At 48.4% G+C, this 260,231-nt stretch overlaps 78 protein-coding genes across 78 annotated transcripts in view; 34 read left to right on the forward strand and 44 right to left on the reverse strand.

Annotated features, from left to right (window-relative positions):
• Positions 1-417: 417 nt before the first annotated feature.
• On the reverse strand, positions 418-2,341 carry GGS25DRAFT_3412 (Clavaminate synthase-like protein). The gene is made up of 6 exons (XM_049257962.1): positions 2,204-2,341; positions 1,897-2,151; positions 1,571-1,801; positions 1,450-1,517; positions 1,221-1,390; positions 418-1,160 (listed from the first exon to the last, which is right to left on the reverse strand). The coding sequence occupies exons 2-6, from the start codon at positions 2,132-2,134 to the stop codon at positions 716-718; spliced, it is 1,152 nt and encodes a 383-aa protein (XP_049120866.1). The 5' UTR covers positions 2,135-2,151; positions 2,204-2,341; the 3' UTR covers positions 418-715.
• A 1,496-nt stretch (positions 2,342-3,837) lies between these two features.
• On the reverse strand, positions 3,838-6,434 carry GGS25DRAFT_516400 (uncharacterized protein; the record flags this gene model as incomplete). Its single annotated transcript, XM_049263192.1, has 6 exons — positions 3,838-3,974; positions 4,025-4,138; positions 4,197-4,238; positions 4,323-4,365; positions 4,427-5,296; positions 5,376-6,434. 6 exons carry the CDS (start codon positions 6,432-6,434, stop codon positions 3,838-3,840), a joined length of 2,265 nt encoding a protein of 754 aa, XP_049120867.1.
• Positions 6,435-12,579: 6,145 nt separating this feature from the next.
• On the forward strand, positions 12,580-14,878 carry GGS25DRAFT_3866 (uncharacterized protein). The gene has a single exon (XM_049258311.1). The coding sequence runs from the start codon at positions 12,867-12,869 to the stop codon at positions 14,613-14,615; it is 1,749 nt and encodes a 582-aa protein (XP_049120868.1). The 5' UTR covers positions 12,580-12,866; the 3' UTR covers positions 14,616-14,878.
• Positions 14,879-18,003: 3,125 nt separating this feature from the next.
• Positions 18,004-20,110, forward strand: GGS25DRAFT_3860 (uncharacterized protein). Its single transcript, XM_049258304.1, has 3 exons — positions 18,004-18,083; positions 18,162-19,626; positions 19,809-20,110. The coding sequence occupies exons 2-3, from the start codon at positions 18,373-18,375 to the stop codon at positions 19,830-19,832; spliced, it is 1,278 nt and encodes a 425-aa protein (XP_049120869.1). The 5' UTR covers positions 18,004-18,083; positions 18,162-18,372; the 3' UTR covers positions 19,833-20,110.
• A 2,056-nt stretch (positions 20,111-22,166) lies between these two features.
• On the reverse strand, positions 22,167-24,841 carry GGS25DRAFT_512221 (putative sulfate permease; the record flags this gene model as incomplete). The annotated part of the gene is made up of 4 exons (XM_049262769.1): positions 22,167-23,722; positions 23,772-24,318; positions 24,371-24,516; positions 24,568-24,841. 4 exons carry the CDS (start codon positions 24,839-24,841, stop codon positions 22,167-22,169), a joined length of 2,523 nt encoding a protein of 840 aa, XP_049120870.1.
• Positions 24,842-27,354: 2,513 nt separating this feature from the next.
• GGS25DRAFT_4019 (TBC-domain-containing protein) lies at positions 27,355-29,480 on the forward strand. The gene is made up of 3 exons (XM_049258431.1): positions 27,355-28,103; positions 28,154-28,941; positions 29,003-29,480. The coding sequence occupies exons 1-3, from the start codon at positions 27,564-27,566 to the stop codon at positions 29,124-29,126; spliced, it is 1,452 nt and encodes a 483-aa protein (XP_049120871.1). The 5' UTR covers positions 27,355-27,563; the 3' UTR covers positions 29,127-29,480.
• A 1,644-nt stretch (positions 29,481-31,124) lies between these two features.
• On the forward strand, positions 31,125-32,231 carry GGS25DRAFT_4024 (uncharacterized protein). Its single transcript, XM_049258433.1, has 3 exons — positions 31,125-31,350; positions 31,409-31,486; positions 31,551-32,231. The coding sequence occupies exons 1-3, from the start codon at positions 31,165-31,167 to the stop codon at positions 31,965-31,967; spliced, it is 681 nt and encodes a 226-aa protein (XP_049120872.1). The 5' UTR covers positions 31,125-31,164; the 3' UTR covers positions 31,968-32,231.
• On the reverse strand, positions 31,826-34,484 carry GGS25DRAFT_4026 (HlyIII-domain-containing protein). The gene is made up of 3 exons (XM_049258435.1): positions 33,595-34,484; positions 32,296-33,537; positions 31,826-32,229 (listed from the first exon to the last, which is right to left on the reverse strand). The coding sequence occupies exons 1-3, from the start codon at positions 33,775-33,777 to the stop codon at positions 32,131-32,133; spliced, it is 1,524 nt and encodes a 507-aa protein (XP_049120873.1). The 5' UTR covers positions 33,778-34,484; the 3' UTR covers positions 31,826-32,130.
• Positions 34,485-34,562: 78 nt separating this feature from the next.
• GGS25DRAFT_4053 (Fms-interacting protein-domain-containing protein) lies at positions 34,563-36,166 on the forward strand. The gene is made up of 4 exons (XM_049258459.1): positions 34,563-34,589; positions 34,735-35,344; positions 35,567-35,810; positions 35,864-36,166. The coding sequence occupies exons 2-4, from the start codon at positions 34,995-34,997 to the stop codon at positions 35,903-35,905; spliced, it is 636 nt and encodes a 211-aa protein (XP_049120874.1). The 5' UTR covers positions 34,563-34,589; positions 34,735-34,994; the 3' UTR covers positions 35,906-36,166.
• A 7,457-nt stretch (positions 36,167-43,623) lies between these two features.
• GGS25DRAFT_467657 (glycosyl transferase family group 2-domain-containing protein) lies at positions 43,624-47,100 on the forward strand. The gene is made up of 4 exons (XM_049259011.1): positions 43,624-44,738; positions 44,926-45,151; positions 45,258-45,813; positions 45,866-47,100. Exons 1-4 carry the CDS (start codon positions 44,139-44,141, stop codon positions 46,452-46,454), a joined length of 1,971 nt encoding a protein of 656 aa, XP_049120875.1. The 5' UTR covers positions 43,624-44,138; the 3' UTR covers positions 46,455-47,100.
• Positions 47,101-47,824: 724 nt separating this feature from the next.
• On the forward strand, positions 47,825-49,049 carry GGS25DRAFT_467659 (uncharacterized protein). The gene has a single exon (XM_049259012.1). The coding sequence runs from the start codon at positions 48,136-48,138 to the stop codon at positions 48,328-48,330; it is 195 nt and encodes a 64-aa protein (XP_049120876.1). The 5' UTR covers positions 47,825-48,135; the 3' UTR covers positions 48,331-49,049.
• On the forward strand, positions 48,413-49,472 carry GGS25DRAFT_4163 (class I glutamine amidotransferase-like protein). The gene is made up of 2 exons (XM_049258526.1): positions 48,413-48,966; positions 49,062-49,472. Exons 1-2 carry the CDS (start codon positions 48,495-48,497, stop codon positions 49,262-49,264), a joined length of 675 nt encoding a protein of 224 aa, XP_049120877.1. The 5' UTR covers positions 48,413-48,494; the 3' UTR covers positions 49,265-49,472.
• A 494-nt stretch (positions 49,473-49,966) lies between these two features.
• Positions 49,967-52,502, forward strand: GGS25DRAFT_467660 (uncharacterized protein). The gene is made up of 4 exons (XM_049259013.1): positions 49,967-50,371; positions 50,530-51,006; positions 51,067-51,730; positions 51,794-52,502. The coding sequence occupies exons 1-4, from the start codon at positions 50,276-50,278 to the stop codon at positions 51,997-51,999; spliced, it is 1,443 nt and encodes a 480-aa protein (XP_049120878.1). The 5' UTR covers positions 49,967-50,275; the 3' UTR covers positions 52,000-52,502.
• A 366-nt stretch (positions 52,503-52,868) lies between these two features.
• GGS25DRAFT_526776 (kinase-like protein) lies at positions 52,869-56,159 on the forward strand (the record flags this gene model as incomplete). The annotated part of the gene is made up of 4 exons (XM_049265036.1): positions 52,869-53,055; positions 53,121-54,087; positions 54,162-54,690; positions 54,760-56,159. 4 exons carry the CDS (start codon positions 52,869-52,871, stop codon positions 55,777-55,779), a joined length of 2,703 nt encoding a protein of 900 aa, XP_049120879.1. The 3' UTR covers positions 55,780-56,159.
• GGS25DRAFT_467667 (uncharacterized protein) lies at positions 55,672-56,159 on the reverse strand. Its single transcript, XM_049259014.1, has one exon. The coding sequence runs from the start codon at positions 56,111-56,113 to the stop codon at positions 55,832-55,834; it is 282 nt and encodes a 93-aa protein (XP_049120880.1). The 5' UTR covers positions 56,114-56,159; the 3' UTR covers positions 55,672-55,831.
• Positions 56,160-56,754: 595 nt separating this feature from the next.
• GGS25DRAFT_516411 (DNase I-like protein) lies at positions 56,755-58,539 on the reverse strand (the record flags this gene model as incomplete). The annotated part of the gene is made up of 1 exon (XM_049263193.1): positions 56,755-58,539. The coding sequence occupies one exon, from the start codon at positions 58,537-58,539 to the stop codon at positions 56,755-56,757; it is 1,785 nt and encodes a 594-aa protein (XP_049120881.1).
• A 955-nt stretch (positions 58,540-59,494) lies between these two features.
• On the forward strand, positions 59,495-62,101 carry GGS25DRAFT_467669 (WD40 repeat-like protein). Its single transcript, XM_049259015.1, has 2 exons — positions 59,495-60,897; positions 60,984-62,101. The coding sequence occupies exons 1-2, from the start codon at positions 59,900-59,902 to the stop codon at positions 61,771-61,773; spliced, it is 1,788 nt and encodes a 595-aa protein (XP_049120882.1). The 5' UTR covers positions 59,495-59,899; the 3' UTR covers positions 61,774-62,101.
• Positions 62,102-62,308: 207 nt separating this feature from the next.
• On the reverse strand, positions 62,309-69,810 carry GGS25DRAFT_467671 (uncharacterized protein). The gene is made up of 2 exons (XM_049259016.1): positions 62,994-69,810; positions 62,309-62,930 (listed from the first exon to the last, which is right to left on the reverse strand). Exons 1-2 carry the CDS (start codon positions 69,218-69,220, stop codon positions 62,663-62,665), a joined length of 6,495 nt encoding a protein of 2,164 aa, XP_049120883.1. The 5' UTR covers positions 69,221-69,810; the 3' UTR covers positions 62,309-62,662.
• A 329-nt stretch (positions 69,811-70,139) lies between these two features.
• On the reverse strand, positions 70,140-71,432 carry GGS25DRAFT_467675 (cytochrome b-c1 complex subunit 9). Its single transcript, XM_049259017.1, has 5 exons — positions 71,147-71,432; positions 71,065-71,087; positions 70,936-71,001; positions 70,813-70,861; positions 70,140-70,759 (listed from the first exon to the last, which is right to left on the reverse strand). The coding sequence occupies exons 1-5, from the start codon at positions 71,147-71,149 to the stop codon at positions 70,715-70,717; spliced, it is 186 nt and encodes a 61-aa protein (XP_049120884.1). The 5' UTR covers positions 71,150-71,432; the 3' UTR covers positions 70,140-70,714.
• Positions 71,433-72,919, forward strand: GGS25DRAFT_467676 (uncharacterized protein). The gene has a single exon (XM_049259018.1). The coding sequence runs from the start codon at positions 71,724-71,726 to the stop codon at positions 72,357-72,359; it is 636 nt and encodes a 211-aa protein (XP_049120885.1). The 5' UTR covers positions 71,433-71,723; the 3' UTR covers positions 72,360-72,919.
• Positions 72,920-75,135, forward strand: GGS25DRAFT_467678 (uncharacterized protein). The gene is made up of 3 exons (XM_049259019.1): positions 72,920-73,503; positions 73,560-73,855; positions 73,987-75,135. The coding sequence occupies exons 1-3, from the start codon at positions 73,394-73,396 to the stop codon at positions 75,045-75,047; spliced, it is 1,467 nt and encodes a 488-aa protein (XP_049120886.1). The 5' UTR covers positions 72,920-73,393; the 3' UTR covers positions 75,048-75,135.
• Positions 75,136-75,213: 78 nt separating this feature from the next.
• Positions 75,214-77,271, reverse strand: GGS25DRAFT_4240 (MFS general substrate transporter). Its single transcript, XM_049258594.1, has 2 exons — positions 76,931-77,271; positions 75,214-76,863 (listed from the first exon to the last, which is right to left on the reverse strand). Exons 1-2 carry the CDS (start codon positions 77,151-77,153, stop codon positions 75,380-75,382), a joined length of 1,707 nt encoding a protein of 568 aa, XP_049120887.1. The 5' UTR covers positions 77,154-77,271; the 3' UTR covers positions 75,214-75,379.
• Positions 77,272-78,798: 1,527 nt separating this feature from the next.
• Positions 78,799-80,107, reverse strand: GGS25DRAFT_516418 (SUN-domain-containing protein; the record flags this gene model as incomplete). Its single annotated transcript, XM_049263194.1, has 2 exons — positions 78,799-78,849; positions 78,902-80,107. The coding sequence occupies 2 exons, from the start codon at positions 80,105-80,107 to the stop codon at positions 78,799-78,801; spliced, it is 1,257 nt and encodes a 418-aa protein (XP_049120888.1).
• Positions 80,108-86,066: 5,959 nt separating this feature from the next.
• On the reverse strand, positions 86,067-87,172 carry GGS25DRAFT_467698 (uncharacterized protein). The gene has a single exon (XM_049259020.1). The coding sequence runs from the start codon at positions 86,653-86,655 to the stop codon at positions 86,332-86,334; it is 324 nt and encodes a 107-aa protein (XP_049120889.1). The 5' UTR covers positions 86,656-87,172; the 3' UTR covers positions 86,067-86,331.
• Positions 87,173-88,664: 1,492 nt separating this feature from the next.
• Positions 88,665-91,897, forward strand: GGS25DRAFT_467701 (uncharacterized protein). The gene is made up of 3 exons (XM_049259021.1): positions 88,665-90,578; positions 90,636-90,920; positions 90,978-91,897. Exons 1-3 carry the CDS (start codon positions 89,312-89,314, stop codon positions 91,352-91,354), a joined length of 1,929 nt encoding a protein of 642 aa, XP_049120890.1. The 5' UTR covers positions 88,665-89,311; the 3' UTR covers positions 91,355-91,897.
• Positions 91,898-92,165: 268 nt separating this feature from the next.
• Positions 92,166-93,434, forward strand: GGS25DRAFT_467702 (40S ribosomal protein S15). The gene is made up of 4 exons (XM_049259022.1): positions 92,166-92,375; positions 92,462-92,538; positions 92,691-92,987; positions 93,075-93,434. Exons 1-4 carry the CDS (start codon positions 92,355-92,357, stop codon positions 93,142-93,144), a joined length of 465 nt encoding a protein of 154 aa, XP_049120891.1. The 5' UTR covers positions 92,166-92,354; the 3' UTR covers positions 93,145-93,434.
• A 628-nt stretch (positions 93,435-94,062) lies between these two features.
• Positions 94,063-95,477, reverse strand: GGS25DRAFT_467704 (uncharacterized protein). Its single transcript, XM_049259023.1, has 3 exons — positions 95,096-95,477; positions 94,727-94,965; positions 94,063-94,609 (listed from the first exon to the last, which is right to left on the reverse strand). The coding sequence occupies exons 1-3, from the start codon at positions 95,300-95,302 to the stop codon at positions 94,393-94,395; spliced, it is 663 nt and encodes a 220-aa protein (XP_049120892.1). The 5' UTR covers positions 95,303-95,477; the 3' UTR covers positions 94,063-94,392.
• An 834-nt stretch (positions 95,478-96,311) lies between these two features.
• GGS25DRAFT_512233 (NTF2-like protein) lies at positions 96,312-98,582 on the forward strand (the record flags this gene model as incomplete). Its single annotated transcript, XM_049262770.1, has 3 exons — positions 96,312-96,833; positions 97,016-98,458; positions 98,532-98,582. 3 exons carry the CDS (start codon positions 96,312-96,314, stop codon positions 98,580-98,582), a joined length of 2,016 nt encoding a protein of 671 aa, XP_049120893.1.
• A 3,908-nt stretch (positions 98,583-102,490) lies between these two features.
• GGS25DRAFT_4603 (uncharacterized protein) lies at positions 102,491-105,297 on the forward strand. Its single transcript, XM_049258931.1, has one exon. The coding sequence runs from the start codon at positions 102,938-102,940 to the stop codon at positions 105,167-105,169; it is 2,232 nt and encodes a 743-aa protein (XP_049120894.1). The 5' UTR covers positions 102,491-102,937; the 3' UTR covers positions 105,170-105,297.
• Positions 105,298-106,934: 1,637 nt separating this feature from the next.
• Positions 106,935-110,479, reverse strand: GGS25DRAFT_467712 (Man1-Src1p-C-terminal domain-containing protein). The gene is made up of 2 exons (XM_049259024.1): positions 108,386-110,479; positions 106,935-108,245 (listed from the first exon to the last, which is right to left on the reverse strand). The coding sequence occupies exons 1-2, from the start codon at positions 109,918-109,920 to the stop codon at positions 107,630-107,632; spliced, it is 2,151 nt and encodes a 716-aa protein (XP_049120895.1). The 5' UTR covers positions 109,921-110,479; the 3' UTR covers positions 106,935-107,629.
• A 252-nt stretch (positions 110,480-110,731) lies between these two features.
• On the reverse strand, positions 110,732-113,425 carry GGS25DRAFT_4665 (helix-loop-helix DNA-binding domain-containing protein). Its single transcript, XM_049258970.1, has 2 exons — positions 112,586-113,425; positions 110,732-112,532 (listed from the first exon to the last, which is right to left on the reverse strand). Exons 1-2 carry the CDS (start codon positions 113,177-113,179, stop codon positions 111,090-111,092), a joined length of 2,037 nt encoding a protein of 678 aa, XP_049120896.1. The 5' UTR covers positions 113,180-113,425; the 3' UTR covers positions 110,732-111,089.
• A 1,842-nt stretch (positions 113,426-115,267) lies between these two features.
• Positions 115,268-117,221, forward strand: GGS25DRAFT_467717 (adenylyltransferase). Its single transcript, XM_049259025.1, has one exon. It carries the CDS (start codon positions 115,579-115,581, stop codon positions 117,121-117,123), a length of 1,545 nt encoding a protein of 514 aa, XP_049120897.1. The 5' UTR covers positions 115,268-115,578; the 3' UTR covers positions 117,124-117,221.
• GGS25DRAFT_467719 (Pam17-domain-containing protein) lies at positions 117,222-118,691 on the reverse strand. The gene is made up of 2 exons (XM_049259026.1): positions 117,789-118,691; positions 117,222-117,700 (listed from the first exon to the last, which is right to left on the reverse strand). The coding sequence occupies exons 1-2, from the start codon at positions 118,501-118,503 to the stop codon at positions 117,600-117,602; spliced, it is 816 nt and encodes a 271-aa protein (XP_049120898.1). The 5' UTR covers positions 118,504-118,691; the 3' UTR covers positions 117,222-117,599.
• A 185-nt stretch (positions 118,692-118,876) lies between these two features.
• On the reverse strand, positions 118,877-120,444 carry GGS25DRAFT_467720 (kinase-like domain-containing protein). The gene is made up of 3 exons (XM_049259027.1): positions 119,981-120,444; positions 119,396-119,895; positions 118,877-119,330 (listed from the first exon to the last, which is right to left on the reverse strand). The coding sequence occupies exons 1-3, from the start codon at positions 120,248-120,250 to the stop codon at positions 118,922-118,924; spliced, it is 1,179 nt and encodes a 392-aa protein (XP_049120899.1). The 5' UTR covers positions 120,251-120,444; the 3' UTR covers positions 118,877-118,921.
• Positions 120,445-121,157: 713 nt separating this feature from the next.
• Positions 121,158-124,230, forward strand: GGS25DRAFT_4703 (glycoside hydrolase family 2 protein). The gene is made up of 3 exons (XM_049259227.1): positions 121,158-121,882; positions 121,938-122,467; positions 122,539-124,230. The coding sequence occupies exons 1-3, from the start codon at positions 121,327-121,329 to the stop codon at positions 124,126-124,128; spliced, it is 2,676 nt and encodes an 891-aa protein (XP_049120900.1). The 5' UTR covers positions 121,158-121,326; the 3' UTR covers positions 124,129-124,230.
• Positions 124,231-124,328: 98 nt separating this feature from the next.
• Positions 124,329-125,221, reverse strand: GGS25DRAFT_467724 (acyl-CoA N-acyltransferase). Its single transcript, XM_049259028.1, has one exon. The coding sequence runs from the start codon at positions 125,083-125,085 to the stop codon at positions 124,489-124,491; it is 597 nt and encodes a 198-aa protein (XP_049120901.1). The 5' UTR covers positions 125,086-125,221; the 3' UTR covers positions 124,329-124,488.
• A 1,894-nt stretch (positions 125,222-127,115) lies between these two features.
• On the forward strand, positions 127,116-128,268 carry GGS25DRAFT_526781 (uncharacterized protein; the record flags this gene model as incomplete). Its single annotated transcript, XM_049265037.1, has 3 exons — positions 127,116-127,220; positions 127,338-127,557; positions 127,706-128,268. The coding sequence occupies 3 exons, from the start codon at positions 127,116-127,118 to the stop codon at positions 128,266-128,268; spliced, it is 888 nt and encodes a 295-aa protein (XP_049120902.1).
• Positions 128,269-129,812: 1,544 nt separating this feature from the next.
• GGS25DRAFT_4735 (catalase-like domain-containing protein) lies at positions 129,813-131,729 on the reverse strand. The gene is made up of 4 exons (XM_049259540.1): positions 131,146-131,729; positions 130,468-131,094; positions 130,262-130,319; positions 129,813-130,194 (listed from the first exon to the last, which is right to left on the reverse strand). The coding sequence occupies exons 1-4, from the start codon at positions 131,473-131,475 to the stop codon at positions 130,109-130,111; spliced, it is 1,101 nt and encodes a 366-aa protein (XP_049120903.1). The 5' UTR covers positions 131,476-131,729; the 3' UTR covers positions 129,813-130,108.
• A 6,821-nt stretch (positions 131,730-138,550) lies between these two features.
• GGS25DRAFT_4821 (uncharacterized protein) lies at positions 138,551-139,374 on the forward strand. Its single transcript, XM_049260246.1, has 2 exons — positions 138,551-139,055; positions 139,107-139,374. The coding sequence occupies exons 1-2, from the start codon at positions 138,775-138,777 to the stop codon at positions 139,270-139,272; spliced, it is 447 nt and encodes a 148-aa protein (XP_049120904.1). The 5' UTR covers positions 138,551-138,774; the 3' UTR covers positions 139,273-139,374.
• Positions 139,375-146,121: 6,747 nt separating this feature from the next.
• Positions 146,122-146,371, reverse strand: GGS25DRAFT_4861 (uncharacterized protein). The gene has a single exon (XM_049260598.1). It carries the CDS (start codon positions 146,336-146,338, stop codon positions 146,153-146,155), a length of 186 nt encoding a protein of 61 aa, XP_049120905.1. The 5' UTR covers positions 146,339-146,371; the 3' UTR covers positions 146,122-146,152.
• Positions 146,372-147,093: 722 nt separating this feature from the next.
• Positions 147,094-150,274, reverse strand: GGS25DRAFT_467735 (FYVE-domain-containing protein). The gene is made up of 4 exons (XM_049259029.1): positions 149,789-150,274; positions 148,784-149,716; positions 148,342-148,720; positions 147,094-148,292 (listed from the first exon to the last, which is right to left on the reverse strand). Exons 2-4 carry the CDS (start codon positions 149,593-149,595, stop codon positions 147,675-147,677), a joined length of 1,809 nt encoding a protein of 602 aa, XP_049120906.1. The 5' UTR covers positions 149,596-149,716; positions 149,789-150,274; the 3' UTR covers positions 147,094-147,674.
• A 123-nt stretch (positions 150,275-150,397) lies between these two features.
• GGS25DRAFT_467739 (uncharacterized protein) lies at positions 150,398-152,197 on the reverse strand. Its single transcript, XM_049259030.1, has one exon. The coding sequence runs from the start codon at positions 151,823-151,825 to the stop codon at positions 150,809-150,811; it is 1,017 nt and encodes a 338-aa protein (XP_049120907.1). The 5' UTR covers positions 151,826-152,197; the 3' UTR covers positions 150,398-150,808.
• A 925-nt stretch (positions 152,198-153,122) lies between these two features.
• On the reverse strand, positions 153,123-155,131 carry GGS25DRAFT_467743 (S-adenosyl-L-methionine-dependent methyltransferase). The gene is made up of 8 exons (XM_049259031.1): positions 154,880-155,131; positions 154,656-154,796; positions 154,510-154,576; positions 154,425-154,452; positions 154,349-154,361; positions 153,827-154,259; positions 153,651-153,735; positions 153,123-153,557 (listed from the first exon to the last, which is right to left on the reverse strand). The coding sequence occupies exons 2-8, from the start codon at positions 154,664-154,666 to the stop codon at positions 153,403-153,405; spliced, it is 792 nt and encodes a 263-aa protein (XP_049120908.1). The 5' UTR covers positions 154,667-154,796; positions 154,880-155,131; the 3' UTR covers positions 153,123-153,402.
• A 1,463-nt stretch (positions 155,132-156,594) lies between these two features.
• Positions 156,595-157,190, reverse strand: GGS25DRAFT_516438 (cytochrome b5; the record flags this gene model as incomplete). Its single annotated transcript, XM_049263195.1, has 2 exons — positions 156,595-157,048; positions 157,132-157,190. The coding sequence occupies 2 exons, from the start codon at positions 157,188-157,190 to the stop codon at positions 156,595-156,597; spliced, it is 513 nt and encodes a 170-aa protein (XP_049120909.1).
• Positions 157,191-157,760: 570 nt separating this feature from the next.
• On the forward strand, positions 157,761-159,246 carry GGS25DRAFT_516439 (glycosyltransferase family 15 protein; the record flags this gene model as incomplete). The annotated part of the gene is made up of 3 exons (XM_049263196.1): positions 157,761-158,290; positions 158,425-158,863; positions 158,941-159,246. 3 exons carry the CDS (start codon positions 157,761-157,763, stop codon positions 159,244-159,246), a joined length of 1,275 nt encoding a protein of 424 aa, XP_049120910.1.
• A 1,588-nt stretch (positions 159,247-160,834) lies between these two features.
• On the reverse strand, positions 160,835-162,501 carry GGS25DRAFT_5082 (EXS-domain-containing protein). The gene is made up of 2 exons (XM_049262447.1): positions 162,172-162,501; positions 160,835-162,082 (listed from the first exon to the last, which is right to left on the reverse strand). The coding sequence occupies exons 1-2, from the start codon at positions 162,260-162,262 to the stop codon at positions 160,920-160,922; spliced, it is 1,254 nt and encodes a 417-aa protein (XP_049120911.1). The 5' UTR covers positions 162,263-162,501; the 3' UTR covers positions 160,835-160,919.
• Positions 162,502-162,662: 161 nt separating this feature from the next.
• GGS25DRAFT_467759 (Pex12 amino terminal region-domain-containing protein) lies at positions 162,663-164,670 on the forward strand. Its single transcript, XM_049259032.1, has one exon. It carries the CDS (start codon positions 162,941-162,943, stop codon positions 164,204-164,206), a length of 1,266 nt encoding a protein of 421 aa, XP_049120912.1. The 5' UTR covers positions 162,663-162,940; the 3' UTR covers positions 164,207-164,670.
• A 123-nt stretch (positions 164,671-164,793) lies between these two features.
• Positions 164,794-166,825, reverse strand: GGS25DRAFT_467791 (uncharacterized protein). Its single transcript, XM_049259033.1, has 2 exons — positions 166,701-166,825; positions 164,794-166,640 (listed from the first exon to the last, which is right to left on the reverse strand). The coding sequence occupies exons 1-2, from the start codon at positions 166,737-166,739 to the stop codon at positions 165,420-165,422; spliced, it is 1,260 nt and encodes a 419-aa protein (XP_049120913.1). The 5' UTR covers positions 166,740-166,825; the 3' UTR covers positions 164,794-165,419.
• A 3,038-nt stretch (positions 166,826-169,863) lies between these two features.
• GGS25DRAFT_516443 (alpha/beta-hydrolase) lies at positions 169,864-171,270 on the forward strand (the record flags this gene model as incomplete). Its single annotated transcript, XM_049263197.1, has 4 exons — positions 169,864-169,971; positions 170,115-170,158; positions 170,264-170,902; positions 171,111-171,270. The coding sequence occupies 4 exons, from the start codon at positions 169,864-169,866 to the stop codon at positions 171,268-171,270; spliced, it is 951 nt and encodes a 316-aa protein (XP_049120914.1).
• A 1,603-nt stretch (positions 171,271-172,873) lies between these two features.
• GGS25DRAFT_526798 (acetyl-CoA synthetase-like protein) lies at positions 172,874-176,521 on the reverse strand. The gene is made up of 2 exons (XM_049265038.1): positions 176,020-176,521; positions 172,874-175,958 (listed from the first exon to the last, which is right to left on the reverse strand). Exons 1-2 carry the CDS (start codon positions 176,308-176,310, stop codon positions 172,965-172,967), a joined length of 3,285 nt encoding a protein of 1,094 aa, XP_049120915.1. The 5' UTR covers positions 176,311-176,521; the 3' UTR covers positions 172,874-172,964.
• A 1,024-nt stretch (positions 176,522-177,545) lies between these two features.
• Positions 177,546-177,988, forward strand: GGS25DRAFT_516445 (uncharacterized protein; the record flags this gene model as incomplete). Its single annotated transcript, XM_049263198.1, has 3 exons — positions 177,546-177,593; positions 177,639-177,750; positions 177,855-177,988. The coding sequence occupies 3 exons, from the start codon at positions 177,546-177,548 to the stop codon at positions 177,986-177,988; spliced, it is 294 nt and encodes a 97-aa protein (XP_049120916.1).
• Positions 177,989-178,489: 501 nt separating this feature from the next.
• GGS25DRAFT_5246 (kinase-like protein) lies at positions 178,490-181,908 on the reverse strand. Its single transcript, XM_049264636.1, has 5 exons — positions 181,652-181,908; positions 181,536-181,564; positions 181,320-181,437; positions 181,113-181,260; positions 178,490-181,052 (listed from the first exon to the last, which is right to left on the reverse strand). Exons 1-5 carry the CDS (start codon positions 181,697-181,699, stop codon positions 178,825-178,827), a joined length of 2,571 nt encoding a protein of 856 aa, XP_049120917.1. The 5' UTR covers positions 181,700-181,908; the 3' UTR covers positions 178,490-178,824.
• Positions 181,909-182,772: 864 nt separating this feature from the next.
• On the reverse strand, positions 182,773-184,394 carry GGS25DRAFT_467842 (uncharacterized protein). The gene is made up of 5 exons (XM_049259034.1): positions 184,212-184,394; positions 184,011-184,152; positions 183,440-183,954; positions 183,265-183,363; positions 182,773-183,197 (listed from the first exon to the last, which is right to left on the reverse strand). Exons 1-5 carry the CDS (start codon positions 184,311-184,313, stop codon positions 182,967-182,969), a joined length of 1,089 nt encoding a protein of 362 aa, XP_049120918.1. The 5' UTR covers positions 184,314-184,394; the 3' UTR covers positions 182,773-182,966.
• A 163-nt stretch (positions 184,395-184,557) lies between these two features.
• GGS25DRAFT_5299 (endoglucanase-4) lies at positions 184,558-186,335 on the reverse strand. Its single transcript, XM_049265327.1, has 2 exons — positions 185,494-186,335; positions 184,558-185,423 (listed from the first exon to the last, which is right to left on the reverse strand). The coding sequence occupies exons 1-2, from the start codon at positions 185,849-185,851 to the stop codon at positions 185,050-185,052; spliced, it is 732 nt and encodes a 243-aa protein (XP_049120919.1). The 5' UTR covers positions 185,852-186,335; the 3' UTR covers positions 184,558-185,049.
• Positions 186,336-187,561: 1,226 nt separating this feature from the next.
• GGS25DRAFT_5403 (histone deacetylase phd1) lies at positions 187,562-189,374 on the forward strand. Its single transcript, XM_049265842.1, has 2 exons — positions 187,562-189,307; positions 189,357-189,374. The coding sequence occupies exon 1, from the start codon at positions 187,720-187,722 to the stop codon at positions 189,217-189,219; it is 1,500 nt and encodes a 499-aa protein (XP_049120920.1). The 5' UTR covers positions 187,562-187,719; the 3' UTR covers positions 189,220-189,307; positions 189,357-189,374.
• GGS25DRAFT_5338 (FAD-binding domain-containing protein) lies at positions 189,226-191,812 on the reverse strand. Its single transcript, XM_049265713.1, has 5 exons — positions 191,187-191,812; positions 190,904-191,064; positions 190,702-190,806; positions 190,074-190,518; positions 189,226-189,981 (listed from the first exon to the last, which is right to left on the reverse strand). The coding sequence occupies exons 1-5, from the start codon at positions 191,411-191,413 to the stop codon at positions 189,480-189,482; spliced, it is 1,440 nt and encodes a 479-aa protein (XP_049120921.1). The 5' UTR covers positions 191,414-191,812; the 3' UTR covers positions 189,226-189,479.
• GGS25DRAFT_5331 (uncharacterized protein) lies at positions 191,813-195,310 on the forward strand. Its single transcript, XM_049265645.1, has 5 exons — positions 191,813-192,820; positions 192,878-192,910; positions 192,975-193,360; positions 193,411-193,638; positions 193,736-195,310. The coding sequence occupies exons 1-5, from the start codon at positions 192,212-192,214 to the stop codon at positions 194,949-194,951; spliced, it is 2,472 nt and encodes an 823-aa protein (XP_049120922.1). The 5' UTR covers positions 191,813-192,211; the 3' UTR covers positions 194,952-195,310.
• On the reverse strand, positions 195,133-197,526 carry GGS25DRAFT_5314 (Inosine/uridine-preferring nucleoside hydrolase). The gene is made up of 4 exons (XM_049265495.1): positions 197,216-197,526; positions 196,983-197,154; positions 195,758-196,635; positions 195,133-195,669 (listed from the first exon to the last, which is right to left on the reverse strand). Exons 2-4 carry the CDS (start codon positions 197,028-197,030, stop codon positions 195,315-195,317), a joined length of 1,281 nt encoding a protein of 426 aa, XP_049120923.1. The 5' UTR covers positions 197,031-197,154; positions 197,216-197,526; the 3' UTR covers positions 195,133-195,314.
• On the reverse strand, positions 197,527-199,487 carry GGS25DRAFT_467856 (uncharacterized protein). Its single transcript, XM_049259035.1, has 2 exons — positions 199,159-199,487; positions 197,527-199,101 (listed from the first exon to the last, which is right to left on the reverse strand). Exons 1-2 carry the CDS (start codon positions 199,299-199,301, stop codon positions 197,658-197,660), a joined length of 1,587 nt encoding a protein of 528 aa, XP_049120924.1. The 5' UTR covers positions 199,302-199,487; the 3' UTR covers positions 197,527-197,657.
• Positions 199,488-199,642: 155 nt separating this feature from the next.
• GGS25DRAFT_5514 (impB/mucB/samB family protein) lies at positions 199,643-203,824 on the forward strand. The gene has a single exon (XM_049265852.1). It carries the CDS (start codon positions 199,988-199,990, stop codon positions 203,585-203,587), a length of 3,600 nt encoding a protein of 1,199 aa, XP_049120925.1. The 5' UTR covers positions 199,643-199,987; the 3' UTR covers positions 203,588-203,824.
• Positions 203,825-203,893: 69 nt separating this feature from the next.
• On the reverse strand, positions 203,894-205,023 carry GGS25DRAFT_526808 (uncharacterized protein; the record flags this gene model as incomplete). Its single annotated transcript, XM_049265039.1, has 1 exon — positions 203,894-205,023. One exon carries the CDS (start codon positions 205,021-205,023, stop codon positions 204,322-204,324), a length of 702 nt encoding a protein of 233 aa, XP_049120926.1. The 3' UTR covers positions 203,894-204,321.
• Positions 205,024-205,762: 739 nt separating this feature from the next.
• On the reverse strand, positions 205,763-208,523 carry GGS25DRAFT_5523 (Metalloprotease). The gene has a single exon (XM_049265853.1). The coding sequence runs from the start codon at positions 208,331-208,333 to the stop codon at positions 205,922-205,924; it is 2,412 nt and encodes an 803-aa protein (XP_049120927.1). The 5' UTR covers positions 208,334-208,523; the 3' UTR covers positions 205,763-205,921.
• Positions 208,524-208,663: 140 nt separating this feature from the next.
• GGS25DRAFT_467866 (apolipo protein O-domain-containing protein) lies at positions 208,664-210,100 on the forward strand. Its single transcript, XM_049259036.1, has 3 exons — positions 208,664-208,803; positions 208,878-208,967; positions 209,038-210,100. The coding sequence occupies exons 1-3, from the start codon at positions 208,777-208,779 to the stop codon at positions 209,743-209,745; spliced, it is 825 nt and encodes a 274-aa protein (XP_049120928.1). The 5' UTR covers positions 208,664-208,776; the 3' UTR covers positions 209,746-210,100.
• A 32-nt stretch (positions 210,101-210,132) lies between these two features.
• Positions 210,133-211,693, reverse strand: GGS25DRAFT_5571 (mitochondrial thiamine pyrophosphate carrier 1). The gene is made up of 2 exons (XM_049265856.1): positions 211,454-211,693; positions 210,133-211,334 (listed from the first exon to the last, which is right to left on the reverse strand). Exons 1-2 carry the CDS (start codon positions 211,484-211,486, stop codon positions 210,369-210,371), a joined length of 999 nt encoding a protein of 332 aa, XP_049120929.1. The 5' UTR covers positions 211,487-211,693; the 3' UTR covers positions 210,133-210,368.
• A 788-nt stretch (positions 211,694-212,481) lies between these two features.
• Positions 212,482-214,717, forward strand: GGS25DRAFT_467871 (uncharacterized protein). The gene is made up of 2 exons (XM_049259037.1): positions 212,482-212,653; positions 212,868-214,717. Exon 2 carries the CDS (start codon positions 213,099-213,101, stop codon positions 214,263-214,265), a length of 1,167 nt encoding a protein of 388 aa, XP_049120930.1. The 5' UTR covers positions 212,482-212,653; positions 212,868-213,098; the 3' UTR covers positions 214,266-214,717.
• Positions 214,716-216,554, forward strand: GGS25DRAFT_467873 (tyrosine tRNA ligase). Its single transcript, XM_049259038.1, has 2 exons — positions 214,716-216,040; positions 216,108-216,554. Exons 1-2 carry the CDS (start codon positions 215,120-215,122, stop codon positions 216,354-216,356), a joined length of 1,170 nt encoding a protein of 389 aa, XP_049120931.1. The 5' UTR covers positions 214,716-215,119; the 3' UTR covers positions 216,357-216,554.
• Positions 216,555-216,729: 175 nt separating this feature from the next.
• On the forward strand, positions 216,730-218,352 carry GGS25DRAFT_467874 (manganese and iron superoxide dismutase). Its single transcript, XM_049259039.1, has 3 exons — positions 216,730-217,093; positions 217,153-217,314; positions 217,394-218,352. Exons 1-3 carry the CDS (start codon positions 216,886-216,888, stop codon positions 217,951-217,953), a joined length of 930 nt encoding a protein of 309 aa, XP_049120932.1. The 5' UTR covers positions 216,730-216,885; the 3' UTR covers positions 217,954-218,352.
• A 30-nt stretch (positions 218,353-218,382) lies between these two features.
• GGS25DRAFT_467877 (uncharacterized protein) lies at positions 218,383-219,704 on the reverse strand. The gene is made up of 2 exons (XM_049259040.1): positions 219,481-219,704; positions 218,383-219,425 (listed from the first exon to the last, which is right to left on the reverse strand). Exons 1-2 carry the CDS (start codon positions 219,484-219,486, stop codon positions 218,985-218,987), a joined length of 447 nt encoding a protein of 148 aa, XP_049120933.1. The 5' UTR covers positions 219,487-219,704; the 3' UTR covers positions 218,383-218,984.
• GGS25DRAFT_5655 (uncharacterized protein) lies at positions 219,171-222,446 on the reverse strand. The gene is made up of 3 exons (XM_049265863.1): positions 222,365-222,446; positions 222,050-222,268; positions 219,171-221,960 (listed from the first exon to the last, which is right to left on the reverse strand). Exons 1-3 carry the CDS (start codon positions 222,365-222,367, stop codon positions 219,504-219,506), a joined length of 2,679 nt encoding a protein of 892 aa, XP_049120934.1. The 5' UTR covers positions 222,368-222,446; the 3' UTR covers positions 219,171-219,503.
• An 8,359-nt stretch (positions 222,447-230,805) lies between these two features.
• Positions 230,806-233,399, forward strand: GGS25DRAFT_5705 (PRO1 protein). Its single transcript, XM_049265868.1, has 2 exons — positions 230,806-231,212; positions 231,331-233,399. The coding sequence occupies exons 1-2, from the start codon at positions 231,053-231,055 to the stop codon at positions 233,220-233,222; spliced, it is 2,052 nt and encodes a 683-aa protein (XP_049120935.1). The 5' UTR covers positions 230,806-231,052; the 3' UTR covers positions 233,223-233,399.
• Positions 233,400-235,922: 2,523 nt separating this feature from the next.
• On the reverse strand, positions 235,923-237,114 carry GGS25DRAFT_467893 (uncharacterized protein). The gene has a single exon (XM_049259041.1). The coding sequence runs from the start codon at positions 236,616-236,618 to the stop codon at positions 236,397-236,399; it is 222 nt and encodes a 73-aa protein (XP_049120936.1). The 5' UTR covers positions 236,619-237,114; the 3' UTR covers positions 235,923-236,396.
• A 1,188-nt stretch (positions 237,115-238,302) lies between these two features.
• GGS25DRAFT_526818 (uncharacterized protein) lies at positions 238,303-239,994 on the forward strand (the record flags this gene model as incomplete). The annotated part of the gene is made up of 1 exon (XM_049265040.1): positions 238,303-239,994. The coding sequence occupies exon 1, from the start codon at positions 238,669-238,671 to the stop codon at positions 239,992-239,994; it is 1,326 nt and encodes a 441-aa protein (XP_049120937.1). The 5' UTR covers positions 238,303-238,668.
• Positions 239,995-241,990: 1,996 nt separating this feature from the next.
• On the reverse strand, positions 241,991-243,195 carry GGS25DRAFT_467903 (Shr3 amino acid permease chaperone). The gene is made up of 2 exons (XM_049259042.1): positions 242,770-243,195; positions 241,991-242,662 (listed from the first exon to the last, which is right to left on the reverse strand). Exons 1-2 carry the CDS (start codon positions 242,858-242,860, stop codon positions 242,040-242,042), a joined length of 714 nt encoding a protein of 237 aa, XP_049120938.1. The 5' UTR covers positions 242,861-243,195; the 3' UTR covers positions 241,991-242,039.
• Positions 243,196-243,304: 109 nt separating this feature from the next.
• Positions 243,305-245,786, reverse strand: GGS25DRAFT_467904 (glycoside hydrolase family 47 protein). The gene is made up of 2 exons (XM_049259043.1): positions 243,713-245,786; positions 243,305-243,609 (listed from the first exon to the last, which is right to left on the reverse strand). Exons 1-2 carry the CDS (start codon positions 245,419-245,421, stop codon positions 243,513-243,515), a joined length of 1,806 nt encoding a protein of 601 aa, XP_049120939.1. The 5' UTR covers positions 245,422-245,786; the 3' UTR covers positions 243,305-243,512.
• A 206-nt stretch (positions 245,787-245,992) lies between these two features.
• Positions 245,993-248,075, reverse strand: GGS25DRAFT_467906 (Zn-dependent exopeptidase). The gene is made up of 2 exons (XM_049259044.1): positions 247,232-248,075; positions 245,993-247,132 (listed from the first exon to the last, which is right to left on the reverse strand). The coding sequence occupies exons 1-2, from the start codon at positions 247,985-247,987 to the stop codon at positions 246,377-246,379; spliced, it is 1,512 nt and encodes a 503-aa protein (XP_049120940.1). The 5' UTR covers positions 247,988-248,075; the 3' UTR covers positions 245,993-246,376.
• Positions 248,076-249,730: 1,655 nt separating this feature from the next.
• On the reverse strand, positions 249,731-251,950 carry GGS25DRAFT_5863 (uncharacterized protein). Its single transcript, XM_049265879.1, has 2 exons — positions 251,341-251,950; positions 249,731-251,263 (listed from the first exon to the last, which is right to left on the reverse strand). The coding sequence occupies exons 1-2, from the start codon at positions 251,833-251,835 to the stop codon at positions 249,881-249,883; spliced, it is 1,878 nt and encodes a 625-aa protein (XP_049120941.1). The 5' UTR covers positions 251,836-251,950; the 3' UTR covers positions 249,731-249,880.
• Positions 251,951-256,689: 4,739 nt separating this feature from the next.
• Positions 256,690-259,367, reverse strand: GGS25DRAFT_512256 (DNA helicase; the record flags this gene model as incomplete). Its single annotated transcript, XM_049262771.1, has 5 exons — positions 256,690-256,771; positions 257,004-257,064; positions 257,144-257,303; positions 257,413-258,507; positions 258,651-259,367. The coding sequence occupies 5 exons, from the start codon at positions 259,365-259,367 to the stop codon at positions 256,690-256,692; spliced, it is 2,115 nt and encodes a 704-aa protein (XP_049120942.1).
• Positions 259,368-259,548: 181 nt separating this feature from the next.
• GGS25DRAFT_6655 (uncharacterized protein) overlaps positions 259,549-260,231 on the reverse strand; it is a 2,200-nt gene continuing 1,517 nt past the window's right edge. The window contains exons 3-5 of the mRNA XM_049265944.1: positions 260,187-260,231; positions 259,647-260,129; positions 259,549-259,594 (exon numbers count right to left, since the gene is read on the reverse strand). The exon at positions 260,187-260,231 is cut by the window's right edge and continues 301 nt beyond it. Coding sequence (XP_049120943.1) covers positions 259,783-260,129; positions 260,187-260,231 — 392 coding nt within the window. The 3' untranslated portion in view covers positions 259,549-259,594; positions 259,647-259,782. The remainder of the gene's footprint in view (positions 259,595-259,646; positions 260,130-260,186) is intronic.

Consider the following 260,231-nt stretch of genomic DNA (forward strand, 5'->3'; position numbering starts at 1 on the left):
TGTCCCTGGCAAAGTTAATTCCCGGGCACTACATTATGGTATTACTTTCAAAGCGAACAAATAATTGTCGTAGTATTCAAGTTTGCCAAGTCCCAGTGCTAAGGATGTAAATGCGCCAACCCGCACGACCATGTGGGGATTTGGACATGGGAATGGATATGGGAAACTGGGCCCGGAATGTAAACAGGCAATATCGAAACCCATACCTACTAACCTAGGCAGCTACTAGCTACTAGCTACCAGGTAGTAATATCTATAAGGTCACGGAGGGTAGATGGGCAGATGGGCAGATGGTACGTAGATGGCAGATGGCAGATGCTTGCTTACCATTGGTTGTTTATAGCAGCCAAGTCCGTCTCCCCTCCAAGAAAAGAAAAAAAGGGGGTACCATTTGGGGCACTGCCATCGTTATATGGAGACACATTCAATTCCTCGCAAAACTGAGCCATTGACAAATGATTATTAGGGTTCTATCTAACGTAGAGAAAGGAGAATTTGTTAGAAATCAAGTAACAAACCAGTAAGCAAACACACACTAATAATAAGAGCAACTTTTAACAACCTGATTCTTTTTTGGTTCCCCTGGTGTAGCGTCTGCAATTCCCAAATTCTCCAGCGAACAATGATCTTCCAAGTCACTTTCTCCCCTGAATCTGCTGCATGAGTAGGTACCTAGTACCCGCCCCCCCCTTACTAGAAATTTCTAGCCATCTCATTAGTTAGTATACTTGCGAAGGGGGAACACGTCGCCAGGCATCGGCTCTAGGTGCCACGTCTGGCAAGTCTCCGTGTCAAATGCATTGCGCCACTCCTGCGTTAGATCCTCTGGTATGTCCCACCCATGCTGCGAGCTGCGCAGTCTCATGCGTACCAGATGTCTCTTCTGCTGGGCAGATTCGCCATCGACGAATCCCTCTCGTCTGTGGAGAATTGCAAGGTTGTTGATGAAATGCATATCGCCGGCCTGGGTCTTGATCTCAAGCTGAACCGCTTGGGCAATTGCTTCTACCACATCAAGCGCCTCTCGTTGGCAGTCATTGAGTTTCGGGAGATTCTCCGGACGCGGATGGACGGCGTTCCCTAGCAGAGGTGTACGGCCAAAGTTCATGACTAGCCTCGAGTTATGGTAGAAGAGCAATGGCCGGCATTGGAAATGGGGCCTTGGATCGGAACGTTAGTATCGCCTCCCAAAGTTCTCACAGCTTATACCGTTAACTTACAAGGCGAAAGGCCAATCCGACTTTGCAAGAGTGCGTATGATGTCCGGACGATGATCCGCTAGAATGTTGTAGATTGTGTAAGCAGAGGCAACGATACACTTGCCTCCGGTTGCCGCAGTGCTACGGGTCAGCCAAGCCACCACGTCGCCTGCCTCTTCGTTGTGAAAAGACTGTATGCGCTGTAAGTGAGGGCAGTAGAATCTTCATGGTTTGGTAAAGCTAGACTTACAATGGCGGAGGTGGAGTGGCGATGATGACCCAACTTCGTCTTGGAGGAGTTATCTGCGATAATATGTACTAGGTACGGTGTCAGTGAACGTGATCCTTGCGTCATGGGCTTATAGACCAACCAAGCATGTTGCCTCGATGATCTTGGCAACCTCGTTGATCGGCTATGTACGCTTGGATCCCCAACCAGACAATCGTCAAGTCTTCGACAGAGTACTCGTCCGGACTGATCCCACGGATTACACAGAGTCCCTTGCCATTATAAATATCATGACTAAGCTTGTCTAATATTGGTCCGAGGGTGGGAAGCGGAAAATTCTCTCGGTTCACAAGATTACCATCCAGTTCCAGTGCTAGAATGAATAATCACCGTGAGCGGATAGCACTGTAGTAGATACATGGGAATCTCAAAATACTCAATGCTGGTTTAGAAGGGAAGTATGCGTACATTTGAAGTGGTCCTTTGCGGAACGTACTTCCATCAAGCCCTCGCCGGTGATGTTGTAGATGAAGTGGAGCTCTTGGTCGTTCCCGGTCCAGCCAAACTCCGGGCCCATATGAGTGGGATAGCCTACGGGAAGGCTGGACAACCCATCGGAGGTGTACGAGCCATACTCAGGCGTAGAAAGGCTCGTACTACCCAGAGTAGGAATAATGACCCCGCCTTTGTTCTTGTTGAAGTCCATGACTACCTAGTATGTGCCTTGCTTGATTCCGTTAGCCGTATCCAATGGTAGCTTGTGCCATTAACGAACCTATCGTGGTAGCTTATGTTTCAGTGACTGAAGTGACGAGAGATCCTAGAGTCCCTAGTGGTTCAATTTCTTTCAGAGTTGGAACAGCCCTTCAACTAGGTGGGTCTAGAACGAGAGAACGAGAAGTGTAATGACTGCAGATTAATCAAGTATAATAATGACCCGGATGTGGTGCCTGATATACCTAGCTCTTAAACATAAGATATTTTGAAGAGTAGATACTTGGAATATCCAATACCTAGTACCTAGCAAATACTAACGCCTCAAGCAAAAATACTTATATGTTGTAGACGATCGTGTAGCCGTATCCAACTATGTACTTAGCCATGTGCAGCCAGATACCTACCTAGGTATACCCCCGTAGTCTTCCCTGAGTGTGCAGCGGCTAGTCACTCTCTTACTTAGTTGCCTAGGTACATATATAGATAAATGAGTACCTAGATATGTATAGGTAATAGGTAGTTGAGTCGTCGTTGCGGGACTTTGCCTATGTGTGTAGTACATATGTAGGTCGATACGTAGGTATGTACCTAGTAGGTAAACCTCTAGTCTTCCCATATATTAGCCTGAGACCGGAACGCTGCATAGGTACTTAGGTAGATAGGTGTCATTGGATCACTCTTGCTTTTTCGCCATCCTTTCCTCTCTGATTTTCTTTTTTTGGTAGCCACCATGCTGTACAAAATGAGGAATCCACGAACAAGGGGCACAACCGGGTTCTTGGAATTGAACGCTGCATGTATGTACATGCACATGCCGACGCCGGTAGGCCTGCGACGGGACATGCAGGCAAGTCGAGGATCTTGAATATGGCGTCAAGGTATGTAAAAGCTTACAGACCCTGGGCTTCCGCGTAAAGTCGGAGGCTTGTTCACTTGGTGCCACCAAGCCCCTTGTCGGTCCTAAATGAATGTCTAGGTCACCACCTAGGTAGATATGCATGTCAATTATTGTGGCGAATATAGAAAAGAAAATCCATGGAGGTGGTCTTAAAGTGAACTTACCGCTAATAGACGCTTGAGTCCAGTCATTGATGCATGGGAGGAAAGTTGCAGGACTCCTAACCGGAGGCACGACAATCTCCCCAGACGATCCCTTTGCTGTGTGATTCCGACACCTCCTTATCCACTGAATGGCCACAAGAATGGAAAGAATGTCTCACAAGCAGAAACTGCCGAACCGTAGGTAGCCTTGAATCTTGAATACTTGGTCATCTAGCCCAATGTTAGTCAATGGCTATGTCATAGGTCTGAAGCATGGTGTACCAGAAGCTTCCATTGAAATCATAATACTCACATACTCTTTCGCCGGAAACCTGCTCTGAAGGATACAGACAGGCCTGGGTAACCTTCCATTTCGACCCGATAGAGAAACTGGGTACCTACTCTACGTTATGGAGGATAGCTTGTGTACCTACCTAGGTAGGTAGATACCTGGGGTAGCCTTGACGTCCAGGGCCCTATATCCCACCGCCACCGAATAGTATGACAATGCTATATCGGCCTCATTGTGTCCCGCTGCCTGCATAGGCCATAACTAACCTTACGTGTTTGTTCCCACCTGGTTGATTCATCAGTGCGTCAATTCGTCCTTTACCCGCACATTACATCAACCTCCCACGGCTAGAATCAAACTTAGATCGTCGTTTGCGGCGTCCAGGTCTCTTCGTAGAGTTGGCTTATATAGTAGAAGTCATTTTCATAATCGCCACTCTGCCGTATCTTCGCCCAGAGCTTTCCTGCAGTCGACCAATAAGCGATCAGAACATCACCTGGTACAGTGCCGGTACATCAGCATGATATCGGGGAGTGTGTGGCTTACTATTTTTTTCAACATTTGCTCTCGTGCCTTGGATAAGTTTCATCTTGGACTCGTCTAATTCCGCCAAGGTTGACAGGTCTTCATCCTTGCATTCCGCGGAGAATGGATATACGCCTATTTGGTCAGCTATCTAGCATATTTATACATAGTTTAGGTGCATGGGTTATCTCACCTTTGTTGCAGTAATGGAAGTACGCTAACAGGATGTTTGCTCCTGTGGAAGTTCGACAGTTAGAAAACCAATTTCCGAAGTTCAGATCAAGGAACTAAGATTCATCTCAAGGATGCCAAGGCTTACCCATTTGGTACTCTCTCACCATCTCTTCTCTTGCAAATCGACTCTGCAACTTAAAAAGTAAGCGGATTGTCTTTGCAGCCGGCGGGCCAGTGCTCAGTACACACCTTGATCCCATGTTTTCGAGCATACCCAGCGTCGTGTTGACAGAGAAGAGCTACATTGTGCAGTAAGATAAAAGTTATGAGGTATGTGGTAAACCAGGTCTGGTGTTTGTTAGCCTGCGTCATTGCTTGTAGACTTTCTAACATCTCGCGACGAAGACTGGATTGGATTTGGTGAATCAGGACCAATTCAATCTGTGCACCCATCACGGGTGGCAGGGGGATGCATCCCCGAAGTGGACTGGTTTCATCCATGATATCGCGAGACATCCCCAGTGTCTCGTCTCCAACAATGATGGTCGATTTGGTGGTCAAGCGAATGGCCATCCACAACTGCAGCGCTTTCCTCAGAAGCGCACTCTCCTTGGGGTCGGTAGACGGATCCCTTGATGCTTTGATCGCCGCTACGTATGTTGCAAACAGCAACTTCTCCTTGCTTGATAAGACCTTCTTACAACATTCCGGCAACTTTTGCTTTATATAATCATTATAGGTGCTCTTAGCTTCTTCGAGGTTCACTATAGCGTAAGGGGGGATGTTGACCGTCCTCGTGGTGCCTTCATGAACCCAACTTCGCTCAAGTCTATCACCCTCTTGTGGAATAAATTGGCGAACGCGAAGCTCAATGGGCTGCTCGGTGTATCCTTCGGTGACCTTTACCGTTTTGGTCTCCGCGGATGCCCATTGTGATATGTCGTCAGGAATGCCTTCCACCCACCTTCGAGTCCACTCATATCCTTTGACATTTCCTGGCTTGAAGAGCTTCACGTCGGTAATCTTGAAACGGAGGCAAGGCATCCGCCACACTTTCACACTTGCCACTTTCTGGCACGTTAAACAAGCACCAAACTTGTCTTGGGGGTTCGTCTCGCACTAGGCTTGCAAGTTAGCAGATAAAACCATGAACACTGCTTTGGGAATGAACCGGGAAATGGGGACGCGGGTTGCTTACGCGAATCCGCTGCATCCGGCACCGGATGCACGAACCGATCCGCCTTGTCTCGGCTGTCTGCTCCCGGACATGATTTGACTTGAATGGCCCCCTCCTTACGGGTGGGGGCCTTTGATTTGGCTGTACAATGTCTAACTCACGAAGTTTATTAACACCTCGAATTCCATCCATTTCCTGGGGCGAGGCTTCTTCAGCCGCACCGCTTTGAATCGGCAGCGATACTCCGTAATTGTGGTTTCCCATCGCGTGATTCGGCATGGAATTCGGTAAGCCATGCGGTAGGCCATGCGGCAAGTTTGATTGACTGAAATACTGCTGATTGGGCAGAGGCTCTGGATAGATCATGCCTTCACCGCTAGTGGAAGGCTGGATAATCATAGGTCGATTTGGCTGTAAGATGGGATAATTGGGCATCATCGGTGGGGCCGTGGAGGGGCCATTGGAAGAGGCAAAGCCATTAGTATGGTCCGCAGAAATAGTCACGGGTACCGAGCCTGGGGACAACGGCCTGTCATCAAAGTATTGCCGTGCTGGAGGGACATAAGTGTAGGGCGAGTTTGCTGGGACTGGGGTATAGTCTGTATCATTTTCAGTATGCCCGCTCGTCAGGACACATGTAGCTAGAATGGGAAGCAGACCTTGGGGCTCGCAAGTTGTGCACGGTGAACAGATAGCGAAATTAGACATATACTGTACAAGACGAGAGCGATCCATGCCCAATGAGAGGCCGCTATTGGATACTTCAGGGGCATGGGGGCGCTCAGAGTCGTGTTGAGTAGGCAAAATAGACGATGATGGCTTCTCCTGAGGAGACTGAGCTGTCATATCTGAACTAAAACGCGGTCTCTTCGTTGGGACAAGGTAGGGTACAGATGGGTTGGAATACTGCAGCGGATGAGGGTTTCTATTATGAAGTACCAGCAGTTGGGAGACGTGGCAATTTAGGACAGAAGCCGCCTGCTGGATTATATGTAGATCCTGAGCGGAGAGGTCCTCCGAGTGAGATAAAGGGGCAGTGGCAGAAGATGAGTACGATGGATCCTGGGGCGTGGGCACCATCGGGGCATAGTCCCCGTGGCCATAAGGCCGGCGCTTTCTGATATTATGATTATTCTATATGCAAGTCAACGGACTGCACTTTGAGAGCATGCACTACTTGGCTATCTAGATGGAAGACCAGGGACAAGACAAAGTAAGAAGATCTCACCATTGTGTAATATTCTATGACCAAACTTGGAGGGCAGAGGTGTGTTAGACAAGAGCCTAACACCACAAAACAGGGTATGTGCACCGGTGCGTCTGCTCTGCTCTGTGTGCGCGGACGGACGAACGCACGACAACAGCAGCAGCAGCAATAGTTACGCGTATCTTTGCGCCTCACCGGGCGTCAGACAGAAGTTTGGAGCTGTGGGGTGAGAAGAGGCGGCAGCACGTCAAGGTCTCACGAGCGTCATTGACGCTAATGAGACTGCCGGGATCATCAAAGTCAAAGAGCCAATACGACAGTGCTGTCGGTATCGCGTTGTATCATGTTATGTTATGCTGTGCTGTGCGGTATTGTGCTGTATTGTACTGTGTTATGCTGGGCTGGGCTGGGCTGGGCTTGTACAATGCTATCCTGGGTGTCTTGACACCTATCCAGAGAGACAGAAAGGGGGCTGAATGTGGAGAGCTCCTGTAAGGAAAAAGATGGAGGAAGCGCAAGGAAAAGATTCAAAGGAAGAAACGGCTGTATGCTACCGCCCGATGAAGATGTACGATGCGGGAAAGATGTTGATTGGAAGAAGAAAGCGCGGCAACTGGTCAAGAAGACAACTCGGTGAGAAGTTCGAGCGCGACCGTTGAACTGGCGGCACTCACCGGTTTAAAGAGGGGGGGAAATAATAATCAGAACACTGAACTTTTCAAGGTTAGGTCTTGTGCAACTGCTAACTGGGCTAATGATTTTGGGCTAATGAGGCAATCCGAGTCCGTTGCTGACCAAGAGGCGGGATATGGATGATAGGGCGAAGGGGGGGATGGAGATGGAGATGGGGATGGGGATATCGGGACGTTAGGGATAGCCGGGATAAGGTTAAGTAGCAAGGATAAGGTTTTAAGTAACAAGGATAACAGGGATAATATTGACGAGATTGATCCATTACATACCATAGTAGTAGTGTCCATGGTTTTATGGCCCATGGTCCATGGATGAGAATGAGGGATAAGACGACATCAACGATTTGAGCATGTATGTGTATGCATTGTGCAGCAGGCAAGTACCGAGCAAAATACTTCAATGTTCAGGAAATGTTGTATGTTGTAAACCCAAACCTCGAGGTTTAAAGGTAAAGTTTGGTTGCGTCTCCAGGTCCCTCCTGTTCCTTCTCAGTTCCTAACTTTGCTCAATGTTGCGACTGCATATCACGTTTGAGGCAAGGAGTAGCCCTGTTAATTGGGTTCAATTGGGCAATTGGAGGAATTTGAGGGGGGCTCTTCTACTATGTAGGGTAGGCGCGATGGATATGTTACCCGTATATGGTCTTACAAGGTATCGATAAGGGAAATTCGGACGACTGTGGGATCTAGTGCTACATGCTACTTTGCCGTACCACGTTGGCACCCATGTAAGTGGATGTTAGTTAATGCAAGTAAGAGAATTGACATCGCGCTAACAAGCCTCATTGAGGTTTTTTTTTCTTCCCCTTTCATTTTTCTTCTTCTTTACTTTTCTTGTTGTTTCTGCCCGTCTTTTATCTTCCACGTCTCTTACTTACTTCGACTTTAATCCTTGACGATAATCACCACTGAATGACCACTAAGATTTAATGAGAATTCAACAGCGGCTTAAAGACCAACATAGTAAAAAGATCACTTAGCAGGTCGTTTAGTCATTCATCATAGTACGTATGTGCGTAACAATGCCGTAAGCAAACCAAAGAGAGGTGAAGAAAAAAAATTCCCCAGAAAAAAAATCTAACCGCTAACCATTAAATTACAGCGACCCAGAAGTCGAGGTTAAACGGATAGTGGAGTTTGTTACTCGAGGCCAAGCAAATCACATCTGTACCATCCGTGTCAACTGACCTAGCTGCCAACGAATTCGTCCTCATGAGATCGCATCTGTGGGATACACAAACTTGGCGCAACAGGCAAGTCACAATGCAATCGACAATGCAATCGACCACACAGTCTAGACAGACAGTACTTAGTTATTTCCCATTTCGTTAGACCCGCGGCGGCGGATCTTAATAGGCAGTCGGCAAGTAATCACCTACAATCCTTCCAGCCTCAACAATAACATTACTGGGGTATCTTACCGTAGCGCAGCCTTGACTACAGGGGTCCTTTGTGCACTCACGTGCACTATGATAATACTGGTAATATTGTGGATAAGAAATAGAGAATAAAGGGTATAGTACAGTATAAACCCTTCCTCAATAAGCCTATCAACCTCCATATGTGATACGATACCTACCGGATTGGGATTTGGCGGGCCAAACCCCCACACTCTCCGTCTACCCTAGGAATCTAGACTCTGTATCGTAACGTGCCTACTAGGTCAATATATACTAATATGTGTTTCTTAGAAGAACGAGAACGGGAACGGGTTAGATAACGGTGTCGCTGGCTTAGGTAGGCGTCTAACCCAGTCATCTCAGAGACTCGGATTATTCCAAGTTCGGCGTCCCGAAGTCATCGGACTTAGACCGGCTCGGGGCTATTATCATAGCCTCATTACTCCGTCTTAAGTTTTAGGACACACGGCTCTGATGACTGAGCTAATTTCTTACCAACCCTTGAACATTTCGTGACAACGTTACTTACGTATTCGATGTTTTTAATGCTATCCTTAAGCTATCACAGCGAATAAGCTTCGGCGTTTAATCTATTCATGCGGTTATAGAACGAACACCTGACTCCACGATCGACAGGTATAGGGGATAAAGGGTGTGCCACGCTGACTATATCACCATTGTTTTTTTTTTGCTGAGATATATACCTAAACCATTCTGAATCCCATTTAGGCTTCAACTTTCATAGAGTGGCAATCTCTTATCAGCCGGTAAGAGCTTACAGGCAAACAGATGACCAAGTCGTGCGATGTGATACATGGCTGATGAGTTGCCCAATGAGCTAGAACGGCATCACGCTCCATTTGTCGAGCAAATGCTTCAACGGCCAGCTAAGATATAACACGGTGAGGTATGCCGTCGCATAAAATAAAAACCGGTCGATGCATATCAAATATCTCCAACATTTCTGATATTTCCAGCATTTTCAATTGGTGGTCCATGGTAGAGACTCATAGGGCTCCATGTGGATTATGCAAAGCGGTCACGCGATTACCGATGATGGGTATTTGTGGTACGGCTTATCGCGATGTCAAGCGTACATACCTACATACTGTACATATAATATGTATCTTCTAACCATAGGTTTAGCTACGTACCATGTAATATATCCAGCTAGATCGGCGTATCAACCGACAATCCCAGTACATGCTCGGGATGCCGATGTCGTGAACAGCTGGGCCTATTGGTTAACACTGCATTTGAAGTTATCTGGGGTACCTGGGTACATTGTATAAGTACCTCACATACCTACATAGTACTAGGTAATATCTCCATCAATGATAATAGCCCTGGAGGTATTTACATACCAATGTAGGTACGATTTCCAATGCATTGCAGTTCTCATGTTGATATACGAGATAATGACTACATCTACCGTCTCGAGTGGTCTCATCAACACTGAAGTTGATGATGTAATTGGGTGGTTGCTTGATTCTCGGACTCCTTGCATCCGTCCTATTACTACATACATAGGGGTACATAGTATTAGTATGTAGAAAATGGATGCTCCAGAAGGCGGAAGGAGGTCATTGTGACACAATAGGCTTTGCCGTTCCTCGGCAGGAGAGATGACGGGTCCACGGCTTTACGGGTAGGTATGACCAGGTTAGAAGTCCATCTAACCTACGCAGAATTGCTGGATAGTCAAGGCAGGTTCTATCAAGTCGATTGACATCATTGACCGGGGGTCGGTCGACTAAGCCAGCTAAGCTACCTAATCTCCTTTATTCCCCACACCTGATACTTCTCTCGAAAGTTGCCTATTTTGGAACAATCGTCCACCACGTGGATCGTCAGACTGCACGTCCTCCCGTTAGCTCAAAGCTTAAAACCATACGATATACGATCGGTATACTACAAGTGATATGTCAAATATGTCAAATATGTCAATCGTTTCATTTATGTCAAGAATAAAATAAATGGAATAAAATAATACCAACTCAAATACTTCGAAGTTGTACACAAACTACTTCGAAGTATTTAAAGAGACGGCACCCAGCCTCGTCAACGACTTTCAAGAAATGTGAGTTGGTTGACCCTTACTTCAGGACTTTGATAGTCATATGATGCTCTAAGTTCCGCGATATTTCTGGCTCCTACTCATATATGCCCAAAAAAAGAAAAGAAAAGTAGGCATCCTGATGCTTACCTATCTAGGTACCTAACTACCTTCTCCTAATCTCAACTGTAAAGTAACTACCTACATGTGATTATGGTTTCAAACGTTAGGATATCAGTTCATGAGAAAGACTTACTCGATATAGTACGCGCTTCTCTACATCTATTTCATTCCCTCGTCGTGGAGATATTTATCAAAGAAAAGTCGACATGACAGTAGTCAGACAAGGAAAGATAATGTAACATATTCCCTTAAAGTTATCTGAAGCTTCCAGTTTATATCCCTATCTACCCACAACAAGTTATGGGCTTTTGGTACCTCTTCATTTAGTATAGCAAACAGCTTCTTGACAATGGGGAAACTTCACCTCTATTGCAGACAAGACAAATGCCAAGTCTTTTATACATCAGCCCTATGAATCTATGAAATCCACATACTGACTAATATAGGTTGTGCAGAAACAATACATACACCTACATACCTACCTACCCAGGTACTTGGCCAGGTATTCTTGAACGATCTTCTCTTGATAGCATCAGTCTTCCCAAACAGGGCCTCTTCAACGATTCGAGGTTTCAAGGCCCATTGATATCCTCTGAAGGAAATTGTGGTTTGCAAACCAAACCATACTGTTCAAAACCCTATAAAAATACTTCGTTGGCATTCTGGTATCGACTAGCCCTACTTTTTGGTATTATCAACATATTCACCCCGTATTTACATCCTATTTGTCATAAGATGGGGTTTCCAGTCATTTCTCCAAAACGATCCATCATGGCAATCTTGAAAGAAATGAGGTGTCATTGGACACCAATCATAAGAGTAAGGCGCTCGAACTGCCTATTTCCAATTGCTGTTTAGGTATGGGTCAAATTCGCTTCCCAAGCCAACCTCATCGACACCAAAGACAATATGAGCGAGAGTAGGCAGCTGGGTAGGTACCTACTAGGTAACTGGGTAGCTTGCAAACTTACAAGTATTGGGTAGGTAGGTAGTTATAAGCAATGCGGAGCTAAACCGACACGCCCGACCAATCATGAACCTGGGGCAGATGTATAATCTGGGTTCTACTATTTTGCTTTTTTATTTTAGGGCCGACTCCGCTGGCACAGAAAGAATAGCCCGTTACCCTGCATCCGGTCAGGCACTCGGTCAGCGCAGGCTCGTTTTTAATGGTCAAGACGTCGAGGTCATCGCGATCTCGCCAACCACTTGTTTTTTCGTCCACGCAGACTTTTCTGGGCCGTGGGACCATATTTGTCCAAACAGCCGAGACTGTAAGATCCAACGAATTTCAACCTAGGTATGGTGCTGATACCTTTTTGTGGCCCGGGTGTCAAAGTTTGGATCTTGTGCGAAGAGGCTGCAACAGATTACGGATTATACAACTTCAGGCATCCCTATATAGCTCAACAAACGAACGAGGTTTCATCGGATATCTCAAGATATACAGTTTGATGTAAGTTTCCAAGTGGCTACCAAAAGAATTTCAAGATGGAGAAGAAAAAAGCCCACCAACAGAAAGAGGCTCAAGGCTGTCGGCTTCCGTTCACAACCAAAAAGCAAGGACCGTACAGAAATTGATTCCGCCTCGTGCGCCTCTTACCATACAGCATACATGCCTAGATGCGCCGGGTGATTGCCCTCCTACATCCGTGTCAGGTCCAGTACCTAGGTATGTAGGCTGGTCTATCTACTTGCCTAGGCATGTAAGTGTGAGCAAGGTACTACCTCGAACTTCTCGAGAATATGTGTTTTGATATTGAAGAGAACCGGCGAGAACCGCGAAAACATGGCGCCGCGTTTTCTATCTTATAATTAAATATACAGCCAACATAGCTGAGAGCGGTTTATCACATTTTCGGGCATCCTTTAGGCACGATATTTGCCCCTCTCCGATCTGACCTGACCAGCTTCCTTCTCTGCAACATCTACAGATCTGTCACATCTCGACAAAAATCACCTGCCAAATCTAGAGATCTTTAACACGATTTCTTGGTATTCTTGGTACTTTCGAGGAAAATACTTACCTGAAAGATGGAGCTTTCCACCAGAGCTATAAGGGAGGTAGTTCATCCCACTGCAGCTTACTACCATCCCGTTCCGGTGATCAAAGAAGCATCCGAAACCCCCAAATCACATAGTCTTACTAGTATTACCAACTCCAACCTCGAAGATTCCTGGGATAATTCTCTGCTGAACCCGAAAAACCGGATAGATAGTCTCGACTTGCCACAGAATCCCCTATGGCGTGTCGACGGCTGTGCCGGCTTGGGCACCCAGTATTATGTTGTCCCACTCTTTCTCCAGCGAATTCCTCCTATGCGCATGGACGTCTTCGTTTCCGACTCACAGTCCCCTCTCATCCGTGAGCAACTCGAATTTGACAAGGCATCCCACACCAAAGATTCCACTCGGTTACCCAGAATCGCTATTGCGAGACATATCGTCCGAATCCTACAGAAATGGACTACGAGTGATTTCAAGGAGCTAAAACTCTTCGGAGATTTTTATAGGAATGTGCCCTTCGGATCACGTATAGTATTAGAAGATATGTCACTCGACACACGCCGCGTTCGGGTTGGACTTGGCCTGAACCATGACTTGGAGCTGAAGCTACTGTCCCTTTCGACATTGACATCCCTTTGGGGCTCACACTTCAAGTTTCCCCAAGTAATTGACTTCTTCGACCTCCACGTTGTCAGTGTCTTGCACGATAGCGTCTGTCTTGTCCGAATCCATGAACGGCTTTACATATTCAAAGCATTAACCAGTGGAGCGAAATATCTCTATCACGAACTCAAGACGCTCTGTACACTCGAACCACACGCGAACATTATTACAAAGCCAATTCACATTGTCACCAAGAAGTGCACCTTCGGAAATAAGAAAGCGGTTGCTGGCTTCACTACGTACTATCACTCGAAAGGTACTTTGCGAGATATTCTTCCCGTCTTGCGCGCCCACGGCCAACTACGACGTGCCGATCAGTTGAAGTGGTCAATGCAACTAACGACTGCTCTGGAGCATTTAAAAAGCCGCTCAGCAACATACTACCCCGATTTGCGTCTAGATAATATCGTTCTATCGGAGAAATCCGACATTGTCATGGTAGATTTTGAACAGAGGGGGGTCTGGTGCGAATTTGCTGCCCCTGAAGTCAACGCCATTGAATACATCCGCCTACTTGCGACAGACGAAGAAGTTCCCGAGTTCATAAGTGAAAAGTACCGGAAGGTGTTGCAAGGCTTGGTCCCGGCTTTCGAAACGCTGGTGGAGGACCAATACACTAATCCGCAATCTGGATTTAACTTAGCTTGGATTGCACTTAGTTCAGTAGAACAAGAAGCTGCTGAAGTATACATGCTTGGGAGGGTTCTCTGGTGTATATTTGAAGGGGTTAGCGGTCCTCAGAAAGCCGCCGTCTGGCAATCGTATCGATGGGAGCCCGATCTCGAATTTCCCGAATACAATAGAACTCCGCCTGCCATGAGAAGGCTTATAGACGAATGCACAAAGGGCAGGAGAGAGACGCTAAGCAAGGTTGTCGTAAGGCGCCAGAGTCGTCTCGTCCTGAAAAACAAGGCCATAGACGATCAAAGTGCCGACGACGTCAAAGTAGCTGCACAGCGTTTCTGGTCTGAAGAAATCGAGGTTGCAGAAAAGTTCTTGAAAGAGAGAGAACTTCGACGTCGTAAGGGGAAATGGAATGACAATTATTACGAGCGCCCAAATCTGAAGCAGGTCCTGGAAGCCTTGAAGGCATTCCAAGATGAGATATGCTGAGATTAGACAATGAAATGTAGAGGCAAAATGGGGCTGTTATTGCCTAGTCGACATAGGAAATATGCCATCTATTTGCCACCATTCTTGGTAATGGCAGACTAGTAGTGGATGTCAAGAGCAAGACAATACGATTAATATTCTATCATCACCTAGACACCTACTGAGGTAGATAGAGAGCAGCCTGTTGCAATTACTAAGGCATCAGGACCTTTAGAACTATGCATCTAGACCAAGAAATCGAGGTTATACATATAACAGCATTACACCTTCAAGAGCAACTATTCAGGTTCGATACAGAAACACGCATTCGACGAGTTTTGAAAATTAGAGCTTTGCTTCGAATTCTACTTGCCTCCTATGTGCCTAGGTACTAGGTAGGTAAGTGCCCAGTATGCTGGATCCTGTTGTAGTGTTGGTGAGTGCAGTATGACTGGAATATTGATCTAAGCACCTAGGTGGCCAACGAAATAACTGCAGGAGACCACAGCACGTTGCTTCTAGACAGGTGGTGTCTTGTGTATACCTATGATTCCAACCACGACACTGCGGTCATCTAGACTTTACGGAGACTCACTCGTATCACCAACGATTCAAGTCTCAAACCTTTCATCAACCTGGGTAGTTAGTCACAAACAGGATTCCTACCGCATACCTACCTACCTGGGCACCTTACCTATACTCCCTCTTGAGCCTCACCTTTTCGGTACCTACATACCCAATAGGCGGCGTGTTGAATTGGATTACGACAGCCCTATCTATGGCTGGTAGGACACGATCGTTCCATTCTCCTATCGCCTTCGATGTAAGGCAGACTTGTTGTTGAAATCTCCAACGTAAAACGACGCGGGCAACTCAGCGTCGACCGTGTATGGTATACCCGGGTATTACCAATCATACCCAGTAGGCACTACCCAACATCTGTACGACGGTAGCTTTCATGAAGAAATGCTTACGGCCCCCCGTACCAGCGTGTCGGTAACCAACGAAAGAGCTTTCCTTGGTAGCAAGGACTTGCATATATATATATCTCAGCCACTTACCTCCCAAGACAATCCCGAGTAAGGAGAAAAAGGGGCGGGATGCTGACACAATGCAGCACATATGCAGAGAAAGTGTCAGCCTACCTACCTAGGCGACGAAAGAAACAAAGCTTCGAGCGGTGAGGTTATCTATAGGTAAGGCTGCAGAGTTGCATTCCTGCATTCCAACGTGGACACCCCTGTCGCTCAATAGGAGCAGGGCAACGTCGATGGAAAAGCGGTTTCAGAGCCTCAATTCAGAGTCTTTTTCGCTGAATAGCCGTTCTCTTGAATCTGGATCCAGGCGATGATCTTGGTTTGCCACCTACTTACCTATCTACCTTCTTCTCCCCCTTTATCGTGAAACAGGCGCAGCGTTCGGCGAGCCTGTTGAGGAAACGAGGGAGATGGATACCTGATGCCATGACACACCATACCATACCATACCGTATCTACCTGGGTACTGATCAGAGCGGGCGCAGCAGTGATCCGATACCACGGATAAGTAGGTAGGTTAGGTAGGTAGGTAGACAACATCCCACGAGTGCCAATCCAATTGAGAACGGATACGGATAATCTCTTGGGGAATAATGCGAGTTGATGCCCAGTGCATCCAATCGGATGACGACGGAAACCTGAAGAACTTCGAGGGAGGCAGAGCAAATATCCTATACTCCATTATAACCTGGGCACACAGCAAGCAAAGTAAGTAAATAAGTACGTGAGTGAGCAGGTTGGTAGGTAGTTAGGTAGACATGGAGAGTATAATCCTTTTCGCCGAGACACCTAGCCAGTAAACCGGTTAGAACCCTTGCTGATGCCTGAAAACGGTTTCTTCACAAAATCCCTTTCCCCCCCCTCCCATGCATTGCATAAACTGCGTGTAGGTAATGTAATGTGATGGTGAGTGCGGATGCGGATGTGCTTTGTTGTTCGTGGCTATACAAACACGCGAACCAAGTCGTTGGAAGAACATGTGACTTACAGCGCACGTAGGTAGGGTAGGTAGTTAGTTCCAGGTTAGATTCAGAATGTTGGTAAAGACTCGGGATGTAAGGTAGTTAGGTAGGTATTAACTAGGTAGGAAGGTAAACGCACTATCGTGGGTGCGTGCGGGATATTATCCCGGCTCCAAAAGCCCGGAATAGGTAAGGTCAAGTTGTCTGGGGTATTCCTTTGGGGGTTTGGGGAAGTCCTATCCTTCTTTTTTTTTCTTCCTTTTTTTTTTTCTGTCGATCACTGGATTTCAATGTGATGAATGCGCCAGGTCGTCTTTCGTTTGATGGGATACGATGAAAAGGTAAGTTAGTATGTTAGTTGGTAGGTATTCGTAAGTAAGTAAGTTAGTAATGGGGAATGGGAGTCCTCCGTTCTCCGTATTCTTCCCCTTCCCCTTCTCCTTCTCCACCGCATCCTTCCCGCTCTTCTTTTCTTCTTCCAGAAGCGATCGATAGGGGAATCATTGCGAGCGTGGTTAGGTGCCCAGGCGAGGTGAGTGCACGGTGAGGGAGAAAAAAAAGGAAAAAGGCGACAAAGCCTCGCTGGGTCGCGATAATGGGCCGGCCTCTATTGAAGACGATTGAAGGCGATTGGGGGTTGGCCGCGCCAAGAGGCGGCCTAGTTTCGAGGCTTTGGGGCCCAAAATCAGGCCCGTAGACACGAAAGCACCGCTTTTACTGTTTAACTAAGGAGTGACGGGTCGCATCCAGGGCCCCGCGGTGTCCACGGCCGGGCTTTATATGCTTGCCCACGACTACTAGATCCGTGTCTACGGCGCAGAGGGGCCCTCTGCCAAGGCAGAAATTGGAAAAGGAGTAAGGAGTAAGACAATAAAAAAAAAGGGAGTAAGAGCCAATTCCGTTCAAATGCCCACGCCGAACACCCGGGTCCGTTCAACCCTCCAATCATCACCCCTGATTCTTTGATTTATACTAGGTAATAACCACATATGTAGGTAATAACTCGTTGTGGCTGATGGGTTACTGTATGTAGTTAGGTATTTGATCATCTACCATAGTATCACAGCTTCAGACAATGGTTGTCCCTTACCCCCCCTTTCCCCTTTTAGGGTCATCGCTCACCATCAACCACATTCGTAAGACATTAGATTCGGTATCGCCATCGCCATCCATTCCCTCGGGTCCAAATACTGCTCCTTTTGGTTGTTTCAAGCCATAACAGAGATGTCATATACAGGGCTATGTACATGAATTCTTGCCTGATGTGCAAGCATCACCAAGTCCGCCCATTCGCCATTTTTGCGGCTCAGCCATTGGCGAGCAAAGGCTAGCCTGCTTTCAGGCTACAAACCGCACTCTATCACATAGCTCACATAGCTCACATAGCGATGAGCTTCTTTACGGTAAACCCTCTTGTTACCTCTTCAGTCCACTCAGGCTGCAGACCAGACCTCGTCGGGCGGCTCTTCCCCCACGCGTCTCCCTATCTAGTACGTACATACCTACCCAATGTATACCCTGCTATGTATGCATCTTGGTCACGACTTCTTGCTAACTAGGTCTGCAAGACTATGACTACCTACTTACTTTCAAACCAACATGGACCAAGTGGTCTCGATGCCGGCCCACCTCTTTCATCATACCTACCGGGCTTTTGGGGATAGTTCCCTTGCCTAGTGTAATCCTATTCATATTCTATATAACTAGTCCCACTCGTTCCAGATAGGACTTCAACTACATTCCTTTGGTATAACTCCTGTTTCATCTTTCCATCGCTCGATGTCTCCCCCGACCGAACGTTTCAGCAAGCTTTCACTCGAGAGCAATATGCCGCCCATCACACGTCTCCAGAGCCGGATGCAACCGGTGGAAGACTACTCAAGCTCTTCTGAGTCAGACACCGAGTTAGACTTTGAGGTTGACGACGATGGCCTCCTCATGATCTCACCCTCGAATCTCAAATATTCACTAGAACTACTAGACGACAACACACGTGACGAGATCACCAAGGCCGTAGAGGTCCCCTCACAATTCGTGCTGCGCGGCTGTCAGGCTGGAGACCAACGCTGCTTCTTCTTGATAACAGAGCCCGTCGAGTACACGATCCGCACGGGAACAGAGCAGAGCGGTTACGGCATCCCCAGCTGTAGCTGCCAAAACGGCGAGCAATGCGAATCGCCATGCCGCCACATTCTCTGGCTCTTCGACCAGATCACCAGCCAGATCCTAGGCGTCCAGGAAGACCCCTTCGTGCTCACGCGCCACGGCTACCCCTCCGAGCTCGGCAACCCGTACAACGCCATCGCGGACTTCCACCTCGACATGCTCGCCGACAGCCTGCACTGCGACGTGGTGGGGCAGTCTGCGGACCCGAACCCGCGGCGCGTGCAGGAGACGCGGGAGATGCTCGCCTCGCTGCACGAGGTGCCGACGGACGAGTACCGCCCGGACCTGTTCGCGAACCCGCGCAGGGGCCGGCGCGCCGTCAAGCGCGGCGACCTCGAGCAGACCATCTTCCGCATGCTGCTGCGCAACGACGACTTCTTCCAGTACTTCCGGTCGTCCGTGCGCGCCGACGAGCTGCACAGGAACCAGTTCCGCGCCCTGCAGCACCGCGCCGACGCTGCTCTCGCTGGTCTGCGCCAGTACGCCGCCGCTGCTGCCACCACCACCACCTCCTCCTCCAGCGAATCTTCGCCACCAGCCCCACGCCCCAGCAAAGACGTCCCCTGGTGCGCCGCCCACCTCTCCTCCGTCACGCGGCACATCCGCGCCATCCTGCACACCACCGAGCGCCCCCTCGAGCCCTGGGAACTCCGCGCCGCCGCCCGCACCACCATGCACGTGCTCACCCAGGTCGTAACCTCCTACAGCCACGACCTCATCACCGGGCCCGCGACTCTTCCCAAGGCGCAGCGGAACCTGTACCACCGCCTGATCGGCGAGCGCGACGCCGACTTCGCGACGGACGTGCTCGCGTCGATCCCGCCGGAGGTGCTGTTCGCGGGCCCCTGGCTCGAGGAGCTGGTGGGCGTTGAGGAGAGGATTGGGGCGTTGGGCGCGCCGGAGTCGTATGTGGAGAGGCTGGGCGCGCTGGTGGGGCATTTGAGGGAGAGGAGGGCGGTTTCTGGGGGTGGTGCTGGGACGGGGAGGGAGGGGAAGGGGAAGGGGGCGGGTGCGGGTGCGAAGAGGGCGGGGCAGGGGCAGGATCGGAGGGCGAAGAGGATGAAGTGAGGTGAGGTAGAGGTTTCTGCTCTGAGCGGAATTTCAGAGAGCGAGCGCTATACGAGCTGCTAGATAGCTTGGATGACTAGGGGTGGGTAGGCGCGAATGATTTTTCATCAAACCGAGCGGGTTTCTCGGTATCATGGACGTCGCATCCATAAACTACCTACTACTACTACGAGATATATCGGCTTTGGTCGTCTCTTCTCACGGCGAAGGGATTCCCTTCAAAGGGGCCCTCTAGTCCGACTCTTGTTTCTTCCTTTTTTTTTTCTCCTTCCCTTCTCGTCTCTCCTTTTATCCCATCGGAAACTGGCGTCTGTCTAGCTTTGATAGCTCGATCACCACCCACCTCCCCTTTTCTTCTTCTTCTGCTTTACGGGTACTACTAGTTACTACCTCGGGTACATTTTTCTTCTATTTACTTATTCTTTTACTTATAGCTTACATGTGTAGATCGGGTCATTCTCACGATACGACAAAAAGGTATAAAAAAAATGAAAACAACAATAAATAGTGTACCTACCTACCTACATAGCTAACCTAGTTAGTTGGTCTACGGTTCTTTGCCTACTTGGATAGATAGCAAAATGACATTTTCATTTGGGGACCCATTGACATAATCACATGTGTACCTAGGTATATACACACAAGCATCAGTGACAATTCCAGCTCCCTCACTTTGCTCTCACCTAGATCTATAATCTTCACTGTCTTCCATCGTTCCCATTCCTCCTTCCCACTTTCACATTTCTCGCCTCATACCTACATTCCCCCCCCCCCCTCCCCATCCCCCTTAAATCTCCGTCCCAACCCCCAACCTGCCGGCCCGGCCCATCTACGTAACGACGAATTCCCACAGTCCTTGTGCTAATCTCCCGAATCCCACCTCGCATAAGCTTACGCGCATGCAAGATTTCCAAAAGATACCTATGTTACCCCTACATACCTACTGCCCGTGTGTGCTCCTTCATTTCCTACCCAGCGGCTATCCAACCTAGTAGGTAAGACCACCAAGGCAGCCTAGGTAGATGATATAAGCATATACCTAAACCTCGGGCCCCGGACTAAGTAGCCTAACCTAGTAAGTGCATGCTTAGGTACCTACATATGCAAGGCACCTCACCCTCCCGGCACGCAATCCGTAGCCGCCGCCCACCCCCCCCCCCAAAAAAAAAAAATTCGGCCCCGACCCGACCTCCAGGCCGGCCGGACCCCCGGCCTCGGCGCTCTCCGTCGCACCGCATAACCTGAACCTTCTTCTTTTTTTTTCATCCCATCTCATTTCGCCTATGTTGGGTAAAAGTTTCGTTTAGTTGCACGGCAGGCAGGTTATCTACATTAAAGTTTCCAATGTTAGGGGGGAGAGGAGGGGAGTGCGTGAGGGGGGATTTTAGTTTATTTGGACCCCCTTTTTGGACATGATCTTAGTTGAGTTGAGTTGAGCTGAGTTGGCGACGGATTCGTGGCCTAGCTCACTCCCTCACCTACATCCTACAGAATTCAGGTATTGATCTTTTTGTTATGTGCTAATTATACCTGCCTGGTACACAGATGCCTAGGCACACCACAGCAGCAAACAATTCTGGAGTCGAAAAAAATATTAACTGAACTATAATACAAGCAAGGTCAGCAACCAGGCCGGCGACTATGTAGGTACCTACCGGCCCTAGGTACCTGCATAGCCAAAATTTCCCATCGAAGTAGCATACAGCCTCGCGGCCGCCTCGATGTCAACCCAGGGACGGACCGTACCTACCTACCTAGTAGGCAATTAATCACCTGCGAAGATAATCACATCCCAAGCAACGAGAATTGGAGGGAGATATTGAAAACAGGTTGAATGAGAGTCATTCGTTTCTTTGACGATATCTCTCGTCCAACAGTAATAAAAAAAACGCTGTAGGTATAATATACGTACCTAGCTAACTATGCTTTTCCCTACCTTTCCCTCCCATATGGTCAAATATTTCCCCATCCATATCCATGCTTCATCCCATTCCATTTCCATTTCCATCAAATGTTTAAACCCCCGGCGTATCGCCATACATGAATGCTGCCCAACTGAAAAAAGAAATTTCGTATTTCTAATTTCCTTCGCCTCACCTGAAGGCTAGGCTCACCTGACGGCCAGGCTCTCTCAAGCGGCCTTTATTACATGCTTGTAGTACATGTCTGGACATTGTATCTACCTGGGTATCTATATCCCCTTTCTACTTTCCATGTATGTATGCGTGTATGTGTATGCATATGCGTGTGCGTGTGCGTGTGTGTGTAATCGTACGAGTGACTTGTACCCCAGGTATAGCCAAACCAATAGCTATTCCTTATTCCTCCCATCTACCCCATCAAACCTCGACCCCAATATCCGGCCCCCCAGCAGCCTCAATCTCCTCTCTCGTCCTCACATTCGCGATCGCGCTCTGCAACGCGCTCGTAAGATCGACGTGGAACAGGGGGCGATTGAGTCCATGCACCGCAACGCGTCGACTCGCCTCGCCCGTGCGCGTGAAATCAGGCGCCTTTGACCCTGCTCCCGCTGCCGGCGTCTGCTGCGTAATACTAGACGCCGTGCTCGGGCCGGGCGTTGACATGGCAGCGGGGTCATCCTCGAACTTGTTGTTGCTGTTGCTGAGCGACAGGCGGCGCTGCGTCGCCTCCTTCTCGTACGCCTCCTGTTCCGCGACGGCGGCGGCGGAGTCCGCGCCCCCGATCTCGGCGACGCTAAAGATGGACTTCCAGCGCGAGTGCAGGCCGTCGGGGCGCTGGGTGGGGTACCCGAAGCCGGCGGAGACGAGGGCGCGCTTCGTCCAGCGGCTGTTCATGCACGCAAAGTGCCAGTCCACCATGTCCGGCGTCGTGTACCGGTCCAGCTGGTTGCGGACGTCGATCAGCTGCTGCACCGAGGTCACGTCCACGTTGTGGACCGAGCTGAGGTCCAGGATAATGGCTCTCAGCGTTGGCAGCGATGTATTCTCTTTTTCGCCTTTCTTCGGGCCGGGATCGTTCCACGGCCGATCTCCAAGGCGTGCGAACGTGTCGGTTCTGGTGCGACGCGTGTTGGCGAAGATGTGGCCTACGAGGTAGTCCAAAGTGTGACTGGCGCTGGGATAATTAAACCCCTCAGAGAAGCGGTAGATGAATATGCCGGGATATGGACTGGCGACCTCGACTTCTGGGTTGGATCCGTCTCCATGATCGATTGGGAGGAAGACGTTACGGGTAGGTGGGGATAAGCTAGAATCAGATACGTCGAAGGTCCCGTATTGGCCCATAATGTTGCTGTCGTTACCAATAAGGTGATCGCCAAGTACTGAGTGTACCTGCACCCTGCCAAGGAATCTCCCGCGTGACTTCAGGACTCGGAACATGAACACAGCAAATGAGATGCATATCGTAGCGTAGATCCCGTCCTCGATCGTACTGAAAATTGTAACGAAAACGCCGACAAAGAATATGATAACTTCAAGGGGCGAGACTCTCCAGAACTTATAAAGTGTGTTTGGCGGTGTGATAAGGTCCCCGACGGCATGGATGATGACAGCTGCGAGAGCGGCGGATGGGATGTAAAAGAACACTGCGGTCAGCGCATAGATAGCAAGAAGTACTATAGCCGCAGTAATAACACCAGCAAAAGGGGTTCGGACACCCGCCTTAGACTTAATAGCAGTGCGACTAAACGAGCCTGTGGATGGATAACCTCCGAGGAAGGGTGAAAGGACATTAGTTACGCCGATAGCGACCATCTCCTGCGATGGGTTGATTGTATAGTTATTGACGCGACCAAAGGACTTCGAGATGGCGATGTGCTCAATGAGTAAAACGATGACCGTTGCAGGCAATTCGCCTATAAACGAGCTGACTATCTCGGAATTTATAGTCGGAACGGCGGCATGCTGGAAGCCTGCTAGCTGTAAGCAACCTATCAGTAAATAGGGGGAGGGGGTAGTTACCGCTTGGGATAGTCTGAAGAATGGCAAACGCCGGGTGGTCACGACGGTGCATGTTAACCAACCAACTAATCATAGTATATAGCAAGATGACGAAAACGGCTCTCAAAGTCGAAAGGAAGAAGAATAGCTTGTGGTGGTTCGGGAACTTCTTTGCGGCCCAGGCGCACGAGAACCGAATTAGGTAGAGCATCGTGAGTGCTGTCAAGCCCATGGCTGCGTTTAAATCCGTCTTGCCAAGATTTTTCAAGGAGTTGATGATCACCAGGTAGGTCGAGTCCCTTGTAGAGAATCCAGTGATACCCATCAAAGTAGGGACTTGACCAGCAGCGATGTTGATCGCGGACCCAGTCATGAAAGCAGCAAGGGATACCAAGGGTATTAATTCAACAATCCATCCACACCGAATCAAACCGATGAACAGGACGATAGCTCCAGATACGAGAGCGAGTGCGCTCGCAATAACCCAAGGCGTATCCGCATATTGCGGGAGCTTTTTAGAGGCATTCGCAACCACAGTACCTGTAACAGAGGATACAACAGCTACGGGCTTCGGTATGTTAGTAGAGCGTCCAGTTTAAACATGATTGAATCCAACGTACTCCGATGGTAATATCTTTCGATGTTGCGAAAACCCAGTAGACCAAGACTCCCATAAATGATGAGTATAAGCCAAATTCGACGGGTAGGTTAGCTAGCTTGGCATAGGCCATACCCTGCGGCACGACAACAGCGCCGATAGTGATACCTTAAACGAGGTTAGTCACGAAAAAAGCCAAGCTCGGGAGCGGGAACGGACCTGCGACAAGATCGCCAAGAAACCATTGTAGATTATAGAATCTGATCCATGACAGAAAAGGGAATAGTGACGTGAAGTAAGTAGCTACATCCCGTCTAGATGGCGTGATATCTGCCAGCCATTCCCTGCTCGTAGGCGGTTGCTCAACGAAACTGTCTGCTGTTTGGGTTGAAAACACCGACTCTCCCCTAGTTACGTTGTCGACATCTGGGTCTTCGAGCTTTATGCCTAGAACTCTTGCCAAATTTTGGCCAGCTCGCTTGGAAGGAGGCATCTCAAAAATTACCCCTTAAAATATAGGGTGACCCCCCTGGATATGAGGATAGACTGTGACCAAGGGATTGCAAACCGCGTCGACGAAGAGATTAAATGACAAAATCGACCAGTATTGAGCCGTTTATAATGACTTGAACACTCAACGAAAATGACAGACAAGCCGTAGGCTAAGAATCTGACACTAATGCGATCTCATATAGAAACATCCGGTATTAGTACATAGTGCTTATTAGGTGGGTAGGTAGGTAGCCAGGTATTATAGGTGAAATTGAACTGAAAGTATTAAGGTCGATCTGGTAAAAGAATAATGATGGTATTGCACATAATAAGAAGTAGGATAATGCCGTGTTTTAAGCGTTGTAATAATCTAATATTAAGATGTATACCGAAGGACGTAAGGTGCTAGCAAAGATAATGTAAGTAATTTAAGTTAGCAAGCTGCCCGTTTTCCTGTCATAAGGAGAGGTAGATCCAACAGTCCGGGTCAGACGCTACTACGTAGAGTTTGCCTTTTACATAGACATTCGCCGCAAGATCAAATATTTGCCTTCCTACTGGGTATATAGTGGTTGGAGAGCAGGGTAGAGAGATGGTCTAGTAAGAATCGAAAGCTTCTAGCTATCCAGGATTCCAGGTTTAGCTGACGGCTCTTAGCCTCGGCGGGTCCGAGGTCTTCAGAAAGTCTGAGCTTGCTATGCAGTTAGATACGTAGCATCGATAGGAGACAGATCGGATGGTAATCTTGACAGCTGACAAGAAGGAGGCGTATATGAGCATATGTTTTTTTTTGTATTCAGAAGAAAGTCAGACAGCTTCCCAGATACCTATGTATAAGTACTAAGAACCATGACATAGCTTTCAGTACGTAAGTAACAGCTAGGTTAGGTTAGTAGTTCGTTTTGTCTGTAAGTTGCTGGAGATTGGTAGATCCTCGATGGCGCAATCTGGTTTATGCCAGTCCAAGACTAGTGGGAGTGCTTAATATCAAGTATAATGGTCGATTCTTTATATCAAAGGGATAATACATATGTACCTACATGCCTCCATACCTCATATATAATGCGGCCGAAGGTCCACTCCTGGAACTTACAAGTATTACATGTAATGATTCTTGTGAGTCGTGATGACATCCAAGGCAACATACTCGGCAGTTGCGGTAACTTGACCAGCATAAATATATGCTACGTAGTCAAGATTTTGGATCTCAGATACATGTGTGAAGAAGTAGGTACTGCATACCTAGGGTAGTAAAGATGTGGGTGTAGAGTCACTGTAGAGTCACTGTAGACATAGTTACTACTAGTAACTATGTAGTATTAAAAAAAAAGAAAGAAAAAAGATTTTAGTACCGAATTAGGCGTAAAAAAAGTTGTGTAGCCAATGAGAAGACTGGAAAGAGCATCATGTGGTCCAAGCGTCGATGGTGTGATTTCCGTTTTATCTGATGCCATCAACAGTCCCCATTCTTCAATCATTCTTGTACTCGAAAATGCCTCTGTCCCGGTGATATGGAGAATCATTGGAGATTGGTTAAGCGGTGCAACTACGGCCGACCTTAACGAGAATCCAAGCAAGACGCGAGTCCGATCCACAAACCGCGTCGATGACTTACGTATTATCTTATCAAGATACCTTGGGTATGTATTATTATCTAAAGAATCTCTTGGTAAAGAGATTGGTCTATGCATCAGATTAGATTCTGCATAGAATCTATGCAGAATCTAATGTAGATATCCACTAGGGACATCTGCCACCTTGGGGATTTGACTCATTTGAGTAATTGAGTAGGTGATGTTCCTATTGATATATTGATTCTTAAATACATACCTCCAGGACTAGATACTACACTGTAACTACAGTAGCTAGACATGACGTACATGTAACTATGATCGGATTATATTATTATCAGATCAAAGTCAGCCTGCCTAGGTATGCACGAAATGGTCGAGTGATGGTACCTGCAGGTTGCTTTGGGGTTCTTGGCGGATCCCAGCCACATGGTGAGTAGTTATTGAGGTCAACTGATTTTTACAGATTCCGTATGATCATCTGCTGCATGTGGTGTTACCTGTCCCTCTTCACGTAGGCCTTGCCTTATAAGAAGGAGATTGGTGTGAATCTGTATGTAGTGCAGGATCTTATGAGATGACACAAAGATATATCATCTTTCCTTTTCACATTTGAAAGAGACACGCTCTTATGTACCCTAGGTACTAGGTAGGTACCTACTAGGTATATATGTAGTAGTATGGACTGCAAATGCACATAGTACTGTATGTACATAGTTAATATGAAGAATATTTTCGACTTGAAGGACATGCATGATTTATAATTAAGTTTATTGGCCGAGTTTAAATACGAATGCAAGTCTCCAGTGCTCTCAATTCTTAGCTGCATGTACCCGTGTACCCTATCAGACGCTAACAACAATACCAACCACTCTTTTATTGCCCTGTAACCCCCTGCCTATGCCCTGTTATGCCCTGTTATGCCCTGTTATGCCCCATTTTCACCGTGTTGTGCCCTATTACCCCATACTCCAGGCCCTATTGTATGAACTGTATGGACTGCATGTTATGTATCTTCCTGTGATCTTCACCAACCAAAACACCACAACGTGTCGAAACATGCTTCATCCTCTGCATCGATGATAGCTTCAGATCTTTCCTTTGTCTCCGCAATTCCTACCAACTTACCCATATCTGCGTCTATAAAAAGCTATGACATTAATTACTACCTTACCAACCGAAATGTCGAGCCCAACCCGGGATTCACTCACTCCTATTGCGCAGTCCTCTGGCTTCCACACCATCACATCTGCTACTGCTGTTGCTGCCATCACTCAACTCCACAATCCTCCCTCGCCTCATACTCATAGGGTCCTGCGTAAACTCCAATCTGCACACAATCTAGGCGCTGCCGCCAGAATTTCCAACCAAAATTCAATGATATCTCAACAAATTTTCCGAGATCAACAAACCGACTCGTCGCGTCCACCTCGTAATTCTCTTAACCGATCTCCTCAAAGAAACCGAGCCAATTCAGATGCCGCCACACCCCCACCTGCATTTCCTAATAATATACTCATGACTCTCAACAGCAAGAGAACTGCCTTGAGCAGGCCATCGAGAATAGCAGACACCATGTCCCTGGAAAGATTGATCAGAGATGGTCCACCCGATGGCGATGTTCGCGGCGCCTTAGCAAGTGCGCGTCTGAAGGTCTTGGATCAGGGTATTAAGAGCGATAGCGATGGAATGGTACGATTCCTTTGGTCTTATACTGAAATAATGAGACTGACGTTGCCCAGTCGCGAACTAGAATCTACGTTTGGTTGATTTTCCTGGATGCGCCCATCCTTAAGACCGACGACTACCTTAGTCTCATACATCGAGGCGCGTCGCCAGCTTATTCCAAAATCCGCAACGATACCTTCCGAACCTTGACTACCGATCCTCTCTTCCGTCGTCGCGTTAGCGAGGCGAGCCTGATCCGTCTTCTAAACGCCATTGCCTGGAAGCTCCACGACGCGAAGGAAGAACGTCGCCCGACGAGCAGTCGATTATCCATTTGCCATACTGACAGTATTAGTAGTAGCCGTAGCGATATTTCGCAGACAGATACCTCGTCCCCATCCGCAAGAAGCCGCGCTCGCGCTCTCACCCTCACAACGGAAGACTCCGATGCGACCGCGTCAGAGCCGGGGACTTACGTACAAGGCATGAATGTATTGGCCGCCCCATTTCTATATGCCGCTCGAAGCGAAGTCGAGGCCTTTTCCGCCTTCCTCACACTATTGACTAAGGAATGCCCTGGATATATTCGAGGCGCTATGGACGGTGTTCATCGTGGTTTAGCACTGGTGGACAAAGTATTGGCCATCGTGGATCCCAAGCTGAGCCTTCACTTGACATCCAAAGGTCTGTCTGCAGAGATATATGCTTTCCCATCGGTTCTTACCTTGTGCGCCTGCACTCCTCCACTGCCGGAAGTATTGAAGCACTGGGACTTCTTGTTTGCATACGGACCACATCTGAACATTCTTTGCATCGTCGCACAGCTCATCATGATGCGAAATGAGCTTCTTTCCTCTATTAAGTAAGTAAAGCCTATACGGCTAAGCGTCAGACTGTCTTCTTATGATGCTAACGTGAAAAAGCCCCAATAAGCTTCTTCGATCCTTTCCAGCGTTGCGCGCAGAAATGGTAAAGCGAACCGCATTGGCCATTATCAAGATGATACCCGACGATGTTTACGCAGAGATCGTGAGGCATGCTCTATAATAGAGCGTTGAATGAGACGAAGCCATCACGAGCACGAGTATTTCCCGACCGATACGGCCCACAAACTTCGGCTATGGGCCGAGCACTTTGTACCAACACCTAAGACGACCAGAAGCCGAGACTAGGAGAGATTCTCGGCATAATGAGATATTACACGACCCAGCTTCCCCCCTTTCTCTAAGGCGAACCATAATAATGATGGATTTCGGGCTTTATAGATTTCTCTCACGATTGTGGAAACAAAAAAAACATGGACTCCTTCTTTGCATTACCTACGGGGAAAAGAGAAAAATAAAAGGACGCATGGAAAAAGAGGAAAAACAAAAAATTCTTACGATATGAGATAACGACGACACATGGACGGCTAAGAGAGAATAAAGCAGACTCGTTTGGGTTAGAGTGCTGCTTTTAATGATGATGCTACGAACGTTTTTTTTTTTTTTTTTCACTTCTTGGCCTCTCCCCCTTCCCTAGCCTAGCCTAACCCTTTATATTGAATGATGTTGTACCAATATAGGGGACAAGAGTAAGGGCGAGGGCGAGGGCGAGGGTTAAGGCATGGAGGAATTAATGAATACAGTACCTACTTAGTAGTAGGGAGGAACCTCTATATAGGTATCTACGTTATCCTTGAGGGGATAGGTATAGGATAAGGGATTGATTGATTGAAATGGCTTTACGACAAATGCAACAAACAGAGATGAAAGATCACGACAACTGACCTAATGAACAATAACAATATTTCCTTTCGTTCTTTTTTTTTTTTTTTATTCGTATAGTTACTATACAAGTCTTAGTAATACAACTTATACAACTTGATTCAGTGAGATTCGATTTGATTTGACTACACTTCCAACACACCTATCTATCTATCTATCTATTCGGCCTTGAGTAGGTACTTCGTATATCATCGTGAGTTCCTAAAGCCCGGCTTACCCTACCCCCTTAATGATAGAGTAGAGGGAGCATGTGCAATATCCAGCCTACAACCTATCGATATCCCTCCCCAAAATGCCTCCCCAAAACCCACTCTACCTACCTACCTAACCTAGGTACCTACCTACCTACCTACCTACCTACCTACCTGGGAGGCACGAGAATATCCTCTATTCATTCACCCTGACCCTCAATAATCCAGCCCGCATATCTAGGTATCCGTGTGTGTGTAGCACCTTGAAACCGTTAAGGGTTCTTTTTTTTTGGCGTACCTACATACTCAGGAACGCGGAGTCCAATGGCTTGGTTCTTGGTTCGTATCTTTTTCGAGCCGCCCCCTAATTACCTAGGGGTAGGTAGGTGACTAACCTAGTAGATTCAGCCTCCCTTGTGTTACTTATATCTAGCTACCCAACTAACCCACCTACAGTACATACTAGGTATTGTACCTACCCAACAGTTTAACTACTTATGTAGGTAGGTAGGTACTCACCATCAGGTAACCGTCTTTCCTCCCTGTCCCCCCCCTCTGCCCTCTGCCCCTACATACCTGCGAAATCCCCTTTCTTTCTCAAGCATGAAATAACGAAACACCGCTAAGGATTGAGTAATGGAGCCGCGATATATGAACGGTGGAATTCCATACACACACGTTCGTTACCTCACTAACGTAGTATCTCTGAATATAATCTACCGAGAATGAATTCCATCCACCTGAGCAAATGGGTAGCAAAGGAAATGAATCTGGAACGAGACGATACACATGTGTCGTAGGAGATAGGTGAACGATGAATATCTATCATGGAAGTAGATAGGTACGTGTATATATATAGATATATATAGATCTAGTCCTATTACTCCCATTCATTCCCATCCGTCACTACCTATCTATCTATACATAGACTACCATTTCATTTGGATCTTCCTCGATATCCAACTCCGGTCTACCCTCTATTCAACTCCTCTATCTATCCTAATAGACTTTTTTTTTGCCACTCTACTCTACTCTACTCTACTCTACTGCACCCTCTATACCCCTCTATTAGAAGCACGCCAGCTTACTTGCCAATTATACACCATACCAATAACCTAACAAGCCACAATGTTCGTCTTCGTACTCCTAATGCTACCGCTATGCGGAATGGCTCTTGTACAGGAGAGGTACGCCCGTGTCTCCGTCATCCGACTGAAGAGGCAGACAGCAAGCTGCGATCAGATGTATGGACCCGGTGCAGAGCCGTGCGGCGGTGAAGGAAGTAACTATTGCTTCAACCCTACTGTTGGCCAAGTGAGTGGTCACCCCCAAGTCGCTGAAGCATTGCGAATGATGCTGACCAAAAAACTAGTCGTGCTGCGCAATAGACAGGGGATTTTGCGACACTGGAAAGTATTGCGCGCCTGTTGCTGGCTTTTGTTGCCTCGAGGTACGTACTTGATATTTCCAGCTAGGAAGTTTTGATCCGGTTCAATGTTGCTAACGATCCTCAGGGGGAGGACTTGGCGACTTGCGCACAAAACGCCGGCTTTACTCTTCCCAGCAATTCAACTACACCACCCACAACTGATCGTGTACCGGCTGATGTGACTTCAATGGCTGGCCCTACGGTGACGGTAGTCCCCTTTCTTGATGCAACATCAACACCAATGCCAACGCCATCTTTGGATGATATGCAAAACAGACCAACGCCATCGTCAGATAATATGCAAAATAGCACATGCTCATTCACAATACCCTCGCCCAATTCGACGACATCGAGACCCACCACCATTTCGAACATAAATACGAAGACCAATACGACCGTACCATCTGTAGTAGAGGTGTCTTTCGGAAGGAAACGAGTTAACCCTGTATCTAGGCGGATGTTAATTGTGGGAATAGTCTGCATTTTGACCATGTTCGTCTGAGACGATTCTGGGGTGTCGATGATCGTTGGCAGGAGTGAATCCTGTCGTGACTGGATGAAGGACCCGGGGTCAAAAGCAAAGCAAGCCCATATATGGTTGAAGGGCTTGTACCGTTGTGTAGATAACTGGGCACTATTTGCTAAGATCCGTCGAAGGACTACTTTTAATACGCTGGGCAGCCTTCTTTGGCGCGCTGAAAGGCGCCGGAGAAGAACTCTTGCATAGCAACATAATGATAGAGAATTCCACCAAGTACAGCAAGCTATAATTCATGTTAGAAAGAAGTTTTTCATGTGATTGGACGAATGGGCGTAGGCTCTCTACTTACATGCCAAAAATTGTGCGCATTGCCGCAGTAGTCGAACGCCCCGGGGTACCATCGTTCCGGAACTTTACTGGCGTAGATGCAAGCTCCAAGAACATAAACGAAAAGGGATTTGAGCAGGTTAGAACCAGTGTAGAACTCAAGTGCCCAAGCCGGTCCTCGTGTCAGAACAATTTGGAAAATTGGCATAAAACCTGTTGCACCCAATCCGACGAAGAAGCCTACCCTCAGCCATGCCATATCTTGCGCGTTGAACTTGGGATGCCAAGGAAGGATGGTGCCAGCAATTCCCAATACAGCAGTTGCCGTAATGTATGTCCATCGACTGATAGGCTCACAGTAGAAGGCGGTGTACTCCGTGGTCATAATGGAAGCCGCAATGAGCAACGAGATACCGGTGTAGTCTATGCAGGCGAAGCGTTCCATCAGAGTCTGATCTGCAACGCAGTTCATTGTGTGCCAAATGGTACTGCAGACCAAGCACTTGCAAGCCGCAAAGAAAAATACTGCAGCAATGAAAACATCCATCTTCGAGTAAAGTGAGAAGTTTGCTGATGTGGGATAGAAATAGAAGGCAATAGATAAGATCAAGATCAAGCCCAGGGCGTGAGACCAGATATTTACAGTCTCATTCGAGACGCCGAACATTGAGCGGACACAACCGATCTTGGACTCCGTAAATCGGTAACCACCAAGAATATGAGGGTTGATCCTCCAGGGCACGGGTAGCTCATCGTATTTGATAAGGCCTTTCTCTCTGGCACGTGTAATAGCCCTCTGTACATGTTCCTCGACAGATTCAGCAGCGCGTCGGGCCCTCACGAAACCATCGTCCATGACTCCACGAGCCCGCTCTAAACTCTCGTCTACAACCCTTCGACCTTCGTCCATGAAGCTCCCTGCAGCATCTGCGGCATTCGCAAACCCTTGATCTTTGAACTTTAGGGCTCTAGTCTCGAAGTCTGTGAGCATCCCGTCTAGGAGCTCGACACCAAGCCGAGCTTTGTCGTTCATCGATCCAGCAGCGTCCAGCGCTTCGTGGTATCTCGTCTCCAAGGTTTCGACCATAATCTGCAGTCGCCGGCGTCCAGCACCAATGACTTCTTCCGACACATGCGAGCATCGTTCCCGTACTGCTTGCAAAGTGGCAAATGTCTTAGATATACTAGCATCGAGGTCGATAAGGTCGCCACACCCCTCAAGGTACTCCAGTCTCCTCTCTAGTTCTGAAAGGAACAAGTCCACCTGATTTTGTTAGAACAGGGGCTATGGAAACTCCCAGATACAAGAACACAAACCAACCTTCAATAGCAAGCCTTCTTCCCCGTCCATGATCTGCTGAACTATGGAGTGTCTTCTCCGAGGCATAAAGGAGGAGTGCCGTCTATGTCGAAGAGGTCGGGTATCCGGGTCAGCCGTAGCGGAAGTTCTAGCACCAGAGTGATCTGGGTGAGCTCCAAAGGCGAACGAAGAGGCGCAAGACATGGTGGAGGTAGTGAGAGGTTAGGAATGTAGGCCGTATGCTGTATATAAACTAGTAAAGTGTTGACTGCCAACTAATAAGCCAAGTGCTTGGGCAGTTGTTCTACGTTGTCAGACGCCGTTTTGCAGGGAATAAGCGTTACCCCTCGACGATGTACAGGGCGATTATCTAGCTGATTGGCAACCAAGGTTAGTATTGGGCCACGGAGGGACGATGCTTGTCAAAGATTGGTTCCTAGAAATGCTTGCTGTACAATGGCAAAAAAGAGAGGATAGTTCAGCTTTTTCGACTTTCACATGTGGGAGGTAATGGTTGTTATTGGTTGAGGAGAGAAGTTAGGTAAGTAAGATGTGTATGGAAGATGTGTATGGTAGGTATGCTACATTTATCAAGGGAGAAAACAGCGCGGAGCAGGCGGAAAGTATGTAAAGCGCATAGTAGCAACTAATCTTGGCACTTTTAATGGTAATAAGGTGAGATCGGTCATTCAACCTACATATCTGACAATATGGTAGGGGTTCAATGTTGAAATTCCCCACAATCAACTACTATGCCGTACTACTAGTAGTAAAGAGCTGGTCATTGTAACGGATCCCGCTGAGCTGATTAGATACATAGTAGGCTTAGCTGATAACTGATAGGAACTTCAGCTATGCCAATCTAAGAATGCCCAGACTTTTTTTTCTTACTTTTTTGGTGTGAGATTGCGGCAACTTGCCAGCAAGATTGAATTTTTTAAACCCCACCTAATCTCCCCAGGCCGTTTTATTTACCAATCATGAATAATTATTCATGTCTCAAGACGCCGGTAACGGTGAGTGAATTAATCCGGAGATCCATTTATTTCCAATTTGGATTCCGTTCCGTCAACCGATTCACCTTTCCAAAACATTGAAAGCAATCGTTGAGCATGACCCTTGCAAAACATGACAAGCTTTTGATTGGTCACTAACTATTAGTCTATCACTCCAAGAGTCCAACAGTCAACTACAGTACTACTACTATGCAGTAGTACGTATTGTGGTGCATCTTACATCGTACATCGTACATCGTACATCGCGAAAACATCTATACTGCATACTTCGTATTAATTCGCATCTTCATTCAAAACTTCACAACCCGAAATACGATCCCCAGACAAAGCACATCGGCAGTTATCTTGCTTCGGGTCGGACTATTATCCTTGCAATATCTCGGTCTTCTAAATACCTCCATCACAATGGCGATCAATGATATTGTCACCGATCCGAATCTATCAACCGTGCTTGATGCCTCCCGCGATACCCGTCTACAAGCATTGAATCTTGTAGACCAAATAGCCGCAGCCGGTCCTATAGATGCTGCTTCCACCGAAGCCCAACTTGAGATCTCCAAGCAGCAGAAACTCCTCATAACCAACCTGGCCCAACTCCGCGGCTTCCACCGAGCAGCCTACTTTGGCGCACGCCAGACCAAATCCCAGACATCCGAAGCACGCCAGGAAGTCGACCGCCTGCATCTGCAACTTCAAAATCTGTACTACGAACAACGATATCTGCAGGGGGAAATTACGGCTTGCGAGTCATATGAGTCAGTGCCCGGAAAAGTTCTGGCGCGTGAAGTCTCTGCGCTTGATGCAATCTCCACATCCACATCTTGCCAACCTCTTGGACCGACTAGAGATTCCCAGTGGGAAGAACTGTCCGTCTTATGCAACTTCATGTCAAGCGACCTCGCGTCAAGCGACGATTTTGATAAAGACCAATACAAAAAGCGGATGACCGAACTTGCACAGGCGCTAATAAAGAATAGCCATACTTACCAACAGCTTCCGCTTATTCCTCTCGAGGAGTTTCTGGCACTAAAGCCCGAGCATGCGAACGACGACGAGAACACCCTCATGATTGCGCGAATCGAACACGAACGAAGCGAGCGCGAGGGACTAGAGCAGAAGCGTAACGAGTTTCTTAAGCGAAAACAGAAGCTCATCGCCGACAACAAGAAGAGAAAAGACGATCTCGCGAACCTGGATAAAGAACTTGAAAAGTTCATCGATGTAGGTCAATCCGGAAAGGTCTTATATATATTATCTTGCTCATACGTAACTAGGCTGCCAAACCGATCCAGAAGCTATTCGACAAGAACGTTTAACTCGCGCAACCAGACTTAAAATTTACATGCTTCGCGAAATGAGGCTATCGTAGTACTGAACTTTTTGGTGGTCCCGGCTTCTAATAAGATAATAATAATACCGAACAAACCGGCGAACAACCCGGCATATGAGGTGAGCAGACCCTCGGAAGCTCAACACATATTGCCATTCTCCTACACTTCCTCAGTCAAGATGGATTGATTAGGGTCGGGACGCTCCCCCATGATATTGCAGGAATAAAGATTCCTTGACCATGGCAGGAGTATGACAGAGGCACAGTAATGCAGAGGATGGCCTATCGAGTATAGCCATCCTCATTTAAAACTAAGGCTCAGCTCAGTTATATGAGAGAGGGTGGGTTTCTGATTGTTGGACCAATGCGCTTGCCGAACTTGATGCCTAATACCAAATCGTGATCGGACTTTTTCGCAGGTCGGAGGCGATTAAGGGAACGGGTTTGACAACACCCATGACACGATTTGTCTGGCACCCAACGTCATAACTCGGTACCTACTTCCGAACTAGTTTCGCTGACACGAATCTGGGGTTGAAGTTCTACCATGGACTGATATCTCCATATGAAGTAGATATTTGGAACAATAGATTCGATTGTCACGATCAAGGTTAGCTTGATGGCACGTGTGGAATGTTGAATGTGAAATGTAAGAAAACGAGCACTCGTGCCCCATTTCCAATTTGTCGTGGGGATGGTCGACTAGATAGAGAGGATTCGATGCCATAGCTCATTGGGACGTCACATTCCTGAATACGACCTGTCCGCAAAGCATAAAATTGAAGGTAACTAAGCTGTCATGATTACCTATCAACCGAGTACTTACCGACTACACATGTAGTTAGCTACATATGTATGCCATACATTGTACAGTATACCTGGTTTACAACTAATGTTATGTACACTTCCCCGGCAAGCATTGCCCGAGTAATGCCACAAAAATGATATATCGAACTGCTGTCACTAAGCCATGACACGGCTAGTGTGGTTATACTTTTACCGCACTCCCGTCGTATGGGAACTGACAGCTCCGATAGAGTAGGCAGAGATCCTGCACAAAAAAAAACTTATTATTAATATGAGCAAAGAAAAGAGACCTGCCTACATATGTACATATTTCCGAACGCGTGTTTATTGGCCCCCCGCTAGCATTAAACGCGTAGCGGTGAATTTTTTTCTTTCTTTCTCCAATTTCTTTTTTTTTTTTTCCCCAATCACGCTTCTTGCGTAGTCTGCTCCGAGTGGACAGGACGCGAACTTGGGAGAAGGTGAAAGGAAAAGGAAAAGGAAAAGAAGAAAAAAATCTACATGTGGCTGGCTTTCCTGATCTAAAACTAACTATTACATAATAACTAACGTACTACAAAGGTTGTGGCCAAAAGTTTAGACCAAGATATATTTCTGCCCTATAGTGTGCTATTCTTTTTTGGGCCTTTATTAATAATAGGTATATATTTAACGTCAAATCCTCCATAACCTTTAAAAGTATAGCATCTTATAGCATACTTAAGCGCTATAATGTGCTATAAACTTAAAGCTTTTAGTCTTAAACAACCTTAAATTATTATATAAATATTTATATTAATTTAATAAAGAAAAAGATTACAAAAATTTCTATTATTAAATATATTAGTTCAATAACGTAATAGCATATTTAATATTTATTAAATAAATTTATAAGGTTTTATAAGTAGGTAAGTATGTTAGTGATGATATTTCTTATAGTGGTAGAAAAGTGGAGGAATTGTAAGGCTAAGGTATATCTTGGTCTAAACTTTTGGCCATAACCTTTGTAACTAACTTTAGGTGAAGCTAGCATCTACGCGTTGGTTGCACCCGAAAGACGCGGGACCGGCTATCGACGAAGCACGACCCGAACTTTTTACATATCATGTAACTATGTAACTAACGGTTAACCGTAGTGTGTAATCTCCATCTATAATATCCTTACCGACATCCATCGCCAAGGAAGGGACAATTGCGATGGGATTGATTTACGTTATTTCGATACGCCTTGCCGGGGGGGCACATTTTGGGGGGGGGAACCAGAACAAGGACCCCTATTTCGGGGTTACCTGTGTAGGTAACGCAAGTACCTAGGTTAGACAGGTAGTGGCGGCATTAAAAAACCCCAGACCGTTGAAAATTACTTATATAAATTTCGAATGTTAGTTAATTACATGTTAGAATGTATGAGAATAAAAAATGGTTCCCCCCCCGGAAAGGGTTATGGTAGTTGAGAGAGTGATAATGGACTGGGTTTTTTATGTTATTATACGCGGATCCCCCCGAGTTCCCCTTTGTTTATTAGTTAGGGTCGGGATGCTGGGATAAGGCGGCAGGGGGGGTTGAAGAACACCGTCTCTTACAGAGTGCACTATGTAACTTCTCTTCCCTCTAGTGTTAGTTAAGACTCAGAGTCTGAGAGAGGAACCCCCACCACCCCCCCTTATGTATGTAGATTCATACATAGTTATGTACTAGCGTGGGCATATGGCTATACTACCTACCTAATAGTAGTTACCTGGCATTCAATAATCGATTTGTAGAGTGAGTGTACGAAACAAAGACAGGAAGAAAGAAAGATCTCTTATTAACTCGATCGATAAAAACCTGCCAGCGATGCTCTCGCGAAGCGTTTCTCTTGGGAGCCACTCACTACCTAGGACCTAGGGTAGTCAAGAAAAATAGACGAGGCAAGAATTGAGAAAAGCTGAACCGCCCCCCCGTTCGTACTACCTAACCACCTAACTACATTTCCAACCTAGGTAACCTAAGCTACTGCAATCTGGGCCAAGAAAGTCACGAACTGAACGGCTCTAGAGCCTTTTGCATCTACCAGGTATATATATCTACATACACTACACTAGCTAGGTAGGTGATGTATCTAGTTATACGGTTTTAGTTTACCGGATCCCAGATCGACAACTTGTGGGGCAGGTAATCTCGACTGACAAATAAACGTGGGTTGTGGTGTTTCCGAGTTAGCCAATCAGAAATGCCCGAGCCGCATATTAAATTAGCCCGCACTGTCGCACTCTGCAACTTTTTTTTTTTCAAAGTGGCATCCCTTCATACATATGTGTATGTACCTACATATATATGTAGTAATATCCTAGTTATATGTAGGTATGTATGTACGTAGCAGCTTCAATGTTCCTGTGCATATGGGTATGGTTATGTACGTACATAGATAGTTACTTGCCTCATACCGCAAGGACTCAGTAATACTAAGTAGAGAGGAGGGGCGCGTTTACTGCTGCAGATTGAGGATCATGTGCCATTGGAATAGCCAAGACGAGGTCATCTCTTTTTTGAAGATATCCACAGGCCACTGGCTGGACTTGGACGTATGTGCCTACATGTAGGGAGGTAATCTTGGTACACTACTCCTAACGTTCCCTTTCACCTGTACTATGTAACTACATGTGCATGCCTACTTCAAGGTTGCCCTTACGTAGGGTTTCTGAGTTGGCGGCCTCCACACTGTCTTGCTGTATCAAAGATAGTTATGATATGGGGATGATACCTAGTACACATGTGCATGCAAGTAAAAGGAAATAAAGAAGAACAACAATCGAATATATCGAACATAAAGAGAAAAAAACCAAACCCGAATGCATTGAAATAGGATCAACAACAGGGATATCTCTTTGAAAGAGAAGATGTTTCAAGATGGGTTTGTCGGCAGTTAGAGAAATGCGAAGTTCTGGTAACTACATAGGTCAGTTCTTTTAAGTTCTAACAAGAAAAAGAAAGAAAAAGCAAAAAATGGAAAACGAAACGAGACAGTATCAGAGTGCTACTTTTGGTAATTCGAGTCCCAGATGCGCATTTCCATTCGCGAGGGGTACAGCACCGTCAGTAAAGCACTGTGTGCCAAATTGTGTGCCGCTAGCAGTGCTATGCTATGTATGTACCGTACCTAGGGTAGTAATGGCTACAAAGGCTGCAAGGTTGAGGCAGAACATGCCTCTAAGCAGTCTGAAACCTTGTCAGCTTGCACATAACTATGTACCTACTAGGTAGTACTGGACCACTACTGGTACCGTAGTATGTACTAACTACCAAGTACATATGTATGTGTGTCTTAGAAGGCGCACGCACAGATCTTAGCACGAAGGTGCTCAGCATTGGCAAGATACAAAGCGTTTAAACTGTGGGTGCATGAGAATGAATTTGAATTGGTATCGGAAATTTGAAATTGCAATTAACCGAAATATATCGTGATATAATTCCCGAGTCATCTACCTAGAATCCTAGATATTCAAATATAGGTACAGTACCTACTACTAGTAGTAGACAACTTCAAGTTGAAGTATGCAGTTATGTAAGAAGATCAAAAATAGTATAGAAATTGAAAACGTGGCCATGACGAAGTTGTTGACGATACACTTCTCACCCTCGCCTAATCTACCTAATCAGCACCAGGCGCGATTGCGGCGCAGGGGCAAGCTGATGACTGATTCCAGCAGAAGCGAGTCCGATGGTGAGGGGAGGATGACGAACCCTCAAGTCGGCAGTGCGTGGCTAAACAAGGAACAAGCCACCGTGGCCCGCGACATCAGTTCGACGCCTATGGGCTAATGGGCTATGTATGCGCCTGCATGCACGAGTGATGTCGAGCTGCATAAAAAAGAGCTTCAGCAGCAAGGGCCAAGCAGAAATTTATGTACGAAACTGGCCAGCTACTTCTGTACAGTAGCGTCGGTGCAGTCTTAGCGCCTCCTTTTAGCAGGACTGGCTCGGCACGAATATGCACTTGAGCTAATCCTTACCTGCTCTACAATCTTAGTACGCCGAATCGATAGGTATCCAGGGAGCGGAAATGCCACACCATGGCTGAGGCGCGGGGAAACTCTCTCATAGCCTCATAGGCGGCATAAGCAGCACTCGAAACATATCTACCCAGAGAGGCGTTTATATGTCAGCACTGAGTATAACTTAACTAACCGTTAAGAATTAGTTTGTAACAGAACCCCCCATCCCATAAGAGCCAAGGCAAGGAGGATCAGACAGGTGTGAGTACATAATATGTAGCACGGCAGAACTTGAAGCGGGATCGACACAGGCTGACGAAAGGTGTACTGGAAGTTCTCGAGGGTGAGTAGGTAAGTAGAGAAAGGGGAGCTTGTAGCACAATGGCGGTATACCTACCTAGGTAGGTACCTAATTATATGTATGTAGGACCTAGGTTGATAGTCATGTATGTACCTAGGGTTAGGGGTGCGGTATGCGGTCTGCAGTCTGCGGTCTGCGGTCTGCGGTATGTTGTATGCTACCTACAGTCAGATGGTGACGACATCACGGAGTATGTACACACCACTAGGATTTGTCTAGAAGCCGATTTTGGTTGTATGGGTGCATGCATACCTCTCGGCAAGATAATCAGATGCTTAAAGGACGGTTATCCGCCATCCACACATCCCACTACTATCCCACTACTATCCCACTATCCCACTCGCCCACCCGTACATCTTTTGTATGTGTTCCTGTGACAACCAGAGACGGTCAAGTAAGTTAGCAAGTACCTAAGTAACTCATCAATGATAGGATTCAGAGAAGGAGATGTATCGCCATAGTGACGACCGTAAGCTATTGTGAGATCCAACAAGATTCATATGTCATTCCTATAGCGTGGCACTAGACAAAGGCCAAAGGACGTCGAGATATTAGTCGAGATATTAGTATGCATGTATAGCCCTGGGATAATATGTAGACTATGTAAAGTGTACATATGTAGATTCGATAGGAGAGATTGACTCGCACAGCCAACAATCATTGATTGATGAGCTCATCAGCCCTAGAGGCGGGATGGCTGTGCTGGTACAAACCTTGGGGAAGTACAGAAATACATCAATAGTCACCGGTACATTTTATGTACATGGTAAAACATGTCACTGGATGTACCCCCTGCGTAAAGTGACAGGTGAACACTGAATTTAAGTTATTTAACTCAATACTTAACTACACAGTACATGCATACTATTCTACTAGAGGATTACCTATGGATAGTTATGCTGACATGAAATTACTTGGCTGCCTATTTCCACCGTAAATGCATCCACGATGCTACAATACGGTGAATGTCACTAAGGTAGGCATTTCATACATACAATTTGATACAATAGTAGGTAATTATTTAATCGATATTTGTAGTAAAGTCAGTAACCTAGGCATATACGTGTAGGATGTAATACCTTAGTGATTATACCAAGGTACGTGTTGCTAACTATAGAATCTTGGATCATCGGCTTACATACTATGGATGTAGAACAAAAGAGTGATTCACCTCCAACCAACATTGTTCCAAGGTTCCGAACTTTGACCTTCGGAGGACAAGCCAACAATGAATCCTATCAAATGATGTAATGGAGAAACATAGAAGGTTTTCGCCAGCCCCCAAGTGAAAGGTGCCGACTATGAACTCAAAGGCAGTGCCACCCACTGGCACTGCTGGACCAGTTTATATTGGCTGGGGTGTAGTAGTAGTGTAGTATGAACATTGAATGTACTGTAATAATGCAATGTAACATTGAGTAGGTAGGTACTAATGTATGTATCGCCTTTTTCAATTGATGGTCATTGTTCCTATTAGAAGGTTAGATGCATCTCGTACCTGGCTTCAATTAAAGCGTAAGCCATCGAATACTATGCTACATATCTGAATGGTAGTGGGCTAAAAGACAACCTTTCAGGAACGCTTGCAATCAATCAAGTCAAGGCCATGACAGATACATCATTGACAGCTAACGCATAGCCTACTAAGCACTTAATAAACTTAATAGTTAGATTTACTATTATGTATGTAATATATTAGCATTGAACGCGGCTGAAGAAACTAACCTAGTGAGACTTGAAAAGTTGGTATTGTATTAGTATTACATACATACATAGTTACATACATATAGTACTGTCACTGGTTCGAGGCGTAAAAAGAACGCACCTTCAAGTTTGAGATTAAATAGGTGATATGCATGTATCGCGCCTACTTTATTACTCTAAATGCATTTACTAGGTATTATATTATACCTAGGCAGTGGTAGATGTGGGTGTGTGATACCTAAAAGTCGCACAAGACAGGCTTGGTACGCCTTGTCCCTGCGATCCTTTGTTAGCTGATTTCCATCTGGCCAATTGAATAATATCGTGATCCGCGTGCTATTCTAGTGCTGAACAAACACTTGCTTTATCGCTCACTTGGTTGCATAAAAAAGGGCAACTACGATAAACTATATAACTACATGTAGGTAACAATTCAATACTAGGTAGCCTTACTAGTTGTACAATACAATACATACTCCGTACTACAGGCAGTGAGTAATAGCTTATACAGACTCAGTAAACCAGACATCCATAGTACATACATCCATAGTGTGTACCCATTTGATACCTACACATGCATACCTAGGTAGGTACCTAGGATGTAATGTAGTACCAAGGAGAATCAGCAGCCACAAGCCCCAGAAAGCCCCATAACTATAACCACAACTAGCAGCACTAGGCCACACTAAGGGTGTTTGGGCCCATGCTTTAACGTGCCAGGTGCTGGAAATATCCTAACGGGAAGGGGTACTTTACCTACGTAGTTAGGTACTGTCCACATTGGGGCGCAGAATCCCTACACATCTAATTTCTCGTCGTACTAAACAAGGCTCCCCTTTTCCCTAATTGTTATTACCTTCATGAGGTTTCAACCTAGTAAATTTCCAGCTCTCCCCATTTTCCCTGTCCACTGTCCACTGCCTTGCCAATTACTATCTAGCTCTTTTTTTCTTTTTTCTTTTTTTTTCTTTTTACCTTTAGTTACCTCTCTCTTCGACTTTTCCTCCTTTTCCCTTCCTTTACTCTTCCCACCCCAGTATTGCAACCCAAGAGGAGAGAGAATATTACTCAGGTAATAATTGTGCAGTAGTGCACGAAGCATCTCGCGTTCTTGAGAGTGAGAGAGAGCTTGAGATCGTCTGGTCCCCAGCCCCCCTCCTCATTCCCTCTCTTCTAACCCCCTGTTCCCACTCAAAGTCCTTCCTTGTGTTATCTTTTTCCGAATCACTCCTTCATCCTCCTTTTTTTCTATTCTTTTTTTTTCTTCCCCTATTCCTCATTCCTTGACGCCGACTCCTCATACCTTCACTCCTTTTTCCATCTCTCCACCTAGCCTGCGTCACCCTGGCTTGACAAACCTCCACCGAGGAATCATTGAGCACGTCGCCGCCATCATGTCGCTCTTCGTCTGGAGCTCGAGGAGAGTGGGAGGGTTGGCCATGCTAATGACCTTGGCCCTCAGCTATTGGGTTATCACTAAGGAAGCAGCTGCATCGCGATATGACTACAAGTATATGCAACACGTTCACCAAGAGTCATTGACCAGGCCGCCGGCTCATATGCTTATTCCATCCACCGAAGGAGCTGGCTACTGGACCGTCATTTTCACCTATTATGCCCTATTAATTCACTTCCTGGTTTTCGCTTTCCCCATGCGTTCTTGCTGGGCTATGTTCGATATCACTCGAGGCTTAAAGAAGGCTGCCCGAAGCAAGTCGCTGAAAGATTTTAAGCTCTCCCACCGTCGCCGCGGGTCGTCTACTTCTCTCTCCAGCTCTGAGACATTGACTTCCTCCAAGGAGGATTCTTTGCCTTCCTCGGCTACTAGCAGCGAAGCTGGCGATATTGAAACCGATTTTTACAACGACGGTGATTCCGAACCTAATAATGTTATTCATGCTATTGTTATTCCCAATTACAAGGAGGAGGTTGATAGTCTGAGGGAAACACTGGATGTCTTGGCATCCCACCCCCAAGCTCGGAATTCCTATGATGTAAGTTAACTTTCCCGTGGAGTGGCAATTGGGGATGGAGTCAATTATGCTTGCAACGTACCAAAAAAGAACGACAAACTACGAAAAAAAAAAAAAAAAAAAAAAAAAAAGCAATGAACAAAACCACCTTGCCCTTCAATTTGCTGGAAAATAAACAACGCATGGGACTAATTCAATAAATTTTTAGATCTATCTTGCTATGGAACAGCGCGAACACAATGGCGAGCTCAAGGCTATGAATCTTATCCAGGAATTTGTCAAGAAGTTCCGCTCGATCGACTTTACGCTCCATCCGTCTGACATCCCTGGCGAGTCGCCTGGAAAGGGTAGCAATCTAGCATGGGCTGCGCGCAAACTTAGTGAGAGATATCCTTCGCAAATCAGGAAGGATGTAATTGTCACTGGAATTGATGGTACGTATACTTGATCCCAAACTCAGCTCTGCCGTGCCGTCAGAATTTATACGGTATTAATACATCGTGGGGGAATGTAAGCTAATCTGAACTTTGAATGACATAGCCGACAGCCATCTGTCGCCTAATTATTTCGCTTTGCTTTCCAACATGCACACTACGCACCAAGAGACCGCACCCACCACTCTGTACTCTGCCCCCATCGTTTTCGATCGCAATGCCCACGCCGTTCCTGCTATTGTGCGAGTGGCCGATATTCTATGGGCTTGTGGTGGTCTATCTGGCCTTTACAATGGTTCCACTATCGCTCCGCCTACCTCTGTTTACTCCGTTCCTCTTGTGTTGGCCGACCGCGTTGGAGGTTGGGACTGCGATTCTGAAGCTATTGGCGAGGATCTACACATGTACCTGAAGTGTTTCTTCGCCCTCAACGGAAATTTGACCGTCCGAACTATCATGAGTCCCGTCAGTCAAAGCAATGTCAAGGGCGACGGCGGTGTAGGATACCACGGACTCTACAATGATATGCGAGCTCGTTACAAGCAAGCGCTACGACACATGTGGGGAGCTCTCGACAGCGGCTTTGCTATTAGGAAATTCGTGGAGCTTTGGCAAGAGCGAAAGCATACTGCCAGAGCTTTCCGACCGCTCCACATTGCCCTGTAAGTCTTGACATAAAACTACCGCAGCCAGGGAAGAGCTAACAATGAATAGAAACAACCCCACCGACTCGTATATCACGCAGACTCAGCTTGACATGAACCCCGAACAGACTCTCGAGAGCGCGATCTTTTCTGATGTTACCTCCGACACTCTAAAGGAACCTGATTGGAAGCGAATTGTCTTCTTATTCCACCGACTTTTCGAAGCTCACTTCTTACCACTCCAGATGACGATCCTAGTCATTGCTTCCACCTTGTACATGTGGGTTACTGATGGTAACGGAGATCCTCATGGACTTGGCTGGATCTTTACTCTTTGCAACGTTTTACGAACCGCTGGCTTTATGGAAGTCGTGTTATTGATGTTCTTATATGAGCGATTCCACAAGATCTGCGCCGCCACTCGCGAGAGGGAAATGCACGAAGCTGGTCTCGCGAAGGGAATGTGTTTCTCTCACCGTGAGATTAAGAAGAACTACGTCGACTATATGATGGCGCCCCTCGTCGCACCGTTGTATGGTGCTATTCCGACCGCCCAGGCTCAGATCATGCACTTCTTCACACTTGATCTAGTATACACAGTCAGCAAAAAGGTCACACGGCAACGGGCCAAATCCATAATCGCCACTGTAATGCCTTAACGACTGAGCTGTTTTTTGACTTCCTTAATATTCGTTCAGGCCGACTATCGAGATGGTCGGGTCTGCTACACCCTTTTTCGATTCTCCAACCCGTTGAAGACCGGCGAAGTAACGTTTTCTGACTTTTTTTGAAAGAAGCTCCAAGGAGCGTGTGTAAATAGAGGACATGATGTTGATATGCATGGCATCGGCATTGGCATTCTAGATACGGGGACAGTTTTCAGGGCTCACGGAGTTCTAGGAGCACTACGCGGGAATGAGATGTTATTCCTGCCGGCATTCGTTTACGCGGCAAGAGAGCGGCCACGAAAAAAGAGCACAGCTCAAGACGGTCGAGATCGACTCGTCGAAGTCGAGAGACGCATTTGTCCGATTGGGGGACGGGCTAGCCCAGCAAGGACGACGATGATACGGGTTCACGATGGAGAGAAACTCGAAGTACCTAATGCGCAAACCTAGCCCGGTAATATCTAATAATGATGTACATAAGACAAGAGCAGCCCTCCGACGAGGGTGGTGGAGATGAGGAGCAGCTCGGCGATTGAGAATAGTTGTCAAGCAGTACTCTTGAAGCTTACAACAATAAATGATAAATCGTATTGCTCTACAATCAATCAAATAACGAGAACTATTTTATGATACTGTGACTATTAGATTTCTATTTGCCAGATACCGGAGTGAAGTAATGAAAGGTGCCCTACAACTTGCATGAACATGTAGTATGCGTACTGTACATTCCTGGCCGGTCTATTATACCAATTGAAGTCACTCGATTCGGATTTGACGGTTTGTAAATGGAGTAGCAAGAACATAAGGAAAGCCTTAATGAATAATATTGTAAAGAGAGTCAGCGAGATACTTGAGAGTGGATAGGTTCACTGGGTTATAAGAGCTCTCATCAAATTCAAATTCGAATACGCGTCCCGTCCCGAACTACATACGTAAGATTAATTGGCCATTCTACTTACATGCGCCCTTTACTACTACATATGTACCATGTATTGGGTTATACCTAGTACCTATGTAGGTAGGTAGATACAATACGTATGTAGGTGCCTGATCTGCACGACGGTAGGTATGTATGTAGGCATCATATTGACTGACCTCCGAGGCAGGTCGGAGTTCATCATCAGTAAGCGGTCAATTGACCAATGGTATTACACCGTTTCGTTGGAGATACCCCGGTTTTTCTTTTTCTTTTTCTTACCTAGGCACTCTCCCGTTGTCCCGAACTTGGAGGGTTTCAGTCAGTCAGTCCGACTGGCTTCGGGGAAAGAGCTTGGGGCGGTGGGTTTGATGGGCCTTGGAGGTAGGGTAGAGAGGTTGATGGGGGTGGAGGGAGGGAGGGAGGGAGAAAGGTAATACGGGGTTTGTGTTGTGTTGTGTTGTGTTGTGTTGTGTTGTGTCTTGCGTATACTATATGTCTATAGGGGTAGAGTAGGCGGGATCTTGAGGGTATAAGTAGGGAGGTAGATAGCCGTTCTCTTGCCAGATGAGTTGAAGTTGAAGAGCATCGCTTTACTTTGAGGTCTTTGAGAACTATTTGATTATCTACCTACCTACCTACCTACCTACCTACCTACTCATCTTCATATCGGCCTATTCGCCTTTTTTTTATTTACCTACCTACTGCTACCCATTACATTACCAGTGTGTTTGTGTGAGAAAAATTCAAGACAAGATGTCTGGCCAAAACAAGAACCAAACGACTATCAAAGTCGGCGTCCTCATCACCAGCGAATGCCAGCTTCTCGATACGGCATCCGTCGATGTCATAGGAAGTATGGGCCGTGAATGGTTAGTTGGTCCGCAAATCTCCCCCCTTTCTACATTACATTATGTTTTGAGTTGTTGTGTCGTTCGAGAGCTAACGTGATGGTGTTGGCAGTATGTCACTATCTACATTTCCCAATTTCAAGGAAATCTACCTGACCTATCTGTCACTCCCCTTTCCCTTCCGAGGCATCGAAGGGCCTATTTTGGGAAACCAGATATCCAACACTAGGTATAGATCTTGGGGATACACATAGGTAGCTAACAATGCCCTCAGATTTGAGCTTCTTTTCCTCGACCGCCCCCCAGCCCGCCATCATCCCGCAGGCCGTCGTCGACCTCGCGCCCTCAGTGCAGATCCGCTACATCGGGTCGGTGCGCGCGGGCGAGCCGATCCAGCTGACGGCGAACATGTCAATCACGGCGACGAACCACTACAGCGACCCCGAGGTGGCGCCGGGCCAGCTCGACATCGTGCTGATCCCCGGCCCGGACCCCTTCGTGCCCGTCAAGCCGGGCATGGTCGAGTGGCTGCGCGCGCAGGGCGCGGTGCCGGGAACCGACATCCTGAGCGTGTGCACGGGTATTTTTGTTTGTGGCGACGCCGGCCTGCTGAAGGGACGGGAGGTGTGCGGGCCCCGCGGGCTCCAGGATATGATTCGCGCGAGGGGGTATGGAGAGAAGGCGCTGGTGGGCGACAAGTATCGGTGGACTCAGGATGGGAATCTGTGGAGCAGTGGTTTGTTATGCCCCTTTTTTGGAACACGTTCCCCCCCCCCCCTGGATGAAGAACATCACATGGCTAACATCGTGTCTCCCCACCCTCCCGTACAGGCGGCGTAACCAATGGCAACGACCTCGTGGCAGCCTACTGCCGAGCCTCCCCCAAGTTCCCGAGCGAGATCGTGGAGATCACGTGTGAGAACATTGACGTGGGTGATCGTCCCCGCGAGTATACCAATGGTAAGTCAGGCCTTTTTTCCAGCACCTACCTAGCTAGCTATTTAAGATGTTTGATGTGTTTTGTGCCTGGCTAATGTGGTTGCCCTTCCTCCTGGGGGGTGGTGCGCAGAATTGACATTTCCGGAGATAATTAAGAAAATTGTCGAGGCTGCTGCTAGCAAGGCTACCTAGGTACTGTATCTTAGGATGACAATTGAGATTTGGTTATTTGCGAGAAGTGGGTGGCGATAATGAAGGATGGTGATCATCGATGATGGGACTCCTCCGCTCAATGACATAGACTGGAAATTATAGATATTATATATATAGAGAGTGAGAGAGAGGAAGTTTGAAAAGGCAATCACATTTGTGCAATATAAACTTGACTTGATGTGTTTGCGTCGAGTCGGCTATATATAGCCCGAGACATGCTGGAGCATTATATCATTATATGGATGCTAGAGTTTTGTCTAACACAATTAGACCGTTTCGCAGTTTTCGATACATATGTTAATCAGCAGATAATTTGTTGTTGTTGCACGAACTGCTGGTAAGCCATTGGATTGGCTCCATCAAGAGAAATAGCTGAAGGTTAGTAGTTTAGCTGCCTAGTAGGTGCAGTTACCGGCTGCTAAATGCACTAAAATCTTCTACCGGTAGTCTGAAGGGTCCAGTGTAGATAAGCTTGTTTTTTGCTGTAGTTTCTCCTTATCAGCAAAGGCGGTAAGACGTTTAGAGCGAATCAAGTGGGGTGTTACTGCGGCGGATTTTTTTTTCCCAATGTAAAAAAAAAAAATTTGGAGACAGCAAGCACGAGTTAGCAAGCTACTAGGCAAACGGGACATTTACTCGACTCTTTTTTTTTTTTTTTTTTTTTTTTTTTTTCCTTCTTCTGCTACCTACCTTCTTCCTTCCTCTCGAGTCGCGTTCAACATCCTTTTCTTTCCTCACAAAAACTTTTCTTCTTCATTCTCCTCGAATTATTTACGAGGTACAAGTCTATCTTGTTGTAAAGAAAATAGACTTATTCACCCTCTTAATTCGATCCCGCATCGAAATATTTACACCTTTTTTCTACTTGGTACCCAGTCACAACTCAATTCACGATGGTTGTTCTACCTATCGCCCTCTATGGGCTCGAGGTCCCCCCTCACGGCGGTTTGGTCCCTAGCATTCAGGACGAGGGCATTCCTGGCGCTGCTGTAAGTATTTCCTTCTCTAATTATTACCATGGAATCTATCCTTTCCCCTCTACCAATGGACCCATTTGCGACGCAGATGCTACCAATCCCCATCGCTGCGCTTCCTATCCTGCGCCTCAGCCTTAACTTTCAGCCAATCGCTAACATGTATCTTCAAGTTTCGCATTACCATGGCTGCTATTGATCCATCGGAGGCCCCCGAAGCTGACGCTGATGGCAACATCCCCAGTGTCCCGCGATCCACCCTTAAGATCGTTCGCAAGCTCCCTTCCATGGACGATGAGCTTGATGAAGAGTATCTAAACCAGTTGATGGGTGTCGATTCATCCGACGAGGAAGATGATGATGAAGCTGATTCCGACGATGAGCCCAATGGCGGCCCCAGTGACCCTTCCAAGTCCAAGAAGGCTAAGCAGGAGGCTGCTCTTAAGAAGCTAATCCAAGCTGCCCAAGAAGAGGAGGACTCTGACGAGGAGATGGTTGATAGCAGCGCTAAGCCCAAGGCTAATGGTAAAGCCATCAAGAAGGGAAAGGAGCCCGCTACTTCTAGCGATGATGATGATGACGACGAGAGCATTGACTCCGATGAGTGGGAGGCCGACCAATTCGTCGTCTGCACCCTTGACACCGAACGCGTATGTATTCCTTGTATTCAACTCGGGCCTCGATCCTATCAGATGCTAACATAACTCAAGCACTTTCAACAACCGCTCGATATCACCATTGCCCCCAATGAGGAAGTCTACTTCGTTGTCAAGGGTACACATACCGTTGCCTTAACTGGCAACTACGTTGTCGACACCGAGCAAGATTCCTCTGAAGACGAGGATGACGAAGACTATGACTTGGAGGGTATGGACGAGTATGATTCTGAGGGCTCCGAGGTTGACGAACTTGATAACATCAAGGATCCTCGCATTACCGAGCTTGATTCTGATGATGAAGAGCAAGCCCCTAAGCTAGTTGCAGCTGAGACCAAGAAGGGCAAGAACAAGCGCCCTGCCGCCGATGAGACGGAAGGCTTAGACGATCTGATGGCCAAGTCTGCGGAGACCAAGCTCAGCAAGAAGCAGCAAAAGAAGCTCAAGAACAACAAGGGCGAGGCCGTCGACGCCAAGGCAGAAGCTGCTAAGGACGCTGCCGCCAAAGGTGACAAGAAGGTTCAGTTCGCTAAGAACCTGGAGCAGGGACCCACTGGTTCGGCGGCAGCAACTGAGAAGGGAGCTACCCTCGGTGTGAAGGTTGTTCAGGGAGTCACTATCGATGACCGCAAGGTTGGATCGGGCCGCGTTGCGAAAAAGGGTAGCAAGGTCGAGGTTCGATATATTGGCAAGCTTCAAGATGGCAAGGTCTTCGACGGTAAGTTTTGAATTTTGTGGTGTATGGTGTTTGGTATTTCGATAATTGCTAACTTGAGATTAGCCAACAAGAAGGGAAAGCCTTTCAGCTTCTCGGTCGGAAAGGGTGAGGTGATCAAGGGATGGGATGTCGGAGTTCAGGGCATGTCCGTCGGTGGTGAGCGTCGTCTCACCATCCCGGCCCATCTCGCCTACGGTAGCAAGGCCCAGCCTGGCATTCCCGGAAACAGCACGTTGGTCTTCGACGTCAAGTTATTGGCGATCAAATAAGTGCACAAAGTTCCCCCGACGATGTTTCCTTGATATTTCCTTGCGCACAGATATCACTCTGGCTGTACTCTAATCTGGTCGTTTCGGAGAATGTTCCGGTATGGATTGCTCGTGACAGTCTTCTAATCATGCGCTGTAAGGTCTCCGACCTGCGCAAATCTGCGAGGATCTGGCGTCTCAGTATGTAGGCGCGGGAAGCAGATTGTTGTCATAAGGGATGACGAGGTCTACGTTGCATAAGAGGCGTAATAAAAATCGTGGATTTCAGGGAGGTTGGCTATCCTCTCGTATAAATGTTCCATAAATTTCTGCAGGTAGTTATAACGCTATCGGATGAACGAAAATTGCCCCAGTCTGCCTGTACTTAGTGATGATTGATGCGTGGATGCTTTCTTTATATTACTATGTAAGTACTGTGTGGTATGTTCTTACCCAGGTTCGTTACGTAGATCCGGGCAGTTGCTAGACTTCAAGGAGTGAATCAAAGTAAGAACTACCTATCCATGAACAAAGTAAAAGTCCTCGGCTGCTCTGTCCTAGTCTTCCTAAAGACAAATAGGGGAAGGGAAGTCACTAACCTACATTATAACTACATCCAAGGGCAAGTGGGCAATTTACTAAAGTACTCAAATAAAATTTGAAATCAACTCCTTGAAAATATTACCCTTTTCATCATCACCATCATCATTTAATTCCCAAATTAGACACCTCTACAAGATATCAAGTAGATGGTCACCTGGGCCCCTATGCTGTACTCATTCGATCAGGGCCCGGGATAGCTTAACAAAGTATCATCTCTTGAAGTATATTGCCTGTATTATTTCCAGATTCGTCAGACGCATACGCATACATATTACCAATGAAGCAACATGGAGATAAATGAGCTGCAAGCGGGAGATAGCACCCCAGCCCTCCCGCTACACGACGAAACTTCTCCGTTGGATACTCCATCTTACACTCCTTTATCCATGCCCGAACGTGGAGAGCCTTCTCGGAAGCTAAGACGACGTGGCTCACGTATCCTGTCTGTACTACGCTCATTAACAAATAACAGTGGTGAGCTCATTCTTTTTCTACGCCAATACGATACATCACCCCTAACCGTAGTCACCGAGCTATAGTGTCCGGAAACTCAGTAAGGGAGCCGGCGACATGGCCGGCCCCTTCGCCGACCGAGAGGTCGCCCGAGCCCCGTCGACGCTTCAGAAAGCTGTCTATGCCCTTCCTCAGAAGCCCCTTTGGCGCTTCTGTCACTGTCATCCATCGATTTAGATCCAAGTCTAGACCGTCCCTTGAGTCTTTGGAAAAAGCCGCCAACGAGCCTCTTTCAGCTTGTCCTCCCGAGCAAGTGGTCTCTTCTACCTCTAACGGCAATTCGTTCAGCAATAGTAATACAACTTCCAGTGGAAAGTCATCAAACCCGACCAATGGAACTGGAGGGACTGTAAACACCGCCACTACCGGCAAGACATCCTTTGAATCTGAGAGAAGGGACAAGACTGCAACTGCCGCCCACGACAAAGAGCCAGAAACCACTCCAGTCCCAGCCCCTGAATCGAACCTGACCACAATACAGGAAACAGCTCTTGATTTATCAGCGCCGACCATTCTAACTGTTGAGAGAGCTGCAGCTGCCAAGATATTCCTCGAAAATCATTTTGATGAGCAACTCTCGAAACCGAGCCCGCGTTCTCTTCGTCGTCGATACCTAGAGGCAGAATTGTATCACAGTCATCGACTAACAGAAGCAGAGAAAATGGCCATGCGTCGAAATTTTTACAAGCAAGAAACTAATCATCTTCGCGAAACCCGTGCTTTGAAAGCGAAGAGCATTGGCGCAATCCAAGGGAGACACAACAAGCTTGCTGGGAGCTACGAAGTTTTGAAGATTCTCGGAAAGGGAAGTTTCGGTGTTGTTAGGCTTGTACGTGAAAAGACTGGCCCGGGCGAATTGGAATACGACGTGCACAGAGAGAGGCCAGTTTATGCCATGAAAGTAATTCGCAAGTCGACAATGTTGAAAACGAGTCAAGAGGCTCACTTGCGTGCCGAAAGAGATTTTCTAGTTGCTTCAGAAGGCTCGAGGTGGTTCGTTTCTCAGCCTATGATCAGGATGCCATCTCATCAGATCAAACAAAGCTAACCTATATATGCTATCACAGGATCGTACCTCTAGTCACCAGTTTTCAAGATGCTGCCAACCTCTATCTCGTCATGGAATATATGCCTGGAGGCGACTTTCTCGGTCTTCTGATCCGCGAAAACGTGCTTAATGAGCCAGTCGCCAAATTTTACATTGCCGAGATGATTTTGTGTATCGAAGAGGCACACTCTTTACGTTGCATTCACCGAGATATCAAACCAGACAACTTTCTCATCTCTGGGTCTGGACATTTGAAAATCTCAGACTTTGGCCTGGCTTTTGACGGCCACTGGTCTCATGACACCAATTATTACCACACCCAGCGATATACTCTACTTCAAAGATTTGGTATACCAGTAGAAGGAGATGCAATCGATCGTGCCGAAGGCTTACAGGGCTCGGTCAAATGGGCTCAAGGTGTAGCGCAGGCAATGCAGAAACATGAACGTAACGTAACACAATTGGGCTCATCATCGTCAACCTTACTCGATGAGCCACTCCTGAACTGGCGTAATCGGTGTGGCAACCGCAGTGCGGCCAGATCTTGTGTGGGTACAAGCCAGTACATGGCTCCGGAAGTCATCCGCGAGGGCGACTACGATGCAAGATGCGACTAGTGGAGTGTCGGCATCATCTTGTATGAGTGTCTATACGGACACACTCCATTCCTATCAGAAGAGGGTGGTCGCCAACAAACAAAGCGTAACATCGTTAACCACAAGCAGACTTTCGCTTTCCCACCTCGCCCAGTAGTCTCTAGACGATGCATAGATCTCATCGTTAATCTTATCTGCGAGAAAGAGAATCGCCTCTCGTCGAGACGATACCGTTACCGGGACACCATCCCCGACCCCTCGTGGAGTCGACATCGCCGTGGATACCAAGACTGGACGGGACGATCGGTATATCCTTGTGACGGGGAGGATATAAAAGCGCACAAATGGTTCCGTGACATTCCCTGGGATCGGTTGCACCAAATCCCGCCACCGTTCATTCCGCAGCTCTCAAGTCGGACGGACACGCATTATTTCGACGAGGAGGAGCCCATATCAGACTGGTCTGAGTCACAGCCCGAGTCAAGCTCGGAAATAGATGGGCTTGCCCCGAATCCTCTCATTATAGGTACCAACGCCAACGGTAACGCCTTCGCTCCAGCCACAGTAGCATCACCGAGGAGCCCCGAGAAGATGGTGGCCATGCAAGCACAACTAGCCGCATTCCCGCGGCACTTGCGCCCGACACTTGCACAGTTTGTGACGACGCCATACGACTCGGCCAAGTTGAAGCGCATGGACCGCGAAATAGAGGCTTTAACGGCACCAGACACAAACCTCTGCGAACACTCCAAGGCGTTCCTGCGCGCGTTTAGACGCCGCGAGCGGAAGAGGCCCCGTGATAGACTACTGCGCGATAGACACACCAGAGGCCCGGTGCTTGACGTAAGAAAGCAGACGGCGTTCATGGGGTACACGTACCAGCGCTTGAGGGAGTGCGAGGCTCCTAGGTGGGTTGGTTGGGATGCTGGTGGGGATGGGAGTCACGGGAGAGGGTTCGGCGTTGGAAATGGAACAAGTAGAGCGAATGATGCGGCAGAGATGGCTTCATATCGTGCTTTATGTCAGGCACGGGCAGGCTAGCTACCTTGAGTAGGCAGCTAGGTAGTGGTTGGTGACTGATGACTAGGATATGTCATGGAAGACGGACGAATAGAGGAGCAGCAACGGTGGGATTTGTGATCGGCAAGAAGAGGATAGAATAGACATGGATGGACTGAAAAAAGAGGCAAAGGGAAGGAAAGAGAGGGTGATGGGTGATCATCCCAGCTCGGCTCGCCTCAGTAAGCACAGAGGAAGAAAAAGGGGGATAAAGGAGATAAGGAGAGAAAACGAAAAGAAGAAGAAAAAAGGGAAAAAAAAAGGGGGAGTAGCACTCAATTAGAACAGTATCCTCATCCTCAGTTTTTATCCCCATGTCGAACACCTACCTAACTAGTACTTACCAACATACCAGCCTACCTACCTACCTAAGTAGCTTGCTTGCGAAATACAACTATCTCGTCGTGTTATTCATCATAGGGTGCCTGCCTACTTGCATACGTACTGTAAAATCATGAATTTTTTTTCAAGTAAGGAAAGAAATAAGATGTGTAGGTAGGTAGTAGGTAAGTAGGGCATAATATTATCTTGATTCGTAACGTAACTATTCTTGGGTATTGAGAAATTTTGATCATAAGCTAGGTGGTTAGGCACATGAGCACGTACGTACATACATACATACATACATACATACATACATACATGTGTCGTGTTGTATGTACGTATAATAAACATATAAACATCATGTATACTAAGGGAGATTGGTATGTATACTCCAATTCCCTCTCTTCCTTCCTTCCTTCCTTCCTCGGTCCCCTTCCATTACCTCGTCGTATATATATAAAGCTGGGGTTGGTGATATGGGGGTGAAATGAAATAACGTAAGTGGGTAGGTAGGTAGGTAGGTAGGTACATTAAACGTAAGATTAAAAGTTGAATAAAAGTATAGTAACATCGAAGGAGGTAGGTAGAGGTAGGTTAGGCAGGTATGAAGGTTACCCAGGCGCTTTCTTCGCTTCACCATTTCTCATCGCCACCACCACCGCCAATAGTACCTTGGTCATCGGTGTCGAGCTGCTGCTGCACTGCGAGTCCCTGGGCGCCGCTCGCGGTGGCCTTGGTGTTCATGATCTCCCACTCGAACTCCTGCAGGCTGCGGAGCTCGGTGCCGAAGAACAGCAGCGCTATGAGTCCGTCGACGGCGCCGGCTAGGAAGCCGAGGCTGCTGACGACCAGGAACGCGAAGGAGATGGCGCGGAACGGCGCGAACCATACTGCGACGTAGCACCCCAGGACGACGAAGGCCCACGCGGCGCAGTGCATAAACCGCCAGTAGCGCTGAGAGCGTTCGCGCGCGGCGTAGGCGTGGATTAAAGACATGATCTCGTCGTAGGTATTGCAGGGCAGCCCGTCATATTTGGCGCGGGAAGTGGGAGATGGTGAGTTTTCGGCGAAGGAGGAGAGCTGCGCATCGAAGGAAGCGCGGTGGTTGGAAGAGCCGACGCGGACTTCGGAGCCTGTGGGTGATTGGAGGTAAGTCCCGTGCTCGAGAGCGAGGAGGGAGGCAGCGTGGTCCGTCCTGACGTGGTCAGCAGTTGAAGGATGTGAGTCTATGCTGACTATTCTGTCGAAATTGTTGCCATGGCCCTTGGACTCGGAGGGGGAGGAAATAAGGGGCGAAGAAGGGTGAGAGACTGGTATGGAGTTGGATGTATGTAGGAGCAAAGTCGCCTCTACAGAAAAGTGGTCACTGAGTGAGCATCCTAATTCAGGATGTTTGCCGAGCATGCCCACACGAATGTCCTTGACAACCCATCCTTTACTGATGCCATTTTCGCCGGCGGTGTCGCGACTTGCTCGTGCCGCTGCCTCGTGAACGCTTCTCAGAATGGGATTTGGGGTCGATGCGACCTGGGGTGAGAAAAAGATATAATCGATACGCTTGCCGCGCGGATCCGGCTTGTTGGGATCAACGATCATGGGCCTCATTCCTGACTGTGCGGCCCGCTGCTGGGATTTGGGCCAGGTCCACGTATTATACGCGCTATTGCTTGTGACGCCATTTTCGGCAATATTAAATGCTGCAGTGGGTATTGGCCGCCGGCGCGCGCGCTCAGTTTCGTGAACTGCGGCGCCGAGGGATGAGTCCGGATTTACCACGCGCCAAGCATCTTTAATCGGGGCGTGAGCGGTTAATATGCGATACGTTAGGGACAAGGGCACGTCGTTGAAGTCACCGAGCGCGACAACTAGATGTCCTCTCTCGGCAGCACCACGAACTAGTTTAGCCATCTCCCAAGCTTGCGCTAGGCGATGAACCAAATAGCTATCCGTCTTATCCGGTGGATGCTCGTAGATGGCGTGGGTATGTGTGTTGAAAACCTCCACGATATCCTTCTCAGCGGGCCCAAACCGAATTCTAGCACAGGCAACACCCTTCCCGACATACCAATCTCCTCTATAAAAAGCGGTTGGCCGGCCATTTAATGGATACCGAAACATGGTACTCTCTTCTATGGGCCATCGCGAGAGGATAGCGAGGCCGGCACCGAACGCGCCACCATGGTAAAATTTGCCAAAGGGCAGGACGAAGCGTGTTTCGCGGCGGATGCTTCGGTAATCTTCCTGGGTCCAGCACTCTTGAAGACCGACGATATGAGGTGGTGGATCAGCAGCGGCAAGCTCGCGGCCGATGGCGGTAAGACGTTCGGCGCGGTGGGCACTTAGGTGTAAGAGACCCCAGCAATTGAGGGTGATGATGTTGAGCTCAACGGGGAGCTCATCTACCTTTTTGAAATCCATATTATTTTTCGTCTCCTCTGTTTCTCCCTGTCCTCATGCCCTTTTCTTTTTCTCTCTCTTAAACTCCTTTGTAAACGAGGTGAATGAGGATATATAGATATACCGATAGGCGTAGTTATATACGCCACGATCCTTTTGCTGGTTCTCTGTGCCGCTGTACTACCTAGTAGAATGACTAGGATCTAGCATTCCTCTTCCACTCGGCCAACCTTGCGAGCTGAAGATTACTAGGTTGGGATTGTTCGGAAGATGTACACCTTCCTGGTAGTAGAGCTGAAGTTTGGAAGGATAAAAGAAGACAAAATCTTGTTTCGGGGATTTCTGGGATTTCTAGAAAGATGAAAAGAGAGATGATACCTGAGGGTAGGGTAGACAGTTTTTATGGAGACGGACAACGGAAACAGGAACAGGAACAGGAACAGGAACAGGGTAGTTACATTATTAGTATTATTGTTTGTTATTTTAGTAAGGAAGAAGGTAAGATACTATGCACAAGAAATTATGCAGGAAGAAGGGAACTCGTGGGGGAAAAGCAAGACAGCATTGAAGGCAACTTAGACACAAGAAGACAATGATGGCCATTGATTGGAGAGTGTTCAGTGTACTTGCCTTCCTACTACTACATAGTATGTACCATGATGACCATCCTGCAGGGTTCCATCGTTTTGCTCATTTCAAATTTAAAACCCTGCATCACAAGTGTTAGACAGTCTTAGACTGACAAGGGATAGACACCATGACAGGGGAACAAGGGGACAGGAGATAAAACTGACCTCACAGCTCGTCTGAAACTGGTTAGTTTTGTTATCCTTCGGAGCTTAATTAAGAGTGCTATGTAGTAGCGTCGACAGCGGGGGGCATGTAGGTTGTATGCAGCTAGTACGAAGTAAGCGGTCAGATTAACAATCCAATCGTAACTCTGGAAATCTACGTCGTATTCTTACTTTTTAGGTACGTACTAACTACTTACCTAGGCTGCTAGGCACATACATATTCTTATTTGCAAAAGATCCACCAAAATTTAAATTGACTTTCAGCCTTGTTATCGTTTATTATCAATTATCAATTATCAATTATCAATTCATTATCGATATCTATCTCCTACCTACTGACCATGTACATCCTGTAGCTACTGCTAACCTAATACTTGCACACCTTGTACTACCTAGGCAATATCTATTTCTCGGCCGATCGCGACTGACGACTACAGCTACAGCTACAGCTACAGCTACAGCTACTACTACTTCTCCACCTTGACAAATGAAGATTCGATAGTACCTATTGCTTTTTGCTTCAACCAACCAACTACTACTTACCTCCCTAAGTCCTTACCTAGGTCTCTACCTAGGAGGCATCAACAATGACCGGCGTCGACTCTCCCGCCACTCATCCTTCACACACCGAACCCCCCACCAAGCGCCGAAAAGTCCACGACGACGATGGCAGCGCCGCCACCACCCCTGCTCGCTGCTACGACACCCCAGAGAACCCGGACGAGAAACACTCCCTGCGCGTCTCCATACGCGAGAAGACCCTAGACAGCCGATCTGTTAGTCGCAGTCGCAGTCGAAGTCGAAGCCGAGACGGGCGACGGGAAACAGACTACTACTCCAGCGACCGCTCGCGTCGCAGCCGTTCAGCCTCGAGCTCGCGGTCGCGGCGTTCGAGCACCGGCAGCAGGTCGACCCGGACGCGATCCAGGACCAGGACTAGATCCCCTAGATCCACATCACGATCCAGAACCCACTCCCGCTCTCGCACCCGCTCAGCCCTGGACTCTCGAACCCCTCGCTCCGCGCTCCGCGATGGCCTCGAAACCACTACTCCCCCACCCTCTGCCCCGTCCGCGCGCCAACCCGTAAGGCCTCACTATGTCCCCCGCCTCGTGCTAGCGGGTCACTCGCATGCCATATCCCAAGTCCGCATCTCCCCCGACGGACAGTGGATTGCCTCGTCCTCCGCCGACGGCACCGTCCGCATCTGGGACGCCTCCACGGGCCAGCACACCGACACATTAGTCGGACACATGGCGGGCGTGTCGGCCGTGGCCTGGGCGCCCGACAGCAAAACGCTGGCGACGGGCTCGGACGACAAGGCCATCCGGCTCTGGGACCGGGTGACGGGGCGCCCCACGCGCGCGAAGCCATTGCTGGGCCACCACAGCTACGTGTACTGCCTCGCCTTCAGCCCCAAGGGGAATATCCTGGCCAGCGGTAGCTACGACGAGGCCGTGTTTCTCTGGGATGTTCGTGCGGGCCGGTTAATGAGGAGTCTGCCGGCGCACAGCGATCCTGTGAGCGGGATCGACTTTTGCTGCGATGGAACGCTGGTGGTGAGTTGCAGTACAGATGGGCTGACGTAAGTTTCTCTCTCTTCTTCTTTTCTCTTTCCCCTTCCCCTTCCCCTCCCCTTTCCCCTAAACTAATCGCTTCCCACATCCACAGCCGTATATGGGACACCGCCACCGGCCAATGCCTCCGCACCCTCGTGCACGAGGACAACCCCCCCATAACCTCGGTCTGCTTCGCCCCCAACGGCCGCTACGTCCTCGCCTTCAGCATGGACTCGTGCCTGCGCCTGTGGGACTACGTTTCCGGCACCGTCAAGAAGACGTACCAGGGCCACGCCAACTCCAAGTTCAGCATCGGCGGCTGCTTCGGCTCCACACCCCTTCCCTCTGCAAACGGAGATGTCGGAACTGGTGGCAATGCTGCTTTCATCGCCGCCCCCTCCGAAGACGGCGACATCGTCCTCTGGGACGTCCGCTCCAAGGCCGTCGTCCAGCGCATCTCCCGCGCCCACGACGGCGTCTGCTTCTGGGTCGATGTCCACGGACCCACCATGGTGAGCGCTGGTCAGGATGGGAAGATACGGGTGTATCGACATCAAGGTCCGGAAGCGGACGCGGGAGTCGAGACGGAGAAGAAGAAGAAGACGAAGAAGAATGCGGATGATAAGAATGATAAAAATGGTGATGCTGATGTTGAGATGGTGGATAGCGAAAAGAACGACAACGGCATCGTCAGCGGTGTTGGCGGTGTTGCTGTTGTTAGCGGCGGCGGCGGTGATGTTGTTGTTGTTGCAGCAACAGCAGGCACAGAGAAAGAAGCAGAAGCAGAAGCAGAAGCAGAAGCAAATCAGCAGAAACCCAACGGTGTGACAGCAAACCCAAAAGTCGAGGATGAGGGAAGCGTTCCCCCTTTGAAAGACGAGGATGTCAAGAAAGAGGAATAGTGGCAATAACAGCAGCAGCAACAGCAGTAGTAGTGGTGGTGGTATTAGTGCATGGGTTGATAGATAGCTGCCTAGCCTAGGTGGGCGGATGTATGGATGGATGGAGGTGTGGATGGAAGTGTCTATATCTATCTACCTCAGGTATGTAGGTATTTGTTGAAGGTTGAAAGATGAGAGAAAGGATGAAGGAAAGAAAGGGACAGAGGGAGGGAAGGGGGAGAAAGAGGCGATGTGATGCGATAGATACCATGCCTACCTATATATACCTAATGGAAAAAGAGTCATCTCCAGTACCTTATCCATCTAAGCATAAATAGCAATAATAGTGCACACGTAAAGAGACGAGACCTAAAAGTCAAAAGGCCCCTGACCTACCTAACCTTAGGTAAATCTCTCTCGTAGAAATATGCACACTTTCTAGGACAAAACACCTGAGTAGGTACCTAAGGTAGACAGACATCTATGGATATTATAAAACAGACTCTATTCTCCAGGTACCTAGGCATTCATAAAAAAAAAAAAAAAAAAAAAAGCTCCACGATCCTCATGACTTCCAAGTCTCATAGTACCAGGTATGTATGTATATGTACTATCTACCATATCTAGTAACGTAGCCTAGGACATTCATTAATGCATTCATCGACAGAGAATACATATGTAATCTCTCGTTCCCTTTTCCCCTATTTATATCATGATGATGATGACCTTAACGAACACTATTAAAAAAAATAAACTCCACACGCCGTAGGTAAGTCGGAAATGCCGTTGAAAACCTGTGGGATGAGTACTACAACAAACACAATGCCATTTCCCATGCCTGTCTACCTGCCTGCCTACCTACTAGTACCTTAGGTATGTATAACAACAATTGTAGGTTATCTAGGCAAGTTTATATAGTTTCCCATCCGCCACTATTGATATCAGCTTCGAGCTTCCTACTGATGAAACTCGGGATACCGTGACTGAGCCACATGTTGCGCAGCATCGAATCGTATCGTTTCTGGTTGAGGAAGAGCTGTCTGCCGTGGCGGAGTCCAACATCCACTTCACCATACTTGTCGATGTATGGCGCATTGCTAAAGCTACCGGATGTGCGATGCAGATAGAAAATGGCGCACTTGCGGATATTGATGAAGAGTCCAATATTTCCCTGACACCTAATAAAGGAGAACGTTGGTTAGTTAAATAAATAAATAAAACCCCTTTTTCTTCTCACTTACTTGAACAACATGTGCTGCTGCGCACCCCCTATCTTCAATACTGGCTTGTTCGGCCCCGCCTCTTGATAATCCATAAGGCAACACATCGTCTGAGCGCAAAAAATATCACCACACATGAGACAGACAATAGGATCTGACAGATCTTTTCCGGTCTTGGGACATCTCTTTTTGGAGCATTCTTCAATAAGAGTATCGTAGTTCTTCGGTAAACCAATGAGCTCAAAAATTCCAGGATGACTCAGTTGAGCAGAGCGCGGCAGTTTCACGCCAGCTTCCTGCTGCGTTTCCAGGTGTCCACGTATGTAATGGCGAAGCCAGCCCTTGACAATGTCTTCTGTACGCGGCGGCCAACCATACTGGCTACTCAGGGGCGTCAAGGCCGTGCACATTTCATCAAAGGATGGTAATCGTAATGCAGCCGTCAGACGTGTAAGCTCATCTGCTTCTGGACATGGTGATATGTGGCTGTTGAAATCGACACCGAGATGAACATGGAGAAGGATGGTTACTTTTCGTAAGAATGCGATGGCGTACTTCTTGACAAAGGAATGAAGGCATTCCAAACTGTCCAGGCCTGGCTGCTCAAAACCACGGTTGGGTTGATCCCGAGACGGGACCAGGGCTGAGTGGCTGATATTCATTCGCGCCACCGTGATGTAGTGGAAAAAATTGGCAAATGTATTCATTGCAGGGTCATCGACATTTCGATTGCCCATGTATTCGAGCCACTTGGATAAGTTGAGGTTCTGGGAAACATGGTGGACAACCTTGACAATCTCGGCGAGATAGCAAAGTCGAATTAGATGTATCGGTTCCATATTCTGTGCCACGCAGAGGCCAAACATAGCTTCGCACAGGAAGATGAACACATCGTCATTCAACAACGGGGTGATTTCGGTAGGAGGCTGAGGGTCCATGGTTAGGCTGGACTTGAAATAAGACGATATGAAGAGTTTCCAGTATTGGCGTTGGCTAGCATCTCGAAATTCTCTCCCAATCTGATTGTCTCCTCCATGACCCAGGCCGCCAAAGGCTGTGTATGAAGAAACCGTCTCGGATAGAATACGTAGTTGGATGAGAATCTGCTCAGGCATCCGTTCAATTAGAGTCATTCCATATTGAGCCTCGATACCTCGTTGCTGTATCTCGGCTGCTGATATCGAGTGGCCAAGAGATGTCGCCAGCACATCACTTCCATACAGATCATCGTCTCTTCCTTCAAGATCTGGAATTGGAGTGATAAGCTTGTTTTTGCTTAGCGTGTCACGCAGACGTCGATAGATTGACATCAATTCCTTGTCGCCATGCGCCGAGTCCGGCGGTGACTGTGACCTAACGCTCGACCCAGGAGTAGCAGCGAGTGAGAAAGCGTCACTGGTAGACGTCGCCGAAGATACAGATCTTATGCGGGCAGAAGCCCAATAAGGCGTAATACTGTCGCTAGTCCTAACACTGGTCCTTTCTGGCAAGCTGTCCGGCATCCTTGTGCGTAGATAATTGAAAAATGCCGTCGAACTCTGCTCATACGACACTATCGGGGCAAAATAGGTTCCACCCATGTGCGTCACTACGAAAAATGAGAAATCCGTGTCGGTTTGAAGGATTCCAGGGTACGACTCCTCTTTACCCTCCCAAGTAATGGGCAAGAAGGCATTTCCGAGGGCTTTGCAAAGAGGGCACACAAACTCCAGGCGCTCCAATGACTCGGGATGGTGACGAGCGATCTGATGTCCATGTCGGCGGGCGGTCGCTTCCATATACATATCAAAACAGCTGAAATGCATTATGTGACCACATCCGACAGATACGGGACCTTTTCGACAAAGTCCGGCGGGAAACCCCTTACCTAGACCTTGCCTTTCGGTAGTAAATATCTTGCCGTCTGCGCCGACTTTCTCTACCATTTCCCTATTTTCATGGGCAAGCCCGAATGGGCGTATTGTCTCAGCTGAGCGATCAAGGTTGGCCGGCGTATTTGCAGCTTCTCTGACGAAATCCGGGTCCTGCAGATTGGTCTGCCGAAGAATTCTACTCTCCGTGAAGAGCCCAAAGGTCCCGTAAAGTCGTCCGTCATCAGTATCTTCCTGGCAAAGTATGCAAGTGCCCTTTGGATACTTCCAGAAATTCTTCTGCTCCTCCGCTGGCTTTTGCTCTTCAAGCTCGTCCCAGTCTTCGTCGCCCCAATCAATGTCCCCTTGCATTTCTAGGAAGCTCTTCTGTTGCTGCTGGAACTGTGCCATGACTTTGGCTTGGCGATCTGCGGCAGCCTTCTTCTTTCGTTCACGCTCCTCTTCGGCATTGTGAGTGCTGGCTGGCGATGCCGTGTCGATCCTGTCCACAGGTATACCCAACCGCAGATAGGCCGTATCGAAATGCTGTGGGTATTTCTGTCTCATTCTCTTCAGGATTAAGGCGATCTTGGCGTGACAAGCCTTGAACTCTTCCTTAGTAGACATCATATCCAGGAGAGAGACAATAGTCTTTGCAGCAGGAGCATCCTGCATGAAATTGCTACGAGCGTGTGTTGTGAGGGCGATATAGACAAATGAGTCGGCTCCAGCCGCAGACTCCGTCTCATTTGCCTTGTCCTCTGAGATGGCAATGAGGATTAAGTGTAGCACAACTTGAAGGAACGTCTCAACTCTAGTGAAGGGGACTCTAGGCGTTAGTTTGGCAGCGACTAGGGGATAGAGTAGGCAGTAATAAATGATCTGCGCGAACATCCCCGTGCTCGTAAACTGCGCCAATCCAACAAAGGCACCCGACTCAATTGGCCGCAGTTTGGGTTCATATACAATATCCTCAGCGGGCTTTCCCGTCTTCTTGGCTATCCATTTGCGATAAGCGGCCTCTGATTCTTCTCGTTGATTCTTGTTGTAGTGGGCAATATAGGGGTCAATATCTTCAATAAACTCTGGCTTGAGTTCAAAGGTGCCCACGTCCGAAACCCCTTCAGGAGCTTTGAAGGTGGCTACTTCATCCAACACACCTTGGAAATCTTCTTGCTCGTGGAATTTCTCCGGCAATTTGTTGGATATCTCATTGAACGACAGCGGCTTGAAGCATAGAACGTGAGTAATATCCCTACGCATGGCCATCAAATGCATATGCTGTTCATCTTCAACTGGGATCAGTGAGGTTCGATCGCTCAACAACACAATTAGAAAGTGGATCATGTCCTCAACCACATCAAGGTGCTGAATCTCGTCTTGGGCTGTTGAAGTCAACTCAAAGAACCCCTTTATCCAGTTTTCCATGCCGAAGCGATCGACAATAGAGGCAAGGACACGGCTCGGATTGCAGACGACCATTGCAGTCTGGAGCAGGAAGATATCTCGGGCATGAGTAACGTCTCTGTGGAGAATGTTCTTATAGGTTCCAGCCTGGTGTCTTAGACTAATGCCGTTGCGTACCCACATCCCAGCTTTTATCTGGGCAAGCCAGGTGCAGACGCGCAGCGGATAGTCCAACGCGGCCATGAGATAGTCTTCGGGACTATAATCTCGTCTCGGCATCGTCTTTCGTCCCATTGACCTAGGCTTCATCTTCAAATCTTGAGAGGTGAAACTCAACATCGATTTGAGCTGCTGCGGAGACATGCTCTTCCCACACTCGACTAACCACGATAGTGTATAGTGTAAAGCGTGATGGAAACTTATTGATTGCTCTTCCACAACGAACTTGACTACTTCAAATTTGGTGGTCTCGCCAGCAAATTCGAAGTCGCTCAGAGCTTTGAATCGTACCTCATCTTTGATCTCAGCCTGTGTGAATCTAGTACGCTCCGCTCCAACCGAGCTAACGATGACACTTTTGGCCACGGTTCGAATCGCCTTCTCGAGGTATGGCGAATCTTGTGCTTGGAGGTTCCGGAAAGACCCGGATAGAAGCCTGCAAAGCCTATTGATCTCCCGCGTCATTAATGAGGCGCCAATCCAGCTGTCAGTCTCATATTCGACATGCTCTCCGACGGCTCGTAGGTTCGGGCATATCCCTTGATGCAGTTTCACTAAATCAAGGAATTGCATCAGGTATCTCTCTTCAGTCCTCATACGCTCTTGGACATGAACCGAGCCGAGGAGGAACTTCAAGTCAACGTAGAAATGGTACATTCGCCTGTTTGTTACTGATCCGGTGTCGAACCCCAGTACGGCACTTGATGAAACTTCCCAGGGATGGCCAACTTGCCGAGTGGTCAAGAAAGTATACAGAATCGCCATCAGCGTCGTCAAAAAATTGCCTCTTTCTACTACCTCGGCCGTTATAGACGGTGTGGTCAACATTTGTAGGGATATGTTTATGATCGAGTGGTCGGGTTCTCGGTCTCCTATGAGGTATAGTTGCGCTAAAGTTGTGTAGAGAGCAGCGAATCGAAGACCTAAGACTCTCTTGAATTCGGGGATAGTGACAACAGTAGAGATGTATAGAGAGCGTAGGTCATTGCGGACTTTCTTCCACATCCTTAGATCGAAAAGAATCAGCCAATCTAAACGGACTCGTTGGAATACGTCCTCGAATGGATGGGTGCTATCACGTTCCATGTACGCTGCGGGTGTCTCAACCCAGTAACGGCCGGGTTTGGGGGGCACTGTCTTATCTGCCTTCGATAGTCCAGGAGTTTTGGGGATCTCGAGATTGGCTTTTGCATACACCGTTGGGGCTATCAACGGCTCTGCAGTATCCGAATCTGATGGAGTAAGATCTCTATCTCGGTTCGTGCGTCTTGGCCCGGGAGGAGGAGGTGGTGGTGGCGGATATCCTGCCATTGTAGCTTCTTCCTCTTCGAGAGATGCTACAGTTGGGCTGATCCAGTCGGGCACATTTACATCACCGCCACTCGTTTCTGGCCTTGTATCCACCATCATGACATCTTCGTCATCGTCTTCCTCCTCATCATTATCCTCCTCTCCACTCGAAGGAGTTTGGTTACCGACATCCATATCCTCATCTTCGTCTTCATCATCCTCCTGCTGCTCCTCATCGTCATCGTCACCGGAGTCCAGTAAGTCAGCCAAGGTGGCCGTATTTCCGGTTTCAGCAAGGAGTCTTGCTCTCTGAATGAAGAGGGCGGCCGAGTGGGCCTCGAGAGGGTCATATTCGAGCAACTCCTCGTCCTCCAGACCATCCTTGCCAGGCATAGCATGCGTTCCAGGACTCCCTTTTCGCCATGGTTTTAGAAGTTCTTCGCAAACTACCATTCGAAGGATGTTGTAATCGTTACCTACCACGCACCCTGAAATATCATTCAGCCAGTCGATCATCGTCCCGCACATTTGTTCTCGGAACGTATCTCGGGATGACCGAATCGTGACCGTGATCTTGATATGTTCAAGGATGGTTGCACATCTCAAAAGCCTTTCGATACTGGTATCGTATTTCAAGATGCTTCGACCGATTAAGTCCGTCTCCAGCGCTCTCTTGTAACCCTCTTCGAGAGTCGTGCTACATGATCGCGCCACCTGATCTTGAACTTCCTTCACGGTGTGTTTCTCATCATTCCAAAGTAGTAAAGCATACTCTTCGGGGGATTCGATGTCTCCTCCACAATATGTCGAAGCTAGGCGGGACATCTTCTCATCTTGCTCGATCGATTCTTTTGATTTTGGCTGACGAAGCTGCTCTGGTGCGCAGGAAATTACATCACATATAAAGTCGAGGACTCGAGAAATAGTCATGCGGATATTCGCAACGACATCCTCGGGCAGTCCCGCAACCTCTTTCCCCTTTCCCTTGGATCGATCTTCTTCACGCTCACTGTGAATAGTGCAGAACATCGGGGTCTTCCAGGCCTCAGGGTCCCCGCAATCGCAACAGCCGCTATTTCCGGGTGAGATCGAGATCCTGACCATATGTCCCGTGTGGTCCGTAGCATTGAAACATTTGCTGCATAGACAACAGGTCTCGTCGGTGCTACAGGTTTTGCAGCCGTACGAAGCCTCTCCGGCTCGGAAGATATGACCACATGCTTTACCACGGGCTGCCTCGGTATATTCTGCGCCATCCACGGCTCCTTGAGCTTCTCTGAGCTTCATCTCGCTCTTGGGGGTAAGCTTGCCGTCGGGGAAGAATAGTCGCATATTCTCAGGGCGACCTCCAGCCATGGACCAGAAGAGGTTGTATAAGAGGTCTTGCCGAGCAGGCTGCTTGTATCGGTATGCATGGCGTCTGGGCAGCTCTATTAAATGTTGACAGAGCTGCAGCTCTTGTGTAGACATGATGGTGTCCATTGCTTCAACTTGGACGTATTATCATTCTTGATTGTGTAATTCGAGATGACGAATATGATTTTCGACGCTCAAGGAAGAGTATTTGATGGTACCAGGATTGAGAAATGAGGCGTATGAGGTATATATGTAGAACAAGTACGCAACAATGGTGAAGCCGTAGGGCAAGGTCGAATAGTCGGAACTTTGCGTCGAGTGTGGTGGGTGTTGGTGAGTGTGGGTTGTAGCGGGAAGCAGATAGTGGATAGTGGAGTGGATATGTAGCGGGCGGGTATGTGTGGAGTTCTGGGTTACGAGTTCAAATGTTGCAATGGTTCCCAGGTTTAAATATCGTAGTATGTAGTTGTAGTAGAGTCGTTGAGAACAGAACGTAGGCCGTTGGTTGTAGGAAGAACTTCAATTTTCAAGATGATCAGCTTAACTGATTAGTACCAACCTATTCATAACTCACAAAACCTACAGTAAGAAGATTAATGCCGCAATGTAAAATAAAATAAAATAAAAAATAACAAGTCAAGTACGACAACTGAATGAATCAGTATTATGAGTCTAGTAGGTGCTAAGGTAGGATAGGTAGGTACTTACATAGTAAGTTAGTAATTGGAAGTTGGATTCCCTTCAATGTTTCTAATTCCCTAACCGTTACATAGTAAGGTTAGGGAACATTAATTCCTTATCAATGATAAGCCTGCTGATAAATTTCAGGTCGTCACGTCACAGCGCCAAATTGTTGTCACACTGACAGCTGCGAGCGGGCATTCAACCACAGTCTTGGCAAACATGCTGTGTAATGATAAATCAGCGCTGCGCTCAACATTATCTACTACCCTACGGTCCCTACCCTAGGCACTATGTAAGTAAGCTACTAGGTACCTAGTACTATAACCTTAGGTACATACCAATCCAGGTATTGTGCATGGTACGAAGTAGTGTATTATGTGCAGTATTTAGTGCAATTATTATGTGATCTGGGTGTACAAAAACGATAGGTACCATTTCGATATGTAGGTATCCAGCACTGAGTGCCTGTTATATAATTTCAAGTTGATCATATGTATATACACGTCCGCGCAGATGTTCGCGCATGCTCTCATTTAATATGATTAGAGCCCGGGTATAAGTTCTAGTCAGTTCTACGAGTCTAGGGCGAAACTGCTAACATGATACAAATACGTAATTGAAGTTTTGCACCCAAGAGAGGCTTCATCAATTTTAGAATCAAGAGAATTGAGAAGCAACTACGGTTGAAATCTCAAACAAAAAAGACCTGTTTGGTTTGATATGTCATTCCGATGTTTCAGCTGTGGCCCGCCTGATTGTCGTTTATCATTACCTGTCGCAATCAGACTAGAAAGATAGGATAGCATAGGTAGTTATTGTGCGAGGGGTGCGTGATATTTTGTCTGTTTTCGTCTATGAGTTACAGTCGTACAGTCTCGCATGCTCTCTATCGTCTTCTGGATGCTGCTCCCCTTTTCATTTTCTGGAACTTGTAATCTATTCCTCCTCAATGTATCGGGATCGGATGTCCTTCCATTGGCGCTGTCGGTACGTTAGTCATAGACTTTCGATTAGTGTTGATTAGAAACACATACCCCTCGGTTCCAGCTATCCCAGACTTTGTTCATGCTGGAATCGTAAAACCTATGTCATTCGATATCAGCGATTGTGCCCTATTCCGCAAAGTATCTTCAAGTGGGTAGATTTAGACTACATACATCTCGAATGCGAAAGCCGAAACGAAGACGGCTCCTAGCATCTGATAGTTTCTTCGGAAGAGAGCGCTATAACGAGAAATGGGTTAGTGACTGTATCGGACTTTTTCGCAACAACGAGATTCGACTTGCTTGTAGAAAGTTTGAGCGGCGGCCTATTGCGCGATTAGTCCATGTGCCATTTCAGTAGATAGCTAGACAAGGAGACTATTACCATCTTGAATAATTGTGTGTTTGAGGATTTCAAGGAAGACGAGGAAGTGATTTTTCAGGCCTTGCAAGTGAAGGGGGTTCTTGAACGGTTCTAACGGAATGGAGTGGTGAGAATGGGAATGAAAGGACCGAAGGATGTTAAAGAGTTTCTAAAGATTCTAGCCGAAGAATTGGCGATTTTGGAAAAAGGACATTTGTGATTGGCTGAAGCTTTCTAAATCAGATTCCCCACATAACTATGTGGGATGTGGGTATTTCGTTTTAACTCAAAGCTCTTTGAAGTTTGGGCCTTCCTGTCCCAAAGCCCCTCTATAACGTTTTTACACCGGACACTCATGCATGTGCATGGAAGCACTTGGTACATAAACAAAGTAAACAAGGTGCCTACCTACCTACATATGTAGTAAGCAACCCTTGAACTTTTGTTTTTGGCATTTTACATTTTACATTTTACCTTTTACGCTTTACGCTTTATGTTCATTTTAGTCTAAACCCTTATTCTTGTTATTACTTTTGCTATTCTTCTTGGTCATAATTGCCGCTCCGCCGTCCCACCACTCTTCCTCCACACATCCCCGATGCCTTCCGAACCTTCCAAGCCCTCCACCTCGGGCATCGTCACCGACGAGAGCAGCGGCGAGCGCCAGATCCCCGAGTCCCTGCGAGCCGACGGCACCACCCGCAAAGCCATCAAGATCCGCCCCGGGTACCGCCCCCCAGAGGATGTCGAGCTCTACAAGAACCGCACCGCCGAGTCCTTTCGCAACCGCGGGAAGGGCGGCGTGATCGGGGCCGACGGTTTACAGGAGAAGAAGCAACAAGAAGCACCCGCCTCCGCCGCGAGCAACAAAAACGCCAAGCGTCGCGAGGCGAGGAAGAAGGCGAAGTCCACCACGAACCCAGGAGAGGAAAACAACAACAACAACAACAACAAAACACCCACCGAAGATGCTCCCAAGGCCGAAGCAGAAGAGGTCGACCCCGAAGTCGAGAAGGAGAAGAAGGCCCGGAACCTGAGGAAGAAGCTGAAGCAGGCCAAGGACTTGAAGAGCAAGGAGGAGGGCGGGGGCGCGCTTCTGCCCGAGCAGATCGCCAAGGTCATCAAGATTAACGAGCTGGTGCGAGAACTCGAAGCTCTCGGATTCGACGCTGATGGCGAACCCAAATCTGCCGCAAAACCGGACAGCGCGCCCGAGACGACGAAGGAAGGGTGAAGAGACACTGTTCTGGAGGCTCGATCCAATGAGTCAAATTACCAAAAAAAAAAAAAAATCAGCCCAACCATATCTACTCCCAAGAGTATCTCGCGCAAAGACCCTCGTCCGCCGAATATCGCACCCGTAATGATGATACTGTCCAGCTCAGGTCACTTCAAACCTTACCTTACCCCAGGCGGTGCGGATTCAACTAGCTGTCTTTACGAAGCATTTGTTTCGTGCGTGTATCACCTCTCACTGCCAAAGACACGACGATAATATATCTGTCATATGCATCTAATGGTGTTCCCTCCCTCCCTCCCTCGACGACAACGCGAGGTTCTACGCACAACCACCCTAGAGACGGCTGTACTTGATATCAACCTACCCAAAGGGTTAAGGCCCGGTCAGATTTTTTGCACGCAAGTGGTGTTGTGTCGGCGTATTAAGTTAGGATACTATTAATAGCCTACATGATGTACATACCATACCTACCTAACTAGGTAGCTAGTACCTAGGGTAGTTATTGAATATGAATGTTCCATACAAAGATATACTTATAGCCTGCCACAACAAATCCTAATAATCACAACATCAGCACAGTTAAGAACATACATAATAGCCTAGGTAAAATAACCAGGTCAGCTATCTAAAAGCTACAAAAAAAGACCCCCCAAACCTTGGCACCTGCCAATCCTAGCCGTGGCCAAGAAGCACGAGTTCGTTCTACCAAGTTTATTCCTCGTATGTGTGTGGTTTTCGCGAACGGTGCGTTATGTTGCACTCCCCGCAGCTTGGCTGGTGGGCATGCCGCTGTATCTAGCCTAGGTTAGAGGGTAAAGTAATATATGCCCAGAGATAGATACTCTCGCGTGGCATGGTTGATGCGATGTTGCAAATGATAAGTGATAAACAAATGCATGCAAAGGCTAAGAGGCTAGAAGCTCTTATGCCTGCTGTAACTAGATACCTATATATAAAGCCCAGGTAGGTATTTATATATTCCTCTCCATCCCTCCCAACCTACTTACCTAGGTAAATATTCGCACAAGATGAAGCACACCGCCATAACCCTCCCTCTAGCGGGCCTTCTCGCATCGCAAGTCCTGGCGTTGGAACCACTAACACCAGAGAAGATCGAAGCAGACGTCAAGTCCGAAGAGTAAGATACCTAGCCTCCTCCTTTGCTCCGCCACACCCGCTCACCACCCAACTCAGGCTATCCAACAACCTCTGGGACCTCGACCGCATCGGCGCCGCGAACAACGGGACGCGCGCCTTCGGCCTACCAGGCTACCTCGCGTCTGTGGAGTACGTGCTGAACCGGACGCGCGTGCCCGAGTTCGACGTGCATGTCCAGGCCTTCAACCACACCTTTGCCCAGGTACGGTCGATCAGCGTGACTGGCCCCGATGGCGAAGATGTCGCCGCCGTGCCACTGATCTATAACCCAGGCACCGAGGCTGCCGGTATCTCGGCGCCGCTAGTGGATACGCCGGTTGATGATGAGAGAGGTAGGTTTGTGTGTAAAACTCAAGTTTATTTTATCTTCCCCCCCTTTTCTCTCTCCTTCCAACTCACCTTACCCTTGTTTGAGTGATGAAAGAAAAGTTGGGGGTCACATGGTGTTTACAAAGTAAAACAGGCTCAGCGTGCTTCGAAGACCAATGGACCTCGACCGACGCAACCGACAAGCTAGCCCTCGTCAAGCGCGGCGGCTGCGCCATCTCCGATAAGCTCAAGCTCGCCAAAGCCCACGGCGCGCTCGGTGTAATCCTGTACAACAACGTCGAGGGCACTCCATCCTCCGCTACTCTAGGTGCCGAAAACATCGGGCTCCTCGTGCCCGTCGGCACGATCCAGCAGGATATCGGCGAGGCGTGGAGTGCCCGGCTTGCGGCAGGAGAGCAGCTGACAGCGAGCCTCACTGTGGATGCCGAGTTCGACACCCGGGAGACGTGGAACGTACTAGCCGAGACCAAAGCCGGGGATCCCTCGAACGTGATCATGCTGGGCGCACATCTGGACTCGGTGCAAGCGGGACCTGGCATAAACGACGACGGATCAGGAACGAGCGCGTTGCTCGAGCTAGCAACGGCGTTCCGGGCTTACGACGGGTTTGCGAACAAGGTGCGGTTCGCATGGTGGGGTGCCGAAGAGAGCGGGCTAATCGGATCCCTTTACTACACGTCACAGCTGACGGAAGAGGAGGCCGACCACGTGCGTTTTTACTTCAATTACGACATGATTGGGTCGCCGACGCCCCAATTTGCCGTATACACGGGCGATAACGAGGGTGACTTAGCCGGCGCGCAGCCCCTGAAGGACTACCTAGTGGCAGCAGGCCGTGACGCTTATTTCGGCAGTTTTGGGTCGAGCTCAGACTATGTCGGCTTTCTCGAATTGGGTATTCCGTCTTCCGGAATCTTTACGGGAGCTGGGGCACCCACCGACCCGTGCTACCACCTAGCCTGTGATACAGTCAGCAATGTAAATGTCGAAGCCCTCACTACAAACACGAAAGCGGCAGCGGTCGTTGCAGCTCGCATGGCTCTCTCCCTCGAGGGGGTACCGCCTCGAACTAAGACGTCACTCAACCCGCGCGATAAAAGTCATATCCAGGCGCAGTTCAGCAAATGGAAGATGGCCGCCGAACACGCATTGCTGGAAAAATCATGCTCCCATGGTGAGAAGACGACTGTATAAGTGGCTCATAGGGGCAGGGGCACGTACTCGATATAGAAAACGTTCTCCTTAGGTGAAGACATAGTGTCAGTATAGAACAAAGACCCATCTAAAAGTTAACGGCAAATGCAATTTTGATATATTTCATATAACTCATATCCAAACACCAAGAAGTATACATACTAGTATATATATACCTACGATTATAAATCAAAAAGAACGCCAAACCTGAGCTTAAAATGCAACCTTGTGTTAGACATGACAAAACGTTACCCAAAAAAATGATATATCGCCATAAATGCTTTTGTGCTGCCCTAGCGCCTTTAAATGATCTCAGAGGTGAAGCAAATTGGTCAATATTCTCCATGCTCACCATCGTCATAGTTTGCCGCGAGTCTCTTCTTGCTTAAGAATCTAGTCTGTACGATGACGAACCCTACTAAGCAGATTCCGATCACCAGACCAAGTGCTAGTAGCAGAAGATTCACGGGGACAGGATTGCCGTGGAAAGTCCGATGAAACAAGTAGTCAAGTGCGCTCTGGCTGAAGTTGAGGAGTCCCGAAAGACAAATAATGGTGCCGTAAACTTTGCCGAAAGTGCGAAAACCAAAAACTTTGGCGCTATAGTCGCTGACAGCTGTGTAGTAGAAAGGTCGGTACAGCACGAAGAGGATGACATTGGCGTATGCTGCCCAGGTGTAGGGCAAAACGCCCAGAATTCCAATAGTGGTTGCGACAGTTACGAGAGTCGTAAGAACGACGATGGTGCTGGTGTGATCAAGGATCATTCCGATAAACGGAATGGAAATGATGCCACCTAGCGGTAGAGCAACATCGAAAAAGTTGTTGATCTCGATCGCTTTTGCCATGTCACCGAAAAGCGCTTCATACTGTGGCCGGATGGTAGCCACGAAGTAATTAATCCGTGTCATCTGTACAACAGTGAACAAGCAAATCAGCACAAACCACGGGGAACGGATTTGCTCCAACGCTGTGTGATTGTGCATTATACCCCAGACGCCGCTCCTCTCGTTTTTCTCTTCCTCGCGCTGGGCTTGTGTATCTTTATCTGCCCTACTTGAGCCCAGTAGTTCCTCGATGTCGTGCACAACGCTCTCGTGATGCACTAATTGCTCCTCGCGTAAGAGTGCAGTTTGCTCATCAATCTGATCATCGGCATCCGCGGTATGTGCAATAGGCAACGGGTCACCAAACGGAGGTGTTTCGATCTCCTCAAGCATTTCTCCCACTGTCTTGTAAGACTGTTTAGGGAGTATGGTGAGTTGGGAGATGAGGATTACTACTGGCACCGCAAGATAAGCAAGAAAGAATTTATGGTAGCCGAAGGAGCCTCCCGTCTTGGTGTAGATAATACGGTATACGAGGAATAAGGCACTTGATGCATCAAATGCACCCGTAAGCAGCGCCAGAACTAGGCCCGAGTGCCGAGGGAAGGCGTTGGAAAGCTGGAAGGAGGAGATATACGTAAACGGGCCACCTAGGGCTAGGAATAGGTAGCCAAGGAGGAAAGCATCGAAAGGGAGGCTCTTAGCAAAGGACATTAGAAGTGCACCAATGCCAAGGAGGAGAGCACCGAGGATTCCGGAAACTCGGGGACCATAATGATCCAAAATAGCACCGACAGGCAATGCGGCCACGTTGGTAGCGACAGCAGCGACCGTGAACATAAGATTGAGATGAATTTCCATACAAGTGTCTCCGTCATTGCAAATGTCTTGGTATGCGCCCTCCTTCTTGAGGACTGGTTTTAAAGCAGCATATCCAAACACAATCCCCGCAGCGAAGAGACAGAGTACGACCATAACAATCACCTGGACTGAGTATCATCAAAGCTAGATATTAGTTTCATAGATAGACGTCTTTGGTCAGGAATAGAGACTCACGTATTCGCTTCCATTGGGGCACCTCGAAGGCCCCACGAGACTGGCCAAGCTGATCATGGTTCTGGTCAAAGACAGGATTCCATGATTCAGGAAGAGGGTTGAAAGAGAGCTTGCGGGCTCTTTCAGAGGCAGCAACAGAAGAGACAGAACCTCGCCTAGATCTCCGTCCTTCCGTTGGTACATTGACAAAGGTTTCAAGAGATGCAACACGTTGCAAAGACATGACTTTTAAGGATGTAACCAAGTAATAATTCGACCCGTACAATAGATGAGTATAAACAAAACCTCGATAAATAGTGGTTAGGGAGGGAGAGAGGGGTGAAGGTAGGGAAGGAAGGGAGAAAGAAGAAGGATAGGATGCACTTTAATTCCTACCTTGAGGTACTAAGTGATTGATTAACCTTAAAGAAGAATTAGGAGGCAAGCCTACCAAGTACTTGAACTTTGTAAGTTAGAAAGATGAAGCTACATACTACTATGTATGTATGTATGTATGTATGTACTATGTGCCTACCTACAAAGTTGGAAGAACGTGGAAAAGTGCAATGGTTTTTAAGGTTGGTTCTAGTTTGGTGGGGTATGATGAAAGAGCATCGTTTTATTCGTCAATTCCATTATCGGAACCTTCATTGTGTACAAGGTAACAGACTAACAGTACATGCACAGTACAGTGGAAGTGTGGGAGTTCCATGTTGACGTTATAATGCCAAGCCTCCAAGCTTTTGAGGACATACTGCACATGCTTCACTTCCTGCCACACAGACAAAAGGCACCCCAAGGCACCCCACCAATAACCAATGAGAGATGGAATTCATCCATATGAATATGATATGTCATTTCGGGAACAGATGAGTTATGTAATATAAAATAAGACTGTGCGAGCGACCTCGGTCTACCTAGGTATGTATTCTCGTGTGTGAAAATTAGAATTATACTTTGTAAACAGAATTAACAACGATATAAGGATTGATACTATTCTCAACCTGAAAGCTGAGAGGTTCGTTGTTGGTAGTTAGATCACGGGTATATTCGCACTAAAACAAGAACCCACCAAATTCAGCAATACCACAGCGCATCTATGGATACCGATGTCTATCCCATGACGCTATAGTTAATCTGACAGGGTTTGAAATATCCACTGGTTACACAGATCCCCCCATCACCACTGCGCAGTCAGCATCTTAATGAGAAGGCAATATTTATCACGTACACACATATACAGCATGTACGGAGTACTACTATGTAAATCCATCTACATACATTACAACACATCTAATTATAACGGCAAGATTTTATGAAGCATTTGGCAATCAAGACTGGAAATATCTTTATACATGTAGATTTTGATTCTCTACGCAGAAACTTGCTCTAACGAAGTCCTTGCTCGTTACCCTGAGATCCCCATAGCCTCACCTAACTACCGACTCTCACGCCTGGACTCCGAATCCCACTAGCCTACGGCCTTCTTGCTATAATCTTTGTTGGAGGAGGGTTGAGTCGATGTCTTCGTCAAGATTGCACTCGAATAGGTACAGGCACATATCCGCCATCGCATCAAATCATGGATTCGGGTCTGCCATCGTAAATGCTGCTAAAACGTTTTCGTGCTTGCAATCCCCTCGCAGCATCCTTTAAGCAGCGACTAGTATCGGGCCAGTTACTAGCAAATGCCTGCCATCCTCTAACAGCAAAGCCAGAAATATACACAATAAAAATTAGATTCGTCATGCCGCACGCATGACAAGTGGGCCCCCCCTGAGATTCCGACGTATTGGGACGAAAAATCGCAAGAGGTATCCATTCGAAAGCAACGTAAAAACCAGAACCCCTACTAAGCCTGGAAACTAAAGAATCCAACTCGCAATGATCTAAGCACTGCTGAATGTGACGACAGCTTTGCCACCGTTGGGGATCGCGGTCTGCGAGAAAATTAGTAAATATAGGGTATTTCCGTACTAGGAGTAAACTTACAGTGCATCCGGTGTCGCTAACAGCGAATACACCATTCTTGAAGTAGCAGGGTATGCTGACGTCTCCCGTGATCTCGATGTTCATGTTCGGCTTGGCAGTGCTCGTAGGCAGGTTAGGGAACAAAGAAATGTAGGTGTTGCCATCTGCAGCCTTGCCAACGCCTAGAATAGCGGGGGCCCAGTTACCACACTCGTCATGGTCTGTAGCGCAATCCCAAACGCATCCATCCTCGACTGAGACACCAGGTTGGTTGATGTAGTATTGTAAAGTGGTGGCCTTGTTATCCCAGTGGTAGTAGTTGGCGGATGCGACGTTAGCCAAAGCGCGGGAAGTGCCAGGCTGAGAGTCAACGGGGATGACCATGCTTTCAGTACCAGGATAATCAGTACGGCAGATGGCAACATTCGAGGTTAGGTCATTCTTGATAGTAATGCCTTCGATACCCTGTTCGCACAACTTCGTGGATTCGGTGCGAGTAAGTTCGAGGTAACCATCATCGTTGCAGTAAAGACCGCCGACGGACTGCTTGGTGGCACCCTGAGCCGAGGGCCACTGAGACTTAACGTAGCCCTCGGGGCACGCATACGAGTAGAAGCCAGCGCCTCCCTTGAATGATTTAGTGCCAGTCTCAATGAAGCTAATGGCAAGGTCACCAATTTTGTAGTTGGGGGTGTACTGGAGACCACTCCAGCCGCCCAAACCAAGCCAGTCAAGAGCAACTGCTCCGTAGTCCGAAGGGAACTGGCTGCACTTAATCTTGCCGCTGGGGAAATCAGCGTCAACACCTGTGGCACCGGAGCTGTAACTGGCGCTTGAAGATGCCGCGGCAGCGGAGGAAGAGCTGGGGGTAGGGGTAGGGGTAGATGAAGAGGACGACGACGATGTCACCTTCTGTAGGAAGACAGCATCTTCTTTGGAGGAGGTGCTGGTGACAGCCGGAGGAGGAGGGGGGGTGAAGGTTGGGGTGGTCTCTCCAACAACGACATAAAGGCCTTTGTCCAAGCCAGCCTTAGCCTCTTCGGTACCCACTGCCTGATCACCCAGCATATATTGGGTGACAGTAGCAGCAACATAGGTGGTCTCGACATCGCGTTTCTCGGCCGGAGAATTCTTCTTGTGGTGGTGATGGCCGTGGTGATGAGGTTGTGCAGCAGCGCCGGCGGCAAAGGATGCCGCCATGGCGAGGTTCATAATAGTAGCCTTCATTTTGATTAAAGATAAAACCTCAAGTGATAGTAAGTTTCTTTCTTGACTGTAATATCAGATTTGGTAATTGTGACCTAAAGTCGCAGTTCTGTGGCAATACATTGTTAGCCTCACTGGTTCATGAGATGCTAGTCGCATCAATTTGAAGTCACGATCCGACACAACAAGGTCGATGAAAGACAAGGAAAGAGAAGGAGTAGGTTAAGGAAGTTTGCCGTGGAATAATGTTCTATACAAAAACAAAGGGAAAGGAAAGGGGATGGCGATATGATAGTGGGTTACGAAGGTACAATTGCGGCGCAAATCTAGGTATACAGAAGACTTACTGATGGAGAAGCTGAGAAAGTGAAGTCGTAAACGAAAGCGCTTTCAGTTTCCTTGACTGTGCTGATAGGTATCCGAAAAGAAGGAATGTCTGGATATTGATTGTTTCGCTGAAGTGACGTGATATGCGTAACGAACGTATCTCGCGATTCCAAAGGAATGTAATAGAGAGGCAAATAATTGACTCTCAGTTGGAGGAAGACTGCGCGATTAGAAAGGAAACACGATGAAATCCGAAGTTGGACAGGAGAGAGGGAAAGGGTGGAATTAATTTGTTTGCTGGAAAGACAAGGTGACAAGAAGGTTAAGGGGAGAAAGGCAGGCCCTGACAGGGCTTTGTGTGCGCCAGCTACATGCTAACTAGTTGGTAGTATGTACCTACTACCTTAGGTAGGTACAGACCACAGTATGTGTGTAGTAGTTAGTAGGTAGTAATAGCGTGAGCAAGGAAGGGGTAACACCACGCACACTCACACACATGAGGGATTCTAAGGTGGGTATCTATCTCTGGGGGTACCCCGAGAATCCACCCAATCACAAAATACAAGTCAACCAAACAGGCAGGGGTATCCAGTACAACGGTACCAGAAGACGGCCAATGCCCGACCGATGAGATCCACTTGTAATCCACTACTGCAAGGTACGGAGGACTATTTTGACTTCGCTGAAATTAACCACAAGTTAGTGGTTAGAAGTGGCAGAAGTTGGCCGGCAGGGGTAGATAACTAGGCGTCAGGGACTCAGGGCAAATTTGCTCTTTCTTTTCCGTCATTACATGATACAAAACCTCCTGATGCTTACATGTAGTTACTAGTTACATACATCATGATAGCTATGTACATGATACTACATGTATGTACTACATATGTATGTATTACGGAAGAAGCCTTAAAAGGTTAAAAAGTTGCTTGCGCGGCCAATTGCGCTGCCAACTTTCTTCAAATTGTTTTCTTCTATTAACCAATACCGTTGACCTGACCAATACATACCTACATACATAGTAGTATGTAACAACTTCGGAAGTTGGAACTCACGACAATAAACAAATACGAATTGGCTCTGATTGAACTCCATACAGCATAGCCACAACGTACAGTGTATTGACAATGGTATGTATTTGTGTTTACTACTACTACTTGTCTACTACTAGTACCTAGTAACTTACGTACATACTACATACTAGTCAGATCGTAGGGAGGCAGCTAACCTAGGTATGTACGGCGTAGTATGCAAGCAAGGCCATAAGGGGCGAAAACCAGTTTTTATTGATAGCAACGATATTGCTATTGATGCTAACTACATTTCAAGCAACATTAGCAGCATACCTTGGATCAATAAGGAAGTAGTATATATTCCCTTGTTAACAACATTGATCTAGTCCATAACACTATGTCACCTAAATAAATCCACGGCGTCCTTCAGGATAGTTAACATTTGCACTCTTGTTCTTGTTTCCAAGCTCCCAAGCGTTTGCGCCGGGGTAAGATAGCACCAGTGACCACGGTATTTTAGACGATTCGGGCTAACTAATTATAAATATTCAGAGTAAGAAATAATACCAAAATACCAAAAAAAGGAACGGGCCAAGGAGAAGAAATCGATCCAGATCTCCTTTACACATGCCACTTGTGGGTATGCTGCGCGTCTACTCCCCCCTTGCTTTAATTACAGCAATTTCGGGTTTAGCAGCTCAGGAATATTATGCGCCTAAGTGGCTGGAATCTCTCTGGCTGATGTCTCCTCCCTTAATCTAGTCCCCCCTGATCTGGCGCGCTGAGACGATCGATTCGCTAAAACTGATCAGATCATCATTCCACTCAGAACCAAAGAAATACATAAATAAAAGCTATCGAATCTCATCGATTCCGTCATCCCTCATCTACGGGATCAATTAATAGATTCATAAATCGGCATTGGCATTGTGGATTTATGGACGTGCTTCGTATGCACAAAATACATAGTACTATGTAGATACCGCATCACCCACACAGCACAGCATCTTCTTTCTTAGGCATCGCCAATGTGTTGTGCGATCTGCAATTATGCGGTCTGCCACCTCGTTGTCGCATTCTTTAGACAACCACTATCAAAGACCAACACATGAGTCCTACCCAGAAGCGCTTATTGAATAGTATACAGTGCTATACACTCCTGCCTACTTAGCAGATATGCAACTTCATCCCTACTTACCTAGTCAGTAGGTACATAGGTATCGACTAACCTAGCCTGGGTAGTCATGATTGGTGTTTGTAGGACCACGAGGAGTAGAGACGTGGCATTGGGTTGCAATAAGTTGGGATACAGGACTACAACCAGGTAGTGTAATGTCACCGCACCAAAAAGGCCTCAGTATAATACCTGGATATTAAGAGGTAATTCGTGAATCGTACAGGCAAGTCGAATCTTACATCTATACTGTACTAATCAGCCTGGCTCGCACAACTTGGTTTCTAACTGTCCAAGCGAAGGGCACAGCATCTAAGATGACCCGATCAAGATTATGGGGTCCCGAGATCTTTACCGTGTACGATCAAAGTATGGTCATTGCTATATTAGATTAAATAGGAATATATTTCCATATAACTCTAAAGCAGCAGAGCCTACGCCAGTCACGTCATCTGTAGGTGCACAGAACTTGGGTAGACGTTGGTAAGTACATTTGTATAAGTGGTATAAAGTCACATCATGGTAGCCTTCACCCGTTCACATACCCATGCGGCTTTCCGTCAGTTGACTACATTGTCTATGCGAGTAGCCGCAAGCCGAATTCAACTGGATACCTACCTTACTCTTTTCGCTTCCTTCCTTGAAGTCATCGCCAGCCTAACTAAGCCTATGCTATATCCCACCGAAGAGCACTCATACCCACCTACCTACATGTGAGGAAACGTAGGACTGTTGGCTTGATACCGATACCAACTCCACCATCTCGTCTCGGCCCCTCCCCTCCCCTTCTACAAAGGCGAAGAAGCAGTTGAAACGTCGTACACGATACCTCGCCTCATCGTTGCACACATAATTCCCCCTCCCCCTCTCCCAACCCCACCAGAAACACAAATCCCAAAAGTGACTTCTCGAACGTTTCGTGCGCCGGTGTCACAGACCCGCGAGGGTCTTGCTTTAATTCAACGGTTTTAATAGCTCAGCGTCACCTACGAGTTTCTCTCTTAACGTCTCCTCCCCTGTGCTGCACGCGAAGGTTGCCTTTCCAGGAAAGGGCAGGTTCCATGCTGTATATGTAGGAAGCCGTATGTATGTACGATGCTCCGTTGTTAGGTATCTTGCTGTGCGTACAACGGCCCATGCATTTACCAAGGTAACCTAGGCATTTACCGCGACCCGATGCCGCGGCCGGCTGGACCTGGACCGCGGTAACACGGTGCTATGTTTAGGTATGTATGCGGATGATATGGCAAGATTGAGTCTGCGACTTGGTCCTGTTCTAGAGGGATGCGCTGGCGGTTGGGCGGTTTGGGTTCTTGTTGTTCCGAGAACGTTACCAATGTCGGCAAAGCACTCTGGATATCTTGGGTTCTATTCAGTATGCGCTTCCTAGCTGATTGGTTCTCGTCGGGGAGATTCTCACTCCACTACAACTCCCGCTCGTAAGGTCTCGTCAACGCTCATCAAGCTCCCTATGCGGGTCGAACCACTTGAATGTTCGTGTCCGCCGGTGTAATCCTATCCCGTTTTTGCCTGTGTTGTTTCTCTCTAGCTAAGATAGTTGCTTGGGTGTGCTATTTGCTGATTCGGGTAGCGCTCTGAGCCGATGTGAGTCAACACGGACCGATATAGGCTGGCCATGCTTTCTAGGGTATCTCTGCCTAATCGCTAAAGGGTTTACAGCCTGGTTGGCCGTATAGCTAGGCTATCCTATTGACTAACGCTATACGCAATGAGTTACTAGTAAGAAGGTAACCTACCGCTTCATTTTTGTGGTGTTGTTGTGAAGTTTAGAGCAGTAGTGGTCGGATGCATGTCGTTGACGCAGAACACTTTGAAAGATGAGCCGAGCCCCTTTTCAAGGCAAACTGTCACTTGATCCCCCCCTCCCCCCCCCCCCCCTCTCTTCAACTGCCCCATATAAGTTAGGATATGGCGAAGAGTCATCATGGCCTTGTCATTTCATCTACACGTATGCACCATCGCATTCGGGGAGCATCGTCCATTCTACGCTGAGATGAGACTAGACCAGGAGTACGGAGTAGGTCGACTATCGTGCCTCATAAGAACATCGTAAACCTTGATGATAACTAGTTGCAATGCTGAATTTGGCCATGCAGCTGATAAACTCTTCAGAGTCTGTCTTGTAATGAGAGGTCTTGTACCGGGTGTTAGCAAGTGTACAGCGGTACCTCAATAGCTACCTAGTAGGTAGAAGTTAGGGTTATAATAGGAATGATAACTGTACTGGCGTCTACCTTATGTTCTAAGTCAGGGAGAAAGGGGCTGCACGCCCCAGTATATATATACGCATCGTGTGCTCCGCTGCTTAGCAACTATTCAGAGGCTAGGGCTAGTTCTCCCTGTGACTCCTGACAGAAATTATGAATCTAGAGCGATAGAGTGGAAGTATGGAATCCTGAAATCGCTCGAAAGGTTGAGAAATAGTTCGTAGCGTGACGATCATGTATACTTGGTAGGTCTCAATACGAGGAGCTCGACATATCTCGTTGAGGTTATTGCCACGAGCCAGTCGTGGTCTGAATTCTTCGCCGGCTATCAAAAATGATACATACCTAGCAAAGTAATGGAATTCTGCTATGGATACATAAGGTGGATATAGAGCCGAGCTTTCCTCATCACGCTCTAGGCAGGTGTACCTCCATCCATCTGTTTAAGGGGGCGCATCTACCGCTCTGGGCTGGGAATAAGCTCAGAACAGTCACTGCGCCCTAAAGATTCACCTGACAAGCGGAAGATGATATAGACAACGTGAGATAGTTAGTTAGGTACATAGGTGTATGTATATGCATGAATAGAGAAACGGGTAATAGGCCATGGTCTCCTGACCTCATGCCATCCTGACACCGTATCCCTATATAGTATCCAAGCAGGTATAATCAACTACATATACCTAACCTAGGCAAATGTCACCTGATCCCTACATCTCTTTACAGCTATCCAGCCTTATCTCATGCTCACTGCCTAGTGTCTACCCCATTGAGTACTGACATGAAAAATAGAAGCACATTCATATCAACCTACCTAGTATTTATTACTAGTATTATTATAAAGGGAAACTTTATATCTTGAAGACCGACAGAAACCCGTCAGAACCCCCTGGGGAAGAAGTAGGACTTCCATAGCCAAAGGGTCGCTATCGTGACTAAGTACCTAATATCTCACTGCGTGGGAACAGTCACGTCACATATAACGTGACGAGATTTAATATCCAGGGAACAATTATCGGAAATATTCCATCCCATTTGATGATGAGTCAAGAAAACAGGGGCTGCGTGTGAGTTGGTTGGTTGCCCTATGTCCTAGACACCTACCTATCCACGAGGCCAACCCGATCTTGAAGCTGACATAGAACTATGTCGCGTAGGTATCGAGGAATGATAGTGTCCTTCTAGGCACTACGGGCCGGTTTTTAGTTAGTCCCCTCGGGCAAAGGAACATGAAGCTTCTGATGAGAGACTGCCGCTGCAGTGCCTTTTCTCCGAAGGAGCTTTTATGACTTGAAGCTAAGCCGGGGTTTACGTGAGCCTATCTATATGAATATACAGAGGGGCGTTTTATCTACAACACCACCTAAGCACTAGATACTAAAGTAGACAGCAAAGTTCTATGAGTAGGATTGTTCTAGAAAGCCCTCCCATTCGTGCTAATTGGTCATTCTCAGCGAGAACGCCTCAGCCCTGCAGTCTTCCAAGGGCGCGAAAGGTTCCAAAGAGTCAATACAAGTAACTATATATAGCTTGGGTGTGCCCAATTCTGATAACTGAAACATGGTAGGTTGAATGGATGACTTGCTGTCTTTTATATGACTCAGATTCCCAGTATAAGAGAGACAACACTTGGAAGTGTGGAAACGTGGGAAAACGTGCCGGTTCGGTATTTAATAATGAGCTCACCTCCGCATTGCTGCCTACGTAAGGTAAGCATGAAGAGGTATTATTCCCCGGCTCAATATAACTATATGTAGGCACAATACTGTGCATATGAGTGTATAGTAGTTGAAGGGCTACCGAAAATAACCGTAGGCGGGCATAATACATACAAGTAGTGAGAGCTAAGGTCACCTATGAGTGAGGCTCAGCGAGTTTGGCCCCCAGAGACTCAGTGGCGCAGTACCTGGCCTAGGTATTCGTACAATACCTGGGAACTAATAACGAGGTATGATACGTACCTTGGTAGGTAGGACCGTAGGTAGGTTAGGTTCAATGTTAGTATTAAGATATCCATCAGTTATAGTAGAACCACGAGCCTTTTAAGGGTCCGTGGATAGAAGTTCCCGATTTGGGCGTACCTAATGGAGAGTCTGACCGTATTTGGCGATGAAGAAAGGACTTGGCGTTTGTGGGGTTGCAGTTTTTTGTCGGCGAACTAAATAAACGGTGCTGCATATGCGGTACGGTAGGATTAGGCTTGCATGCGATGATGATGATGACGAGAATAGTGCTTGTTGGCTCAACACCAACAGCATATCTAACACCTACCTAGGTAAACCAAGAAGATATTGGATGTATTGGATGTTCGATCTGCTCACGATCTCCATGTATAATTTGGAGGATGATAGTGTGTAAGTGTACTACTGATAACTAATAGTAGGTGTGTGTAAAGTGTGGGTGTAAGTGAGTATGTGGGTGGGCCAAGGAGAAATGTGATAAATGACGACCAACACAGTACCATATGTACAGAGTTTCTTGGATCTGGGACTATTGAGCACATATATCAATATTATCAAGGTTGTACATCATTAGTGATCTCTAGAAAGATACATACATCTTTGGTTTTGATTGCAAATCATTTCGATGTGTAGTTGATGGTGTGAGGAATTAATATGTAAATTTGATGATGTTCAGAGTTGTGTACCCAGTCAACCCAGTACTACATAGGTACACAAGGCACTGTACTGACATACTACCTAGTAGTACATACCTTACATGCATATCAAATTATCAATTAATACCAGCTATCGCAACTTTAAAGACATTGGCCACATGGCATGTAACTTTGAGGTTGTTGCATGTGTACCTTCCAACATTTAAAGGTTACATATATTGTATCCAATGTATTAGCATAGTTACTACCTACTAGGTAGTAGGTAGACAGTCTATGAGGTGCATACCACTACTAGCCACATACCTTAAAGCCGCTTGCTTTCTTCCATACATGGACAGAGCTGATTGCTATTGGTCAAGATATCCCTGAGCCAGCCACGACGTAAGCCCCGCCCCAAATCATTGATTGAGTGACATTTCCAAGTTACATTTCGTCACCTCTTCAAAGCTTTATGTAACTAACTATTACTAGTACATTGATACTTCAAATATCTCAATACATTAGTATCGCCGGACTGTAAGCCAGTAAAGCCACACAGCTGACATGTATGTACACTTTAATGTTTATGTATTTCTAGTTAAATGTATGTTTGGCAAGCTATTCAAATAACACAGCACAATCATTATCATTCTACTGTACATATACTGTACATGAAGACAAAGAGACATTTGCCTGGCGAGGCAGATTGTGCCTTTCATGATTGGCCTGAAGCACTTTAGCAACACGGGACGTGTACCGCCACAGTCTCACATGGCTTGAATGTACGTCCTGTGGATGAATGAGGTAGAATAAGTACCGTATGTATCTATATATAATTATGATGTATTGTACATAAACCTTGGGTTCAATGCTTTCAGCACTGAGGCTCTGAGCTACTTGCTTCAAGCCTTCTCTAGATGTTCGATGCTATTTTACCTGGTTGAATAGCTCCAACTACCTAGCTAGGCATACATTTGGAACCAGTGCTTGCTCTACATAATCTCAAATAGTTGCAATATTTGATGAGTACATGTGCTTGCACGCATGCATAGTGGTAGAAGGGGCAACACATTGCATACAACATCAACTTGAAATGATACTAGGTAATGATGCTAATGGATGTATGTCCTTGCTTGATGCGTCACTGATAAAGAACATCAAGAACATTGAAGGTCTACGGTACAAATTACTACTACATATAGGTACTAGTGTGTACTAAATAAGTACATATTTGCAAGTACCCATGTACCTTAGCTAGCCCATGTTAGAGGGGAAAGACCGAACCAAAATAATTCCGACACGCATCAGCCCAATAAACTGGAACTTGCCGCCGCCTCCGCCTCTTTTTTTCCCCCTTCCCACTGCCACCTGGGCTGCACCACCACACTTTGACGTCCCCAAGCACCTCTTTTTTTTCCTGCTCATCCACAACCATCTTGTCCCTTGCGGCTCAGTCGTTAAACTAACACTCTACTTCACATATTCCCAGCTGTTTTTTCCCTTCAAGCGCATCGAAGGCAATTGTCCTTTATTAATCCTTTTCTTTCACCGACAAATAACCAACTTAATTTAATTCCTTGGTCGCCCTACTTTTTATGTATTTGTAATAGGAAAAAAAAATAAAAAAGTCCAACCAAGAGAAAAAAAGAAAAGAAAAAAAATAGGATCAAGCATTTGGGACGCGGCGAAGCGCGATCATCAATCAACAACACCTTCATCTATTGAAGGGGCAGCCACGTCCTCCAGCCACACATACAGCCTGGTTAGCCATTGAGCTCAACGATGCGTCGTTGATGCGCCTAGGCTGCATTCGCGTTTCCTCCAAGTCAATTTCGAAATCTTGGTTGCAAAATCTTCAATCGCGTTACCTACTGATCATTAACAAGGCTCATGGCTTCTGAGCAAGGTCCCGTCGCGACGGAAGCCCCACCCTTCTCGTCGTCAGCTTCCCAACCCTCCATTTCTGATCCTGACTCAGTTGAGACCTTGACTGCAGAAGCTGCTCGTGCGACACAATCGCTGAAACGCCAGAGGGAATCTTCACCGGTCTCGCCGTCTTCGGCCCTTTCCGCACTACACCGAGAACTATCACCATCCAAATCTGCCAGACTCATTGGCCTGTCATCGAGATACTCTCCTGCGCCTTTGACCGGAGCTGCAGCTGTCGAAGACGAACGGCAAAAGGAAGACGAGCAGTATAAGCTCCAAGTTGCTGGCGATAGTGAGAACCCTGCCTACAAAGCACAATCCGCCTTGCTGTCCGCAAGTGCCCTTGCTATGAGTCGAGCTGCGGACGAGCCCCAGGACGCGCCCTCCGATATCACGCAGGACATACCCCAAGATCTTTCCCAAGATGCTTCTCAGTCGGACGATGTACAACCTGCACCCCCCCCACCTGTCTCTATACCACTCCCAGATGCCCATGATACAGAACCCAAGCCAGACAATATCAGCCCTCATAGCGCAACGAGTTTGGGGAGCTTAGGTGGTGGACCTAGCGCGCCGGTGACAACTAGCCCTGGTCCTATGGAGCTTGATAGTCGCAATGACCGATCTGGGGCCGGAACACAGCCACCAGCTCCGATGGAGGAAAAAGGGGTCACTTCGCTATCGTACCCCGGGATGCTCCCAGCTTCCAACATGCCTGCCCCCCCAGCACGGGGGATGAGCTTACCTATGACCCCAAATCAACAAGGGACTCCGCGCTCGCCGAACTCAAAAAAACACAGATGCCCTTACTGTGAAACAGAATTTACGCGACATCATAATCTAAAGAGCCACCTTCTGACTCACAGCCAAGAGAAACCGTACGTCTGCCAAACATGTACCATGCGTTTCCGTCGCCTCCATGACCTGAAACGTCATACGAAGTTGCACACTGGAGAAAAGCCTCATGTATGTCCGAAGTGTGATCGGAAATTTGCTCGTGGCGACGCATTAGCACGTCATAGCAAAGGACCCGGCGGCTGCGTAGGCCGACGAAGCAGCTTAGGAAGCTTCCTTGGTGATGGAGAGGATATGGAAGGACAAAGTCACATAGATGGCGATGACTCGGCAATGACAGGTATTGTATATGAAGGTGCTCACGAGAGCGACTTGACAGAGGAAGAGCGGCGACGCCTCAGCCTGCCTAGCATCAAGGCTCAGCACGTTCAAGGTAACGGAACACCACTCGACATTACCGCTCTACCCTTTTTAACATCTCAACCTCTAGGGTCAAATACAGGCCGACTCTACCCACCCAACGTTGATCGAGGTTCTGGGAGCTCGAATGCCTCGCAGACCCCTAGTGCTGGCATCTCATCCCTTCCCCTAGGCGCAGGCAACCCAGCCATGTATGCGCAAAATGCTATGACCGAGAGTCCCAAGCCTCTCAGCCCGTCCGGCGTCCAGAGTCATGACTCTTCCAGTCTTAATAGACAACACTCCCCAAGTCTTACTGCTCAACTTCAGCAGCAGCAATTCAGCCGCCACCAGTCTGATCGTCATACCCCTCCAGGTTGGTATAGCCCTTGTTCTCAAGTAATCCATTTTCATACTGAACTCAATATTGAAGTGCCTGGATTTGTTGCAGCCGATGCCGCCCGATATGCCGCCTCTGCTGCACAGAACTCGGATCCTGTAACCCGGGTCGCACCGGGACAGCAGGCGGGTCCGGCTTCTGGCGTCGATCATTCTCAGGCCCCTGATGTCCCTAGCCAAAATGGCGGAAGCGGCGACAGTTCAAGCAATAACATTTTCGCAACTGACCAAGGAATATGGGTCTACATTCACAGCCTTGAAGAACAAGTCAAACAACTGGGCGAACGGGTGCAGACGATGGAGGCGATGGGGAGGTCTCAGGAAGAGAAAATAACGTATCTTACCAACGAAGTAACAGTTCTACGAGGCCAGGTCGAGACCAAGACGGAGTCGATGGACAAGACCAGCTAAGCAAAGCGATGTTCCTAATTATAGGAGACAATGACATTATGGGTCGGGAGACATGACTTGCGAAGGGCTTGCTTGCTTGCTTGCTTGCTACGTACGTATGCATGGTGCATATGATGGAATTGGGGGGGGAGGCGGATGCGCATCTGATTCTTTGCGGTCGTTACCTACTCCACCAAGGTGGAAAGTAGGATCACATTTACAGGAGAGGCGTTCGGGGAGTTCTTTTTCCAGTCGCCTTCCAAAAGTGGGGAGCATTTCTTGTGATCTGTTGATTTACGAGTTCACCGAGGTCCTTCGTTCTTGATTCTAGTGATATCCCTATGGGTTCTCCGGACTTCCGAGTTGGAGTGGAAATCGTCGTAGTTACATATCATTTCTACCATCTTTCCATACCATTCACTCTTAGGTCCGTGTATTATATATAGGCACAGATAGATTGCCACGAGGCAGGGCAAAAGAAAGAAGAAGAAAAAGATCGAAACGAGGGCATAACCATCATTTTAGTATTAATTAATGAATCCAAGAGATGTTTCAATTCTGTTACCTGATATTTGATATTGTTGTGTGTAGCATGATATCCATATGAATGTAGTATGTATGTACATACCTGTTATAGTAGTTTTCTTGGCTGCTTGGTAGTTGTTGGTACTAGGTACCTAGTAGCATCATGATTGAGCATTGAAGTTCCAACTGTTCCATTGATGAGTTACACAAGTCAAATGCACAAGCCACCTCTGATTTCAACATTCGCACTTCTTAAATGTACGTGGTCCGTGCGTTGCTTGGGGCACAGAGCCCTCACACAAAATTTTCCTAACATTGGGTTTTAGCGGGCTAGTGCAAGGTAAACTAAGCGAAACCCTTCTTTTCTGCAAGCAACCATTCCACCCACCAGACCAGACCAATACACCCCCCCCATCTCAATCTTGAATACTCGCAGTTCGACAACGACAACCCATATCGATCAGCGAACCTCTTGAGCATCAATCCAATCGCAATTATGGCCGACGACCCTGACTACGTACGTTTACTATTACCATCATCACGATCAATTGCGAACCCGCATTTTATGGGAATGTCATTAATTAACATAATATAACATTACAGAACGCCGAGGAAGCCGCTGAGCTCAAGAAGAAGAGACAGTTCCGCAAGTTTTCTTACCGAGGAATCGACCTTGAGGCGTAAGTTTACCCTCGATTCACTCAATTCATCTGACGGCGCAAAATTTCGTGGTCATCAACCATTCATTGTCTGGAGAATTGAATGATGCCTATATAATATACAAAATTTGAAAGTTGACTTGAAGCTAACGCGATACATCATCTACGAATAGTCTTCTCGACCTTAGCTCCGACCAACTTCGCGATGTTGTCCACGCCCGTGCCCGCCGTCGGATTAACCGTGGCTTGAAGCGCAAGCCTATGGGTCTGATCAAGAAGCTACGCAAGGCCAAGCAAGAGGCCAAGCCCAACGAGAAGCCCGATCTTGTCAAGACGCATTTGCGAGACATGATCGTTGTACCCGAGATGATTGGTAGCGTTATCGGTATCTACTCAGGAAAGGAGTTCAACCAGGTCGAAATCCGACCTGAGATGGTCGGCCACTACCTAGGCGAATTCTCTATCTCATAGTACGTTTTGAAGATCCTCTGTTGCGAGTCGGGAAAGCATTGAAAGTTTTTTTCTTTTTCGATATGGATGGCTAACAACTTCTACAGCAAGCCTGTCAAGCACGGTAGACCCGGTATCGGTGCTACTCACTCTTCTCGTTTCATCCCTCTCAAGTAGGTGTGTGGAAAAATATGGAGGGGTCTTGCACTTTGCATTCATGGATTGGGCGAATGGAATGGTTCTTTCTCGGTGGCAGATAGGCAATAGCCATCAACTGACATGCGCTACATGATAATGAAATCAGATCATTCATGCGCTGAAAGCACATCTTTCGGGTTCCCGCCGTAGACTGACTCTCCTGATGTTCCTAATCATGACTCGTGATGTAGGACTGGCCTGAAGTTCTAGGGTCTTGAAGTTTGATCAATACAACGCGATCCTCGAATCCGGAATCCAATTGTCTCAAGGCAGTATTTCACATGCACGTCTTCTATTCCTAGAACGTGTATCTCCACCATCACAACACGCACAACCTGCCCACACCCTGCTGGAGTATCGTTTATAGGTAATATCTATGCGTCCAAAATTACTCTGAATCTCTGATACCTAGGCATCGTAAGTAGAAGGCCTATTAAAACCCATCATCACTCGACGACACTACTCCCCAAAGTTAGGTAAGGAGGCAGGAAACCTTGGCACACACAGAGAAGAAACTAATCGTCGGGGTTCCTTCCTATCTGTGCCCTCCTCTTCCCTATCCCGTTGCTGGAACTCTGGTACAGGTTCCTTATGACTTTCTTGGGTTTGATATTACTACTACTACCACCACTACCACTACTACCACCACTACCACTACTACTACTACTACCTACTAAGAGGCTAGTGTGTAGATTTGGAAGTGTGTACCTAGGTATTCACGGATGTAGGTTTTCTTGTTTGTTCAAACCCCTGATCTCAGCGCCCTGGGTTTTTTTTGGGTGTAGGTAGGGAATACGCATAGGTACTACAGTAGGTATCGTAAAAGACGTATGAATGAAGCCAAAACGCCGAAACCCTTTGCACTAGGTAGGTTACCTGCCTCCCACCTATGTGCCTAAATATCTCTCGGTACATATATAGAGGGGCATCGATGTTAGTAGCAGAAGGAGATCAAGGGAGAAGAAGATAATAGAAAGAAGATAAAACGACTATGCCGTCAAATAGCGCTAGCCCATCTGCTGTGCTCGTTGGCATTTATGTGTCATAACTGCCTAGGTACCTAAGATATGTACGTAGGTAGGTAGGTAAACTTGATGGTACACTGATCCCCCTACTCTTCTCTTCCAAGTGTGCGTATTTTTTTTTTTTTACTCTCGATGTTTTTCTTTTCTTGTGCGCGCGCGTTCCCCCTCCCTGTCTTTATCTGTAGACCTTCTCTTCTCTATCTCATGAATCCTGCTCCTTCAGCCGCTCCTCCAGTTCCTGCTGTCGCGCCAACTCTTCCTGTCTCTGCCGCTCCTCGAGCTCCTGCTGCTTCTCCTGCATCCGCTTGAACTTGCGCTCCTCTTCCTTGGCGGCTTGGATGCGGTAGTGCTCTGTCACGTGGGAGAGGTCGGGCGTCTGGCCTGCGACGATGTTGTAGGGGGAGCCGCCGTACATTAATCTGAGGGTCTTTGTTAGCTTTTGTGTACCCTGCTCTGCTGTGCTCATTCCGTATTTTTTTCCCTTTGATGCTTGCTACATCTTGAATATATGGTGAGAACGAGATGAAATAACGTACTCGGGCATCTTCAGCTCAACGTGATTGTTCTTCCCGGAATAGTAGAACAGATGCCTGTCGTGGGCGGCCTGCTCGATGGCGGCGGTGCGCAGCGCGTTGCGCACCTCCCAGTCGTTGAAGTAGTCGAAGCTCCGCAGCCACTTGGAGCCGCTCGACTCCTCGCCGTTGGGGCCGGGCCGTGAGACCGAGTACCCGAGATATGCCGACGGGATGGCGGCTATGAAGACGTAGAATGCGGTCTGTTTTAATTTTTCAATTCACCAGATGTTAGCGTTGCGTTTCGCATGGGTGTGCTATGATATAGCTGGTGCGCATAGTGATTTGGTGGGAGAGGGAAGGATGGAGGGAGGGAGAGAGGTGAGGACATACGCCTAGGCCCTCGCTGACGTTGTGCGCTTCGTGGTGGTGATGGTCGTGGTGGCCGTGGTCATGGCTATGATCATGACCATGATCGTGCTTTTCGGCGTGGCTGTCGCTGTGGTCGTCGTGCTTTGAGCTGTATAGTCGCAATGTTCGTAAGGTTGTGGGTTGTGTTCTCCTGGCCATGCAAGCCGCCCTCGTCCGGAGGGCATGCATGTTGGGTAGGTGGGTATGTAAGTGTTGTTGTTGTTGTTGATGATAGGTGGAGAGATGGAGGTGGGATGGAAGGATGGCGTCAAATTACTTCCTTCCTCTCTACTAATCTGTTAATCTGAGCTCAGTTAGAACGTTGTTTCCATGTTGGATATCTTGAACATGGTCGGAATCGGAATTGACGCTTGTAGTGGGGCAGGATTGACCAATCATGTGCTTTTAGTTCTGTAAGCTTTAAACTTATCGATGCACGGTGATTGATGGATTTATCTGTGGCTGTGGCTGTGGCTGTAGCTAGTAATAAGTTACATAGTGCACTCAGATATAACTACTGTGTAACAGTAGCTACCTAGCAGCCAGTTGGTTTGCAGCTGAGTCACTTTTCCACTTAGTTAAACTAGTACTGCCTAACAGTCCAACAACTTGAAATATCGTGTTAGTTGGTCCATGCGCCAGAGCACTTACCACTGATCTCCTAGGTGTCAGAAATTTACACTGTTCTAAATGTTCCGTCTTTGTTCCCGACGTCACATCAAATCCCGTTCCACCTATCTTTCAACCTTTCTTCTTCTTTCTTAAGCCAAACATCCACAACATCCACCTTAATAGGTGTTTTGACATTCTCTCATCTACAACACTACCACTTGGGGGATCCAATCTCCTTCTTTCTTCCCTATACTTTTCCTCTGGCGCAAGTTCATAAATTCTGACGAAGTAGAACAACCTTTTAGGCGCGACGTTCCTTTACTTCGCGTGTGAATGGTTTGCCAGCCTTACTACATAACCGTTAATCTTTTCTTTTGACGAGATTTTCGGAGCCTTCCACAAACCCTTCCCTTCCACTTCCACGCCCGCTACTTAGTACCATTCTCCTCTTCAGCCTCGCCTTCTACGCTATTCTATAAAAACCTCGGCGCTGTTATCGCCGTCGAAAGTGTTTCGGCACAACAATTTCATAAACATTTCCTCGATTAACCACCCCACCCCCCCAAAATACTCTATCGTCGCAATAATGGCGCCCTCTGGAAATCGAAAAGATTCTGCTCCCTCCGGTCCACGCGGCAACCGAAGTTCGACAACCCGAGGTGGCATTTCCAAGCGTCGTGGCAACCATGGTGGACGAGTCGACCGAGATGGTGATCTTGATATGGACGCATCTATTGCGGCAAATCGATCTTCTCGCAAAGGAAAGCGCCCGAGCAACGGCAACTCGGACAGCATTCCCTCAGCACCCCGATCTAGCCGACCGACAAGGGCAACAGCGAGGACGCAACAACTTCTACAGCGAGTCATCACTGAAAGCGGCGGTAACCTCTCATCTCGCACCACAAACGGCGTGTCCGGCGGATCTAAATCGTTAGGGTTCAAAGGAACTCGCTCGGCTAATGCGCCATACACGACACTCCAGATTGAGGGTTTCGAAGCAAGTAGGGCTACAAAGAACGAAGGAGGTGGACTCAGGGAGCTTATCATCTTCCTGGAACGAAAAGCCCAGCACATTGCTAAAACTACACGACCCATCCGAATAATGAAGGTATGTGATAGCACTCCGTCCGAGAATCTGGGGGGTTACGGAGCGACGTAAATTCTCCATATTCGTTATCATGCCGTATAGCTCGCAAAAAAACGAGGAGAGACAATCTTAACCAAGCCGCGTACCTATCCCGGGTTCCTAGAGCATTATCAAGGTGTTATCGCCTTGCTAACGTCTAGCAGCCGCAGAAAGAGGGTGACTTCGTTTATATTACAACGAACAAGGAGGATGGTGAAGAGATATTAAAACTGAACGGTTTCTTGTTTGCTGGCGCAAACCTTACTATCACGGACATATCAGACAAAAAGCCGCCTGTCGCCCAAACCGCCATGTCCTCAACTGCGCTCGAAATCAAGGAGCAACTCCGCACTGTCCTCAGCCAACGATACGACATAAATGCGAAGCTGCTAAGTCTGTCTGCCCTTGGTGAGGATCCCATACTCAACCAAATGGGCTTTTTCAGTGGCGAGAGCAAACCAGAAAAGCTGTTTCGTGCATTAATGGCTGTCTGTGACGGCCTATTCAAGACGGAAGAGGAGAAACGCAACGCCGTGTCCAGTATCAGTCTTGCGGGCAACAACATCGACGATGTCTTACAAATAATGTCCTTGACCGACACCTTTCCAGATCTAGCCAACTTAGATCTGAGTCGAAATCAGTTCAAGAATACCAAAGGCCTTCAGAAGTGGCGATATCGTCTAAGGAAGCTTGAAACTCTCCTACTAAACGACAACCCAATCGAAACGATGGACCCCAGCTATCAAGCAGACCTCATAGCTTGGTTTCCGAAGCTACAGAACCTCAGTGGCATCCAGGTTCGCACGCCGGAGCAGATTGCGGCAGAGGAGGCTGCTTTAAGACCAAACCCCATTCCACAACATGGGATTGACTTTCGAGATATTGGTGGCATTGGTGAAGGGTTCCTCAGAGAGTTCGTGCCAATGTATGATGCGGATCGACCTAACTTGGCCGCCAAGTATTATGACAATGAAAGCACGTTTTCCGTCGCTATTAACAACGCCAACACATCGCGTAACTCTGTTGGCCAATCCTGGGCTCCCTACCTTAAATTCTCGCGGAACCATGTCAAGATCACGACTACCCATGCCCGAGTCCAGCGACTGTTCACCGGGCTACATCACATTCAGAGTATGTGGCAACAACTACCCCCTACGCGACATCCAGATCTAGCGACAGAATTCCACAAATACATCATCGATTGTCATCCTGTCCATGGTTTGGCAGACCCAACAGGCCAATCTCCAGTGGGTGTAGATGGAATGGTGATCACAATGCATGGGCAATTCGAGGACCAAGATCCCGGTACGATGAAGACGGCCACTCGAAGTTTTACTCGAACCTTTATCCTAGGCCCCGCTGCCCCAGGTGGAAATGTTATTCGAGTCATCAGCGACGTGCTCGCTCTCAGGGCACACGATCCCTTGCCTGCTTTGCCTGGCTTGTCCGCTCCGCCTGTACCACCACCAAATGAAGACATGCAGAAGCAACAAATGGTTATAGAGCTCTGTAACCGAACGGGCATGACTCCAGAATATTCGCACCTTTGCCTGGATGGAGTTGGATGGAACTTTGATCAGGCCCTAATTACGTTCAACGAAAAAAGAGTGAGTTATCCCTTGGAATGCTTAACATATTTCGTTACAACCCTTGTCCAATTGCTAACACACCATACCAAAGGGACAACTACCAGCTGAAGCGTTTGCCATGATACCGCAACAAAACTGCTGAGGATGTTCGAGTTGGATGATGTTGGAAGTTTTACCGGCCCCAACACTGCATTTATAAAGGAGTCTACGGTTTATGAGTCGACATGGCGTATGATGATTTGGAATCTTGCTGGGTGGCTTGTGTTTGCTTTGTATTTATATACATTGAAGGGCGAAGGGAGTGAGGATTTAGGATGTCGAGAAAGGGCTAGTAAGGGATATTTCTAGGGTCTGGTAACGACTTTTGGTCGGATTGAGACTTGATCCCCGAGCAAGACTCCCAGGTAGACACCTACCTGTGAAGCACTTGACTCTCATCGATTAAGATCCATTAATCGAAATGCACCACTAAAATTTACATTGGTAGACAGGGCTTTTTTGAGGAATAAGAAAAACCCTTATGGACCAGCATTATTTATATATGCTAGTAAGGCATTTGTCTTCGTAGTGACGAGACTTGGACTTAATCGTGAACAGCTGTAAATGTAAATGACGTGGTTTTGACACGAATACCAAATACCTAGCAGGTAGGCACCTAGATACTAGGTAACCTGACTCACGTACATGTATGTAGAACATGCTGGCTATCTGGACGGCCTTCAACGTGAGTTGTTTTGTAGGTAGGTACTGTAGGTAACCATCCATATCTGAGAAGATGCCTGAACCAATTACTTAGATATAGGTAGCATTAGATGCCGCGCGCTTTTAGGCTCGCGGGGGCGGGGGGTGGAAGCGAATATATTGAAATGAGAGAATGAGTCTCGGGCGACGATTGGCTCGTGACGAGGGCGTGCCGTGATATTTAACAGGCAGGCGCTTATTGCTGAAGAAAGGTGTGGCCTGCCGTATGCGGCCATGTTTATCGTCACGGCAGATACGGATGGATGCAGATATGTAGATGTAGATAGTTAGATGTAGATGGACTAGTGCATGTATGTATGTACCATGTATGTATGTAACTATGTATGAAATAAAAAGGAAAGATACGGGATGACGACACTGGATGTGCCTCGTGCTTATTTTTTCTGGTCTTTTTTAAGATGTGTCTCTTTTTGTGAATGGCTTATTTATATATCTTACTGGTTACCTACATCTAGGTGTGAATGGCGCATCTTAGATAGGCACATGCAAGCCTCTCTCATGTATGATGTGCTTTAGATAAAGTACAGTACATACATAATATAGTAGTCAGAAGACTTTATTCAGGCCGCTTATTTGCCTACTTAGGTACAGTAGATATGCTTATCAAACACCATCTGATCTAACAGGTGTTGAATAGATAAATGAGGCCATCGTCGTCATTGTTATGTAGTTAGACAAAGATTAGAGGTCGGCCTACTTTTCAACCGGGTCTATTTATATAGCTGGAAACTAGTTAAGTAGAAACTGCATACATTATACATATTACATAGCAGTAATCAAAGCCGCCCTTTCGCTTAGTTGGTTTGTTTGGAAGCCGTTGGCAAACATGTTTTATAACAACATTATACACGTATTGTGCCTTTTAGGATAGATATGTATCCGTACCTAAGTAAGTAGATGAAGTACATAATTACGTGTATGTAATACTAGTGTATTCTTAAAGCGAATGAAGCAATCAAAAATGAATGACAGCCTGCTGGGTTTACGGGCACAAGTTCGGCCCCGATTTGTTTCGACGGATTTCCACTCCCATGGGTCTTCCAAGGGCTTGCGAAACTTCCACGAGCCTTCCGACCTTGGACAAAAGATCGCAATGAGGAAAGGGAAATCCTACACTGTTCTCCCATTGTTATGAAGGTATGGAGTAATATGAAGAAGATTAAAGCACAAATGTCAATGCCAATGCCAATGCCAATGCCAATGCTGAATGAACCATGCTGCCATGTCGGTATGTGAGGGTTAATGTGGATGCTGATGGTGATGCTGATACCATTCAAGCGGTACAATGTTCGGTACATATTCGTGGTGTACTAGTACTAGGTAGTCTACTAAGTCTAGTAGTACATATGTACCTACTAGTTAGTTACCTAGCAGTGCTGCAGCGTAGGATAATAATACATAAATTGTGGAAATGCCCAAGTTAGCGGTACCGGGACCTACGTAGTGTACCTGACGGTCCTGACCTGAGCGTCGTAGTGTGAGACTTAGCTAGTACCTAAAGTAGTAAGAGTGTAGGTGAGAGGTGGGGTTTGGCGTTTCATGTTGTGTATGCCTTCTTTTAGTGGTTTAGTGTCCGTCGTGCTCAAGCTAAAATAGGTAAAGTACCTTATCGCTTCACGCTTCATTCGCTTCGTACTCGCAGAAGACATAGAAATAACATTGATTTGATATTTGAACTACGCACGCAGTGATTTTCGATTGGCCTATTCTTTTTTCTTTGGCTTGTCCTCCCCAATCACAATTATGGTATCACCCCCAACTTCGTTATGTGTATTACTTACATGCTGCTACCTACCGAGCATTACTATGGTACATGCAACATACTACATATTACATACTACACTAGTGACTACGTATGGACGATAGGACTTCGTATGGACTCTGGAGTAGTTATTATGTGTGTAACCTCTATTCAACGATACTATTAAAATGTACATACTATTATGTACATAGTAGGTGTGTAGATAATATATTTGATCTTCTCTTGTCTTACTATAAAAATACCGTTGGCCTATAAATGGGCACCTCCTAATAATACGGATCGAATCGACTCCGAAAGTGTACTACAGCAGAAGAGAAAAGGATGATCAAAAGTTGAAAAGATAATCAAAGAGAATCATGTCGCGAAATCCTTCGCTGGACCCGCAACCACGCGAGGAGAAAAAAAGAAAAAAAGGAAAGAAAGTCTCTCCACCTGATATGTTACCTGATGCTGATGGCACTGATGGCACTGGCAGTGATATGGTGGTATCAGCAAGGATAAAATACACTCTGCCCCTATTTCTGCTAGTAACATTGAACCTTGCCGTAGTACAGCTCCACAATGTATGGCGACGCTTTACATGCCCAGCCTAAGGGTAATTGCATGTACTCCTTTCTCATCTAGGTACCTTGCATCGCCCGGCGGGTCTGACGCTCTCAGACGTATCCTAATCGTTCAAGGTACCTCGCCCTACCTCGCACCATCTCAATAGGCTAGCTTTTTTATCTTCTGCCCCTGAAGATTGCCATCATCCTATTTGACTACACTATGGGTGGATCCGCAAACTGCCCGGGGACCCTGGTATTGTCCCTGGTCGGTTCCCCCATGTCGTATTCCCGTTCTTCCTCTTTTCGAGTTGCTCCATTCATCACTTTTACCAGTTTACTGCTTGTTTGCTCTGTTTGTGCGTCTGTTCAATGTTGGGACGACTTTTCTTTTTCGTCCTTTCATGATAAACATTAACTATTACCTTCAATGTTACTACCTATTTTCTTAACCTAGTAGTAGCCTTGCTCCTTGCTCCTTGCTCCTTGCTCCCTCCTAACCTGCCCTGCAGCTTGCCTCTCTTTCGGGAATTATCTTTCTATCCCATCTCACTGCTTGCTAAATCTCGCTTGTATCCTCTCCTTCTTTTCCTTCCTTCGTCTTTCGTCAGTGTCTCTTAATCGCTGGTCGTCTGAACGTCACCTGGCTTTTACCATCGCCTTTTCTGTAGGTCGCTTTATCTCCTTCGTTCTGCTGCTGCTAGCCTGTTTTATCGCTCATCGCTCTCTCGTATATTGCGACGCATCGATATATCCCGTACGAAAACTAACCCTATTTATGTGTAGTGTATAAGGAGTAGACCACCTTTTAGGCAAAGCAAGAAGACCTGTCGGGGCATTGCATTGGTTCATAAGGTTTACCCTGAAGACCTGCGACATATCACCCTTCAGGAGAGCGATCGGCTGTTTCCACCCAGCCCTGCTGTATACTAGGTAATCTCCATTGAGATCTGGTCGGAAACAACTTTTCCACTCGGGAATTGTCCAAACTTGTTCTGCAGATCATTCTACAGCGTAGGCCTACTCTTGAGTGTCCAGAGTCGGATGTGCTTCACGTCAACAACGACATCAGGGTGACTGTTTCGAGGACGACACCAGTTAGGCGGCTACCAGTGGCCCATCGAGTGGACTTAATTATTTTCGATCTTTGCTTTCTATCGCCATTGGCCTACTGGAGGAATCGCTATCTGGCTTCAATAGCATAGCTTACTATCATTAACCGACAATACGAACAGCTTGCTGCGCCCCAACTTATCACGACACGATATCGACAATTGGTTCTAACATCGTCAACTTCGCTTCATCTTCTTTTGGTATTTGACCATGATCTTCTGATAGGAGCCAATAATCCGTAGGCCGTTCCACCAGCTCTCGTTGTTCACAGCATCCGGAGTCACTTGGGAAAGACGGGTTTGTCTTAATTATAACATGTCGGTCCCTGAACCACCAGTGTCTTTAACAGGCGCTTGCAGCGCTATTTTCAACAATACCCTCTATTCCTTCTCTGCCGGGGGATTCGAATCGATAGCCTTGGAGGACGGAGCCCAATGGAAAAAACTACCAGAAGGCCACTCGGTTGACGGCGGTGTTTGTGTCGGGTCAACACCAAAAGATGACGCGGCAGCCGGCTTTTTCGTAGTCGGTGGAAAGTCAGCCAGCTCATCTGATTATACTGGCCTTCAAAAGTATACATATTCTACTGGAAAATGGGAAACGATAACTCCGCAGGTAACCGTGGCGCAAGACCGGCAATATCACAGTGCAACGTACATTAATAGCAGTGATACGATTTTGATGTACTCAGGATCCACAGATGGCCAACCGAATTTATCATCTCAGACTTTCGCAATTATGGCGTCTGAGCCACACTCGGTGTTGGCTTTCCAGTCCGGTAACTCACCCCCAGCAGTGGCACCGATCCTTCTCCCATGGTCAGAGACTCAAGCAGCCATGATCGGCGGTAACCCAACTAACACGAAGGTGATGCTATTCGATACAACTAATGGCTGGGGTGAATCTGGGGTAACTCTGGCTGAACCACTGCAAAAGAGTACGACGATAGTAAAGGGCGCTTTAATAAACGGCATTGACGGTAGCAAGCATCTTTACACATTCGACCTCAGTGCTTCGCCAAATACCGTCAATAGAACGATGCTACTATTGGCTAATGGAGCCCCCTTAGTAAACGCTGTACCGGCCACGACAACCGCGCCAGCTAAGAGAGCAGTGGAAGGAAGAAATAGTCCTGAGAAGCGTGATCTCACAGCTGACAGCTGGCCGAACTATAACTCGACTGGCGCACCGCAAAGCACGCGCGAGGGCTATTCCCTGGCTACCGATTCAAATGGCTTAGTGGTTATAACAGGTGGCAATGATGAGGAGCCATTGGTTATGTTTAATGCGAAAGAGAACGGTTGGAAGGACGCAGAATCTGTATTCGGCCAACAAGTCTTTTCTATTCAATCTGTCCCATCATCGACATCTGGATTATCATCATCATCGCCTTCGCCGACGCCGACATCAACATCAGCACTAAGTTCTTCTGCCGTCTCATCAGTTACTAGCACAACCCAGGCCCCTTCTGTCGCCCCCACAGTCGCTTCCAAGGCATCCGACGACTCCGATGCTTCAGGCAGTGATCTACCCCCGACTACTCTTCTCGGCGTAGTATTGGGGACTATATTTGGTTTTGCCATTCTCTTAATGTGCCTTCTGTTCTGGATCAAGCATATGCGGAAGCGACAGAACCATGTCGAGGCTGGACAGGCCCGAAGAGACAGTGGAGTACCTGATGAGAAGGATTTGTACAAGCCGGAAATGGCGAAGACCTCGGCTGGTCACTTCCGTGGACACGCTCAACAGGAATCGGCAGGTTCTTTCTCCTCTATGGCTATTTTGATGGGCAAGGTTCAAAAACCCGCAGTACAACGCAAAACTAGCAGCGAGTCGAAACGTAGCTCTGTCAGTGAAATTTTCAACAAACAATTCAAGAGTAGTATTGGCCGGCCGCAGCCCCAGGAGCCTGATGTTCTTGCACAAGAGGAGAAGGGCATTTCTTTCGCAAGAAACGCGAACGAACCCAAATCCCATTCTAGGCTAGAAGTAGCCCAAGATGGAACAACGAGAAGGAGTTCCGGTTGGAATCGGTACTGGTCTGGTGGTAGCGCACTTTCTATCTTCGGGTTCGGAAATAGCGGTAATGCCTCACGCCGTGAAACCGGTGCCACGGAGCCAAGCTCCGTATATACCAACAAAAATCGTTTAACTCAGGATTCGGCTACGGTGCCTGCCTTACGAGTTGAGGGCCGACCAGAATTGAACCGCGTTCACTCGGCTAGCCCGACAGTCGCACACAACCCCAAAGTAGGAGAAGAAATGTGGGCTCAGATTGAGCGACCTGTCTCTGTCGCCTCGTCCTCTGGCTATTCCAGCGGCATTCCAGCCAGTGTTCATGAAGACTGGGACCCGGCGATGGTAAAATCGAACCCAGCGCGGGCTGCCAGCAGTGTTTACAGCCAGACCTTTTTCCAAACAGCCTCTGGGCCAGCTCGCATCAGCATACCTCCCATCGATTTCCATACACAACCTCCGCCAGGTGTGGGTTCCACCTCAAACGACCTGAGCTGGTTGAATCTAAATGAAAACAAGCCAGCTAGTTGAGCATCAAGAACCCATTGCCTTTAGTATTCTATTCCCTTTTGGCGTTCATACCCTTAATGATCCTGTTACGAGACCATTCATGACCTTCGCTTATACCCATTCTTACGGAGCGAAAAAAAAAGTTCTGCATTCACACTCAGGGGCTACGCCATGAGATAGACGAGTCATCATACCCACGTAGGAAAAGAAGGGGAGTCAGTCAGAAGAGAGCAACACCCTCGTTTGGTCACCATTACACCACACGCTGCCCTGGGGCATGCCGTTAATTTACATATACATAAACTATATACCTGGTACATATCGTACATACATACCCTCAGCATTTGTACCTACAAGCAAACCTCTTTTAACCTTTTGCTCGCATTCGGAAAGGCGCAGCTTGCCGGTACCCTATTTGAAATTGTGTTCATATACTCAGCATTTACTGTACATCTCCAGGACGTTGAGGCGTCCTCGGTTCTTTTCTCGACCTACCTACCTAGTCATCAGCCAAATTTATTTATTTTCCATTCCCACAATCTATCTTCGTTTTTCTACAATCGCTAATTCGGCTGCTGCCGTCCATTTCGATTACACATTCTTTGCATGATACCACTTTTTAGACTCTTTGTCTCCACCAAGGCGATTATGGCGATTATGGTCCCGAACACTCGGTTATTGTATCCTGGTTTTCGATAAATACACCCCCTTTTTTCCTGTTTGTCGAACTTTTTGAGCGTATTCTGTCTGTTTGATAGGGGGTTGGGTGAAGATGGAGACAGGGGCGGCGCGAGGAAGAAAGAGTGAAAGATCTTTCTGGTCAGCTTCACTGTTGGTCTAATATGTAAGGAAAGGGGGGAATGGGGGAGGGATTTAGAAGAGAGGGGGGGTTAGAAGAGGAGGAAGGGATTTAGAAGAGGGAGGGGGGAGAAAGGGAGTCCTGTGTAATCTGTTCGTCTACATAGGCGGGTGTGTGCGTGAGCGTGTGTATCTACTACTACATACCTATTAGCCGGCGTGCTCTTCGCAGATATCTGGAGTTTCCCCCCTTCCCGATATTCTCGCGATAGCCGCTATAACACAAAGGTCTGGCCGGGTGGCCGGACCTGGGATGTGTTGTCTCAATATATGTAGTACATAGATAGTTGTTCTCGGGTATTCGGTAACCTGTACGTGTGTATGTAGTAACTTTGTAAGTGGTTCTGGAGGATTAATTGTATGCACACCTACTTAAACAAAACAGCCACCACTCTTACCTTACATGACTTGTGATTCTTGACACTTGGGAACTGTGCTGCTTCGTACGGATACTTCATTATATCTGCTACTACCTATGTATTCGTGTTTATTTTGCCTTTGCCTCCACACCGTACGTAACAAGATGCCTCGGATCCCTAACTTCATGTTACGCAGGTAGGCACACATACTGTATACCTAACTACCTAGGTAGGTATATACGCCAACGGAAGTTTCATATAACTAACTACTACTAGGTATTACATGATGTATTGTACCTAGATCCTATAACTACATGTACTGTAGTTAGTTACATCAACACGCGCGGGAGCCATATGATATATATATATATATATATACTTATGTACGTACAGTATGTACAGTACCTATATGTACCTATACACACCTACATAGGTACCTAGGTAAGTAGTATATACTAACCTAGATCCTACGTACACTACGTACGTGGCGTAAAAGCGAAAGAACGGCACGGCACGGCACAGAACACGCCGAGACCTCCAGGCCTCACCTCACCTCACCTCACCTTACGTGAGACGTGAGGTTCGTGGCGATGATGAGAGGATTGATTGATTGATTGATTCCATTGCCTACCTACCTACCTACCTACTTAGTAAGGATGTAGGTTAGCGATCTACAGTACATATCATAGGTACATGCCTACGACGATGTACTTGAAGTCGTACCTGCCATCTTAGGTAGGTAGGTAGAACAATACACGCCCAGACATCTACGAACATCAACACTCATGGGGATCGGGGGCACAAAAAAAGACCGAGACACGTACATTAGGCAGGTAAACTAGGTACATGAGTAGGTTAGGTATGAACAAACGGCGGGGAGATGCTCCGTAGGGTTGGGATATTAACCCTACGCCACACCGCACCACATCACACACCACGAGGCTACCTATCTAGACGTTACAGTATGATGCTGTAAATTACAAAGAAGACGGGGGAAACAACCACCACCACCACCAGATATCCACGTGCCGTTCCATGAGCACATAGTCAGCCTACAAGGACCTAGCTAGCCAGGTACTTGTAGGAGGGGGGAAAACACGCCGCAAAGGGGGAATAACAACCAGAATCCTTAAACGCCTCAGCCGACAGATAGGCAGACAATTCGTCTTCTAGTACCATCTTTGTACTCTAAAATGACTTGATCATGAAACCCTTAGGCAAATACCAGACAACCATCCCCATCAGTACCCATTAGGTAGGTGTATTAGTAAATGGGCCTCGGCTCCTCCCACTTCTGATGACGCAGGCGAGAACTTTTATCTGCTGCCCCGACACTTGGCGACTCTATGCTCGCCACACTAACATCTGGGTTGAACGAGCTGCGGCCACTTCTCCGGCGCCTGATGCTATGGTCCCCGGTCATAGGTCCGATCCACTCCCACGCCCGACCGACCTCGCCACTACGTCCCTCGCGCTGGCCAGTCCGAACATTGCTGTTTTGCTCGACGACCGCTCGAACTCTCTGCCAGATCTTCTCACGTTGCGCGAGAGAGTGAACCGATCGTAGTACATCGTCGCGCAAGTTGGGCAGGAAAAGCCAAGGATCGTCGATATCATCGTCGGCTAGCTGTTTCTGGTTCGCCAATCTTTCGAGGACAATGTCTACCAAGGCGGGTACCTGGGCTGCTGCCGCTCGATTGGCTTTGTACTGGTATCGCATGTAGATGGCCGTTAGGATAGTCGCGACTACGAAGCTAATATGGAATCGATATCTTGCCAGCCCGAGCCGGATCGAGCGCCGGACGGCGCAGGCGATCGAAATTCGAGCGAGAGAGGTGGATGATAAGTAGGTGTTTGAAATACTTCCGGAATCGGGGGTTCTATGGGCGCCGGAGGAGCTCTGGTTAGTCGCATTGGTCAGAGACTTGATATTTTTAAGTATGGCACAAACGCCCCGAGCATAAATAACAGAAAAAAGACCACTGCAGATGGTCGTTAACGAAATAATAGCAAAACTTACTCCTTAACTTCAACCTCTACTTCTTCTCTAGCTTTGATCTCACCCAGTGCAGATCCCCAAAGATCCTCAAACTCTTGATTGCTCATTTTCTTGCTTCTCTTCTGGCTGATGATCTGCTTCAACTCTTGTTCCTCGATAGAAGGGGTTTCTAGCCTCGCGCCCTCCTCATTCACAGGTTCACCGCACTCATAATTGGCAGTTCTCTCACGAAGTTCTTCAACTGCTTTGTCCGCTACGGCTTGGACCCGGCGAACCTTTACACCATCCGGCTCACATGTTGGGGGCAAAGGGAGAACACCACCCAGAGAAAGTGGGTGAGGCTTTAGGATGTAGTCCTGTTCGCATAAAACGGAGTAGTCCGCGTAGCAGTAAGCATGAGCAGGGCAGGGTTCGCACTCGGGTTCTACGGAGTCGATAAGTGATTGCGGGATCGTAATTTGGGGTGGCAGGACAGATTGCGCCCATTCGGGGGTTTCAATCTCGGTAGGAATCGAGCTTCCAGTCTGACCTACACCACAATAACCCACAGCAATCTTCTCCTGTCGATACCATCCGCCATAGCCACTCACAAGTGCCATAAACAGGATCGAGGAGAGTGTGCCCCAGCTGGTGTTGCTGGACTGGCGAGGTTGTCTAGCTGCAACAGCTGCGCTGTCTCCTTGTACAACATCATCTGCATCGAGTTCAAGCTGCTCTTCCGGAGTGAACTCTTCTCCAGCCTCAACCGCAAAGGGTTCTGGAACCTTTGGAACTAGCTTCTGGGGTAAAGGGGTCCCATAACTTCTAGGCATAATGAACCGCTCGTCCCTGGGGGCAGGTTGGGCCGGCTGAACAGGCTGAGCTTCTGCCCGTCGCCGCGTACCGGTACTAGTACTTCGCGACTTGTCTCCTCCGGCAGTTCTTCGACGGTTAACTGGGGTCTGTTCCACAGTTGGGGGGGAGCTACCACTCTGGAATGGATTATCACTGGTGAAGACATCCGAGGTACGTCGGAAGAGGCCTTCTTCGGAATCCTCGGTTTTGATGCGAGGCGCAAGAACGGGCCGTCGAACTTTGCTTAGCGTTCGACTAGGTTCAGGCTCCGGACCGGTATCTGTGTCTGAAGCTTGGACGGGTCGGCTTGATGCACGAGGCTTTCGCTTAGCAGGACTAGGCGTAGGTGGTGGCAATGGCTCATCTTCAAGCTCCTCGGACTTGACTCTGACAGGTGGCTTCCTAGGTGACCTTGAGCGAGTGGTACGGGTAGGACGAACAGGAGGTTGAAGTTCTTCGTGCTCCTCAAATGGGTTACTGCTGCTTTGCGATTCTGCATCGACGATTCCTTTGCTGGAGCGCTTAGCTCGTGCGCGGGCAGCTAGTATCTTCTTTGATTGCGGGACAATATGTTGATTAAAGAGATCGACCAGCTGTGCCTTCTTTGCGCTGGATGAGTATGGCACATTGTGGGCAACTAGAATCGATCGTAGGCGCGGGACGGTCAAGGTCTTCGCATCGAAGCCTGGTTGAAGGTAATCAAGACTCTCTGTATCGGACATTTCGGATAGCTAGCGAATAAACAGGGTCGAGACGATGTTTGCCTTGGTAGTAAACACTTGGGTTTAAACAAGTGCGCAATATAAGAAATAAAGAAAAAAAAAAGTGTATATGTTGGCCGTTGCGAAATTAGCACCTTGGGCCGATAACAAGTGATGCCTAGGAGGTAGCCTATCTGTAGTAGTGGACACCGTTGAGACACTTTTTAGTGATGACGTCGAATAGAAACGGCGTAACGACGCGACACTTTTAGAGTCGCCAAAACTTTTCCTCCCTTGTTTTGTTTAATAGTTGTTTTTTTCCCTTCTTCTCGAAGCGAGTTCGAATGTTGTGTAATTCAGCTACCAGTACTAGATCTGCCAATAGCTGACAACACAAGATTTGACGCGCAATGATGGGAGAAACGAAAAAAAAAAGTAGAGTGTGTAGGGTGGGGAAATGAAATGGATATGTGTGTGTTGACGGAAAGAAGATGAGCAAGGTTGGAAATTCCGTTGCAGCTGCGTTGTAAAGGCAACAGGACACTAGCTCCCTGTCAGCCTAATAAAAAGCAGGTGTAGGTCATCATGCTACATAACATCCATGGATTGGATACCTCTTAAACCTTATCTAATACCTTGCCACTCCAGCGACTCCACTACATATGAATCGTTGGGACCTTATCAACGCGGTTCGGGATTGCACCATTCGGATGATCATCGGTTAATTCCCCGATTGGAGACCTCAGGCTTCTACGTCGGTAGTTATTACTAACTTATTAGTCATTCAACAATACTACTAGGTACCTAGTATTTCTCCTTTATATGCCCCTTAGAAGTACAGCTTCCTTATGGACTATTTCCCCTGACTTATATGTAGCAGTAGAGTCTGGCTTCCATTGATTAGATGATGACTACTACTGGATGGCTACCCAACAGGCATTTTAATTATAGTATAAAATGTCTTCATAGCGACATCACTACGTATTATTATACTCAAACCCCCTGTTTTCCAAATCCATATCTCTATTAACAGGGTCTATTAAATCTTCTTCCTACGTGGTCGTCCCTTTATTCGATGTTCCAAGCTGGTGAGCTGTCAAGCCAACACCCCCCAACCGATCGATTTTTAACAAATGACAACCTCATACGTCTTCGTCATGGTCCATAAACTCGTCTATAAGCTCGTCGTATTAACTAGCCGTCGTTGTTTTCTTCCCAAGCCTTTTCTCGGCTTCTTCCGCTCTCCTATTCGCTTCAACTATCTCTTGTTGTAGTTGTTTTATGTATTCAATGGCTTGCTCCACTGTACTGGCCTTGCTGTTCTGTGAGTTGGATTGCTTGTCTTTCTTGTCCCCAGCCCCACCCTCACAATCGCCTTCACTTGAATCTTTGCCTGCACCTTTCGGGAGTAGAGTTGCAATTTCCTGAAGGGCTGAGTTGATCCGATTTCGACGCCCTTGCTCCGCAATTTTGTGAGACGTCCGTTTTGAAGTTAGATTGGTCGATAGTTCGCTCGGATAGGAAACTCCTGGTACAGTATTTCCTTCTAGAATGTTTTGGTAATTCGACTTGGAAGTTAGTAGTCTCGATGCAGAATCTTCGGCAGACATGCCAGGTGTACCTGGGAGTAGTGGCTTGATATTCGGCGATATTTTCGGACGTAGAGCTGGCGAGATAGAACTGATGCTCGCCCTCTTCTTCGGCCCTCTTGGAGCTATGAGAGGAGTCTTTCTAATGTTTGGGGTAGATGATTTGGGGGTAATCTGCGGGCTTTGGCTTGCTGATCCTGTCTGGGTAGGCTTAGGGAAAATGGGGGATGGAAGGGGTTGGAAGTTTGAGCCTTTTGCCGTTCCCACTTCAGCAAGTGACTGCACGGGTAGCTGCGTATCTAATGATGGAAGTTCTGGTTTAGAGAAATTGATAGACTCGGGAAGCTCAAAACTTTCTATATGTTCGGAGCCACTCTGTTCAGGATTGCTTCCGTCTGCCGATTTACTCTTCGGTGAAATCCTGAACAGAGATGCCGGCGTGGCAGGCGACGGTTTCCCGGCGAGGGCTCCCGGCAACGGTAAAGGCACTACATTCTCGTTCGTCTGAGGCTGGATGTACGGAGATTGTCTAGCAGAACGTGGTGGGGGTATTGGTGGAGGTGGCATCTCAGAGAGCGCTTCCGGGGACACTGAAGCGTTCTCTGAGTCCTCCGTCGACGTAGCGGAAATTGATTTGGGATTGGGTGGATGCTCCAAGGTCTCAGCTACAGATTCAGCTAGTTCACTAAGTGCCTGGGCATTGATTATGGGAGTTGAGCCGGTTTTCCGCCTTTGAGGTTTCGTGATGGGGGATTGCCGAACGCTTTGCTTTCTCGCCTTTGTCGCATTGCTCTTGCGCACCTTTTTGGAAAGATTCGTCGTAACATTCGTAGACGGGGATGGTTCGATGTCCATATCCACGGGGGAATTGGTGGTGTGAGTTGAGTGTCTATGATCAAACATGGACGTAGGATCATTCTGCGCATGAAGCGCAGGTGATGTTAAGGGGCTAAAGTAAGGCCCCGAGTGGGTGAATGCGTTGTCAACAGAGAAGTGAGACTCAAGAGGTGTCACGGCGGGTGATACGAGCGGAGTGAAAGCCATCTGCAGGGACGGTAAGCGAAATTTACTTCTAGGCTGGGGAGGAAACGACGTACATCCTGTTGCTCCTTGAGGTGATGGTATCCATCGAATAAGCCTGAGGAATGCGCTTGGTCTTGTTGCGCAAAAAATTGGGTTGCTGCTTGAATTTCAAGGCTCTGTGGAGTTGGGGGCACGATGTTTCGCTGCTGCTGCTGAGCATAGAATGCTGCTTGCTGTTCATGAAACCGTCTCTGCTGCTCCACAAGCTGTCTCCTTTCCTGCTGCAACCTCTGCTGTTGCAGGAATTGGATCTGTGCATCAATTTCGGAAATAGCATCAGAAGATGTATGATGTGGAGTCATCATGTGTGACGAGATCCCGGAGTGATTAGGCGCAGAAGTCATCGGAGACATCTGACTTTGCGGCCCCATATCGTTTCTCGCAATGGTGGCCGGTATATTCGAGTTGGTCATCGGGGTATCGATGGCATCGCCATGTGAATGATGCATCATCGAGGGACCATTCGTGCCAGGAAAGTCCTGAAAATCAAATTGCAACCCATCGCCGAGGCTTGTCATTCCACCCATCTCCAGATATTGCTGAAAGTCATCCTCGCCCGACGAAGACAGTGCTTGGTCTTGCCCGTTCCAAGACCCCGAATCCATCATGGCTATATCTTGGCGGTGACGGTACTAGACCGTCTGGAGAGATAAAAGTTGTCGCTGATGTCGAGCTCGGTCACCTCGCGGCAACCGTTGGGTAATCCTTTCTCGCCACGAGCGGCAAACGTTGAAATATTTCAGTCCAACAAGACAAGACTCCTTCCGGTATGATTTTGACGCAGTCGTCGTTGGCGCTAGGATTGTAGTTCCGGGTGGGCGTAGAGCGAGCGTAGTGAAGAAGTTGATTAATGCATCTCGTAAGTTTCTTAGGCTTTGTGGAAGAAAGCAAGGCGGCGCGAAAGATTCCGAACCTTCAGCCGATACCCGCAACTAGGTATGTAGAATGTATATAGATTAGGAAGAAGGGCTTTGTACTAGGAAGACTAGCAGACTCGGAACGAGCTATACAAAGTCGCAAGTAAAATTGAAATGAAAAGCTAAGGACTAGGTAGGTAGTCGCAACAGTAAGGCCAGTGGGCTTAGTGGTATGAAGTCTCGTTTAACCTGATACTATGTATGTAGTGGTATGTAGTGGTATGTAGTTGGTCTCGTTGGTTAAACTGGCCCGGTTGGACTGGGTAGAGCCTGGTAGGCAGACCAAGGAAAAGTGAGGAAGTGAAGAGGAGATGGATGGTGGGGGGATCGCAATGCGATACAAGGAATCTTTACTGGTCAGCCACATTGACAAGGATCTGACTGTAGATGTACCTTGTAATTGTAGATGCTACTAGGTACACTGCTACTGACAGCCTACTGTACACCCGGTCTAGGTTAGACCGTTAGAGCTCTCCAGGCTCTTACCCAGACGTTGAACGGTTGAAGAAGAAAAGATTAAAAGAAAAGCAATGGACTTTTTTTTTTCTTTATTAAGCTCAATGTTAAAGTTTAGCTTCATGTACATATCACCAGTTTAATGTTGTCTTCCCTGGGAGTATGCCAGGCATATGAAACATTTACTTGTTACCTACTGTACTATTATAGTTAAATGCATTTACAGAAAACTGCTGTCATTCATCTTTGTCAATATCTCTCTTATAGTATTATTAGTATACTTACATACCTACATACCTACCTATACATATTGTATGTATTATACATACTATGTGCAAGATGGTTCGATGAGTGGAATCTGATAAAATTTCTGCGCCATCATATTCAACTCCACCACTCGGTCGCTTGGCTTCCAGGAACAAGAGGACCCTAATACAAGGGGACCTATGTACGTAAGAGAAACTATTGTTCCAGTTGGGGCCTACCCTAATACCCCGTGGAGCTGGAACACGGAGAAAGGGCCCTTACCATGGAGACTTGTTAGCGGCTATTTATGTCGATGAAACGGTATCCTCGCTTTTTTCCTAGGACCAGATGGGTGGTGATAAGGCAAATCATCGTCAAACTTTTGGGTCACTTGAGACCTCCTTGCATTTTCGTATCCGATCAGCTTTTTTCACCTGATGGGGTGTCCCGTGGAAAAGAAAAAAAAGGCTATTAGACATCCTCTGCATTTAGAGCACACCCATCCGGCTTATAGTGGGGGTCAGTGGCGTCGGCCAGGCTAGGAAGATTGCCTATTTAGTATTGACGTAGGTGGGTAGTTCGTCGTCAAACTATGTAGGTACCAGGGAGGGTCTTGATGGATTAGGATTGAATCGCTAGGTAACCGGCCTTTATATGGGCTAGGGAGATTCATATAATCCCCACCGTTGTCAAGGCATTTAAATTATGAGGTTCAGCTCGGTAAGAAGCCGGCGGCTTTGGTATGAGAAAGGAAGTGAGGGATAAAGATTTTGTTAAGTATGAGATTTGTAGATCTGATTATACCTATTGTAGATACTAGAGTCAAGACAACGAACCAAACCACTACCTTCAAGGCTTCAACCAATGTAAGCGATAGATCCAGAGACTCGGGAAAACCTTCTATGCATGATCAGACCAAATATGTCGACCGATGGAAGGGACCCTTGAGTAGATCCATACCTGGGTATTCGTAAGCACTGAGCAGCTGAAAGGTTTATTATGATGTAGGTATGTATGTATGTATCCGTCCGTTGCGCTTAATGTAGAACTTCCCACATAGCACTATGTAAGAGCTACCATAGTACTACTAGTAGAGTGTTACATTTATCGGGATTGATCCGAGTGGAGAAAACGGGAGCGGGACCATAAAGATATTTTATAAATCTGATTTTAATCTGATCTCATTGAAGTTACATACCTGCCCTATTTACGTAATCCAGGTTTGCTTCAATGCTTCGTCTTATTGCATCTCCAGCTATGATTTAATTTTACACAAGTTCAACCTTGACTGGCGTCAAAGGAAGCTATGTACCCGGCCACCTAGGCAGTTTAGCGCTCAACCATCTCGGCGGTACTATCTGTGCATGGACACATAGGTACCCAGAGTCATGGATAGTATGGGTTCAACAGTTCCCACCAAGGCAGAGCAGCTCCGCAGGAAAATCCTGCAGGCGGAGCAAGAGCTCGAAGAGTTACGAAGGCAACTGGAAAGAGAAGAACTCGAGGCTCAGGAGACCAGCTCAAAACCTTCCACCAACGACCTCCTCCACCCGGAGTGGAAGTGGCCGCTACAAGAAGATGAATACTCCCGCTACGGCCGGCAGCTCATCCTCCCCGCCGTCGGGATCCAGGGGCAACTGCGCCTCAAGTCGACCTCCATACTAATCATCGGCGCCGGCGGCCTCGGCTGCCCCGCCACCGCGTACCTCTCCGGCGCCGGCATCGGGACCCTCGGCGTCGTCGACGGCGACACCGTCGAGGCCTCGAACCTGCACCGGCAGATCGCGCACAGCACCTCGCGCGTCGGCACGCCGAAAGTCGACAGCCTGATCGCGTATGCCCGCGCGCTCAACCCGAACGTGGCGTACGTGCCGCACAGAGAGCACCTGACGCCGCAGAACGCCGAGGACGTCGTCGGGAGGTACGACGTCGTGCTCGACTGCACCGACCACCCGACCTCGCGGTACCTGGTATCGGATATCTGCGTGCTGCTAGGAAAACCGCTGGTTTCTGCGTCGGCGCTGCGGACGGATGGCCAGCTGATCGTGCTGAATAACCCGCCCGCGGCGCAGGGAGAGACAGACACAGGCGGCCCGTGCTACCGCTGCGTGTTCCCCAAGCCGCCACCGGCGGATAGCGTGATTAGCTGCGGTGAGGGGGGCATACTGGGGCCGGTCGTCGGCGTCATGGGCGTGCTGCAAGCGCTGGAGGCTATTAAACTAATCGTGGCCGGGATAGGGACAGCGAAGGACACGACAGGCTCGGGCTCGCTGCCACGGGAGGTCCCTACGCCTACCCTGCTTCTCTTCTCCGCTACTTCGAGCACGCCGTTCCGGTCCATCAGGATGAGACGGCGGAGACCGGACTGCTTCGCGTGCGGGTCCAGCTCGACGCTGACCCTGAAAGAACTGCGATCCGGCTCGCTGGACTACGTCCAGTTCTGCGGCGTGACGCAGCCGGTCAACGTGCTCAAGCCCGAGGAGAGGATTTCCGCTGCGGAGTACAGGGATATTGCTCTAGCAGCCGAAGCCGAAGCCGAAGCAACGCAACACGGTGTTCCAAAACAACACCTACTGCTGGATGTTCGCGAGCGGGAACACTTCGACATCGCCAACATACCAGGGGCCGTCAACGTGCCCTTCTCCTCGCTGCAGTCGCGCGGCAAGCCACCACCCCTGAACGGAAACGGAAACGGCAACGGCAACGGCAACGACAACGGAGAAAATATTCCCACCCCGGACTATGTACCGGACTCGCTACCAGCTGATGCGCCAATATACGTGGTGTGCCGGGTTGGGAACGACTCGCAACTGGTGGCGCAACGGTTAAAGGAGATGGGCCTGGACAGGAATGGGCAGCGTTTCGTGGGAGATATCAAGGGTGGGATGCGAGCTTGGAAACACGAGGTTGACAAGTCTATGCCTTTCACGTAGGGTAGAAGTAAAGCAAAGTAAAGTAAAGTAAAACCACTGCTATACTGCCATGGCAAAAAGAATAACTCAATTTTTTAAAATAAAAATATATAAAAAATTCCGATACGGAAGGGGGTTTTGCATTCCAGATCCATACCAATTTCAATTCCTGATGATACACTATAGAGGGAGAGGCCCGGAACGCCATATTACATCGTGAATTGCTTTTTTTTTTCGGTGACTTTTTTTTCCCTTCCTACTTTTCGTTTTCATGGCCTGGAGATACTACCTACTGAGTACCCTCCCTACAAAGCCAAGTGCAAGTAGGCAGGTAGATATGTCCGTTCACTCAATAACCGGAAGAAACATCGAACCCTGTGAATACCGCCACCACAGTTAACGTCAATCGTGATATTCCGCCCAATTTTTTGTTTCCCTCTTCACTTTCATACCCCCAAACCAAAAACCACCTTCCTGAATTTCAATCAATCATATCATTAGACGAAGCTCGTGCGCTTCTTGTTGAATGCCCTTTGGTCCTTCAGCCATTGCCTGTAGCCAGCCACACTGGAGATCTTCTCGCCGTAGAAGTCGGGTACTATTATTAGCAATCATCGTTAGCCAATATTGTCATTTTCACACAAAGCTAGCTGTAGAGATTCATATAATAAGTGACTTAAACTTACCAGCGTTTCCGCTCAAGGAGCTGTTGCTGGGGTCGACCCTGTTCTTCTTGATGCGGGCGAAGAACTCGGACTCCTTGACGGCCATGGGCTTCTTGACGCCGCGCTTGAAGACGTAGAAGAGCGAGGAACCCACGCTCGGGCCCGCGAGCCAGCCGAGCCCCGCGAAGCTCATGGTCATGATGCCCAGCGCGAAGAAGGGGTCCATCGGCACCTTGCTCAGCAGCCAGTCCATGTCCATGTTCACGAGCAGCATCGCGCCCGCGGTCCCGCCGATCGACATCGTTATCAGGCTGCTGAACACCTGGAAGCGTCGGCGCGTCTTGCGCAGCGTGAAGAAGGAGTTCCAGTCGAGAGGAGGATCTGCTGTGGTGGAAGTGGAGGAGGAGGCGGGGTTGGTATTGGGGGTGGTGGCGGTAGAAGCATTGCGGCGAGCTATGAACTGGGACTGCACAGGCGCGGGTCTTCTGGCTATTATAGTAGACTGAGGGGTCTTGGTTGATGATGTGATCGACTTGGTGGTGCGGGTCATGCTCATGCTCGTGCACTGTTGTCGCGCAGTAGTGAGAATCGATAAGGAAGAGTAGGGGCAACAATGTTTGCTTGCTGTCCCGCTTGTTGCCCCTCTCACAAATGCGACTTGCAGCTTGAGGCCGCGGGGGCCAAAAGCAGCGGCGGCGCCAACGCGTGCTGATGCTGTGGTTGCGGGAGTCATCATTTCATTTGATGTTGAGTGGTTGATGATGAAGATGAAGGTAAGCGCATCAACAAACTGCTTTTATCTTTTTATTTTTTTTTATTTAAATCTTGTTATCCTTAATCCTTAAATCCTTATCTTTATCTTTATCCTTCTTCTTTCGATTTTTGATTCGCAGCAGAGTTGAGAAAGCTGTTTTTAAAAAAAAAGCTTAAATGGATTTAGAGCTTGACGTCGATTTAATTCGAGAAAGAGGCTTCCTGAAAAAAAAAGCTCGAGCCAACCGTTGGAGGGGTTTCTAGGCTAATGATGCACGGACCCATATCATTGTTCTAGAGCCCCGATTTAGAAATACTAATTGATATTGCATTTTTAACCGCTGCATATTGAACTTCTCTACTTCGTAATTGCTACAGTACAACTCCACCATCTTCAGTCTTCAGATAAACAAGCCAGCTAAAATACTCCCCCTAAACCACCCCCTATCCCTTTCCCACCCCTTCAGCACAAAATTCATCCCCAACTCCACCACCGCCCTCGCCCGCTCCAGCGTCGCCCACGCAGCACGCATATGCAGCGGCGGGCCTCTCTTCATCCACGTGACGAGGTGCACTCCCGCGTGTATCGCAATGCGGAAAGCCATGTCTTCACTGACGGCGCCGTAGCCATCTATGAAAGCGTCGATGCCCCATAGCGCGCCCTCGACGTCCAGGAAGTGCTTCCGCTCGTACAGGTCCGCGATCATCTGCCCGACGTCGTACGCTCGGTGGCCGAACTGCGCGAATTCCCAATCTACGATGTGCAGTTTGGGACTTTCTTGGGGTTGCTGGGTTTCTGGGAGGAGAACGCTGGGGTGGCGTGTAAGTGTAGGTAGGTAGGTAAGTAGGCTGTACGTTGAGATGGATGAACTTACTTTCCAGTCCAGAAATCCCCGTGGATGGTGCCCCATCCCTCATCTTGATCCTCACTCGGCAGTCTCCTGAAATCATTGGCTGCACTGGCTTTGACTTCTTCCAATACGCTCTGGTGCTTGCCAATAACACCTGGGAACTGCTTGAGCACATCGATGAAGCAGTCGTAGGAAATGCGATATTTGAGATCTCTCATGGGTTCATTGGTTCCAATCTTCAGCTTCTCCTCTCCCAGATTGGCGGGGGGAAGTTTCGAAGTCCAGGAATGGAACGAACGAAGCCAAGATCCTAGGGCGCGACCAACTAAGGTTGCAAATGGTTTAGTTAAGACCTCATTGGCATTGGGTGACATTAATATGGTCTTGAGATCTACGACATTGGGAATATCCTCTAGAACTTGAGTATTGGTTTCTCGGTCAAAATAGAGTAGATGCGGTACTTTTACCATAGAGTTGGTGGAGGGCAAGTTGTTCAGGATATCAAGCATGGACCCCTCAACGATCTAGATCTCGTGTAAGTAATTTTCATGGTAAGTGTTGTGCGGACTGGTATCTTTGCATAGCTTGAATATAAAATAAAATAATTACACTGCGTGAAGCATCGATGGGTAGGTCCCTGTTCAGCGCGGCAAACTCGGTGGCATGCTTGACGATGATAGATCTAGCAATGGGAGATGATTGATTGTCCGGGGTTGAGTGGGATTGGACGAGTGGTTGGATGAGAGTGCCCCGGAAAACGAAGTTGGTGGTCCCATTGGTGAGATGCGTCAGAGAAGAGCAGGCATAAGGAGTCTTGGAAAGCTGCTGCTGAATCTTGACAACAATTGCGTTTTTTTCAATGATACTAAGAGGCGCCATATTCTCGAGAATGGTGCAATCTAAGTAGGAAAGGTTGAAGTTGAGCTGTTACCGCAAGATTCAATAAAATACTAGGTAAACACTGAGTATATAAGAAAAGGCTTGCTCGTCCTACTTTAAGGTAGAAGGTAGAGGCTCTAAAAAAGCTCACTGCCTAGGTAGATAGCATGAGTCACATTTGAGCCAGGAGAGTGTTTCGGTTGAGGCAAACGTCGTAGGATTCATGATAATAATTTTACCTAGGTAAGTGATTGATCCTATCACGTCGCCCATATCCCACTAGGCTATTATGAATCACTCCCTTCTCTCAGCCTCGGGGAGCCATTTAATAGTTTAGAATATCGTGAACTTATTAATTTCTTTCTTCGCCTTTTTACCCCCTTTTCCCATTTTACATCTTCATGTCGAGATTGCTTCGTCTAGATGGGCCGGAGACAGTGATGTGATACATATGGAGGCGTCAATGAGAAGAAGATGAGAACTTGCTAATTGGAACATTTATGTATTACATAGTGTTCCTTCCATTGCACGAATGTGAGTGGCCCCTTTATAAATAGATGCCAACACTTCAAAGGCATGTATACTCCCATAGCATTGCCACGGCCAACGAGCAAATTTCCCAAGTACGTAATTTCAATCAGAGTATATTATCCAGATCCTTCAGCAACACGAAAACCAAATGCCAAGATAGGAGAAAAAGAAAAGGTTGAAATGAAACGTTCCAATGGATGTTTATGAGCCTCTCCTTTAACCGAACCGCAAGCCATCGTATTGAAGGCCCACTAGTAGCTAATCTACTTGACGCATCTAGGCCTAAGTAACCAGCGATCGAGGCCAGATGGATAGATCAGACTGCGGGGGGAGGAAGACAGCGTGAGTTGCCTGATTAGGTGTCCTGCAGCCTGCGGGTGTTCCCTAGCGTAGGTACCTACCTGCCCGTCTGGTAGAATGGATAATATAGGTGCCTTCCAGTTCTTTAAATGCAGTTTCTGTCCCACGGCTCTATGGCTTCAATAGCCTACCTACCTTTGTATAATATTTTCTTTGCCTAGGTAGGTTAGGGGTTTCTCGCTAATATGCACCTGGGCCGACAACTGTTGGGGCTCAGCCTCAGCATCAACACCCTTACCACCGCAGCACTGGTAACCGAACCCGGCGACGTCGCTGTCATACCATCGTGGAACATCCAGTCGAGCGAGAAGGCCGGTGCGGACTTGGAAACGTTATCCTTCCCTGGTGTTGACACTACCACGTGGCACCAAGTTGGCGTCTCTCGCTGCACTCTTCTGGGCTGTCTTATAGAAGCTGGCGTCTACCGCGAGGACGGACTATTCTTTTCCAATGCCCTGGAGAAGTTCAACTCGAGCCAATTCAAGGTCCCCTGGATCTACCGACAGGAGTTCACTCTCGACCCCCCCGAGCCAGGCAGGCATTACCAAGTCGTAACACACGGGATCACCTCTCGGGCCGATATCTATGTAAATGGCCAGGAGATCGCGAACAGCAAGGTCCAGGCAGGCGCCTACGTCGGGAATTCTTACGATGTCACGCAGCTCGCAAAGGAGACGAATGCAATAGCCGTACGAGTATACCCTACGGATTACAATTACGATTTTGCTCTGGGCTTCGTAGGTAAGCAGGTACCTAGACACACGCGCATCACCTCACTAAGAAGCTAACCCTCCAGACTGGAACCCATACCCCGGCGACCAGGGCACCGGCGTATGGCGCAATATAGAAATCAAGCAGACGGGGCAGTTCACACTATCGCCGCTCCGGATCACCACACAGACGAGTCTCCCAGTCGAGCATTCCAGTGCACTCATCAGCTTAAAAACGACGGTGACGAACTTGGAGGACACCGAAGCGACGGTGGAGCTAACGGCCACCATATCTCTCAACGGGGGCGAGAAAAGCTACGTGTTCCACGGAACGGTCGCGATACCTCCGTCCGAATCAAGGGAAGTGGCGCTGTCGACGGCGATAAACGAACCCGAGATCTGGTGGCCAAAGCAGTGGGGCGAGCAGCCCCTGTACACGGGTCAGTTATTGGCAACCACCACCAACGGAACCGTTTCGGACAAGGTAGAACAGACTTTTGGTATACGCCAGGTGACCTCAGAACTGAACGAGCATAACGACACGGTGTTCTACGTCAACGGGTACCCCTTCCAAGTCATCGGGGCGGGCTACTCCGCGGACATGTTTCTACGCTGGGTAAGGAAATACAATGCAATGAACGAGACATGAAGATACGGTGTAGCAGGCTTGCTGACGAGACCACTTAGGACAGTGCAAAATTCACCTCGCAAGCCGCGCTCATGCTCGACCTGGGCCTCAACACAGTCCGGCTCGAGGGCAAAAACGAGCAGCCGGAACTCTACGAGATCGCGGACCGCCTCGGGTTGATGGTGTTGGCGGGCTGGGAGTGCTGCGACAAGTGGGAGGCGTGGACGTACAACGAGGACCTCGCCGTCAAGGCCGAGTGGACGGACGCCGACTACGGGATCGCGAACCGCAGCATGTACCACGAGGCGGTCATGCAGCAGGCCCACCCGAGCATGCTGGGCCAGCTGGTCGGCAGCGACTACTGGCCCGACGACAAGGCGGCCGAGATGTACTACTACTCGCTGAAAGCTGGGGACTGGCAGGCGCCCATCATCGCCTCGGCCTCCGAGCGCGGGTATCCCAAGGTCCTGGGACCCTCGGGGCTGAAGATGGCGGGGCCGTACGACTGGGTGCCGCCCAACTACTGGTACGACGTCGAGCCGGCGACGTCGGCGGAGCGCTTCGGCGCCGCGTTTGGGTTCGGGTCTGAGCTCGGTGCTGGCGTGGGCACGCCCGAGCTAGGCAGTCTGCAGAAGTTCCTCTCGGAGGCCGATCTCGAGGATCTCTGGAAAAGCCCGAACAAGGGGCTGTACCACATGTCGACGAACGTGTCCTCGTTCTACAACCGCAAGATCTACAACGCCGCGCTGTGGAAGCGCTACGGAGCGCCGTCGTCGTTGGAGGACTACCTGTTCAAGGCGCAGATCATGGATTACGAGGCGACGCGAGCGCAGTTTGAGGGGTTCTCGGCGCTGTGGAGCGCGGAGAGGCCGGCGACGGGGCTGGTTTACTGGATGCTGAATAATGCGTGGCCGAGCTTGCACTGGAACCTGTTCGACTACTACCTGCACCCCGCAGGATCGTACTTTGGCGCGAAGGTGGGCGCGCGTATCGAGCACGTGGCGTACAACTACCGATCGCGGGCTGTCCATCTGATCAACCACTCGCTGTACCGAAAGGGGCCGAGAACGGTGGCAGTGGATGTCATTGACAAGAACGGCAAGGCGATCTACCACACCAGCGATGATATAGACACAGAGCCGAACACCAGCCAAGAAATCATAGATCTCTCAGCAACCGTCACCAAACTCACGGGTACCGCTTTCTTACGTCTCGTCCTCTCGGACGACCAAGGCGCCGTGCTTAGCCGCAACGTGTACTGGCTCACCAACACCGTCGACACGCTCGACTGGGAGAACTCGGACTGGTTCTACACGCCCGTGACGGCGTACGTCGACTTTACGGCGCTGAACACCCTGCCCGCTGCCAACGTCTCCGCCACGACCCCGACGCTGTCGCTGCCGAAGCGGGGGGCCAAGACCAAGACCAAGGTCGTGCTCGAGAACCACTCCGCCGTCCCGGCGTTCTTCGTCAGGCTCGATTTACTTGATAAGGATGGCGAGTACGTTTTGCCGGTGTTCTGGTCCGATAACTATGTTACCTTGTGGCCAAGGGAGAGAGTTGAGCTGTTTGTGGAGGGGGAGGGCGCGGTGAGTGTAAGGGTTGGTGGGAAGAATCTGAGACGAACGGAGGTGGCTTTGGAAAGTTGAGCCGCTGCAAAGGAATCCATTGTGTACATAGGTACAGCTAGTTTACCTCTTGTATCTTTAATTTGAATACTGCTATGTAAAAATATGAGTATGACTCTTAGATTTTTGCTGCCCCTTTTGGAGGATTGACCAGATGTATTTTGGGCCTCGTCTTGTTTATCTCTATTTCTTCACATTAGCTATTGGCATTCGAGTTTTGAGGCAAGAAGATCAATTAGAGATGTTTTCCTGGCTTGCGATCTAAATGACTCAATTGTCTTAGTAGGTAGGTTAGTTTATGCAAATCTATAGCAACATCGCAGCTTCAAAACACCAAAATTCAGATGAGCCAACCCGACGCACCACACCAAAAAAAATATTTCACAGATTCTTCGCAAACACCCAATCGATCTGCACACAATCACCGACCACAAACTCCGCCTCCCCGACCTTCACGTACCCCTGCCTCTGATACAGCCGGTGCGCATTCGGGTGGTTTTCCCACACCGTCAGCCACACCACCTTGAAGCCCTCTGCCCTCGCCGCATCCTCGACGGCCGCGATGAGCTTGCTCCCGATCCCCTTCCCGTGCGCCGCAGTGTCGACGTAGAGCCGGCAGAACTCGGCGTGCGACGCGGCCTCCGCTGCCGGTAGGTTCGGGTCGCTGACGCCGCGCGCAAACTGCACGAACCCGCGCACGGCACCGGCGTCGTCGCGCGCGACGAATATGCTGGTCCGGTTTTTCTCTGCGTTCAGGATCTCGGCCTCGATGGCGGCTGGGGAGTATGCCGAGGCGAGGTAGTTGGCGATGTCTTTTTGCGGGGCGGAGTGCCCGAAGGTCGCAGTGAAGGTGTTGGTGCCGACCAGGGATATCGCTGCGGCATCGGATAGCGTGGCGTCGCTGATGGTTACTTTGAACTCTGGCTTGGGGGCTGCTGGGTCTGAGGGTACAGAGGCGGATGCGACTTTTGCGGCCATTGTGCTGTTGGGTAGTAAAATATAAAGACCCCTAACTAAGTGAATAGTGAATAATGATTGGAATTTGCTATAAATATGAGGACTGAGTAAGGAGCTCGGAAGGGGGGGGGACGACTTATAAGGTACAATTATTAGCCAGTAGATAGGTACCCAGGTAAGGTTACACAATCTATCCCGATTCCCGTCTCTGTACTAGAGTCTGTACTACAGTACATGTAATGTACTATGACACCTTGGCTGCAGGATTACATGTACGCCCTTCCGTCCAATTGCCCAATCAGGCAAGTAAGATCAATTTTAGTGGCTGTCGTAAGTAAGTTGATCCCGGAACCTAGTCTACCTAAGTATGGACCAATCATAGTGCATCGTTGAAACTATAGCCAACTATATCGTGATTCGTGAACTTGGTTTCTTGGAACGGGAGTATAAGATATAAGTTGATGATTTTTCTCCAGTAGGTATTGTGTTATCAATTAGTTAGTATATCTGGTTGTCAGCTATACTTTTGTGACATATACATGATCTTTGCCGTACTGACGATATAAACTTTTTTAATGAAAACCTCACCTCACTTCTCACTCGAATCTATAGAAATTCGAAAGTGGTCTAGAACATTACTACCTACTAGGTAGGTATATAGACTGGACTTGGTATGGTAAAGTAGATCAGCATGTAAAATCCTCTTCAGCTTTCTTATCCCTAGTACGTACCTAGGTAGACAATGGGACATTTCACATAGGTTATATAATAGTGGTCATCGCCATAATTCCATAGTTGCGTGTAAAAATGGAGATCTTCCACTGGGTAGTCTTCTTATTTGGTTTCGTATCATCCTCTCCACTAGATAGTGAATTACAAGAATCACACGGATACAGCTTAAGACTATTATTAAGGAGAAAAGTATACAGTTCCATATAGGTACAATAGGATTGTTGTTCATTATTCTGCTGTCACCACCTGTTACGTATCTAGGTAACAATGTAGGTAGGTTAGGGCTTGCTCTAGCACACCAACGTACCAAAGTAGGCTGTGACAAGCACATTACTACCAAACTCGTGCCTAGGTACCTAGTACCTAGGCATATATATAACGAGGAAGGAAGGAAGGAAGGAACGCTCTTTATATTTGTGATTAGGATGGGGAACATTTATGAGGCTCCCTGCTGTAGAATGCTGGGTACATAATGGGTACCGTGAGTGACAGCAAGAAAGCAGCGAGTTAGGACGTGGGACATGTACTTATTAGTACCTGTTACTGATTCTTTACCTTTATTCACATAAGATGGTACCTAGTAGGTCTGTGATCGAATAGCAGGAACCCCCTACCGTACTATCCATACTGTAGACCTTTAAGTCACCGCTTGACCTAATTTGGATGGAAATAACGCCGCAGTTTCCCTCGATGTGGTTTAGCGTCAGCTGTAGAATGGAGCCTTTACGGCTGGTATCAGGCTGGCAAGTAGCAGGAGCACTTCACCCCCTGCCTATTATGGACGGCACCATAGCTGGTGATGGCAGAATCAGCCCAGCACTTGCCCAAAATACCTAAGAAGTGGAACCTTTCAGGCTGATTAAATGACTTGTGTGAGTCCATTTTAGGGCATATATGTCCCAAAAGGGGCACTCACTCTAGAGTACATTCCGCACGTTGGAAACTGATGTAGTTGCCAAAACCATAGGATCAGTCACGCACCTGCCTACCTTTCAGGTTTTCTATATAAAGAATCTACTTTTTCGCTTGAAATTTCAAGAAACCCTTCTTTTCCCACACACATATCTCAATTTATAAATATCTCCTTCACCCACTGCCCCACTGGTCTTTAGCCCAGTATTCCTTTCACTTTCAATATCAGGCGCCGAGTAGTAAGCTCGTCGTTCACCTTTCTACTTACCACTACCCAAACATTGACGTTTTTGCGTTCATTTACATTCACTACGCGTCGGTTTTATTGACCTTCATCAACACACATTCCCCGCCGCCTCACTTTATTTTCCCTACTTCACACAAGAGCCACGCTGCTCCTGTTCGCGATGGAGTCTATCAGCGTTGACAAGTTGTTAACCCTGGAATTGGGACCCAAGCATTTCCCTAAGTTCAAGAGCATACGTCGCAGTCTCATGTGGATGATATTCACGGTATGTAACTTCTATCAACCGCCCACCAACTCCTTCCTGTTGTTCCATTTCAACGTTCTTCTGAAAAACCACTCTTGGGCTCATCAAAGCATGTCTAACCTTCGCTGTCCATAACAGGCGGCTGAAGAGCAGCCTCGCTACATCATGTGCCGTGGAACTGAGGTCATCATTCGCCAGAAGCCATCCGTGCTTACCCAAGTCTGTCGTATGTCACGATATATTGCTCTCAAGCGCGGCCGCTTCTTTGAGCTTGGTGACGGCGAGATTACCTGGTTTCGCCCAGCAACTGACATCTTCCTGTGGGACGGTGTCCATGTCAACGGGGCATTCGCCGATTGTAAGTCTAAACGTCTCATATTCCTGTCTTATTCTACTCCCCAAAGCCCTTTCTATTGTATCTGAGTATTACCTGTACTCCCTTCTTCAAGTTCCTATGGATATACGATACAAAGTAGGCAGCCATAGCTAACGAGAGTTATATTTAGTGGGAGAATTGGCCCCATTTTTGAGGCATATGACCATTCCTCACGAAATCTATGAGGATGGTGCGCTGGCCTACAACATGCTTGCGGCGGTCATCGGCCCTCGCAACCTTATCAGCCTGGCCACCGTCTACATCGACATGGCAGATACGCCCACCTTCGTCGACCACTTGGACCCTGTCCTCAAGTCCAAGTTATTCAACAACAACTCTGTTACTTGCACCAGCCTTCGCGTCGCCGACACCGCCGACGCTGCCACCAATATGATCGAGCCTGCCCTCAGCAGCGAGGTCATCGCTCGCATGAAAGAACTCGGTACCGTCTCGAGCGTGGCTCGAGAGACATTCCAGAGTCATTTTGTTGATGCCAGTCCCTTGTGGTGCATCACAACATGCGCCAGCATTCCAGAGATCGGAGGCCAAATAGATGCCTTCGAAAACCATACCCTGATGCACCCGACTGGTGTGACCTGGTGGAGCTGGATCGAAGATCGTGCTCCGAAATTCGTACCAACTCACATCTTCGCTGACATCACTGACCACGAGATAGTCGATGAAGATCCCTAGATAGTCGAGGGGGTCAATTGGAAGTACGTGGGCAGGTAGCAATTGACAATGGGTTTTCTGGTAGCTTGGTAGTTAACGATGGGAAGGATAGTTCGGGTTTCATATTAGCTGTATCATTGCAGACACTTGGCCATGCGGCCGTCTCAATGTTTTTTTTCTTTTTCTGTTTCTCTCATGAGATTCTCTGGCTAGGTCGAAGGGGCAAATCATGTACCAGTTGCTGTGTCCAATTATCTGCACATACACGCGAAGAGCTATGAAAACTACTACCCAGATTGTACTTTAGTAGTTAGCACTCAAGAAACGTCATTTCCTATGTAACCCTTAAGGAATACTTTTCAAGTAAAGACTTACTCTCTAATTAAGTAGTAGGCATCTGTGCTATGTCGACCATTACTTGTCTGTATTACCTAGGCACCTGAGTTATAGTAGTTAATAGCAGGTACCTAAGTGTGATTACATATGTAGGTAGTAACATAAAAAGCACACCTATAATACTGTGAATAGAATCAACATTCAATTGGAAACCAATCCCACATGTCCAACGAAGCCCCTTACCTAGTTTAACCCTAACCCTAACCCTGCCCCATAAACATACTACCTTCATATAACTATTCATAACTAGCCCCTCCCCCCTCCCCCCTCCCCCTACGTAATCGCCAAACCCTAACTTAACCGCAATCCAGCAGCGATCTCCCCCAAGCAACAACTAACCTACCTACCTACCTACCTACCTACCAACCACAAATCACCAACTACATAATTACCAAACTGCCAACCTAGGGTAACTACCTACCTAACCAAAGTAAAACCATAAAAACCACTCAAACAAGCTATAGGTATGTACATACTTAGTACCCAGTACCCAACGCAGGCAGAAGCGCCTCCAAATAAATAATTACAAGGGGGCTAACTACTGTTGAAAAAAAAAAAAAAAAAAAAAGGCAGGGGGGGGGGGCCGCAATGCCGAGCTTGAGGGGTGAGCGAGAGAGATACATACATAGTTACCTATACTACTACTATAGAGCAGCATACCCGGTTCCCGGCGAAACCAAGACTACATATATGTCAATCATTCCACCGAACGAGAAGGAGGTATTAACTAACCTACCTAGTTAGTTAGTTAGTTAGTTAGTTAGTTAGTCGGCAAACGGTAAAAAACAAAAAAAGGCCTTTATTCAACTTAACCTTAGGTGCTTGGTACCTAGCAAGTCATGGCATGGCATTGGGTTCCCGCTCCCGCCGTGTGGCCCAAGAATTCGAATCCTTTTCGTCCGTTGGTTTGGTCCGTTTGTCGAGCCCCCTCGTAGGCAGCCAACCAGAGCTTCGCAATAGCTGATTGCGCAGGCGTATACTATAGTATAGCCGTGGTGCGATGCGATGCGATGCGCTGCGCTGCAACTATGACTGATGTGCGCTATACCCACGATACATTAGGTAGGTGTCTGGTAGTTTATTTATACCCAAGCTGGACTTAGGCTTGCAGCTTGTGACTCACGATGACTTGGTTCTTGCCATGAGGCTCTATGTAACCTACGTAACCTACGCGCTGTGCCCGGCCTGTAACATAACTCGGTATATTCCTCAATGTTGTGGCTACTATTAGAAAAGAGCGTGGTAATGTGCACACTGCCCAGGTGATCTATCAGCCTAACCTATCAGGTATGAACGTGTATGGCATTTAATTCCATGTTATACTACAATATTCTATCCGACAACGGAGAACCTCGCATATATTCCGACTGACTCGCTAATGTAGGACTATCCCTTGGCTTGCGAGCACCGAATGCGAATGCGACGTTGGCGATCCCACGATAGCGGCATACTGAGCACAAGGCATTTACCCAGGAATTTCGTCGATACCTTTGACATGGATTTCCGGCCTTGCGTTCATTTTCCTTCTGAGGGCACTGCTAGCCGGATATACTACCGATTATATGAGCACAGTGACACGATTTGGGCGCAGTTTCGTAAAAGGGGCTTTTGAACTCACAAGCTCTCCTTAATCGATTTGTCCCTCCTAATGGCTGCAGTGATACTAAGCCATGCCACTACAGAAAACGAGTCAGCGAAACTACTAGGAGCTTTGTTAAAGACACTGGGTAAGGTGGAGAGTAAGTTGTATGTGTAAAAAACATAGCTTAGAGTGATAAAAACAGATGCGAATGCCGTCGGCAGAAACAAAAGGAGCTTACTAACCGGATCAACTCTCATGTGATCCTCCCAAAAGGTCTTCCGAGCCAGGTTCCAACTATCCTGCTTAGGGATCACCAGTTCCGCGATGGGCTGCCATGGATATTTCTTCTCATCCCAAACAGTCCCGGAGTACTCAACTGATTGTTCGTCTAGGTTCTCAAGTAGCTGTACTTCAAATAAGAACGCGGCATCGTGATTGAAGTGGAATTCTCTAAGCCATCGATGAAGGACATCCTGGCCATCTTCCGGTTTGACCGTCAAATTTGAAAGTTCACACTGCGTCTCCGTCGATGGGATGAGCCTGAACTTCATAACGAAGTTCCCGAAACGGTAGGGGCTTTGCGAGTACCATTGCAAAGACTCGAGATGATAATTTGGAACATTGTCTCGAGAAAGCTGAAGCCTACTGTCTTGCCGCTCCTTCAAGTGCTTATACAGCTCTGGCTTATCATGACCATATGTGAGACGCATCTCCAAGATTTCTCTGGCAGTTTTCGCATCGGCGAGCTCTGTCACCGGGGTACTATTAAATTCAATATCCTGAGTGGGATCGTCTCCGCCAGCGTCGAACATTTCCCCCTTTACATTGAATATTTTCATAGCGAATCCCCGCGGCTGAGGTATACGGTCCTGTCGGGTATGTTAGTCTGATTTCAGATCCTCGGGCTCTGAAGCACTTGCATCTATACCTGGATCTCCTGGCTCCGAACTGTAGCGACAAGCGACAGGATATTCACCGGCCTCCCTAAAAAGCTCAGATTGTTTTAGGTGCCATGGTAGATCCCCTGGTACCACGAGTTTGCCTTTGATGATACCTTGAGTTCTCGCGTGGGTACCGCCATAACAATGTCGTGCCTTGTCGTATTGACGCTGCTGCATCTCGTTAACTAATGTGATCACAGCCTTCATGTCTTCTTCTTCGTGCGGTGGGAAAACTTCCACATTCGCCGCGTCCCAGGCAACATACTTCCGGACCGACAAGTCTGCCCATTGGCTCGAAGACAGCGCCATAATCCCGTTTGTAGTTGTAAATGGCTTATATATAATCGACTATGCCATCAAATACCTTCTTACGTTGTATAAGAGGCGCTATTGATAATGAAAAAATATGGTTAGCCCGACGTGAAGTCGTGACGTACCACATACGATATGGGCTTATGCCGTCATAACAGCTCGCATCCGACGCAGTTCAGCCAGACTCCAAACTTTAATCAAGCTTTGAGCAAAGTGCTTTTGGTAATTCTGGTGATTCATTGTGTGTACTAGTCATCCTGGACATGTCTGGGGATGCCTGGTGGTAGTAGTAACAATGACAGTAACAGTAATAGCAGCCTTGGGGGTAAATCGCGCTATGCGAATTACGAGTCAATTCATCGCAAATCGTGGGGAGAAAGGTGCAACACCAATATTCTCGAGAGTGGACCCTACGATACCTGAGTACAGATGGTGATTCTCCCTGGTAGATGTATTTCCTTCTATTTGCGGACGTTGCGCCTGGGTATTTGAACAAGATACCTAACCTAGTAGTCGTTGGATCTACATCCATCTCCGAAGGCCAAAGGTGCGAATTTCAGAAATGGCGTTTTACTAATTGCGGCATGCCTCGGCGGGAACTGCACAAGACAATGAAGAGACTTATCCTCAACTTGACTTAATGCCTGCCCATTCCAGCAGCCACTATTCACACCAATATGAGGGTTCCATGTGAGACTTGATAACATGTAGAAGAGGGTGCTAGGAATCAAGAACGGTGGAGTCTTGTTTCGAAACCCAATCTTCTTTGTCAGGTATCCCGCACCTATGCACAGTTTGGCACAGGGTAGCGGTAGTCGAGAGTAGTCAAGGCTGGGCTCCGTCATTTTCAAGCTCGTGGTCTTGCATTGCTGATCAGGGCATATGTCGTCCTGCTGATCGCTGCAACCTTCGATTCCTCATTGGAGAAATCCACCTATGCAGCCACCTGGTACCTATGTACGCGGCATTCTGTAATCCTTCACGATACTACTATTAGTATATATCAAAAGATTCCAATCGTGTTCGGTAGACTTTGGCTAAGCTTGGCGGCAGATCGACTAGCTTAAGTAGAAGAACCGAAATGAGAACGAGGCTCTCGATAGATTTCCACTTTTCGAAGTGAGCTAGAAGGATAACAGACTCAATAATAAGCTTGGATGTGAAGATCCGATCTTCGTGAACTGCCTAACACGAGAACTCTTACTTCCCGTAACCGCACGACGTTACGAACTGGATCTAGATGTGTTGCCTTCTTACTCCAGAGGTTGCGGGTTGGGTGTGTCGATCCGATTACTGTCAGCTTTGAGACCAGCTACACTTACCTGCATGGCCTAATACTTTTTGTGACGATAGCCTCGCGGCCTAAAACCCCCCTAGGTTACATACACACATACGGCCAACGATATGCCTACGGACATAACCGTTGCCTGGCCTTGAAATTGATAGCCTTAGGCATTTCCGGAATGGCCCGCCGTCTGAAAAAGCAAGTCAGCGGAGTGTGTTAATATGCCTTACCACAAGTCAAGCCAAGCCCCGCTCACTATGGCGCGGTCTATATGAGCCGACGAGAGGCAACAGTTGATGCTGCACGTGGCAGGTCGCAGACCTAAGGAGGCCCCTCGTGATATATTTTTGGGGGGGACATATAACTAGAGGCGAGAATGCTCCGAGAAAGCAGCATGGCCCCAACGACCGACGATCTCCCATACTAAACTTGGAGGAGAGGATGCCTGGCTTCCAGGTGTCTGATTGGCCGGACACGTCGGACACGTCGGGCAACTATCGCGAAAGAATAAGATCGGCAATTTGTGAGAGCGTCCTGTCGGTGAAGTGTGTCTGTCTTCCTGTTTCGACGAGAAGATGCTCGAATACCCGTGATGCAGCATAAGTTACTATGTAGTATAGCGTACATGTTGTATAAACGGACTAACGGGTGGAGGAGCTGCGTATTATGGATTGCTTATATGGAGCAGTTCTTCTCTTGATTATATTTATATATTATATTTAGATTTTTAGCTGATAACAACTAAGCCGTTGAATTTGACGGGCGGTATTACGTGGTGACCTGTACGTAACACACATGGCAACATTGACCACAGTAACCATTGTAGGCGACGGGCGTTGGAGGAAGGGAGGGAGGGAGAGAGAGTAGGAAGGGATTACTAGACAGACTGTACTGGATGTAGGATGATGGTCTTTCAGGTATGTAGTAGAACAAGGTGAGGCTTGCAGGTCTTTGCAGGTCTTTGCAGGTCATTGGGAAGAAAGCGGGCACAAATCAGCGAAAAGTGTAATTGGATAGCGGAGTACTTTATCGGGTACATGTATGTATAATTGATTATGGTCATGTATATGTCCATGTATATCTAGGTACTTTGATACTGGATCCTTACGGTGGCACATATATAAATATGTAGAACAATACATTTAGCAACATTTAACTAACTAGCACCACTTTAGCTTGAACAGTGAGGGTTCAACGTTGGTTTACTGCATGTATAGCATGTATACCTAGGGTATGTATGTACATATATGTATGTATGTATGTACAAGCAGGTAGGCCTGCACTTCAATGCTCTTGTGGGTGGCACTGGGTGCATTCTACATGTACAATACAAACATCAATTAAATCCACTCAACTTCAATGCAGACATACATAGAACCCATCGTTTAAATCTGTAGGTGCATACCTTTTAGTACGTAACGTTATGTATGCCCAGTCAAATCACATGCATGTGAGCCTACACATGGTACCTGATATTTAGTAAAATGCTAACTGCACATGTGGTCCTATCAATGATCATTGATAAATCTTAGAGCTGTACATGAAAACGGTTGAAAAATACACAGAGGCAGTACAACTTGTACCTTACATTGTAATTATCGGGGTACAATGATGTCATTGCATGTACACAAGCAATCAGAGATCGCTAAAGGAAATAAATTCGAGATATGACGAAATTCCAAGGACAAGAGGAAGCTTGGAGGGGCTGAGATTTAAAGGGTCTTATACATACTACTAGGTAAGTATGTACGTATACTTAAGGAACTGTATTTGGGCAGGCGCAGTGGCTGACACAGGACGAACTTCAAGGTTCAAGGTTGAATTGAACAAAGGCGCAAATGCGGGGGATAAAAAGGAATAAATTGCATAGCAGCCAACCTAGTAATAACTAGGTACATCCCTAGACAGGTATGTAGGCAGGTAGGCAGACTGGACTAGCTTAGGTAAGATGCGGTGAATGCCACGCAGCCGGAAGTAAGAGCCTCTCGCCTCTTACAAGGGCTGGGGAAACACATGTCGTCACCGCGACGGATTTTGGCAAGAAGCCACATGAACTGCCTCGTGGCTTCGTGCAAGGCGGCCAAACGCAAAAAGATTCATCAAGAGGGGTATTTGCATCGAAGAAATCAAAGAAAATCGAGACGCAAAAATTAGAAGAAAAACAAAGAACAATTAGGAAAAAAAAAGATGGGGCAACCCGGACTTCTATTAAAATTGCCTTCGATTGATGGTGATAGGCTCAAATGAGGATTGACTAATATACCTTCCCATGAAGGCAATGATTTGACGGGTAAGGCACGCAGAGAACCGCTTGAATGGGTACCTAATGCGACTAGGACAGTGCGCATGGATATGCCCAGTTGTGCTTTTAACATTTGGATCCCCCCCATCTTCCATAAGTACATCCAATATGATTGTTCTTTTCTGACTTCGTCTTCTAACAGGCCATTTGAATCTTGGAAACTGGATTGTGTAGGGATCAAATGCTATCAGAATTTAGAAATAACGACATATCAATATACTAATATGTATTCATAGTGCATCTGTTACAATACACGCTCAAACAACCACAAATGCCACGGACCGCGTTCGAACATGACATCACTGTCAGTTCTGTACTACACACCAGGGGTACGTAACTAGGGGGCCCCGCAGCGGTTTTAGAAATATTTGGGAATATTCCACACTGTATTGGTGGACTGTGTGTACAGCTGGTCCCAGCTCAGCTTCAGCTCAGATAATGCCCAAAAAAAAATATATCTGCTGGCTGCCTCGTGGTGCTTGTTCCGTCCACCAAAATCGTCATCTCCCGGACCACCAACTGCCCAGCGCCAGGACCCATTGAACCGTTTTTTTTTTTGTTAAGAAAAAAAAAGACCCGAAAACGTACCGATTACGCCATCACGTCGTCTTTGTCTCGAAACTCCTTGATTGTCTTTGTTCAAACCTGTACAATGCTGTCAATGATCTTCCACCCGGATCAGTTATAGGAATTTAGGGATGACACTGGCTTCATAGGCTGAGCAATGGCATAATTCCAAGTGGTATTGTTGGTATTTTTACCATGGCAATTTGGTTTAGTGCATGGCATTTGGCATTTTGCCTAACTTGCATCTGGCCTGCCAAAATGCCAAAGGCCACTGGACAAGTTTTTTTAAGGGTCCTCCTCCTATCCTGTAAAATGGAGCCCTAATGTGTAGGGCGGAAGAACAACTTTAAATTTGTTGCCAAGTGTTTCGATAAACCAGTCATCTGCTTGATCGGCCCTCCAAATCGGATTGCTTTTCTTCATTGAGAACGACTTCCCCCCTCTAAATGTTTTGATTCACACAAAAAGGTCACAGAGGTAACAGAGGTACCTACAGGGGGGGAAAAGGGAATTCGAAGAAAGAGAGAAAAAAAGAAAACAAGAGTTGCTAACTGAGTCTGAATGTGCTACGTATTTGTGTCTTATTTAAAAATTTCAACTTGGTCATTTTAAGTATACATTAGCATAGCAGACGCGGTGAAGACTTCAACATATGTTTGAAGTTTTGTAGTGACCTCGCTCCGACCGCTAGATTGTAAGAATCTCCTGAGTACCATCTTTATGGGCTGTTAAACGGAGTCAGTTGCTTATCACTTACTAAAAGGGTTGTCGTGAAGCAAGCTTTTTAAGATAGTTGCCCATCATAGAGCCCCTTAGAAACGGCTCAAGATTGCCGTGCTCCATCAACCGCTCCGGTTGGCTCCATGTCTCCTGATATGGTCATTGGTGGGATTGCCTCTAGCCAAGCCCGACAAGAATCCATCAAGAATCCCATTCCTCGTTACCACGCCTGTCAATTCCCCATACAAAGGACCACTTCTTATCAAGTCTTCCAATCATGAGCCCTCTGTTGGAGTCGCACAAGCCGAAGACGATCCGCGCGCAACGAGGATCCTGTAGGTGAAGGCTCCTGAGTGGTTCTTCGGAAAAGTTAATGGACGATGGCGGCCTTTTTCTTTGTGTTTGAGATAGGAATAACTGGAACCCTTATGACTAAAGGGAATACATATGTAGTTGAAAATGAATGCCTTTCTCGTACTTATCTAAGGGAATAGCCTTTGTTTCTTGGAGCTTGTCTACCACATGAGATCCCAACATAGCGGTTAACATTGACTGCTACGTCTTCGGTGTCTTCAGTGTCTTCAGTGTCTTCAGCCTTGCAAGGACTTACCTAGGTAATAAACGAACGTCACAGGAGTGAGTGAGTGCTTCTAGGGAACAAACGCTAGGGAGACAATTGTGCGTGGCCAACAAAACTCAGCTGAGTGTGGACTCTACTACACACATAGTAGGTGTTATGTTGTACTAACTACATAGTAGTCCGAGGCATCGAATATGTACCTAGTATAGACGAATAAACGAATAAACGAATTATATTAGTTCCCTCCCTATTTCTACCGATATACGGATATTAGACCGTACGTAGCCTGTAATAGGATCGTGTAAGTTGACACAAAACGCACACAAGCTTGGACAATTAATCGTTCGTATTGCAAAGCAATTGCGAAGCCCGTACGAAGGCAACGGTAACAACTTGAGCAATTAAAGCTAAGGTCGTGGTCGTGCCCCCTTTCCTCGTCGCCTCAACCTGGAACTAATGTAAAGTTCCCACCTGGCAGCAACGTATACATACTCTAAAAAGACTAGAAAAGATACATAAATGTATCCAAAAGTTGAAGTTACGTATGGTACGTGGGTACATGCGCAGGCGAGCAACCCTAAAATCCTTGAAGCGTTCAATAAAATTTGAATATTCTTGGAGCGAGTGACATCTGGAGTCTTTCCAAGTTATAAGTTACGTAGGGTTACGTAGTTAGGTTAGGGACCTCAGGGTACGTATTCAATGTTGTATGTATTGTATGTATTGTATGTATTGTATGTATTGTATGTATTCTACATATGTATGTACATACATACATTACATCCATCCAGCATTGAATTTACATCCATGATGCATGTTTGTAGGGTACATGTATGTAGGTACATACATATTCTGCTGTTACATTGAATGTTGTATTGTATTGTACTAGGTTAGTGTACTTACCGAAAATACATTTCTTAACAGCACTGAGACTAGACAGACTAGTAGTACATACATAGTTATGTATGAATATACCGTGTTATACGTACTGTGAGCTATGTCACTCGACCTTGTCCCTGCGCCGTGCCGTAATCTCTGTCACACCAAGTGTAGACCAAACAAAAAACGTCTTTTTTTCCGTAATTTTGTCACAGTACCTTAATAGTAGGTACTGATCGACAAAACGACCCACGAAGTATATGCTGACCATACAAACCCTTCCATACTCGGCCAGCGAAAAAAAGCCAACCACGCTTCTCCCAGTCACCTAGTCACCCCCCAAAACACCTGCTGCACCCCCCGACCAAGTCCTAAAGGTTTGGACTGACGATCACTTCAACCTATGTCGAATTGGTCCCCCCCGCCCATCCCCGATTCGTAAAACCAGACCCTTCCATCCAACCTCTTCCTACTTCTTCCTCCCTTATTACTCAAAGCCCATCCATCCTCTTTAAAACAATCGCAACCAGTTCGACTTATACAACCCACATCCACCCAAACACCAAGAGACAACCAAGACACTTTTATTATACCTAGGGTAGTAAAAGAAAGTCCATGTATCCTTTGTGCAGTAACTAGCCAAGACAGCTTCTCGCGCGCCCTTCTCTCGTTTGCTTTCTACGTACACCGACGCTTTAGTCCATTCTGCCTTTTCGACAATCGCACGGCCTCTTTACTGAATGGTGACGATCTCTTCAATATTTGGGCGACGGGAGGATTACGGGCTTAAAAAGCAAAGGCATATTGCCAGCCTTTAGTTTCTCTTAAAAAATACGACATTCACGCCTTCCGCTTTCTTGCGTACCTGCGACTTAGTAATAATTCGCTTCCACCTATAAAATAGGTGACTACTTGGACGGTTCGGACCAGCAAGGAATATTTGGCATACCCACCTCGTTCACGATGAGTAGTGAACCCACATCCACGAAGCCCAATCCTCCCGAGCGATCGGATTCATCTTCCTCATCATCCGTCGAGACAACGGAGATACATAACCCTATTCCTGTCCGACCGCGACTACCCAACCGGAAAAGCAGTGGCACACTTATAGTCCCTCGGGATTCTTCTCAAGTCGGCCCTGTTGAGCCAGATCTGGAGCCGGACGATGTTAGAGCAATGAGCCCAAGGAGGACTAGTGAGGATATTGAGGTTATGGGACGCGAAGCGCGAGAAGAGCTCCACAAGTAAGTTGGCATCCTCGTAAGATTAGAAGGTTATCCGCTGACAATCTGTAGACACGCGAGAGCATTACAAGATTCTCTCCTTATGATATTTAATAGGATAGAAGCTGTGAAGGAGGAACACGACAAGTTAGATAACCACAACAAGTTCCTACAAAAATATATCGGCGATCTGATGAGCACGAGTAAGATCACTTCAACTACTAGGGGCAGGAAGTGAAGTCCTATCACAGGAGGGATGTTGGAGGAGGAAAGCTAGAAGAAGAAGAAGATTACAGCCGCCATATCACGACGATGGCGCCTATGATACCCATACCGAATATGCGATGAAAAATCGCCTATCAGGCCGAGGAATACACTCCGCGGACATTACGATACGTCAACAGCGACTTCTATTCGGTACCCAGCCAATTGCCGCTTGGTTTTAGTAGTTTCGCCTCAGCAGGAAAGTCTTCGAGTCGACTTTGTTCGGAAGACTTGGAAATCTGACTGAGTGTGTTGTCGACAGTGCTTCACTACGAGGGTATGGGTTGTGCTGTGTCTGTACCGAGACGGAGAAGCCGGTGTTGAAAAAGAGTTCTATATACCACAACCGTTTCATGACTTACACACCAGCATCAGGACTGCCATCGGTACATGGGGCGGGTTGAACGGAATTTGGCATTATAACCGGCGTTTGCAGTGACGATTTGATTTCGGCGGTCAATCAGGGAATGATTGGCTTTGGCACCATGTACGTAGGCGTTGCTCGTCATTGGAGCATAACTTTGGTTCGAACAGAAATGATTCGCGAATAGAGCCTAACCGTTCATTCGACTACTTTTGCTGGATTTCCCTCAGTGACGAGTGCTATTTGCGGGCCTGACCTTTCACGGCCATTACCATTATTACCTCTCACCTATCTCGGGTCTATGCTTCTATGGACTCCCGACCCGTGTGCGTTCCACGATGTTCCCATTCGATTCTGTTGGGCTTACGATATCCGCGTCGTTTTGGTACCGCCAAGGAGTGTCGCAGACTGGGTTAATTTGCAACATCAACCCACTCTTCTCTCTTCCACGCTATTTTTCTCTACTCTTTCATTCTATTCGTCCCTTTCGACCTATATCGACCTTTCTCGTGAGCATCGAGTTTCAACGCTCATATGCTTTATTTCCGATCCGAAATGTGATAGGGAACCTATCGATTTTTACAAGCGCGTCCGATCGGAAAGAAATCCTACATTAAGCACGACATATGCATTAGTCAGATTGGATTGATGGGGTGGGATGGATGAACTGCAGATGCGGTGGTGTCTCTGATCCAGGGGGCATATGGTCCGGGTGGGAAGAGGCGTCTACTAGATAAACAGCCCACGTGCGTTGCGAACAGGCCACGGAAGAAGACGATGTGGTGTGGTCGGTCAAACGAAATATAAGGGTGTCGACACCTCCGAACTTCTTCCCGCTGGTTGTCTTGGTCGAATCGATGAGATCTAGGACCGGTGACTAGACGATATGCCGAATGTTCAGATCCTATAGGTGTATTAACTAAACCTATCTGACCTACCTATACATACGGGGGAGGGACCACAGCACCTTAGCATCGGAAATGGAGCGGATGGGCCGTTTGGATTGGAATGCGGAATGCTGCAAAGGCGATAAGAGGAATCCCATGAAACCGGCGCCGGCTTTCACGATCGGGGATACGGGGAAGGTCGTCACTGTGTAACCACACCTAGATTGCTGACGATGAGATATATTGGAACCCCCAACCATTATCACTCTCTTCGTCCTGCCTGTCTCTATCTATCTATCTATCCATCTATCTATTCTATCTGACTATTCCTTTCTCCTTTTAAAACTCGCGCGATCTGCGGCTCCTTCCCGCCCCCACTGATCAACCGTCTTACACGAAAGACTGGGGACGGGGCAGGATGACGATGATTATACATATCTTAGATCCAGACATAGGCATCACCTGTCCAATTCAGAAATTCAATTCCAAAGTTCCTCATCTTCAATTCGAGATATGTACCTCTAAAACCCTTCTGTCTACTATTGAATGTGTACATACATACATATGAAGTGAGGACCAGGTACATACCCAAGTACCATACTACTGTGTACATATATACATAAATATTAATACATACGGTACGCCCTTGCATGATCCAATCGTTCTAAGCAAAGCACCTTGACCTGGTACGTTGATGACTAACAAAGCGTATCCGTGCCTCGCGGGATGTTGTCATCGAGTGGAGGTCCCTTGTTCTCGTGACAGGTATCCACCTAGCGCAGCGCGGGGGTTGACAGGCAGGGGGAGGGGTTGTTAAGTTTAATGCTATTGACTACTACCTCCAGGGCTTTACAGGGCTTACGATATGTACATGGAGTACCTCCAGGGCTGTATTGTTACTATTGTATTGTACATAGGATGTAATTAGCGTACATATACTACTAGTAATAAGGGTACATAACACATGGCAGTAAATAGTTTAGGTAGTACCACTAACATCAACATCCATCCCTTTCTTTTTCTTCATTGATCCCTTGTTTTTCTCTTTCTTTCCTGGCCTTCCCCGGGTTAGCCAGGTACAAGTTCCAAGTCCGTGACATGACAATCAATGGCAATAACATAACATGGGCAAGGAGGCGTTTGACCCCTCCGGCGGCGATTGTTCAATAATGGCTAGACGAGAACCAACATTTTGAACCCCTAATGCATCTTAAAAGTTCTCCTCCCTTCGATATTCCACCCCTGTGGCCCTATGGCCCCCCCGAGAGCAGGTTCTCTCTTCACCACCAACCGTAAGTTGACCTAACTAGCACTTTCTAGGGAGGTAGGTAAGGCAGGTGGCCCTGGAAAAAGATATCCGTATTATCGTATCATACCTTAGATACCTACTTACTAGTCAAGCAGGTAACATGATAGGTAAGGTATGTAAAGAGAGAGAGAGAGAGAGAGAGAGAGAGAGAGAGATTACCTATGTAACTTCAGGTTTTCCATCTTGGCAGAGCTTTTCTCACCGGTCCTTCTATGGGTGTGCTTGCTATTTGGCGACTGGAGCCCTGCGAGTTTTACCGCAGCATGCCTTCGCGGCACGTGGGATACCTACCTGGATGAATGGAATACCTGGGATGGAAAGAGGGACGATTCTATCGTTTTTCACCGTGTTCCTTTAGGTGCTTGTTCAATATTAGATACATACCTACCTCCTACTTCGTACATGTATACACCTACCTACCTACCTACCTAGTACATACGTAGTACTATGTAATACTATGTAATACAAGACATGCCGAGTACCGCCGCCGTCAACCTATTCGTTCGTTCGTTGCGTCGCCCTAGATGATAAATACATACTTATGATAGAAATACGTATACGCAGATAAATAGATACAGTACCTACCTATATGTAACGGTCTAATTTCAACCAAAAGGATTTGATGCGACGTCCATCTCCCCACCGATCGCTGGGACTATCGCGATAGTGACCTCAGCCACCCAGTCAACCCCCCTTGATCCTCAAATCATGCTACGTCGGCTATCTATTTAGGGGACTTGCCTTGGCTTCGACTATCCTGCCCTCTTTCAAACAATAACTCCCCTCATCTCTGCCCCCCTCCTTCCCTCTCCCTTCCTCACTCACCCTTTATTTACCATCATCCCCGATCAGCAAAAGCTGAATGGCAGGCACATAATAAAAAGCTCCCTCGGTTAAATGCGGCTGGATCATGAATGCCCCGAGGATGTGGTTTTGTACAATACAATGAATAGATAGTAGTACGATGTAGTACGTGATGGACTCTTTGGGGTGGCGTTGCGGGACGCAAGACATACATCTATCTTACTTACGTCTTACGTACATGTGCAAGATGTAGGTACAAATTGATTGCACGTTCCGGGTTGCGTGCAAGTCCCGAAATGGCATCTATCTCGGCGCATATAAAAAAAAGAAATATACAAAGATAGGTCGTTCGTTCATACTATACTGTAATACATGAATAAATAAAGAAGAGGCATACGTACACGCATGAGGCTCATGCATGGAACTTCGGGAAGCAATCCTCCTCAGATAGAATGTCTGGGGGTGTTAATTAAGAGTGCGGTAGCAGCGTATGCCATATTATATTATGTATATCACATGTACCGGCCGAGTATGCATAGGTATACAACCACGTAGAAGCGCAATTATTAGAAACTGCTATATTGCTCCGCATGGCCGGGTAAAACGGTAAAAATAGCGTTCGTCTATTCTGTCAGGTGCTGCTAGGTAGGTAGGTATTTATAGATGTCTTCCATTCATCTAACCTAGATACATTTAAATAAAACGTACGATGAGTACCTACCCAACCGATGGGACTGTGTGCTTCTGTTGCACGATATAATACGTTTTATCGGCTGCGGACGGGAAAGGGGGGGGGAGTTGAGAGCTGAAATGTTGGACAGGTGATCGACATTGAGAACTACATATGGGCGGCGCTCGATACACAACTACATACAAGCCTCTCCAATGTTCAAGACTTTCATCGCTAGTTCCCCCTACTTCAGGTCCCTTTCCCCCGGCCTTGGAGGAGATGAAGATCCGTCGGAAATCGATCATACGGAGCACATGACATGATATCTGGTCTCCTTCGGGGGGCAAATGAGGTCATGTGTCAGCTGCAGAGAATAAATTCACCGAGCCAATAGCCAGATGAAGGAATCGCGCCCGCTTATTCATCCAAGTTTACAGAGCAACTTGGATTTTTTTGGGGGGGGGACAACTCTCGCTGGCTAGGCACCTAAGCTTTAAGAGATTGGGTTATTCATAAATAATTACAGCACCATTCTAACATATGCAGTTCTTCCTATCCCTTACCTAGCATCTACTAGGTATATCTGCCTGTCTACCGTACGTACATACCTACAGCGAACACACATGAACCGAATCCACGTGAGCTGCACGCCACGCCCTCGGTCGGCTTACCCGATGCCAGAATTTTTAAAAAAAACCCACAGGCTACATACCGGCCGCATCAAAACGGTTCCACGTTAAACTGGTTGGCCCGGGAAGTTTCCGCCGCGCGCGTACCTACCTACCTATACACCTACATAGTACAAACATACATACATACATACATACATACCTATCCCTCATTTCCCACCTGCAGACAGTAGCAGCCCATAACTAAAGAAAACGCACGTTCGGAGCCGGAGATTTCGGGTCCAATCCGTTGAGAAGGTAGGGAGAGAGGCAAGAGTCCGAGTAAGTGGGCGCCCCTCCCGAAAACCCCGGTTGCCCATTGCCCATTGCCCATTGCCCATTGCCCAAACCAAACAACCTCGCGCAACTACCTACTTACCTACATATTATCACCACCATACCACCACTACCACTACCACTACCACACCGACTCTATGCAGGTAGAACTAGAGGGGGACAGGTATACATACATACTGACCTAGGCAGGCAGGCAGGCAGGCAGGCAGAATAAAACTTGGCCACCGCCGAAGACACCACCAACAGGAGCTTTTTATGTGGTTTATTGCCCAATCCCAAGGGGAGTTAAGGTAGGTTAGGTATGTATATTACCTGCCTACCAACGTATGTGCATACACGTGGTGGTTCACCACGTATCAATCCTCTAAAGAGAGCTATTACACTATATCCATCTAAACCTACATTACGGTAGGTATGTACGTAAGTAGGTAACCTAGTAGGCACGCACGCACGAGGGAAAAACGTGCCACACCATCCAAAACTTACCAACGGCCGGGAAAGATTAATTGCCCAGGTGATTAATTGGTCAATCGATCAAATCAATCAATCAATCAATCAATCAATCAATCAATCCACTATGTAGTTACTCCCCGTTTGTTCGCGACGGGGAGGCAAGTAACGCGCAGCCGTCCACCGTTCTAGGTACCCAACGGATTCCCCCGTAAAAAAGCGATCCATAAATAGGCTGTAAACGGCATCGTACACATACTATGCCGCCGTACATACATACATACACACCGTTGACATGCCTACGCTTGTACTAGGTCTAGGTAAGTTATCTAGTGTAGCAACAAAATCTAGTTGGGATTGGAATAATAAGGGGTCCAGCGTTTAAAATCGCCTCCTTGGCGCATATGGGGCCGCTACGTCATAGCCCATAGCCTATCAAGTTGCGTTGCTTGGATACATACTATGTAGTTACCTAGGTAGGGTAGGTAAGGTAGGTAGCCTTGGAAAAACCACCCGGATGGATAGGGTAGAAGCTAGTGGTTAATGCCTACCTATGTAGGTATTGTACTGTATTGTATTGTATCGTACAATACAATACAAGGGCAATACAACACACGCTAGCTAATACAGCGACAAGGTGTAGTATGGACTAGTATTGGAGCATAGCGTAGGTACTGGCAACTGAAGACCCTAACCTACCTGCCCAGTGCCTACCCTGCCCTGTAGTGGAGGGGATCTCGATTCTCGGGTTCTCTCCCCCCTACCATCCACCCCCCCCAGCCAAACACTTGTGAACTACATACACTACCTAGGGTCAACACAGGTCCCCTATTTCATCCCATACAACATTGTATCCTAGTTGCGAGTTACCAAATCCCGAACTTGGAACCTAGAACCTGGGATTTACTAAGGGGAAGAGAAGGAAGAGGAATCCGAACAGGTAATAGCCGGGGCCTAGGTAGACCTATGTATGTATTGTACCTATACTACGTCACCTAACATATGTACCACCTGGGCATCTTAGCTTTTACATACCTCCTACCTCTTAACTACCTCCTACCACTCATCTGCCAGCCACGTAGGTATCCCACGTTTCATACACTAGACCAGACGAAACCACAGCGTACGATAATAGTCATAACTATGCCTTGCCTACTACTTAGGTTAGGTATGTAATAGCTCTTAACGGAAACGGCTGGGAGCTTCTGCCAGCGAATCTCAGACAGCCCATTATTACAACACTTAACCTATTAACCTAACCTGATCACCTATGTACCAACCCAGCCAAACCTCCTTAGTATTACCTAGACACCCCAACTACCTAGGTATGTAGTGTATGTAATGTAGGTTAGCACTAATGCAGGATATAGAAGAACCCCTAGGCCTAGGCCAAGCCAGCAAGTAACTAAACCAACCCGCAAGTAAGTAAGCCAGCAAAGATATGGGGTATACTTACAGTACCTAGTGGTAGCGTGAACTCTATTAACACACACACACACACACACACACACACACACCTTGGCACATACAGTCTGCAGTAGAAGCAGAAGAAGAAAAGAAGAAGGAAGGTTCCGTGTCGGTGAAGAAACATTGTTGAAAGAAACTAACTAACCACCTCGAGGACTAACCAACTAACTAACTAACTAACTAGCTACGGTAACTACCTAGTTACCTACGCTTAGGTAAGTAGCCACACTACACTACACTACAACTACCTACGCAAGGTTTTGGAAGTTGGAGAGGCGATCCCTGCAAAGCCCGGTCCAAACGAACGGGGAGATACACATAGGGGTTGTGACTAAGGGTAGGGGGGTAGGGGGTTAGAGGGCGGCGACTATCTAAGAACAGAAACAAGAATTGGGAATAGGAACAAAACAAAACCAAGAAAAAAACGCAGAGGAACAGCGACGACAAGGGTACCTACATAATACTAACAACAACAACAACAACCACCACATGCACAGAAGAAGAAGAAGCAGCAGCGGTGATAGCGGTGGCGATATTCAGCAACAGGATAAGTTAGATGCCTACCTATTACCTACCTAGCCTGCAACTTGCTTAATATAAGTGCCCGTTGAAACTTGCTAACTGTCTACGCTAGCCGTTTAGTAAGCTGCCTACCTAGGTTAGCATGACTACATATGTAGAAGGGGAAAAAAAGGACCCCGACTTTACTAGGTCCCTAGCGATGGTAGCGGCATGGCGGAATGGCACTATGGCCACGGTGTGATGTAAGATGCTCAGACTCTCACAGTCCTACATACACTACAAAGTATGTACCTGCCCAGGAATATGTAGGCAAAATAGAACTAGCCAGCATCAGGGGTATAAGAGCCCCTAACCTAGGCAGTTAGTTAGTTATTGGCTGAGGTGAGTGAGCAAGTTGATGATTTGCGCTACCTATAGCACCTATCCTCTATGTAACTACGCTACCTACATATGTAGTACCTATAGAATAACCAGCACTACCTGTGTATGTATTCCCAGCAACGAATTGCTAGGCTTGCTTCAGGGCTTAAACAACCTTGGAAAGCAAAGGTATAATAATATATCTATCCAGATTCCGGGAACGACAAAAAAAAAACAGGGCCTCGTACGCCAGAAACTCCATACTATGAGGTAGTGGCGTGGGGCCACACGCCATCTAAGGTAAAGAAAAAGGAAAGATCCTCGATACACCAAACCCTCGGGAAAGATATGCACACTGTTTGGTAGTGAAAGAGTGTTAAAGCCATCTTGCAACGCCCAGCCCCGTCGTATAATGTACCCAGGCAGTTTGCCCGGTCCCGATACCCTCCTCATGTATGAAACTGAGTGAGGAACCTTATTAATACAAACAAAACTCATCGAGAGACCATATAATAGAGTCTGGGTTGAGCGGTATGTGGTAGAGGCTTGCAGACAGGGTATATTTCTTCGTTGCATCTTTAATACCCAAAGCTGTCATGCTGGTGCACCGGGCATCGCCCAGGGTGGTCAACAAACCACGCAGTAATGCACGATCGATGAAATCGGCAAAGGCACTCTAGGCGAGCCATGGGAACGCCGACTTCAAACTCTTCGAGACAGATGGTGCATTCTGCGGAATCGACGCAGTCCTTTTCTGTGGCTAAGTACGGGAACATGCCGGTTCTCCGAGCAGGCCGAGGTTGCACCGGTCCGTGATTCCCTGGCCTACCAGATGCATCGGGCCCGGGGCTGTACGTGCTGTGCGCCATGATACAAGAGCTGATGTGCGACTCACGGCGAGCCTCAAAATTGGGTAGCTCACGTGAGGGCAGTTCCCGGTGACAAACCGGGCACTCGTCCTCCTCCGGAATCTGCGGGGGTGGTGGTAATGGCCGGTTCATGGCTGCCGCTGAGGATGAGGAGGAAGATGGGCCAGCAAGATCAATGAGAGAAGCTCCAGGGAAGCGAGGGCCTAAGAGGGAAGGATGGCGATAACCCGAATACGGGTGAGGATAGTAAGTAGGAGGAGTCCCCGCCATGATTCGATTCTGATGTGGGAAGTAAGTGCTATTGGGAGGCCTTGAGGAAGTTGGGCTCTGCAATAATATTAGTACAAATCCGTGGAATCTGGAACGAAAAACTAACCATGGTAACGCTTCGACTCCTGGAGTGAGCATCAGGAGGCATGTTGGACGATACCACCATCGGCGCATATCGGGGAATGGCGCTATCGCCGCCGTAATTACTAGAACTACTCTGTGTTCGCTGGTGCGTAGATCTCGGCGAGAATTGGCCTGCCGAGTGCTGAGTTTGAGGTGGCGTAGTGTTCGGATCCGGGACACAAGGGTTGCATAATCGGACTTGCTCACCACCCCCGAGAGCACTGAAATCGGAAATGCCACCTTCCTCTCCAAGAAATGAATACCGTTGAAATGCCCGTTCACCAGGCGGTCGTACAATATATTGATGAGGTATGGTGATCTTATGAGGGGAGCAGGAATTGCATACTACTCTTCCGCATTTTCTTTCAAGATATTAGATCTCCGCGAACAATTGCATCACGGATTCAATAAACGTATCAACTTACCGGCAATGATGTTTTCTAATAAAAAAGCTGAATTGTGTGTGGCATATCGGACAATATGTCACCTCACTATCTGGCTGCCACCTTGGAAGAGTAATCTCAGGCGGTGATCTTCTCTCTGCCCGCGGACTGAACGACGATGCTATCGGGGTCAAACTCGAAGTAGGCCGTCGGGTCTCTGGCGGGGTCATCGGCGCTACATTCTGGTCCCTCTCTCCGAGCGACGATGAACTTGCGTCAGGTACAGGGTTTGTCTGTGCCTCATCTCTAAGGGATAATTCATGAAGTGATTCGGTGAAGTGGTCTATAGCTTCGTTAGGCGTGGTGACCTGTTCATGTGGAGCGGAACCTGGTTCTATGCGCGGTATCGTTGCCACCGGCGCTGAGCTTGTTCGTTCCGAGGAAGAACGATCGTCCTCGGGCTGGGATGATTGTGTATCCAAAGGCAACGACTGCTCAGGTATTGATGTGTCTACTCTATTATGTTCCGGGTTTGATTCCGTGCTTGCCCCAACCTCGTCTGAACTGTCCAGCGCTGGTCCCATAACTTCATGCCGTGGAGATTGGCTACTTGCGCCGACCGCATCGTCACTGACGGCGTTATCTTCGACATTATCTCTCTCGACTAGGTGTGTCGGGCAATCGTGATAGCGAGTGCATTCGTGACCGAAGAACTCGGCGTTCTGATAAGGACAGACGGGGGTATCTGGGGCGGCACTTCCGGCATAGGAGCTCCCGGACTCGGTATCGCTTATATCAGGACTTTCATCCCCGAATGATGGAGGTGTTGTCGCCGTATCATGACTAGTAGACATATTGCGGCCCGGAATCGCTTAGGGCGCTCGAAGCGGCGAAGGACAAGGAGATCATAGAAGCGCGATAACCGCCGTAAGTTCTGGGGGGGTTTGTTTTAATTGGAATAATTCCTATTGGAAACTATATGGAGCGGGGGAAAGTTAATAACAATCGATTCGTGATTTGATATGAATGTTTGGTTCAATGAAATACCTAGGGTAGAGGGTGTTGAGGGGCTTTGGATTCGATCAACCCCAGCCTTCCTACAACTCGAATCCTCACGGACCTTTCAACCTTTCTATCTTTCTCCTAGCTTTACAGCTTAACGAAACAAGAAGCCACCGAAGCTCCACATATATATTAAGGTAAACAATACAAATTAAAATAGCAATGAAGCACCTATAGTACTAGTTGCCGAGTACATAATATGGTACATGTAATATGTTCTCGGTTAAAAGAAGAAGAGGAAGAGATAAAAGAGGAATAAGAGGTTTGTAATTCAACGACGCACGCGACTCTCGAATTTTGGTGGGGAGAAAGATAACTTACCAAGGGATTGAGGTTCAATTGATTGAGATGGAGTTACTCCGTACTAGGTACATACACTGTCATACAGTTATTACAGTATCTAAGTACCAAGCACATGCACACGGGCCAATACAATAACTTATTTCCTTATCTTATCAGCCAATTTTGGTCCCATGGTTCTTATTAAATGTATTAACTAGGTATCGCGTGCTTTGGGGCCGCGGTGGAGCAAGGTAAGGGTCCTGTAGTGCAAGGGTCTATTACAATATGGATTATATCATATCATGTGATGAAGGATGGATGAAGCACATATGTAACTCTAACCTAAATTATAACCTTTGTAACCCTTCAAAGTTGAAAGTTGAAAGTTAAAAGTTCAAAGCTCAGAGTTTAATCCCCCGCCAAAGACGTATCACGTTCATGGCCTTTTGATATTCACTTCACATAAAACTGTTTCAACACATCAACGACCTCTGCAAGCTTGACGTCCCGGTAAGGTCTTAGTGTTGCCATCCCGCTCACCCAAGTGTCACTGCTTTGATAACCATTTCACCATAGATGATAATGTCTAAGCAGACTACTCATGGCTCCCTATTTCCACTTCAGAATACAGCCACTCAACACTCTTATTGCCTGGCCCAGGCCTACCCGATATAACTTGCGGAAAATTCATCATGGTTGATGCGGTGTTAGACCTGCAAGGGACTATGACTGGTCCCGTTTGCCCAGGTGCTCCATTATCTTAGCCAAGCCCTGCAAGTCACCTTCCACCGTGCCAGCCAACTCGTCGTCTACCAATCCCTCCGTGCAATATACGTCAAAGCCGGTCACCCAGGCGTTGTAATCAGCGTCGATCAGTACATTGCTCGCCCTCGCATCGCCCCAGACAGCGCCAGCCGCGTGAAGGCGTTTCACTGTGGACGTAACCTGGTCTGCCCATCGTCGGCGTAAATCGGGCGATGCATATGGCTCTGTGGCACTCATCAAGGTCATATTCCTGCCATTGATGTACGGAAACAAGAGCCCTAACAGAACGCCGCGCTCATCTTGTACGAAGCCCTCGAGATGCGATATCCGCAAGTCCTCCTCTCTGTCCAGCCCCGCGTCGGCAATCATCTTATAGTTCCTGAACTCTCTATCCTGATATTCATAGTGAATGAGCTTGAGGAAGAAGACTTCTGACCCGTTTACCAGCTGCACCTTTTTAGGCACACTAGAGAGTGCTGCCTCAAGGTTGTTGGCGCATATCTTGATTTCGGATGGGTGGAAGCGTGGCCAGGGCTCGCAAAGCTCGTCGGGAAGGCGAACGTCATACTTGATATGCTGGGTATGCTGTTTCTGGGGAGTATGATATGGGACCCGCTCCCCCGAAGCTGTTCCTCCAACCATGTAGGTCAATGTCTCGGCGTAAACGTAATCTTTAAGAGTTGGTATCTTGGATGGCGCTGGAGATGGGAAGTTACGGAGCAGGGGGTAGAAGGGCTCCACGATCCAGTTCCAGAAGCTCCTATCTACCTTTTCATCTGAGTATTCTTTAACGTACAACAGATACTTCTCTCTCAGCTGGGGTGACTCGAAAAAGGCTTCTTCAAATAGGTAGATGTGGAGTCGTGTGCCTCGATAAATAATTATCAGTTGGACGCTGGTGTGACCGGCGGATGGGATAAACTCAATGACACCCCAGTTGGGTGGGGTGTCTATTTCCGTGGTTTCCAGTGCCATGGTAACAGCAGCAGTAGTAGAAGAACAACAACAAGAAGAGGCGTGATCTGCTTGTTTCTATGTAGCGTCGTGGTTTACCGAGCAACTAACCTTGGCTGGTGTTAAGGCACAACAAAGTCAGGTAATTTATAGATGGTCACGTAGGGCAAAGGTCCATGTGATACCCTCCTGGGTGGTGCGTTTGCAATCTCATGTATTTGGTGAATTCGCTGTTTGTTCTACATAGGTATTATTCATCGCAGCATCTCACAATTGGTTTGGATGAGGAGACCTCAAACGACTACGGTTTTCTATATTGTTTTCTTTTTTTACTATTTTTTCTTTCTCAACGTAGTTGACTTAGTTTGGCTCCAAACATAGAATTCACAGTCCTGATGACTCATCCTGATTGTATAGAAAGTTGTCGTCGCTAGGAAGCCCCCCCCCCCCCTTTTTTTTTTTTTTTTTTTTTTTTTTTTTTTTTTTTTTGGAAAAGAAAAGATATAAAAAAATGAAAAAGATAAAGAAATCCCCTAGGCTTTCCTAACAATGGAACTATCGTGCCATATGTCTAATGATATATCCAATTACCTAGTGACTGTTATTGTCTTAGGGGAATGCGTTACTTCGATCCCTCTCTACTAAGACACCACGGTGTCTGGACATGCCTACATATGCCAGAGCTCCTCGGCCCGCTATCCGTCACCTTCTTCGACCACAGCTGGGGACCAAGTCTAACAATCTAGAGTCAGTTATCCACGTAGTAGTATACTGTACTTGTATGTAGTAGTAGGTATCAGTGTGTTTAGTTAAGATCAATGAGCCTTACTGCCTTACGGACGAACACCAAAGGTGTAGGCACTTAGGTTAGGGTGCTCTTATATAGCAACAATGCAGTGCAGTATAGTAACCCTTTGAACGGTTGAACGTAACAATCTACTGTTAGTATCCATAGTGGAGAGGTGGAGATGTACATAGTAGTGCCGGGCTATCTCTGTACGACCATATGCCCAGCAGGGATACCTGGAGCACTATAGGTAGGGGATTAGTGCCCGCAGGTATTAAGAATTTAGAAGCTATCAGGGTGCAATCAACCAATGAAGACTTTGAATTGTTGTGATACTTACCTAAATAGGCTGTTTGTGGTTACCGGTATAGATGTGGGGGGGCTGGCTGTTGTTATTAGGTGCTGTTGCTGTTGCTGTTGCTGTTGCTATCGCTATTCCCGGAGTCTTTGAAGAGATGTTACGCTGACATCACGAAGACTAGATTAACTCTATAAATTGGCATCTTAACCGAGCATCGGAAAGAGGATTCATAGGTTTAATGAAGAAATCTCATTCACTACTCGGGTAGGTAGGTACCTACCTGATAGATACGAGTGTGTAATGGCTAATGGCTGTTCCCCAGACTTAGACCGTACCCACTACTAAGGGGGAAAAGTATTTTCAACCGTTTCCTTCTCTGCGCATAATATATACTAGTTACCAGCTGCTATCACACAAGACAATATCCAATAATAAAGAGTAGGTACTCATAACAAAAACTATTGCTTCGTGAATCATGAACCTCCCCCACCCCCCTAGAGCTAGCTGTTTCTACGCATCAAGGGGCTTCTGCGCCCACACCACCACCTGCGGGAGGTACGAGTGGATCGACCTCGTGCGCATCTCCTTGCGGAACTTGGCCAGGAACACATGCATCTCGTCTAGGGGCCGCTCGAGAACTGTGCTCCACATGTAGAGGACGAAGCCTAGGATGGGGTTAGCGGTTATGCGAGTATGGATGCGTTTAGCTAGGTAGGTGGGGAGGCAAGTAAGTAGGTAGGTAATGGAGCGTGAAATACCTTCTAAATCTTGCTCGAGCGTGTACTGAGACCACTGCCCGATCTCCTTTAACTTAGGATCGGCTGGCCATCCGCCTATTGGTACCTAGAATATAGTCAGCACCAACATGGCTCGGATATATTCATACATCCTCTCCCCCCCCCAAAAAAGGAGGCAAGCATATCAAGCGACAAACCTTGATAGTTTTCGAATGCATATTAGTAAAGCCCGCCTCAATCACCCCCTTCCTCTGCACATCATCCGTGACCGGCGTGAACGGGCGTCCGAGCTTCTTGCCCCCCTCCGCAAACAGATCGCGCCAGACATACAGCGCCGCATCCGCCGGAATGGTGTCGTCGTCGCTGCGGTAGTCGGCCTCGGGCTCGTAGGTCTCGAGCCAGCCGCCGGGCTTGAGCGCCGTGTAGCACTGCCGGAACAGCTTGGTCCAGTCCGACACGCTGCCGACCATGTACCGGATGTGGATGTAGTCGAAGCTGTTGGGCGCGTACGTCCACGGCTCCTCCAGGTCGTCGATCTCGAACTTCACGTTGGGAGGGCACCACGACGGCTGGATCGGGGAGAGATCGGTCCCGATCACCTCGCAGTTCGGGTAGGCGTCCGCCATGTCGCTATAATGGGGTAGGGGCCGGGTAAGTAAGCTTTGAAAATAACCTTGGAATACACATGCAGTTTTTAAAGTCTCAAAAGATTCACTCACATTGCCCATAAGCCTAGGAATCATTCAAATTAGTCAAAAAGGTCACGAGGATGGAGGTTTGGGAGGGAATAATTACCCGTCGCAGTACCGATATCGAGTACTCTCTACCAAACAATCAGCTACGTGATCATGATTGATCAGGGCTAATTTATCATTCTCACCTCAATGTCATCTTTCAAAGGCGCAAGGTGAAGCTTGCCGCCTAGACATAGGGTCATGAAATGGTGGCTGTCTTTAGGTCAGAAAGACAAGACAAGACAAGACAAGACATTTGACTCAATCAGGGGCGGGCGCCTCTGTGGCTTACTTCATGTCCATGGCTTCATTGGAGCGCTCATCGTTCGGACCCCAGTACTTCTCAGCTCCGTGTCTGCTGCTATGGTACGTACGGCCATGCAGAGTGCGGTACTCGAGAATGCTCTCGGTCAAAGAAGCAGTTGAGCTCGCACTATGAGCGGTTTGTTAGCAATTCATTCTTTGTCTGAGAAAAGAAAAATGGTATTCGTTCAGCAGAAAAATGGTATCTCATACTTATCACCGTCTCCTAGCGCGGAGTCTGCTTCGTCAAAAACGCCCCTATCATCCTCCTTCAAAAAGCAAAGTGTCAGCCAATTGATTGAATAGAGGCTTTCCCCCTCCTTGAAAGCTCGAGGCCGAGAAAATATGTGAGTTATTTTATTCTTACTTCCTCAGGAGCAACCTGGATTGGCTCCTCAGTTGCACCCGGTAGTTCGACCGGAGCAGTTCCAGCGGCCGGTTCTGCTGCTGCTGCTGCTGCTGCTGATGTTCCTGCTGCTGGGGCAGGCGATCCAGCAGGCTGAGTCGCAGGAGACACAGGGTCATTGGCCATATTGAAGTTGGTTTAGCAAAGGCTTCCTGATTTGTGTTTGTTGAAAGGCAGGCAAATGAGGAGAAGCGGAGAGAGAGAGAGAATCAAGCCATTATTATGTAGCTGTGCCCCTGGGCCAAAGTATTATGTATTCATGTATATCATGTATATAATAATACCAAGTAAGGTATGGAACAAAAAGTTATGTATAAGAGAGCCAGCCCATAGGACTGACTCCACACAGCATGGTGAGAGAGACCGCAGGAGAGGTGTGCCCGAAATTATACCTAACCGAGTCTAGACTGGCCTCTGTGATTGGTAGCCCGTCGACACAACTTTTGGTCGACTATGCAAGAATCACGTGAAATGACAGTAATATTTGATCTCTAACCAACATCTATTCGAAAAGAGGCAATCCTCCGAGGAATGAATGGAAGATAAGCTTCTCACTATCGAGCTCCGAGATTCAGCTCCTTCCAGTTCCCAACCCCTCCCATATATACGTCTCCATGGGTCATGATGATGTATTCCCTAGATTTCATTATAATGCCAATACCACACCTCATAGAATATTGTTTGCATGCTTCCTAAGGACCCGACCACCTGGGCTGATATCCGGAGCTGAGCACAACCGGCATAGGTATAAGCCCCCCTGAATGTAGCCGTAAATCCGAATCAATCTCCGCATGCCCGGCTACAAAGCATTGGGGATTGTTGCTATACCTCTTAACATAAGAGCCGATCTTATCGAAGGTGAAAGCCAAAATGCTACATCAAGCCTCTGGAAAAGTCCATGCTTACCAACTTTGGCAAGTATGTGCTTTGGGTAAGGGGACGAGACCTGACGTAGACGCCATTGAAATTTCAATGATTCTCAACGTCTTGTGACGTCTTGTGAATGTGAATGTGAATGTGAATGTGAATGTGAATGTGAATGTTTACATAGAATTGGAGCCAATGAACACCATGAGTTTACCTTATCCTGTCTTAGATACCTAGTGAGAGGCACATGTGGTATTACCCAAGTTTAATATAAGTCTCATCCGTAGAAGAATATAAAGAAGCGACCTTTCTCCCCACTATTATGTGCCGGCGCTCCCGGAACTCCCGGAACTCCCGGAACTCCCGGAGAGTAAATCAACTCTGAAACCGAATAGTTTGAATGCGTTATACATGAGACAGTCACTGAGTAGCTGGTGCTTGTTTGGCAGCAGATATCTATATATCTAACCCTTCGGGTTTTTGTTCTATACGAGTAATAGCACGCTCTAGATCTAACAACTAATTCAAGTACGAATGAAAGCCATGTACGTGAACAAGATCTTCATGCCTCATATTCACACATCACACACACATCTTGCCCGCAGAACACCTCAACAACCCACAACCAGCCAACCAGCCAACCAAGCTAGCTACCTCACGCATCCGCCTGCGCAACCAGACGTCCAACAACCATGTACTTGCTATCGAACCTCTCCTCCCAGCCCTTCAAGCTCTCCATCTCCTCCGGTCCCAGGCCCTCCAGCTTATCAAGCGGGCCATCAAGGTCCTTCGTCAGCATATCCTCATCGAAGCTGTGGAACGCGAGCCCACGACTAGCATCGCGGCCAGCGAAGTTCTCGTAGGGGCCGCCGGGGCCGTAGAAGTTGCGGCCGCTGGTGACGTCGAAGACGCGGCCCCGCACGGCGAGGTACACGGGCATGCCGTTGAGCCCGTTGTACGGCAGCAGGGTGCGCGGGGTAAACGTCTTGAAGACGACGGCGGGGGCGTCGCGGGGCAGGGCCGCGGGAGGGGACGGCTTGTAGAGGAGGTAGGTCGTGTAGAGGGTTATGACGAGGAGGATGAGGTTCAGGGGTGTGATGAAGCCGGTGCTAGAATGCGCGTAGTTTATTGTTAGCCGGACGTCCCGGAAGCTATGGGGAATTGGACGGAGGGGTGGGAAAAGGAAACGTACACGATTGCTGAGGGGTCTTTGGCGGCCTCTTGGGCCACGCGCTGGTTGATGTAGTCCATGATTGAAGGTGTATGAGTAGGTAGGTAAATACTATGTACAGATCTTTTAGAGGTTGAGAGTTAAAGTGGTAAGAGTAAGGCTGGCTAAGAAATGCCGTGGGCGATGTGATGCTTTTTAGGGTGAGATCGGTAGGTACTTAGTACAGACTACGCAGTGTACGCAGTAGTACGCACATGGAGAACGGGAATTACGGCTTCAAGGTTAAAAAGTGGAGTGTGTCTTTCAACCAATCCATGCTCTTTAATGTTCTAGTTATCCAGATGGATCCATATGCAGCAGTAGTTATTATGTAGTTAAACCTTGAAAGAATTAAAAAAATAGTTAATTAGCATTCAGCTAATTTTAAAGACACCATTGGCCCAAGCGTCCACGGCCATTTTTATCAAACGCGTAGCTTGAAAAGGTTACGCTGTTCTTTATTTTATTTTATTTAGTTTTCCCTTTTTATATTTTTGTTTCTTTTCCCTTTAAAAAAAAAGTTATTTATAATCTGTAATACGAGGATACGGTATACCCTATACCTATACATAGCTTAATCTTCCGAATGAAGTCGGTTATTCGTTGATGCTATGACCCAAGTCTATACCATGTTCCGGCGGTTCCTCCGTCCCGCCAGACGGCTGCCCATATGGCTTATACTGTCCATCAGCGCGCCGTTCATCTTCGAGGTCCTGCTCCACCAGCGCCGGTACAACGTCGCCAAGCCCGCAAGCGAACTCGACACCCCCTTCTTCACCTCGTGCCAGGAGCCCGATGTTAGCGCCAAGCGAGAAAATGCCGTCCTCGTCATGCTGGCCCGGAACTACGAGCTCGAGAAGGCCAACAAGACCATCAACTCCATCGACGCCCACTTCAACAGGTGGTTCAACTATCCCATCCTCTTCCTCAACGACGAGCCCTGGGACCAGAAGTTCATAGACGAGCTCAACAAGACCACCCGTGGCCTGGCCACCTTTGACGTCATACCCAAAGACGAATGGACCTTTCCGAAAGGGGTCGACGTGAATGCGGCGAAGCAGAGCATCAAGGAGCAGGGCGAGGCCGGGATTCCGCATGCCGGAGAGGAGGGCTACCACCACATGTGCCGGTTCTATTCGGGGTAAATTTCTTGCGCTACTACTTACCTACCTACCTATACCTACACCTACCTATACCTACACCTACTTACTCGCGGGGGTTGTCCTCACCGCCAAAATAATGGGGGATCCATATGGGCTAACTGGAGTTACGTAGCAAATTCTACACCCTCGAGGCGATGAAGAAGTATAGATGGTACTGGCGCCTAGAACCCGACGTCGACTTTACCTGCGCAATCTCCTACGACCCCTTTGTGCAGATGGCGCGCCACAAGAAGGTATACGGCTTTACCATTGCGTTGTGGGAGGTGGGGCAGTCGTGTCCGGGCCTGTTCCGCTCCATCAGCGAGTGGAAGGAGTTGATGGGCATTCCCGACAACAACCTCTGGAAGGCCATGGTGTCCGCCTCTTGGGTGCCGTACCCATTCCGCCGATTCCTAAGCTGGCAGTCCCACCGCGACTCCTACGGCGACTCGTGGAGCTTATGCCACTACTGGAGCAACTTCGAGATAGCCGATATGGAGTTCTTCCGGACGAGGGCATACCAGGACCTCTTCGAGTACCTTGACAAGAAGGGCGGGTTCTACTTTGAGCGCGTAAGTTCTCCCAACCTTCCTTTCACAAAACCACACACGTTTTTTTTAAAGAGTCTGACATATATAATCACGTGCAGTGGGGCGATGCAGCAGTACACTCCCTCGCCGTCGCATTACTCGTCGACCCGCGGAAGGTCCACCACTTTGAGGACTTCGGATACCGACACGCGTTCCTATGGCAGTGCCCGGCCAACGCGCCGGGCGGTCAGCTCCCCGACTCGCCATTATTAGGAAGCGGTGCGTGGTCGCCGGAGCTGGAGAACGGTATCGGCTGCCGTTGCGAGTGCGACGGCAAGACGAACCGAAACCACCCGGGCTACTGCCTCAACAAGCTGAAGCAGCCCAACTCGATAAAGCGGCCGTGGTTCACGTGGTTCCTATAATTTGAAATCCTCCACGCTACTTACCAACCTACTATTGTCTGATCTGGCTGCTTTCTTACCAGGTACCTACGTGGGTACTTATGGTAAATAGACAGGCGGACAGAGAAGACGTACCTATCTACCTACTCTTACCGTTTATCTAATGCCTACCTTGATCATCAACTGGCCTACAACCAACCAATCAACCTACCTACCTGCCTACCTGCCTACCTACCTACCTACCTTACTCATTCGAAAGGAGCATTGTAAAAAGAAAAGAAAAAAAATGAAGATGAAAAGGCAAACGAAGGAAGCCTACTAGGAAAAGGAAAAAAAAAAAGAAGCATAGCATCCCCTACATAGCCTCGGCGCTCGCGGTTGAAACCCCTTTATGACAAACGTATGTATGTGTGTATGTATATAATGAGAATCAAATCGCATGGGTACCAACCTAACCACCCTACGCCAACCTAACACGCCTTACTTAAGGTACCCACCTACCTATCTACCTGGCTAAAGGAAACGAAACGGGGGGCGGGGGAGAGGTAAATGGAGAGAAGGGGGATATACCACTGAGCAAGCAGTTGAACCCAACGGCCGCTTTTGTAGACGAAGGGGAGAAAGACGGAAAGGGGGAGAAAGGGGAGAAAGATAGAAAAGATACACACTCACACACACGCAAAGAGAGAGAGAGAGAGAGAGAGAAAACCCTTAGATGCCTGCGCGAGCGCTTGTATCCCACCCCCCTAAACTGTAACTACCTACCTACTTAACTAGAGTGGTACGCAACATGCAGGAATGAAGAGGATAGATAGATCAAGTAGATGATGTTCTAGATACCTTGCCTAACCAAACCTAGGTACCTACCTAAATAACTAGGGAATCCAACAATCTAGTGCGTCAAAGTATTAGGATATGTGTGGCTGGCCGTGTTCCGTGCTATTCTGTTCTGTTCTAGGCTAGGGGGTTCATGATTCGGTTGTCGATGCGCTGGCTACAAGTAGGTAGGTAGGTAGGTAGGTAGGCGGGACGTTTTGATGTTTACCTACATGACTAGGTACCTAGGTAGTAGCAATAGATCAAGAGTACTAGGTACCTAAACACAATACCTAGTACCAAAGCACCCATCTAGAAGTAAGTAGGTACTCAAGCCATAGGCTGTCCATCTTCCATCTTCCATTTTCCATTGTACATACATGCATGCATACATACCTAGGTATGTACATTAAGCTTAATACATATCATGATATACTTCTCGTTTAGGTCCCAAGGTTAGTGTATTCCAACACACATATCTACGTGCAGGTCCTTTACATACACGTCCGTTATCATCCAAAGTCTCTAGGTTAGTGTAGTTTCTATGGGGGATCGAAAAACAAAAAGAAAAAAAAAAGCTCGCAACGCCTTTTGCAATGCAACCACGACGCCGATGGGTCTCATCTCCTGTTCGTCTATCCGTGGTATTTCCCTCTCTCTCCCTCGCTCGCTGTACTATACGCGTGGGTATAGTTCTCCGCTACTATGAATGTATGTAGGTAGGTAGGTAGTAGATAGGTAGGCACCTTAGCTACCTATCCTGTGTACCCTCATTGCCCCTTTTACTGATCTCCCCCCCATCCATCCTTCGTTTAGATCCCCATACCCCTACCCTTATAACTCAGCTAAGTCCGCTTCGCCCCCAAAGACTTCGACTTCTAGTCGTCGTCCTGGTACCTGGGGCCCTGAATATTATGATTATGGTAGTCGGGGAGCAAAATATCGTCGACATCCAGCCCGGAGACCGCCGTGTTCGTGTTGCGGATCCACTCGGTCTCGACGCGGAAGAAGATCCAGACCCAGCGGCGGAACACCTCCAGCAGCTCGATGACGAACAAGGAGCCCTCCCAGTCGGCGACCTGGCCGAGGTGCGGGCTCAGCTTGAGGCTCCACGTGCACCGCAGCACCAGGTCGAGCGCGATGACGAAGTAGTATAGCGCGGGCGGGCCGATGTGGAGGCGGCGTCGCAGGCCGAACGCCTTTAGGTCTGGCGCGTTCCGCGCGCTGCTGTCGAAGAGTAGTAGATCCCAATCCTTGGCCACGTCCCAGTAGAAGCTGTACAGCGAGTTGACGGCGCAGGCCGCGATCCAGGGGCGGTAGTAGAAGTTGTTCCCAGTGGCATCTGGCGGGGTGTTCCGCATCAAGGCGCTGAAGATGGTGACCGGAAACGCGGACGCGTATTTCAGCGCGTTAGCTAGGTGCTGGCCGCCCCAGCCCGAGGCCTCGGTCATGCGTCCGCGTCGCACGCGGCCGTACTCGATCAGGCACTGGCGCAAGCGGATGACCGAGGGCACGGCGAGCACAAGCGGGACGGCATATGCGCCGCCGCACCCGCGATCCGGACGTGCTGTCGCGCCCCCCTCGCGGCGCAGGAACATGCATATTGCCACGAAGAAGTCCGCGAACACCTTCGCGTAGCTGGTTAGGACATCGGCAAGCAGGATGTCGCCGAACTTGCCATCCTTGGTCTCGGCAAGCCCGCCGACGCTGATGCGCTTGAGCGTGTAACGCAGTCGCGTGCGCCCGCTGTGTGAGAGCGACTTGAAGAAGGGCGCGAAAACGAGGATGCCGAGGAGCACGCCGAGGTACGTGAGTGGCAGCCAGCCCCAGCGGAGGACCTGGTCGGGATTGCGATGGGTGAAGGCCCAGAAGAGGAGGAGAGCGAAGCCGTAGATGGCGGAGAGGACGGTGGCGAGGCGGTAGGTGGAAAGGTGGTGGGTCGGGTGGTGCGGCGAGGAACGGCCCGGGTACCGAATTAGGGAGGGCACATCGATGCCGACGATGTAAAGGTAGTGTAAGTTGATGCCCCAACCCCAGACGCCTATATTTTTGGTTCAAATACGAGGTTTTGGTAAGCCAATTCGAATCGCTATAAGGGAATGAAGCTAGGAGTAGCTTAAGGCGACAAACCTAATACAATTATAAAGGCGACTCGGTACGGTAGAGGGAAGGTCAAGCTAAAGGAGTCGAGCTCTGGCTCGACCGCTGGATCACCGTCCATGGTTCAGGGGAATCTGAACACTCAGCATCGAGAATGTGAGATGTTGGTTGTGAATTTGTGTAGTATTATAAAAGAGTATAACTAGTTTTCAAAGATATTAAATTCAGAATTTGTGTATTTCATTTATTGGACTTGGAATTGTAAGAATCCAAGTCGCAATCTCAGTTGTCTTCTTGGTTCTTTATTATTTTTGTTGAGTGAAGAAAGTTGGTAGTTACATGCCAGATGGTATCTATTTTATTTTTTTTAATTAATGAGATTGCGAAGTACCGTACCAAGATGGGCGACGTCACCCCTACATCCTTGTCGCACTAATATAACTACATCCTATTGTACAATACAATAATACAATACATCCACTGACATGGGTATCAATTGGCCTAAATAGTTGGCCCCGTCGCCGAGGTCCAGCGACCACATGCACCTAACAATCCATACAATAACTACGTGTATTATTGGAGCTTCGATGTTTAATCTTCGTCCTTAAACAGTTCTCTCCCAAAATTGTCAACATCGCCAACTTCAGTCCACTACTATATTCATCTTTCGAATTAAACCATCCATCATCTTCAATTCAAAGCAACCCAATCACCTTACGAACAAAGAGTTCCCCTGATATGTCTGAACTCCCTACAACCTCAAAAGCAATATAGTGCCCAGTTACCTACCGCCAAACAAATGGCTTCCGCCGAATCCCCTCCAGCGTCCACCAGTCTCGCTCCCTCACCTCTCCCATCCTCATCCGCCAGCTCTCCACCAGCCTCCTCTCCTTATCCTTATGCCTTCGCCCCCGACATAATCCGTGCCCACCAAAAAGATGTCTACTTCCAGGGCGTGCTCACGAACCAGATCACCGACCTGCACCGCCGGCTCCTCGGTGCCAGATCAGCCCACTCCTGGGCCACCGAAACCGGCACCATCGCCGACCTGCTATACCTATGTCTCACTACCCTCCTCGGCAACCGCACGCTAGGCGAGGAGTACTGCGGCCTCGTGCAAGTAGAAGCCGAAGGCGGTGCTCTGCCCGCTCTTTCGAGGCGCGCCGCCTACATCGCCGGCAGCATCCTCGCGCCCTACGGGCTCTCCCGGCTTCTCCCCAAGATCCGGGCGCGGATACGAACGCGTCTCCAGCGGAACCTTGGCCTGCTACCCGGGCAGGAAGTAGATCAAGATGACGAAGAAGAAGGAGAAGAAGGCAGAATCGCAAAGCTGAAGGCACGGCGAACGTGGTCCTACAAAGTCCAAGCCTACCTCCTGGCCAACCTCACCTCCTTCACCTCCCCGTCGCCCATCCACGCCGTCGGGCTGGCGCTGTTCTACTTCAGCGGGTCGTACTACGAGCTCGCCAAGCGCCTGGCCGGGCTCCGCTACATATTCACGCACAAGATCGGCGAGCGCTCTGACCGCGCTGGCTACGAGTTGCTCGGCGTGCTGCTGGTCGTGCAGATGGGCGTCCAGGGGTACCTGCACGCGCGCTCGACCCTCGCCTCCTTTGCAACGCACTCGCATCCCCCCTCCTCCTCCTCCCTTAGCGAACGAAGCGGTAGTGGCGGTGGCATCTTGAGCCGAAACGTCTCCCTCGACGGCACCACCTACGCCTCGAACAACGAACTCCTCCTGGGCGCCAACGGCGGCGACGCCTCCATCTCTGCTACACCGGGAAGCCGCATCGACGTGTTCGCCACAACGCACACGCCCCAACCGCCGCCCGGCGCCGCCGCGCGGTACGATCTCGCCGAGGACGAGACGATGCGCTGGGTGAAAGGTTCGCAGCAGCGCAAGTGCACGCTCTGCCTCGAGGAGCTCAAGGACCCCGCCGCCACCCAGTGCGGCCACGTCTTCTGCTGGTCCTGCATCGGCGACTGGGTCCGCGAGAAGCCCGAGTGTCCGCTTTGTCGGCGCGAGGCGCTTGTGCAGCATATTTTGCCGCTGCGGGCGGTTTAGTTCTTTACCTATACCCATATAATAGCCTAGCCTACTTCGATCTTGCAGGAAGAAGTGCATGTTCGCTAGATTTCTAGGTACACTACCTACCTAGGTACTAATTCAAGTACATAATTCTTTAGGTTCCATGGGAGGGAAATCTGTAATAGGAGCAGTTTGTCATGATTATCATTGATGGGATCCAGAAGAAGAACCCCCCCAAGAAATGCAATTAAATTAATTTACTAGGTATCTACGAAGAGTACAGTACCTAGGTATGTACTAAAAGTAGGCGTCTGCCCACCCACCTACCTACCTACCTAAACTAAGTACCCTTCATGCCTGAGCATCTCAGAGACTCAAAATGAATCAGTAGATAAAATACCAAACTATACATACCATACGATAGGGGCATCACGAAATAGGCGTTACGAGAGAATGAACTTAAAAACTTGGAACTTGAACTTGGTCTCAGATATTTAGTGTGTAGGTAGGTAGGTATATAATATATTTGGATTACGGCTAATTATCCTCTTTCTTCTACATATGTAAGATGCGACTTCAAGTTTTGAAGAAGCAAATCTGATTACTTCCCCGTTCCACTTCCACTTCCACTTCCACTTCCACTTCCCCCGTTCCCCACACACACTCGTATCGTTGTCCTGAACAGAAAAAACAAGTAACCTTGGAACAATAAGGTATCCTTGAAACCAAGAAAAATAAGAAGGATATAAGAAAACAGATATCTGAATAGGACATACAAGAAGAAATGCGAACAAGGTAAAGGTTAGTAATAGTAGCAAGTAATAGTAGCAAGTAGTGGTTACACGTTTCTCCAAAATAATAATAATCCAACAACAACAACGACATTGGTGGTGACTTCGATCGATCGATGATGCGGCGTCCATCTGTCTCCTCTTCTCTGATAAAGAGGCTTCAAGACCAGCTTCAGAAGCAGCAACAACAACAACAAGGGTATTTGTTTGTTTGGTTTGTTGATTTTTTTTCCTTCCCGTCCGACAACAACTTAACCAGATTCCGTGTTGTCCCCTCCTTCCATCCATCCATGCCCTCCCCCCCAAACCTTGGAAACCTTTCCCTTACTCAAACATCCACGACCCTGGTATCACACTTAGTTTCCCGTACCGTAAAGCAACCGTACCTAAATTAGAACGCCACATCTCCTATCTCTGCCCATTCCCATAATCTCACATTACATAAAATGCTTATCGTATTAGGCTTCGATCGAAAATAGGACGATTTCGCCCCGTTCATTACGACGCATCCGTAATGACCGCCAAAGTTCCTTCTCCTCCGTAGATTTGCCAAGGCTTGATCCGGACTCCGATCGCTCACGGTGGTATTTCTTCAGAGCTTTGTTCACACTGCAGCCCCGCTCGCTCTCGGGTCCCTTGTTGCACAGACTCAAGAAAAGATCGGATCTCGGTTTGTAAAGGATCATTTGCCCGGATTCCCCATCTTTCTCATCGCGCGACTTCGGCCGGAACTCAATCAGTTTCGGAACTTTCTCGGAACTAGACCGATGGTGGTGTCGGGACTTCTTCTCTTTCTTCTCCTTCTTATCCTTATCCTTATCAGATGAGTGCTTTCGCTTCTTGGACACCTTCGACTTAGAAGTGCCCGATATGAAGGCCTTGAAGCCACCACTAACGGTCTCTGGCCGTGTAGACTTGGACTTAGATTTAGAATGCTTCGTCTTCTTGACAGGGCTTGTTGGTGAGATTTCCCCGTTATCGCCTCCAGAGTAATCCGGTGAAGGAGGGAACTGGGATGGACGCATGAGACGGTTAAGGCCCCCGGTCAAACCCGAGTGCAGTACTGGTGGCGCATCCGTCATTACTTCGTCGCCGTGTGCCTGGAACGCCAACGGACCAGGTGTCTCAATGTGCAGTCGCTTGCGCTTCTTATCTTTCAGAGTTTCGCCGTCCTTTGACCTTCTTCGATGAGGCTTGGGCATTGGCGTTTCGAATTTGGGGGCCTCAATGGGAGTGGGCCCGTATGGTGCCGCTTCCTCCTCATCTACCATGTAGCCAGTGGGATCTACGTAGTCGTCGATTTCTTGGTTTTCTTGGTTTTCTTGTTCGAATCGCACAAGCTGCCGAGCACCACTTGGTACGGTGGGATTATCATAGTATTGGAGGTTGACGTTTGACACGTTTGGGGTATGATCAACGAGGAAGTCAAAAACGTTCACATTCGGGTCGTCAGCGACAGCTGGCGGAGGAGTCGGTGCTTCCGGTGGCAGGTTTGCCGCATCTTCGACATCGTCTTCGTGAATTTGGTATTGTTGGTACTCTTCGTACTCCGTAACGTCCTCGACGTATGCGTTGTGGGACATATTGTTAGGTCTACCGAAAGGATCGGTGCCGTTTGACTTCTGTCTCTTGGGTTTATATAGCGAGCCTTGATATTTTTGATCTTCTGTCATGCAACTCTAATAAGAGTGATTAGATCTAAACGTCATAAAGCCATCTCCAAAAAATCGGTGACTTACATTATGCGCGCGGTATTCGGTTCCTGGAAAATGGACCATGCAATCAATGCAGGTGAAAGTGGCGCCGTAGCAACGATTTCTGTGTGGGTCGAGTTTCTTTTTAGTCAAAACATCACCACAAGTCTGAAAGAGGTTTGTTAGAAGACTATTATAGATGATAAAATAGATATACAAGGCAAAGGTATGTAAATGCAAGTGAGAGGCTGTGACTAAAGATATGCGAAGAAGGGTATGGAGACGCTATGAGGACGCTATGAGAAAGGTAATTGGGTTTCAGGGGGCGTGTGTTTTATCTGGTTGGAGGGGCAGAGGGGTGAAGAGGATCAGGAGACGAGAAGTAAGCCTGGTAAGGCCTGGTAAGGCCTGGTAGGTAGTAATATTATGGGGTAGATATAAACAGGGGTGACGAGTGGGTGGGTGTGAAGGATGATGGATGGTCAATGCCAAGACGATGTATTGGCTGTGTTTGGTGATCAGAGGGAATGGCGTAAGGGATCTCAAGGGGTAGCGCAACGCGAAGCGTCCTCTATTGCTAGAAACGGGAAGAAGGACGCCAGAAGGGATAGATCATTCAATCATTCATCGACGGATCTCTCAAATGATGGTTAGGTTAGGCCTGATGGGTTGAGAGGCGAGTCCGATCGTGATGTCAGGCACCTTGGGATTGAAGATATATGGAGTAGATAGGGACTAGGCATGTTGGTAGGGTACATAGGGAATTGGCAACATTACCTCACACGAGAAGGAAACCATGTCTCTGACTGGTCCAAAAGTGATGTGCTGGTCGGATATGTGATATGCTGATTGGAGCGCAGCTGCAAGATTTCTGGCGTCTCTCGCTATGAGTGGACAAAACGATAGAAAATAAAATTTGTTGATTCTCTTTTTGTCTTTCCCTTTCCGTTCCGAGTTGTTAACGAAGGGTGGCGAAGTGAATTTTGAGATTGGAGATGAAAGCTGATAGGAGGGAAAATCTGATGAAAATAAACAAGTATAAGGTATGCGGGTAGGTAAACAGAACGGCCGGTAGATTCAATATTCTAGAATTCCAAGAGGGGTTCAAGGTTCTTAATTGACTGGCATGACACAAATACTGTTGCTTTTTCTCCCTGAAGGGCTTGAATGGCCTGAAGGGGGCACAGTCTTTGGAATGGTGAACCCTTGAATGTGTTCGGCCAGATCCTTCGCAGTTGCGCGGCAGCGTCGTAAGTTGTCCGACTTACAGTACAATCGGGAAAATCGTGCGCAAACCCTGGTTGTGCAAAACTGCGATCGAAACAGCTAACTATTGTAAAGAGCTGAATTCCCAAGCGCCAGAGGTCTCGGTTTCCGAAGCCAGGGCCGTCTTTATTATTAGAACGGGGAACGGTTCCTATCCGGGGGGTATGGAGTAAAGGTGAGATGCCCAGTGAATCAGGATTTGGAGGCGGTTATGCCAGGAACATGAACGTGAAGGTGAATGTTAGTAACAAGAAACCTCTTTGGTAGTAAAGAAGAAAAAGAATGAGAGGAATGAGTGACTCTGCCTCGTGACTGGACAATGGACAATCTTTAATGGATCTCGTGATGATTTTTTAAAATGAGGTTGGGTGTGTAAATATTGTATGCGCTTGAAGTTTTTTTTTTTTTTCTCTCTCTTGCTGTTGGGTGCCTTTGCATTATCCATCGCGGGTCCATCGACAGGGATTCAAAGAGCGATGGGGGTTTGAAGTGCAGGCAGTTGCAGCTGCACCAGACGCTATGAACCATGCTAACGGTTAGGTAAGGAACCATACAGAGCCTTGTTCGTCCAATCAAAAGGTTTTTAGATCTAGAATTTCAAGGTACTTGCTATGTACCTACCAGTTGACATCCACAACTACCAGCACGCTATCTCTTTAGGGAATGAATCCGAAGTCTTGAAGAGCATAGCCTCCGTCAACTAGCGAGGGTCAACAATTTTCACAATGCATACCTACCCAGTATACGAATGAGGTAGGTACCAGTAAGATACTACCTAGTACTATAATAATAGGCATCTAGTAGTCTTCGCATACATGTAGTAACTGCATACATTCAATGTTCTAGTTATAGATAACTACTTGATGTTGTACTGGGCATCGATATGTGTGACAAACATTGAATGCGAGAATGTGAGAAATGTGAGAAATGTAAGAAATAGGCCACACTACAAAAGGGCTGTCATCAGAACGAGATGATATTGAATTCTAGCCAACCACAGTTCGACTTAGTGATTCCGGTATCAGGGCGAAATATATTGTACCAGAGATCCATGAATGTAATGATGATGAGAGTTTCGATACCTTTAAGCCCTGCTTACGACTATCGATGGCCATAGTAAGAATATTGCTGGTTCATTAAAGTGATGTAATAAGCTTGGCCAACCATAAGTGGTGATATTGGTACTATGTATTATGTACCATTATTCATAGTAGCCGCACACACTGAGTTGTCGCAAAGGTCTAAAAAAAAAAAGGGCAAACAACATTGACAACATTGAAGAAGAAACAGATGAACTTTGAATATCGTATTTAAGCCAAATCAATCTATCCTGACAAAGCAAGTTAATAATTAATAGCATGTAACTACATTTGACACATCTACTATCGTAAAGGTAAACAGCACTAAGTTAGTTTTAGGTTAAGTTCTTGGCAAGCCCAAACCATGGCTCACCTGAAGTTTGAGATTTTACCCAGCCCAGTGGTCGTTCTTTCTTTCTATGCCAGATACCATATGCCAGATGGCAAATGCCAATACATTCTGAACCAAACCACCGAAACGACCCAAACCCAAGAAAAAAGAAACACAAAAAGAAAAAAAAAAAAAGGTCCCAAACATTTCAACGATCTCCCCTCCCCTTGACGAAGCATTAGTTTAATCCCTGGACCAAGATTCATCAATTTCAATTTCATCATATCCACCACTCTGGCAATTGACACAATTGGCATAACTTGGACCCGGCACCTTTACTTAGCTAGGTCAAGTAAGTCTCTAGCTCCCCAATATCTCCACACACCGCCGCATCCAATGCAAAGACTCCCTACCCTATGGTCCTCCTTTTCGTGTTTCATATGCCGTATTCGGTCAGCATAAGTTAAACAAACATATTTTTGTTTTGTTCTGTTTATCTTTTCTCTCGATATCCGAACTGTTCGGTCAGGCCATGTCTCCTTCAGGAGCATCATCGCCACATCTGAGCTATCTGGAGCAAACCGTCTCGCTCCTCACTACCGTGGCTGCTTACATGCGTTTGCCAGCTTTGGCCTCCACGGTATGCCTTCACGTTCATCCTCCTTGTCTTCTAATTCTGCATCGTCTCAAGCCTCCTCGATTTTCGCCCGAGCATGTCGACACACGCAAACCGCCATTAATAAACAGTACCGGGCAACAGCCAAGCTAACAACTATTACTCAGGGTGTTGCCGCCGTCCTCACTACCCTGCTGTACTTCAAGCAAAAGTAAGCCGACGCCACACCCGCAACCCTTCCTCTACCAACGGAGGTGTCATCGACCTGCCACTTGTTACCAACAGCTATCTAACCACTCCTAACCCCACATTACAGAGCGTTGATCTACCCATCTCATATGCCCCCGAATTCCCGAACTGAAGTACCTCGACCTTCCCAGTATGGCATCAAGGATTTTGAGGAGTTGGTAATACCCACCAACGATGGCGAGAAGCTGTCGGCATTCTATATACGGGGTCCCAAAGGCGGTCGTAATTCAAAATGTACCGTATTAATGTTTCACGGCAATGCTGGTAACATTGGCCATCGATTACCGATAGCCCGCATGTTAATCAACTACGTCGGTTGCAACGTCTTTATGCTCGAGTACCGGGGCTACGGCCTATCTACAGGGGAACCGGACGAGAAGGGCATCACCATAGACGCCCAAACTGCCCTCGATTATCTACGAAATCGAGCCGAGACTCGTAACCATAAACTTGTCATTTACGGGCAAAGCTTGGGAGGGGCTGTGAGCATCAAATTGGTGGCCAAAAATCAACATACGAAAAATATCGTCGGCTTAATCCTCGAGAACACATTTCTCTCCATGCGATCTCTAATTCCATCCGTCATCCCCCCGGCTAAGTATCTGACCATGCTATGTCACCAAGTTTGGCCAAGCGAATCTACGATACCGTCCATTACCGAAGTTCCGATATTATTTTTAAGTGGTCTCCAAGATGAGATTGTCCCGTAAGTTCTAGTCACCTACTTGCCATTCTTGGTTTTCCCTGAATAATTGCGCATGTGATGATTTAAAACAACCATCCACAAAACATGAGCTCTCTTCGAGCACAGATTTAAATACTGTTTCCTGATATCGCACACCTATTCACTAGACTTGGCATGTCTCACTATGTTTATTTGTCTGATTCGTCAGCTAACGTCACATGTCTCACAGACCTTCTCACATGAGGAAGTTATACGAATTAGCTACCACACCTACCAAAGTCTGGAAGCCGTTACCTGCTGGTGATCACAACTCCAGCGTGTTAGAAGAGGGATATTTTGAGGAAATATCGGATTTTGTATCCAACATCGCCGGGGACGAGAAGTCATGAGGCTCTTGGTTACAAGAAGCAGCGCTAATGAGGACGGCCGGCCAAGAAAAGCAGCCGGGTTCGTCACTTTACTACACCCCCTTTTATCCTGAGAGATACCCCCACCATCGCGTCACCTCACGTGATAGGCCTTACCTACCTATCTATACCTAGTATAGTATATTTATGTCTGTAAACAAACAAATAATCGGATGTTTCCCTAGCTACGATATCATAATGAGGATGGTAATACGATATGATTACGGGAAGTTTAAGATATAGAATCCGGTTGAAATAAATCAGCCCCGAGAGAAGTCCTTCGGCAGCTAAACATGCGGCTAAATATCATTAGGTAGTTCAATTGCGCGCATTAAGTCTAGCTTAAGCCATTTTATGCAAGCCCCTGACATCCCATACGTGTCACACATTAGTAGGGTCGCATAGCAGGTCCGGAGCGCTACTCTGATTAACTATCACCCAATATAATGTGCCTCCTATCTACGATAATTTTAGCCTTCGCACATACCGATTGCATGGGCCGTAAGCCGCCCAACCTAGAAGCCTGTCGGCGAATACTAGTCGATGCCTAATAGGAGAAAAAAAAATTCCAGGGGCGTAGCCTTATGAAGGGCTCGGTAAGGCGTATGTATGAGGCTTTTTTTACAGCTTCTCGAGCCTGATTCTGAGTCATGTTCTGAGGCTGGTGGAAGCCCAATTCTGACACGGTCGGGCTAGAGCCGCAAGTTATGTACGTTGGCAGCCAGCGCGGCTAAGCTTACGTGCGTATCTAACTACCTATTTGGTTGGTTGGGTTGTCGTTGTCGTGGGCTAGTAGTTGGTTAGGAGTTTAGGTAGGTAGGTAGGTTGGTATTCAGTCATGCGGCGCGGGTACCTGAGTTGATGGTTGGTTTGAGAAGTAGCAAAATAGCTTGGTTCGAGGCCTTTTGATTACTCGGATAGATGGACGTGTCGTTTACGGCTACGGTGGTGTTGGTGTTGGTGTTGGTGTTGGGATGCTCGCTGCCAATGGTGTATAGCGCATAGCCGCGGGCTGTGATGAACAACCAACTAATAAGGTCGAGCAGATTCCTACTTATCAGCTGGCGTTTATAGACATAGGCCCGTGTAGTATGAGTTGGGGGCTCTGTAGAGCCTTACTTTTCGGTCTACGAGGCGCAGCTTGAATCATCTAGACACATTTCTCCGTAGAATGTACAGCTTAACGCCTCGCTACTTCGTGTTTACGAAGAACGGATCAACTGGATGGGAGGAGGTTTGATGTTTTTGAGACGGGCTGCCCCTTTTCTGTGTTGAGGGTCACGTGATACCCATAAGCGCACACTTATATTTATATTTATATCCATCGAACACTGAGACGATGTTCAAGTCTCATATGATTGTATTTGCTTTGATGATTGGTACTTGAAGCATCTGATGGCAAGAGGGTATAAGATATACATAGGTACTTTGAAAGGACAATGCATGGTGAGAGAAGACTACCGAAGTATAAATGATAACGATTCAATATATCCATAGATATCACAGAGACGGCACCACATAAAATATAATAAGACTCAGTTTGCGTGTTTCATTCTCGTAATATAATGTCGTGCAAGTAATAACACTGTATTGGGAAGGGGTGCTTAACGCCTCCAGTTTCCACTCGACCAGCAACTCCCTACAGCAGCAGAGGTGCTCTAACTAACCTCCCTGTTTTAGAAGCGTCCTGTCCCATCTTTAAACCACAGCCTCACCCACTTCCCCATATCCTCCGGGCTGATGGCAGCAGCCCCTCGCAACGTAGCACTAGCCGCAACGGCGGCCGCGATCTCAAACTCCGGAAACACCTTTGCCGCGAGCTTCTGCTCGTAGAAGTCGAGCAGTTTCAGCGCCGGATTACCGCCGGCTAGCGAGTCTTCCTCCTGCTGTTGCTGGTGGGCTTCGAGGCTGTTATTGTCATTGGCGGCATCACGCAGCTTTCTCAGCCATTCTGCGTGGGAGACAACGAGAAGGGGTGCTGCTTCGCCGTCATCGCTGCTCCCATCACCATCCGACCCGCGCCTCACATCCCGCACTGCGTCGAGCACAGCCGGCAACAGCTTAGCCCAGGTCGTGCGGCGGGGGTTCACCAGATTATAGACCTCGACCCCCTGCCTCTGCCCCTGCCCCTGAAGCGCGATCTCGACCACGACGTCGGCGAGCACGTCCACCGGAATCCAATCCACGTCCCGCACGCCTTTCGCGCCGTACGCGCCCAGCCCCTCCGGGACCACGCCCAGCCGCACGCTGCCCGCCACCAGCCGCGGGATCCACTCCCGCCCGTTCCACCGCCCCGCGCTGCGCGCCGCCCCGCAGACCTGCCCCACGCGCGCCACGCACACGTCGATGCGCAGCTTTTCTGCTGCGTGCTGCAGCACGCGCTCGGCGACGTGCTTGCTCTCGGCGTAGCCCGCCGCCGGCGCCGCGGACAAGGCGTCGGGGATGGCTTCCGGCACCGGCCGGGCGAGGCTTTCCATGACGGCGGCGACGGAGGAGAGGAAGACGAGCCTGGGCTTTGTTGCGCGGCCTCGCGCGCGGCAGCAGCAGCAGAACTGGCACAGGTTCGCGGCGCCCTCGAGATGCGGGGCGAAGGCTGGTAGCGGCAGGTTGAAGTCGACGGACCAGGCGCTGTGGATTATCAGCGTTGCGGTCGCGGATAGTTTGTTAAAGATGTCGGGGGGGAGGCCGAAAAGGGCCTGCGAGAGGTCGGCTTCGAGGAAGTGGACGTGAGGGGGGAAGGAGAGAGGGAGGGTGGGGTCGGTGGCGGCGTTGTGGGTTAGCTGGCGGGTGGCGGAGGAGGAGGGGGGCCCGCGGTTGAGACAGTAAATTGAGCTGATGTTGGGGTTTGACATGAGTGCGCGCAGGATGTACGAGCCGATGGTGCCGGTTGTGCCGGTTATGATGCAGACGTGGGAGGTTTCTGTGCCCTTCTCCTGCTTTCTGTCTGTGGTTGTCTCCGAGGATAGGGTCGAGGCTATTTGGTCGATGCGGCGCGTGAAATTTGCCAGGGTTTCTTCGAGTCTTGCCCTGCGCTTCTCTTTCTCATCTACCTGTTGGCTATCCCCTTTGGCTGCTTTCTGGATTGCTCGTGCCAGTGCAGCCGGCGTGGGGTTTTCGTAGATCGTCGTAGGCTTCAGAGCTTCCACGTTGGTCTTCGACCTGATACTTCGATACAAGTGTAGGATCTGCAGGGAGTCCATTCCAAGAGCCAGCATGTCATCATTCACGTCTATTTCGCCTAGCGTGGTAGATTCTCTGCAGGCTGTTCGGACCACATCGAGTACTGCCTCAAAGTCATTTAGGTCAATCTTACTCTCCATGCTGGTAGAGGGCCCAACGGATTCGATATCTTGGTATAGTCTGTTGATTTCTTCAGCGTATAGCTCGAGTGTAGCTTTTTTCTTCACGGTGCCCTTGGCCGTCCGTAGAAAGGGCTTCTCTGGCTTCGAGAAAAGAATGTGTGACCTGTCTATCTTAGCATGCGCCGGGCACTCCTGGTTGGCTTGCTCTATAGTTGGCCATATCCTCTCAATATGGTCTTGCGTATCCCGAGGTGATAGAATCCTTTTGTCCTTGAGCTCTATGAGCACGCCGGCCTCAAATCGTTGGCTTCCAAACACCACGGCCCCCTCGATGTCCCGGTGCTGGCTTAGGTGATTTTCATATGATACTGGGTTCGTTTTTTCGCCGTTGAGAAACACAATGATATCATCTGCCCGGGACGAGTGTGCCCACATGTCTGGTCTCGTCGGATGCTGCTTGAATAGGTCCCCGGTGTAGAACTTCTCTAACTCTGGGAACCTGTCAAATACTGGCTGATACGGGAGGGTTGACGCCGTTTTCTCTAGAACAAGTTCGAAACTATCATCCGTTCGAGGCTCGAGTACCGCGCCAACTTGCGGATGGAATGACATATACTCCCAGTTGTCCGACGTGTCAAAACCGTCCGGATGTAAGATCGGGAGACCTGCGGTTTCACTTGAGCCCAAGGAACTGGCGAGCCGAATCTTCTTAGCTATGGCATCTCCTAGCTTCTTTGGGAGGTTCCCTCCGCCAAATACCAGCATCTTGAGCCGAGAAGCAACCTGATCCAGCATTGCTTCGTCCTTAGCGAGCGCTTCCAGAGTAAAGGGGGCCGTCATTGCCCAGTCAGCCTCTACATTCTGTGAAATCGCCAAGAGGCTCTCGATTGTAGGGGGTGATGTCCATGATGGTATGATCACAACGCAGCGATTGTAGATAGCGTTGATAATGGTGAAATTGACACCAGCAGGATGGAAAAGGGGAAGTACGAGAATATGGGTATTGTGGCCCAGTTGTGTTTGTGTGTAGCCAGGTGGAGGCGGGAGCAATGCGCTCCTAGCTGCCCGTAGTATGAATTCGTGGGTATAGATGCAGGGCTTAGGGAGTCCAGTGGTGCCAGAAGTATGACAGACGAACGCACCAGTCCCTTTGGCTTTTTCTAGAGTCGTTTCATAAGGATAAGGGTCGTAAGTATGGCCGAGATAATGCTCCATTTCTTCTATCCTTAACACCCGCATCGTCCTTCTCTGTAGTATCTCATCTACATAGGGGGGGACCGACCGAGCTACGATAATCTCAGTACACTCTAAGCTTTCTAAGAGAGCCAGATGAGCCACAAGAGAGTTACGAGGGCTGGTGAAGAACATCTGTGAATACTTTAGCATCAATATAACCTAGAGCTCTTCAACTCTCGTGGAACGATCTAACCTTATATCCCGCCTTGATGGCACCTACAAAGGTAAAGACATAACGAAAGTCACTGGGCCCAATATAAGCGATAGTAGGCGTACGTTCCGCATCTCCACGACCAATTTCGCTCTCTAGCCATCGGGAAACTCCATTGATAGCATTGGCTAGCTGGCGAAACGTGATGCTTCGAAACCCAGCGTTGTAGTTTGATGTATCAGCGGGATACTTTCCATATATCGACTCCGGCTCCGTTGCTGCGATTTCGTCGATTTCGTCAGGGACAAGTTTGATATCCTTTTTGTGGGCCATAGTGAGGTCTCCTTTCCTGCTTTCTTGTCTAACCTAGATAGATGCTCAGGTATTGTGCGGGATATCAATCATGATGCTCACTTCCAATATAAACCTCGTGTAGCCATCTCATTATAGATACCTAGGTACTTACCCAAGGTAGGTTACCTATATAAAGCATACCTGCATGTATGTCAGAATATAGCCCTGTGAGCTATTAGACCGTTACGTCGACTGGGACCAACATGATACCCTTATTGGATAACGCTTTTGCATCCCCATTACATAAGTACCTTATTTAGACGAATTCGTTGTGTACTTATACGATTCCTCCTTCTTGGTATCCTCTTTCCAACTCAATACGACTTTCTGCCTCACATTTATTACACTCACCGGCAGAAAGTACCAAATGTCATAGGTAATAGCGTTACACTGAATAAGCCACAGGAACAATACATAAATGCATACCTACATAAGCACATTACTATCGTAACTCCTATCCGGAGAAATCAAGCCCGGCACTTCGACGTCAAAGACCTAGGCATTCAGAGACAGCTACAAGAAGCGACGATACCTATGTGGCAGCCTAAATCTAATTACTGGCACACAAGGAACGAGCGCTCGTACGACTTCTAGACCCGGGTCTCGTGGGCCGAGCCCGGTTTTGGTCGCGGTCAGAGTCATGCGGCGGCAAATGATATTAATATCGCGATGCAAACAAAGCACCTGTATACTTCTCTGGGTAGGTATGCGGCCTACTTACCGAGCATATCTAGCACGTATGCATCGTATAGGAATCCTGTAGGGCTGAGCAGCTATAGATCCTGCGGGTGGATCCGGCCAGCTATCCACGATCGCTCAGTGGCCGCACGCGGGCTCCTAGGGCTATGTTTAATCTCACGATGTTACATACAATACCCCAGGGTGAGGGTTACCAGCTACTGGCATAGCATCGTAGGATTCAGCATCTCGCGATCCTTGCCTAATTCTTTGCTCGGTTGCGGAAATAGTGTGATTGTAGCGATGCAGAGAACTTCTATCTGCCTACGTAGGTACCTACCTACTTAAGGTAGGTAGGGTCTTATGTATAAAAGGAATAAGCCGTCCTCTGATCCTGCTACCTCCACGGGCACCTCTTTACGAACTTCCACGACAACCACTCGCTAGGTAAGTACACTCCAAACGCCAGCAAAAGTCAATCCCCTCGTTTTTTTCCTGTCTCACACTCTCTCACAATGCGCTCACTCCTCCTAACCATGGCGATGGCCGCCACCACCGTCATCGCCATCCCCAACATCACCATCGTCCGCAAAGAGAACACCTGCAGCAACTAGCCTTTCTTCCACCAGAACCCGGGCGTGGCCGGCCCCTTCGTCCTCTTCGCCGACTCGCCATCGACGGGAACAAAGCCAGCTAGCTACACCACCTTTTCCGACACCTCCCTGGCCGCTGCTTGGGCATGTATTTGTATTCACGAACGAAACGAAACGAATCAAGGCCCCAACCCTCCCACCTCTCCCCTTTACCTCACGTGATATTCCTTTTCCCTAACCCAAAAACCACAGGTCGGCCATATCCACCCGCCCCGACACCGCCGCCCCCCCGGATCCAATGCCAAGCCTTCGGCTCCGCCGAGATGCTCTCTAGGCTGGAACAACTTCACGATCCGGGCGTTCTTGCTGGACGAGGCGTCGAATAAGTACCGTGTAAGGCTGCTGACGGATACGGCGGCGGGGTTGGCGGAAGGGGGGGGGGGGGGGGGGGTCCGAGTTTGTCAGATTAGGGAGGGTAGCGGAAGCAAAGGCCAAACTTAGGCCAGCGCCATGCTCCCCTTCTATCATTACAGCAGCATAAGCCCACCCCATTCATAGGTACCTAGGTACTAATAAAGTAGCAATAGCCATTAATAAGGTCCATACGGGAACCAGTCAAGTTAAGCATACATTCACATCCGCCTGACTACCTGGTACCTAGATCCTTGATCAGCCGGCCCAAACTACACGAATCAAGACAGCGTTAAACGGTTAACAGGGTATTATATATGTATTGTACCTACCTACTAGCTAGTAAGTCCAGTAAGTAGGTAGACAAACGCCCAAGGGTATACACACGCCGTCCGCTATATCAACACCCATCCATTCCCTCACAAATGGAAGAAAGGAAAAAAAAATTTGGAACATGGCTGGTTTGCAAGACGGCAAGATGTGCGAAGGTTTAGATAGTAGTTACCAATCGCACATTAAGACCGTCTGTTTCGACATCCCAGAATGAAGAAGAAAAGGAGACAAAAGAAAACATCAACTACAAACACCCACCCACCTAGGTGTCAGTGCCCAGGTAAGTAGATAAGTAGTATCTACTACAAATATAACAATGCAAGCTTCGCTTTGTGCAAATTTCCTTTGTGAACAAGAGCAACAGCTTGTTGTTTTTACATTCCCATAATGCACGCTTTCTCACAAGGGTATCAAATCAACCACGACCATCTCCTATTTTGAATTATGTATCCCACTTCGCTGATATGTAGAGCCAGATTTAGGGTTTACTGGGCTCTTGTGCCGGGTTTTCGTAGATTTCCTCAATCTTTTCGCCGGGAATTTGCATGATGGGACTGAACTGATCCACCTCTTCGACATCATCCTCGGCTCCGGCATCGCCGCTCATAGCTTCTTCCGCTTCCGCTTCCGCTTCCGCCTCTTCGTCCTCCTCCTGAATCGTGATTTCACCGCTCCGCCTCCCTATTCCGTTTGCACTGGCACTCCGGCTATGGCTTGCCGAGTTATTTCCGCTACGCGGTTGGCTGCCTATCGAGAGCATCGGGCCCTTGAAAAGACTGCGCTTGCGTTTCGCGAACAGGACCGAAGGACTATTTGATAGAAACGGGTTAGGAGAGCTGGGAGGGTTTGGTGCTGATGATTTTAATGACGGCATCCCCTCGTTGAAGTTCAAAGCAAGTGCTGGCGCGCGAACAAGACGTATATTAGATGGGAACGACGAGCTAGTTGGTGTGGCTGGTAAGACTTTAACCGAGTGATGAGGCGAGCGCCCAGGCGTCTTTGTTGTAGATACTGAGCCAGTGGAACTTGTCGAACTCGCTTTTGAATGGGAGTGATGATGATGTGGCATTGTTCGCACAGACGAAAGAGAGGAAGAGGTCGACTTACGCCCTCGAAGACCAATTGACGAACGTCGCATCGTAGAGCGCGGCGTTAACGGACCAGGCGACAAGGACTGTCGCTTATATGACGAAGAACCAGACGGGAAGCGGTGCGGCCCATGATTGGCAGTCATCAAAAGGGGAGCTGGGACAGGTTTCCTAGCTGGGTTTCCACTAGCTCCTCCGGCACCTTTACCGTTGCCATTGGGCAAGGCCGGCGAATTCCCACCGCTAGCACCGCCAGCACTCTGTGTAGATGCCGGGTATTTGCTAGTATGAGGCCTTGGACTTGCATCCTTTCCATTCTTGCTGCCCGACTGGCCGTCTTTAGCAGCCAAGTTAGGCGTAGACATGCTGCCTCGCTTATTAGGCCTGTGTCGCCTTGTGCTTTCCACAATCCAGTGAGTCCAATTCTTCCATGTTGCAACGATCGCTTGGGATGGCTTCTTCCGGACCTTGGGGGGAGGGTTGGGTACCGGTCGCTCACTGCCTGTGAGGACATCCGAAGTAGTTACCAGATGAAGCGTTGAGCCTCTGGACCTTGCACTTCGGAGAATACCCTCCTTTGGGGGTGGAATTGGTCGTCGTTGTCGAGACGAGCTAACTGAACGCACCGAATCCTTGTCTACTGGAGGTGGCGGCGTGGCCGGGCTTAAATGGCCTTTCACTCGACTCTCGGGTAAGTTCGGCAAGTCGCTGGATTGTGTATTCCTCCTTTCCTGACGGCCTCTGGTCCTTGGTAGGGGGTGCTCCACGAGTATGCCAGAGCCACTAGGATCCTCATCGAGGATTGGTGCCATGCGTTCTAGTTTGCTCGAGGCTGCTGAGAAACGACGGGAACTTCGATTTTCGGCTTCCTTGTCCTTCCTCCTCTTCTCTCGTCGGCGAGCTTTCCTCTCCTCTTTCTCTAGCAACAAAGTCCACCAACCAGCTAAAGCATCACACTTTTGAGCAAGAACGCTCTCAATAACGGCGTCAATATCCACTCCAGCGCTCCTCATTCGTTGTAGGCAGTCCTTTTCAAGATATGTAGTGAATGGAGGAGGTTGGTGCAATTTGAGGATTGCCTGCTGCTGAGGGGCATGTTCTGCGAGAAATACGTGGGAAAGAATCTCAGGAAGTGAGGGTCTTAGCAATGGCCGCTTTGACAGGAGACCTTTAATTAACGAGACAGCGTCGGGTGGTAGACGATCGGGGTATTTTGGTTCCTCTGTTAGAATCTTTGTTCTTGTAATAGTATCATCGTCGTCATCAAACGGCAGTTCACCACATAACAGAGCATACAGAATCACACCTAGACTCCACACATCGACCTTCTCACCAGCATATTTCTCGCCTTTCAACATTTCCGGTGCCGAGTAGCATATTGTACCACAGAAAGTCTGCAGGTGATTCGACTTGCCTTCATATTCTCGCGTAAATCCAAAGTCAACTAGCTTCACATTCTCGTGCTTGTCGAGCAAGATGTTCTCGAGTTTGAGATCGCGGTGAACACATGACTGCTGGTGTACATACGATACGGCCCCAACAAGCTGTGTGAATATCTTCTGAACCTTTTCAGGCGGAAGGGGGCCATGTTTGAGAAGGTAATTATAGAGTTCATCACCTGGAAACGGTCAGCGATGCCCTAGATACTACAAGGTTGTAGGTAGTAATCATGGCATACCTGGGCAATACTCCAAGACAAGCCAGACGAGCGTCTCAGTCACTATTATTTCGTACAGACGCGCGATGTGTGGGTGAACGAATTGTCGATGATGGTGGATTTCTCGAGCAAGATTGGTGTCATCCTTGTTGGCTGACTTGAGGACGACCTGTTGGAATTAGGAGTCATGTTCGGGAAGAGTCGAGTAAAAGCTCAGGCGAAACCAACCTTGGAGCCATTCGTGAGCTTATGATTTGCGAGGTAAACCTTTCCAAAGGAGCCCTTCCCTATTAGTTTCCCTAAGGTATAGTTCCCGACATTCTTTAAGTCCTTGTTCGAAAATTCACTGCCAGAGGGGGAGGGGTTGTCAGCGTCAAAGATGATACATATTCGGAATAGGGGTCATGAGAAACATAAGAGGATAGAGCTTGGTATCAAACTTACTCGAGCAGTTCTTGGTACGAGTTGGCGAGCTAGAGAAAAGACGCAGCCAGCGTTAGTATTGGGTTCTTATTCTCCCTTTTGATAGTAGGTATCTATCATTTATCATTTTCACGAACCTTGGCCTTCCGTCCCAACGCCTCGGCCCTCGCCTTGTTCGTCTGCATGTCCTTCTGCGCCCTCTATTTAGCACCACCCGTTCCCTCCGAGGTACCGAGTACAGCTATTGGAGCTCCAATGTGTGTTGCGTATTGTTGACTTGGCGGCGGATTCGATGGAAGTACCAAGACCACAGACTACGCCTCGGGAGTGGCGAACGGCGCCCGGGCGAATTTGACAGTTCATGAATGACCCAAGTTGGATTGAATCTAGGAGATAATTAGATGCTTGGGGTTACTTCGATATAGCTGCGAGAGACGCATACGCAAGGAAAGGGAAGAAAGCAGAATCCGGATATTGTATAGAGAGGTAGCGATGAACGAAGGAAAGAAGGAGTGATGTAGTTGAAGTTCGTTATACGGTTGTGTGATTGTGTGATTGTGATTGTCCGCAAATATGTTTTTTGAGGTTCAATGTTCAATGTTGAATGTTCAATGTTGTTGCTATAATAACTAGCAGATTACCTACCCTAGGTACCCTAGATAGTATGAATGCATTATTTTTGGAATTAGTACTTACCGAGTTAGTACATATATGCTCAATGTTGCATACTATGTATGCACAAGTCCAAGTTAAGATAAGTGAAAAGTTTCTGTAATTCTTTAGGCGGCGGGTTTTCCGGGTTTCAAAGACAAGAGGAAGAGGGTTAGTAAGGACGGGTAGTGATCGCCGCTTGACAAAATGCAACCTTAGAACACATGGAAGAGGAAACGGAGCAGCCCGAGCTTCTCGCTAATACATGCTATGTACGACAGTACGAGACTACGAGCTCAAATACAGCTGGTAGTTAATGCCTGGCAGTACCTGAGTACCTAGCCAAGTACCTGTAATTAAGCATCGGCTAGCATCGCACTGTCATTTCAAGGTGTTCCCAGGTGGCTAGTTACTAGTTAGTTAGTAATATTGTAGATTGCTTGGACGCAGGGGATCCATTCAAAGCTCTAGCGTTGTTAGTGCGCTGTCTTGGATACTAGGTGTTTACTACCCAGGGAGGTTAGCTGGAGGTAGGTACGCATTTTACTCCGTAAAACAGCCCCTGATTTCTTTATCGATAATTACCATCACCTCATTTAAAAGATTACCAAGCACCTTACCCCAGTCTCCTAAATTATGTACCTAGGTAACTAACTATTATCTACAATAATTCATCCGATGTCTTCATCATGACTGCGCGAAACCTCTCCACACAGAGACCAGAACGCCGTGAACATATACACATATAGGCACCCAGCTAAGTACTTATATTCCCATCTGTATACCTAGTAGCTGCCTATATCAAGATCTCAAGTACTCGCATACACTCTTCCCCCATCGTACGCCTCCCTTATAAACCCACATGCCAGGGGCATTTCCTGTTTTGAACCCTTCGATCGCATTGGCAAGATCTGGACCCAACCCTTCGGCCTTGATCTCTTTAATGGGATACATGTATGTTTTGAACGAGAACAAGATCGCTTTGGTCTTAGGCAGCCGTGTCAATGTCTGCAACTCCATCCTCACCCGCGTCTACTTGCTGTGTCAGTTGATTCTTTGAAGTTGTGAATAGGGGTAGGCAGGTAATGGAACCACTAACTTTTTCAATGTCAATGTCTGCATTCTGCTGGTATTGGTCCCCTTCATTTATGTGATTACCGGAGACATTGAACAAGTCTGGGTTCGTTGTAACTGCCCACTGCTCACTCAAAAGTTTAAGCATCTGCATTTACCCAGGTACTTCATACATGAAAAGGGGGAACAAGACCACTTACATTGACTCGAGAAACGGTCTTTCCAACTTCTAGCCGGCTGAAGTATCTTTCCATGCTCGGCCCGATTTTCTCATACGACGGCACTGGCCCATGGATATCCTTCATCAACTTGCCTATCTTTTCCGCCGGGTCAAACCCAGAGGGACAACAGCATACGAAGGCAGTACATTGATGTCCCTCCTGCGTCTCACGCAAGAAGAACATGTCGTCTTCAACATTCTCTCCCAGGCTACGCAACGCTGCTATCGGGTCTTCAGGTGATAAGAGTGGAAGGGAAACACCAGTGACCCGGTTGTGGAAGCGTTTGTCGTCCTTCGAGAAGAGGGTGGGGTATCTTGTTGGAAGGTAATCTCCTAACAGATAGGTGTATGCTTCCTGAACGGCTTCAGCCCCGAACGGAAGACAACCAAGAGTGTGCTTCTCATGGCTGGTCATCGTGGCTTTCCGTTCCCGTATGCGGGATAAGTAGTTGCGATCTATGATAATGAGGTCTGACGGAGTTCTTGATTTGAGAGCTTCGCGAAATATTACTACAATGGACTCGCCGGGGAAACAGTTCCTCGACACTTACCCATGGTGATGTAGTAAATTGGTTTGAACGGTCGAAATTGTAGAGGCTCTGTATTTTCGCAGTCAAATTCAGAAAGAGGCTCAATACTGAGCTTGGGCTCTGATACTCGACTCCCATGTTTCTGGGGCGAGTGAACAACATTCTTGATTTTGAAATCAGGTTCAGTTCTACGAAGTAATTAGATATGATAGTAAGACTTACCTTCAGATAGTGATTCCGTTTCGATACCGCAAAAGCTATCAGGAGAAACGACACTAGCAATATAGGTATAAGCGACATCGTGGAATTCTTTACCAAATCCATCTTCAAGCATAAATATAGCTAAACTTATCATGAGATTATAGCTCTTAACTCTTACAACACATCACAATCCCAAGTGATTACTATCAAGCTAAGTATATATATCTACATACAGCGTGTTACCGATAAAACTCCGACTCAGCTGCCAATTGTATACTACTGGACATGCCCCGCAACCTTGATAGGGGGGCTGATAACAGCCCAATAACGTAATGTGATGCATACCGACATAGATCATCCCGTACTCGGAAGACCTTAAATCATTGCTCCCTTATCTACAGGAGCTGATACATGATCTTGAAGACTTTGGGGCAAACCTATAGATTGTATCTACTATCCTATGAAAACTGCTAACAAAGAGCGAATGTTACTTGGAGTCTTGAAATCATTTCGCACATCCACGTGTTTATCTGTGTTAGGGCAGGTATCTATGTAAGTCATGTAATGAAGTCGATCACTAAGACGGATTGCTTTATTGAACTGGCGTGGCTAGCAGCCATACATTCACTGAGCTTCACGGCCTTTTACTTTTAGTGAAAATTGTAATGAAACCTCCCATGTCATAGTTGTTCATCTCTCCCGCAATGGCTTACATGAGAGGACCAACCAGTATGAAAACTTTCAAGTCATCCATCATTCGAACCAGATAACTAGTCTTCTCCCAATGGACCATCAACCATCACATAAAGGTAGCACAGAACAATGAAACTACGAAAATGAGATCATATGCAAAGATCCACTAATTCGCGCCAGTCCAGAGCTGAGGGCCTGGGTAAGGGTAGCTAGTAGCTGAACCATACACGTTAAACATGATGCCCGGGTCATTTCTCTTGTAAAGCTTGCTCCCTGCCGTGCCAGAGCTAGGAGAGGCTTTCCCACTCCCAGTGACCCGAAGATTCAGACACTGGGGATAAGCCTGAGCCCCGTTATCGTTCGTAGCGCCATGTAGAGCGATGATCTCATGTCGAATGACATAGTCGCCTGCCTTCAAGTTCTTGGGGATGGTGGTTGAGGACGTGAAGTTATTTGCGATCAGCGAATCTGTCACCCAGGTGTTGCTGCTGATAATGCTGTCCTGGCTAATCTTGGACCACGAGAGGTCGCCAGCCGTGGCTAAAGAATAGACATGGTGTGTTAGTTAATTATCTTATAAGATCTTCTGACCCTAGGGGATGGGGCTTACCTTTGAATGGGGCAATGTAATTAATGATGGGCCCTTTGTGGGAGTCTGGCCATGTATTCCAGTAGAAGGTAACTTTGTCGCCCGCTTTGGCATCGATAAAGTTCTTTCCAACCTTGGCTGACTTGTGACAGTTTATATCTGACGTGCCAAAGTTGGCGGGTTCGATGAAGCCGATGTCCTGGTTGAGAGCATCCCATCCGGCTGTGGCCGGAGCGCTTCCCTCAGCATAGTAGAACCATACTGGGTCTGAACCAGCTGTCCACTTGTCGTTTACTGTTACCCCCGAAACGAAGCCATGCGCTGAGGTCAGTTCAAGAAACGAGGTAGCAAGGCCAAAGAAGATAGCATGAGACCGCATCTTAAGAACTTATGAGTCAAACTCAATGCTCGAATACTTTACCGAGTTGGACTTCGACCATTTCATGGAAAGATGGGGGATACTTATGATAAGACTCAACCCCCCATATACTGACTCATTATGCCACTGGTGTCAGTTGATACCGACATGCACCTATGAGGGCGAGCCTTAGTGCTTCAGGGGCACAGCGATATAGACGAGACCGTATCATGTACGCAAGCTCTTTGCTGCTATATATAGTAACTCGGCTCATCCTAAAACATGATCATTGGCTGGACAAGAAGTCGGCGTGCAAGCGAATGGTAATACGGAATTCTCTTTCTAGCTAGGACGCGGTGCCGAGACGGGGTGGACACTCCGGGTCCGGCTTAATTGGGTCTAGGAGGTAGCTGTCGTGAATCGAATGAAACCTCACCAAATGTCTCGGGGGTTCGTTATATTTCACTCCGAATGGATTTGAGTATTTTTAAAGAGAAAGGGGGCACGAAAGGCTTGCGTATTTAGACCATAGGTGGGTAGCATCATCATCATGTGTACGGGATGCAGCTCTGTTGGCGCAAATATATCCAGGGCTACTGCTAGGCATTTTTTTTTAGTCGTCGTAAGGCAACACTCATGTTGATGAAACGAGCTCTCGAATATGAATACTGGCGGTCCGTATAGTAGCAACCGTCTTGGCTATATGCTCATATTCACATCCTAAGTGCTCCGTAGAATCAACCACTATTCAATCTAGACATATACAGCCCGGGTCTCATCCTATGACAAACAGGAAGCCGTCATTCACCTCTGAGATAAGTCAGAGCTATACTTACCCAAGCACATTATCAAGTCTTTGAGTGTCAGCATAGTTGTCCCTATTATCCCATGTTATCGGCGTCTGACACTGTTGCTGCTTTATAGTCCGAGAGTAAAGAATATGATTGATAATGAGTGTTCTAAGCTCGACTGCTTTGACCATGAGTGTTTTAGTGATCCGGCCATCTCGTCATCTCAGTTAGAAAATATGCCTGATCTGGTATCTTAACACTTAGTCGAGCGGACCAAAGGCTAATGCGAAGGCGGTTAACCATTTTGTGTATGAATGAGTTTAGTGAAGAAGGTTCAAAAGGTAAAGAGTAGGTAGGTATTGTTTGTTCAAGTTTGAATACAACATTCAATGAAGGGTACTAGGTACTAATTACCTAAGCAGATACCTAGGTAGTAGGTACATAAGTAAATATGCTAACCGATGTCGTACTAGGCCTTATCCCGTTATGTAATTATCGTGGCTGAACCCACATCTGACCCATGTCAATCTGGGTACCTACATAGTACATAGTACTACTAGGTACTAGCGTACATATGCTAGTGTCTTCTAGCGCCGTGGCTACTGCATGCTTTTTTGAAGGTTACAGTTCCAGATGTCGCCTCCATCCAATTTGGAACCTTGAATTTCTTCATCTACCTAGGTACTTGGTATTTTCATCTTCAAAATTTCTATTTTACCTCCAAGTTGTAGGTATGATAATTGGCGACATCTTCAATCCTGTTTCAAAAAGATTCTCATAATCCTTTAATACTTTACTCTTAATCATTTGACTGGAGATTGGAGATGAATTCGCTTCTTTGCATCCTCCTGGAAATCTGACGTCTAAAATCTGAAATCGGAAGCCTGAAGCCTTTTGTATCGTGAACCATCAAAACTCATCAAAACAAACTTGTCGTACAAGTCCAATCGCAAATTGTCGGGAGTGGTCACATATTAAGCCAAGGTTTGAGACTCATCTTCATCTTACAGCGGTACATCGCACGCTACCCCGTTACCCAATAACTTGGAACTATTTTGCCTTGTTGGATCGGGTACATCTTATTCCCCGGTCTTCGCTATGGAGCAGGACCCGGCGAATTATTATTCACTACGGCTCCCGAAACCAAACTACCTCCCTCACAAAGTCGATGTTGACGAGCCTGTCGTAAAGAAGTTTAACACACCTTTGGACCGTCCTAGCGACCTTGAAAATGCTGCCTATCTTAGCAAGATTAAGCGTTTTGCTCATGAGCATGGGATCACCAAGCCTAAAGGCTACAAAGTCTCATTTCATTACAACCCTGAGATGGAGAGGCATCACTTCGGCCAGACGCACCCTATGAAACCCTGGCGCTTGACTCTCACCAAGAGCCTGGTCTCATCCTACGGCATGAGTTTTGCGATGGACAACTACACCGCCCGCGCCGCCACCTATGAGGAACTCACAGCATTTCATACAAATGATTACGTTGAATTCCTTGCCTCAGTCCCACCCCAACCGCTCCCACTAGATGTCGACAACATGCATCCAGATCTGAAATTCAACCTGGGAGGCAGTGACTGTCCACTGTTTGAAGGATTATACGATTATTGTTCCATGTCTGCCGGTGGTTCTTTGGATGCCGCTAGGAAACTCTGCACAGGACAATCCGACATCGCCATATCCTGGGGCGGAGGACTACACCACGCCAAGAAATCGGAAGCTTCCGGTTTTTGCTATATCAACGATATTGTTCTTGGTATACTACAACTCTTGCGCGTTCACCCCCGAGTTCTTTATATCGATATCGATGTGCACCATGGAGACGGCGTGGAAGAGGCTTTCTTCTCCACTGATCGTGTCATGACTGTCTCCTTTCACAAGTATGATCCGCAGGTGTTCTTCCCCGGCACTGGCGCTTTAGAAGACAACGGACCTAGAAGCGAGCACAATCCGGGAGCCCATCATGCTATCAACGTACCACTGAACGACGGCATCACCGACGAGCAGTACGAGTGGCTGTTCAAAAGCGTCATTTCTAGGTGCATAGAGAAATTTAGACCTGGCGCTATTGCTTTGCAGTGCGGCGCAGATTCCCTTGCCGGTGATAGGTTAGGTAAGTTCAATCTGCTTGTGCAAGGGCACGCATCATGCGTGGAGTACTGCAAAAGCCTCAACATCCCTCTGCTCATGTTCGGAGGAGGCGGCTATACGCCTCGAAATGTCGCGCGCGCCTGGGCATACGAGACAAGCATCGCCATCGGCCACAATAAGACCATCCCAGCGGAAATCCCGCTCCATACACCATGGCGCGAGCGTTTTCGCCAAGACACACTTCTACCCACCCTAGAACAAATCTTAGGGGAACCGCGACAAAACAAGAACCCCAAGAAGAAACTCGACGATATCATCGAACACGTCACCGAGCAATTGCGATTCGTGGAGACGGCACCCAGTGTACAATTCTCTACTATCCCGCCCGATCTTGGACCTATCCGGGACGAAGTGGAACAGAGAATTAAGGAGGAAGTTGACGAGAGAGATGAGATAGGACGAAAACTTCGCGAAGAGGCTGTTGGTGATCGCATGGAACTGTAGGTTTGATAATTATGGGAGTCTACGGTTGCCGGAGACTGAAGGGTGGTATTGGCTGTATGTTTGGGCTGCCTTGATCAGCAATATCTAGGTATGGATGGAGTAGCCAACGGGGAATTCCCCAGGCTCATTATAATAAGTAACTCGTTTTAGTCGCGATACCCGGACACGACAATTCATCGTTCCACCTCGCAAGACTTCTTGTTTTCTCTACGTTTCAAGGATCCTTCTGACCTAATGTACAATAAATGAAGTTCAATGACTCAGTTCACCTTGGAGATCTTATAGCCACCCGGCACTCTCTCTTGAAACACCCCTGTAGGATCGTACTTTGCTGACGCCTCCTTCATCTTTCGTATGTTTTCCTCACCGTAGGTCTGGAAGGGGTTCTGTCCACCACCTGCATAATTCAAATAGAGAAAGTCTACATTCTTCTCAAGCGACGTGGCGTACGCCTCTATATCATCGAACATAGCTTTAATCGCAGGCGCGCCGGCCCCATTCAACGTCTCTAGTGACTCGGTCTCCACGGTCGCTACCATAATGATGCAGTCTCCTGGTAAGCACTCGAGTCCAAGTATGTTGCCGCCCCGGTCAACGGAGTGCTGCGCCCAGGACTTGAGCAGTGGCTGCAGGACTAGTGAGAGATAGAAGTTGCTGTCGGGGATGGACTTCTGGATTTCTTCTATCATTTTCTCGAACCCCGCTGCGACTCTTTGGATGATTCGCGCGTCGACTCTGAATGTGAGGGTTAACCAGAAATCACTGATAGAAAACCTGGGTTAGCTGAAGCGTCCCAATAAACACGGGGTTGAGATAAAACAAAATGAAATCTTGAATCATTCCGAAAAACTTACAATCTATTCGAGGGAAGCAGAAACTCGACTAGCTTTTTAGCCACCGTCGTCGTCTTCATATTCTGCTGCCCCGGAATATCCAGGAACTTGCGAAACGGCTCCGCATTCTCGACGCCGTCGAGGTTCGTCAGGACCATGTTGATGAAGTGCTCTTTGCTTCGAGGCAGATACCCCCACATTGCGAGGACGTGGCTGACTGGGTTCACGGCGAGGTCCTCTGTGATGTCGACGAGAGCCGCCACGATCTCGTTGGTGGAGTCTTTGGAGTAGAGGACGTTCCCGTCCCAGATGTTCCGGCATTCGAAGGTGTTCACGTCGAAGCGCGTCACGATCCCGAAGTTGTTGTGCCCGCCTTTCAGCACGCGGAAGAGATCCGGGTAGGAGGTAGCGTTGGCTGAGACTATGCTGCCATCGGCGAGGACGACCTCGTAGTTGACGACTTGGTCTGCCCATTGTATCAGCACCCGACTCTTCATATATACCTGAGAACCTTCAAGAATAATGAGTTGCCCTGGGTTGCAAGCTTCGAGTCTTGGTCTCAAATATGGCATGCCCCTTGATGATGATGCTCATTTACCATATACCCAAAAACGGATACACGACAGACAGTGTTTAGAATTTCACTCACCACAACCAAGCCCATACCGGCACGTATAAAACGTGATCCCGCCTCCCGTCAAAAGACCACCCACCCCGACCAATCCCTCACGGCCACCGGCGACCAACACACCATCTGCACACATGACTCATCGTCAGCTTTTCACATATCATGTCATCCACTGTGCTTACCTACCTCCACCCCCCCGAAAAATGCTCACTTAGGTACTTACTCTTCTCCAAATCAGCATACACGTCCGCCCACCTGCCGCCGGGCTGCAGCGACGCCAGCTTCGTCTCTGGGTTATAGGTCGTCTGGGTCATGAGACCGAGATCGATGGTGACGCCCGCCGCGATGTTGTTCCCGGCGTCGACGAAGGACATGTGGCCGCCGCTGTGCTGGTGTCAGCTGAAGGATACATACTATACTCTCTGCCTTTTTAGGTACCTTTTCTTCAATCTGGAAGAAGCAGAAAAGGGGGGAGAGTGAGGGGTTGGCAACGGCTTCCCACTAACCTGCGGATGGCAAACTTGCACCCATCTGTCTTGACCAAGGCCTTGACTGCCTGGGAGACCTCTTCCGCGGTTCGGGGCTGCACGATAGCCCACGGTCCTAGTCGTGGGGTCAGGGACCAGTACGAGTCCTCTCGAGCTTGATAGGTCTGCTGGCCAGGGACGTGCAGGACATCTCCTAGGCCAGCTTCCTTCAGGTTGGCGATGGCGGACTGTGCGATGGTGGTCATGGTAGTGTTGTTTGAGTAGGAGAAAATAAGTCAGTCGTCCGATCAGTCACGGGTAGGGTACCTGAAAGCGGAGGTAGGAGTAGGTATATACGGCCTGTGCCTCTTTCCGGCACGCAGATGGTTTCCTAGTCTAGTCTAGTCTACCAGGTCTTGCCGGTATGAAGGAGCCAATTGGAATTGTATACTGAGGTTGCCTGTTAAGCCCGCAGCACGGCTCACTTGTGTCTCATACTGTACCTATGTAGAGTATCAGAAAGAAGGCGTATAGTACATAGTAGTGAATAAGGTGAGATGTCTCCGGAGACAACCTTGGAAGTGAACTGTACAATTCAGTATATTCCCGGGGCGTTTATACTTTACCCCTATCCTCGGCAACTCACTGTACTGTACTGTACTGCAGGTATCGTTAGTTTCAGAGGAAGAAAGGATTACCTCGACTGAGTGTGCAGATAGCAATAACCTCAATTTGCGAATATTCGTTTTAAGGGGTTCAATTTACGGGTACATGTCTTCATGCCACCCCTGTCACCCTTATTGACTCTTTATTCTGTCACGCGTTTGATACAATGATACAATAACATGACATTTCAGCTATGCTTATGCTCGAGGCTCTCAGCTGGTTAATCCTTTTCTGCTATATGATAGTTATATCATTTATCATTTTCTCTCCTATTGGCCGAGCTACATCTGGCTTGGTGCATATGTATGTATATATATATATAGGGCTTACGTACATTACGCGTTCAGTCGCCAAAGCCAGCCCGCACCTTTCCCTTCCTCTGCTTCGGACCTGCATGGATGGATAGAGTACTTGGGCACGCTGGCGTGATGGGGACACGCGACTATGATGTTCTGCCTACGAACATAAAGACAGAGCTGCTTCAAGCCATTGAAGCCGTTCCTCCTCAAGTTGATCAACCAACCGATACTTCTAAAGGCCTTGAAGATGCACTACATGCATGGGTTTCCAATACCCAGGAAACGCCAGCCCGGGCTGGTCACTGGGTCTACGTACTTGAGGAATCATCCAAAACTGATCTGTCTTTGAATGGCTTGGAGCCTGACGACCTGGCCAGGTTTCGGCACCTGCAACGCCTTGAACGTCAATACCACTTCAGTGTCTTTGTTACTCAGGTGGAGCGAAAAACGGCTGGCTCCATGCATACCGATATGTACGCTTGTGAAGAAGAGGATGAGGAAGAGGAAGAGGAAGAGGGTCACGATCCGATCACAGGTGACAGTGTTGATGATAGAGAATGGGTCGTCCGGATACTCTTCGATGCTAAAGGCCAGCGAAAGCCACTCCAATTAAACTTAGATCCAGAAGTCATTCTTCAGGGCGATGTCTTCGAAGACTGCGAACCAGATGAAGAAGGTGACGCGGAAGAACTACACCCCCACCCGGAGGTTCGTCTCACGCCTGCTAAATTCCTCGTGTTGCCCTGACTAACTAGATTATTCAAGATGTATTATTTTTGTCATTATCATAGATCACCAGTCAGTATTGCTAAAAATGAAATTACGAGTACTATGGAGAGCGTCAATACTCACATCTCCCAAGGCTTTACTCATTGTTCCACAAGCCACGGCCGTCAAGTACTTCTCGAACGTCTTCTTGACGCCTAGAACGATAAACCCGGTGACAGATTTGTTAAGCTACTACGCGTTCAAAGCCAGCCAGCCTGTAAGCGACAACATAGATCTCGAGATATTAGCCGACCTATGCCAAGAGTTCTTGATCCAACAGGACGTAGGGGAGACTAGCGAAACCAGATTTCCCGAACATCTCATTGTCCAACTTCTTGAAGCCGCGATTCGCCATGAAAGCCAAAGTCTATTCGAACTTGTCTGTAGTAATATCGAAGTCAGCATGTCTCCCCAGTTCTTCACTTGGGCAGTCTCAAAGTTAAAAGGGTCGACTTTACCATTCACCAGGCTAAGTTCAACGTCAGTAACACCGTGTCCAGTAGTTCGGTCTATCTTACTAACGGTCGTAGTTTCGATAATTCCGTTTTCGCCCTGAAAACCCTAGGTGAACAGTATAGATTTATCTCGAGCTTGAGAGCCACTAATAAAGAAGCGCCAAAAGAGTTACGGAATCTAGTCCTGATTGCATTGGATAAGATGGTCGACTTTTGTTACTCTTCTACCCTGTATGAGCAGGACGGAGAGACTCTCGTCTTCATTGCTTGTGACCTTGAGGATTACAGTTGGCTCTTAAAAAGGTGAGTGCCAAGGTACCTACCTCCTACTAGTACCTAGTACCTTTCCATGTACCCATAGGTGATGTATCATCTCGCATGAGATTCTGACTTGAAATAGGCTGGGCCCTCTTGTTCGTTTTGAACTAGAAAATGTAGCGTTCGTATTAGGATTCGCCTGGCGGCTATATACGAGCGTCCATCAGAAAAGACTGCACAATTCCGACTCCTTCAGCTTCCTCAAATCTACCCTCAAGTCGCTGATTGAACGACTTGACGTTACCCATATTCTCAGCGAAAAGGGGTTTGCCCGTTGGCAGCTGAAACGAGCGACTGTCAATATCCCACCACCTCCGCCACCCATCACTTTATTTACGCTCCAGAACTTTGTCCATCTCTTGCTGAATTTGGAGATGGAGGCCGACCTACAGAATCTAGCAAGGAAGCTGATGGAGCAATATGAATATATTAACCCGTCCGAGCTCAGTGACCTTTTCCTTCCCTTTCTCGGATGCCTCATAAACACCCTAGAGGAGACATCGATCCCCTATGATGGGACTATATATGCAGACATGGTTCGAACCATGATAATGGCATTATGGAATACAGACGTTATCACACAAGGGCCAACATATAAGGTAGATGGCCAGTTCACAATGAATTGGGATGGCCCAGTGCAGACCGCCAAATGCTTATCGTCGTTATTTGGCGAGAAAAGGCTGCGTCTGATATTAAGAGAAGACTACAGCTATGTGATGGAGCATCAACCCCGTCCAAATAACCGACGTCCTACCGCTGAGCCTTCAGGGAACAGCACACATGTTAATCCAGGGGCTATACCTCGGATTCTTTCGCTCTCCAATAGCTCATACGCCAGTCCACCCCAAAATCTCGTCGCAGATGGTCTGTCTTCTATAATTGGAACTCGCCATGCGCCAATCTACCTCGACGATGATGCAGATGATGCAGATACTAGCCAGCCGCCACCAAACCAAAGCCAGCAAACCTGGAATACACAATCCCAACCTGCCCCATTCCCTACCGCTCCTCCTCCCGCAGTTGAACCCGCAGTCATACCCTGGGCCCCTCAACCACCACAAAGCGGCGTACCAAGCCAGCAGACAACTACCCACCAACAACAACAACCCTTACCACAGCCCCCACCAGAACGACCGGCCCTGACCTCCCTTCCCCAGAACCTGCCCGGGAGGTCAGGAATGGACTCTCCACCCCAGGAGCTCCTATCATCGTCATCATCGTCATTAGCGGGGCTAAAGCGTAAGCAAGCAGAGGGTGGTGGTTTCGCGTACGAGCAGCCGGTGAAGAGGTGGGCTTGAGTGCTGCCGGGCACGTTTGGGAATTAATGATGTACCTAGGTACCCAGGTGCCTAATAGGTATCCATAATGAATACCAATATACTCCCGTGTTAAGACATCGTCAATATAGTTAATCTGATCTAACCTAGTAGATTAGGCACCTATGTAGTTGGCTAACAACCTTGGAACTTTCATTCCATGCCTGTCAAAGTACCTACCTACTTAAAAATAGATACCAAGTCTATGCATCCCATGTCCATGCGTCTAGTCTAGATACCTAAAGAATTTGCCCTTCTCCTTCTCTTCTCTCCTCCTCTCTAGCTACCTGCGTTAGGCGTCTTCTATAACCTACCCTGCTCCCTCAGCCAATCAACGACGACGCCCTACGCCATCGCCGCGAGCCTCTTCTTACGATTCACCTCGTCGGCCCTCTGGCAGCACGCCTCGATCTCCCTCCAGAACCTTGGGATATCCAATCCCCTCGGTATCCGCACGCCCTCGCTCCCCGGGGGCAGCAGCTTGACGACGGTCCGCCCGGTCTGCGCGCCGCGCTGCACGGCGTCGTCGAGAGTACCTTCCGTGATGACCTCGACGGCGAAGCGCTCCCGGCGGGAGGGGGGGTCCTGGGCGGGGTTGTAGTCGTAGAAGGGGATCTCGTGGGCGCCGGTGCCGGCGAGGACGGCGGCGACGGCGAGGGGGTCGTGGAGGGGCGGGCCTTCGACGATGCCGAAGGTGTCGCTAGGGGGAGGAGGTGGTAGTTAGGTATTTGCTAAAAAAAAAAGAAAGGGGGGGGAGAAAAGGAGAAAAGGAGAAAAGAAACACCCACCGATAAGTGGCGGCGAAGAAATTCAACAGCTCAATAAGCATGACCCTCAACTCCGACTTCGCCTTTTTCTCACCCGTCGCACCCGCACCCGCACCCGCACCCACAGCCGCAGCCGCAGTCGCGCTCCCCCCGCCCTCCCCAACCCCCACCCCCCCTTCCTTCCCCTCCACCCCCTCCGGCCCATACAGCAGCAAATCCTGCACCTCCCTCGTCGCAAGCACGAGATGCGTCAGGTCCAGCGGCACCAGCGTGGTCTTCCTCGCGAGCGTCTCGTTGCCGAACAGCTCCGCTGCCGCCTCGGGGTCGATCAGGATGTTGAACTCGGCCCACGGCGTGTAGTTGCCCACGCGCGCCTTCCCGTCGACCTGCCCCATCACCGCGGCCGTGAACCCGTCGCCGACGCTGCCGCCCATGATGCTCAGCCCGCCAATGTGCGCCGCGAGGTCCGGGTGTGCCTGGAACAGCGCCGCGACGTTGGTCATGGAGCCCGTCGCGGCGATCCAGGCTGTGCCGGGCTTGGTGGCGCGGAGGGCGGCGGCCATGGCGGCGGTGGTGGTGGTGGTGGTGCTACCGGAAGAAGCAGAAGCGGAAGCATTGGCGATGACGGCCGCGAGCCGGTCGGCGGGCGGCGGCGGCAGCAGCGCGGTGCCGTCGAGCCCGGACTCGCCGTGGATGTCGGTGGGGGCGTGGATGGGGGCGCGGTGCAGCGCTTGCGCGGCGCCCTGGTGCACGGGGACGTCGTCGAGCTTGCCGATGGCGGAGAGCACGGAGAGCGCGTTGCGCGTGGTCTTCTCGAGAGAGGCGTTGCCGTGCACGGTGCTGATGCCTAGGAGTTGGATGTGCGGGTGGTAGGCTGCTAGGAGGATGGCGAAGGTGTCCTAGAAGGGGGGGGAGGAGGGGGGGTTAGAATGAAATGTAGTCTAGGTCCAGTAGTAGGTAAGGGATATATGTAGTAGGTAGGTAGGCGTAATAGAAATGAATAAGAGAAAAGTATGTAGGGTTGGTTCAATTGATATATAGGTGCCGGCGGCGACAAATGTACAAAAAAAACGCGGAGCCGGTAAGACGACGTAGGCCTTAACTCCAACGCCGAAACCGATTCGGTAAGGAATGGGGCGGGGACCGCCCGGGGGGTTCAAGGGATGAATGACGGAAGGAAGGGATGGGTGGATGATTAGATGACAGATAAAATAAATCAAATCAAATCAAATCAAATCAAACTTACATCGTGGCCTGGATCACAATCGAGCCAGAGGGGTACTGGCTCCGACATGATTAATTTGGTAGGTGATATCTAATAGATATCTCAGCTTGACGGCTTGTCTACTAGTAGGTAAATACTTATAGACAAGTGTTCCAAGGTCGTTTAATTGTTTTGTAAGGTTAGAATGCTTTGGCTACCTATTGTTCAGATACGTTCAGAAGCGTTAGATCTGATGTGGGAATTTAAATGCTCACCTAGTATAAGTGCTATACTCACCTAGTGTAGGTGCTATAGGTATTTTGGTCCCTAATGTGAAAACTGGAAACTTGAACTCCGAACAAGAACAAGTTCAAAGGTGATCCTTGAACGTTGTGGCTAGGACAGTTAGGTATTTATGTAGGTATTCCTTGTGGGACTTGGGCGGAAATCTGCGGGCGTTGATGCACAATCCCGAGTTGACCCCCCCTTTATTCGTATACTCGTATCTGGATGACTCCAGATGTCGGGATTTCACATCACATCACACATCAGCACCAACCAACGCAGGTAACCTTAAATACTAAAAGGAAACCTACATATACTTCAAGTTCTTCTTACTGATACCCTAGGTAATGTACAGCACTTAGTATAGGTGTCTACATCATCATGTTTGTTATGATGTATTTGCGATCTTACTACCACCTACGTATTATAGAATTATTTGGCAGCTCCTCGTCGTTTCTCAATGACACGCAATACATCCGCAGCATTGTTGGCATCTCCCTTTCGCTTCTTTGGACCTCTCTTCCGCTTAGCACCACTGCCCCCTTCGTGGCCATCATCGTCACCCTCTCGCCCCCACTCCGATAGTTTCACGGTTTTCTCTTCGAAATCTTCCTCGTCTTCAAATCTGCTTGTGCCGAAGCCCATATCCATATCCTCCGCATCGCGATCATTGTTCTGTAGCATTTTTCGTAAACGTTCGGCTTTAGCTCGTGATTCCTCACTGTCGTCTTCTGGTTTACGTATTGGGTTGAGAGATGCTGCCTTCTTGAAAGCGGCTTGGATGGCTGGATCGGACATGGACGGTGCCTTGAGTGACTCGGATGACACCAGTTTTGTTTTGGCATCTTGAAAGTAATTGTTGGGCTTCGTTGTGGTGGTTGGTCTGGGGGGTGGAGGCATGGCAGCTCTGTCTTCTTTCTCGGCTTTAGTGGGCGGTGCCTTCTTTTCTGCAGATTCCTCATCTTCAGAATCAGAATCTTCTGCTTCTAGCCCGGCAAGGGGGTCGTAGTCGTCGCCGACGTCGTCAAAGATGTTCACATCTTCGTCTTCTGATTCTTCCACCTGCTTCCTGTAGGCCTCGGGAACTTCCATGCCAAGAGGTTTGGCGTCTTTATCCGGCATCATCATATCCACTGCTTTCGATCGTGTTTCCTCCGCCCCATTCGTTCGTTGGGTTTTTCGTATTTTACGCTTCTCGTGGCCATCCTCATCCACCACTATTAACACTTCTCTGCCTTTGCCATCTCGTTCTATCCTAGTGCCAGGTGTTTTCGGCCCAATCTTTTTGAACTTTGATCCCAACCCGGTATCCTCTTTTGATTTCGCAGCATCTCTAGCAGCCTTCAGTTCAGCTAGGATTTGATCTCTTGTTCGTTTCTTAGACGGGTTGAGTGGGGTCGTCGACACTTGTCCCTTCTTCTTCGATTTTTCTTTTGTGACTGCCTCAATCTCCTTTTCTTCTAACTCATCTAGCTCTTCATCGATCTCGTCTTCAGACTCGGCAGCTTCCTCTTTCGCGTCATCCTCACCGTAAACATTCTCACCCTTTCGTATTCGCTCGAGGAGCTTGAAGTCGAGGCCCTTGATTAAGTGAGTACTAGATAAATCTCCTCCGGCGATCTGACTGCGAAGTCTGTCAAATGTTTCTTGGTCGATCTCTTCTTTCTTTAGAGATTCTTCTAATGCCTTTATCCGTGCCGCTCTCTCATCCTCTTCCTCTTCTGACGTCCTATTTCGAGCGCGATCAACGTAGCCTTGTGCTAACTTGCTGCCTTTGGGATCGAACGACCGGTGTTTCTTTTGTTGCTTGGTGTTGCCTTGATTCTGTTCTGCCACTTGCCGCGCAAAATCGGATTTATGAAAGCCTACTGAGCGACTATAACTGTTAATACCTATTCACAGAAAGTGTAGATCTGCCATTTAGTAGACTTACGGTGTCATGGGAATGCTAGATTTCTGTCTAGAACCAAGAGATGTTCCACGTGGAGTGGCTGCACCTGGTGATGCGCCATCGCGATTTGATGATGGCTTTGGTGTATTTGCAGAGACTAGGCGACGAAACTGTTCATTGTTCATCCTTGCGATACCTTGGAGGACACTGAGATGTGATGTATAAGCTTGGGAAGTTGATGTAGTTTTCGTCACTGTCGTTAGGGTTGCTTTGAATCTTCAAGTCTTTGTAGAATTGTATTTATTTGATGTATTTATTGATGTATTTTTTGATGTATTTCGCCGACCATCCCCAATCAGAATTGACAAAGCTTCAGATACTGTAGGTACGTAATAAATGGGCACCCCAAGCTTTTACGATTATTTGCCCATATTAATATGGGGCGTTTGTAGCGCTAACTTAGGAGTACGAACCTTAAGTACTTGCATAAGGTCACGGGGTAGCGTGAATCAGCGTCATTCTTGAGCGCGTTCCTTCTCAGTTTCCCGACTTATACAACTTGAACTGTACATATATTCATACTGTCCGTCACCTGGAGACGCCATCAGTCCGATGTTCATAAATTCACTTGGTATAGATACTTACTTTCACAAGATCAAACGATACCCAAAATAAAATTTCATTTATTTTTTTATTTTCATATTCATTCTTCATTTGACTTGTCGCATCGATTGTCTCCATTTCTCAACATGATCTCACCTCAAAGGTCACGCCAAAGGATCATCACAGGCAATTGGACACATTCTTTCGCTTGGACCAAAACCCAACATAAGCCAATATAACCCAGCATTCATCTCAAACTTATTTCAACATGGGAAGCCGCCTCGAGAATAATTCAAATGCCGTACGAAAGCGCATAAGCAGCCATGCATTTTCCGACGAAGCCGGCGAGGAGTACGAACCTAGCAAATTCGGAGGATTTGGAGATTACTTCCGTCGTAAGAAAATCAAGTTGCAAAATCTTGATTCTGAATTACGAGCTTCGTCTACTGAAAAGCCTCAAATATTTAAAGGGGTTGTCGCGCATGTCATAGGCTATACCCAGCCTCCACTTCCTGTTCTTCACCGCGAACTAGTTCAACATGGCGCTGGGTTCCTTCAGTACTTAGATTCTAAGACCATGGCAACTCATATCATCGCCTCCACTTTACCGCCAAAGAAGATGGTTGAGTATGCCAAGTACCGAATCGTGAAGCCTGCTTGGGTTACAGAATCCATCCAAGCTGGCAAGCTTCTTCCCTGGTCTGATTACCGAGTCATAGAGGATACTCCCAGGCAAAAAACCCTCAAGTTACATGAAAATGGGATATCTACCCAATCCAGTACACCCCAGTCACCGCTAGTAGGATATCGCGAACAAACCGAGAAGAGTTTCTACACAAGTCAACTCAGGGGAGTTGCGCAATCTAGCAGTGGCCATCATCGTAAATATTCTAGTTCCAGTCGACTAGACTCAGTTGTACAAAACCAGAATGACTATGGGGCTAGGTTCAAGAACACTAAATATTCTACATCGTCACTGGAACCGCAAGGCACGCCGAGTGGAACTGGTAAATCAGAGGAGGATACAGTGATGCTAGTCGAATACGGTGAACCTGCAGACACGGGTCCAGCTAGAAGACCAAGATCCCGGGAGAAGGATGAGATAGAAGATGAGGATGAAGTTCAGCCCGAACCATCAGCAGAACAACCAAAGGCAATGACTTCCGAGAAACATAACGAGATCCTACTTCAAGATCCTCGGATGAGGAAGTCTTCTACAGCAAACCCGGATTTCATCCAGCAGTACTACTCCGAAAGTAGACTTCACCATCTGTCAACATGGAAAGCGGAGCTGAAGTCGAAGATGCAAAAACTTGCAGCTGAAAAGGGGTCCCAAACGAAGCTGCCAAAGAGGAAACCGGGCGCGAGGCGATACATCATGCATGTTGACTTCGACAGTTTCTTCTGCGCCGTCTCCTTGAAAGGTCATCCGGAATTCGTCGACAAGCCCGCGGTTGTAGCACACGGCACAGGCACCGGGTCGGAAATCGCAAGTTGCAATTATCCAGCCAGAAAGTTCGGTGTAAAGAACGGCATGTGGATGAAGCGAGCCAAGGAATTGTGCGCCGACATCAAGGTTCTCCCGTATGATTTTCCAGCATACGAAGAGGCTAGCAAGCAGTTCTACGAGTGCATCTTGGAAGTGGGTGGTGTCGTACAGAGCGTCAGTATTGATGAGGCTCTGGTAGACATCACCTCCGTAGTCCTCCTTGCAGTCGGGTCAGATGGTTCCGGAGTTGACGAAGGCAGCATTTGGAGAGAACAAGAAAAAGCCGACCAGCTTGCGCTCGCTTTACGAAACCAAATCAAGGAAAAGGCTGGGTGTGCCGTTTCGGTTGGCATTGGTGCTAATATTCTATTAGCAAAGGTCGCTCTTCGAAAAGCTAAGCCGGCCGGTCAGTACCAAATCAAGCCGGAAGAGGTCCTAGATTTTCTAGGGCCGTTAAAAGTTGACAGTCTACCCGGAGTCGCATATAGCATCGCTGGGAAGCTAGAGGAAATCGGAATAAAGCTCGTAAACGATATCCGACAAGCCACCAAGGAACGCCTAGTTACTACTCTTGGGCCAAAGACTGGGGAGAAGCTTTGGGAATATGCTCGAGGGATTGACCGTACTGAGGTTGGCGAACAACCAATACGAAAATCCGTCTCAGCCGAGGTTAACTGGGGTATCCGCTTCATCAACCAGGAGGAGGCAGAGGAGTTCGTGCACAACTTGTGCAAAGAACTAGAAAAGCGTCTACTCAATGAGCAGGTCAAGGGTAAGCAGCTTACGATGAAGATCATGCGCCGTTCACTTGACGCACCGCTCGATCCACCGAAACATCTGGGACATGGCAAATGTGACACCTTCAACAAGAGCGTCATGTTTGGTGTCGCGACCAACGATCACCACATACTAGGAAAGGAGGCGGTCTCAATCCTTCGCTCATACAAATTTACCCCTGGGGATCTTCGCGGGCTGGGTGTACAGTTGACCAAACTGGAGCCCCTGAAAACTTCGTTGGCCGGTAATGACGGGAGTCAGAAGAAGCTAAGCTTCGGGACCTTTAAAGTCCCTGGCGCGAAGAAATCGGCCCTAGAGTCAATACAGGACGAAGATGTTGCGGATGAAGTGACTTCAAAGCAAGGACGACGCAAATCGTCTGATCCAATCGACGAGAGCCCCTTGACTCCCCGAAAACCCAAGCCAGATACTCAGCACCCAGCACTTGCTATGGTTCGAGCAAGAGAAGCAGACTCTAAAGCAAACACGCTCCTGAATATTGGCGGGACTCAATTCCTCATGCCATCTAACCCCGATCCTACTGTACTCGCAGAACTGCCTCTGGATATCCGAAGCAGACTGATGGCACAAGGCACCAGATCCGTTTCAGAACCTCGCAGCGTGGCAGTGCCGGCTCTAGGGTCAAGGCCCCAAACCCCCATCGAGGAAATCCCGCCGGAGATAGACCCGGAAGTCTTCAACGCCCTACCGGACGACATGAAGGCCGAGGTCCTGGAACAATACAAACCCCGCAACAGACCACCACAACCGTTGCGTCCCTCATCACCGCGCCGAGACCGCCTCATACAACCTCCCAAGCAAAGGACTCCCACCAAACGTCGGATCCCCAACTTATTCACCCGCACGCGTGAGAGACATGCTGATGCCAACGCCAAAGTTGTACAAACCAACATCCTCTCCTACAAGCAACAACAGCCCAACGACAACACTGCCGGAGCAGCAGCAGCAGCAGCAGTAGCAGACCTCGACGAGATCGACCCAACCTTCCTCGCCGAACTCCCCGAGGAAGTCCGCCGCGAAGTAATAGCCGACCACCGGCGCCAACGTGCCCAACGATCCGGCCTCTCCCTCCCTCCCAAACCCAAGAACCCCAAGCCCAACAACAACAACAACAACAACAACAACAACCACCCCCCACAAAGCAACACAAACACCCTCCCCTTCCCCCCACGCCCCCCCAAACTCCCCTTCACAACCTCCGCCCTGACCTCCCTCCCCGAGATCCGCGACATGCTCAACGTCTGGCACCGCGAGACCGCCACCGAGGGCCCGCACGGCCGAGACGTCCAGATGCTCGTCAGCTACTTGACGCGCGTCGTCGTGGACGAGCGGGACATGGATAAAGCCCTAAAGTTGGTACGTTGGCTCGAGTACCTGGTCGAGGATAGCCGTGATAGTCGTGATAACGATAATCCCCATAATGATGACGACGGCGGCGGCGGCGGTGGTGGTGGTGGTGGTGGTGTTGACAACGACGAATTCTCTCGCGGGAAAGAGGCCTGGAGAGATGTCGTGGGACACGTGAAGATGGAGGTGCAGAAGGCGGTGCGGTCGAGGGGTTTGGGACAGCTGGATATATGATTTATGAGTACCTAGGTATATATAGGTATAGAAGAATGTCCTGGGTGGGTACTTTGATATGAATAAGACATGTCCAGGTAGGAGATCACAGTAACTACCTAAGTACATAGTATGATTACCCTGTTTATACATAAGGTTACGATAATGGAAATATGCCAATACATCACGACAGTGAAAGCAACGAAAACAATGAAATTACCTTAGGTTCTCAAACAAAACGCAGCAGGAGGACGTAGCAGGAAAAAGGTAGTAGTAAGCGCAATAGACTTCAAATTACCATTGCAACGCTACGCTGGGTTCAGGAGGGGGAAAAGGAAAAACGAACGCCATGTAAATATGTCCTCATCATATTCATCTGTCTATAACCCCTTGCCTCCTCTCTCTTCCCCCTTTCTTACACCACTCCAGATTCCAACCTCCCAGCCAGTGTCTAGGAAATTCAAAGCTACTCCTTCTCGAAGGCCGCGCATTTCCCATTCCCTTTATTCTTTCCACGCCCGCCAATCAACTAATCATTCTCAATCAATCCTCTCGTGAAAAGCAATAGGCGAAACAGCCCACAACACTAATCGCTGCAGCGACAAAATGAAGACCAAGAGATAACGCAGAATAAACCATAAGCCGACCCTACACACTTAATTAGATATTCTTTTCTCTTCTTCTTCTTTTATTGACACTCTTAGGCAGGCGGGTACGCATGAATAATAAACAAGATAGGGGTAGGTACTCACCACTCACAAACAACCCAGTCCCAGCGCAAACGTAACCGTCAGCACCAACAACCCCACACCCACCGCCTGTATGACCGCCTCATCTGCCGGGCGGCTATCATTGTCATCATCATCACCCGGACCGTGGACATCGCCGTTGCCATCACTACCCTCGTTGTCATTGTCCTTCTGCTGGTACAGCGAGATGGCGAGGTTGCCGCCGCAGGCCGTGGTGTTGGATCCGTCGCAGGGGGTGCTGCAGGCGGAGTCCGAGAGGTGGTAGCTGCGGTTCGAGAGCGAGTCACCGCACCAGCACTCCTGCGCGTGCTCGAGCCCGCCAAAGCGGTACCCGCGCTCGCCCGTGAACCGGTTGCGCGCCGTCCCGCAGAAGTGCAGGCAGATCGGCACCGTCAGCGACCCCGCGAGACTCATGAAGGGGCCGTCGAGAGCCCGACGGCTGTCCGGGAGGGGCGTGGTTTCGGTCCAGCACCCCGCGTAGTGGAAGAGAGAGTCGTCGTCCACGATGCGGAGGGAGCTGTTGGCGGGGGCCGAGGCGGTGCTGGCGGTGCTGGCGGTGTCGTTGGGGTGTAGTGGGATGATGGGAATGGGGACGTGGCTAGGGGTAGAGGAACTCTGCTCGGCAAGGACGAGAGAGGAGAAGAGAGGGGCTGTGATGAGAAGAGTGAAGAGGCTGGTAACGCCTGTTGACGACATAGCTGGTGCCATTGTACTTTTTGTCTACGAGTAGATGTGATGATGAAGGTGTATATAAAATGTCGAGCGAAATTAGTTCTACTGTTCTTGTTAGCTTGCCTGTTAACCTGGGGATGAGAACTAGGTAGCAGATCATCATAGGGATGGTATCCTTTACCGTTTGGATTTCTTCGAATTGATTGATTCTGGCAAGAAACCTCGACGAGTAAGAGCTGTTAATGCTCGCAAATGTATGTTCAGCGTAATGCAAAAAGTGTTGAGACCAAAATCTAGTAGTACTAGAATAAAAATTGAATAGCCAGTGATTCTTGGGAATACTAACGTTGTTGTTGAAGTAAAGTAGAGGAGAGAGGAGAGAGGAGAGAAGAGAGAAGAATGATTGTCAGACTCTTAAGTATGAGAGATAATATATCTTCCAACTTTACGTACCTGCCCCTTTTCATTTGTATAGTATTCAAGTAGGAAGAACAACCTGAATATACGGAAAGAAGTATGCGTGAAGATGATGGAGCGAAGATTAAACTCTTCACATTCGTCATTTTAAGCTGCGAAGAGTGAGAGGTTAGGCATAGCGACTGCTGTTTTTGTACCATCACCAAAACTCTGCTTTCCCTTATCCCTTCCCCCTTTCCCCTTTCCCCTTTTTAGGCGGGTAGGAACCACAATCTATTCATGTCGTCACTGTCTGGACCTACCCTGAGATTCAATATCCATTTTACATCGTGGATCTTTAGTCCGAGTATACATTTTGTACAGAACTGTGATGGCTCAGGAAAAGAAAATGGAAAAGGGGAAACTCATCACCGAAGAACCTTCTATTCAGATTGATAACAGTTGAGGGGTATTCTTCCTGGGTCCATCTATACATCCTAAGGCTACAGGTCATAGTACACCAAATCTCCGTCCTTGCTTACTCATGGAACTGGTCCTTGGCAACCCAACTTCCTACCAACCTCATAGCTTTCTCATCACCATTCACTAAACGTTCATCTTGCAACGCATCCGAAAGACACCTCCAAGGATCTCTACTTGCGCCCCACTTGAGTAGACCCTCCTTCAGTCTCTCGCCGTTCGCTCGATCAAGCGCGGCCCCGTTTTGGCCCGATGAGAAGACAACTTGCCATACGCGTTTGGATAGCACTTGATCGAACAGATAGCTATAATACGTACTCCCGTAACCGACCAAATGACCAAAGAAGCCTTGCCATCGGGTCCCAAGGGGATCAGGCGGAAGCGCTCCGAATCTCTTCTGAATATCCAAGAAAGTCTTTGTTGAGTTAAACCCCTCATGACTCGGTAGGGATGAGTGATATTCTTGGTCCAGTATAGCTAGTATGATTTGATTCTCTCTATCTGATGCCTCAAATCTCCTAGCAACATGAAGCTTATGTACGACCATCTCGTACGGTAATGGCGCATCTGTGATATGATGTCGTGCGAACAAGGCAAGGACAGAGGGGTCCGCACAGAAATGTTCCATCAATGTCGATGGTAATTCAGCCAAGTCAGTTGCACATCGAGTTCCTGCCACATTCTGTAAAGAAGTTCGGGCTAGAAAGGAGTGAATTGCATGTCCCATTTCATGAAAGAGCGTCTCCATTTGATAGTAGTCCAAGAGCGCCGGGCCGCGCCGTCCCTGTTTTTCTTCAAAATCGCATATTAACGCAATGGTTGGAAGCTGTTTGACTGATCCGCTAGAGGATTGACCTGACACGTGCATCCCATCATTGGCTGCCTCAATAGGTGATTCAAATTCAGGGAGCCCCTCGACGTCCTCGCCCTCGCTGTTTCGTTCTGCTACTTCTTGGATTTCGGCCTTGGATATCTCTCTAGAGCAGCGCACGGTAAAATGCGCAGGGTTGGGAGACTTGTCTTCTCGGTAAAATAAGTCACAATAGAGCACTGCTACATGCCCGTCGGTATCGGATATAACATCCAATCGCCTCACTTCCGGATGCCATGTCTCTCCTGGTAAGGTTTCTCGATGAACAAACCTGATTCCATATAGACGGGTAAACAACCTTGACAGGCCCTGCATGACAGTGCCAAGTGAGAAATATGCTGATAAAACATCGTCATCCCGCCGTCGTGATCTCATAGATGTACGTATACTTTCCATGTAATACTCTCTGTCCCACGGCTGAATATTAGTTGCTGCCTCATGCAGCTTCTTAGTTTTCTCCCGAATAAGATCTGTGATCTCTTCCTTGACCAGTGGGCCATTGTTTTTCGACAAGGCTAACAGGAACTGGGAGACTGATTCCGGCGTCTTTGCCATCATCTTCTCATGAAGAGCCATGTGACCGTAACTTTTAAATCCAGAAAGCGTTGCGAGTTCGGCACGTGCTTTTAACATGGCTTCTAAGATCCGAATCGATCTGCTAGAGGCTGTTCGAGTCGCATAGTAAATTGCCTTTCTTGCATTTTCATCATGCACGCTCCTCAGCGCAACTGTTGCTTCAGGCGACATAGTTGGGAGGCGGATCTTACCTAAGCGAGTATATTTCTGCGCCATCCGTGGATCCATGCCATACATAAGGCTGCTCGGAAGCTCAATATAAGGCTGTTCGGGCTGTATATCCTGCACAAAATAGGATCCCAAGTCGCTGATATTCTGTGCCAGGTCCACGAATCGATCCCGTGACTCTTTCGGGAGGTGGACTGCTGATTTCATAAAATCTTCTTGTAGTAATTTGGCGACGGTCTGTTCCTCTTCATTCCAGCTTCCCATAACATCCGGGTTGGCGAGAGCCTTTCCCAACTGATCACTTAGGCCGGTCTCGGTGTTTAGTTGGTTCATATACTGGTAAACTAACGACCACGCCTGCGACGCAGCTTCCTGTATTTTTGCATCGGGATGGGTAACTCGCACAAAGTCGGAAACATCCAAGACACGACATAGCATATCGCTCAGCCTATCCATATCCCGAACAATAGCTTTGTACTCGTCCAATGTAGACGCATTGAGTACCTTAGCAACTAGTTTCCGTGCTCTCTTTATGGTGACATCCGCGAAGGTGAGAAACCCCTGAGGCGAGGTCAAGTACTTGTTTCTGAACAAGCCGACATTTTGGCCAGTCGCATAGTTGAATAAAGGCTTCACGGAGTCCTTTAAAGTTTGCGGCGAGTCGAAGATCTGACGTAGTAGAGCATCGTCATGTTTTAGATCGGGAGGAGAATGATCGATCGGTATATGCGGGCGAGGGAGCGTAACGGCGCCGGAACCGGAAGAAGCCCATCGTGTTTGGTTCCCTCGAGCTCGGGAGGCTTGCCGGAGACACCTTGAGCAGGTCCAAAGGCCTGATCGAATAGATTTGATCATGATGCGCGGAACATAACTAGAAGTCGCTAAAGCTTGTAGTATTTACAAGAAACAAAAACAAGCAAGGAAGAAGACAGGAAGAGGAGAATTGTAAAATTTACATTTCGTTTGTCGAAGGAAGGAATCTATCAACGATTACCTTATCACCGCAAAAGAGTGGAAGCTGCCGATCGATAATTGACGTTTTACCATCACGGATGTAGTTACTAATTATGTACTAACCTAGGTATTTACCCCACTAACTTACCTTTATGTACAATACGTACCATAATATTTCCCCGAGGGTATGCCGGACCGGAAAGTACCGCTTGTCAAGTTTTCATGTCCATTCAGTAACAACCTTGGAAGTTAAGGTTTTGGTCCACTGGAATTAATTCTCACAAGCTTCTTAAGGTTTCCAAAGTTTTAGACTCTAGCAACCACCAATTCCCATTGAGCGCAACATGGCTGCGAGAGTGCTGCTGCGACGGGTAAGCTCCACTTACAAATACTTGACCAACTTGTACAGACAAAATAAATATGCTAAACAAATCATTTCATACAGCGTGTCGCCGCGCCGTTCATGGCTGCTACTCTGGTCGGAGGTGCTCTATTTCCCTCGGTTGCGCTGGCTGAGGCGCCCTCACACGACTACGTACGAAATATCCAATTCACACTCCACGATCCATGAACTACTTTTATACTAACCGACAAACGATATACAGTCCTCCAAGAAGCCCATCTACGACGACTACGAGACCTTCTTGCCTCCCAAATCCGCCAGCTCTACGTCTGCCTCATCTCCCACCTCCGACAGCATATCCCGAGTATCGTCATCTACAACCTTAGTCTCCTATCCATCATCCTCCTCCTCCTCCTCCTTGTCTTCCGAAGAGCATGAAAAGAAACCCCACGGCCCGACGCCAACCGACCGTCTAGCCGTCGAGATAGGGAAAGCCCGGATGTTCCTGTACCACTACGCGGCCAGCACCGAGGACGCCGTGAACAGCACGATCGACTCGGCCTTCCACCTCGAGCGCTCCTTCACCTCGACCATCGCCTCGCTGGCCCCCGCGCGCGAGACGGGCGAGAAGCTGATGCCGGGCCTCGTTTACGTGCTCGTCGCCTCCATGGCCGGCAGCATCATCACGCGGAACCGCAACATCCTCCTGCGCGCCTCCATGCCCCTCGCCTTCGGCATCGGCGCCGGCTGGCTCCTCATCCCCGTCACCATGACCAACGTCTCCGACCTCCTCTGGAGCTACGAGCGCCGCTTCCCCGCCATCGCCGACACCCACCTCAAGACGCGGGAGGGCATCTACAATGCGTATAAGTTCGCTAGGGTCCATGTCGATGTCGGCAAGGACTACGTTGACTCGACGGTTACTAATGCGAGGGATACTGTCGAGGGCTGGGTGAAGAAGGGGAAATGAGTACTTACTCAGGTACTCAGGTAGGTATCTGCCTAATAGAATAAACGAGCGTGTTTCATTAGAAACTCAGAAAAGAGATGGAGAGAGAGAGAAAAAAGGGAAGAATACTTCCTTGTACCATATACATATCTAGATGAATAGACGCAAAAAAGCTTCTTTTGTTCCAGGTTGAAGGGGACTATAAAAAGGTGTCTGTCTAGGTATCTTAGACACAGGATTTTGTGTATAGAAAATCAATCTCCTTATCCCAACATATCTATCGAGTCAACTACTACTGGCACTTTCAGCTTGATGTAGTGGGTTTTGGTCATGGCAACAACTCACATTTCCATGTACATACCTGTGTTAACGATCCTGCTCACAGCAATTGCATTCTACATCACGAGGTGTCTATGTAGGTATCGTATATTCAAGAGGTCTAGTATTTATACCTGAGTGAAGCGAGAAGACCGTTGAGATCCCGTAGGAACTTCAACAAATGGTATCGTACCCATCCATATACTAAAGGTAAACGCCTATTTTGTGTCCCCTGGCCCCCCTTTCTTTCTCTCCTGCCAGCAACGCCGTAACACAACCAGTAGCCCTAATACTAGTACAACCTATACATCTCATACACCTGGCCATCAGTCAGTCACCCCATCTTCCCTCCCAGCCGACCTCCGAACCAGCAACCCCAACACCCGCTCATACGTCCACATCGTGACCGCGCTCGCGGGCGCCGCCTTGATCAGGCTAACTGTCAACCCTCTATACAAGCCCCTGAAGCCCTCGCGCCTCAGCACGCGCCTAATCGCGCTGACCGTGCCATTGTACTCTGGGATATTCCTGTGAACATAGTGGCCCCGCGTGGGGCCCTGGACCTGTATGCGCTTGCGCACCAGGTCCAGCGGGAAGACGCCGGTCTTCGCGATGAGGCTAGCAATCACGCCGGCGGTGGCGTCGCCTGCGTTGAGGGGGAGGGCGAGGTTGGAGAGGGGCTGGCGCGCGCCCTCGTAGACGACGAAGAAGACGCCCATGAAGGGGACGATCTGGGCGAGGGCGGGGCTCAGGCCGCGGAAATAGCCGCGGATGCCCTCGTCCCGGCCGATGGTGACGATGGCGCGCCGCAGCGAGGGGTACACGCGCTCGTTGCCCTGGGCGGCGAAGCGCGTGCGCAGCAGGTCCAGCGGGTACGTAGCCGCGGTGGCGGTGGCGCCCGCGGATGCGCCGCTGATGAACGACTGCGCGGTCTTCGGGAGGCTGCTTACCTCCTTTCCATTTTCGTCTTCACCCCCGCAGAGGCGCTGTAAGAGCAGGGTCGTGGATCGGTAGGTGGTGAATTGGATAGAGGCGTACGCGACGTACATCAGCTCAGCGGGCACGTTGCCCTTCCATAGCGCGGTGACCCCCTCGTTGGCGACGATAAGCCGTAGGGTGCGCAGCGTGCCCTTGTATATGGGGGAGCCGCGCAGTTCGGCGTGGTTCAGAGGGTCGGTGTGCGAGTGCGATTGTAGTTGTAGGCGGATCTTGACGACGTCGAGGGGCGCGACTACGAAGCGCGATATTAGACCCGCGGTGGCCCCGGCGGCGACGACTTGGAGGCGGGAGCCCTGTTCATGCACGAAAGATGGCCCATATGTTAGTTTGGTTTATCAGATTTACAGAATATGCATAGACAGAAAGATCCTAATAGACTAAAAGATGTGGGTATTTGGAATATCTATCGTACCTCATCTTGAAGGCGTTGGCCAGACGTCGACATACATCCGTAGCGGCCCTACCCGGGACTAAGGGGGAAGCTGATACGATGTATCTAGTTTTTCTGTTTTCTCTCTTTTTTGTTCTATTTTATCTTGCTGACGGTCGTATCTAAGCTTGCCCAAGATATCCCTCCGTGATTATTCGGAGAGCCCTTACATGTGATCCGCTTGGGACAGCGCAGGGTTCAAAGTTGGCGCCCTGCAAAGTAAGCCGTTGTAAAATAAGATAGACGGCTGTCCGCTGCGTAAGCAGTTGCGTGCTTAGGTTGTTGCGTAATAATGAAGCCGACGAACTCGGCCGATTATTTACTTGCGATATCGCGAGTTAACAAAATGAAACTTTACGGTGAACGGATAGAACCGAGAACCGCACGTCATTCGGGTCTTAGTGACGCTTTGTATCGGAACTAGATGGGGTTACTTATTCGAAGTCGATCCAAAAAAAAAATTTGTGAATAAAAATTGAAATAAAAATTTGGATCTAGCTACGGATTTCCAAGGTCGGAGCCAATCATGTAATTTCCGAATCAAGTGACGTAGGACGGTATAACAACCTAGGGTAGGTAGTGAATCACGTGTGGTAATGTGTTCCAGGGACAATACAGTTACCAGGTCAAGGCAGGGAAGAAGGGACGCAGGGAAGGTAACGTATCCTATCCTAGCAAAGCGGAACCCATGCTGCTTACTTACCTGGTGTCCGGAAGGATCTACTAGACCAGGTCTTAGAACCAGCATCATGGATCTGTTTAAACATTAGATTTGCCAATTCTATCTTTTGAATTCCAATGTATTGGAAAATGTGTAAATTGTTTGTGGTTGGATATGGTAAACAACCGGTTACAGCTTCATTTTAATATATTAATATTTGCTAATACTAGTAGTACATCACAAGCGTATTAATAACATAACTAAGTTATATGTAAGTAACTATCCATGGACCATAACATGTCAAAGTGGCAGTCCCAAGAGTCAAGACACTTCACCTGACCTTTAGAAGGTTGGACAAGCTTCCGTCCGCCCGACTTATGGTTCCCATTTGTCCCTTCTCCCCAGATTTATAGCGGACCCTTTAAACCCCCATCTCCTCAATAACATTTATATCATTGGTCAACTTCAAGTCTCCAGGCTTTGAGGGGGCTGTACATACACACATATGTACATATGTCATAATGTAGGTGGGTTGATTATGTACCTATTCATATCTAAGTGACTCGCTTACCTGCACATGTGCTCCTTTCTTCCACCGCGATACATTACTACATAATAACCTCCTTCCTTTATAATCTTACTCCTGATCCTGTCAGCCTGTACAATTGCCTTTCTACTTGTTGTGTGGTTTCCTTTATATTCTTTCCATATTCCCCTTTTTACTAACGCTGAAACATTACAACGTTTGTTAGCGCAGCCACGTTGCCCAAAATAGAGGGTCAGCAGGTCCTAACCTAAGCCTAAGAATTTATTGCTAGTCTGCGCATTGCATGTGATACAGAATCCATCGTCCGTCATTCATCTAATAGGTCTGAAATACGGAGATTCAGATTCATACAACACTATTATATTCGAACACACAAATCATCATTACACAAGAAAAAACCTGCCATCACCAACGAGAAGATGGCTACTACCATCGTCCAACCACCAGATATCCAGCAGGTTTTAGGGCCTGTCTTACCTTCTTTACCAGCCGCTGCTTTGTCAACCGAACCGCCAGAGAATGTGCTACCTCTTCTTTCTCCCATTCTACGACAGCGTGTGAAACTCTTAGCATCATCTAGCTCAGACCCTTGGATTCGCTTATTATGCTACGATCCGGCCAACGTTCCCAGGTTGACAGAGATTGCCCAAGGCGAAGGACTGCAGCCTCATCCCGTGTCCGGGGAGGTTGAAGTTGATTGGGATTACGATGCTGAGATTCGCTATCGACGACTGGACGAGGAGACTCTTCAAGCTCTCGTAGCTCTCAAAAACCTCAACTTGACATTTCGCTTAGTCTATTGTATTGGCGACCCTATGGGCGGCGACGGTTGGAGGCTAGGCGAGGTTAGCGTGGCTGAGAAGCCGTCGCCATTCTCGTCGTTCGGGGGTGTCTCCAGTGTTGACGAGGCAGAAAGACAGTTCAAAGAGTCAAAGTCAAAACCGGCGCAAAGCAACGGCTTGGCTAATGGTCGGAGCACTATGTTGATGCCAGATAACGACGAAGACGAAGACGACGATTACTGGGCGAGATATGATGCGACACCTGCAAGAACCCCTGCTATAAAAAGGTCACCTGCCCCGCAGTCGACGCAGGGTGGCAACGCGACAGCCGAAGATGATTACTATGCTCAATACGACGATGTCCAGCCAGCCATGGACAATCATGACCCTGACGAGGAAGTCAATCTTGACATAGCCCCACCTCTAGGTTTAGCGGCAAGATCAAGCACTGGTGTGGTGAACGGGGGCGACGAGGAGGAGACGGAGATCAATGAGACTCGGGGGACGTGGACACTTGCCAACCCGCCCAGATCACCCTCCACTCACTCGAGAAGAAGTGGCGATGACCCGAACCTAGTTCATCCTCATCCTCGGCCAGCATCGAGTACAGGGTCCAATGCATCGATCGAGAAGCTCGAAGCGGCGGCAGCGAAGCAAGAGCAGAGCGACTTTGGCGTCAAGCAGCACGTATCTCGAAGCATCAAGAGCTTGTTCATGCTGTCCCGTGCGTCGGGGATTGATCGTGACGAGTTCGAGCGTCTAGTGAAGACAGAGCTAGACATGTTAGGGCTTATGGAAGAGTAATGTCTAGGTTTGGCACATAGTCTGTGGAAGAAGTTATTGCTGTTTAATGTTTGTTTTTCAAAAAAGGTTGGGCAACTCGGTTGTATATGAATGGCGTTCTTTGGAGGGACAAGGAACAATTTGGCGGGCCAGCCTCAATGATTGGAACCCGTCTTATGCTATTACCCAGGCATTTACGCAAGGTGGAAGGTTTTGTTGGGGATGCTCGGCATATTTTGAGTTACGGGCCGGCGTAACTAGCCCATTTCCCCCAATATGATAGGATCGACCTCATGAGCATGGATGCATCATATGGCGTTATTTTGATCAGTCACTTCAACTTGAGGTTCAATGTTTACTACATAATTATAGGTACATACATACATGTAGGTATGTACAGTACCTAGTAACTAGTAAACTCATATCTGAGGATATCATGAAGAACAAATATAATCTACTCCTATTAATTCACCTACCACCTGATTACTACATGTGTGATTCTAAAACTACCTAGGCTGAATACCTAAGCAGGCACACATGCATAAATGGCCTCAATGTTCTACATAAAGATGCCCTACTGACATTCTATGCGATACGCTAAAGAGACTCAAATAAGAACACCGATATCTCCGGCGGGCTAAGTGAAGCCCCACCATACGTCCCCCATGTCAATGCCCCTCCGTGCTGCGGTTTACCCCTCTGACTCAAAAATGCTTCCAGGTATTATTGTATTCCAGTAACACGTCCCTTAAAATTAGTCACCACCAAAAAAAATCCAAAAAAATAAGGTGCGACGGCAGCTAGGAGCAACTGCAATTTTGTTTTCCATCGCAACTTAGTATACCCCCCCTCTGCGTATTCCTTACTTCGCCAACATGACTCCCGAAGAATCGATCGCGTTAATCAAGTCCAACTTGACCGAAGTCCTCAACCCTGAAATCATCGACGATGTGATTCTCAATCAAAAGCGAGACCTCAAGGTCTATTGGGGAACGGCCACGACAGGCAGACCGCACTGCGGGTACTTCGTCTCGATGGTCAAGATCGCAGAACTCCTCCACGCCGGATGCCACGTCCGAATCCTCCTTGCCGATCTCCACGCCTACCTCGACAACATGAAGGCGCCGCTGGAATTGATCGAGCAGCGCGTCAAGTACTACGAGTTTATTGTCAAGAGTTTGTTAAAGGCTGTTGGCGTGGATATTACGAAGCTCGAGTTCTTCAAGGGAAGTTCTTACCAGAAGAGCGAGAAGTACACAATGGATCGGTTCAAGTTGGAGGGCATGACAAGAATATCGGTTGCGCAGAAGGCAGGTGCCGAAGTTGTTAAGCAGACGGCCGACCCGTTCTTGGGCGGTCTGACCTACCCCCTAATGCAAGCGCTAGACGAAGAGTACCTCGACGTCGACGCGCAGTTGGGCGGTCTTGACCAGCGCAAGATCTTCACGTTTGCTTTGGAAAACCTACCGAAGATTGGCTACAAGGTTAGGGCTCACCTGATGCACTCTATGGTAGCCGGTTTAGGAGAGGCGCAAAAGATGAGCTCCAGCGAACCAGACTCCAAGATCGACTTGCTAGATACCCCTGAGGTGGTAGCGAAGAAGTTGAAGAAGGCTGTATGCGTGCCCAAGAAGATTGAAGGCAACGGTGTGGTAGCCTTCGTAGAACATGTCATCTTCCGGGTGGTGTCCATCAAGACTGGTGGAAAGCCCCATTTCACAGTGACGAGACGAGACGAAGAGCCTCTCATCTACGATGACATCGAGAAGTTGAAGGCGGACTACGAGGCTGATATAGTAAGTACTCTCTCTTTCCAGCGGACCTTTGATTCTCTCCCCCGAGTATTTACTAACTATCATTTAGCTCACTCCCCAGCTACTAAAATCTGCTTTGACGAATGCGCTGAACGAACTCCTGGAACCCATTCGCAGCGACTACGAAGCATCAGAGGAATGGCAGAAGATCGCAGAACTAGCTTACCCGTCTGAAGCGAAACAAACAAAGGTGAAGAAGCAGAAGGATAAGGGTGACCCGGCTAAGCGTGCTGCTGCACTTGCTGCGAAGACAGAGCAGTTAAAACTGAAGGAGGGTGGAGGTGAAGAATCGAAATAGAAAGAAAGATGAATAAATGTGAATACCGGTACCTAAGTGCTTAAACTAGATCAATTGATATCTCGTAGACTCATAAGTACGAGGTTGAATGAACTGTTGTGTAGTATATGGATTTCACAGGTGCATAGTACCACATTTCAATGTTGTACCTAGGGTACCTAACTTAACGTGTACCTAGTAAAGCAGCTAATTGTAGGCACTTCAGTGATGCATGTGCTCCAAATTGAAGTTGGAGGCTTCAAGCTCAATGTTGTGCGGTCAATTCAATATTCCCCGCCGAATTGATTAACCAATCAGCATGAAGCGCACCATTGTACTGTTAGGTACATAAAGTATTTTAGTTCAATTTGACTTAGTTAATTTTTTCGTAGTCGCAGCCCTGTAAAGTGAAAGCTTTGAGAAAGCGCCATGTAAATTCATTCCCCCATGTGCACTTAACTAAGGTTGTTAACGAAGCTTGCAACATCGCAACTTCGCTACTTCGCACCAGCTACTCCTACATAGTAGTAGCTTTCTTCATACCACAACCATGTTACGGTCAAGATTACGAATACCGAGATCGAGTCGGTTATGGCGTCCCGTCGCACTTTCGTCTCGATCATTCCATGCTGCTCCCTCTCTGAAGCAGTTTAACCCAGAAGAGGGAATTCCTGGGCTGTTGTCGCCAGGAGGTCTGGACATGGCATGGACTCAATACATGCAACTCGTAATAGAGAGGCTCAATGCATTGACTGCCGGTACGACACTACAATCTGTAGTAAATATGATATATGAAAAGCTAACAGCGCAAACCCAGGTACCGAATTCGAGGAGCAAGATCCACTATCCATCATCAAAGCGACAGCACGCGAGCCTTCACTGGCACCTATATTTAACTATGCCTCTATGGCCCACAACAACCATTTCTTTTTTAAAAATCTTGCGAACAAGAAGAGCCCGAGTCACCAACAACCAGGAGGTATGCCCTGAAAAGAAAGCCTGAAAGGGAAGAAGAAATAAAACGGGAGGGAGGAACAATGCTGACACAATTCCTAAAGAGGACGCCGATGAAAACGAGGCAACGTCTAGAGCAACGAAAATGTCCGAGACACTAAAAAAATTACTTGCCAGACAGTTCAGCTCTATCGAGACACTTCGCCGCGAGTTCTATGCCACAGCCATGGGCATGTTCGGCCCAGGCTTTGTATGGCTGGTCAAGAATGGCCGGTCATCAGACATGCGCATCCTGGTCACGTACTTGGCGGGAACACCTTACACGGCAGGCCACTGGCGTCGTCAGGGTGTCGATATGAACACCCACGGTCTTAGTTCCCCGGACACTGTTCAAGCCTGGCTCGATCGAACCAAGGCCGGCGCTGGCGCGGACACAGGCGGTAGGTTCTTGCAACAAAGCCAAACAGCGCCGGGTGGCACCGACGTCATCCCATTACTATGCTTAAATACGTGGGAGCATGTATGGCTGCGGGACTATGGTATCGGTGCGGGCGGCGTGGGAGGCAAGAGACAGTACATAATGAACTGGTGGAATACCATCGACTGGGCCATGATCGAGGATGAAGCCAGAATAGGAATAGCCGGGCCTTCACTCAAAATCTGAAACACAAGAAAAAGTGTTGAATGATGTCCGTTCAGCCGCCGGGGAACTCGGCGTGTAACATACTCATACTTGAGAGCCCCTTGTAGATACATACATACCTACCTACCTAGGGAGGGCCATGTGCTATATACCAAAAAAATGTAACATGAAAGCATGAAAAATGGTGTTGTGTGCAGGTCATGGGGGTGGGTATATGTTGAATAAGAATGGCAGGTAAGTGAATTGGTGTGTGGGTGCAGCCAAGGCTAGGAACATAGAGTGTCTCGTCTCCCTTGATTCTGTTGTCACGAGACAAGTTAATTGCGACTCGCCTAAATGAGGACGCTCTTGTTCAAGACCGCAAGTTGAGTGATGGGCGCTTGGATAAAATGACCCCTTATGCAAAGTACACCCACCATATTATAATAGTTGTAGTTAACTATGGTCATGGTCACAGTAGTGTAATGAAACCATTACGAGAGTCACGAGTACCTAACTTTTCACACAAGTCAAGGACTACACGGTGTTTCTTATATAATAATCATTTTTCCTTTTCCGTATTTATTTTGAAAAACTAGCTACATCCTCACGAATCTTCTTCTCAACGAACCAAAATCCCCTCTCCTACGGTAAACGGAACAAGACACGGACGAATAAGGAGCGTGTTGGTATATTTCATATGCCCATCATCACCGCCATTATTCATCAACCACAGAAGATATCAAAAAAAAAAAAAAAAGTTGAGAAATATGCAGACCGGAACAGATAAAAAAGGACAGAAAAAAAACGCAATCCAGCGAATCCCCATTTCCAAACGCTTCCCAGAATAAACGGTACCGTAATCGGGCTTCACTCAATTTTGCGGAGCAGCGACGACAAAAAACGAAACCGGAACAAAAAAACATAAGTTAAGGAAGGGGAATAATAAGCCTATAGAAATCGAGACGTTTGCTCGCTAGGAAAAAAAGCATCCGATGTCCGGATAGGTATTGATATCAAATTCCTCTTCCTCAAACAACTAACCAACCTTGCGGTTTCTTCTTCCCGAGACTTTAACCAACAACAAATAAAAATAAAAATAAAGATATTTCGTCATAAATTCGTTTCATCAATCGATCAAGAGATCGACGGGGGGTTTTTTTGCAAGGACATAGAAAAAAAAGGCCCGCGGACATACATAAAAAGGGGGGGAAGGATATAAAAAAGATAAAGTGGAAGGGAAAGGGAGAATCATCCGCCGATACACAGTGATGCCTCGTATGGAGGCTGTGTGCGGACGGAAAAGTGAGTGACAGAGAGGGGGGAGTTGATATATGGCATCTGCCTGCAAGACGCTCGTAGATGAGCGAGTAGGTGGGAGTCGGGTAGTTGGGTCGTATATATATAAATATATATAATAATGGCCAAGAGGTAGGTATGGGGAGCGCAGCAAGGCAGTGAATCGAAGGGAAATAAAAGCGACAAGATATAGGATATAGGTGAGGCAGAGGTAGGTGAGAGTGAAACGAGCGTCCGATCTGAACTAACCGACATGCACCCGCAAGGTAGCAGCATCAGCAGCAAGTCCAGCCCTAGATCATGTTCCCATTAACGCTAACCTCGAAGCCCTCGCCCTTCTGCTTCAGCGCCTTCGCCAGCATCAGCTCGCGCATCCAGTCGATGCGCTCGTCGCGACTGCGCACCGCAAAATGGTGCGTCTTGCCCGTCCCGTTCGCCGCCCCCTCGCACTCCGCCGCCGCCGCGCCCACGCCCTCGCCCACACCCCCCACCATCCCCGCGCTCTCCCGCTTCCGCAGCCGCGCCCCCTTGCCGCCGCCGCCAAACTCATTCTGCGGCACGAGCTGGAAGCTGAAGGCGGCGATGGCGTCCGCGTCCGCGTTGTGCGCCGAGCGCGAGATGCTCATGGCCTTGAAGGCGGCGTTGAGGCGCGAGCCGGTCGACAGCGACGAGCACGCGATGGCGTAGTCGTCGATGTCGATGTACTCGAGCGCGCGGGACCGCGCCGCGGAGGAGGCGCCGTCGCGGTGCAGCACCATGCGCGTCCCCTTGAGGGTGGCGAACTGGTCGTGCCACTCGTGCCGCAGCATGCGGGTCTTGCGCTTCTTGACGGGGCCCGCGTAGGTTATGCCCTCGGCGTCTTGGCTGGTGGTCGAGGGGGTGATGGTGTTGTTGGCGCTGGTGTTGGAGGTGTAGGTTGAGGTTGAGGTGGAGTGGGAGTGGGAGTGGGAGTGGGAAGAGGTGGAGGTGGGGAGGGGGGCGAAGGTGCTTCGGGCTTGGGGCGACCAGGGGTATTGTGCGCGCGGAGGCGCTTGTAGTGGTTGCCGCGAGGGGACTCTGGGTGGTGAGGTAGCACCGGCGGTGGTGGTAGCCTTGGTGGTGGGCGAGATAGAAGGGTGCCTCACGTGCTGATGTTGGTGGCCAGCAGGCACGCGAGGGGTCGGGACGCCGCTGTTGTGTTCCTCGAGCGGCGCCATGACCTGGAAGGAAGGGCGGCGCGAGGAGCGGGACTGCGAACGCGCGAGCGCGGGGCCGGCGCGGTAGTTCATGTCCGGGGGCACGGACTGCGAGGCGTCGCGGGCGACGGGGCCTAAGGGGACGGCGGTCAGGGGCACGTCCATGTCCGAGAAGGGCGTGCCGAAGCGGTACGGGGCGTTCTGCAGGTCTGGCGATAGCGCCTCGCCTCTGTCCATCCGGAGGGGGAACTGGGAGGGTAGGGGAGGTGTCGGGAGGGGAGCGGGGCGCTGTTGGTAGGATTGTCGTTGCTGCTGCTGCTGCTGCTGTTGTTGCCGTCCAGCCGGGATGGTAAGTTTAGGCAGTGCACGCAGATTTCCCTGGGCAGCTCGCGGGGTAGTGGGAGAAGTGCTGTTGTGGTTGGGCAGTATCTCGAACGGAGGCGTGGGGGGAACCTCGCTGGAAGCGGCGTTGGGGTCCTGGTGCTGGAAGTCGAGGAACTGCCTGACGTTGTCCTGGGGATCTCGTGTCTGCAGATTGCGCAGCGCGGCTTCCTGCAGGTACTGGAAAGGGGGCATGCCTGGCCCGAAAACGTCCGACGATGCGACGACGGAGGGCACGGCGTCAGACATGGGCCGCAGCGCCTCGGTGGACGATGGTCGGTTGATGGCCGGTGCTGTTGCTGGGTTGCCTGGGTCGCCGGCGACCATGATGATGCCGCCTTGCTCCATGTCCACGAACGGGTGTTCCCGCTTGAAGGCCTCGATCATCCGTTGTTGCTTTCTGTACCGGGAACAGTTCTCGCCTTTGGAGCAGTGGTGTGGCTTGGGCATCATCTGCTCGATTCCGACGATAGACACGGACTCTAGGGGCGAGATGATGTCTTCGTGGGCTGGCTTCTGCTTACTGGGAGCGCGCCTCAGACTCCTCGAACGTGGAACGGGTTCCCTCTCCTCCCCCTTCTGGCTCCTCTTCCGCTCCCTCCGTACTTCCTTGCTCTCCACATCTTCAATAATGGTGTCAGGTCTAGGCGACGAAGCCTCCGCTGCCGCTTTGCTATCTCGAAGCACGTGGATCTCCTCCCACACCTTGGTCCTAACTCCGAAAGATTGGATGTCCAGCTCCCGCAAGTCCTCAAACTTCAGCGTGACCAAGATGGCCCCGTTGATGTCATTCTCGACGAACTTCTCCGCGATCGTGACTTCAATACCGGCATTGAGCATCCATTGTGCCACTTGCTCTGGCCGCCACTCTACTAAATCAATCGGTTCCAGTTTCTCGTGCGTGAATTGAAACGGGCTATTCCGGGATCGTGGCGGTAACGGGTCGTGGATGATGGGATACCGAAGCTCCGGCTCATAAGGCCTCGCCGTCTTGGGTGTTATCGGTGACAAGCTGAGGGCCTCTCTGAATTCAAAGGATGATGTCGTAGAGGCTCGGAATAAGTGTGGGCCTCTTGGTCCCTCGACTGGCTTTGCAGAGTCAAATTCAAAGCCGTACACATCGCGAGCCCTGCTCGATCTTGGTGTTTGTGCTTCATCGTATGACGAAAGAGTCGTTACACTGGGTTGGCCCGACTGTTATATCATGTCAGTGGACATTTTAATAAATGGCATGGCATCCTTAATTCGAATCCCCTTTTTTGTGTTTTGTTTTTATCTCTTACCGAATTCAAGCTATCCCGAGGGGATACGGGTTCATCCTCTATCTCGCTGACAATATCTTCCTCTTCATCCCAATCGGTATCTACAATCTCCGTGGTTACTGAGGCCGGGCGGTGGTCAAGCCCCTTTAGACCGAAGAAAGGGTCATGTATTAAATGACTCTTTTGGCGCATTTCTCTATGCGATCGCTCGCTAAACCTGAGCGGTTGCGAATTTTGCAGCTGTGAGAATTAGCTACTAGAATTCGAGATGCCAGGGGGGCAATGAGGCAAATTTGAATTCAGATAGATGGACTACTGGTGATTAACAAAGCTTACCATTTTGGATATATAGGTAGAGGAAAGGAAAATGCCTAAAAAGAAAATGCGATTTTGGTATATGTTGCCGTTGCCGGCCTACAATTCTCTTTGACCTATCTCTCCGTCTAAACCAAAGGGTATATGATATATGCGAAGACGAAAAGGAAATAGGCTCGCTCGCTATGAGTAGTCGAGGGATAGGTGTGACGTCGCAAAGGAGAGGAAGAGAGGAGAGACTGAAGTACAGCACGGGTGTATGCCGAACGTATATATTATGTAGGTTGTGTAGGTACTAGGTATGGATGTGTGATATAAGGTATAGGGTATAGTATAGGTCATGCAGGAGGGAGTGATACGCTGTGATAATGAGCAGGTCCTCACGATGTGATTTGATTCTGGCCTTTCACAGCGCAGGCTACTCGCTACCTAGTAGTATTTTACCTACCTACCCAGGTATACTTGACCATGTAGATTACCTGGTTGTTAGGTACCTAACGGAGTAGAGCGGAGAAGTTACCAATCCGAAATCACCCATGTTACCATAGTCCCAGTCCCTAATAATAGCATCTTCTTTTTAGGTGTGGCAAGATTTTGTATGTACCAAATCCCACGAAGGCCAGACTGCTCCCCACCAACTTGCCCAGCGTTAAGCGGACGAAAAGGAGGATGGCTGGTTGGACAGGACGTTAAGCAGTGCCAGAAAATAATGGAGGCTTTCTCGAATTGTCATTGGTCATAATACCATAATCCCGGAGACCATCGTCGTTTTCTAAGCGCCCGATAAGTCTGAGCACAGAGGCGAACAGGGGGTGGGGGGTTTGCCCATGTCCGCTTTCTTCTTCACTCCTCAACCCGATCAGGTATCGCCTTACCCAGTAGCTGCCCAGTAGCCGTTAGCAAAAGTGGCGCGTTCCCAAAAGGTGTAATCGGCTTGCCATCGACCACAAAGAAGGCCTCAAAAAGCGCCTTCTTGAACTAACACAATTACCAACAAAAAAAATAATAAGTAGGTACACACGTACGCACACACGCACACACATATACACACGAGACACATGAACACACGTACATATGTACATATATATGCGAGGAGCCCCTTACGGGTGATGCCATGCAAAGAGCAGCATATCATACCTACCTCGATCTCTCTCCGCAAAAGCTGTGCGATGGTAACATATGTAAGCCCAACCTACCTAGTACCTACATATCTAGTTGCTGTACCTACCTTACTTTAGTCTGTGTGCCACTGGCACTGCACTGCAATTCTCCCGTACGACGGGACATAAAGCCCGTGCTTACTGCATTACCGCGCCAATTCAAGTTGCTTCTTAATAGCACTTACCTACCGAAGCGGTCAAAGAAGAGGAAGAAGAGAGGGGGGGGAGGGAGGGAGGGAGGATACAGCAATTTTTTTTTTCTCTTTCTCTCTTCTTCTTCCATCATTCTTTGCGAGACCGGCCTATGGAAAGTGGCTTGGTGGATAGAATTGAACAAATTCTGGAATTCTGGTGGAGAGTCTTTCAATTGATGTACCCGGGACAGGGTCACGACAAAAGCCGCTCGAATAGTCGCTGGCAGCACCGGCATTTAGCATTAGCATTACATAGTAGTTATTTATGAGTCAGTCAGCATTGGTGGGTTCGCACCAGGTAGCGTCTGCAGCGTGCAGTGGAAAGAGAAGACGCAGAGAGACGGTCCACTGTCACCTATTCGGGTCAGGTCGGATGGTCAAGCGGGGAGATGATTGCTACCCTGGACGGGGGGGATGTTCCTCTGCCGCTTGTCTTTTTCACCTATCAACCTACCTTCAGGGTCGGTAGGTAGGTATGTAGATATGCATAATACAACTGTCGTACACTATAACAGTTTGTGTAGACCTACCTATTCCCGCTCTCAGGGTCTTCATCGCTGCTACCAAGCGGTTACCATCCCCTACCTTTTTGGCCTAGCCCCCTTCTCCTGTGGTACGTTGCTAGGCGATAGGATTGTCATCTCCAACTGCGAAGTCTGATTGAACTCGATGCTGAGAGGTCAATTCGGAGAAACTAGGGCCTTTCCCCCTCATTACATAGGGGGAGGGATATAACGAAAGAGCCAATAATGAACCCCCATGAGATAACTGTAAAGAGATCTGATCATCCCTATTCCTGGCAGTGCTGCGGGAATATGGCGCCTGTCTTCCCGTTCAAGGTCTTGCCCGCCGAGATCTGGAGCGGTCCGGGTTTGCTAGGTACGGATCTACCCAATTCCTCAACTTCTACTTATTGTACTTACTACCTATCAGGTAGTATACATATGTAGCTAGATTAGCATACAGACGTCGACCGGTGTGTAAGGGAACAAGTTTTCGAAGATTCCATGATCCCTTGCGGCGGATCCACTGAGGCTTGATACCCAATAATAATGACATATCGTGAGCGTATGCATGACCTATCTACGGACACATGACGGCCGAATATATGAAGCTTCAGCTACGTGAGTGGCCAAGTCCCACGATAGTAGGTAGGTAAAGAATGGAGTTGGGGAAAAAAGACGTTATCCGTCCAGCAACTTGGCAGAAGGGAAAGGTTATTCTCTGCTGCCCGGTTCCGGTTGTGACAAGAGGTGAAGAAAGCCGTGTAAGATGGGATACGATACGTCGTTGAGAAAAGGCTCAGATATTACCCCCTGACTTGGACAGGGCTTTTGCCGGATCAATGATCAACAGCGAATAAGGCAGTTGGCTGGATAATTCAACTCCACGAACAGCATGTGGCGGGGGTCACACTTCTCCCGTAGCTCTGCATAGCAAGCAGTAGGTTCCCGCAAGGACATGCAGCTGTCTGTGTGTGTCCGTCTGCTGCCCGCGAAGGTTCGTATGTAGGCGCTACGATATAGCGTTAGGAGTCGAGACTGTTGGTGGACGGAATACACCGATAGTTTGATGTTGATAGACCAGATGCAAGATCATCAACAAACTAGATGGGTCATCCAAGGGAGCAAACCAAGATCTAAGACAATCCGATCCTCGTTCAAAGAGCGCAGTTACTTAGTGCAACAGTTTGCCAGTCGGTCACCGACTAAAGACTTTGTGGACTTTATGCATGATATTTCTTGGGCATTCGTGTCCGCCATCACCAGTGCCACTGACATTTAGTAGCTACAGCCACTTTTTTTTAATCCCCCCTATCTACATACTACCGACATACGAATAGATAATTCATGGTCCACAGTCGGGTTGATATGATTCACTTGAAGACATGGGCGCTTTCCCCAAGAGTCGGATAGACTCGGATGGCTTGCAAATGCATGAGGGGATTGTGATAGGAACGCTCGAAGAATAGAGATACGAGCCATCACTTCTTGATCCCGGTTGAACTACCTACCTACCTATAGGTATCACGTTGATTGACATCAAGTGTAATGCGTCGAGTCCGGGAAGCGTCGGGGTGGGTTATTGCGAGCAACACTACCTAGGTAGGTACCTAGTATGTTTTTCTTTTCTTTCTTTTCCTTTTCCTCTTTTCCACCTGAGGGGAAGCTGGTTTAACTACCATGTGAGATGAAAATTAGGGTCGCCGTACTTTAAGCGAAGTTGTTACCAAACTCCCAGGTCCAATGGTATGCCGAGAATGCGTTTTTGGGAGTCATCACATGAGGAATCCTCAATGCGAGTCTTTTCGTTCCTCAGTCCTTAGGAGACCTCATGGATGGTTTGATTTCTCCTTTTATCCCGACCGAGATGAACCCCTCGTGGCATATTCGGCGAACCTGTGTGAGGTGATTTTTCCCTCCTTGACCGTCCGTCTAGAGGTTCTCATTCGTTTTTGCGCCCAGTCTTTTCATTTACCGTTGTGAGAAAAGCCCCGGCCCGGTGAATTTAACAATACTAGATATCTACTATGTAGTAAAGCATCTAGGCGAATAGGAAATAGGAATAGGAATAGGAATAGGGTTGAGCAAGGAATGGGAAGGCTTTCACACATGCAGGTAATCTCAGTACCCCTGACCCCTGATATGCAGCTAAAGCACGGATGACATAGACGAGCCATCCCGGGCTGCAAAGCTGATTAGGTAGCAGATCGTGGGACTTGTTTAAATAGTTTAACTCGATTTGGCTCTACATGGCTCTACATGACTCTACATGGCTTTACATGGTAAGTTCATCTCCACTCGGGGCACTCGGGGGCACGTATCACAGATGAGGGATGGGGAAGCAAATTCGCAGATTCGGACGTATCAATCTTTTTCATGGCGAGCCGACGGATGATGGACCGGGACGCAACAGCTTGGCGGCCGGGTGAGAAGGTTTGCTTTTTATGATGATATGCAGCAGCATGCTCGACACAGGGTTGGCCTTGACAAGCTGACGGCATAGCACATGTCACTGTACGAATTTTACAAATAAAGTCGACTCCACGGGGGTGGAGTTCATCTTCTACCCTATCTATCATCCTGGGTTTTCAAATAATCTGATTGTTCGGGGGGTCGGCTGTATGACGAGTATTGTCTTGGGGGAATCGCATACTTGCCTACCTAGCATACACGACAATGGCATCATTTAGACAACATATCACAGAGCACAGACCTTAGTTATAGATGACTACTACATACCTACCTTGCTTAGGAAGATATTTGAAGAAACCTTGAGAAGTTGAGATAATAGAAAATCATCAAACCTGGTAAACCTCCCTAGCAATCCGCACCTTACATAACTACCCTGGCAAACAGCATTCGTCTACCTAGCACACTAATGCTAGCTATAGAATTACGTACATGTATTATGGGACCCCGTAAATAGTGAGGCTTTAACTTCAAATGTTCTCTACCAGCATTATCAGCGTCGATGGGGGTAAAGAGGGTAACATGGCATGTGAATGACAGCTACCTACTACATAGGTAGTAGATAATCGTAGCTAGACTCTGCGATCATGATCTAGGAGCCACAATGCATAATTTGATAAATACAACCCTCATAATGGAATAACATATCATACTATGCCGTAGATGAAATTGAATTTTCTTTTGTTTTCTGCCATAACCGCATTGTCGGGACGCTCGGTAAGAACTTTTGAGTATTGAGTACAGTAGCAAGCTGCAAGCAATGTAATATTAGGTAGTACATAGTAGCCACAGTGTAGTAGTCGGGTACGGAAGTTATGTAAGGACAACAATGTAGTACATAGTTAGTTGAGGAGAGTCGAGTTGAGAATACCTACTTACTACCCTAATGTACCCAAATTAGCCCGCTTTCCCTTTCAAATGCAGGTTAATTCAAAAATAGAATAATTAGGTCGGGTAAAATGTCATAAGCAGCAAACTGTCACCAAATTTAGCGCCAGGCCATGCATTTGCATGCAAAATGTAGTACGACTTAGGTCATTTTTAGGTCACTTAGGTCACTTCAATAATAGTAAGGATCCATATTTAGTCTAGAATGTGAGAATGGTAAATTGGGATAATTATAGAAAACTGACCAAATTAGCCCACATCGGATTTAACATCGGATGATCATACCTACCATGTACAAAGATACATACCACATACATAGTAACTTACCTAGTACATAGTATGTACCTAAATAGTGCATGGACCAATTTGAATGCCATCATTGCTGATTAAAGTGTAAGAGACAACTATGGGGAAGATGGCCCCTCCTGGATGCCGTGTCTTGGCAGGCAGGGATCCATGAGATTTTGCATAGCTAGCTGGCTAGTAGAGGTAGGGTAGAGGACCTAGAGGTGGATACTACTAGTAGTACTAGGTATAGTCCCCGCTATATCCACAACTTTACTGTCCACGCTAATGGGAACTACCCGTCCTCGAACTCAGATTGGCTAAAATGATTCACTCCATCATGAATTCACCCCGGCTGGTCAAGGATCTAGCTTTCAAGCTCGAGCCAATCCGGAGCCTGAAGCCTTATGTTGTCACATTAACTAAATTTTCGGCTAAGCCCGCTACTGGTGCCAACTCTGTGCCAGCCTCGAATCAGTTGAGCTCCTCTCTTCTTTTCCCTATACACTATATTCACTATATTCACTATATACACTATTTACAAGGACGTATACGAATTACTCTATATCATCCTTTGATTGGTCTCTTGCTTGAAGCCAGTTTATATTTCAGATATTTCACCGATACCATAGCAACGTCCAGACCAACAGTAGTTCAGTCAACGGCTTTCAACGGCCCCCGTTTCTGTCTACCACAACTAGAACTACAACACTACCTACCTCGGGGCGGACTAACCTAGGAACGGACTATTTTAACTCGGCCGTGACAATTTTATATCTGGTACATAATAGGCAATACTCACCTGCTGGGTACCTACCTACCTTCCTACCTAAGTCGGCGTAAACCCTTGACCATCCGAAGTCGACCCCGATGCTCCCTTCCATCGTGCCCAGGGTGCAAACTAGGTAGGTACCCAAAGGAACAGGGCTATTAGCCCTGATGAGCGCAGGGCCATTAGGTAGGTATTTTATATCGACGACCAATCTCATAGTCGTTCGTACAGACTCCGCACCTATTGGTGGATGGCAACAATGCCTAATAGAGCCTTAGGAAATAGAAAGAGTCATACCATGCGGACGCTAGCGTCACGTTTCTCCTTTTCCAATGAAGCATGAGCTGGTGTTCGAGGCTTGTCTTTAGGTTGGCCAAGCTCATGATAGTACTTGGCTCAAAGCTGTCGGACGAACAACAAATTACTATGTAATCTCGACTGAACGAAATGTTATCCAGATGCGGCAATGAGCTAACCGGAAGCCATATCTGGGGATTACAGTTCAACATGAACTACCACTTACGTACTACGTGATATGCGTAGTAGGGTAGCAGTATGAATTTGGGTTATCGATGCTGCATATGCAAATCGATAGCAGGGCAATCTATGATTATCGGTCAGCCCATGCAGAGCAACCACACCTACCACAATTTTCATGGTCAATGCGAGGGCAATCGGCAAGCTGCCATGGCTCCTTGCATACCTATATATTACTTTTTTGTCTTGAACGCGCGAACACTTGGCATTCTAGTTCGAAGATCGAAGAATGTTAAACTACACGTGGGGTTTCGCTCTCTCGTGGGTTCTCTCGCACAGCATGTCTATCATCAACGTGCAAACAATGACTGACTGACTAGAACACACACACACAAAAAAGAAGAGAGCGAAGAAAAAGACTAGTCCAAGACACCGTCCGCTCTGCTCCGACTACTAGGTAAGAGAGCCTGAGAAATGGCATGATGGATCTGTCGAAAAGCATGTTAGCCCTTGTCCGTAGAAGGTGGCACAAACCACACCTCGCTCTTCTTCCCGTGCCTCTTCCCAACGTTGCTGATCAACACTAATCAATTCTTGCGGCGTTCAATAAAGACGAGGGTCCCGGCCTAGTGAACAGGGCTTGTTGGCCCTCAAGGATGAATACAGGGCTGGCAAGGTCACACTCACAGTTGCAATTGGAATATCTGCAAGTGCTTGCTGATGGTCGACAAGACCCCATGTCTCCCACTCTGCATGGGGTATCACGGTGGGCCGGACTTTAGAGTGGTAAGCCAATGGATGGCAACATAGGTATGGGAACTGCCTCTTTTAGTCGCTCAACGTCTACCCTGCGCGATAATCCCTGGCGATGGTTGCAGCAACCCTTGCAGCCATAGTCTTCCGCGAGTGTGACCGAGTGGTACAATGGTCATTGTATCGCCTACACCTACCTAGTACCTAGGTATGTACACACACATGTAGTGAAGGACACATCGGAGGGTGGTTGGTCCAGGTGGTCGAAGTTACCCACCATGATTCGGGTGACTCGACCACAATCCATACAATCCATCGAAGCGGCCACTCATTGGAATACGCAAGCGCATATCCGGTTCAAAGTTACCCACTTACAACCTTGATTTGGGCTAATTTGCATGCATATGCAGTGGTCTGTAATTAGGCCACATAGATCATGGGTTAAAAAAGGAATTACCCCAAATTGCGTTTGTTGCTATTTTTGAACACAGCCATCAAGATTAGCACTTACACCAACTAGAGTGGTGTAGAGTGGTGGCCGAGGGAAGGGTAAGGCCACGATATAAGCCTTCCCATCTCCAGTCCAAGATGGATTTTGTTGTTTTTTGGTCGATATAGTTAAAGGGCAAATAGATCCTAGTGTCGTTCCAATTCTCCTTAATTATCATCCTTTTTCTCTTCCTCTCTCTTTCTCTCTCTACCTCTGACCTCATCCTCACTATACCTCCCTACCTCTACTCTCCCTCTCTTATATTTCACTAAACTTAACTAACGTGAAAGGCAAGCTGGTACTTGCTTGGATCTAACCATTCATTCGACGAGAAAGAAATAATATTAATTTTGACGAAAAACGACAATATCCCTACAAACTGGCGGGATATTACTTGCCGGGCACAAGAAATAAAATAGAAGAAGTTGGGCAATTTTGGGAAAATACTTAGTACTGAGTACTTACTGGCTCTCGAGGCGTATTCTCTCCTAGAGGAAAAAAATATCCTAGCAACAAATCGACCTTGGAATCCTAGAGACCTAGAACTGGGCCCCCCTCCCCTGTTCTACTCCCGCTTTCGCTCGGCTTGCAACTAGCATTGATCATCCACATCCACCCCACCACTACCTAGTATAGGTCTACCTACCTGGTATAGGCCATTGGTAGTACCTAGTACACATCTCGACGCAGGTACCTGGGACTCGAGCATAAGATACAAATGTCAACCATACCCCCAAACTCCCAAGGAGATCTGATGAGATCAGCAACCGTCAACATGGCTGTCGCACAACCGACCAAGTCGAAGCCTACTTCAACAAAGCAAAGCAACAATGCTAACCCGAAAGCAAAGACACAGATGCATCGTCGCTCAAGAACAGGTTGGTGTACCTCCTACACAACGACTTGACTTACACACTCATATATGCACACCACTTATACCACTTATACACTACCACCGTATAAGTCGACTTTACTAACATATTGTCTTTTCCTTAGGTTGCTACACCTGCAGATTACGACGGAAGAAGTGCGATGAGGGCACTCCCATGTGCTCAGCATGCAAGCACCTCGGTCTTGTTTGCGAATATAAGAGGCCAATGTGGTGGAGCAACAACGATGCGAGGAGATCACACAAGGACGAAATCAAGATGATCATTAAACGAAAGAAGCTCTCCGAGAAGGCGTCACACACGATACAAACTTCGGTCAACTCCCCGCCTGGCCTGTCACACTCTCTGCCCACCTCTGCTACTTTCTCCGATCCTCTTGACCGGACAAGATCAGCGTCTATTGATTCGCAATTCGCCTTTAACTTCAACAGCCCACCCAATGTGCCTGATTATGGCTCCTACAACCCTCACATGCTCCCATCGCATTCTGATTTCATGTTTGGCATGTCTCCATACGAGATTGATGTCAAGACCGAGCGCCAGATGTATGTCAATGACGTGCCAACTCTACGAGAATCGACAGTCTCCACCTTCAGCACTTTCCAAACGCCGCCCCCGACCGGAACCATCTTACAGTCCTATCCTGGAAATGGAGAATGGTCTGAACAGGTTTACCAGGAGCGCCGAGAGTCATTGGCTGAGGAGACATTGAACTGCAACTTCTTTGACTTCTCCCACGGCTTACCAACGCAATCGAGACAATTTGACATTGAGCTAGAAGAGAACGACCAGCGATTGTTGGACCATTTCATCCAATACGTGCTCCCAACCATCTTCCCCATCTTGGAGACCAACCAACACGGATCTGTTGGCTCCGATCTCATCCTACCTAACCTACAGAACAACAAGGGATACCTTCACTGTTGCCTCATGATCGCAGCGCAACACTTCAAGGCGACCATGAACATTCAGGGGGAAGAAATCGACAACGATATCATGCGACACAGACACGCGACAATCCTTGCACTCTGTGAGGCCTTGAACAAGGATGAAAACCATCACCAGATCCTAGAGGCGACTCTGGGCCTCATCTTCTTCCAGAGCTGTGTTGGTCGATACGACGACTCCCTTCCCGACATCCCATGGCACCAACACTTCCAGGCCGTGAACTCCTTGGTAACCAAATTAGATCTTCCTCAACTAGTCACCGAGTCCAACGAGCAGCTTTCTCAGACATCCTTCAACATGACCCTGACAGCCTGGATAGACATCCTCGGCGCAACCATGCAAGGCCGGGCGCCGACCTTCGCGCACACCTACCGCGAGAAGCACCTCTCGACAACGAACCCCTTCATGGGGCTCCGCGAGCTCATGGGCTGCGACGACCACGTCATGTACCTCATCTCGGAGATCGCCTGCCTCGAGGCGCTCAAGAAGGAGGGCATGGACGACATCAGCCTGTGCCAGCACGTGCACGCGCTCGGCGACCAGATCGGGCTCACGGAGGCCCACGACGGCGGGCCTAAGATGCCCTTCAACGCCAACGGTTCCCTTAGCCCCAAGCAGCTCAGCAAGAACATCACCAGCGCCTTCCGCCTCGCCGCCCGCATCTACCTCTGCAGCCTCGTCCCCGGCTTCTCCCCCAGCCAGGCCAGCTGCGTCGGGCTCGTCGAGAAGCTCACCACCGTGCTGCAGTTCATCCCCTCGGGCCCCGGCGGCTTCGATAGAAGTCTAGGCTGGGTCTACCTGATCGGCGGCTCGGTCAGCGGGATGAACTCGACCTTCCGCCAGCTCTTCCACGACCGCATCGCGCAGCTCGGCGACGCGGCCTCCTTCGGCAGCTTCGGCGGCGTCGTATCACTACTTCATGAGGTCTGGCAGCAGGCCGACAGCTACCAGCAACAGTCGAGTCCCAGTGCAAACGGGTCAACAGAAGCGCCGTACATCTCCTGGCGAGATGTCATGCAGATGAGAGGGTGGGATTACCTACTGATCTAAGCTGGTTTTCTTAGCAAGGGTCCCCCCCCACTCATCTGCGGGTAGGCCTTCTGAGAGCGATGCGGGATTATTGCCGCCTGCTTTTGCACGACGACTACGACTAGCTAACACCTGTTTTTTTCTTTTCTTTTTTTTATCGTCAACTATAATACCCACTAGAGAGAGGAAGCCGCGAGGCAACCGGAACGACACTTTGGACACTAGGCGGGTGGATTTGGGATTTTTTTTATATCATCATCAAGGCATATTTTGTGTGTGTGCGCGCGGCCAGGATTTAAGGGGGGTGGCCCCGCGAATTGGGAGGTAATGAACCGTGCTATGGCTTTTACGAAGGGGACGAAACATATTTTCTTATGCTGTCTGCTTTTCTTTCTATGTTACCCTCCTCTCTTACACTTCTGTTGATATCCCCCCCATCGATTGTGTCGGATTTTATATATATTATACCATTTTGCATGCATAAGGAGGAAGTTTTTTTTTTTTTTTTTACTATTTTGGATTCAGCATTTGGTTCTGGATGGAGGAAGGCCTAGCAACAACAGCATTAAAACTTGCCTTGCTTGAGGAGGGAAGGGAGAAGAAGAAGAAGCAAGTGAAGAAGATACAGGTTCATTCAAGGGGGATTTGGCACCGCTTTGATTGCTCCCCGCCTCTCGAAGACCCTCGAAGGACTAAAGACTTCGAGGGTTAGAAATAAGAGAAAGAAAGAAAGAGAAGTTTTGAGTAGATAAATATTCATATAAAACTAAAACAAAATGGAAATTCAACAATTAAAAATTACTACAACTTGAGCTTTTGTGATGATTTGTGGTGGCTGATAATTTGCATGCATTCACTGTATTGCCTCCTATGTAGGTACCTAGTATTGAGTGTTTAGGTGTTTAATAAGGTGCTATGCTCGAGAAACTACAATTTGTGCTAATTAACTCAATTGTCCGTAATTAGCCCATAGTTAAATCCAATTGACATTAATTAGCAATTCGACCTAATTATGCCACTTGTCTTATACCCATATACCCAGGTACCTAACCTACATGTAGGTGAATATAGCTTCAAGATCAACTTTCTTCACCTATGTACTGTATACTTCGTTCTCCGTTCTACCTGTAGGTCCCAGGTTCTAGGTAACAAAAACCATCTAAATTTACCACACAGCATCGTCATTTTACACCACTAAACAAGTTTTTTTTTCGCAGCAAAATTTGTGTGTGTGCATGTATGTATGTACAACATATCAAAAAAACAAACCCACAGCGAGAGCGGTGAACGAACACGATCTCGTGATCAAGGTAAAAGTAAGTATGAGTCAGTCAGGTGCTTCAGCGGGCGGCTTTTTTTTTTTTTTTGGTGGTGGTTTTCCATCATGCCCAACCCAACCGGCCGACGATCTCATCGGTTTCACGCTTGGGTGATCCAGATCACCCACCGCCCAACGGAGTACCCCCGCCCCCTTGTCCAATTACCGTATGCAGCAACCCGGCCGATGAGGCTTCTTCTTCTTCTTCTGTAGGTAGGGTTTTTCTTTGGGGGGGGGGGGGGCCTTGCGACAATGCTCAGCTGACCCGGGGTTTTCCAAGGTGTGTCCACTGTCCACGGTTGGGTAGGTTAGTTGCTGCAATTGTTGCGCACATAATGTATATGAGACTGGGGCGTTGTGGCGCTGCTGTCGCGTGAAAGCGGGCAAAAAAAAAAAAATATGCACACCTCCTATCTCGGCAAGCTACTTTTTACTATTACTACTACTACTGCTGCTGCTGCATCGTAGATCATAAAGCAAAAGAAAGGAAACACCCCACGCGCAGCTTAAGGGGGGGAGGGAGCCTTTGAAGATCTCGGCAACAATCGCTCTAACAGTGGGCTATGTGTGGATAGATGCCACCTATGTACCTAGGTAAGTAAGGTAGGTATGTAATTCATGCATCTAAGCCTTAAGCTCAAGGCCCTCCGAAGCTTTGAAGCCCTCCATTTTTTGAAAAAACCTCAAGCAAAACGGGCTCGGGCAGCTATAAAATGACGTACCTACATAAATGGATGGACAGCACGCACTGAACTTTTCTTGTTGTCTTGGACCCTTGACAAGCTGAAATGATGCCTTTCTTCATCCACCTTTTGAAACTCGCAAAGCCACAACGACCTATAGTAAATCTACCTAACCTAGGTAGTTTGCATATCTGGAGAGAGTTACTATGCAATGCATTTACCTCCCTCCATACCTAACCCTGGCAGTACATACCTACATACCTAACTTACCCTAGCATCTGCCAGCCAAAAAAAATGAAGGAGGCAATATGCGATGCGTGGATTCCCGAACAGCGCCGTACCAAGGATCTTGTGATTCTGGTCGAGAAATGAGGCGACGATCTGTTATCATTAATTTTTTTTTTCTTTTTCGTTTCCCCGCAAAGCGAAGCGAGAGAAAAAAGGCTGATGACAAGCGGTCTACGCCTGACTGACTGACTGACTGACTGACTGGGAACTTCAGGGAAGTCCAACGGATCCAGTGACTCCCGTTCTCCCCCAGCCTCACACGGGGAGTAGTACCTAACAAACCACCCGCATCAACCATCCGCAACACGTGGGGCAAGCAAGCAAGCAAGCAAGAAAAAAAAATGTCACTTTCAGCTAGGTTAGGTAGGTACAGCTAGTGACGTATTGAACACCAAAGATCATCGCTAAATTGCGTCAAGGGCAACCTATAATAGTACAATTCGAAGAAAAAAAAATAGGCAATCACGAGACCAAGAAGACTAGAGACTAGATCCTACATACTAGGTAGAGAGAAGTTTGCTACCTAGGTACTTACCCACCACGTCGCACGCAAGCACAGCCAGGCAGAACAGAGCACCGCCGACGAAACCCAGGCCGTCTTCTTCTTCGACTTCATGAGCACGTGCCTGGACTGACTGGCACCCACGCGGTGTCTGCCCCACGCCGCGCTGCCGCCGATCATCCGCGGGGCGCCATGGCCATCGACTGGCGCGAGGGAGTTTCTTCACCGAGCTGCACACCCAAGAGGACGTCGACGTCACGCACCGCCGGACGCTGGACGCTGCTGCGGATCCTCGCCTGGGACGTGTGGTACACGGACGAGCGGCGGCACCGCCCCCGCGATCGAGCGCGCCGTGGCAATCCGGGCACACAAGATGGCCGCGTGGCCCGACGTCTTGCCCCGCTCTAACCGCGCTGCGCAGTGAGCTCCCCGGCGCTCGAGCTCTTCGTGCTGGCGAACGGCACGGCACGGCATGGCACGACGCGGCTGCAGCTGGACCTGGACCTGGCGCGGGCGTCGGGCCTGCGGGTCTTCTTCGGCATGTGTATCGCTGGTCGGATGAGACGAACGAGCAATATGGATGCCGTGAGGGCGGAGAACGATGCGTTTCTTGGTCGGGATGGCATGCAGGGGTTGGTTACTGCTATGCCGGCTTTGGGGTAGGGTAGGTAGGTAGTTGCAAAACTAGATTAGGTACGATTTGAAGTAGGGTATTGGGTATTGGGTATGATGATGCTACGATCTACCTGGTACCTACCTGTGTACGGGCTGTGACTTAGATGTCGGGAGATGTTGTACATACGAGGCCTCCAGACTCGGCTACGTTGAATGGAGGGTACAGACTGACACAGTTTCTGCGAACACCATGGTTATGAGTTGGTGTCCAACCTGTTGGCGGATTATTGGGTATTGATATTGCTTGTCGTTGATGGTTCTACGTTCTGTCCCGCTGGATTCAATTCTATTGTAGGTACCTAGGTATCTAGTACCTATCATGTGACATGTGGGTTCCGTCACTGGTACATGTACCTAGTAACTTAAGCATAGATCTTATGTAAGCACGGGATTATGTATTTCACGGTGGATCTCCACCAAGGATCATTGCGCAATCAGCGTCCAGAGAATTCAGATTCTGTTTCCAAAAAAGGGAACCTCCACTCTTTTTCAAAAACCTCCGAATCTTCATCCACCAACCAACCAACCAACCAACCCAACTTTGAACCGATAACCAAAGCGCTTGCTAGTGTAGGTAATACAACTGGTCGCGCCTAAATCTTCAATCAAGGGCACTTTAAATCATTCGGACCAATGACACACTCCGAATCCTTTCCCCTTCTTAACCGCCGTGACAAAAAGCGGCCGGCCCCCCTTGTATTGTATTGTATTGTATTTCATTGTATTTCGTACTGTGGTTATAATTATAACAACACTTGAACGGCCAAGAAGATGCTAAAAGAAGAACGGGATTGAAACAAACCAAACACCAAAAAGGGAAACGGTAGTTGGGCGTCTCGCCTTAACCAGAACCTCTCATTTTGACCGTTCTGTCCTCGTCTAAGACCCGGGCTGCTTCACCTCTTGTTCTTCTGCTTCTTTTGCTTGCATGTTCGGATGGTCGGAAACACTTAGTACGAAGTACTATACTACCTACATACAGTATCTGTGTAACTAACCCCTACTATGGAGTAGTACGGTAAGATCTTAGTCTACACCTCGTTCTGTCATCCAATGTATTTGTGTCTACCTTGTATGATGTAGGTATGTACTTACTTACCTAGGCGATATCTACCTACCTATTCTGAGATACATGGATTTCCCACAGTTCAACATTGTCCAGTCGATCCCACCCCATTACCCAGGCTCTCATCTCCTAGACCCTCCATCGGGTCGCATTTCGTTGGACCAGAAGAGCCTTCGTCATTCCGGTCAGGCGATGGAGACATGATTGCTAGCTCTCTGGTGGTGGCTGACTCTCTTGTGGCCTTCTCTAAACCAGGGGTGCCAAGAGAGATATTGAACAATGGCCGAACAAGGTGGAAACAAAGGTGTGGTCAAGGAAAACCCAAATGTATGAATCATAGGGCGAGCCCATCACCGGCGAACTCCATAGTCGAAAAGTAGCAAGTTTGCCATTATTCCTTGTTCGTTCGTTATTCATTGTGTTTTTTTCGAGCTGCTCTTTCGAACGAGCTAGTTGTTCGTTCTTTGTTCTACCTTCTTCTTTCTTCTTCTCAAACTGATTCACCAAAGATTTTCGAAAATTCGTCCGATTCAATAGGGCCATTGTCTATTCGTGACTCTTCTAGCTTGCTATTTCTATGTCACAAACCCCTTTGCACGACTTGGGGTCCAGGTGATTCTCTGTGATTTGATTTCTTTTGCCTGTTTCACTTCGATATATACTACCTTTTGCTATTACTACTTTGCTTCTCTATAGTAAAGAAAAACTTATTTATCATTATTAACAAATTTGTTATTTGCTCTTTTCCAGTTACTTACAGCCTATATTTCATCTACCTCTTTCGTTTCATTAATTCTCGTTCTGTAACTCGTTACTTGGCCGGGCAAAGGGAACGGGAACAGGGGGAAAGAAAAAAAAGAATACTTCCATTCCATAATAAAGATCAGGTATCTACATATCGATAATACTACACTCGAACTCGAAAAAAAGTACCCATGACACAGTTTTGGGGACCGATTCGGGCTCTGCGTCTGGCGGTGGCGCTCGCGGCGGCAGGCTCCTCCGCCTCCTTCCTCAGGCCGAGCTTGATGCTCGCGGGAAGGGCCGACGAGACCTGCGCCGCAGACTTCTCCCCGTGCGCGCAAGCAGGACTTCCGGGGAACTTCTGCTGCGAGAAAGATGCGTCGTGCATCGTCCTCGCCGCCAACACGACAGTACTATGCTGCCCGCAAGGGAACGACTGCGGGCGCGTGAGCCCCATCACGTGCGACCTGTCGCTGCAGGACCCCGCGAAGAAGCCCAAGGCGGAGATCAAGACCACCGCGCTCAACGGCAAGCTCCCCGTCTGCAAGAACCTGTGCTGCCCCTTCGGCTACAGCTGCGACGACTCGGGCAACTGCTCCATGGACGCGGACCAGAGTAAGCCGCCCGCCGTCGCTCCGCCCTCCTCTTCTTCAACCGCCACCGCCACCACCCCGACCAGCACCCACCCCTCCACCGCGAACCCGTCCGAGACGGTCGCCGTAAGCGGCATCGCGACAGCCGCGCCCTCCTCCGAGACCCCCTCAGCAAACCCAACCAACACCGCGAACTCCGCAACCGTGATCGGCGGCGTCGTCGGCGGCGTCGTCGCCCTCGTCGCCCTCATCGTCGCCATCGCCATGCTCTGCCTGCGGCGCCGGCGTCGCCGGAACGCCGGAGAGCCAAAGCTCCAGCGCCACGAGTCGACCTCCTCCTTCGGCAACATCATCAGCGCGCCCGTCCCGCACGCGCACTATCCCAACCAGCGCCTCGACTTCCTCGCCAAGCCGCACCCCCACAGCATCGCCTCGTCCTCCCCGACCGCCGTCGACGCCATGTCCCCCTTCCAGAAGGGCCACCGCCAGGACGAGGACGTCTTCATGCCGCCCAACAGCCCCTACGCGCGCCGCCCGGACAGCGAGATGTCGGACGCGCCGCGCAGCTACCACGCGTCGGCGGAGATAGGCGGCCTGCGGAGCCTGACGGACTGGCGGACCCGGCACAGCGAGCAGCTGCCGTACCCGACCGCGAGCAGTCCGGCCCGCACGCCGGTGCCGAAGCTCGCGGTGACGTCTGCTGCTGCGGGCGGTGGCGGGGATCACGAGGAAGGGCACCACAGCGCGGGGAGCGAGGGCAGCGAGAGCATCGACGTGTTCGCGGACCCGCGCACGATGCACGGGGGGGCGGGGAGGCCGGATAGCGCGGTGACGACGTGGTCGCGGATACAGAAGCGGGCGGATGGGGTGGATGTGAATAAGGGGTTGAGGCTTGGGGAGGCGACGATGGGGAGGATGCGGTGATGAGGGGGATAGGGATGGGGGATAGGGGGGTTGGGTTGGGTTAGGGGCGCTATGGCAACGGAAATGGGAAAGATTAAAGGGAATATATCATAGGTACCGGTAACCTACCTGCATGGAATGAGCGGGCGTTTTCTCTACCTTCTTACCTAACCTAGGTACTTACTTACTTTACGATTTTTATTATTATTTTCTTCTTCTTCATTTCTTTCCCTCTTTACTTTCCCTCTTTTCTCACTCCTACTGTTGCCGGTGTTGTCATATGGCACGGCATGGCATCTGCGATCCCTCAATTCATTCACCCCTTTCCCTCAACCAACCACCCACCCACCCACCTATCTGGGCACGCACTTTACAAGGTTGCTTTACATTTTCCTATTACTTTCTCAATTTCCTCACCAAACTCATGATACCACCGGGACAGACAGGACAAGGCAGGACAGGATATAGGCGTTTCGGCATGGGTATCTAGGCACTATGATGTGTTTTGTTTTTCATAAGGGAACTTTAGGGAGGGAGGCTATTGGCTTCTATTCCCGTGCCCTGTTTTTTTTTTATTTGATTACTTAGCGAATATAACTTTACGTTCTTATCGAAGTTACGGTTGTTGAGTGTGAATTCTTGTGTCTTGGTCGTGAGAGTGAGAGTAAGAGAGTGAGCTTTTGCGTGAGTTACGTACCTGTTGTTATTAGCTATACGTACTGGATAGGGAGGTAGGGAAGCAAGATAAGTTTCATCTATGTACAACAGGGCAGGCAGCTGGCTTATTCCCCGTCTCACTTAATATAGTAGATCAGGTGTGCACACATGAGACTTAATAGGTAGGTACCTATCATATAGTTATGTCTACCTGTAAATAGGGTCCTATCCTCGAAGCCCTCACCACCATCCCTCCGTCTCCTTAATTCTCTTGAATTGATATGCCGACCCAGATACCAGCATTCCACTTCATACCTCGTGCATCTATTCTTTACAATATTAATGCATCTTGACCTACGCACAAAATTCCTCTCACTCACAAACCCCTAACCTGCCTATCTAAGATAGGTAGTAGACATCCATGGATTTGCACACAGCATACCTACTACACCTGAGGCAGAGCAACGAGCAATTTCGCACCTCCAGGGCTACATACCTAGGCACGTTAACCCACGTACCTTGATGGAAGTTAATCCCGGTGTATGTAGTTATATGCATAGGTACCTATACTACCTACCTACCTAGGAGATATAGAACAGCGAATCTAGGGCAACACTCCACACCCGTCCTCACAAACAACCCCCCTTTCCCCCCCTTTCCTCCTTTCTCAAATCGAAGCAAGCGCCATGTTTCACGCCACCAAACACCATGCCTGTCCTGTACGTTCGTAGGTAGGTACCTACATATGTAGCAAGTCGTCATATCTAAGACCAAGAAACCCGTCACGACCACGAAGAGGCAAGAAAGATAAAGCCATTGATCAGAATTCATACCTAGACACGTTTCGGAGTCATGTACCTACCTATTGTTTGCTCGCTCCAAGGATGTTGGTGGTATAACCACCGTGGACCTTTTTAAACACACAAACGCCTACATCCCCTTTCCCCTTCCCCATTCCCTTTCCTCCCCAAAGTTCCTATCCCTTTTCGTCAAACATAGATACTAGGTACACGTCGCGTTTTTTTCTTTTTTCTTTTTTGTCTTTCATCTTTGGTTTCCCTTATCCTCATTCATGTTTCCCTAATCACCTAACCACCCAAAAATACCTAAGTAATAGGCTAGGGTAGGGTAGGGTAAGTCAGGCACCTTATGCACCTAGATACCTGAGCAGGGACTATGTAGGGGTAAGGATATGTCCAACACGGATATATGAATCATTTTTTAAAGTCCCAATATCTCGCCTCCAATACTCTTAGCCCGCAAGCCCTGGCCCAGAGGGGGGAGAAGGGCGGTAGAAAATGTAGTAATGATGGATAGCGGAAAAAATCGATGAACCAGATACAAGACCCCTCCCCCTCTTTACCCCTTTACCCCTCCTCCCCTTTTCCCTCTTTTTCCTCTGACTCCCCTCACTGCTTCTTCTTACTCTTCTCGCTCGACGGGCTCGACGGCCCACCCGCCTTGTTACCATTATTCCCCGCGCTGCTACTATTATCCATCTTCTCGAGCTTCTCAAACTCCTCGCTGTCCTTGCGCTCCGCGTACCACTGTCCCGCCTGCAAAACCAGGACCCCGACCAGCACGAGCGCCAGAATCGTATTGCTCGCCGCCATGACCTTGAGACTGTCCTCACGCCCCAGCAGCACCTCGCCCGTAGCCAGGGGTCCCACGGTGACGCCGGCAGTCGAGGGGTCGAAGTCAGTCTTGTTCCAGGCGCCGGCGCTGACGAGGCGGAGGCCCTTGACGATGTTAGCGACGTAGACGCCGACGCCGATGAGGTAGAGGACGAGGGAGGCGCCGTCGAAGAGCATGTTGGACTCGGAGGCGCGGAAGAGCTTGATGAAGAAGCCGAGGAAGCCGACGCCGACCATGATGCTCAGCACGCGCGCGATCAGCGGCGGCGACTGGTGGATGAACTTCAGGTGCGTCTCCAGCTGGTCGAGGTACGCGGCCGAGATGGGGTCCTTGGTCCACAGCAGGGGGAAGTCGTAGGGAAAGAAGGCGAAGAGGATGCCGAGGAAGAAGCAGGTTGCTGGACATGATTGACATATTAGTAGGCGTGTCTTAGGTAGGTAGGTGGGTAGGTAGTCAATGGCCATGACCAAAGACAGAACAAGTCAAAAACAAGTCAAAACTTACGGCCAATAATCATAAAGGTCGCAAACGAAGCTGAGCCTCGATAGTCCTTAGACCTAGTGGTCTTATTCCAATCTACCCACTTATCCGGCATGATGACGGCGATTGCGATATGGGATTTTTGGGTAAGAAGAAGAATGCGACGCGACGTCGTTGGTTGAATGGGAGGCTGGCTGTGTGTAGGTAGACAGGCAAAGTACGTAATAATATCAATATCAAATCAATAGTTAAAGAGAGAACTTTGTGTGGGTGGTAGTTATTAGTTCCAAAGGTTCTTTCAGCTTTCAAGAGGACAGTTTAGTAAGTTGATGGCTACTACATAGGTACTTACTAGGTACTATGTAGGAATACCCAGTAGACTTGACTGACCGAGGAAGAAATTTGGCGATTGCATGCGCAAATTGGATACAAATCTTGCCGATAAGCAACTGCACTAAGTATAACTAAGTACTGTACGTCAAGGCGTAACATGCATAGACCCAGCAATCGGGGTGGGGTAACTAATTATAGGTATGTATCTATCATATCAGAATACACCTCATTGAATATATGCATTACTAGGGTATCTACATGTCATGTATGAGATCCTCCAATATTTATCTACCTACGTTATGTATATATGTATATCTTCACATTCGCCCATTACCCTCATCAACCTACGTATATACCCAAAGCCCACCAACTTAACCCTTTGAAAGAAAACCCGAATACCTCGCTGAGCATGCCGCAACTCATCTCGCTCAAGTTCACGGAAGCAACCTTCTAAAAGGATGAGCCTCCGTGTTAAAGACCCATTCATCCAAGTTTATCACATCCGGTTCGCTGAAGATTAAGTAGAAATATCTGTAGAATGCTAGTCAGTAATCACCTCCATGCAGTCAACGATGCCTCGGTAATTCTAGGGAATGAATAAAAGAGGGAAGAAAGGGATAGAAGTGTGACCTACTTCAACGTCTCCCCCAGCCAGAAACTCTCCATCGAGTCAACCTGAGGGGGGTTGCTGTCCACTTTTACATCGTCCAGGGCGGCATTTGCCAGAGGCGTCTCCGTGCTGTTCTGGATCGCTTCGAACATAGCCCATGCGGACTCCAAAAGATCCGGGCGACCAGTAACGCGGTACAAGACGAAGACGCTCTCTATGGCTTCCGGTCGTAGGATATAACGGCAATCGGGGATACTTGTAAACCCCTTCGGTAGCCTTAGTTTCGAGATGATTTCATCTGTCACGCTCATGTCCTTGATATCCTCCCGGTCCGCTTGCGACATCACTATCTCTTTCCATGTGGCTTCATTCCATTCACATTCCGTGTCGGACTTACATGGGGCCATGTAAAAAACCTCAGGCATTATACCCAGCGGCATTGCCTTGTAAGCCCATATACAGCCATCCACCAGTTTTCTGGCTGCTTCCAGGTGTTCCGAGTTCCCAACTAGCTTCCCGCCGACCGCTAGCATTCCTCCAGCGAAGCAGACCAGATGCTGACCTTGGGGTTCGAGATTGTACACGGTCTTCCCGTCTTCATGCTCTGCATGTATATTACCCGATACCAGTATGTCGGCCATACCAGGAACCATGGGCCGGAAGAAGTTGTGCTTCAAGGCGGTCTTCATCGATTCCTCGTACATAGTTTTGTAAGAGGGCAAAAGACCACCCATTAGTGCATACATCTTGGGCAGATACTCATATGTGCTATCTGACATTGCCCCTAGCCCAAAAGTGCTGTCGATATTGAACCGTTTCTCCCTGGGATTAATAGTGATAGGCCACATGCCAGGCAGTTTGGTGGTTTGTTGTTGCTGCTCAAAGACTTCCCTGACCCTCTCGGTCGCATCGAACCATTTCGGGTCTCCAGTAACTAGAGATAAGCGCGTGAATTCCATGCAGAGAGACCCAACTTCCGCAACCAAGGCCGTTTCGGGGGCTTCTTGCCTACCACCCTCAGCGGCGTTGACAAAATCCCAGCGAGTAATGGGCATGCGATTGGGCGTATCAAATGCCTTGTAAAGCATGTCGCCGACCTCTCTAGCTTTTCGCAGTAGCCGCTGGTCGCCACTCAGGTCGTAAGCCGCGAGAAAGCCGCCTAGATAGCGAATGGTGGTCTCAAAGGCATTTATGGGGTTGAGTGAGGTAGTATCGAAGCTGATTTCGGCAGCAGCAGCAACTGCCTCCTCAAATTCTTCACGCAGCGACATGATCCATAACGTATCCAAACTATCAACCAACGTGGCGCCCCAGCCTCCAAAAGTATCTCTGGATTGTCCGGAGATAGGGGTCAACTCATCCTTTCTGAAGGCATCTTTTCTGTAAGAGCGCCAACACCGAAGAAACGCATTTTTGACGGCTTCCTGGCGTTCTTTTCGTGTAGCTGCATCCTTGTTGGATTCTTTGGCAAAGACATTCTGAATCTTAGGAAGTGCCAATGGTTTTCCTGTGGGCAAGGGCTTGATATCATCTACTGGATAATGTATAGGCAATTTCTTCCAGAAGTAGTTCTCGTCCTCAATGATATGAGGATCGAAATGTGGTATTTTGGTCGTACTGCTAGAACCTGTTCCGGTCCACTTGTAGCTATCCCGGTTATTCCAGGAGTAATAGGATAAGATGAGGAGTGTTACGGCCCCAATTGGGAACCAGAGACGTCGCCGAAGTATCATATTTACGAATATCTATTTTAGTTGCCCACTTGTTCAAATAGGGCCAAAGTAGAGTCATGAGATGATATAACTAGAAGAAGCATTAAGAGAGGGAAAAGAGCGATAGTTCCAAGGCTGTTAGGGCCTATGGCCGTTGTATCGCTGAAGTGAGACCAACATACGGTTACATACCTAACCAAGAACCTTGCCAACTTCGATAGATATCCCCTGAAGCTTCGCAAGTACTAACTGTATTTAACCGCCAATGCTAACTTAACACATACTGTATGCAGTATATTAGGTACGTGCATCAAATATTGACGTCTTCGAGTGACCACGTCCCTTTTCGTGGGGTTCGAACTGTCACATTAAAACGAAAGCTTCCACTAATTTTTGGAGTACCAGTACCTAGACCAGTACCTAGGTATTGTACTACTAGTAACTAGTAGCAGGTTCCGAAATTTGACATGTACATCAACCAACTCTTTACAACAGCCCTTCCCCTTTTAAGCCTTATTAAGATTAGACTTCAACAGGAAACCCTATGCTTATTTTCTCACGTCATGAACCAGATTAACCGATTACTTGACGTGTGACATGTGAAATGATAGGTGGGATTGAGATGAAAAGAGACCGTTTTAACGTTTGAAGTTCCATGCGGCAGATACGGGATACATACATGTATGTGCGTAGTAGTACTAATTACTAGTAGTACATGTATATGCGGAATACGGGGTATGATTTAACCACCAAGGAACATTGAAACACTATTACATGTGCCGAGGCATCTATAACCTGGGCACCTTCGGAATACTCAACGGCTTAAAACACAACACCACGGACCCGGTTCAACATGGCAACGGCCACATCTCACAACATGTTGCTTCGTGCTGTTTCATTTATACTCCGAACAATATGAAAACCCCTTTGTTAAGTAGGTACATAGGTAGTATGCACCTCTTTAACACAAACCCACCTACCTCCCCCTCGGAAAAGGCAGCACCGCCACCCCCCTCAACCCATCTGCCCCCTTCGCCCGAACACCAAACACCACATCATCTTTACTCAGCGGCAGCGTGACCTCCCCCACGTCCCCCACATCCAACACCCCCGTCCAGAACGGCGCCCCCGTCGGCCGCCACACCACCTCATAGCTGCCCCCCTCCTGCCCCGCCACCGGCGGCTCCCAGTACAGCGTCGTATCCGAGCTCAGCGCCGACGTGTCGACCCGCACGTTGCGCGGCGTCCCGGGGCCCGTCGCCAGGCTCCACAGCGCCGCGCCGTTGACGCGGGCCACGCGCGCCACGTACTCGAAGTCGACGAACTCGGGCAGGTCGCCGTACTGCACGCCTTCGTCGGCATCCACGCGCACGTCCTGGTGCTGGTGCCTATAGTCCTCGTGCGGCTCGGTGAAGCGCGCGGCCGGGTACCCCGCTTCCAGAAAGGGGCGGTGGTCCCCGCCGCGCAGGTACCGGTCCAGCCTGTACACGACGGAGACGTTCATGCCCGTGGCCGCGTTCTCGGCCACCTCTTTCACGAACCGGGCTAGCTGCCGCGCCGGGGAGTCGTTCTCGCCGCCGATCGTCAGCCGGGTTTCGCGGGTTGTGGAGTTCTCGACGGCGAGGGGGGGCAGGCCCTGCGCGAAGAGCCGGATCACGTTCGGCGAGTAGAATTCTCCGTCTGTGCCGCCGCGGGGCGAGCCGATGATGTCGTTGGTGAACATGCCTTCGACCTTTTGCGTGGTTGGGTGAGTGTTAGTCGCTACTACCAGTTCTTGGAAACAGAAGAGGCAACGGCCTAGGTAAGTATTTAGGAGACCACAGTATCTCACATTAACCCTCGTCTCCGCCTCCGCATACGTCCTCGCCAAAAACTGCGCTCCATAAAGCCCCTGCTCCTCCCCCGCCACCGCCACGAACGCAATACTCGCCTTCGGGCGCGGGTACTCCGGCTTCGCCATGATCCTCGCCAGCTCCAGCGACACCGCGACGCCCGACGCATCATCATCGGCGCCCGGCGCATCGTCCTCGTAGTTCAGCGGGTCCGACACCCGGGAATCATAATGGCCCGACACGACGTATAGCCGGTTCTCCTCGGTCCCCCGCAGCGTCGCCACGACGTCGCTGATCCGCGTCGCGAACGGCACCCTATTGCCATCCGCTTCTTGCACGTACCCCGGCACCTCCACACTCAACCGCCCATCGCTCGCCGCCGCGTACCGCGCAAACTCGTCCCGGATCCAGTCGCGCGCCGCCCCGATCCCCCGCGTGCTCGAGTTCTGCGTCGACAGCGTGTGTCGCGTGCCGAAGGACACGAGCTTCCGGATCGTTGCCTCGATGTTCGCGGCGGACACTTCTGCGAGGATGGCTTCGAGGTCTGGCGACGGTGGCTGAGGTAGGTTGGGCCCGCCGAGGGTGGTGGGGGGCCAGCTTGAGGCTGGGCAGGACAGGGTGGCGGGTAGGTCTGCTGATGTTGGGTCTAGAAATGCATTCGCGGGGTTCCTCGAGGTCAAGCTGAGGGGGGAGGAGGAGAAGGGTGTTGCTGCCACCACGAAGCCCGCGCTTGCGGTGAGGAGGAGGCGCTTCATCGTGTAGGTAGGTAGGTGAACGGCCTTGCAAGTACCCTGAGGTATGTAGATATTTGATCGGTTATTAGGTAGGTAGGTAGGTAGGTACCTAGTAACTAGTGAGTGAAGTAAAAAAAAAAAAAAAAAAAAAGGTAATGAATTATTCACTTAGGACTGGTAGGTATTCCAAAATCTGTAGAATACATAACCTACCTACCTACCTACATATGGTACTGTAAGTATTATCGAATGCTCCAGAGATCTAACCTAGGTAGGTACCCTACCATCCATCACACTTCTCCTCGGCTATAGCCGACATACCTATGTAGTTTTCCAAGTTCTTGCTCGCTCTCCGCTTCCATATCACTGCCTGCCTCTCTTCCTAGTATTTATTGTACCTATCTAGGTAGGTTATGCATGCCCAGCAAACAAAAGCCGCGACCCCGAATTGCCCAAACCACCTCCAATCATAGGTCGATGAGCTCTTGAGGAGGGGGGGGGGTTTATGGTATCGCGATGGTACATTACATCGACTTACCTTGGCTTGGACTTGGCTTGGCTGGACTTGGTTGAGTTGGGCTTGGCGGTGGTGGGTGGTGGTGTGGTGGGGTGGTGCTTTGATCTGGAAGTTTGTTCTGTCGCTGCAGGTGGTGGGTGGGTGTTGTATTTTATTCATACCTAGGTTGGAGGTGAGAAGAAGAGAGGAGGGGAGGGGAGGGAGACTTCCAAGGGTTTGTTCTATAAGGAAATAGGTACCTATCTATCTGAATACCTATGGGATCTTTCTCCGTGTCTAGGTATTGCGAATTTAGGGTATGAGGGGGATGAGATGCAGGTACATAGATCAAAAAGCACTATCAACAGCAACGAAACAGACAGCAATGGAGGCATTCGCACTACACAATTCATCATCTACACTAGGTATGCTCTATGCTATAGATTTCCACACTACACGCGGGTTTATTTATCAACATTTCCTCCATCAGGATTCTTTTCCCTTTTCTCTCTCTCTCTCTCTCTCTCTCTCTCCCACTTTCCCCCTTGGTATCATTCCTCCCAAACCCCTTTCATCCCAGCTTCCCCCTTCTTTGCTCTCTTCCCCGGGCATCCAACAAAAAAAAACCTCTCTCAATAAAAAACTAAAAATCTTGCGATGCTCCGCTCGGAAAACGAGATATATCAAAAACATTATACAATTAACACAAAGGAAGAATAGTAGGGTTAGATATATATAAAAAAAATAGAAAATAGGTATATGGTGGGTGGCCTAGGGTTAGGTCCCTGACCACGAGCTCTCCCAGAAACCAACCGACCGCCAGCCCAGTTCAAAGCAAGGAAATGCCTACCTACCTAACCTTAGATAAGTAGGAGCCTGCTAGGAGAAGAAAGGAAAAGGAAAAGAATAGAATAGGGTCCGCTTATGAAAAATCCCAATGAGAGGTTAAGGGAGGGGAATCGGTGGTAGGTCGAATACCATCATAAAACCCGAAAGCCCGAGATGAGATGACAACGTAGGTAGATAGGTTGGTAACGTAAGATATCGCGGATGCTGATATGTAGAGAGTAAGGGGTTTTTTTTAAAAAAAAAAAAAAAGAGATGGTCGTATAGAGTCATACATCTCAAGAAAGAACGCCACGCTCAAGCCAGGCATCGTTAAGGGGAGTAATCCATATCGTTGCGCCGAAAAAAGGGGGGCCAAACTGTAAAGACGAAAAAAGACCTTCCCATGCCAAAAGATTTCCAGATGCGTCCAAAGACAGAAAAATGCAGTTACGTCGGGAAAAAAGGCTAATGATATTCATAAAAATCTGGGTTGTGTTGTGCGCGGATTTAAGGTAGGTGAATCTGTGCGAGGCGCATTATACAAGCGCTCGAAATTGTCGAGTCGGGTCGTCAATGTTGATGCCAGATAGTCATAACTCAAAGCCAACAGCGCTTTGCTGCGTTCGTGGCCTCTTCAATGTCAACTGGCTAAGAGAAAGCGTCCTGGCCGCCTTCCTTCTTGAACCGTCATCGTCCTCCACGCGGAGCTCTTCGCCGAATGCGCCAAAGTTATGCCCGCCCTCTTCCTCACGCGGTGTTTTGTATACTTCCGACTCTGTGTCGCAAGCAGTGAGGGGCTCGTCCTCGTCGTGTGTGAAGGCGGATGTACCAGAGTATGGAGTATTTGTGGTGTCTAGCTTGTACGTAGTCTGAGATAATAGGTTGAGCCTATGGCTAAGTCTTGTCACCCTTACTTCTAGGGCCTCCCGCGCATCACGCTCAGATTCTAAGAGAACCTTCATAGCCGTGAATTGATCTACAGTGACTTGTCCCGCGTTCTCTCCCAGCATCGCGGGTAAGCTTGTTGCACCACGAACTGTCGAGTTTGATGTAGGTCGTGGGCGCATTCCAGATGAAGGAGGGAGCGATCCGATAAATGTGTTCCCATCACCAAACGACTCGTTCGACTCTCGAGATAGAGTATATCTCGAAGATGGTGTAGTGTCGTCCTCCGATGTCTCGGTAGCGGATGACAGCACGGAAATGTACGGTGCAGGCTGGGCTGCAGATTCTCGGCGGTCAGGGGTGTCAGGAACATAATTATGAACACCCGGCACGACTTGGAACAGCTGCGATACAAGCTTCTCCAATTTCTGGTTGCGGACTTCCAAAGTAGCAATTCGTTCTTCTATGCTAGCGGCTTGGGTAATCTTCATTCCCATCATGGGACCAAAGTTGAAAGGTTGAGGTGGCGTTTTCGGGGTAGGAGGATGTTGAGGTGTCTCGGGTTGGATTTCTACCTCTTCATCTATGTTGACGGTAGTATCGTCATTATTAATAGTCGAATTAGGCGACAAGATACCCGGATTATAGCTGGATCTCCAGTATCGTATTTCATCGCTACGTTTGCGCACAAGCGGTTGAGTAACTGCGACATTCTCAAGTTGAGACATGCTCCTCGATCTCCGACGCAGTGTACGACTGTCGCTGGTGATGGCGCGACCAATGTCTTCGGGATCTTCTTCGAGTAACGTATTATCACGCCCGTGAGTACTGGCAGGTCTTGGAGATAAGCCTATTAATTGGCCATCAAAGTCTTTGACTCTTCCGCTTAGAATCCTGTTGGATGACGCAGCTCTCCTCCGAATCCACGCAGGATCTACTTGTAGTGAGTTTCGGGTGCTAGTTATTGCAAGCATATCATCAGGCCCGACAGAATGTGATCTGAGCGCCCTATCGAATTCGGTAAGTGGTAACGAGTTCGACCGTTTAGATCCGTTCATCCTGAAGGCTTGATCGGAAAGTGAAGGGTTCTAGAAATGCCAGTATTGTAAGCATTCAATTACCATGAGACAGTGTTGGGTGGCAGTTTGTGATTGTAGCAACTTACATGTTCATGTTGTGCAGGATCCTCATCTTCCGCTATCCGGTCATGGTTGAATGATTCGTTCGAACTCTTCTTCTTCCGCTTAAACAGTCTGCCAAGAGTAGACTTGAGCGTTGATTTCTTCCGTTGTGGGCGATCCGGCTCTGTACCATCGCTGATGGTCGAATATCTCAAGGTACTAGAACGAACTGTTCTGGGCTGTCGTGGGCTGCCAGAGTTATTAGAGGCTTGGCTGGGCCCAGATGGAGTCGTAGATTCCATCTTGTCCGCCCGTACGGTTCCGGGGGGAGATTCAACTAGCCTCAGAGAAGGCAAGTCTTCGACGTTGGACTCAAGCTGCTCAAGTCCACCAGCTTGAGCTACCTCTGGGCCTTGGCTTCTAAGAGGGAATTCGTCATCCACCGCTATAGGACCGCTAATTCTACCGCGGATAGCACTGCGATCAGGCTGGGCGGTTTTTGGTCGGCCGACGCTGGTCGCTGGTCGGAAGAGACCCATGTTGTCTCACTGGGGGGGAGCTGATTAAGGCGAGGTTTTTACGAAATGGTGGTGGATTCTAAGGGTAGCGAACGACGAGACAGATGGCAAAAAAGAACGTAGATATGTAAGCGACGGCGACCAGCGATCCATTCTTGTTTTCCAATGTGACTGGTCCAAGTTCGTAGCCGGCCAACTTTGTAACTGGGATTTGGGTTATCGACCACTCCGCTGCGTCTCACATCGCCAGCAATGCAGCTCGACAGGACGTGGACGTCGATATACGAATCAAAGACCGAGAGCTATCCCTACTCGATTATCACTCGAGGACCGTGGCAAAAATGCAAAGAGGCAAAGAGGCAAAAAAAGAACAGAAGGAAGGATAGGTTACGAAAGCACGAGGAGAGATACCAGGTAGTTTATGAGAGGTGGACACATACAAGGCCCTACGACCAATACAGCAACATTGGAGATTCGAATGGGGTTTCTGCAACATCTAGATACCCACACACTCGTGCATATGCAAGTATATACATAGTAAGGAGGAGTGGGATGTGCGAGGCTCCGGGGGGAGGTTCGAGCGGATGGGCGGTAAACACAGATGCAGTGTAGGTCCACCATCCACGGTATGAATTATGAATATCATGGATGGGTTAGCTTAACCCATGAAACGTCCAATGCACGCAGGCGCGCTGTAACAACGTGAAATAAGATGGCACTACATAACTATCATATGTAGGTATCATAGTACTACTATGGTAGTAAGTAGTAGTACAGACTGTACAGTAACTAGTTACATGTATGTATGTAATATGTATGTATCAGCGGTCTACAGGACAAGAAGACCAGAAGAATATTGGAAGCTAAAGCCGAAAATGCCCTCAAAAGGGAATAGAGCAAAGAGGTCGGGATGACGACGGACCAGGGCGTTGGTATGTTCTCCAGGGCTCATATTGAATCCAGGGGTCTGTACCTACACTACCCTACTACTGTACGGTCTGTACCTAGGGTAGGTAGTTCATTGAAATGATTGAATGTTGATTGAACCTTGCTCGGACCTGCATGTACACACACTACTAGGTAGCATACAGTCGAGGGTCCGTGTGTTCTATGAGTCCGTGTGTTGGATGAGAATGTCTGTCTCGATGGACCATCTCTTCCTAGCGGGGAAGCGTTCTCTCGCTTGCGCGCGGGCATAAAACGGAGCAACGAGCTGTGAGAGGTTGGAAATAATTGTGCCTACTAGTTTTAGTATGTAATTAATATTGTGTTGGCTTTTTAGATCATTTTACATGTTATAGGAGACTCCGAATTACAGGTTAAAATGATGTCGGAGATGTAAACGTTGAAGGCGTTGAAGGCGTTGAATTGAAGTGTAAGTTGGAAAGTGGTAAATAGTAAATACCTATTAACTAGTAACTAACGTTAACTATGTAGGTATCCAAGCTGAAAGACATCCAGAGTCCAGACTATGCATCTATGCAGCTATGCATGTACCTGAGCAAGAAGACATGGGGTAGTCCAGCTCCCCCTGCAACATCATCGGATAGTAGCATACTTAGCTTTTCCAAGGGTTCAATCTTCAACCAAGGTACGGCGTTACGCTATATTCTAGTTAGTACTGCGTATGGAGGTTTACCTGGCATTAACCTGGCAACCTGCTAGGTTAGGTAGGTTGGTTAACGCCATCTACACATATCTTGGATGTTGGGATGATTGCCTGGTTCAACATTTGTTGCCAACTTGCCAATGGGACCAAGCCACGGAGTCAATTTCCGATTGAGGCTTCACGACCGTTTCGTGTTGAAAGACTTGTGTACGTTGTTGTTCGGTATTATCGAGCTTTTGTTTAATAATGTTCAGCATTCAAAACTTACAGTACCTGGGTAAGGTACCTATGTACTAGTAACTATGTAGGTTAGGTAATTATACTGCGAATGGAAATCGAACAAGCATTCCTAGCGGTATATCGAGTGTCGTAATATGAGCATCGTCATTCTACATTGTTATATCCATATTAGCTCTCCATTTTATAGGTAAGGGCGTTGAATTTGATGAGTTGCAAACCGAAATCCAAACATGCATATCTAAAATACAACGCCGAGGTGTTCTCGCTTGTTATTACACTAGCATTACAAGACGAGTATCAAATCCAAGCCAAAGAGCCTAAGCGTCAGCTATTAGTTAATCAGCACCCAGAAGTAGTTCATCACTCCGACACCGCTTTCAACGCTCATCGTTCATGTCACTTGTTGTACCTGCATATGTAGTTTTGGTTCCCAACATCGTGAGAACCGAAATCCCTTAGATTATTGAGAGACATGTCGTTTAGTTGCCCGCTAACAGCGAGAGCTAAGGAGAATAAGGAGAATTCTTTTCATAGCGGCAAACGCCAGTACGGGGCGTTCATCTCCATCCTCGTTCCTTTTATTTGGCTACCTACCTACTGTACATACATTATGTACAGACCCTTCTTCATCCGTTGCCTCCGGCTGGTACTTACTTGTAAGTATTTACTTATCGATATCCGACGATGGCGCCAAGTTGCGGCACCGACTAGTTACCTACATACCTAGTAATACCTATTACCTACATGTAAGAGTTCTGTGCCTCAGATATTTCCAAAGGCGTTCTTGAGACAACACACAAGAAGTTACACAGCCCATGAAAGCGTGCCGCGTTTGATCTGCATACCAATATGTATCTGGAGATCGGTAATCCTATAGGCGAGGGGGTTTCTTAATAAGATCTACTGCCGCGTCCGCCGTCGGCGCCGCAGAGGGCTACGTATGTAGGTAGCTTGAACACCTACCTACCTCATGCGTACCTTGGTATTACATAAAAATAGTATAGAAAACTTGGAACTTTGGGAAATATAACGCCCGATGTGCCATGTTGGCACCGGATGTACGCGATGGCAGGAACCCAGTCAGTCAGTCAGTCAGTCAGATAGTCATGTTATTCGCTGGCGCTTCTGGTCAAACAGCACTTGCTTGCTTGCTTGTCCATACAGTCAGTCAGTCAGTCAGTCAGTCAGTCAGTTTACTAGCCGAGTTACCGCCTAAGCGTATGTAAGAGGTAGGATCACGAACAAGCAGTATCCCCTAACACGCAGGTGATTCTCCTATCGTTTGCAGCAAAAACAGGATATGTAGGGTAAAAGGTAAGGTGCCTATGCAACCGGACGTTGTCGATGCAACACCCACCCGCATGCGTTCCGTCGCAATGCAGGAGGGACGATTACGAAGCCCACACACACACATACACACACACACACATACACGCACACACACACCAGATTTGAATTTCTCCGAACGGTTTGGCCCATCTCATGCAGGTACGAATGTAAGGTTTGGCCTTGGGCTCGGCGCTTTTGCAGCTCAGAGAGTCTTAAAATAACTAAACCGATGGGGAACCCGGATGGTATCAAGTTTCTGGACGTAACTAGACGATGCTTGACCACACATGCATCTATAATCCTCTCATGCACCTAGGTTAGTGTTGTTGTTAGCCTAACTAACTAACTAGTTACTACGAATAGTATAAACTTGAAGAATGACCTGATAAACAAAACAGCCCTCACTCAACCAATACTCCCCCATTATTACATAAGTACATACCTACACACATTTAAACCTCTCTCGCCGAATATATTTTAACTAGTTAAATAGTTAGTTAATATTGACAAACTGCAAACTTTGAGCTTTGAGCTTAGCCCTGGTGGTGGGCCTCGAACGGTCCGCCCCCCGCCGCCAAAGCAACATTTCTGAAACGAGGCAGGGGAATAGTTAACTTAGGTATGTATTAAAGACGTGCCCTTTTTGGGGGCTGGGCAGACCCTTGTTTTCCGTCACGAGCGTCATCGTCTGATGTTGTTGTTGTTACATATTTTTTTATTTTTTTTAACACCTAGAGTATTAATAAATTATTGGGGATTTTGAAAGTTTTCGATGTTATGTAATTCCTTTCTTTTGTGCTTGCTTGATACCTATTAGAATGTTAGGTTAATACATAATTAAATAATTACCTAGTTACCTACCTACATACGCTGTAAATATGTAGGGATGTAGTGTAAGTTAACTAGGTATCTGGAGGTTTGTAAAAGTTCCGAGTCCATGTAACTAGAAGGGATCCATCACACTCCCCAAAACCCCCAAACCCCAAACACAATCACCGTCAACTGCAACATCAATGTAGATAAACTCACAGACTGGCTAATTAATATCTAGGTACCTACTTACCTACCTACCTACCTAGTAGGCATATTTGATGTTCGTGAAAGGGGGATAACCCCTGAAACATTTCCAGGTTCTCATCTTCTCCGAGTTCGCCGAGTTTTTCCTTCCATATCCCGCCGCTTCGGTCCAAATATTGATCTCCATGCTCCTTATGTGATGGTAATAGTTAGTTATGTACATACTTATCAAATCATTCCCTTGCCCTCCAGGGCTATTCTAGAAGTAAAACACCTAAATAAAAGGGTATCAGATACTGGGTTAGATGAGCAAGTACCAAATAGAAGAGAGGGGCCTCTCTACAGCATGTGAGGCAACACCTCTTCGTAAAAACGAAAAATACCATAGTTATCCCAAAGCAAACCATCATCATTTATCCTCAGTAATATTAACCACTACTTATTCAAGTGGTGGAAACTTCGGATGAACACCTGACTCTCCTTCAAATCTGTTGATCGTACTAGCCTAGCTACCTGGTCTAGGCTGTAGATAATCCAACATTAAGGGACCGTCTGTTCGCCATGCGCCCCAGACTAGGTAGCTTCATTAGCCGCACCCGTTCGATGGTAAGTACAGTAGGTAACTACTTTCTCATATACTTCGTAGGTATGTATTGTACCCATGACTACATCTCACGCCTCTACAACGAAGCCGAGTCAACATAACGCAGATCGGCGTTATTCTCGAGCCAGTCCATCCAGTTATTTAAAAACTTGCTCCCTCTAGTTTCAAAGCAACAACACCAACGGGTTAGAGATTTGCATCTAAGTAAGAAATATATGTGGTGATCTGAGCGTGAGCGTGGGGGGGTTGAAGGGCGGCCTCCGAATACGTAGATGAATCCCTGTACTTAATAGAGAGTAGATGCTATGGGGTTGTAAGGGGAAACAAGGTGCGTGATGGAAGGAAGGAAAGGAAGAAAGAACAAAAGGAAGGAAGAAGGAAAGAACATACTTGCGAACCGTCTCCGAGTCCCCCACAACGACTAGTGAGCGTTTCGGCCTCGTCATCGCGACTATTTGCGGGTGTCATTAGTCTCATCTTCTCTCCTGTCTCCATCTTATCAAATGCTAAAAGCAATATCACAAACTCACCATTCAACCGGCGCTTCTCGCTCAGAAACCCAACCTCTCCCTCAGTATTGCTCCGCACCAGACTCACAATCACGGCCTCCTTCTCCCGGCCCTGGAAGCCGTCTACGGAGCCGAGCTCAATGCCGGGGAACGACTCCTTGAGGGGGGCTAGTAGGCCAAGCTGTAGAGATTGGTTGTTAGTTAGTGTGTAAGTAAATAGAACACAAATAGGTAGTCACGTAGAAAAAAAAAAGAGAAACAAACAAAATAGGGGCAATGCGACTACTCACCTGTGCATTATAAGGCGTAACAACCGCAACATCCTCCGCCCTCACGCCCGCCTCTACCAGCTTTTTGACATGCGCCTTGACCAGCGCCGCCTCCATCTCGTTGCTCTTGCTCTCGCCGAACAGCGACTTGGCGGACATCTTCTTCCCCCCTTTCCCATCCCCATCCTCCTCCTCCTCGTTCTTCTCGGGATAATCCCCTCCCTGCGTATCGACGAAAATAACCGGCTCGCTCGTATCTTCTGTGTCTTGAACTTCGTACGGCAGATCCCGGAGCAGCCGCTCTTTTACAGCGTCCGCGGCGACGAGCTGGCCGCCGTACAGCTCGTCCGACGGGAACCGCATGATCTTCTCGTGCATGCGGTACTGCGTCGTGAGCATGCGCTTGATGGCGGACCCGTGCAGCTTTAGTAGGCGGTCGAAGAGCGTTGTTTCTAGACTCGCCCCTTTTTGCACCACCCCATCTTCCTCCTCCGCTCCTCCACCTCCTAGCTTAGCGGCTTTCGTTTTCGTTTTCGTCTTCGAATTCGTCGACTTGACCGTCGGTGGCAACTGCAGGTGATCGCCCGCGCAGACGGCCTTCCTCGCCCTGAGCAGCGGGACCCAGCACTGCGCCTCGAGCGCCTGGCTCGCCTCATCCACCACCACAACATCGAACTCCTCGTTCTTCAATTGGTACCCGCCGGCGCCGTGCAGCGTGGCGAGCACCACCTTGCTCCCACGGACCAACGCGCCGACGCACGCGCGCTCGCGCTCGCGGTACTCCTTGCGCAGGTCCTTGAGGTCGGCGTAGATGGCGCGGCGGTCCCTGGCGCTGCGCGTCTTCTTGATGGAGGCCTGCTTCGCGTCCATCTCCGCGCGCACGTCCTTGACGATGGCGCCGGCCTCGGAGGTCTGCGTTAGGACGTCGAGGGAGTGGCTTAGGACGGAGGGGAGGAGGCGCGCGGGGTGTCCCAGTCGCACGATGGGGACGCGGTGCGGGGAGAGGCGCTCGACGATGTTGTCGACGGAGATGTTGGAGGGCCCGCAGACGAGGACGCGGAGGTTGCGCTTGACTAGTTGGAGGATCAGCTCAATGAGCGTGTGCGTTTTCCCCGTCTAGGTACGAAATGCGAGTTAGTTAGTTAGCCCCCTCCGTTTCTCATCGTAAAGCTTAGGTAGGTATCTAGGTAGTAGGTATGGTGTGAAACAGAGCTCAAGGTAGACTAGGTAGGGAGGTAGGGAGGTAAGGAGGTACTGACTCCAGGCGGGCCGTGAATCAACGCTATCTCGCTAGACGCCAGCGCGAACCGTATCGCATCCTTCTGAGAATCATTCAACATCGGATCGAACCACTCGATCTTCCCCTCGCCGACCTCCGAATCCTTAGCCAAGTCCGAGGGCACAGGTGACGGGCTCGAGAGCCCGAACAAGACGCGCATGAAAGAAGAGTACTCGGACTCCGGCATGTCGCGCATTTTCTCCATGGTCTGGTTCATGCGGCGGTAGGTGACGTCGTCCGCGAGCTTTACGAGCCACACGCGGCCGGGGAAGGACGCGGCATCCTCTTTGTCCTCGTCGATGGCGACGGCGATGACGTCCCTCTTGATCCTCGTCACGACGCCCTTGGCCCCCTTGCGCTCGAGATCCTTAACCTCGCGCTTCTTGGCGCTGCCGGCCGGCTGCTCGGAGACGAGCACGATGTCGCCGGTGCGCACGCCGTGCTCGGGCAGCTCCCCGGTGCCGGAGGTAGCGCCGTCCGGGCTTAGTTCGAGCACCGTTCTCCCGCCTAGCCCGGTGCGCTGCGAAGACACGACGAGGTTTGTGACGGCGAGGCCGGCGCGTTGGAGAGACGCGGGACTGGCGGCGGAGATGAGGCCGCTGGTCTCCTGGATTTCACTCTGTAGCTCGGCATCGAGAAGCGCAAGCTGTGTCCGCGCAAACGCCGGGACGTCAACGGGTTTGGTGGGGGGCGGCATGGTGGACTCTGGCAACTGCGGGCCTAGAATTGTTTTCTTGACTTATCTTTGACTTAGGTAATGGATTATACTTTTGTTATTATCATGGATGCTGTTTATTAGTTCGAACAAGGTTCCAAGGTTCCAAGGTTGCAAGACTAGTAGCGTAGTTGATGTTGGTTGGATGAAGTTTGGTGGAGTCGAGATTTATTGGATGGATTAGATGAAGAATTGAATAATCATCAAGACTGGAAAGATTAAGGTTAGGTCACATAGTATATAATATCATTGTATCCATACCAATCATTTATATAAGATTGAATTGAAACTATTCAATATAAGATTGAAACTAGGTACTCAATTAACTTTTGATGTTGTATCCAACTTTTTGATTTACACACAATACATGTAGACTTACATACATCCAATCCAAATATCACCTTGAATCCAATCCTGTAGGTTCCGTGAATAACACAACAAAAAGACTAACAACTATAACAGCACATGCAACCAGCGACACTATTATTATAGTCCCCCTCGAGGCTGGGAACTTCCCCTTAATCACCCATTGCTGCCCTTGGTAATATCTACGATATCCCAGCAACAAGACTATTATGGATATGCCTATAAACGTTGACCCCAGAGGTTTCCCTATATTTCGAATCGTGTGATAACGGGGATCGTTTTGATCAATCGACGTGTTGAGACGGAATAGCTGGGTGACAGCTATACCAATCGACGCAAAGGAGAGCGATGTGCGTAGCCACGCAAGGAATGTTCGTTCTGGAAGAATCAGCGGTTAGCCTCTTCTCAAGGGACACTTGCAATGAATAATCATACCTAATGCTAGATGGTCCCTAGCCACGCTCCCTTTATTCTCCAATT

The sequence above is a fragment of the Hypoxylon fragiforme genome (assembly GCF_022984875.1).
Source record: "Hypoxylon fragiforme strain CBS 206.31 chromosome Unknown GGS25scaffold_1, whole genome shotgun sequence".
Lineage (NCBI taxonomy): Eukaryota > Fungi > Ascomycota > Sordariomycetes > Xylariales > Hypoxylaceae > Hypoxylon > Hypoxylon fragiforme.

Excerpts from the sequence above, each read along its gene's own strand:
- GGS25DRAFT_467671 (XM_049259016.1), bottom strand. The coding sequence starts at position 69,220 with ATGGACACCATCATGTCTACACAAGAGCTGCAGCTCTGTCAACATTTA. Across the intron at positions 62,931-62,993 it reads CAGCAGCACATGTTGTTCAA|GTGTCAGGGAAATATTGGAC; the intron begins GTAAGTGAGAAG and ends CTCCTTTATTAG.
- GGS25DRAFT_5655 (XM_049265863.1), bottom strand. Across the intron at positions 221,961-222,049 it reads CTCGGGATAGCTTGAATTCG|TCGGGCCAACCCAGTGTAAC; the intron begins GTAAGAGATAAA and ends ATGATATAACAG.
- GGS25DRAFT_467678 (XM_049259019.1), top strand. The coding sequence starts at position 73,394 with ATGAAGCACACCGCCATAACCCTCCCTCTAGCGGGCCTTCTCGCATCG. Across the intron at positions 73,504-73,559 it reads GCAGACGTCAAGTCCGAAGA|GCTATCCAACAACCTCTGGG; the intron begins GTAAGATACCTA and ends CACCCAACTCAG. Across the intron at positions 73,856-73,986 it reads GCCGGTTGATGATGAGAGAG|GCTCAGCGTGCTTCGAAGAC; the intron begins GTAGGTTTGTGT and ends AAAGTAAAACAG.
- GGS25DRAFT_467743 (XM_049259031.1), bottom strand. Across the intron at positions 153,736-153,826 it reads TGCATTCGAAAACTATCAAG|GTACCAATAGGCGGATGGCC; the intron begins GTTTGTCGCTTG and ends ACTATATTCTAG. Across the intron at positions 153,558-153,650 it reads GCTCGAGCAAGATTTAGAAG|GCTTCGTCCTCTACATGTGG; the intron begins GTATTTCACGCT and ends ACCCCATCCTAG.
- GGS25DRAFT_467701 (XM_049259021.1), top strand. The coding sequence starts at position 89,312 with ATGGCTTCTGAGCAAGGTCCCGTCGCGACGGAAGCCCCACCCTTCTCG. Across the intron at positions 90,579-90,635 it reads CAAGGCTCAGCACGTTCAAG|GGTCAAATACAGGCCGACTC; the intron begins GTAACGGAACAC and ends CTCAACCTCTAG. Across the intron at positions 90,921-90,977 it reads TGATCGTCATACCCCTCCAG|TGCCTGGATTTGTTGCAGCC; the intron begins GTTGGTATAGCC and ends TCAATATTGAAG.
- GGS25DRAFT_467856 (XM_049259035.1), bottom strand. The coding sequence starts at position 199,301 with ATGAACAATGAACAGTTTCGTCGCCTAGTCTCTGCAAATACACCAAAG. Across the intron at positions 199,102-199,158 it reads TCTAGCATTCCCATGACACC|TCGCTCAGTAGGCTTTCATA; the intron begins GTAAGTCTACTA and ends TAACAGTTATAG.
- GGS25DRAFT_4026 (XM_049258435.1), bottom strand. The coding sequence starts at position 33,777 with ATGTCTTGCGCCTCTTCGTTCGCCTTTGGAGCTCACCCAGATCACTCT. Across the intron at positions 33,538-33,594 it reads AAGAAGGCTTGCTATTGAAG|GTGGACTTGTTCCTTTCAGA; the intron begins GTTGGTTTGTGT and ends TAACAAAATCAG. Across the intron at positions 32,230-32,295 it reads ATGCGCACAATTTTTGGCAT|CTTGCTGTACTTGGTGGAAT; the intron begins GTAAGTAGAGAG and ends CATGAATTATAG.
- GGS25DRAFT_467791 (XM_049259033.1), bottom strand. The coding sequence starts at position 166,739 with ATGGTCCATTTTCCAGGAACCGAATACCGCGCGCATAAT. Across the intron at positions 166,641-166,700 it reads CCGAATACCGCGCGCATAAT|AGTTGCATGACAGAAGATCA; the intron begins GTAAGTCACCGA and ends CACTCTTATTAG.
- GGS25DRAFT_4019 (XM_049258431.1), top strand. The coding sequence starts at position 27,564 with ATGACATTAATTACTACCTTACCAACCGAAATGTCGAGCCCAACCCGG. Across the intron at positions 28,104-28,153 it reads AGAGCGATAGCGATGGAATG|TCGCGAACTAGAATCTACGT; the intron begins GTACGATTCCTT and ends GACGTTGCCCAG. Across the intron at positions 28,942-29,002 it reads GAGCTTCTTTCCTCTATTAA|CCCCAATAAGCTTCTTCGAT; the intron begins GTAAGTAAAGCC and ends AACGTGAAAAAG.
- GGS25DRAFT_467906 (XM_049259044.1), bottom strand. The coding sequence starts at position 247,987 with ATGAAGCGCCTCCTCCTCACCGCAAGCGCGGGCTTCGTGGTGGCAGCA. Across the intron at positions 247,133-247,231 it reads AGGCGGAGACGAGGGTTAAT|GTCGAAGGCATGTTCACCAA; the intron begins GTGAGATACTGT and ends ACCACGCAAAAG.
- GGS25DRAFT_467659 (XM_049259012.1), top strand. The coding sequence starts at position 48,136 with ATGTCTGGCCAAAACAAGAACCAAACGACTATCAAAGTCGGCGTCCTC.
- GGS25DRAFT_467675 (XM_049259017.1), bottom strand. Across the intron at positions 70,862-70,935 it reads TCGGCTTTCGCATTCGAGAT|GTTTTACGATTCCAGCATGA; the intron begins GTATGTAGTCTA and ends CGAATGACATAG. Across the intron at positions 70,760-70,812 it reads GGGATAGCTGGAACCGAGGG|CGCCAATGGAAGGACATCCG; the intron begins GTATGTGTTTCT and ends ACGTACCGACAG.
- GGS25DRAFT_467724 (XM_049259028.1), bottom strand. The coding sequence starts at position 125,085 with ATGGCCGCAAAAGTCGCATCCGCCTCTGTACCCTCAGACCCAGCAGCC.
- GGS25DRAFT_467739 (XM_049259030.1), bottom strand. The coding sequence starts at position 151,825 with ATGGCACTGGAAACCACGGAAATAGACACCCCACCCAACTGGGGTGTC.
- GGS25DRAFT_467893 (XM_049259041.1), bottom strand. The coding sequence starts at position 236,618 with ATGCCATCCCGACCAAGAAACGCATCGTTCTCCGCCCTCACGGCATCC.
- GGS25DRAFT_3866 (XM_049258311.1), top strand. The coding sequence starts at position 12,867 with ATGGAGCTTTCCACCAGAGCTATAAGGGAGGTAGTTCATCCCACTGCA.
- GGS25DRAFT_4053 (XM_049258459.1), top strand. The coding sequence starts at position 34,995 with ATGGCGATCAATGATATTGTCACCGATCCGAATCTATCAACCGTGCTT. Across the intron at positions 35,345-35,566 it reads ACGGCTTGCGAGTCATATGA|CCATACTTACCAACAGCTTC; the intron begins GTCAGTGCCCGG and ends AATAAAGAATAG. Across the intron at positions 35,811-35,863 it reads AACTTGAAAAGTTCATCGAT|GCTGCCAAACCGATCCAGAA; the intron begins GTAGGTCAATCC and ends ATACGTAACTAG.
- GGS25DRAFT_3860 (XM_049258304.1), top strand. The coding sequence starts at position 18,373 with ATGTCTCCCCCGACCGAACGTTTCAGCAAGCTTTCACTCGAGAGCAAT. Across the intron at positions 19,627-19,808 it reads GGCTCGAGGAGCTGGTGGGC|GGCGAAGAGGATGAAGTGAG; the intron begins GTTGAGGAGAGG and ends GCAGGATCGGAG.
- GGS25DRAFT_467712 (XM_049259024.1), bottom strand. The coding sequence starts at position 109,920 with ATGTCCGATACAGAGAGTCTTGATTACCTTCAACCAGGCTTCGATGCG. Across the intron at positions 108,246-108,385 it reads GTAGAGGTTGAAGTTAAGGA|AACCCCCGATTCCGGAAGTA; the intron begins GTAAGTTTTGCT and ends CGGCGCCCATAG.
- GGS25DRAFT_5863 (XM_049265879.1), bottom strand. The coding sequence starts at position 251,835 with ATGGGTCTCTTCCGACCAGCGACCAGCGTCGGCCGACCAAAAACCGCC. Across the intron at positions 251,264-251,340 it reads ATCCTGCACAACATGAACAT|AACCCTTCACTTTCCGATCA; the intron begins GTAAGTTGCTAC and ends TGGCATTTCTAG.
- GGS25DRAFT_467866 (XM_049259036.1), top strand. The coding sequence starts at position 208,777 with ATGGCTGCGAGAGTGCTGCTGCGACGG. Across the intron at positions 208,804-208,877 it reads CGAGAGTGCTGCTGCGACGG|CGTGTCGCCGCGCCGTTCAT; the intron begins GTAAGCTCCACT and ends CATTTCATACAG. Across the intron at positions 208,968-209,037 it reads AGGCGCCCTCACACGACTAC|TCCTCCAAGAAGCCCATCTA; the intron begins GTACGAAATATC and ends AACGATATACAG.
- GGS25DRAFT_467667 (XM_049259014.1), bottom strand. The coding sequence starts at position 56,113 with ATGGGGATAAAAACTGAGGATGAGGATACTGTTCTAATTGAGTGCTAC.
- GGS25DRAFT_5082 (XM_049262447.1), bottom strand. The coding sequence starts at position 162,262 with ATGGACGGTGATCCAGCGGTCGAGCCAGAGCTCGACTCCTTTAGCTTG. Across the intron at positions 162,083-162,171 it reads CGCCTTTATAATTGTATTAG|GCGTCTGGGGTTGGGGCATC; the intron begins GTTTGTCGCCTT and ends CCAAAAATATAG.
- GGS25DRAFT_467759 (XM_049259032.1), top strand. The coding sequence starts at position 162,941 with ATGGCTTCCGCCGAATCCCCTCCAGCGTCCACCAGTCTCGCTCCCTCA.
- GGS25DRAFT_467717 (XM_049259025.1), top strand. The coding sequence starts at position 115,579 with ATGGATAGTATGGGTTCAACAGTTCCCACCAAGGCAGAGCAGCTCCGC.
- GGS25DRAFT_526798 (XM_049265038.1), bottom strand. The coding sequence starts at position 176,310 with ATGGCCCACAAAAAGGATATCAAACTTGTCCCTGACGAAATCGACGAA. Across the intron at positions 175,959-176,019 it reads CCATCAAGGCGGGATATAAG|ATGTTCTTCACCAGCCCTCG; the intron begins GTTAGATCGTTC and ends AAGTATTCACAG.
- GGS25DRAFT_5338 (XM_049265713.1), bottom strand. The coding sequence starts at position 191,413 with ATGACCACCATCGCACAGTCCGCCATCGCCAACCTGAAGGAAGCTGGC. Across the intron at positions 191,065-191,186 it reads TGCAAGTTTGCCATCCGCAG|CGGCGGCCACATGTCCTTCG; the intron begins GTTAGTGGGAAG and ends ACACCAGCACAG. Across the intron at positions 190,807-190,903 it reads GTATGCTGATTTGGAGAAGA|ATGGTGTGTTGGTCGCCGGT; the intron begins GTAAGTACCTAA and ends TCATGTGTGCAG.
- GGS25DRAFT_467842 (XM_049259034.1), bottom strand. The coding sequence starts at position 184,313 with ATGGATTTGGTAAAGAATTCCACGATGTCGCTTATACCTATATTGCTA. Across the intron at positions 184,153-184,211 it reads AACGGAATCACTATCTGAAG|AATGTTGTTCACTCGCCCCA; the intron begins GTAAGTCTTACT and ends TTCAAAATCAAG. Across the intron at positions 183,198-183,264 it reads CAGACATTGACATTGAAAAA|ACGCGGGTGAGGATGGAGTT; the intron begins GTTAGTGGTTCC and ends CACAGCAAGTAG.
- GGS25DRAFT_3412 (XM_049257962.1), bottom strand. The coding sequence starts at position 2,134 with ATGGACTTCAACAAGAACAAAGGCGGGGTCATTATTCCTACTCTGGGT. Across the intron at positions 1,802-1,896 it reads CGCAAAGGACCACTTCAAAT|CACTGGAACTGGATGGTAAT; the intron begins GTACGCATACTT and ends TATTCATTCTAG. Across the intron at positions 1,161-1,220 it reads TCGGATTGGCCTTTCGCCTT|GCCCCATTTCCAATGCCGGC; the intron begins GTAAGTTAACGG and ends TTCCGATCCAAG.
- GGS25DRAFT_4163 (XM_049258526.1), top strand. The coding sequence starts at position 48,495 with ATGCCCTCAGATTTGAGCTTCTTTTCCTCGACCGCCCCCCAGCCCGCC. Across the intron at positions 48,967-49,061 it reads TGGGAATCTGTGGAGCAGTG|GCGGCGTAACCAATGGCAAC; the intron begins GTTTGTTATGCC and ends CCTCCCGTACAG.
- GGS25DRAFT_4735 (XM_049259540.1), bottom strand. The coding sequence starts at position 131,475 with ATGGCGCTGTCTTCGAGCCAATGGGCAGACTTGTCGGTCCGGAAGTAT. Across the intron at positions 130,320-130,467 it reads ATCACATGAGAGTTGATCCG|TGGCATGGCTTAGTATCACT; the intron begins GTTAGTAAGCTC and ends CGTTTTCTGTAG. Across the intron at positions 130,195-130,261 it reads AAATCGATTAAGGAGAGCTT|TATATCCGGCTAGCAGTGCC; the intron begins GTGAGTTCAAAA and ends TATAATCGGTAG.
- GGS25DRAFT_467704 (XM_049259023.1), bottom strand. The coding sequence starts at position 95,302 with ATGCATGCCCTCCGGACGAGGGCGGCTTGCATGGCCAGGAGAACACAA. Across the intron at positions 94,966-95,095 it reads ACGTCAGCGAGGGCCTAGGC|ACCGCATTCTACGTCTTCAT; the intron begins GTATGTCCTCAC and ends AAATTAAAACAG. Across the intron at positions 94,610-94,726 it reads GTTGAGCTGAAGATGCCCGA|ATTAATGTACGGCGGCTCCC; the intron begins GTACGTTATTTC and ends AAAGACCCTCAG.
- GGS25DRAFT_4024 (XM_049258433.1), top strand. The coding sequence starts at position 31,165 with ATGTTCGTCTTCGTACTCCTAATGCTACCGCTATGCGGAATGGCTCTT. Across the intron at positions 31,351-31,408 it reads TCAACCCTACTGTTGGCCAA|TCGTGCTGCGCAATAGACAG; the intron begins GTGAGTGGTCAC and ends CCAAAAAACTAG. Across the intron at positions 31,487-31,550 it reads CTGGCTTTTGTTGCCTCGAG|GGGGAGGACTTGGCGACTTG; the intron begins GTACGTACTTGA and ends AACGATCCTCAG.
- GGS25DRAFT_4665 (XM_049258970.1), bottom strand. The coding sequence starts at position 113,179 with ATGATGGATTCGGGGTCTTGGAACGGGCAAGACCAAGCACTGTCTTCG. Across the intron at positions 112,533-112,585 it reads ACCTCAAGGAGCAACAGGAT|ATGGCTTTCACTCCGCTCGT; the intron begins GTACGTCGTTTC and ends CCGTCCCTGCAG.
- GGS25DRAFT_467698 (XM_049259020.1), bottom strand. The coding sequence starts at position 86,655 with ATGTATTATGCCCGCCTACGGTTATTTTCGGTAGCCCTTCAACTACTA.
- GGS25DRAFT_467657 (XM_049259011.1), top strand. The coding sequence starts at position 44,139 with ATGTCGCTCTTCGTCTGGAGCTCGAGGAGAGTGGGAGGGTTGGCCATG. Across the intron at positions 44,739-44,925 it reads AAGCTCGGAATTCCTATGAT|ATCTATCTTGCTATGGAACA; the intron begins GTAAGTTAACTT and ends ATAAATTTTTAG. Across the intron at positions 45,152-45,257 it reads AATTGTCACTGGAATTGATG|CCGACAGCCATCTGTCGCCT; the intron begins GTACGTATACTT and ends TGAATGACATAG.
- GGS25DRAFT_467904 (XM_049259043.1), bottom strand. The coding sequence starts at position 245,421 with ATGATACTTCGGCGACGTCTCTGGTTCCCAATTGGGGCCGTAACACTC. Across the intron at positions 243,610-243,712 it reads TGGCTGGGGGAGACGTTGAA|ATATTTCTACTTAATCTTCA; the intron begins GTAGGTCACACT and ends AGCATTCTACAG.
- GGS25DRAFT_5299 (XM_049265327.1), bottom strand. The coding sequence starts at position 185,851 with ATGCGGTCTCATGCTATCTTCTTTGGCCTTGCTACCTCGTTTCTTGAA. Across the intron at positions 185,424-185,493 it reads TTACATTGCCCCATTCAAAG|CCACGGCTGGCGACCTCTCG; the intron begins GTAAGCCCCATC and ends TCTATTCTTTAG.
- GGS25DRAFT_467669 (XM_049259015.1), top strand. The coding sequence starts at position 59,900 with ATGACCGGCGTCGACTCTCCCGCCACTCATCCTTCACACACCGAACCC. Across the intron at positions 60,898-60,983 it reads TGCAGTACAGATGGGCTGAC|CCGTATATGGGACACCGCCA; the intron begins GTAAGTTTCTCT and ends CCACATCCACAG.
- GGS25DRAFT_467720 (XM_049259027.1), bottom strand. The coding sequence starts at position 120,250 with ATGGCGCCTCTTAGTATCATTGAAAAAAACGCAATTGTTGTCAAGATT. Across the intron at positions 119,896-119,980 it reads CCATCGATGCTTCACGCAGT|ATCGTTGAGGGGTCCATGCT; the intron begins GTAATTATTTTA and ends CACGAGATCTAG. Across the intron at positions 119,331-119,395 it reads GGGGATTTCTGGACTGGAAA|CGTTCTCCTCCCAGAAACCC; the intron begins GTAAGTTCATCC and ends ACGCCACCCCAG.
- GGS25DRAFT_4861 (XM_049260598.1), bottom strand. The coding sequence starts at position 146,338 with ATGTTTCTTCACCGACACGGAACCTTCCTTCTTCTTTTCTTCTTCTGC.
- GGS25DRAFT_5246 (XM_049264636.1), bottom strand. The coding sequence starts at position 181,699 with ATGCAGACGAACAAGGCGAGGGCCGAGGCGTTGGGACGGAAGGCCAAG. Across the intron at positions 181,438-181,535 it reads TCGTACCAAGAACTGCTCGA|TGAATTTTCGAACAAGGACT; the intron begins GTAAGTTTGATA and ends CCCCTCTGGCAG. Across the intron at positions 181,053-181,112 it reads TGTCTTGGAGTATTGCCCAG|GTGATGAACTCTATAATTAC; the intron begins GTATGCCATGAT and ends GACCGTTTCCAG.
- GGS25DRAFT_467719 (XM_049259026.1), bottom strand. The coding sequence starts at position 118,503 with ATGATGACTCCCGCAACCACAGCATCAGCACGCGTTGGCGCCGCCGCT. Across the intron at positions 117,701-117,788 it reads CTCCTTGAGCGGAAACGCTG|TACCCGACTTCTACGGCGAG; the intron begins GTAAGTTTAAGT and ends TGCTAATAATAG.
- GGS25DRAFT_4240 (XM_049258594.1), bottom strand. The coding sequence starts at position 77,153 with ATGTCTTTGCAACGTGTTGCATCTCTTGAAACCTTTGTCAATGTACCA. Across the intron at positions 76,864-76,930 it reads GCCCCAATGGAAGCGAATAC|TCCAGGTGATTGTTATGGTC; the intron begins GTGAGTCTCTAT and ends GATGATACTCAG.
- GGS25DRAFT_5331 (XM_049265645.1), top strand. The coding sequence starts at position 192,212 with ATGGATAGAGTACTTGGGCACGCTGGCGTGATGGGGACACGCGACTAT. Across the intron at positions 192,911-192,974 it reads GTCATTATCATAGATCACCA|GCTTTACTCATTGTTCCACA; the intron begins GTCAGTATTGCT and ends ACATCTCCCAAG. Across the intron at positions 193,639-193,735 it reads TACAGTTGGCTCTTAAAAAG|GCTGGGCCCTCTTGTTCGTT; the intron begins GTGAGTGCCAAG and ends GACTTGAAATAG.
- GGS25DRAFT_5314 (XM_049265495.1), bottom strand. The coding sequence starts at position 197,030 with ATGTCGGAGCCAGTACCCCTCTGGCTCGATTGTGATCCAGGCCACGAT. Across the intron at positions 196,636-196,982 it reads ATTGTGATCCAGGCCACGAT|GACACCTTCGCCATCCTCCT; the intron begins GTAAGTTTGATT and ends CCCCCCTTCTAG. Across the intron at positions 195,670-195,757 it reads TTCTTCGCCGCCACTTATCG|CGACACCTTCGGCATCGTCG; the intron begins GTGGGTGTTTCT and ends TCCTCCCCCTAG.
- GGS25DRAFT_467874 (XM_049259039.1), top strand. The coding sequence starts at position 216,886 with ATGTTACGGTCAAGATTACGAATACCGAGATCGAGTCGGTTATGGCGT. Across the intron at positions 217,094-217,152 it reads GCTCAATGCATTGACTGCCG|GTACCGAATTCGAGGAGCAA; the intron begins GTACGACACTAC and ends GCGCAAACCCAG. Across the intron at positions 217,315-217,393 it reads GAGTCACCAACAACCAGGAG|AGGACGCCGATGAAAACGAG; the intron begins GTATGCCCTGAA and ends CAATTCCTAAAG.
- GGS25DRAFT_467873 (XM_049259038.1), top strand. The coding sequence starts at position 215,120 with ATGACTCCCGAAGAATCGATCGCGTTAATCAAGTCCAACTTGACCGAA. Across the intron at positions 216,041-216,107 it reads CGGACTACGAGGCTGATATA|CTCACTCCCCAGCTACTAAA; the intron begins GTAAGTACTCTC and ends ACTATCATTTAG.
- GGS25DRAFT_467871 (XM_049259037.1), top strand. The coding sequence starts at position 213,099 with ATGGCTACTACCATCGTCCAACCACCAGATATCCAGCAGGTTTTAGGG.
- GGS25DRAFT_4703 (XM_049259227.1), top strand. The coding sequence starts at position 121,327 with ATGCACCTGGGCCGACAACTGTTGGGGCTCAGCCTCAGCATCAACACC. Across the intron at positions 121,883-121,937 it reads TTTTGCTCTGGGCTTCGTAG|ACTGGAACCCATACCCCGGC; the intron begins GTAAGCAGGTAC and ends CTAACCCTCCAG. Across the intron at positions 122,468-122,538 it reads CGGACATGTTTCTACGCTGG|GACAGTGCAAAATTCACCTC; the intron begins GTAAGGAAATAC and ends GAGACCACTTAG.
- GGS25DRAFT_467660 (XM_049259013.1), top strand. The coding sequence starts at position 50,276 with ATGGTTGTTCTACCTATCGCCCTCTATGGGCTCGAGGTCCCCCCTCAC. Across the intron at positions 51,007-51,066 it reads GCACCCTTGACACCGAACGC|CACTTTCAACAACCGCTCGA; the intron begins GTATGTATTCCT and ends ACATAACTCAAG. Across the intron at positions 51,731-51,793 it reads AGATGGCAAGGTCTTCGACG|CCAACAAGAAGGGAAAGCCT; the intron begins GTAAGTTTTGAA and ends ACTTGAGATTAG.
- GGS25DRAFT_467676 (XM_049259018.1), top strand. The coding sequence starts at position 71,724 with ATGCCTTCCGAACCTTCCAAGCCCTCCACCTCGGGCATCGTCACCGAC.
- GGS25DRAFT_4821 (XM_049260246.1), top strand. The coding sequence starts at position 138,775 with ATGAGTAGTGAACCCACATCCACGAAGCCCAATCCTCCCGAGCGATCG. Across the intron at positions 139,056-139,106 it reads GCGCGAGAAGAGCTCCACAA|ACACGCGAGAGCATTACAAG; the intron begins GTAAGTTGGCAT and ends GACAATCTGTAG.
- GGS25DRAFT_5571 (XM_049265856.1), bottom strand. The coding sequence starts at position 211,486 with ATGTCGACGTCTGGCCAACGCCTTCAAGATGAG. Across the intron at positions 211,335-211,453 it reads GCCAACGCCTTCAAGATGAG|GGCTCCCGCCTCCAAGTCGT; the intron begins GTACGATAGATA and ends GTGCATGAACAG.
- GGS25DRAFT_467702 (XM_049259022.1), top strand. The coding sequence starts at position 92,355 with ATGGCCGACGACCCTGACTAC. Across the intron at positions 92,376-92,461 it reads TGGCCGACGACCCTGACTAC|AACGCCGAGGAAGCCGCTGA; the intron begins GTACGTTTACTA and ends ATAACATTACAG. Across the intron at positions 92,539-92,690 it reads CGAGGAATCGACCTTGAGGC|TCTTCTCGACCTTAGCTCCG; the intron begins GTAAGTTTACCC and ends ATCTACGAATAG.
- GGS25DRAFT_467735 (XM_049259029.1), bottom strand. The coding sequence starts at position 149,595 with ATGTCTACTAGTCATGATACGGCGACAACACCTCCATCATTCGGGGAT. Across the intron at positions 148,721-148,783 it reads ATTAGAAAACATCATTGCCG|AAAATGCGGAAGAGTAGTAT; the intron begins GTAAGTTGATAC and ends ATATCTTGAAAG. Across the intron at positions 148,293-148,341 it reads GGAGTCGAAGCGTTACCATG|AGCCCAACTTCCTCAAGGCC; the intron begins GTTAGTTTTTCG and ends ATATTATTGCAG.
- GGS25DRAFT_5523 (XM_049265853.1), bottom strand. The coding sequence starts at position 208,333 with ATGATCAAATCTATTCGATCAGGCCTTTGGACCTGCTCAAGGTGTCTC.
- GGS25DRAFT_5514 (XM_049265852.1), top strand. The coding sequence starts at position 199,988 with ATGGGAAGCCGCCTCGAGAATAATTCAAATGCCGTACGAAAGCGCATA.
- GGS25DRAFT_5705 (XM_049265868.1), top strand. The coding sequence starts at position 231,053 with ATGTCAACCATACCCCCAAACTCCCAAGGAGATCTGATGAGATCAGCA. Across the intron at positions 231,213-231,330 it reads GCATCGTCGCTCAAGAACAG|GTTGCTACACCTGCAGATTA; the intron begins GTTGGTGTACCT and ends TCTTTTCCTTAG.
- GGS25DRAFT_5403 (XM_049265842.1), top strand. The coding sequence starts at position 187,720 with ATGGAGCAGGACCCGGCGAATTATTATTCACTACGGCTCCCGAAACCA.
- GGS25DRAFT_4603 (XM_049258931.1), top strand. The coding sequence starts at position 102,938 with ATGTCGGTCCCTGAACCACCAGTGTCTTTAACAGGCGCTTGCAGCGCT.
- GGS25DRAFT_467903 (XM_049259042.1), bottom strand. The coding sequence starts at position 242,860 with ATGCCGGATAAGTGGGTAGATTGGAATAAGACCACTAGGTCTAAGGAC. Across the intron at positions 242,663-242,769 it reads GACCTTTATGATTATTGGCC|CAACCTGCTTCTTCCTCGGC; the intron begins GTAAGTTTTGAC and ends AATCATGTCCAG.